General features: G+C 48.9%; 15 protein-coding genes, 1 long non-coding RNA gene and 1 pseudogene across 37 annotated transcripts; 9 read left to right on the top strand and 8 right to left on the bottom strand.

Moving 5' to 3' along the window:
* Positions 1-2,975: 2,975 nt before the first annotated feature.
* On the bottom strand, positions 2,976-6,236 carry USP27X (ubiquitin specific peptidase 27 X-linked). Its single transcript, XM_084870945.1, has one exon. It carries the CDS (start codon positions 5,164-5,166, stop codon positions 3,850-3,852), a length of 1,317 nt encoding a protein of 438 aa, XP_084727071.1. The 5' UTR covers positions 5,167-6,236; the 3' UTR covers positions 2,976-3,849.
* A 31,846-nt stretch (positions 6,237-38,082) lies between these two features.
* Positions 38,083-41,265, bottom strand: PAGE4 (PAGE family member 4). Its single transcript, XM_084870082.1, has 4 exons — positions 41,180-41,265; positions 40,579-40,681; positions 39,332-39,460; positions 38,083-38,193 (listed from the first exon to the last, which is right to left on the bottom strand). The coding sequence occupies exons 1-4, from the start codon at positions 41,255-41,257 to the stop codon at positions 38,180-38,182; spliced, it is 324 nt and encodes a 107-aa protein (XP_084726208.1). The 5' UTR covers positions 41,258-41,265; the 3' UTR covers positions 38,083-38,179.
* Positions 41,266-83,478: 42,213 nt separating this feature from the next.
* Positions 83,479-99,950, bottom strand: PPP1R3F (protein phosphatase 1 regulatory subunit 3F). 6 transcript variants are annotated; one of them, XM_084870124.1, is made up of 4 exons: positions 98,841-99,950; positions 88,253-88,308; positions 87,943-88,025; positions 83,479-85,247 (listed from the first exon to the last, which is right to left on the bottom strand). In XM_084870124.1, the coding sequence occupies exons 1-4, from the start codon at positions 99,854-99,856 to the stop codon at positions 83,961-83,963; spliced, it is 2,442 nt and encodes an 813-aa protein (XP_084726250.1). In that variant the 5' UTR covers positions 99,857-99,950; the 3' UTR covers positions 83,479-83,960. The 6 variants fall into 6 exon arrangements, with proteins under 6 accessions (XP_084726250.1, XP_084726251.1, XP_084726253.1 ...); XM_084870125.1 differs by having other exon boundaries at positions 87,943-88,022; XM_084870127.1 differs by having other exon boundaries at positions 99,793-99,874.
* Positions 91,463-94,899, top strand: LOC311615010. The gene is made up of 2 exons (XR_014793725.1): positions 91,463-91,568; positions 91,603-94,899. It is a non-coding gene; the product is annotated as an uncharacterized lncRNA (long non-coding RNA).
* Positions 99,951-99,952: 2 nt separating the features above from the next.
* Positions 99,953-119,116, top strand: FOXP3 (forkhead box P3). 2 transcript variants are annotated; one of them, XM_084870138.1, is made up of 14 exons: positions 99,953-100,160; positions 103,600-103,635; positions 103,761-104,209; positions 112,415-112,646; positions 113,169-113,273; positions 113,387-113,525; positions 113,876-113,963; positions 114,033-114,137; positions 115,322-115,409; positions 115,548-115,628; positions 116,556-116,706; positions 117,374-117,450; positions 118,049-118,150; positions 118,346-119,116. In XM_084870138.1, the coding sequence occupies exons 3-14, from the start codon at positions 104,190-104,192 to the stop codon at positions 118,493-118,495; spliced, it is 1,338 nt and encodes a 445-aa protein (XP_084726264.1). In that variant the 5' UTR covers positions 99,953-100,160; positions 103,600-103,635; positions 103,761-104,189; the 3' UTR covers positions 118,496-119,116. The 2 variants fall into 2 exon arrangements, with proteins under 2 accessions (XP_084726264.1, XP_084726263.1); XM_084870137.1 differs by lacking the exons at positions 99,953-100,160; positions 103,600-103,635; positions 103,761-104,209 and adding an exon at positions 105,535-105,671 and having other exon boundaries at positions 113,876-114,137.
* A 394-nt stretch (positions 119,117-119,510) lies between these two features.
* Positions 119,511-135,330, bottom strand: CCDC22 (CCC complex scaffolding subunit CCDC22). 2 transcript variants are annotated; one of them, XM_084870130.1, is made up of 17 exons: positions 134,960-135,330; positions 133,529-133,706; positions 128,095-128,227; positions 126,758-126,864; positions 126,548-126,614; positions 126,294-126,472; positions 123,906-124,100; positions 122,783-122,845; positions 122,573-122,692; positions 121,702-121,821; positions 121,485-121,601; positions 121,276-121,377; positions 121,087-121,194; positions 120,743-120,838; positions 120,439-120,498; positions 120,285-120,359; positions 119,511-119,876 (listed from the first exon to the last, which is right to left on the bottom strand). In XM_084870130.1, the coding sequence occupies exons 1-17, from the start codon at positions 135,007-135,009 to the stop codon at positions 119,763-119,765; spliced, it is 1,884 nt and encodes a 627-aa protein (XP_084726256.1). In that variant the 5' UTR covers positions 135,010-135,330; the 3' UTR covers positions 119,511-119,762. The 2 variants fall into 2 exon arrangements, with proteins under 2 accessions (XP_084726256.1, XP_084726257.1); XM_084870131.1 differs by lacking the exon at positions 120,743-120,838.
* Positions 135,331-137,659: 2,329 nt separating this feature from the next.
* Positions 137,660-162,258, top strand: CACNA1F (calcium voltage-gated channel subunit alpha1 F; the record flags this gene model as incomplete). The annotated part of the gene is made up of 48 exons (XM_084870886.1): positions 137,660-137,684; positions 139,071-139,353; positions 139,673-139,778; positions 139,987-140,126; positions 140,386-140,528; positions 140,628-140,780; positions 141,326-141,531; positions 141,644-141,747; positions 142,542-142,732; positions 142,976-143,068; positions 143,180-143,273; positions 143,445-143,471; positions 143,590-143,750; positions 145,089-145,314; positions 146,241-146,448; positions 146,549-146,669; positions 146,786-146,867; positions 147,752-147,797; positions 147,983-148,034; positions 149,015-149,162; positions 149,343-149,472; positions 149,949-150,008; positions 150,160-150,266; positions 150,348-150,435; positions 150,837-150,944; positions 151,031-151,083; positions 152,168-152,314; positions 153,047-153,248; positions 153,345-153,503; positions 153,799-153,909; positions 154,140-154,223; positions 155,020-155,040; positions 155,248-155,376; positions 155,727-155,792; positions 156,034-156,125; positions 156,526-156,685; positions 156,913-157,040; positions 157,351-157,447; positions 157,639-157,741; positions 158,009-158,110; positions 158,264-158,394; positions 158,627-158,749; positions 159,019-159,188; positions 160,359-160,466; positions 160,575-160,702; positions 160,814-160,926; positions 161,551-161,748; positions 162,028-162,258. 48 exons carry the CDS (start codon positions 137,660-137,662, stop codon positions 162,256-162,258), a joined length of 5,958 nt encoding a protein of 1,985 aa, XP_084727012.1.
* A 5,049-nt stretch (positions 162,259-167,307) lies between these two features.
* Positions 167,308-179,025, top strand: SYP (synaptophysin). The gene is made up of 7 exons (XM_084871244.1): positions 167,308-167,393; positions 168,573-168,638; positions 169,791-169,915; positions 172,578-172,773; positions 173,406-173,597; positions 175,226-175,553; positions 177,437-179,025. Exons 1-6 carry the CDS (start codon positions 167,376-167,378, stop codon positions 175,547-175,549), a joined length of 921 nt encoding a protein of 306 aa, XP_084727370.1. The 5' UTR covers positions 167,308-167,375; the 3' UTR covers positions 175,550-175,553; positions 177,437-179,025.
* A 1,547-nt stretch (positions 179,026-180,572) lies between these two features.
* PRICKLE3 (prickle planar cell polarity protein 3) lies at positions 180,573-189,663 on the top strand. Of its 3 annotated transcripts, XM_084870132.1 has the most exons (9): positions 180,574-180,738; positions 181,892-181,977; positions 182,684-182,867; positions 185,071-185,184; positions 185,476-185,613; positions 186,528-186,731; positions 186,827-187,013; positions 188,069-188,371; positions 188,917-189,662. In XM_084870132.1, exons 1-9 carry the CDS (start codon positions 180,697-180,699, stop codon positions 189,480-189,482), a joined length of 1,824 nt encoding a protein of 607 aa, XP_084726258.1. In that variant the 5' UTR covers positions 180,574-180,696; the 3' UTR covers positions 189,483-189,662. The 3 variants fall into 3 exon arrangements, with proteins under 3 accessions (XP_084726260.1, XP_084726258.1, XP_084726259.1); XM_084870133.1 differs by lacking the exon at positions 181,892-181,977 and having other exon boundaries at positions 180,581-180,738; positions 188,917-189,661; XM_084870134.1 differs by lacking the exons at positions 181,892-181,977; positions 182,684-182,867 and having other exon boundaries at positions 180,573-180,738; positions 188,917-189,663.
* Positions 189,664-189,702: 39 nt separating this feature from the next.
* PLP2 (proteolipid protein 2) lies at positions 189,703-192,925 on the bottom strand. Its single transcript, XM_084870142.1, has 5 exons — positions 192,667-192,925; positions 191,235-191,387; positions 191,034-191,129; positions 190,418-190,508; positions 189,703-190,113 (listed from the first exon to the last, which is right to left on the bottom strand). The coding sequence occupies exons 1-5, from the start codon at positions 192,760-192,762 to the stop codon at positions 190,091-190,093; spliced, it is 459 nt and encodes a 152-aa protein (XP_084726268.1). The 5' UTR covers positions 192,763-192,925; the 3' UTR covers positions 189,703-190,090.
* Positions 192,926-196,739: 3,814 nt separating this feature from the next.
* Positions 196,740-200,380, bottom strand: MAGIX (MAGI family member, X-linked). Of its 3 annotated transcripts, none has more exons than XM_084870141.1 (7): positions 200,301-200,380; positions 199,277-199,423; positions 198,513-198,595; positions 198,200-198,436; positions 197,942-198,113; positions 197,008-197,278; positions 196,740-196,853 (listed from the first exon to the last, which is right to left on the bottom strand). In XM_084870141.1, the coding sequence occupies exons 3-7, from the start codon at positions 198,591-198,593 to the stop codon at positions 196,763-196,765; spliced, it is 852 nt and encodes a 283-aa protein (XP_084726267.1). In that variant the 5' UTR covers positions 198,594-198,595; positions 199,277-199,423; positions 200,301-200,380; the 3' UTR covers positions 196,740-196,762. The 3 variants fall into 3 exon arrangements, with proteins under 3 accessions (XP_084726267.1, XP_084726265.1, XP_084726266.1); XM_084870139.1 differs by having other exon boundaries at positions 200,189-200,313; XM_084870140.1 differs by having other exon boundaries at positions 196,740-197,278; positions 200,189-200,313.
* Positions 200,381-204,674: 4,294 nt separating this feature from the next.
* GPKOW (G-patch domain and KOW motifs) lies at positions 204,675-213,823 on the top strand. The gene is made up of 12 exons (XM_084870136.1): positions 204,675-204,880; positions 205,534-205,688; positions 205,787-205,911; positions 208,576-208,685; positions 209,453-209,663; positions 210,200-210,341; positions 211,205-211,319; positions 211,519-211,642; positions 211,736-211,805; positions 212,864-212,949; positions 213,052-213,211; positions 213,654-213,823. The coding sequence occupies exons 1-11, from the start codon at positions 204,708-204,710 to the stop codon at positions 213,184-213,186; spliced, it is 1,446 nt and encodes a 481-aa protein (XP_084726262.1). The 5' UTR covers positions 204,675-204,707; the 3' UTR covers positions 213,187-213,211; positions 213,654-213,823.
* Positions 213,824-224,219: 10,396 nt separating this feature from the next.
* WDR45 (WD repeat domain 45) lies at positions 224,220-232,353 on the top strand. Of its 2 annotated transcripts, none has more exons than XM_084871241.1 (11): positions 224,220-224,343; positions 228,250-228,321; positions 228,463-228,537; positions 228,622-228,726; positions 229,631-229,736; positions 229,858-229,952; positions 230,816-230,895; positions 231,009-231,217; positions 231,297-231,398; positions 231,488-231,633; positions 231,883-232,353. In XM_084871241.1, exons 2-11 carry the CDS (start codon positions 228,267-228,269, stop codon positions 231,990-231,992), a joined length of 1,083 nt encoding a protein of 360 aa, XP_084727367.1. In that variant the 5' UTR covers positions 224,220-224,343; positions 228,250-228,266; the 3' UTR covers positions 231,993-232,353. The 2 variants fall into 2 exon arrangements, with proteins under 2 accessions (XP_084727367.1, XP_084727366.1); XM_084871240.1 differs by having other exon boundaries at positions 229,628-229,736.
* Positions 232,354-232,492: 139 nt separating this feature from the next.
* On the top strand, positions 232,493-235,301 carry PRAF2 (PRA1 domain family member 2). Of its 2 annotated transcripts, none has more exons than XM_084871242.1 (3): positions 232,493-232,985; positions 233,926-234,143; positions 234,447-235,301. In XM_084871242.1, the coding sequence occupies exons 1-3, from the start codon at positions 232,807-232,809 to the stop codon at positions 234,584-234,586; spliced, it is 537 nt and encodes a 178-aa protein (XP_084727368.1). In that variant the 5' UTR covers positions 232,493-232,806; the 3' UTR covers positions 234,587-235,301. The 2 variants fall into 2 exon arrangements, with proteins under 2 accessions (XP_084727368.1, XP_084727369.1); XM_084871243.1 differs by having other exon boundaries at positions 232,778-232,969.
* A 391-nt stretch (positions 235,302-235,692) lies between these two features.
* On the bottom strand, positions 235,693-252,527 carry CCDC120 (coiled-coil domain containing 120). Of its 2 annotated transcripts, none has more exons than XM_084870800.1 (11): positions 252,149-252,527; positions 243,514-243,610; positions 243,260-243,356; positions 242,982-243,115; positions 241,630-241,770; positions 241,047-241,323; positions 240,599-240,661; positions 240,189-240,363; positions 239,961-240,059; positions 237,314-238,228; positions 235,693-236,826 (listed from the first exon to the last, which is right to left on the bottom strand). In XM_084870800.1, the coding sequence occupies exons 3-11, from the start codon at positions 243,306-243,308 to the stop codon at positions 236,712-236,714; spliced, it is 1,968 nt and encodes a 655-aa protein (XP_084726926.1). In that variant the 5' UTR covers positions 243,309-243,356; positions 243,514-243,610; positions 252,149-252,527; the 3' UTR covers positions 235,693-236,711. The 2 variants fall into 2 exon arrangements, with proteins under 2 accessions (XP_084726926.1, XP_084726927.1); XM_084870801.1 differs by having other exon boundaries at positions 243,296-243,356.
* Positions 252,528-258,895: 6,368 nt separating this feature from the next.
* Positions 258,896-259,228, bottom strand: LOC311615614 (large ribosomal subunit protein eL42-like; annotated as a pseudogene). Its single transcript has one exon. The product of its transcript is annotated as a large ribosomal subunit protein eL42-like (transcript).
* A 6,325-nt stretch (positions 259,229-265,553) lies between these two features.
* On the top strand, positions 265,554-276,953 carry TFE3 (transcription factor binding to IGHM enhancer 3). Of its 7 annotated transcripts, none has more exons than XM_084869998.1 (10): positions 265,554-265,963; positions 268,092-268,260; positions 269,227-269,465; positions 270,055-270,300; positions 270,381-270,485; positions 272,411-272,528; positions 273,304-273,360; positions 273,513-273,588; positions 274,514-274,661; positions 275,173-276,953. In XM_084869998.1, the coding sequence occupies exons 3-10, from the start codon at positions 269,247-269,249 to the stop codon at positions 275,614-275,616; spliced, it is 1,413 nt and encodes a 470-aa protein (XP_084726124.1). In that variant the 5' UTR covers positions 265,554-265,963; positions 268,092-268,260; positions 269,227-269,246; the 3' UTR covers positions 275,617-276,953. The 7 variants fall into 7 exon arrangements, with proteins under 7 accessions (XP_084726124.1, XP_084726123.1, XP_084726120.1 ...); XM_084869997.1 differs by having other exon boundaries at positions 265,585-265,963; positions 268,147-268,260; XM_084869994.1 differs by having other exon boundaries at positions 265,587-265,963; positions 268,147-268,260; positions 269,162-269,465.
* Positions 276,954-279,026: the final 2,073 nt, after the last annotated feature.

The raw sequence follows: 279,026 nt of genomic DNA, 5'->3' as shown, positions 1-279,026 counted from the left end.
CAGGTTCCCGGCATTATGACAATATGAACTATATGGGGGCCACTCTGTTTCTTGCTTGAAAAAGACCTCTTTGTTGATGCCCTCCCTGATCAGGATATCCTATGGATGGGGGAAAAGTGAGGCAGTTACCTATGTGAACTGTGGGCCATGGTAAGCTTCAGCATCAGGCTACTCCAAGTAGGAAGTGGCAGGGTTCTGGATTTTCAATCTGGTTAGGCCAAGAAAGCATATAAAGCATGTGTCATGGGTGAAAGGGACGCATCCACTACTTGGTCCCTCATTCTGAGCTCCATAGGTGGTTAAGTCCCCAACTCGTGAGCACCCATCTTTTTCTGTGCTCTTCTGGCCCCAGATCATAAACCTACAGGTAAACTTAGTTTCCCTGACCTTACTAGCTTGTCAAAGTAGATGGAGTCTCCGTTGAAGAATTAGCTTAAATTACACCAGCCCTTGCCCACATTTGGAATTCACATAGTATTGAAGCCATATAAAATAGCCTAGCTGGGTTTGAAAGCCCCCAGTAAGATCACAGACTAATCTGTTTATGACATCTCCCATGCTCTCCCTTACTAATTCTAGGCCCCATCTTCATTATTCTGCTCATAAAGCTGCTTAAGAAGTATTTACCCCTCCCTGCTCCCATCCACTGAAACTGTGCCCACCATGGGAATGTTGATAAAGATGCCAAGAGATTTACTTCTTGATCCCCCTAAAGGACCCAACCATAGAGGTGCTCACCCATGTGCCAAACATGCTCAAACATACCTGAAGATCCATTTGGGCTCAAGGTAACACATACCTACTGAATACGTAATGTCCTATGTCCCACAGTGTTATGATCTGAAAGCAGGCTCTGGCTGCTTTTAGGTTCCATGGCTCCATTTGGGGGATTGGTGATAGGTAGAGGCACAGGGCTGGGTTTGAATGGCTCCCCTGTTACTGAGGGACAATGAATGGCGTTTTCCAGAAGTGTGTGCTTCAATCAGGAAGTGGCAGGAACAGCTGCTCCCTCTGGTGGTCTGTGCCTTCCACCAGAAGGGGGCGGGGGTCAGCTTCAGCAGTTTTGTACCATTCACATCTCTTAGAACTATTCCTGAGCGCAGGGTATTTTAAAAACAGTTTGTGAATCAGACAAACCCAAAATGAGGAATGTTCTGTTAAAAATGCTAATGTCATACAAGATGAAGAACGGTTGTGGAAATGTTCCAGGTTAAAGGAGGCTAAAAAGACATGATAACTAAAAGCAATACCTCACTTTGGGGTGGTGAACACACAATACAATATACAGATGATGTCTTATAGAATTGTACCCCTGAAACCTATACAATTTTATTAACCAATGTCACTCCCAATAAATTCAATAAAAGCAATACCTCAACCTAGATCAGATTCTGCGATGGAGAAAGGGTATAAAGGACATTATTGTCTCAACCGACAAAATTGAAGTACAAACAGTAAATTAGATAATATTGTATCAGTGTTAAATGTACTGAAGTTAACAACGCTGCAATGTAGAGAATATGCCTATTTTTAGGAAATGCACACTGAAATACTTAGGCATGAAGGGCTATGATGTATGTAATTTACCCTCATATGGTTCAAACACATACACATACACACACACACACACACACGACAGGGAGAGAGGGAGAGAGGGAGAGTGCTTAAGGACAAACTATAAAGCAAAAGATGTAAAATGTTAGTAATTGATGAATCTGGTAAAGGGAATACAGATGTTCTTCATACTATTTTCATTTTTGAAACTTTCCTGTAAGTTTAAAATTATTTCCAAGTAAAAATGTTTTTAAAATGTAAAAGACCATTTCTGTACAAGCAGTCAAAATCTGGTGGCACGTGCCTGACTGAACTCTCTCTTTGGCAAAGATGAGGAATGAGGGCACTAGACACATCCCCATAAGCAGCCAAATACCTGGCATTAGCTGCCACGTGGCATCCAAGGCCACTCATCTCTTGATTTCCCCTATTCTTTAAAATACCAAAAATACCATTTCTCCTGAGGATTATGGGTCCTGGATGTTGGTGAAAATGTGGTGATGAAAGGAAGGAGTATTGGTTCCTTCATCCATCCAGTAAATGTTTTGAATATTTCCTGTGTCAGGATGCAGCTCAAAATACAAGAGGAGACACAAGCCGTCTTTAAAAAGCTTATGAGCTACTCGGAGATGTGCTTACTTACCATTTAAATAAATCTATATTTCCAAATGAGTTGACAATGAAGACTTGGGAAGCCCTGGGGGATCCCAGCCTGATGCACATCTAGTTTCCCCCCAGGGTTTCTTAGGTTATAGATACTTTCGTATCTCACGTTGAGAAGAAAAGAAGGAGCCACCAGTGCTAACCCCAACCTGGGTACAGCCCAACTGCGTTGGCTTAGCTCTCTCTGCAAGCTGCTCTGCCTTCTGAGAATCAGGGAAGAGGGCAAGGTGCCACTCCATTGATGTCCCTGGGCTGGTGGACCAGTAAGTTTTGGAGAACAGTCTTAACACTGATGTATGCCTATAGGTTAGTGTAACAGATACATCCACAATGCATGTGGAAGGTAAAAACCACCGAACACCTTTATGTGGAAACCTGGTAGGCTGGTGGCCCTGTGAGTCCCATCACTGGGTGCTGAGTCATGAAAACAACATGACTGTCTTCTAAATGGACAGAATAGTGACTTTTGAGGACAGTTTTGGTTCTCCCCAAATCCTGGGTATGGCACTGATTGTGATGCCCTCTATACAGGGACAATAGTGGAGTCCTTTGCCTTGGGGTTCTAAGTAGTCAATGTTGTGGAAGGAGTTGTAAGCACGTGTGTGTGTGTGTGTGTGTGTGTGTATGTGTAACTGCATGTAACACCGTGTGTGCCCATTTTGTTCATGGGTCTCAGGTAGGACTGACACTCACCTCTGATGCATTCTGGTCCGAGTCCAAAGGAGTTTTAGATCCAAGAAACGTTTACTGAGCCCCTACAAAGTTCCAAGCCTTTTACTTTATACTTTGACACATTTTATATCATTTACTCTTTAACAATGACCCTTTAAGGTAGGCATTATCTGCATTGTACAGATGAGAAAACAATTGAAAAGAGGTTCATTGATTTGCTCAAGTATATCATACAGCTTTGTTAAAAAACACTCATTCACAACACTCTTAGCTGAGGACTGTCTGTGTTGGCTGCTTATCTTACAGTATTTCTTGTTTCCTCTACTCCTAGAGCCCTGGCTCCCCTTATAAAAGCCCCTTCTTTCTTCTCTTTCACTGGCCCTCGTGGGCTTTCTTTCTTTTTTTAATACTGCATTTAATAGCACAAAAAATCACGAATACAAAGAAACTGGCAAAGGTGTTTGTCAATGAGATATCCCTGCCTCCTCCACTTTTCTGCTTTCATACCCATATATGTAATGGGCTACATCTGTATAAACTTTTCATTTCCCCCCCAAAACATATAACTGTTATGATTGGTCAGTTGAAGCTGAAACACCCATGGAGAAAGATGTTTTACAGTTACAAGGGCACAAACCCCCCACACCACCCCCCTCCCACCCCACACTTTCCCACACAATCTTTTGGAGGAATATAGGATATGTACCAGTGTCAGGATCTCCCTGCCTTCCTCACCGGAGCATTCCTGCAATTTAATTTTCTTTTCAGTGATTGTTTAGACTAGCGCCTCTTCTCCCGCCCCTTCTACTTCTTTTCCACTCAGGACCTCTTAAGACACTGGGTACTGTTCAGTTCTTACTCTGTCAGGCCAATGGGCCACGCAAGTAGTCCTTTAAATCTCGATGCCAGTTGTAGTATAGGTGTCGCCATCTTCCATTACAGGTAGATCGGTGTGTCGCTTCAGTAGGCTTGTGTATTCATTTCTTTCACTTTTTCTGATTCGTGTTCCAGGACCTGTTTGTGATAGAAGAGCAAATACCCTTCACTGTCTAGAACGTCCTTAATACTGGCCTTGGTGATAACCGCATCATCACACTTGAACCACTGGTCTTTGTGGTGCCGGATGAAGCTGGTGTAGTGGCCGCTCTCCAAAGTCCCTTGGTGATTCACCACGGCAAACAAGGAATACTTATTCTCGTCGGTTCCACTACCGGTCGGCAGCTGCAACTGTCCATTCAGCCTGCTCTCTTTACTCGAGGCCATAAAGGGCGTCATATCCAGCTCCAGCGGAAAGGATATATACGTAGTGATCTTGCGTCTCTGTTTAGCCGAGTGTTCGAATCGTTTGAAATGGAAACAGGCAACAACAGGCAACTTATTCATCGTGAGCTGTTTGGTAGATTCCTGGTAACTTTGACAACTACCGCACTTGATTTTGGCACTGCTTCCCAGGTGCTCTGGCCTTGTAAACCTTCGCAAGCAGTCCGTGAGCGTGGTGGTTCCTGGTACGTGGCTTTCCCCATTCACGCTGCTCTCCCTCCCTGGGCTCATGGGCCAGAAGGAGGCGCAAGAACCAGGCAAGTCCAGACTGATGTCCCAGCACGGGTCTATGGTGGTGGAGACGCCGTGGCAGGCCTGACAGGTGACGTCAGACTGCAGGCCACCTGTGAAGATTTGGTCTATGATGCAGTTACAGTGATTGGGATTGTTGGCAGCCTTCCCAACTTCATCACCTTTGCAGTGCCGGTGCAGGACATCAAGCGCTGCGATGAGAAACTCGTGAGCATCCTGCTGCCGGTACCCTGCTAAATGGCGAGCGTGTATCCACACCAGGTGCAGCAGTTTATAGGGAACGTGAGGAGAAGGGTTTCCAGAATACAACTCCCGAAACAGTGAAGACATCTCACACACCAGGCACAACTCCGGACTCGGCATTTCGCATCTGTGCCTGTCGGAGAGGAAGAAATCTCTCAGGATCGGCGTGTGCGTGAGGGCCTGGACGATGCAGTTCATAAAGCACGTGTTGCCCAGATTGATGAGTCCTCTCAAGCCGATGGTGAAGCTGGAGGCGATCCTTCTCCTCCTCGGGTTGTGTCCCAGCAGCTCCACCTCGGGCTTGGTGGTCTCCCAGGTGGGGTACTTCTCCCCGAGGCCAGGCACTGAACACGGCTGGTAGGACACGTCCGTCGAGGTGGCAGCTTGCAATCTCAAGGCTTCCCCTTGCTCTTCTTTGGCAATTTGCTCAATGTCTTTGTCGTACACATAGTCCTTGCACATGAAGCAGTAGATGCCTCCATAGTAGAGGTCTACCGCCAAGTTGTGTTGTTTTGCCTGGGCGTGCTCATGGATGTGCTTCTCCGTGAAGCAGCCAAAGAACACGCAGGACAGGCAAGAGTGGAGTCTGTTCAGGTGGGTGCCGCACACATGGCAGATGCACGACTTCGCCTTGCTCTTCCTGGTCTCCGGGGTCCGACACCACACGAAGCACTGGTAGATCACCCGCAGTCCCTGCCTCCAGTTCTCTCCCACCTTAAAGCTGTTCACGTGGGAACAGCCCGGCGGACCCACCGCGAAATCCACCTCCAAGCATCCGCCCCCAGGGCCGCGCCGGGGCCGGGGCCGGGGCGGGGGCCGTGGCCTAGGCTGCGGTGGGCTACGAACTCGGGTCTGAGGCCGCGGCCGGGGTCGGCGGCGGGGGGCACGGCTGCGCCGCGGAGAGGGATCGGGGGGCCGCGGGGGATCGGAGGGAAGGGAGGGGGGAGGAACCTCTTCGCTGTTGCCGCCGCCGCCGCTGCCGCAGCTCCGCGCCGGGTTCTCATCCTCCGGCTCCGGCTTCGGCTCCTCTTTCGGCTCCTGCTCAGCCTCCCGTGCCGGCTCGGATTCGAGCTCCAGCTGGAGCTCCAGCCGGCGGCCAGGACCCTCCTCCGGCTCCACCTTCCCGGTGGCGTCCACCTTCCCCGCTGCCTCCACCTTCCCGGTGGCGTCCACCTTCTCCGCCGCCTCCACCTTCCCCTCCACCTTCGCTTCTGTCTCCACCTTTCTCTCCGCCTTCTCCGCCGCCGTCTCGGCCGTCTCCGCCTCTTCTACCTCCTCCGCCTCCCCGGGCTGCGGCTCCTCCCCCGATCGCCGGGTTCGGGCGGCCACTGGGCGTGGCGGCGCGGGGGCCACGCAGACCGGGGTGTCCCCGCCCGGCCTGAGGGTGCGCGGCGGCGGCGGCGGTGGCAGCCGGACCCGAAAGGGACTTTCACTGAAGGAGGCGGCGGCGGAAGCAGGCGACGCCTCCGGGATCCTCCCGCCGAAGCCCCCTAGCGGAGGCCGCTCCTGCTGCCAGGCCCGGCTTCCTTTAATTCAATATTTCCCAAACTTGCTCGTTCCCGAGAATCACGTGGGGAGTGTGTTAAAATCACAGATTCCTCGGCTCCGCCCGCTAGCCCACCGAATTAGAATCTCCAGGGGAGGTGCTCCGAGACCTGTATCTTTAACTGGGGCCCCGGAGGATTCTTAGGAGCAGGCAAGTTTGGGAAACACAGCTCTAATTCATTGAGGCTGGCGGGAAGGGGGGCGGGGACCGCGCAGTCTCTTTAAGGCGCTTCCAGTTCTTGGCTCCAATCGCCGCTCTGACCCCCCTCGTCGTCTCCTCCCCACTCCTCGTCCGGGCGGCTGTCCCCACCACCGCGGGGCCGGGGACACAGAGATCACCAAATCCAGAAATGTCTCTGGGGCTGTGAAATGTCCCCTCGGAGTCCAGGTCCCGAGGAGCGCAGTGGAGAGCTGTGATAGAACATCGTCTCTGTGGCTAAGCCTGCCCCTGAGCCAGTCCCAGGCTCTCTTTCCACCTCAGGTTCTCCCTCCACTCCCCCTCTGCCCAATGAAGCCCCAGATCCATTCTGGGACCGGCCTGGACCTTAGACTCCCAAGGGCAGAGCTCCCAAGGCCGCTGGACCCGAAAAGGCAAGTCCCTTTGCCCATTGATCGGCGCTCCGCAGACGCTGTGCCTGCTCCTCGCCTCTTCCTCTGGACTCCCAAAGCGGCTGGACTTCTGGCCCAACAGATGCTGAGCAGCGGGGGGCCAGGGGAGGGGGAGGAGGGAGGAGGAAAGGAGGAGGGGGCGCGGCATCAGAAGGGACCAGGCATAACAAGGCCATGCTTACCGTTGGCACCTCGCCTATGGCTGAGAGAGAGGCCCGAACTACAGGACCACACCACCAGACCCTCAGGCACTAGCAGGTGGGCGTGGGGAGGGGATAGGCCCGGGTCTGAGAGCTGCTGCTGGCAATGGGGAGCAGCACTACCGGTCACACGAGAACTGAGCTCCGAACAGGTGTCTCAGATCTTGGGCATGTTGGAGGATGTCATGGAGGGGCCACAGGTGCTGGACCAGGGAGGGCAGCTCAGGGCTGGCGTCAGGATGGGACTCAGAGGAGAAGTATTGGCCACTGTTGGAGGATCAGGGGAGAGTGTGTTCTAGGAGGAGTCAGTCCCTGGTCCCTGTACGCACTGCTGGAATTGTGCGGCTGTACTACTGAACGATACCCTGGCAAAGTTCTTGGTTAGCACGGGATATCACCCCTCCACCTGGCCCGTTCCTTCAGGGAGGAGGGGTGCTGAGGCCTCCGAGGGTTAGCAGTATGAATTGGTTGTCAGGAATCAGGAGCCCTTAAGGAGGATAGTATGCCTGGTTCCGGTACAGCAGAAGTCCCCAGAGCTGTCCTGGTGCCTCCCCTTCCTAAGCTAACTCTTGCTTCAATTCCTTGAAGCACCAGACCATCTTTCCAATAAGGCCTGCCCTTTGTGGCCTGCAACCAGAGGAACTGCAACTAGCTCAGCCACTGAAGCATTCCTGCTCCTGCTCTTGCTGCTAAAAATGACAAAGGTCACGGAGGGGTGGAGACCAGGAGGTAGTCTCATCCCACTTCCACAGAAAAACAGACATCAAAGAGAACTAGATCTCTGTGTACCTGCGACTGGCCACTAATGAAATCACCATGGCAACCCAACTGCCTTACTGATCAACTTCCTGCAGCAGCCCTCTGGTCCAGCATGTTCTAGAAGGGGAGGGAGGGGGGCTCTTCCATCATTCACTCAACAAGTGTCTATTCAGCTCCAATGCAGAGGCAGGTGTTGTACCAGGAGCTGTGGGCATAGCACTGAAGGATACAAACTTGCCCAGGGCCAGAGTCAGGGCTGCGAAGTATCTAGGTCACCAGCGGAGAAGAGGCACCAAAAACAAAAGAATCAAGAAAGAATATCAGAAACAGTTTGATATTCTTTTTAAACAGTTTTCCTCCTTGGGAAAAGTTAGAATTTTGCTGCGCTTCTTTACATTCCTTTTCTGATTGCATGTTGCTTTTGCTCTGAATCTCATGTAGGGGTGTCAGCAAAATCTTTTTTTCCCCTTTCTCACTTCCTTTTAATTTTAACTACTAGAGGCCTGGTATACAGATTTGCGCACCGGTGCGGTCCCTCAGCCTGGCCTGCACCCTCTCCAATCTGGGACCTCTTGGGGGATGTCTGGCTTTCGGGACTGCTGGCTCCTAACCACTCACCTGCCTGCCAGCCTGATCACCCCCAACTTCCCTCCCCTCCTGGCCTGATCGCTCCTAATCGCCTCTGCCTTGGCCCTGCCACCATGGCTTTGTCCAGAAGGACGTCCAGAAGGTCTCCCGGTCTAATTAGCATGTTACCCTTTTATTAGTATAGATAGATGGGTCTTGATTTGAAGACAGTAAGTTTGATAGTTTCTAAAAGGGCACAGTATAATATAATCAGGGAGACAAATATATATGGTATGTAATTGGCCAGACAATTCTGTAAGTTTCTGTACAATTTGTTAATGAACCGGATCTTTAAGATATGTGAGCCCAGCCAGTGTGACTCAGTGGTTGAGCATCAACCTATGAACCAGGAAGTCATGATTTGATTCCTAGTCAGGACACATGCCCGGGTTGTGGGCTCAATCCCCAGGAGGGGTTGCAGGAGATAGCTGATCAATGATTCTCTCTCATCATTGATGTTTCTATCTCTCTCCCTCTCCCTTCCTCTCTGAAATAAATAAATAATAATAATAATAATAATAATAAATAAAGATATATGAGTCATGAATATAACTTCCGGAATAATGGTTATTTAAACAATTGGTTGCTTTTTTATCTTTTATATGTATACTTTTTCATTTTGAGGAAGTAGATCTACTAATCCTGGAGCATTATCTAATAGTTTTTTTTATGCCTAGTGCTTGAATGGGTCTGGATTCAGTCCTGGGCAAATGTCACCATCTCTATTTCACAAAGACTCAACCCAAGGCTAGTAGAAGGGGCTGCTCTAAGATGAGACCCCTCCTCATTACAGTCACAGAGCCTGGGATTGAATACAACTCTGACCACAAGGTGGCAAAAGAGTATATTACACTCCCTTGAATGTTTATTTTGTATATTTACATAAAAATGGCTTATATAAAAACACTCACTAAATATTTTTTAGCTCGGCCAGTGTAGTTCAGTGATTGAGGGTCAACCCATGAACCAAGAGTTTACCAGTTCCCCAGTAGGGGGCGTGCAGGAGACAGCCGATCAATGATTCTCACCATTGATATTTCTATCTCTCTTCCTCTTTCTAAAATGAATAAAAACATATTTAAATTATTTATAAAATATATATTTTTTTTAACATTGTGCTCTACACATGTGACATCTAAAATTTTGCATTAAAAATTTCAATTAACTGGAAATAATGTGATTTCTGAAAAAAATTGACATTCACAAACAAAACTGTTACATCACAATTTCACATGAAACCAATGAAACCTAGATATCTTAATGATTTGAGAGCCACCATCATCTGTTTTAAAAATTAAAGAAAAAAATAAAATAAAAATTAGTTAAGCTCTTCTTTGATAGTCGGAAGTTGTATGTTTTTCCTTTTCTTCCTGAGTTCTTAATTCCTTTCTATTCTAACAGAATTTTGTCCCAATAATATATTTTTTTTCACTTGAAATTATTTTATTGATTTTTCTATTTCCAGGTAAATAGGAAATAGAATTTAAATAGCAAAAAAAATTAAATTATTTTTAATGTTTCTGTGATCCTAAAGCTCTAAGTAAGTGCTGTTTAAAAATTTACTCAGTGTGTCTCAGTTGGTTGGAGTATGATCCTATATACACAGAGAGGTAGGGAGTTCAATTCCCAGTCAGGGTATGTACGGGGGTGGGTAGGGGCAACTGATTGATGTTTCTCTTTTCCCCTTCCTTTCTCTAAAATAAAAAAATTTTTATTTTTGCTTGTGTTATCATGACAATTAGTATTAGAATATAATGGATCAAAATATTGTAAATATGTTACAAAATTTGAAAGGTAATTATTAAACACCAAAGCAAAAGAATTATTAGAAATAGATAAGTCTTTGTTTTAATTTAGTGGGTGTATACATGGATAAATATCACCTATTGCTAGATTTAGACAAGATTCAGCATCAATACTTTTCCTACTTTTTGCTTTGTTAAACATTAGCACACATAAACCTGATTTATATAAATAAGTCGATGAGAATGGAGATTTTGTTTTAGCAATGTCACTCAAGTTTTTGAATTCCTTTGCAGATATATGGGGGAAATATGGTAATATGGTATATCTTCAAAAAATTTTTTCTTGATTTATCAGCTGACAGCAACATGGGGTTCTCCTATTTTATTGGAAGCCATCGAAGTTGCGAAAGGATTTGATGCCCCCTTTCATTTGTTAGAGCAATTTATTTCTTCATCATTGACAGCAGTGTTTGGAACTGTCTCTCTGACACCCTGAGGATTTTATGCTCCAGGCCAGTGCATGCAGGACACAGTGGAGATGAGTACAAGATATGCTTTTCTATTGAAAGTGCAAAAGGACTGTTTTGAAAAGGGAGATGGAAAATAGAGAACCAGCTTGATTCCTCCTCCACAATTGTGTTTTCTGGCAGATCAATTTTTTAGAAAATATAAAATACGAAACTTGAGGATGTAGAAATTGATTTCCTTAAAACTCTAAATGCTTTATGTACCTCAGGGAAAGTCTTCCTGTACCCCCTAGGTAATGCGCACTCCACTTTTAAGATTGCTGGTTTATATTTATTATAAAAGTAATGTGTATAATACTTGTGGTTTTAAAAATGGTATAGAAGAGAGCACAATATGAAAAGTTAAAGCCCCTCTCTCCCCTGCCAATCACACTCAGTTCTATTCCCCTAAAATAACCACTTGTTAATAGTTTCTCTGGAATCCTTTGAGAAATTTTCTAGCAAATGCAAACATGTTTTTACCTGAAACCTTTTGTGAAATAGAAATGAGACTGTAATAAACAGATTGATCTACGATTTAGCAGTTATATATTGGATACCAGGCAGTGCTCTCTAAGTTGACCTACACATCCAGTGCAATGCCAATAAAAATTCCAGTGATTTTTTTGGGGGAGAGGGAATTTTACAAATTAACATGGAAGAATAAAAAGCATTTCCTCCATTCCTATTTTCTCCTTCTTCCTCACAGAAATGAGGATTTAATGGCTGTAAGTGAGTAGCCATCTTACAATCAAAAAAATCATTGCCTCTAGACCTATTCTTACATGGGAGAAAAATGCCATATTTTACATCTTGTTATGTTTCAACATCTCTGAAATTATTGGAGGACAGTTTAATGATTATATTTACAGCATCTTTTTCTTTCTTGGTGGTACATAAAATAATGGTGTGTCTTACATCCAATAGTGTCTTAGGATCAGTATAACACTAGAAACATCATCCTGTTTGAGCCTTTGTTATTTAGATTCTGATTATATGTATCACTACCATTGCTAAGTGATAGCAGGCTTTCTATGTTACTCCTATGAAGTCCGAAGTCCTTTTCCTGGCCTTTAAAGCCCTACAGAATCTTACCTTGGTCTTTTACACCTCACTTGTTATTAACTCCACCTTGCCTCAAACAAACTAGATCTAGCGCTGCTCTGTGAATAAGCTAAGCTAGCTCCCACTTCCAAGCCTATCCCCTTACTGTTTCATCTGCTTGGAAAGCTCTTCCCCTAGAAATTCTCATGATTTCCTTCCTCACTTCTTTAGACTGTTGCTTAAATGTCACCTTGTCACAGAGCACTTCCTTGGCCTCTGTATACAATAAGATTCCATCTCTGCTTTATTTTTCATCAAAACACTATCATTATGTGATATACTAAATATTACACACTCAAAAAAATTATTGCAATGTAAATTCCTTGAGAGTAAGATGTTCACTGTTCTATTCCCAATCAAAAGATTGAGTATCTGTGTCATCAAAGTTAGGAAGTGGAGGCCCTGTCAGGTGTGGCTCAGTTGGTTGGAACGCTGTCCTATACACCAGAAGGTGGCTGGCTTGATTCCCTCAGATAGGAGGCAACCAATAGATGTTTGTTTTTTTGTTCTCTTTCTCCCTTCCTCTCTCTAGAATCAATTTTGTAAAAGTTAGGAAAGGAGAGGATTTAAAAAGTGGAGCTGAAAAAATATTCAAAGAAATAACGGCTCAAAATTTCCCAAATGACATAAATCTACAGATTGAAGAAGCTGAACAAACCCCAAACTGTATAAATAAAAAGAAATCCAGGCTATATGAACATGCTTCTTCATTCACAAAAAGTGATTTTTATAAATTACATATAACCCCCATGTCAGCTATCCTGGCTGGGACTCTGCTATTTCTTGGCCACCATGTGTTGTCCTGCTGGGACAATGCCTGATTAGCCAATGTTCTTCTTGGCCACTAAGAGCCATCCTGCTGGGAGGGATGAAATGGGGAACTGGTTTCATGAAGTCACACTGTAGATGAGCTCAGGCAAGGTGTTTAACCTGAACCTTAGAACCTAGAGTTGCAAGCAGTAGAAAATTCAGGTGCTTCACTTTCTGTCTACCATCATATAGGCTTCTATGACTTATTTTTAAAAAACAAATAAGAATTTCATTTCCCTAGTTATAAATTCATTCTTTTAAAAATTATTTTAGTTTTATTTTTCAATTACAGCTTGCATTCGACAAAAATTATTATTATTTTTGAGTAGAAATGACAGTGACAGCAGATCAGAATTAGTCAGGTCTCAAGTCAGCAAATACAGGGCGGGGCAAAAGTAGGTTTACAGTTGTGAGTACATGAAACAGAGTTTATTCTTGTATTTTTTATTATTTATTAATTATTATATTATTTTCCATATTAACTACTGCTGTAAGCCTACTTTTGCCCTCATCTGTATATTGGGAAGACCTCTGACATAATTGAAAAGACCTCTGACATCTTCACGTTGTCAGAATGCATTTGGGGAGCCATAACTATGGCAGAAAAATCTGCCACCAATAAATGTGACATGGAGGGAATCCACCATCCTGGGGGATTTTTGGAGAATATTTTACTAAGAGTGGATTTATCAATTGGGACAGGTTTCTTAAGAAAGATTTGTTCCTATGATGAGCTCCCTTTACTTAAGAATTGACAAAGATTGGAGAGGAATGGGCAGAAGATTCTGGAACTACATTCTCTTGGGTGAAAACCATGTTATCCCTAGTGCAGCAGTAGGAAAGCAGTAAGGTTAAAAGCACTTGTGACAGTTTTCCCTTTTCAAGAAGTGGAAAGAGAGAGCAGTAATAATCTAAAAAAATGTGCGGTACAGTGCTGACCTGTTTTTTTGTGGACAGATGAAAGTGGAAGGCCAGTCCTAAAGGTTAAAGGGCAACAGCTCTAACAAATGGAAAACTGTGGAACGATGGAAAGATAGTCACAGTGACTCACTGAGGACTCTGCTTTTAGAAGTAAATGGAAAGAATCTGCCTGAAAGTGATAAGATATTTGAGGAGTGCCAAGGCAAGGGACAAGACCCTGTCATTAGGGTGCACCCACCGCCATTTGACCTTTACTAAGAAGACAAGAAGGAGCTGGAACAAAGCAGCCTGGGGCAACAACAACAACAAAAACCTACCCTGCTCAGCCATCTACCCACCCTGAAGTGGAATGGCCATTTATCAACAAAAATCTTGAAGTCCAATGAGTCCAAGAATATTTTCAAGGCCATGATAATGTCATAAGAACTGAAAAGTTTTCCAAATGGCTAATGGAGGTGAGCTAAGGTAAGGGGCAACAGAACACTGGAGAGAAGAGGAAGTTGTAGGGGGCTTTGCTCAGATAGTTGATATGGGTATATGTAGAAGGAGATCAGAAAACATACAAGGAGCATTTAAGAATTGAGTCAATTAGAATGCAATGGGAGGGAGGGAGGGAGAGAAAAAGGGAGGGAAAGAGAGAGGGAGTGAGGGAGGGAGGGAGAAAGAGAGAGTGGGAGTATATTCTCATGAGAATCATGAGAAAGATATTTTGCTGGCCATCACAAAAGCTAGTTGCTGGATAGTCATACCATTCAATTAGTATGGAACCCCTGGGTTTCCCAGCCCCAGTAATGGCAACAAACACTCAAAAAAACTTTGAGCCCTATCGCTAGTTTTCCTCAGTGGATAGAGCATTGGCCTGTGAACCAAAGGGTCCTGGGTTCGATTCTAATCAAGGGCAGGTACCTCAGTTGTAGGCTCCTCTCCAGCCTGGGCCCTGGTTGGGGCATGTGCAGGAGCAACCAATTGATGTGTTTCTCTCATATCGATATTTTTTCTGTCTTTCCCTCTCTCTCCTACTCACTCTAAAAATCAATGGAAAAATATCCCTGAGTGAGGATTAAAAAAAAAAAAAAGACTGGACAATTCAGCACTTGGATCCTATAATGTGAAATATGGAAAGATTATATGACTTTCCAATTATTATAACCAAAAGAACAAGAAAGTCAGAACAAAATAGTTGAGGCTGAATACTTTCTAGAAACCATCTAGAAAACAAACTCTTGGTGGTGCACTAAAGGCTTGGGGATGGTGAGTCCCTGCAACAAACCCATAGTATTTACCTCTTCTTAGAGACATGGGCCAGGGGAATATTCAGTATTTGGTGAACTCTATTTGGCACCACCTGTGCTATTCTTCCTATTAGAGAAGAAGGAAGTCTGACATAAGTTAGGTGCACAGACTCTGGAGCCATCATTGCCAGTATTCAAATCCTATCTCTGCCATTTCCTAGCTATGAGAACTTGGGCAGATTATTTAACATCTCTGTGTTTTAATTTCTTCATCTGTAAAAATAGATATAGCAATAACAATTACTCCATTTTAGCGTTGTTGTGAGTGGTGACTTTGTAAATGTAAAATGACTCATAACAAGCAATAGCTCTTATAAACTTTATTTATTATTATTATTTTCATTTTGCTAGGGGTTCAAAGTATAAAGTGGGTGGAGAAATAAAAATTGTGAACATTGGATGCCTTGGCTAAAGTGTGCAATAAAACTCTAAACTATTAAGACTTTAGAACCAGAAACCTGAGCTGGATCCTCTTCTCTACATTTTTGTTCCCAGCCAATACAACTTGAAGGAGGGCCAGGAACATCCCTCTCTGGTGGGTAGGTCCCAAGTTTCCCTTTAATATGTCAGGAAACTCCTGCTATAACTAACCTAATTCAGCATAGGGATCTGTATTAGTCTCCCAGGACTACAATAATGAGTTGCCACAAACTGGATGGTTTTAAATAACAGGAATTTATTCTGTCTTAGTTCTGGAAGATAGATGTTTAAAATCAAGGTGCCATGCTTTCTCTGAGGACATTAGGGGAGAATCTGTTTCATGCCTTTCTCTTAGCTTCTGGTGTTGCTGGCAATCCTTAGCATTTCTGGGCTTGTAGACACATCACTCCAATCTCTGCCTTTGTTATTACATGGCATTCTCCCTATGTATCTCTGTCTCTGTGTATCTTCTTATAAGGAGAGCAGTCATACTGGATTAAGTAGCCACCCTAATGATCACATCTGCAAAGAGTCTATTTCCAAATAAGATTATATTCACAGATACTGGGGAGTAAGGTTTCAACCTCTGACAGGATCTAAGACAAGGAACATTTTAGTATACCTGAAACCATGATGCTGTCACATAAATTGGATAGTGAAAGAAGTAAATGTTGAATGGGGAGGACTAGTTTTCTACTTGCCTAGAATGCTCCCTGCAATGGTTCTAAATCAGCCACTCTAGGAAATTTTTTTTTTCCAGAAGACTTCTAGTTGAGGGCATAACTTTAGGTAAACTTTGAAAAACACTGCACAAGGCTGACTCTTCTCAGTAGTAGTTCACAGCTACTCTTGTTGAACTGAGGCCATTCCAATTATGTAGGAAGACGTTCCCATCAATGGGAACCATCCAATTAAAATATTTTGCTGCTAAGGCAAGATGGGTACCTCCAACATGGAAAATAGAAAACCTCACAGATATGAATGAGCAGTCACACATATCTAACATCCTCAACCCTATGGACATTGTAGAGAGAATGAATCAGGTTTAAAGGTTGAACTGCCTAAGTGTCTGGTTTGACTAACCCCTTTCCTTTTAGGTTGACTAGCCTGAGGAAGCAAAAACCATACATATTAAGGCCTGACTGACAAGTTTTGTGGAAACCTTAATACACTGGGGGTCCAAGAGTGGGAGTCAGATATAACACACAATTTGGCAAAGAGTTACAATTGTTAATTTGGGGTTTTAAAATGTAAAACTATCAGCTATATGATAAGAGTCCAGGTCAGAGCTCTACTCATGCCAAAGAGAAAGCCTAAGAATTAATTGAGAATTAGTCATGGCACATTGACAGGTTCCATTCCTGTTCCCAAACTTGAGTGAGGCGTGGAGTATGAGGGATCCATTCTCGATAATGTGTAAGTTCATACTGAATGTATGCAAGTAAAATAACAGGACCTGGTATATCCATGCATTGCAGTTAAAGATGCATGCGCAGAAGTCCTCAACCCTTTCCCTGGAGGGTTAAAATCAGAGACAAATGCAAGACTTACTCTTAGAATGCCACCTGTAATGGACATAAAAATGTACCACTGAGATCTCCTGCTACAAGAAAGATAATTGAGCCGAAACCGGTTTGGCTCAGTGGTCTGCGGACTGAAAGGTCACAGGTTCTATTCCGGTCAAGGGCATGTACATTGGTTGCGGGCACATCCCCGGTGGGGGGTGTGCAGGAGGCGGCTGGTCGATGTTTCTCTCTCATCAATGTTTCTAGCTCTCTATCCTTCTCCCTTCCTCTCTGTAAAAAAAAAAAAAAACAACAATAATATATATATATTTAAAAAAAATATATATATATATATATATATATATATATATATATATATATATATATATTCCCTTTTTAAAAAAAGAAAGAAAAAAGAAAGGTAATTGGCTAATAGCCCAAGTTTCTACCTGATTTGGTCCACCACCATATTTGTGCCAAGACCATGCTTTCTTCAGGCTACCAACAGCCATTGACTGAATATGGTGCAAATACTAGTGCTGATCCATCCTTGTGGGACACAATATTCCTTGAAGCCATGTACCTGGCTCAAACTTTCTTTGAACTGTCTTAGGACTCTTTCTAGTCAATCCTTCTTTCTTCCCCCTCTCCTTTCATAAGTGTCAGACCTAGATAATAGTCTGAAGGCTCTTTCAGCCTATTTCTGCTTCTTCCCCTTTATAACCCATGGGCATTTCACCCCATAAATTTTTTGTACGTCTAATCCTATCTTGACACCTGCTTCTTGGAGATTTTGAATAGACATGAATTATACTGTTGATGGGATCCAAGAAACCAGATTATCAGGGAGAGTTTGGGGGCTGGAATACTCTCCAACTGCTGAACAAAATGGGTATCATTTTGAGTTGTAGATGTGAACAGATATCCCTTTTCACAAGGTAGTGATCCAAATGCTGAAGATTTCACTAGTAGTGACCTGGGAAAATGCCTACTAGAAGTGATGATTCTTGCATTTGAAAGATATGTCAGTAAATTTCTCTGATTATTACTAATTTATATTTATGTCCTACAGAGGGATAATGAGATTGAGGGCTGTTAACGAGCAATTATAAATATAATGGCTAAGTATAAGAGCCAGAGGATCTTGTTGCTAGCTTATAAAGATGCCCCTTTCTCCCTCAGAAGAAGAGCAGACACATCAGTAAAGCAGACTCAGGATTTGATAGTAAGAGGCTCAAGACAGTTAAATGCTCATCTCAGGCAAGTCTGTCACACAAAAGTTGGAGCTTTGGTGAAAAAAAAACACCGAGATTTAAAAAATAGAATGGTGACATCTGAGTTGATACTCCTAAGATGTTGGCTCTGTAGATTTCCCTGGACTCACGTATATTGCAGAAGTAGCCAACCATTCCCTAGTAAGAGCTAGCACTTCTCTTATGCTAGAAGATGCCAGTGAGGCTTCACCCCACAAAGCAAATGGCTTCCCTTTCAGGAGCTGCCCTGATATTTTCTCCTAGCTGCCAGACTAATAACCTGGATTAAATCCCAGCATCCAACTGAAGACAGGCTGGACCTACTAAGGAAGGAAGTAGATTACATACTGAAGGGGCTGCAAGAATTAGCTAACACATAGTAAAATGAGTCAGGTGAGTACCCCTGGGGTTGGATTTTAAGGCATTTGATCATGGAAGCTAGAACATAGCATTGAAGAAGCAAGACTTTATCAATTTGAGAGTACTTTCTTGGAAGGTGGATTTAACATTTTGAGATTGGGCAAATTCACTACTAGGATGGCATAGGCCAGTGGTCAGCAAACTCATTAGTCAACAGTACAGCCAAATATCAACAGTACAGTGATTAAAATTTCTTTTGAGAGCCAAAATTTTTAAACTTAAACTTCTTCTAATGCCACTTCTTCAAAATAGACTCGCCCAGGGCGTGGTATTTTGTGGAAGAGCCACACTCAAAGGGCCAAAGAGCCACATGTGGCTCGCGAGCCGCGGTTTGCCAAACACTGGCATATACCATGCTGAGTAAAGTGGAAATGCCTTCATTGCCTGGAAGATGGTGGAGGAAGGAATAAGGAGGCTGAAAGAATTGCACATGTTGGAATGGATATATCATGTGAGGTCAGAAACACTATCAGATTATGTTCCATGGAAGGCCCAGAAAACTCACTGTTCACCAAAGCCATCAGTAAAGTACTAGTGAGAGGGGTGCCAGGATTACTAAGAAATTCAGCAGTGGCTCTCACCTGCTAGCTAGAGCTAAGAGTAAGAGAAATGATCACAGAGCTGGGCTCATTAATGTCCACAGGATCATGGAACATTGAAGTAATAGAGGCTTGGTGGCAGCAATTAACTGCCAGAAACCAGGAGTTTGCTGGCACCATAGACTGACAATACTTTATGTCAGAAGAGGAGCCAATGGGGGCTTGCTGTGTAGGGTGTTGTGGCATGCTTAGAAGGCAAAATAGATGGGCAGTCAACAACGGCTCTGCTTAACATCTGCAACCAGAAAAAAATAAGAATAAAAATAGAATCTGATAAAAAAAAATTGTGACTATTAAGGGATAGCTGGGAGATCTTTGTGGTGACAGAACACTTCTGTATCTTGATTGTGGTACTGGTTATACAAATATATGCATGTGATACAATGGCATTGAATGATCTAAAAGCATAAAAAATAAACAAGTGCATGCAAAAAGGGTAAAATCAGAGTTAATATCTGTCATCTAGTTAATTGTATTGTGCCAATTGATTTCCTGGTTTTGACAATGCACTCTAAGTTATATAAGCTAGCCCCATCAGGGGGAACTGGGTGCTGAGCACGTAGGACCTCTCTGTACTATGTTTGCAATTTCTTAAGAGTCCATAAAATTCTTTCAAAAGGTAAAACATGAAGAGCTTTGGAACAAACTTCAACCCTCAAAGGCATATCAGCGTACAGAGTGATGGTAGCCCTCAGGCTGGAAATAGTGATCTGCGTAGCTGTGGTTTATTATGAAGCAACAGGTACCTGAAACATGGGGAAATTGTTGCAATTCCACATTTTTTTAATGCCGACCAGCATCCAAGTGTATTTTGAGTCCAAAGCAAGGAAGAAATCTACAAGGAAATGAAGCTTCATTACGTTTTTTACTGAGATAACAGGATTGTTCAACAGGATTGTTTTTCACAAGCCAAGCAAGAAGCCCATGTCAAAACTTGTAGCTTGATAAAAAATCACATGGACAGTAGTCACTCTTCTAAAAAATGTGCATCACCAACATTCTTGATAACAGAGGATAATATCATGTGTGGGGGGGGGGAAACATGAATTCCAACTCTGAGCTAAAAAGCGATTTAGAATAGTCAAGTTATAGATGTGAAGAAATTTTAGAAATACTTTAAGCAATTTATATTGCTTTTATATTTTTAGGTAGTCATAAGAATGATATATGAAAAGATACTATGTCTATATAAGATTGAAATAACCCTTTCAATGAGAAAAATTAAAAATTATAAGCACAAAGACATTATGGTATGGTTTAATTGGCAGCCTTTTTACTTTCTTAGTGTAATGATACATAATGTAGAGGTACATTTTACATTTGATGGCATCTTAGATTTGATGGAATACAGTACCTGGGAATAGTCCCTAGCCAGATCTGGATGACCATCTTTGCCCATGACACCCCAGCTCTGACCATGCGTTCACCTCTGCCCCTTACACCTTGATGATGCTTATGCCTACATTGAGACCCACATATCGGTCATTCCTGAAAGGAGGCAGCTCATCCCAGACAACCTTCACCTCGCCATGATATAGTTCCATTCCAGACTAGAGCCCTGACTTCTGCTCCCTGTAACACAAGCACTTGCCCTCTTCAACCTGCTCCAACCCCCAGACCAGGGACTTCACCTTTCTCCATCAACACCCCACCCAGTTACTTGAGCTTTTTACCTCTACATGGAAGACATTCCCAACAAACTGAAGAATCTCCAAGTCACCTCCAGTAGCCAGCAAAAAAAAAAAGGAAAAGGCTAAGGTTGACCATCACCCAGCTGCAGAAGCCATCTGGGAGGGGAAGCAGGTAGGATTTTCTTCCTATCACATCAGTATGATCTCGCACTGTCACAAACTCTGGAAGAAGCTTCTGGTTCCATTTAAGGAAAGAGAATGCTACTGAGGAGGGGAGCACCCTAGGTCTGGTTGGGAACTGTGGGGCTAACTTTTGGTCCTTGCTGGCTGTGGGCAAAGGTAGGAGGAGCCAACCTAAGAAACTTTGGTTTAGCAAAGTTGTTTCATTGTGTGAAAGGCAGAAGCGAGAGCCCTGATCTTTGTGTGGTCTGTAAGCGCTAAAGGGATGCCTCCTGGCCTGTTCAGAGTTTGAATAGAATACAGAACTTGGGAAAGAATACGTTTTAGAGGATGGCATTGTACAATTTTGGAAAAAAATATTAAAAATTCAATTGGTTTAAATGAAATGTTTATAATCAACAACTAGGATCTTTCAAATGGCTTTAGGTTCTCTTTTCAATGATTTTATGAGTCAAGTAAATGTGTTTTAGGTTTTATTGAATTGCTTCCTTGTTGTGGTTCTTTTGATATTTTTGCTTTTATTTCCTTTTAAGGTAAGCAATGTTATTCTGTCTGTTCAGTTTCTGAAGTTTTCATAAACCTTTTAAGCTTGAAAATTGGCTGAAACTGAGTATTTCCCAACAACAGTTTACACTTTGTAACAATTGACTGCATTCATTTTTAAACTATTTTAGGTTACTGTTCTAGCCACTTTTTCAGTTTGTGAATTCTTAAACATACATTTAAGGGCAAAGGGGGATGAATGGTGATGGAAGGAGACTTGACTTGTGGTGGTGAACACACAATACACTATACAGATGATGTATAGAATTGTACACCTGAAACCTACATAATTTTATTAACCAATGTCACCCCAATGAATTCACTTAAAAATAAAATAAAATGTTTTTATGATGTCTCTTTGTATATTTCTTTCACATTCAATAAACTTCATTTGCACAATTTTTATCAGACTCTCACATTATTTTGATATCTTAACTGTTCTATCAGAATTGAGAATATAAACATTCCTAGGTGTCCCATTTGGACATTTAATTAATTTTAAACCCTTATGTGGCATTTTCTAAGCTTTTTACAAATTATATATTTGCATGTATTTCAGAATTTGGGGAGCGATTTATCTTTCTTTTAGCTTTTATATTTTATTTTTATGTTATTTTAATTGATATGTAATCTCTATAATAAAAACCCTGTGGTTGTGACGCCACCAGGAGGCTGCGTGTGCAGTGAGGCAAGCGCGGTTGGGCGGAGACGTGACTCTGGGTACCAGGGCACAGCAGGACCAGACTCCACGTCTTGAAGCATGGCGGGAGTCAGGCCAGCACAGTGGGTGTGGGTCACACGCGATATCGCGCACTGGGCCTCTAGTTGATATATAATATTGTGTAAGTTAAAGGTGTACATGTTTATTTGATACATTTACATATTGTAATGTGATTTCCATTGTAGAATTAGGTAACACCTCCATCTCATCATATATTTATAATTTCTTTTTCTTTTTTTTAATCCTCACCTAAGGATGTTTTTCCCATGTATTCTTTTTTTTCTTTTTAATATATTTTATTGACTTTTTTACAGAGAGGAAGGGAGAGAGATAGAGAGTTAGAAACATCGATGAGAGAGAAACATCAATCAGCTGCCTCCTGCACACCCCCCACTGGGGATGTGCCAGCAACCAAGATACATGCCATTGACTGGAATCGAACCCGGGACCCTTCAATCTGCAGGCCAATGCTCTATCCACTGAGCCAAACCGGTTTCAGTTCCCGTGGATTCTTTAGAGTGAAAGGGAGGGGGAGACATACAGAGAGAGAAACATTGTGAGAGATACACTTTGATTGGTTGCCTAACTTATCCCCCTCCCCCAGCACGTGCCCCGACCAGGGCCAGGCATTCAGCCTGCATCCAAGGTACATGCCCCAGAATCAAACTCCTGACCCTTCAGTCCATTGACCAATGCTCTAACCACTGAGAAAACCTTCTAGGGCTATCTTTTGTTTTATTTTGTTGTTGTTGTTGTTTGTTTGTTTGGTGGAAATAAGATCCAGTCTCTTAGCAAGTTTGGTGTTTATAATACAGTGTTGTTGTCTATAATCACTATACTCTGCATTAAATCTCCAAATCATATTTATCTATAGGTGCAAGTTTGTACCCTTAACCAACATCTCTCCAATTCCCCCTCACCGCCCCCCTCTGCTTGGCAGTGTTTTCATGAAGTGTTCGGTTGCAAATTTATTTGAAAGGAATTCTTTCAATCACCAGTTAACACTTTTGGTAACTTTTATGTATCCTATTTAAATGTAAAATCAAGCCCTGGAAGGTGTGGCTCAGTTGGTTGAGTGTCATCCCAGATACCAAAGGGTTTCAGTTTGATTCTGTCAGGGCAGTTTGGTCCCTGGTTGGGGTGCAACCAACCGATGTTTCCCTCTCACATCGATGCCTCTTTTTTTCTCTCTCAAATAAATAAAAAACGTATTAAAAAGTAAATGTTACAAAATCAGGAGTTGAACTATTTGTACCATACAGATTATGGCATACTTTTATCATCAATCAGTACAGACTATTCTCTCTTTTTTCTCTTTTTTTCAGACTATTCTCTTTTTAATTTCATTTCATTATTTTTCTCCTCCAAAGTCCCTACTCTCATACAGACTTTCCATGACAGACACTCTAATGTACTTAAAATTGAATGTGTTTGAGTCTTTAAAAATATGCAGTGTTGCTGGATGTCACAACTTTTTAATACACTTATTCTCAAAAATTATTTTTCAAGGTTAGTTTCTTTTCCAGATAGTAATAGTCACTTTTTAGAGCTAGCCTTGTTACATTTTTTATTGTCTGTATCATTTACATCAATGCAAGCTGTACTCAGCAGAATGTTCCTCAGCCCAATGGCATTATGTTGCACTTTTTTGCTTTCAGAATTGAAGCTTTTATCTAATTGGGCCTGTTTCATACTATGAAAAGCCAGTCTCGGAGTGCAGAGATGAGGGCTTTTTCCTGGGGAGGATGACTGACAGTAAACTCTATAGACTGCCGTGCTGAACATCTCTTCCACCCCCTCACTGGTGCACCTTCCTTGATGACAGAGACTGAGAGCTAAAAGCTCTATTTTCTTACTTCCTCGAAACCAGGAAATGGATGTAATTTGGGTTCTGCTAATCAGGTACACTCATGTGAGAATCATCTTTGAGGATTTAGTCAAGCAGGGAAAGAGATGGCAATATGAGAGGCTTCCATTATGCTGCTCTGGAGCTGGCAGGCATGGAGTGGCTCCAGAACAACAGATATTATTAGAAATGCTCGTGGACAGTGTTGTGGGAATAGACAAACACTTGAAACTGGATCGACAAGGAAAATTTACTTCTGCACAGGAGAATGCTGGTGCCAGCTGGAAATCATGGGCAAAACACACAGGTTTTATTTCCTGACATGGGTCTGACCTACCCCTCACTCTGAACTCTGACTTGATTGGTCAGGGCTCAGAGCTCGGGCTCCCATTGTTACGTGATTGATTAATTCGGAGGAAGGGGAGGGATAAGGCGGAGCCCAAGATGGCGGCCCTCTGAGAACCTGAAAGTCAGATCAAAATGGCAGGACCTAAGATGGTAGTGAGCTCCTTTCTTTGACAGAAAAGATCACTGGTTCACTCTCACAATATGATGACAGCTTTCTGATCTCAAGAGCACAGCTAAGGTAGTATGTCCTGAGAACCAATGGCTGTGGTGGCAGATTCCTGATCCCAGGATCGTGGCTAAGGTGATGTGATCCTGAACCCAGCTGTCAGCAAAGAAACTTTCTTTTAATATGTTTTTATTGATTTCAGAGAGGAAGGAAGAGGGAGAAAGAGATAGAAACATAAATGATGAGAGAGAATCATGGATCGGTTGCCTCCTGCATGTTTCCACACTGGGGACTGAGCCCGCATGTGCCATGACTGGGAGTCAAACCATGACCTCCTGGTTTATAGGTTGATGCTCAACCACTGAGTCACGCTGGTAGGGCAGCAAAGAAACTTTCTGATGCCCCAAATTCCTGACTGTGGCAGAAGTGGCAGTCTTTCTGGTTTGGGCAATTGGTTTTGTTGTTCTAGTATAATAGTTATTCCTAGCAGCTGAGCCTACACTTTGCTCCTTCGGGCCTTCTAATAATTATAAGCTCATTATTCCTGATGTTAAATCCATATCTTGTTAAAATAGCTAGAGTGATTTCTGTTATGGGCAACTGAACTTCAACTAATACACATGCTGATTAAAATAAAGTCCTTCCCATAATAACTCTCTTTACTAAGTAACAACTTGTTCTCATTTTTTAGGTGTTCTCATTAAGGCATGTCAGGTACAGAGTCTCTCTCACCACCCACAAATCCCAGACTAATGACCGGATGAAAGGAGTCTATCATATGTTAGTGGAGAAACTACTTTCTCTGAGCAATGAAAACCCCTTGCTTCTTCAATGGAATTTACTTTTAATTACTGTGTCGCTCCTCTTCAAATAAATTGACTTGATAGGGAAATGTCTCACTCTTTTTTGCCCAGGACCCTGGCATCAGAGTTTTAGGTCCAAAAAGGGAGAAGATAAGGGGAAAGAATAGGATGTACAGATCATCTTTAGCAGAAAGAAAACAAGCAATAATTGTAAGCTTCCAGGACTCCATTATGTGGGAGCTTGGCAGTCAGGCTCTGTGCATCTTACTGGGACCACCTGGAACTGCACCAAGCTCCGGAAGAGTCAACCTGCCGATTACCTACAGGGTGACTGAGGCATGTGCACTCTGCCTGACTTGCATCCTCATACCCCCAGATGTATCCCATCAATCTGAAAATGAGGAAGGGCCTACTCCTTGTGTGCACAGTGTTCCCAGATGTTAACGGCTGGGTGGATTGGGAGGGCCCTGGGAAGCCCAAAGAAAAATACACAGATAACTACCCTAATGGTAGTTCCATCAAATTAGGTCCTAAGCAGCTCTTCCCTACCTCTGCACTCATACCATCCCCACAAAGCTTTTGATGCTTATCTTCCCTTTGTCTTTTGAAGCTTCACTTGTCCAGGCTGATGCCCTTGTTTAACCTGCACTCTGAGTTTTCTACCCTTTGGCTATATTTCCTAAGCTACTATTAACCACATGCCTGTTAGCCTTGTGTCTTTTCCAACTAGTAAATTCCTAAACCACTCCTTTGGGGCCCAGTCTTGGGTCTTCTTGCGTGTGCCTTTTTCTGAAAGGTAACCCTGCTGGGACCTGGCCCAGATCGGACTGAGGACCACCATCATCACCCCAGGCATTATTTTTGTATGATTTTCCAAAATGTATTTCAGTAAGGGTGTTTGGAAAGGCAAAGTGCATTCCAAGGTTATGCTCCATGTATAAGACTGATGACTGACTGGATAAGTCCCTAATACCCTTTCTATTGGTTAAAGTAATGCTAGCTAGTATTACACATAAACCCTGAAACAATTGCAGTGGCTTAACACAGTAGAAGTTTAATTCTTGCTCCATAAACCCAGCGAAGATGTTCTTGCTTGATGGTACACTCCTATCTTGTGACCTTCCTCTCCTCTAGGGCACCAGTGTTCCCTCTATTTAGCTGACAGATAATAAAAGAAACCATGGTGAAGGTACAACCTTTTATTTGGCCACATAGTAACTCTTATATTCCACTAGCAAGTACAGTCACCTGCATGGAGTTAGGAGGGGGGCGGGGGATGAGGTGCTAAGAACTGTAATCTCTAACAGGGAAGTTGTTCCTAGCCATGATTCCATGCCATGGAAAGAGAGTGTCTATCTTTATTTTTTTTATTGTTTCTTTATTGTTGAAAGTATTACAGATGTCCCCTTTCCCCCCCTCATTGACCCCTTCTAACCCCAACCCCCACCCCCACCCCAGAGCATGACTCAAGTGGCTGCAGAGCCATCTTTGCCATGCCTTGCTTACTCCTTTCAAACAATTAGCTTCTAAATAAATCACAGTTGGAGATAAAATTTTAAGTCTTCTAAAAAGGCAGTGACACAAAATTTTCTGAAAATAAATTAGAAATAAACCCTCTTAAGTGGTAAAGTCCTGGTATGGGGGGGGCGAGGCAGGCTGGAGGGGGTCAAATGTGGGGGAAGGGAGACACATGTATACTTTCAACAATAAAGATTTTAAAACGGGGGGAAATGGAAGAAATAAAACCTCTTAGTATCTGACAATTGGCCCCAAATGTAAAAGTGCACACAAAAAGTTTTAAGACTTTTTCATGGTTCATACACACACAAAAAATTAACACCCTCAATCTTTATTAACATTTAAAGAATGTGGTACAAAGGCTTAAAGGTAAAAATTATTGAGTAAAAGTCCACAAGCTCCTTCTTGACACACATATTTTTCAAGTATTTTTAAAACACTGGTAATGAAATGATTGTTGACTCTGTGGGTTTTTTTCCGACAGAATGTATGCTAATTCCTACCGATAAGCTGCTCTTCTGATCAGGCAAGACTGTCCCCAGAAGGAGTATGGACCTCCTGGGCTGCATATTTGAGGAACATAAAGCCAAGGCCTACTCCAGGGTGGTCAGCTAGAGAAGTTCCAGGATCCTGTAGGATCAAATTTGAGGAGACTCCATCCTGTCCTTCCCATGCATTTCAAGCCTGTGGTCCTCAAGCTAGGCTAAATAAATACCCTGCACCCTGGCCTAAGCAGTGAATGCTGAACACTAGGTCTTTCATGCAAAGATGTCCCTTCATTCACACAAGAATGAATAGAAGCCACATGTCTGCTTCCCTCACCCACAACTTCTCTTTTTCTCCATATCTAAATTTTGAAGCCAGATTTTGTTAATATTTACCAAAGATAATCCATTCCCATAAAACAGTGAGCATTGTAGAATTAAGTGAAATTTGCTTAGGGAGAGATAAGTTTGAGGGGTTGCTCCCACAGAATTTAGCTGGAAAATCCCCAGGAAATGTTATTTCTCCTCCCAAATCTTTCCTTTTAGTCTCCAAAGATCAGATTCCCCCTCCTTCCTGCCACCTGCACCATCTCAGAAACAGCCTTTCATTTTCCCTGGCTTTGTTCTCTCCCTCGGGGATCTTGCCCAGATCCTCTTGATCTCTCCTTTTATTCTTTCAGGGAAATTTAAGTCTGTTCTAGCTTCTCCCTCCAAACTTGTACACTTCACTCATTACTAAAAACACCCCTCAGGTCTATGGCAGGCAATTAATTATATTGAGGTTGATGACTTGGTCACTAGCCTTCACCCCCTCAAATTCTTTTGTTAAGAGGGCCTACCCTCACCCTGACTGGTATGCCTCAGTGGTGCGAACATTGTCCTGCATACCAAAAGTTGTTGGATTTGATCCCTGGTCAGGCCCCCTACAATCGATGTTTCTCTCTCAAATGGGTCTCTCTCCTCCTCCTCTGTTCCTCCCTCCCTCCCTCCCTCCCTCCCTCCCTCCCTCCCTTCATTCTTCTCTCTAAAATTATTTTTTTAAAGGAGGACCTACCCTCCTTAGAAAGTTGTAAATATTAAATCTAATTTTCTCTTCTACTATCAGTACAAAATAAATCTCCTGGTATTGTCTAGCTGATTTATAAGGGATAAACTATATTTTGGGGCACTATAACTGCAGAAGCCATTCACCTGGACAATGCCCAGATACTGAGTGGGGAGGAAATACAAATTATGGACCAAGTAAAATGTAAAACATATACAGCATATTTTGACCAAAAGCTGGTCAATGTGCCTATTCTTGTAAATTAAAATCACTGACTGACTATGCTATGCTGCCATAAAAATTAAAAAAAAAAAAAAAAAAAAAAAGGAATTCTCATCATTTGCAGCAACCTGGATAGAATTGGAGAACATCATGCTGAGTGAAATAAGCCAGTCAATGAAAGAGAAATACCACATGACCTCACTCATTTACGGATAATAAAGAACATTATAAACTGATGAACCAAAAGATAGATATAAAGACAGTAAAGCAACAAGCAGACTGTCAAATTACAGCAGGGAGGGGAGGGAGATCTCGGGGAGATAATAGATCAACCGAAGGACTTGTATAGATGCATATAAGTACAACCAATGGACACAAAACTCTGGGGAGGGTGGGTATGTATGGGGAAAGGGGCAATGTTAAAATATGTACACAGATAATAATTTTATAAAAAATAAAAAAGATTAAAAAAAATCACTGACACTTGAAACCAATCAGTCCATAGGGAAATTCAAACCCCCACCGTGGTGTGTCTACTAAAGCTATCAGAATCAGACAAGTATACTGAAGTTCTATTGGATGAAGAAGTTGTATGGTGGCACAGATTACTAGTAATTTAAAATGATTAATTTAAAAACTGGTTGGTGACTAATATAAAAATACTAAGGTCATGTACATGGTAAAACTGACTAAAAATATGAAAAACCATGACGAGGGGAGTGTGTTTGAGTTGGGTTATGTAAAAAAGATAAAAGAAGATAACTTTGAAGGAAAGACACTGTCTCAAATAGGACATTCACCTAGGTGATTCCTAGCTCCCATGTCTCCCTTGGATCCTACGAAGGTCCTGGGGTCCTGGTTCTGGGAAAGATCAAGTACAGGAGCCAGCCTATAAAGATGTGAGCCTGTACAACAGACTTTTATTTCCTCAGTTATACCCTTCCAGTCTGGGGAAGCTGAAAGAGAGAAGAGCAGTCTTGAGAACTAACTTCCCCAAACTGCTATAAAAACAGACAGGAGCTTGTTGGGACCGTCCATCATTCAGAAAACCCATAAAGCTGCTCCTAGGGAAGGGATTAAGTTCTGTGCTAGAGTAGGCTCCACGGGTTTCTGAGAGTAGATTGTAGGCATCTCTTTCCAACTCCGCATTCTGTCCGAACGCATGTCAATAGTTTGAAATCAGCCATCATATGAATGTTTAAAGAATGGAAATAGGCAAATGCTACAAATCAAGGGTTTTCTCACTCTGAGAGCTGCCTGCGGTTTTGTGTCTAGGGAGGAGAAGGGCCTCCCCAGTGCAAGCCTCTTTGAATGTAGAGTGTGTACCCACTCACAACCTAGAGTGAACATCTATTGATATAGTCTGCCTACTGCATCCCTACATGTCTTCCTTTTGGTATTAGTACCCCCTGTTCTTTTCCTTGGTCCTGATTTTTTAATAAATTCTTATTTTGCTCTATAGATTTTCAGTGGGCCCTCTCATTCTTCATATGAAGGCAAGTGGGATTTAACTATACAAACTAAATCCAAACTGACTATTACATCAGAGCCTTTTACTGCAAAACAAGAGACGTTACAATAAAGATTTTAAAAAAAGAAAAAGGAAAAGTTATGGTTCCATAACCTCCCATCTCCCTTATTAGCATAGGTTACAGCTACTGTGCACCTAGTATGTGTAGGTGCTTTAAATGGGATTTCTCCCTCAATATCCCATCCATTCCAGGAGCTATTATCACCTCCACTTTACCCTTGTGGACACTGAGACTCAAACAGGATTCTAAATGAATAGCTGAAGAACGCACCACACCAGATTCAGAGCCAGAATTTGAACTCAGGTCTACGTGACTCTAAATCCCATGTTCATAATCATTTCATTGCTCTGCTCTTAACTCATCTATCAGGCACCATGGTAAGAACACTGTGGGGGAAGGTAGGAAGAGCTCCAGCCTCAATCTCATTATATTTCAGACAGTGTGTGGTGAGAGTGCTAAGGAAAAGAGCCAGCTGACGCGTGGGATTGCCAAGCAACAGCTTATAAAACGAACTCAAACCATGGCAACCAAACACTGAGGACCTAGCAAAAGCCTCATTTCATTTACAGGAGTAAGAGGAGGGCTTTGTCAACAACCATGAGATAAATGAGAAGACTACAGGCTACGCAAGAACAAGGAATTATCATTATCAGCAGCATCATTCGTTTTAATGGTACCACAATACCAAATAACCTATGAAAAAGATTCCTTGAAAAATATAGGATTAAACACGTCATTATGACGCATATAAACTATGTACACATACATTTTTTTAAATATGTATCTCTGCTAGCCAAAATATTAATCCATTGCTGTTTATGTAATAGAGCTATTCATTTGGGGGTCATAAGGAAGGCTAATACACGAATGCTTCCCGTTTAAAAATCTATTTATTTACAAAGTGCCTTCTAATTAATTCCTCACAATAACTCTGTGTGCAAGGTATTGTTTTTTCCCAGTCCACCGGCAGGAAAGGCATGACGTGGAGACTATAAATGAGTGTTCGTAGGGTGCCCAGTTAATAAAGCATAGATCCACGATGCTGTCCTGCAAAACCGTCATCTCAGAACCCCCTGAGATTCTGAGCACATCTACAGCCCCTCTTCCTTGAAAAATGCACAGAAAGAAACTTGTACACTGTAGTTTGCTTATTCAGACATACCTCATTTTATTGTGCTTTGCTTTATTGCACTTTACAGGTGTTCCATTTTTTACAAATTGAAGACCCTCCATCAACAAAAACATTACACCCAGCTTTATTGTGGAGATCTAGAACCAAATCCACAATGTCTCTGAGGTATGCTTGTGATTCCGTGGGACTCGTGGTTCCCCCTGATGTACATCTGTGCAATCCAGATAGAGGAAAAATATTCATTTGTTCTTAACCGTGATACACAGTGCTCACGGGGCTTTTTTTTTTTTTTTTTTTTTTTTTTTTTTTTTTACTATTTCTTTTCTTCTGTAGATACATAAAGCCTTCCCCCAAATTCAGAGAATTGTTAAGTAGAAGCCATGGAGGGTTATTATTTACAGGCAGAAGGGACTAGACATCACTGAGTGGTTAACCATTTTAATCTGCCCCAATTTTAGTCCCTCAAAATCCCATCCTGGCATTATCCTTTGCTCACTTTCTTGGCCAGGCACATATCCACCAGAAATGGGAAAACAGACATTTCTCAGTGAACAACTGAGCCCAGAGCAAGTGGCTCTGTTTCTGACTGCGTGTGTTTTGTTCACTTGTTGTGACCTAGATGTTACCTCATGGATGTACTAGTAAGGGGAGGAACAGGGTTTTCATCTGATAGTGACTACCAAGCCAGACCTCAGAGGACGTAAAGTGATTTGCTGAGGACCACATCAGGCAAACTCTACATCTTTAATAATACAGGCTTTTAATGCAAATCCCTGCTACACTGATAGCTGGTACTGAACGTTCTATGAACACAAGAGACTCTAGTCCTCTTTCTCAATCCTCAGGCCCAGACTAAAAGTTAATTGAGTGAACTTTCGGGTCCTACAGGTTGTACCACTGTGATATTTGGAGATGAGGGAACTCAAATACAGTAGAGAGGGAGAAAGGAAGGGAGAGAAGGAAGAAAAGGGAAGGGGGAAAAAGAGAAAAAGAAAGAGAATGTATGGTGTGTGTTTTTTAAGGCCCAATGGAGTCTGAACTGAGGGTTGGCATCCCCTGGCCTTGAATGTAACCAGTATCTCTTGGCCTCCCTTTTAGTCCTCCCTTCAGGCTGTGGGGGCTTTATCTAGTCTGGGGTGACTCGAAATCCTTTGGACAGACCACGTATTCTTTTATGCCTGTAGATAGGCCAGGTCCTTATCTCTTGGTATTCAAAAGACCCAAGGTCCTACAACTCAAAAAGCCTTTCTTTTAGTCCTTTTTTCTCTGTGTCAATTTTCTGAAGACTCTTCTGTAACACAATAGCTGATCTTGAGCTCTTTGATTCTATTTGCATTTCTGCTAAAATAACTCTACTCTGGGGCAGAAGCCTTGGACCTGCTGAGTCTGAGACAGGGCCAGGAGTACAAGGGCAAGCTGAAGCTGGAGATGAAAAACAAAAGTTAATAATTCACAATGTCAAACTTTAACAGAAAGAGAAATAAGTTTGTCAATAAAGAGATAAGGGTTCAAGTGAAAGAAAAAAAAAAAAAGATCAAGGTGGATCCTAAAAGTGAGGCTCTGCCTCTTATTTCTCCCTCAAGAGGAAGCTCTATGTAGAAATAAGAGATTTTCATCTTGTTTTTGCTTCCATTGGGTGTTCCATCTCCTAGCCCACTAGCCATTATGATCTGAAGGTATTGTCTTACACGTGTGTTACGTGCATTCTCTCATTTAAATCTGTATGATAGTGGTGTTATACCTCTAAGGAGATGAGAAATGAGAATCAGAGAGAATAAGTAACTTGTTCTTGGTACATAGCTAAGAATTTGAACTGGAATACTTTCCGCCAAGCCCAGTGCTAATAATCACCATGGCCTAACACTTTCTTTTACCTTAGCTCCTATCATGGTTGAAAGTGGGGGGAAGGCAGCCCTTTCATTAGAGTGTGTCTGGCTGCTTTATGGGCTGGGCCCTGGGTCCAGTTATCTATGAAGTCCAAGATATTACAATAGCATATGGCCACATGCTATTAGAATCCTGATGTCACCTTTAGATATGCATGGTGTGCAGAAAATAGTTAATATAGCATCCTTATATTGTCTTTAGAAAGGCCTACTTTCGAGGTTGGCCTTTGGCTGGCATCTGGGAACTTGGCACTTTCAGGAAAAATACTGGCTGCCTAAAGATGTTCACATCCTGCCCTAGCCGGTTTGGCTCAATGGACAGAGCGTCTGCCCACAGACTGAAAGGGCATGGGTTCAATTCCAGTCAAGGGCACGTACCTCGGTTGCAGGCTTGATCCCCAGCCCTGGTCAGGGCTTGTGTGGGAGGAAACCTATGTGTCTCTCTCACATTAATATTTCTCTCTGTGTGTCTCTCCCCCTCCCCTCCACTCTCTTTAAAAAATCAATGGGAAAATATCCTTGGGTGAAGAGGAAGGAAGGAAGGAAGGAAGGAAGGAAGGAAGGAAGGAAGGAAGGAAGGAAGGAAGGAAGGAAGGAAGGAAGGAAGAAAGAAAGGAAGAAAGGTAGATATTCACTTCCTATTCCCTGGAACCTATGAATAGGTTACTTTACATGGTAAAAGGGATTTTGCATATGTAGTTAAGGTTAAGGACTTTGAGATGATACGGTATTATCCTGGATTATCTGGGTAGGTATAATCTAATCACATTAGTCCTTAAAAATGGGAAATGTTCCCAATTATAGTAAGAGATGAGATGGTGGAAGAGGGGCTAGAGAGATGAGACTTGACTCATCTGTCGACTAACTGTTCTCACTTCGAAGATGGAAGAAGGGGCCACAAGTCAAGGAATGTGCTGGCCTCTAGAAGCTAGGAACAACCCTCAGTTTATAGCCTGCAATAAAGCATGGACCTCTCAACTGAATTCTGCCAACAACCTGAGGAAGCAGGACACGGATCCTGCCCTGTAGCCTCAAGAAAGGAATGCAGCCCTGCCAATACCTGAATTTTAGCCAAATGAGACCTGTGCTGAACTTCTGACTTACAGAACTGTGAGATCAGTTTGTATATTTAAGCCTCTACGTTTGTCACAGCAGTGATGGAAAACCAATACAGCACTTGACCTGTTCCCCAATTAATAAGGAAGGATTTTCTGTGCCTAACCTGTTTGTACAGTGTCATTTATGCTGAACACCTGTTTTCCTTCTGAGAGTCTGGAATTTTGGTATGTGCTAAGTATAGGGTTTCTAGTGACCATCCCCCAATGGAAAAAAAAAAAAAAAAAAAAAGCCCTCAGGTAAAGAATGAATTTTGTTGGGCAAAAACATCATCCACATATTGTGCATTTCCACTGCTAGGAAAGAGTATGCTTTATATACCCCCTCACAAGAGGGCAAGCATAAAGAAGCCTGTGAGTGGATTTCTCCAGACCCCACCTGTATATTTTATTCCTTGCTAATATTATTGTGTATCCCATTGCTGTGTAAACTTTATCCATAAATTCAATCATATACTGAGTCCCATGAGTGCTAGTGAATTTATTGAAAGTGTGTATGGTCTTGGAGACCCCTGAAATGATGAGGGATGACAGACCACATTTCGAGTGCTCAGTGAGTTCCAAAGTGCTCCAGTAGGTGTGCTCTACTCTCCACATCTCAGGTGACCGGAGAGGCATAGCGCCCTGCATATGAAAACATAGTGCTCTGTTTTCCAGAGCAGAGTTTGGGAGTGGGGTCCAACCTGGAAGTGTCATGACTCCCTCTGGTGGTCTTTGCCTTTCAATAGTCATAACTAGAGATGGGGACTTACCACTCACTGATGGGTATAGCAAGTGTTGAAGCCACTGGCTTAAGCCCATGGCTAGATGTAAAAGTTCACTTCCAATAGGCCGTCAGAACCAAGAATCTTGAGCAATTCCACTGTCAGAATACTGCACATAGTCCTCTGGGAAGTATGTGCTAAGCACAGAATGTTCTTCAAGAAAGTATCTGGGTGCACAGTAAATCTGTAGGCACATGCTTGATTGTCCTTTCCATCTGAATGGAGACAATGAATCTGTGTGCTCAAACAGAACCCTTCTAGAGGGGAGTCAGAAACCCTACATGAAGTTGTAGCTTGGTATGAGCGGCTCTACCTCAGTATCTCAGTGAAAATTTATAACTACATAAGGAGAGTGGCAAGCTTATTTATTTATTCCATCATTCGTTCACTCATGTATTGGAGTACCAAACTAACTGCTGGCAAACCAGACAGATATAGTCCCTGCCCGCATGGAGAGCCCAGCCTAAAAGAACCCTCCCATCTGGTATTACCATGCTCTGCCCCCTAGATAATTGTTATGGAACTTGACCGCAGAATTATGATAGACAGACCTGGATGCCCAGTAGTGCCTGAACCAGAACTAGAACCAATTGCTAGTGGGGAACATGGGATTCTGAAGCACAGACACTCAATATCCTATCCCTAGGACATGATGTTGCCCCTACTCTATCCAGCCTCTTTTGAATAATTTTTCTAAATTTGGGGGGGGTCTCTGAATTAAGAATCCTACCTCTCTAAGGTGGAAACCAGAACTCAGCCTAGGGGAGAGGTGTGAGCCCTAGGCTCCACCAATCAGATGTTCCCCATCAAGATTTTGGGTCAGGAAACAGAAATAGGAGACAATTGTTCAGTGGAACCAATACCTGGTAAAATGGTAGAGCATGGTCATGAGATACCAAGTTTTCACAGGCACCTGTACTAAATGTCCTAATGACACAGTCCTGGGATCAATCTCAGCAGTGGTTGTCCCCAGAGGAATCGGGATTGCACCAACTTGTGGCTGCTTGCCCCCAAGTCAGATTCTCTTGCCTGTTGGAGATTTCCTTGTGCTCTACCTAATAGGCATTTAAAAAATATATCCTTTCTAAAAATGTTTAATTAAAAAATATGATTAAAAAATTATTTTCCGCTTAAAAAAGCTATAATGGATTCTGTGCTTTCAACTAAGAAGCCTGGTGGATAAAGAGAGACCCTAAAACATGCAGAAACCAGTCAATACATTGTTTCTCATTCAGTTTCAGGGCTGGGGATCCAAATCTGAAAGCAAAGATGATTACAGTAGAGGACTATAAATCTTATCTAGCTACCTATTTATACTTATTGTTTATATTTTTTTTATTTTAAAAGTCATAGGTCTGCCACCCCATAAGACTAGAACTCACTCACCTACACAGTATTGAAAACATGCTTCTTATTGGCATTCATGTTCCTGCATGGCATATACTGACCACAAGATGGCAAAAGAGATTATCACATCAAGCCAGCCTATCTTTCTCCACACCATTTTAATTTTTTTTTTTAATTTTATTGATTATGGTATCACATAATTGTCCTCATCCCCCCGTTCCCGTCCCAAACCCCTCCACACCATTCTTGCACTAAAGAGAACATATACCTTGCTTGCAGGCTCCTCCCTGGTCAGGGCTCCTGCAGGAGGCAACCAATCAATGTGTTTCTCTCTTTCCCTCTCTCTTCCTCTCCCTAAAAATCAATGAAAAATATCCTCAGGTGAGGATTAACCAAAAATAAAATAATAGAAAAGCGGTACCTATGAGGGAATTCCCTGAAGACTATCAGCTGATTTCTCAACAGAAACATTTCAGGCCAGAAGGAATTGACATGAAATATCCAAAGTGATGAAAAGTAATCATGATTTGCAAATCTTACATATTGTTACTGATTTTTGTCTGCTTATTGTTACTAATTTCTCCTTGTGGTTCTGCCAACTTTTTCCATTACATTTTGAAGCCATGCTATTAGGTTCATAAAGTTGTTAAATTTTCCTGATGAAGTTTTCTATGAGCTGTTCTTTATTTCTACAATGCTTATCTTTAATCCTATTTTTGCTATTATGTGAAAAATCTTTTGTCCATCCTTTCACTCTCAACTCTTCTGAATTCTTATGTTTTAGCTGTATCTCTTGTAAATAGCTACATCAGTTATTTGTGCTGCATAACACAAAGACAGAAAGTGTTCAAATGTTCAAAGTTAAGAAACACACCTAGAAGTAATCCATAAACCAAATAACTCAGAATAAGAATCAGAAAATATTTTGAGTTGAATGACAAAAATAGTATGTATCAAAACTTGTGGATGAAGCTCAAGTCCTATACAGAGAATGTTAGAATTTAAAAGTGTACCTTAAAAAGGCTGAACTTAATGAACTAAACATCTACCATAGTAGTTAGAAAAAGCAGTAAACAAAATAGAATAAATAATATGCAGGTGAGAGACAAAATATAAAACAAAAATGGAATAGGATCAGAATAGCCAAAAGTTGGGTTTATTTTGAAAAGACTAATAAAATTGGTAAACATCTGGTGAGACTGATTAAAATGCAAGAGAGAAGGTACAAATTATTAAATTGGTGCTAAGAATGAAGTCGGCAGCATCACTACAGATCCTGCAGACATTAATAATGGGGAGGGGGGATAATGAGAGGGTTTATAGGAAACTGTGTGTAATGAATTTTAGATAACATGGCCACAGTCCTATAAAAATAAAACTTAGTCCTAGCCAGTTTGGCCTGCGGAAGAGTCCCAGGTTAGATTCTGGTCAAGGGCACAGGCCTGGGTTGTGGGCTTAATGGGGCGGGGGATGTGCAGGAGGCAGCTGATCAATGATTCTCAACATTGATGTTTCTATCTCCCTCTCCCTTCCTCTCTGATATCAATAAAAATATTTTTAAAAATAAAATAAAAATAAAAACTTATCCAAACTGAAGAGTAGAAAAGAAATGGTGGGGAGATGGGTGAAAAATGTGAAGAGATTAAGTACAAACTGCCAGTTATAAAGTTAGTCACACAACACTTCTATAGACCAGCTCTAAATAGAACATGAAGTTTTTTTAAAGGTACCCTTTACAATGATATCAAGCTCCTAGAAATAGATTCAACAAAAGATGTGCATGACAAATGTAAAGCTTTATTGGGATTATTGAACAAGCCTTATTAGCAATATAAGAGCAGCGTGGGTGGCTTGGGCTTGTCTTCTTTTTAACTTCTCACTGGCCATCGTCTGAAACATAAACATAACAATTGTATAGATTACATAGCAGACTTTTACTTACATGATAATAAAGATATACAAAGAATATTATACTTTTGGTTTTATAAGATGAAACTAAAATCAGAACCCTAACCACTGCACAGACTTCTATGCTAATGTACACTTACAGGCATTTGAGCACAATTTTCTTAAATGCTTCACTTTTTGGTAGTAAGAAGAAACGTATTAATATTTCTCAAGCCCAGAAAATCAAATCCTATGAGCCTTTTTAAAGATAACTTTTTTAATAAAGACCAAAAACTGCCAATGATTATAGTTAAAATAAAAGCAACCAAACAAAAACTCCAAGAAGCAAAACAAATAATATTATTCAAATGCATTGACTTGAAATATTCTTCTAATTATATACATTAGTGAAAATAATGATGTCATACTATTTAATTAAAAAGAGTACAAAGAAGAGCATTGCATTTGGGTTGTCTCTTTTGTGCAAACATATCTAATTGATCTATATCAACCTTTATATGGCCTATTTATAGTAAGGTGGCCATTTATTTCACTTGCACCTGTTGTCCTGATGTAAGTAATCATAGCACCCCCTTTTCACTCTCAAGAGTGCCCTGGTTTGAATGATAAAAATTACATGGTCACACTAGTTTTAATGTCATCCTAGATGCCATTCAAATGTGGGGAAAAAATAGTACCATTTCTCAGCCTGGCTCACAATTTTAAAATACCAACAAGCCAACCTAGAATAATAAAGATCCATATTATTTTTCGGTGTCTGTAAGATAAAGTGATTTCTGAGAAACAGATCTGGCAAATAAAAAAAAATACTACTACTATTGTGTTGTTTAGATATCCAAATAGTACTATGGCATGTTAAATAATTTATAAACTCTAAAGAGTATCTGATCACCTGTCTTGCATTTTAAAGGACTTCTACTCCAAAGTAATAATACTTTCGTGTTTTATAATTTAACAACATGGCTGTGACTTAATTCACCGTTTTTCCTGACACTGTCTCAAGTATTTGGTGCATGAACACCCTTTCAATAAATCTTTTATGTGGTGTTGTGTTACAAAAGTATAATACTATTGTAGAATAGAGCGACCCCATGACCTGTGTTCTTAATGGATAACATACCTTTTGGAATCATAACAGGCACCAGAATAGCTGGATTCTCATCCGAATCACTGCCATCTGCACGCTCATCACGCTCATCAGGAGCCTCTCCCTGAGCCATTTTCTGGCCTTCACCTTCCATTTCAGGTTCTTACATAAGAGAGTTATTAATATAAGTAGTAAACCGCACATTAATGCTATTAAATAAAGTTCTGTAGGTTAGTATGTAATAAATGTGATACATACAAAAGCAATGAGCATTAAAGGGTTTTCTGGTAGAAAATAAAATTTTATTTCTCGTATTACCTCCACTATTAAGTGTTTCTTTTACTAAAACTGTTTGAAAATAACTTAGCTGTCACCTTTGTAAACCATATACACTTGTATTATTGCAAATATATCATTAGCTATTTGTTTACACAAATTTCTCTGACAAGATTGTGAGCCCAAGACAGAAACCATTCTCTCATTTCTATGTATATCCTCCGCACCTAGTACCTCACCTGCCACCAAGCAGGCCCTGACAAATGAGTGAGGGGGAAAAAGTCTTTACAAACAGTAAAATGAGCCCTAGCGGTTTAGCTTAGTGGATAGAACTTCAGCCTGAGGACTGAGGGGTCCACGGTTCTATTCTGGTCAAGGGAAGGTACCTCAGTTGCAGACTTCTCCCCACTCCGTCCCTGGTCAGGGCTCGTACAGGAGGCAACCAACTGATGTGTTTCTCTCACATCGATGTTTCTCTCTGTCTTCCCTCTCTCTCCTACTCTCCCTAAAAATCAATGGAGAAATAAAAATAAATAAAAAGTGAATATACGCCCTGGTCAGCATGCCCAATGGTTAGATCATCAACCTGCTGTATTGGAGGGTCTCAGGTTCGATTCCCCATCAAGGGCATGTACCTGGGTTGCAGATTCAATTCCAGCCACCTGCCAGTGCATGCAATGACTTAAGAAGCCCCCAAAACAATATTTCAAGATGTTTAACTAGTGAAATCGTGTATAATTTTGCCTAGATTTAATATTGTTTCATTTGATTTGTTGATATGGACCCTTGGCAAGGATTGTATTTTCCAGGCATACCAAATAATTTAAAATACGGGATGCGGAAACTTACCAGAGGGGAAATTCTGAGAAAGGGACTACAGTTGCAAATTATACCTTTCCTTACCACGTAGGTTTCCAGCCCCTTTTCAGGGCAACCCTTTATTCCTTTTACTAGTGTAAAACATCATAAATAAAACACAAAATGCTCCTTCATCCCCTTTTCACCTTTCACCACAGGTGCTCCCTCTTCTTTCTCTTGTCCCGGTTCCTTATTCGGAGCCCCAACTGCAGGTTCCGCTTCAGTCTTCTTATCAGTTGGTTGCTGGGCCTTATGGGAAAGTACATACAAATAAAAAGTATTCTTTTCACTACTATGACAATAGCAGGCACAAATATACATTGCATAACTAATCAGAAACCTAAAGAGGTTTGCCCTACACTTTTCTTTGTAAGCACTCTTAATACAGTTACTCTTCCTATACAAAAACAATAATAATAATAATAATAGAATAAAATAAAATAAAATAAAATGCTCTAAGGAAGGGGTTATCTGCAAGGAGCAAGAATTCTAAAAACGATTTTAATCTTTTCTGGGCTGTGAGCCATTTATTAATAAACATGATAGGGATGATTTCTAGGCTCATATTGATATACGTACGCAGGCAACACCAGAATATAAGTCTCCTTGCTCAATGTCTCATTCATAACATTTAGTTTTCACCTGTTTCAGCAATGAGGTCCTTTATACAACAAATATGTATTGGTACAACAACTTTTAACAGAAAAATTAAATTTTCTGAATGGAAGTTAATGTTAAAGCACTCACAACCGCAGGTTTAACTTGATCAGAGGACTCTTGACCATCCGGTCTTCCTCTGGATCTTGATCTCAGTCTTGCATTCATTTTTCCACTGAAAGTAAAAAAATAAAAAATAAAAAATCATCAACCAAAGATGTGGTGAAAAATAATCATTATCCTGGGCTACTTACCTGACCAACTGGTGATTATAAATGCTTTTTTACATTTGGTTAGATTTCCAAAATAAGTCTTGAATTAGTAACTGCCATAAAAATAGTAATAATAACTGCCGTGTTCTAAACACATGGTATTCAACGCAATTTCTCTCACCAGAGGGACCTTTCAAGTACTTTGAAAATGTACGATTTTACTAAAGAGATTTAGTTTCACGACCAGACTCTCCCGTGTGAACAGATTTTGCAATAGATCGTCACGTCCAGCTCTCCACCGACGACCACCGATTCTGTGCCCTGTCGGAGTTTCAGGTGCCTCCAAGAGTCAGATACCTCCAACACCACCCCCAAGACTCTCCCCATCTCCATTAGACACCGGCCCCGCGCAGCCCACCATCCCTCCTCGTCCCAGCCCTGCCACGCAACGGCCAATGGCGACCATGATGCCCGTGGAGAGAGGACGACCTCGAGGACTCTTCTCACAGGCCACAGACCGCACCACCCCACCAAGGAAGAAGCCGGCTGGTTCTCCTCACACGCTCCTGGGAGGACTGACCAGTGGACTTACCAGTGGAAGTTGAGTCTCAGCCCAACGAGAAAGAAACTCAGCCTCAAGGCGCCAACCGCAGAGCTCCGCACTTGGAACCTTGCACAACCGCCAAACCGATGACTCATAAGGCCCTGCACTGGGCATGCGCACGGAGCCCCGCGCCGCGCGCTGCGTGGACAAGTATCCCCATCCCCCCTCACGGGCTCCATGGACGGCTTCGGAGTTTGTCCTGTCTGCGGTTCCCGGAGACTCCAGGACTCAAGCACCTCAAATAAAGCCCCTAAGATCCTCCACAGCCCACCATCCTCCCTTGCCCTGGTCCACACACAAGGCCCATGGTGGCCGAGATACCTGAAAGGAGACAGACCACAACCTAAAAGACCTTCTTCCTCTGAGGCCACGGAACGCACCTGAAGCCCGCTAGTGCTCTCCTCACACGCACTCATTCCCACCCGTTCACACTTACACTTGCCACCAGACAGCAGAGAGCCTCCTTGGAGACCAGAAAGGGAATGAAAAAGGTAAGTACCTCCAAGGCCACCTACACACAACCTCCGCTGGGTCAACTCCGCAAGCCAGTCCAAGCCGCAATGGTATGCGTGATAACAGTCCACACTACTTGCACAGCTATGTGCGTCACGTGGCCCGTGGTTCCAGCCCTCCCTCGACCGCAAGCTCCACCCCACTGGGAGTGGAAGGTTGCTTCCCAGTTCCAGAAGGAATTTTCCATCTTCTCTCCACCCCCCCCCCCCAAAAAAAAAAAAAAAAAAAAAAACTTGGTCTTTGTCTAGGAATGTTCTCAACCCGGTATTTCACCTGCTGATTGCCCCTCCACATCTTCCTCACAGTACAGATGCCTCAGTGGCCTTAAGAGAACCTGTAGTCTCCCCAAAGGTGCGTGAAAGCTTTTTTTTAGGGTCTGAAGAATTGCAAAGCTATTTAAGCATCACGGATATCCAGAAAGGTAACAAAAGAATTGGTAAATCCGAACACATGAGCGTTCAAACTCGCACACGTCCTGTGACTTGAGTATTTCTATGTCTAGAGCTTTATGTTAAGGAAACTAACTGCCTTGCACGTGGAAAAAAAAAAAGATGTAGATACATGGCACTTACAAAGCAGCTTAATTTATAAAAGCATGGTTGCGGATTTGCTATGTAAGTAAACTGTGACACATTTTTTTCAATTACATTTTACATTCAATATCGTTTTGTATTAGTTTCAGGTATACAGCATAGTGGTTAGATAATCACATGCTTTGCAAAATGTTCCAATATTTCCAGTACATACCTGACACCTCCATAGTTATTGCAATATTATTGATTTTGAGTATTATTCTTATGCTGTACTTTACATCCCCGTGACTATTTTATAACTGCCGATGTGTATTTCTCAATCTCCTCACCTTTTTTCACCCAAGTCCCCCAACCCCCTTGCCCGCTGGTACCCATCAGTCCGATCTCTGTATTATTTTGTTTCAATTTTTGTTTACTTATTTTTTTAATTTAGATTCTACATGTAAGTAAAATCATATGCTATTTTTCTTTCTCTAACTGACTTATTTCACCTAATACAATTAACCTCTGTCACAAATGATAATATTTCCTTCTTTTAAAGGCAGAGTAATATTGTTTGCCTCCATTTCATTTCATTTCATTCTTTTTCTGACGTTTTCTCCTGTTCTTTTGTTGGGGCATGTTTATCTGTCTCCCCATTTTGGCTGCCTCTCTGTATTCGTTTCTGTGTATTAGGTATATCTGCTATGTCTCCCGGTCTTGGTAGGATGGCCGTATGTAGTAGATAGGTATCCCATGGGGCTCAGTGCAGTCTCCCTGATCACCTGAGCGAGGTGTTTGTGTGGGTTATGTGAGTCCTCCTGTTGATCCTCACCCGAGGATATTTTTCCATTAATTTTTTAGGAAGAGTGGAAGAGAGAGGGAAAGACAGAAACATCAATGTGAGAGACACATCAACTGGTTGCCTCCCACACACACACCAACTGGGGCCAGGGATGGAGTACATGCCCTTGACCAGAATCCAACCCACAACCCTTCAGTCCTTGGGCCAACGCACTAACCATTGAGATAACCAGTCAGAGCTGTAGATGAGTCTCATCTGTGGGTGGGGTTGACCCTCAGGCTGGCTGACAATGAGGATTGGCCCTGACCACAGCATATGAGCTTCTGTAGAGGGGCTGACCCTGTGAAGTGGAATTCATTCTCGGGTGCCAAATGAGATGTCCCTTTGGTTGTATCGCTTGTGGAGCTAATTAGGTCCTGTTCTTATGCGGTCTGAAGCCCACCATTGAGTGTTTTCGTTCTGGGGCCTCTTAGGATAAGGTGACCAGACATCCCGCTTTTGGCTGGACAGTCCCGATTTTTAACCATTTGTCCGGAGTCCTGCGGCATTTTAAAAAAGTCCCGATTTTTGGAAAGATTCCAAAGGTCTGGTCACCTTATCTTAGGAGGGAATCTAGTGCAGGTCAGTGTCAGACACTGCCTGTGACCAGACCTGAGCTACATGTTTGGAGGTACAAAGAGATCAACACGGGAGGGGCCAAGCTGCATATCAAGGCCAGCTTAGGGTTTGCTCATTTTTAAAGTAGTCATTTAGGATCTCAATGGTGTTATGAGTACTAAAGCCATTTCTAGAATATCTCTTTTTTTGAATCTACCATCAAACCCCAAAGCATAAGTATTTTTAAATATTTACAGCTGTGGCAAAAGTGTATTGGACTATAAACTTCCATGTTGTAAACTGTTCAGATGATATTTAGAATCAACATCTGGTCCATAAGATAGGGAATGCAAAGGTGAATTACCACTGGACCCTACACAGGCTGAGGCTGAGTTGGAGCAGAGCTGGTTTCTTTGTGTATTTCTGAAAAACAGGCCCAAAAAGAGAACAAAAGGAAGGCTTTATGGTCTGGCTACAGCTTCTGAAAAGAAATGCAGCCTCTTTAGCAGACCTACTAGGCAGGCAGGCACTTAGTGAAATTAAAAAACATCTAGACATAGAGCAAAGAGCAAGCCACTTGAAATCCAGGAAACACGAGTTAGAATCCCATCTTCATTGCTTCCTCTCTGTGTGACCAAGAATGTTAGCTCAACCTATATGAAATTCAATTTTCTCACCTGTAAATGGTGTTCAATAATCATATCTTTTAGGATTTTTAGGGGAAAAGAACACTCTGTGTAAATATTTAACTCAGTTTTTGATCATAGCATACACTCAATAAATGATGTGTTATCATAATTATTATCATTACTATTATGGTTCAATTTTTCTAAAGCTACCTGTACTTGGTAGTTATATTTTTATTGAGCATGTGTTCTCCATGAAAACAAAGGTTTTTGGCTAATACTAGTATTAGAGGCCAAAAAAGTAAAGTAGATTTCTGGACAATTCCTTCTCCCCTTCCTTTTTTTAACTGCTTCTTCCTCATAACTTTGCATACCATGTGCCTTCTTAATGATTACCACTTTCTCCATTTAGAATGAACTCCTTTGTTTACAAGTGAAAAACTACAGCCAGAGCCTATTTTTCTTTGCCCAAGACCACACCCAAGTTAGATCCTGAGTGCAGCATCAAGGTATTGTCTGATTCCAAATGAAGTGATCTTGCCACTCTGCCACCTGCTGCTTATCCTGCCAATGTAGTTCAAAGAGCTCGCAGTCATTGAGAGCCTACTCTGTGTACTTAACCAAAGCTATTTCACTCTCACACTCATAACCCTAAAAAGGCAAAAACAATCACTGTTCTCAATTTACAAATGAAAATGCTGATGTTCAGAAAGAGTAAGTAATTTGCCGAAGGACACACAGTGGCCATGTTATAAAAAAAAAACAAAAAAAAAAAAACACTTGTCCAAACAGAAAATCCTTCATAATTATGGGAATCAAAATACAAAGATGGGCCTGGCTGGTGTGGCTCAGTGGTTGAGCATCGACCTATGAACCAGGAGGCCATGGTTCCATTCCCTGTCAGGGCACATGTTCAGGTTGTGGGCTTGATACCTGGTTGGGGGCGTGCAGGAGGCAGCTGATTGATGTTTCTCTCCCATCAATGTTTCTGACTCTCTGTCCCTCTCCCTTACTCTCTATAAAAAAAAATCAATAAAATATATTTTTAAAATAATAATAATACAGCTGTATGTAGGGTGTTGAGACAGATAGTGGCTCTGAAATCAGACAGGCCTAATTGAGAAACTACTTTGCTATGTTTTGGAGAAGTTACTTATGTTTTAAGCCCCAGTTTCCTCTCCTATAGAAAAGAGATTATGTGAACTAATACACATAAAGCAATGGCTAGAACATAGTAAGCATTTTAAAATATTTGCTAATATACTTTTTCAATTAAAATTTAAGGGACACTCAGGGATATATTTACCCCTAAAAAGTCTCTCCCACTTACTCCTTACATCAGTTTTCCTTTCGTACTTGATTCCTAGGCACTGGTGGATCACGGTGCTTTGATGTGGTTCCTGGGAGGCCCCAAAGAAATGTCGCAATGACTATCCAACCTGCAATAACTGGTCCCACTGAACATCTCAGTCAGATTAAACTTCTATAAACACTACTTTCCTCAAGTCACTAATGTGCCCCAAGTCATCCAACCTTTTCTGCCTGGCTTTTTGGATCTTCCACAGTCTTCTTTTGAGAAGACTGTATCTGCTATATCTTTAAGCTTTTGAAGGCTAAGGACCAGGCCCTATAAACCTATTTGCCCTTTACCAGCCCGTACAGAATAGAGATTTCACTGATTGAGTAATTGGTTGTTTTTCTCTCTCTGGCTTCAGTAATCTCATCTGTAAAATGTTAGGACTGTGAACAACATCTTCTAGCTTTGATACTCAAAAGATATATGAAAAAAGCCCCACAGTTTTATCAGAAAAAAAGATGAAAAAGTCTTAGCCGTTGGCATAAATTGAAAGGATCTTGTTCTGAGATACAATGTTGATGATTTCATAATAGTTCACATGTTTCTGGAAACTCCAGAAAACTAAGATTTGCTGTTTCTCCCTCCACCCAAAGTAAGAAATAGCAGAGCCTCTGAGATGAAATATCATATCACCTAGTTGGGGGAAACAACCTCAGGAATTCAGTACCAACATGGCAAGTTTAATATTTTGCTAATGGCACATCATTGTTTTTCACACAATTAGTAATATAATCCTGAATCTCATCTGAAAGAGGGACTGTCCCTCTGCTTAAACTGTTTCAAAAGAAGTACTGTGCTGCTGCCTTATAGTTTCAACGTAGGGGACTGGAATTTCTTCCTAGAGTTTGAGGACACTTGTTTAAGAAAATGAAAAGAAAAAAGGCACCTTTCTGCTGCAGTGCACAATGTCTCCAGTATTAGGTTGGGCACAAAGCAAGTGCCTATAAAGTCTTGGCCACTGAGGGTAGAGAAAAGAGAACTGGAATTGGACAGAGAGCAATGAGAAAGGATCCAGAAGGCGAGAAAACAGTAACTTTCTTTCTTAACATTAGACTCAATAGGGCTGCCTAACTTCAATTTATTTCCATCTGATCATTAAAATTTTGTGTTTTAGTCTAAGCATGAGAAAACATCAGACAAACCTAAATTAGGGTACATTCTACAAAATACCTGACCACTACGCTTCAAAAATATTAAGGTCATGAAAGACAAGGAAAGACTGAGGAACTGGCAAAGACAGGAGGAGAGTGACTAAGGTGACAAATTCAATGTGAATCCTGAAACAGAAAAGGCTTCAGTGGAAAAACTGATGAAATCAGAATGAATTTTGTAGCTCGGTTAATAGTATTGTATCAAGGTTAATGACTTACTTTTGATAAATATTCTGTGGTTATATAAGATATTAACATAAGGGGAAGCTGGGTAAAAGAATTCTCTGTACTATTTTCACAGCCCTTTATAAGTCTAAAATTACCTCAAGATAAAAGTTAATAAGGGAAGCCTGAAACACCTTGTCCTCAACATCAAAAGACAAAGATTTTCCTCCAGACCCCCTCTTTCCTGCCAGCTTCTCATTTCCTCTGAGAACTTAACAGTGACTCTTAAAGGCCTCTAGCTGTGTTAACAGCAAGTCAGTCCAGCAATCTGAAGAAATGAGCTGGTTAGACCTGCATTTTCCAGATAATTAAACTTTTTTTTGAAGGCACTATTTTTAGGAAAGTAGTATCCACTTCTGTGTCTTCTTATACAGAGAATGGAAAACGGTGTTTAATTTTTCATTGTCTACAAGTATTAGTACAAACATCTGCTTTTGTACAGTATATAAATAAGAGCTCTTGGGGCTGGCCAATAGGGAGAGCTACCGGTAATTGTAGTGTTGGGTATTTTGGTTCTGCTCTATGAACCTGCACTGTCTCCTCTTCCCTTATAAGGCTGCCCTGTTGGTTCTTTAGAGGGAGAAGGGGCACATCAGATGAGTGACTTTGAGGTGGCAGCTGGGGGCATCTGACACCCCAAAGAGTCCTCGTAAATCACTAGAGCACAAGTCATTTTCACCACTCCCTGGATTTTCTGAAATGATGTCATCATTGTCATCATCAGTTTTCTGGTTGGTAACTGGAGCCCACCCTACAGAGGACAAATTTTCATAAAAAAAAGAACCAATGATGTGGCAGCAACAAGGGCCAAAGAATCTATGATATACTGAGCTCCACCTGTATGTTTGTGTCACTGGAATTCAGGTATCACTGGGGTCAAGGCTTGACAGGGTAAAGCATCCAGAACACCATGACCCCTGTAGGGTGTCCCATTTGGCATCCACAGATACTACATGCACTCTGGCCCTGTTCACACTTCTTTCTTGGATTTGGTAAATTTATTTGCCACTAAAAACAGGGCTGAATATTTGATCTTGAGGGCCACTTTCAGCTCTTAACATTCTAGGGGTCTGCTCTTCGCGATATGATTTTCTCTTTTATATGAAATCCTCCAAAGCCATCAAAGAATAATTATCACCCCTGAATGATGCAAGTCTGTTTTACCAATTAGACACGATCCTCTATTTTCTAAGTGCATTATCCCAGATCCCACTAGGCCACACCTTAAAGAGCTTTATGTTGGGAGAAAGTGTCAGTGTAGATCAACACATAAATGGGTCTCCGAGCAACAGACCATTGGGCAACTCCAAAACCTCCTCTTGTAGAAGCATATATGAGCTAGTGCCCATCTACAGTAGGGAAAGCTGGTGTCCATTCAATGAGTCCCAGAAGGAAATTTGCCCAAGCTCAAGATTTTAGAGAATGCTTGAAATTTTTCCACCGACTTTGTTCTTCCCTTTACAGAAGTCTTGACTTGCTTCATCATGATTCCAGGTGTAACTCAAAGCCAGATGAAGAAATACAGAAATTCCTACATACAAGTTCTTCAACTTAAATGTCCAAACTGAGTGAAACCAGACTGTACCAAGGTATTAAGGGAGCTTCAGAGAAAAGAGATCAAGCAGGGCCTCAGCAGACAAGTTTGCTGAGGTCTAGAGCCCAGGCTGGGGAAGAGAGTGCTCCCTAACTTCACCCCACTACCAGACACTAAGATCAGGAGAGCTTGGAGCTGTATTTCTCAAAATCAGGCTGTCTTGACTTCTTTGCCCTGGCTTCAAGATCATCATGTTACTTACCCCCCTGCCTGCTATCCTGAGGCAGAAGGATGGAGCACAAAGGGTGTGGGATTTGGACACAGATGGATCTGGTCTGCATTTTAACTCTGCCATTTATTAGCTGTCGTACTTTATGCAAGATACTGAAAAGCTCTGTGACTCAGTCTCCTCATTAAAAGGCAGATAATAGTTCTACTCTGCCACAGGGTCATTGGGAGGATTAGAGATAATGCACATAGAGCTCCTGATAGCAGTGCTTAGAACATGGTTGTCATGGCAACCCTTAAATGGTAGCTGTTTTTCTCTATTCCATGTGAAAGAAGCCAGACACAAAAGGCCACATATTGTATGATTCCATTTGTATGAAATGTCTAGAATGGGAAAATCCATAGAGACAGAAAGTAGATTAATGGTTGCCAAGGGCTGGAGGGAAGGAAGAATGGAGAGTGACTGCTAATGCATAAGGCTTTCTTTGGGGGATAATGAAAATGTTCTGGAATTGCATAGTGGTGATAGTTGTACAACATAGTGGATATACTAAAAATTACTAAATTTTATATTTTAAAAGGGTAAGTTTTATAGGACATGAGTCATATCTTAATTGAAAATTCTTTAAAATAAATTATCTGTCCTTCAGTTTATGAATATGAATAGAAATGAATATTTATTAAATGTGAATGATACTCATACCCACCTCATAGGGTTTTATGAAGATTTAATGAGTCAATTAATTTAAAATATTTAGACTAAACCTGTAATACTATTTAAAAAAATCAATAAATGTCAGCTATAATTATTACTGTTATTGTTATTATCATGATCATCATCACTTTTATCATAGGTAGCATAGTCTAGTAGTCAATATCAATGGAGTTTAAGTCAAACAGACCTAGTTGAAAATCTGATTTCACACTTAGCAGCATATATTATAATGGTTGATGGTACAGCCACTGGATTCAGGTTTTCTTAATATTTATCAGTTGTGTGACTTTAGGCAATTTTCCTATCCCTTCTATTCCCCCTTCTCTTCATCTGTAAAATGGAGGTAAAACTAGTTCATACCTAATGAACTACCATGAGAATTAAATAATGTATCCCTTATGATGCTTTTGGCTTTAAGTTTCAGAAAACTGGCACAATTAGTTTTAAGCCAGATAGAGGGGAAAGAAAGAAGAGGTTTAATTTTCACCAGCCATTGGTTTTGGAATGCCTCTCAGAGATTCCTCTGCCCAAATTTTTCTCCTGGGTTAAGATTGCTATTCCTGTTTTTAATGTAAACTGTTTCAAATTTTGGTAATAGGCAGGAACTAAATAAAACAATACTACATATGCCGAGAAAGTATAAATCTCACTGAGAAGACTGCAACATATTTCAATAATGTAACATTCATGCCCAATCGTATCATTCAGAATGACAGAATAGGCCGATATAATGCCAACATACATCCTACAAGGCAGTTAATGCAATAGGAAGCTATAAACCAAAGCCTTGAATTGGGCCTCTCAAACCTAGCTTAAATTTTTCCACCAGCAAATTAGGAAATGAAAGCAGAATGCATTCTCCAATTGGCAGCCTAAGTATGGAAAAGCATCTTTTTGCTGTACTTGTGATTATAGAATCACAAGATTGCATGGTTCTTTAGTAAAGATGAATTCATTCTCTGGAGTTGCCGATGGAGGCCTTGAGACTCAATGAGAGGAAACCTTTGCCAAGGTCAGACCAGCTGGATTTCAACTGGATTGAACCTACGTTCCAGCCTTGTGTTTTTCTTTCCCTCCTTCTGTCCATCACAGCACCTGATATTCAGGTTGTCCCCAAAAAATATATACACACTTTAATAGCTGATAGCTCGATTTTTTAAAATTAAATACATTTCGAATAAGCATTACCTTCAGAATTATCCAATGTAAGTGTAGACATTTTTTAGGGTGACACCGTATCCTATATAATAAAAGGCTAATATGCAAATTGTCCGTTTAACCAGGAGTTTGACCAGGGGGTGAGGCCAACCAGCCAACTGCGTGCGCACGTGCACACACACACACAAACACACACACGACTGTCATATATTTCCTGGATAAGGTTAAAACTCTAATGGCATTTGAGTGTTCTTTGATTCCACCCAAGTAGAAATTTAAAGAGAAACCAGAGTTGCACCTCCCCAATCTTGTCCAAACATTTCTCTTTAACAAAAATGTTGAAAACTCATGTAAAGATTAGTTAAAGATGGCAAAATACATAACAGATCTACTTCTTGCTTATTACCAAGTAAGAGTTTGCTTCATTAAAAGGCATTGAATGGCCCTAACTGGTTTGGTTCAGTGGATAGAGTGTCGGCCTGTGGACTGAAGGGTCCCAGATTTGATTCCGGTCAAGGGTATGTACTTTGGTTGTGGGCACATCCCCAGTAGGGGGTGTGCAGGAGGCAGCTGACCTATGTTTCTAACTCTCTATCCCTCTCCCTTCCTCTATATTAAAAATAAAAATAAATAAAATAAAAGGCATTGAATGGGAGCACATCCAGGCCAAGTACTACTCAGAGTTCTTTGCAAGAAAACAAGCTGAATATTCTGCTCTTGTTCCTGGCGTTTGGACAGAGGCCCCACTGGAAAGCTTCTCTAAGAGGGATGGACTGAATTATGTGTTAATCTAAGTGTGAGACAGGCTCACTCTGGAAAGTGAGTCCTTTAGCTTTGCTGAAGATCGGAAGTGGGAAACACTGTTAAAATCTGTACACATTCCACTCCCTCTGTCTTCAAAGGAAACCTCAGAGCTGAGGTACCAAAGTGGCTTCCAGCTAACAGGAGGGCACAGACAGCCTCTGCCTCTGTCACATAGCCTTTGGTGTGTAGACAATGAGTCACTGTGACAGACAGCAAGAAGCCCAGCTCTCTCCTTGTTGGTTCTTGCTGTGGGGTGTCACAGGCATAAATCACTGCTATGTGGGCCCACTGTATATTTTAGCACTTTTAGATGCTATATATTTCAAGTATTTTTTTTCTAATGATGAGGGGTGGGGTAAGCAATTGCCTATGAGACAGGAGTTGTGAAGAGGTTGCCACCTTGAGTTCCCTCTGGCATGCATGCGCACACCACACACACACACACACACACACACACACACAGAGAGAGAGAGAGAGAGAGAGAGAGAGAGAGAGAGAGAGAGAGAGAGCACTGCAGGCACAGAGACAAAACTGTCCATGTGAGTCAGCAGGGCTTGGTTCTTATTTGTCCTCTTCTCAAAGTACAGCAACCTTTCATTTGTTTCTGTAAGTTCGGGTAGTGGGGGGAGGATCATAAATCTATTTTTTTCTTTATTTTATTAAGGTATTATATATGTACATATCTTACCATTGCCCACCCCCATCTCACTCCCATAATGCCCTCACCCCCCAATGTTTTGCATTCATTGGTTATTCTTTTTTTTCCCGTTTGTTATTCTTATATGCATCCATTCAAGTCCTTCAGTTGATCTCTTATCTCCCCACCTCTCCCTAACCTTCCCACTGGGAAATCTATTTCTGAAAATTGGTAATGGCTTTCTATTTCAATTGACAGACATAATGCATAAAAAGGAAATTCATATTGATCCTATTTCGTCAAAACAATTTCAAGAAGTTTATTGGTCAAAGGAGAAAGTTGTCAGCTACTGCTTAGAACTGTGATAATTAGCAATTTGTTTTCCTGGAGAGATGAAATTACCATACCTGTCATTGTGCTTCAGGCCAGACCTTACTGAGAGCATATTTATAGTGCCATGTGATTATCCTGCCTCTATGTGAAGAGGTGCATAGATGCCCCCCCCCCCAGGTAACACATCACATTCGGTAACTCCATCATGTGCAATCTGGGTATGGGTGGGAGCATTCCCGTGCAGGTGCCAGCTCTGCCCAGAGCTGGGGAGAGAGACAAAATGGGTGCTGCAAGACTTCCTGCCTCTCCTGATTGCTCACATCCAGATGGGAACGAACTAGAAAACATGGATGCTAGTTTCTCTGGACTTGTGAGCGCATAAATAATTGTCCTTTATTCAGGCAGCATATTAGTTTCCTATGGCTACCATAACAAATTAACACAGCTTAAAACAACAGAAATGTAGTCTCTCACAGTTCTGGAGGCCAGAAGTCTGAAATCAAGGTGTCATCAGGGTCATGCTCTCTCTAAATTTGAGGAGAATCCACCTGGCTCATTGTTTGAGCATTGAGCTATGAACCAGGAAGTCAAGGTTTAATTCCTGGTCAGGGCACATGCACGGGTTGTGGGCTTGATCCCCGGTGCCCATGGGGTGTGCAGGAGGCAACCGATCAATAATTTTCTCTCATCAATGTTTCTATCTCTCCCTCTCCCTTCCTCTCTGAAATCAATAAAAAATAATAATAAATCAGAGGAAAACCCTTCTTTGACTCTTCCAGCTTCAGTGGGCCCCAGACATTCCTTAGTTTGTAGCAACATAACTCCAATCTCTGCCTGCATGTTCACAGGGCTTTCTCTTCTGTCTTTGTGTATCTGTGTCTCAAACCTCCCTCTCCTTTCTCTTATAAGAACACTAGGGTCCCTTGGCCTGGCCTGTAGGATCGGGCTGAAACCAGCTCTCCAACATCCCCCGAGGGGTCCTGTATTGCGAGAGGGAGATTTTTGGTGGTTCCCTCTTCTCCTCTCCCAATATTATGTCACTTTCTCTCTGTATCTGTTTTGCTTCTTTCATCTCACTTTACCCTAAGTTTGGCGGTAATTGATGACTTGTGGGCATTTAGCTGCAATATGCAATTATTTAGCAAACAGGGTTTACTTAGCCTGGAATCTAGTTGGCCTAGGGCAGGACCCTGCTCAACAGTCAGGCTTCCGCCCAGGCAGAGTCCTGTGGTGGTGGGAATCTCCTTCTTCCCACCTGAGCTGCTCCTTCACCTCCTTCCCTCCCCCGAGGTTGCCCGCTGGCTCTACTGTCGGCCCAGAAGGAGGGAAGCTGGGGCTGGTTTCCCAGCTGAGAGTGGTGGCGGGAAAATTCGCTGCCTCCACTGGAAATCAGTAGTCAGCAGATGGGCAGGCACAGGCACCAGACGTTGGGGCCGGAGCCAGTAGATCCTGCACGTCTCATCATTTAGCTAATCCAGCCAAAACATTTCTGTAAGGGCCAGACCCATGACCTCTGCAATGGGCTAGAGGCCCAGAGCACGGTGGGGTCCTTCCACCTGGCCTGCGGGGGTCAGGCCAAAATTGGCTCTCCGACATCCCCTAAGGGGTCCTGGATTGAGAAAGGGCTCAGGCCAGGCGGAGTGACCTCACCGGTGCACATGGGGGCTGGGGAGGAACCGTGGGAGGGCTCCAGGAAGGGTCTGGCCCATCTCGCTCAGTCCCAATCAGCAGGAACCTAGCAGCAAGCTAACTTACAGGTCAGAGCATCTGCCCCCTGGCAGTCAGTGCAGGTCGTAACGACTGGTCGAAAGATCAAATAATTGGTCGGACACTTAGCATATTAGGCTTTTATTATATAGGATAAATAATTGGATGTAGAGCCCTAAATCCAGGATGATCTCATCTTAACTTAATAAGCTCTACAAAGACCCTATGTCCATATATGGTTGTGAACCACATCCAGCAAGGCCAGGGGTGAACCTGAGGAGGGGTGGTGAGGGATTAAAGAAGACAGACAAGAGCATACAGTTGAGGCTGGTTAGGTTCACTTGTGCCTGAGTGAGGACACAGAGGGACCCAGCCTATGAGCAGCAGCTTCATTTTATGGCCAGAGCACACAGAGCAAAACAAGGGAAGTGGTCAACATGCTTAGGATGTACTTGTGAGTTTCACTTGTTTTGGCGACACTTGCTGCACCTCCCAAAGCCCATCAGCGACCCAGGAAGGATCTAGGGAGCTCATAAGGTCAAGCTTAATTATGCCAAGAGGGCTGTGCCCTCCAAACTGGGGCTTGTTTGTGGCCCTGCCACAGGTCAGTCTGAGGTTTGACCCCATAGCCCTACCTTGCAAGGTTGCATTCACAGGCATTGATGTTTAAATGTGAACATATCATTTGGGGGGGGGGCATAATTCAACCCACTACAGGCAGCATATTCAAGATTTCTTGTGGCACACTGAGTCATTACAAGTCCCACCTATCCGAAGCTTTCTTTTTTTTTTCTCTCTTCCTTCCCTCCCGCCCTCCTTCCTTCCCTTCCTTCCTTTCTTTCTTTTCTCTTTTTCTTCCTTTCTCAATGCCTTAAAGACTAGGACTAAAGACAGGAACTTCAATGAAAACATGGGCCATGCTCTGAGTGTTTGACTTAAAAACCAAGAGAAAACAGAATTTGCAAAGCTCTACAATCTGGGCACTATGCTGGACTAAAAACACACTTGCTTACATTTAACCCTATAAAATATGGGATACTGAGGCTCAGAATAATCCAGCCAAGGTCTGCCAGCAATCTGTGGGCAGGACCACATCAGAGGCCATATGGCCTCATACACTGTGGGTATTGCACACACTGAGCAGTGAAGCCTCACAGATAGCTGACAGGTGGAACTGACTCATTGTTCAGATGTACTGTTGGCTTTAGGTAGAGACAGCATAGATAGCAGCGATGTAACAGCCCTGGAGGAGCTCTGAGGAGGACCCAGATCACTCCCTCCCTGAGCTGCCTCACCAGCTTATTTAGCGCCTGCTTTACCACCACGACCCCTTTCAGTTCCTACATACAGATAAGGATTCAAAAGGAAATCTCCCAGAAAGCTGTAAAACCGCTCATATGCGCAAAAGTAGACCTTTTCAGAAGCAAATTTGATCAGAAGAGGGAAAAGTAGAATCGAGCAAGGGCTGGCTGCAGGTCCCCCAAAGAAGGAGATTGGAGACACTCTGAAGATGGAAATTGCCAACTCCAGTTGCCTGCTGCAGCCAGCTTGTGCTGGCCCATCAATTCTGTGTAGCACATGGCAGCTTGGTGATTCTGGACCAATCAACCACCTCTTTTTGCCTCAGATTCCCATCTATAAAATGAGGATATTTCCAAGGATCAAGGATCTAGAACAGCTTCTCTGGATGCTTGGGCTTGGGCAATGTGGTCCAGGAAACAAATTCAAGTTAAGCCACCAAAAAAAACATGAGAAGGAGAATGGAGCTTTTTGTCCCACCAAAGCTTTTCATTTTTATTTTATTTTATTGAGATATAATTCACATAACATAAAATTCACAATTTATAGTATACAATTCAGTAGTTTTTAATATATTCACTATGTTGTATAATCACTGTCACTAATTCCAGGACATTTCCAATAGAAAAGGAATATTTAGCCCTAGCCAGTTTGGCTCAGTGGATAGAGCATCAGCCTGCAAACTGAAGGGTCCTGGGTTCAATTCTAGTCAAGGGCACATGTCCAGGTTGAGGGCTTGATCCCCAGTATGGGACGTGTAGGAGACAACTGATCAATGATTCCCTCTCATCATTTATGTTTTTATTTCTCTCTTCCTCTCTGAAATCAATAAAAATGTGTTTGTTTTTTTAAAAAAGAAGAACATTTTGAAAAAGAATTTAAATATGTAAATATTTTCTCTAAATAGAAGACTGATGAGCAGGGAATATAGAGAAGATAATGCCAATTCTAGTCAACAACATGTTCTTCAGGCAAAGCTAAGAAATCAGAGCAATACAGTTAGTCCCAGCACAAAAGGGTCTGAGACAATATTGATAAACCATTTCTTGACAAGAGAGTGACTGCACTTGGAAAAGCAAGGAAAAGTCTAAGGGAACTGGAACAAAGCAAACAAATCAAATAAAGCAAGAGGAATGGCAGTCAGGTATGCAGAAGAATTCCTTGATCATGAGGATAAAATGTTGATGCAAGGAGTTGTGAAACCCATTGCCCAGGGACATTCTGAAGCATGATAATGTACTTCTATTTGATTCCCTCGTTTTGCAATAGTTTTCTATTCCTTAGAATCTTTTAAGAGAAAAATATTCTTTAATATATACCTGACCCCTCCCCGAATATATATTAACCCATATTTATTTTAATGGTTTTACATAATAATGCTGGTATTATTTTCTTAGTATTAGAGTAATAATTATAATGATTATTATTATATAGAAATACTAGTATTTGTAGAACATTTCTTAGGTGCCTCATGCTTTTCACACATGAAAGAAAGCTCATAACCACCTGTAAAGTAATAAGGAGACTGAGATGCAGTGGGTTCAAGTGGTTTATCGTGTGCTTAATCAAGGTATGCCAGGAATACCAGGCAATTTTGGCTCATTTCAAAACCCAGATTCTTTCCACCACTCTAAACTGCCTGGAATTCCAAGGTTTGCGTTTACAGATTATGTCTCTGAAGCATTCTGTGGGCTCCTGGAGGGCAGAAGCTCTGCATTTAACCTCTTTCTTTCCCACATCTGCCCTTCCTCCACTTCTGATCATCCAGCCAATCTCGTTGACTTCTCCCCTAAAATATATTGAATACATTAATTTCTCTCCATCTTTGACCCTATTATCTTCTAGCAAGGAACCATCATCCTGAGGGGCCATAAAGACCACTAACTTCATTTCTCTGCTTCCAGGCTTGCCTTTCCATCGTCAGTTTTCCACATTGAAGCTAGAGACAGCTTTCTAAAATGCAAATCGGATGAGATCCACTCTTCTCTACAACTCTTCAATGCCTTTGCACTGCCTCCCAGTGCCCTTTACACTCATAAGGCAGGTCTAGGCCTTTCCACTGCTATTCCCTCAGCCGGAAGTGACATGGCCTCTTTTCTTCACCAGGCTAATCTGTACCTGCTGTATGTAGTTTTCCTGGGTTCAGCTGAGATGCCTCCTTCTCACCTGCATTTGGGACTCTCTCTATACCTCTATAGCACCCTATTTAGTCACTGTGTCACCCACATGACTGTTGATTTGTTTTCTCTGTGACAGGACTAAAAGCTCTTCAAGGGCAATGACCTTGAACTTTTCATAAATGATTCCTCAGCAGATACTCATAAGCCATACATCCCCAATAACTGTACGAATAGAAAAATGTATGGTAAAAGTCTGGACTAAAAATTGGTGCATAATAAATGCTCACTAGTGCCCTAACCGGTTTGGCTCAGTAGATAGACGTCGGCCTGTCAACTGAAAGGTCCCAGGTTCAATTCAGGTCAAGGGCATGTACCTTGGTTGCGGGCACATCCCCAGTAGGGGGTGTGCAAGAGGCAGCTGGTCGATTTCTCTCTCTCATCGATGTTTCTAACTCTCTGTCCCTCTCTCTTCCTCTCTCTAAGAAAAATCAATAAAATATATATTTTTTAAAAAATTTTAAAATAAATTAATTAAATAAAATAAAATAAATGCTCACTAACTAAATGAATGCATTGGTGAATCTATAGGATCTTCTCCCTATTGATTGAAGACTCTCTTTTCTCTAGCCATGCAAACCTCACTTCAGACACCAGAGAAGAAGGTCCCAAAAACAGAGGATGGAGAGTGTTATTCCTCGGCAAGCAGGAGAATAATGTCCCATGGCCACAAGGTAATTCTCCATGTGGTTGTTTACATCCAAAACTGTTCTCTTAAATAAGTCAGGCTCTGGGTTGGTCACCATTAACAAATGTGCCGACTCGCTGAGACAACAGATTCATTTTGGTTTAAGGTTATGAATACAAAACAAGGGGTATTGGCACATAATGTGCACTTTAGTAATTTCACAGCACAAAGATGAGGAAGGTACTTTCATTTGCTTTCTCTGGAAGGTCAGTTCTTCTAAAGGGAAAAAAAAAATCATCTTTAGGGTATCAACAACTTTCTTGGCATCTTCCCCTTCTGTTTTGCTTTTCTCTGGCTCCTCTTGATCCTTGGGGAGGTGGGCATTTATATTTTAAAGATGATTAGATGATGTTGGGAATGTGAGAGAGTTGGTGGAGGTGAGCAGAGGACAAACTATACTTTTAAAAGGAAAAACAAAAGCATGTATGTTCCCCTGCCTTGATTTCATGTGTTTCAGGATGTGTCTTTAAGAAAAGGAAACAAGTGGCAACTTGTATGGTCATTTAGATACTGCAATTAGATACTGTATATACAAAGAAGTTTTGTGGAGGCAGAAGCTGACAGAATCCGGCACATTGTAAACAGGACTTTGTTTACTAATTGGTCTAAACTGGGACCCTTCAGTGATCCCCTATATGCTCCCTCACCTTACATTGGAAGCTCTGGAATCTTGGAAATTAGCATTCAGGACAGGGGTGACTTCAAATACAGCAGAGAAAGCATGAGAAGGAAATTATATGTCCAGGAATTAGCGAAGATTAAACAGTAATTGAAATACACACAAAAATGAAATGCTAGGAAATCAAAATTATTCACTAAAATTCATGACCAAGGTGTTCTGAGAGTCTTGTTCTGAGAGTCTTCAAGTAACACAAATCAAACCCGTTTCACTTTTTGCAAATTACATGGGACTATTATTCTTTTATGATGGTTTCTTGAAGGAGAAAAATAAAAGCCACCCATTTTCTTGGTCTCTGTAGCCCTAATCTAGCTAAAGTAACAATACGGCAAAGGCTATTGCAATGATCTAAGAACTGGAGATTTTGCAGACAAGATTGAAGTGATCAGTCAGCAGCCATCCTTTATTGATGGAGTGAAAAGGACATTTAACTTAGTGAGTCCAGGGTGAAAGAAAAGCCCGTTTATGGAATGCTTTTTGCTGAAAGCTTAATGAAGAACTTTATTGGTAGATATAAACAACACGGGGGGCATTTAAAGCATTTTTTTTCACATTTTCACTTTATTTAATCAGTTAAGTGAGTGGAATTTAATTCATGACATGATGAGTTTCATGGGCCTTCAGTTTGGTGACATAATTTTATTGTCATAAACTCTCAGCCAGACACTGATAGAAGACTCATGAAAATGAAACAATGCCATACACCCTAATGCATATTTCTAAATGACCATCAGAGTCTTGTTTTTTTGCCCTGGCTGAGTGGTACCATACACCAAAAGATTGTGGGTTCAATTCCTGGTCAGGACACATACCTAAGTTGTGGGTTCAATGTTTCTCTCTCACATCAATCACATCAATGTTTCTCTCTCTCCCTCTCTCTCTCTCTCTCTCTCTCTCTCTCTCTCTCTCTCTCTCTCTCTCTCTCTCTCTCTCTCTCTCCCTCTCCCTCCCTCTCCCTCCTTCCCTCCCTCCCTCTCTCCCTCCCTCCCTCCCTCCCCCCTTCCTCTCTCCCTAAAATATAACAGCCCCCACTCACATTCATCTTTCATCTGGGGCCACAATATTTGAAATTCTAAACATCAAATGTCAGAGTCTTTCCACCCCTCTATGTCAGAAGGACTATTGCTAAAGAAAGCCGTCCACAGAAAGATAATCAATAACTCTTACCTAAAGCAAATGATTTGTTGTAAACTGCTTTTCATACTCTCTAGACATAGGGGAATCTAAAAATGACCTTAACTATAAGAATCTGATTTTAGCGCAGCCTGGTTAAACATGGAGCTAAAAACTTCTAAATAGATTCTTTTAGGTTCTCCCCAAAGTCTGCATTTCCTCATTGCCCAACTCCAAGGAGTGTGATTACACTGTAGTCTATGTGAATAGCGCCCCCTGGTGTCGCATGATTTGAAACCTGCATGGCCAAATGTGGCAGCCCCTTCCAGATCTTTGGTGAAAGAATGATGCTGACCAACCTGCTCTGGCAATTTCAAAAGAGAACTGTTTTGAACCAGTGCAGGCACCTCCTACATAGAGGGCTAGTCATATAGCCAATGAAGATAATAGGTATCATTAGCAGGCCCTCTTGTTAGGGATTTTAACAGCATCTATAACATCTAATCATCTTTGAGGTTTTCAGATCAACCCTTCAGGAAATGAGCTAACATTGCACCTAAGAAGACAAAGCAAAAATTACCACTGCCAAAATCACCCTGTTTTATACTATAATGGTGACTACACGCCATTATATGTTTGTCCAAACACATAGAATGTACAACACCAAGAATCAACCCTCATATAAACTGTGGGCTTTGGGTGATTGTGTGTTAGTTAACAAAGGCTCAGTTGTAACAAATGTACCATTCTGGTGGAGGATGTTGATAGTGGGGGAGGCTGAGTGTATGGGACGTCAGAGGATATATGGGAAATCTCAGTACCTTCCACTCAATTTTGCTGTGAGCAGAAAAATGCTCTAAAAAATAGTCTAAAAGTAGTTTAAATTTTTTGTTTGTTTGTTTAAATTACCACTGGACCTGCCCTGATTGGTGTGGCTCAGTTGGTTGAGTGTAGTTCTGTGCACTGAAAGGTTGCCAGTTTGATTTCAGGTCAGGGTCAGGATCCACTGTGGACTCAATCTCTAGGGAGCATGAAGGAGGCAGCGGCATGGGTATTTCTGCCTCCCACTTCCTCCCTCTCTAAAAATCAATCAAAATGTTTTTAAGATTACCACTGGCCCTAACCAATGTTCTCAATCTCAATCAATATTTTTTTAATTCAGACTTTACCTTAATGTAAGGAAATCATCTCTTTGTGGGTCTGGTTCTGTCATCCCTACAGGGGAAGCTCCTGAAAGGCCAGAAGAAGCGTTTATGTCAGCACCTAGCAACTGCCTGTAGAGATGGCCTGATCAGAGGCCCAGGTTTTTATTTGTCTAGACTGTAAGCACTATGAAGGACAAGGACCATGTTCTCAACTCTAATCTCAATGCCCCCCAGAAAGATTGGCAAACAGGTACTGAAAAAAAATCACCCTTGAATGAATGCATAAAATTGAATCCCCCAAAAGCTAGCATGGATGTTATCCTTCCTGCACTTAATTTTTTGGCAAATGCTACTTGTTTGGAACTTGAACCATTGTTGCTAATTCAAAGAAGCAAGAGAATTTTGTAGAAATTGTCCTTTCTATACTGTAGTATATTTCTACGCTTTAGTGCTGGGAAGGCTCAATAAGCAAAGGCATAAAAAATAACAGCTTCAAAATAACATTTATTTCAACAAAATGATCTGCAAATGTAATTTTGCCTAATAAAGAGATATTTAAAGTTTTTATGATAAAAGAATTTTGAAGGGAAAGAAGGAAGCTGAGACAGAAGTTAACTTTTAGACTCTTAAAATCCTTTCTGTTAAAGAAAAAAAAAAATTCTCAGGAAGAAGCCATTATTCTGACACTTGTTATTCAGGACTATTGCAATAGGTACATCAATGAGGAAAAACTTTTCCTCTGCACTCTTAGCTTCAGTGCTTGAGAGCCTGAAAATTAAACTGACAAAAGACAGTTAACAGTAGCAGAATATGCCACCCCAGGGTGGGGGAGCCACTGGGTAGAGGTCAATGGGCGGAAAGGAGACATATGTAATACTTTCAACAATAAAGAATTTAAAATTTTTAAAAAGAATATGCCACTTTGGCATAAGGATTATTTTGAGCTGAAGGCAACTGAAAAGAAGCAGATAGCTATAAGAAAAGTTCTCTGCATTCCTATTTTCCAAAAAGTGGACCAAAATTTATAAAGGTGTCTCCCCCCTCCCCACCTCCACCTCCAGTCCCCTCTCTACAGGAAGGAGAGAGGTGAATCACTAGAGACAATTCTAGACTCTTCTAGACTCTTCTCAGCCCAGAGAGGGCACCAGAGGAATCTATATAACAAACTTAACTAACTAGCTTTTATCTTAGTTCCCCCATATACAGCCAACCTCAGTTCCTCTGGAACATCTCCCAAGTTGAACAAATTGGTTCTCAAACAAGTTGTATAGTGGGGAAGAGCGGGATGTCTTGGTTGTGGAAGAAAACTTCTGTTTTCAACATGCCAACACTTTCATGCTGATACCTCAGCTTGACAAAAGGTGTCTCCCAAACAACAAAGGAGAAAAAGTTTTTGACCATTAGCACAATTTTAAAACATAAAGAGACCATCAAGAGTGCTAATGTCGCTAAGGGTGTGAAAGGAACGATGATTACAGGCACTTGAAGAGGTAGGGAAACTTGTAGAATTGGATAAACTAAAAGCAGATAGCTAGTGACAGCATTTTGGAGGCAGTGATCTGTGAAAAAGCGAAGATGCCACATACTAACCTCCTGAAAGACACCCTGGAACGAGTGCTGAAAATGATTCAGTGTGATTATATGTGAATATCTATATGATGGAATATTACTCAACCATGAGAAAGAAGGAGATCCTGTCATTTGCAACAACATGGATGAAGCTTGAGGACATTATGCTGAGTGACATAAGTCAGAGAAAGACAAATACTGAATGATCTCACACATATGTGGAATCTAAAAATCCAAACTCTTAGAAACAAAGAGTATAATGGGGGTTACCTGGAGCTAGGGGAGGGATAGCTGGAGAAAAAATGGTCAAAGGGTACAAAGTTGCAATCATGTGGGATAAATAAGTTCTAGAGAATGAATGCACAGCATAATGATCATAGTAAAAAATACTGTATTATATACTTCAAAATTCTAAGGGACTAGATCTTAAATGTTCTTACCAAAATGATAATTATGTGATGGGATATAGGTGTTAGCTAACACTATAGTGGTAATCATATTGCAATATATAAATGTATTAAATCCTCTGAAACTTGTACAATGTTATATGTCAACTTATCTCATTTTAAAAAATTATCCAATGAGTGTTCATAATTATCCCTTCAAATCCTAAAAACCTAAGATTTCTATGGGAATTCTATTGTAGAAGAAATTATAAAGATTATTTTTAATAAAAAATATTTTCTAATAAAAAGTGAAATAAAGATTCTTGGCCTTGCCCTGACCAGTTTGGCTCAGTGGATAGAGCGTCAGCCTGTGGACTCAAGAGTCTCAGGTTCAATTCTGGTCAAGGGCAAGTACCTTAGCTGCAGGCACATACCCAGTGGGGGGTGTGCAGGAGGCAGCTGATCTCATGTTTCTCTCATAGATGTTTCTGAGACCTTATCCCTCTCCTTTCCTCTCAAATAAAAAATATCAAATATATATATATATATATATATATATATATATATATATATATATATATATATATATATATAGATGTTATTGGCCTTAATAAGGATCAAGACAAACTACCCCGAAATATGGCACCTTGGCATATTGAATATTTTATTCTGAGAAAACAGCAGCAGGAAGGACTCTCTGACCTTCAACCCCATTCTTCTCCCCAAACAGGTCATAAAACCCTCATGTGAGAGGTGCTCTGCCTATACCCAGAGGAAAACATCCTTATCTTCAAAGAAAAGGAGACAATGAGAAAAATCCTAACAAACAGGACTTGCTAAATTTCTGCCAGTTGGCTACACTGACTTACCTCATACCCCTTGCTTATCATATTCCTCTACGACTGTCCGGTCTTCATGAAAATATTCAGGTCTGTTTCTTCGGATCTTCACTTCCTTGTGAAGGATCTCGTGTCATGTGTTTTTTTAAAAAAAGAGATAAGCTCAACATGGAGCCTCTTGTGCTAAACCCACATCATCAAACCAAGACTCAGTACCTAACCTAATTGCAATTTCAGCTTCTCCCAGGAATACAGTCTTAAATCATTCAATCTGCAATTTCATGGCCGGCACTAATGAGGTAGGATAGACAACTTCCACCCACAAAGAAAAATAAGGTAGTAAGCTCTTGCCTTGTCCCTGACCTCTTTTTCCTCTAAAAGCCTAATTATAAATATATTCAAATTTACTTGGTTGAATTTTGTTTTTAACACATGTAAAACATATATTAAATAAATGTACATGCTTTTCTCCTATTAATCCGTCTTTGTCAGTTTAATTTTCAGACCCAGCCAGAAGTTTGAGGAAAACTTTTTCCTCCCTGACCAGTAAGGGAAGGTTTTGAGCAAAATTAGCATGGATACATTCTAGCAAGAGGGGAATTTTGGCTCCCATTTCCTGACTAAACCATTAGTTCTCTTGTCTTTTATGTCTCTTCCAACATTCCCACAGCCCTCCCCTAAGGTGCTTACCTCTATTCCCATTCCTCCTCTTACCTATTTATACCCCTTAGGGGCCCCACTTATGTAACCTGGGCCCTCTGTTTCAGCAGGTTTTTCCTGAAGCTCTGGCCACTCCTTTTGACTCATCTGAGCAAAGTTGTAGCCATTAAAATGATGAAGAAAAAGAATGTGCAGAGAGTATGCCATTTTCTCCTTTAAAAAAAAAAAAAAAAACTGCCCTGAGGGAAAATCTGAATAGGAGTAGAGTTATTTTTCAAATAAAAGCCAATGCAGAAATATAAAATATACCAAATTTCTCATCTCCGTCTTTCTTTCCCCATCCCTCCCCCCTCCTGCCCCACATGTACACACTGATAATGAACAACTTCAGAGAAGACCTGGCTCAGTAAAAAGATCTGTATCCATGGGAACTAGAAGCAGCTAGATCACCTGATAGAATTCCTAAAGCGATTAGGATCAAATATGCACACACAGAAACTCCATGCATTAAAGATTTAGAGAATCTGAAATCAAACCTTCTCTTTCACCCTGAAAAAAAAAATCACTGCATCTCATGCTGATCATATTACAAGTTCAATCAATTGGTTAACTTCTTTTTTGTGACTCCCTTACTCTTCCTAAATTTCTTCTCTTTAACTTCGCTGACTTTCACGCCTCCATTCGCCTTGCTAGAAGTTCCTTATAGAGAAATATTTGTGTTGCAGTGGAAAACTCTGTATTATCTATAGCATGTCCTTCTGGGCTCTAGCCCTGTTCATTGTCTTTGAGCTACTTTACAATTCTTTGTAAGCAGTAGGTAACTGATAGATATGTGAATTCTGTCTTGTTTGGTAGTATTTCTAAGTAACTTCCTCCCCCTTGTGGCAAAACCATTTTTTGTGAACTTTTGCAATACATCTCAACATCCCTTTACTTCATAGAAGTCTGTCCTGTTTTGAATTTTTCTTTAAAGCTGTTATAACATCTGCCTGGTTTTCTTATATCATAGAAGTGACAAAGACTCTCCTCAACCAAATCTCAGCCAGGCTACTGTGAGCCCTCTTCTCAACTAGGCCTTGACTTTGGCCCCATGTCTTTGGGGGGCCTGCCTAGGCCAGTTGTAGCAAGAATCCCTCACCCTTGATATCTGATCAGTTGGGCCTGACTTCAGCAAGGTTATCCTTACTGTTGATATCTCCTCTTAGTAATTTTCCAACCATTGGCCCGCCTCTTTCTACTTCTAGGCTACAAATCCACAACTGTCTTTGTTGTATTTGGAATTGAGCTCAGTTCTATACTGAGATCTCTACCCTATGGATTCCAAGAAGAAAGACACATTTGATGTGAATTTATCCAGGAAGGAATTTATCTGCTGAGAGTGACTTCCCATGGTCAACGAAGGGCACAAATTTTATGAATAATGGCAGTCCAATGGCCATTTGCTGACAGGGGCTCATCATGTATTCTGTACATTGGAAAGAACCTCAGACTGAACTCTCAGCTTCTCACACTATGCCCTGTCTAAGTCAACCACTGCAGGCAAGCTCTGGTTCATCCTTCTACCAACACACTGAGACCTACCCTGTCCAATTAGAACTACACAATTTGTATATCCCATTTATATAAAATAGACCTAATTGAGAACTTCGGTAGCCTCCCCTTTGTCTCAGTGGAACACAAGTTAGTTGCTACATGAATCTGTCTCCTGGGCTACAGCTCTTTTTTGCTCAATAAAATGCTTTTTATTCTTTTTTTTTTTCTTTTTTCTTTTTTTCTTTTCTTTCTTTCTTTCTTTCTTTCTTTTTTTTTTTTTTTAACTAGAGAGGAAGGAAGGAAAGAGTGGGGTGAGAGAGAGAGAAGAGACATACATTGATTGCCTGCCTCTTGTATGCACCCGACCAGGAATCGAATCTTCAACCTAGGTATGTTCCCTGACCAAGAATTAAACCTGCAATCTTCCAGCGCATAGGACAACACTCCAACCAACTGAGCCACACTGGCCAAGGTTGCTTTTTGTTATTTATTACAGTCTAAAATTAATTTAGTTTACAAGCCCTAATACAAAAGTTCCTGAATAAAGACTGTTTCTACTGTTTTAACTATTGTCAGGCTCTGGCTCTCTTTAATAGCAGTAAAATTAATTCTTTAACATTTGTTCATTTTTATATCTGTACTAGAGGCCTGGTACACAGATTCATGTACTGGTAGGGGTCCTGGATTGTGAGAGGTCACAGGCCAGGCAGAGGGACTCTACTGGTGTGCGATCAGGGCCAGAGAGAGACCATGGGAGGGCTTCAGGGCATGTCTGGCCCATCTTGCCCAGTCCCAATCAGCTGGACACCAGCAGCAAACTAATCTACTGGTCAGAGCATCTGCCCCCAGTCATGTCCTGGACTTCTACAAAGATGGGATGGAGGAATCAGAATCTATCCATTAACTCTAAACAATAATGTGATATTCATCTCAAAGTCCTCAGAGGCCCTCCTCATATAAAATGATTCCAGGAGGACTGGTGAGATGGTAGTGACTCCTGCTCTATCAGGCTTTATCTTTTTAACACTTCAGGCTTGTCAAATATTGTCAAGAACGACATCACATGCTCAGCAGGTGCAAGCTGCATTCCCAAAGAGAATATCACCAGCTACACCTTTATGTGATTGGCAGTCAAGAGACTGGAGTTACTGGGAAGAGACACCAATGAAAGTCTTCCTTAGAATTTCAATGGAATGGACCATTTCTGGTCCTTTTAACTACAAGTACTACATTTAAACTCCAGGGTGTACATCCATGGGTACACGAAAGCCAGTGTCAATGATAGCACAAACAACACATCTTTGCCTTTTCAATGTGCACACCTGGGATTGTCTTTTGCTGTAATCCAGTGTTTCCCAAAGTGTGGTACGCGTACCCGCAGGAGTACGGGAAGAGTTTGGTGGGGGTACGCGTTGCACCGAGTTTGGTGGGGATATGCACTGCACCGTGCTTAGCTGTGCCTAATTCTATGTTCTCATGAGTACAAGGGGTACTCAGCGTTACGAAAATTATAGAAGGGGTACACATATGTCAAAAGTTTGGGAAACACTGTAATCAATCAAATGTATTTCCTATGTTTGCCACACAAAAATATGCCATACATTTCATGTTTAATCACTCAGCATCTCCAAGTATTCAAAACAGAACTTCCCAATGCTCGTTTTGTTAATATTTTGACATGCTATCTTACCAGGAGGTACCCAAGACACTATTTCACTAATGTGTGCAAGGATTTATACTCTGTCTAGGAGTTCCTGAACTACATCTTGTTATCCATAATTTATATCAGACTCTGGCTCAAATAGCAAAAGGAATAGCTCAAGCACTAGAAGTATAACAGACAAGCATACATTTATCAGATAGAAGTTTTAATTGCGTGCCAGCCAGATTGGAATCTGGACAATGAGTAACACATCTTATTGTTCCTGAATAAATACCTTAGGAGAAGTGAACCAATCCGTCAATTAATTAAAAAGTCACTTGCTTACCTACTATTGATCAAACTAATCCTTGTGAATTGCTGTTCTAGTTGGGCTTAGGCACTAAGAAATTGGACATGAAGTGGATCCAATATTTCTTATTATGATGATCCTTAGGCTCTTGCCCTTCTCCACAATCTAACATCCAGTTCTTAAATGGTGCTACACAGTCATGATTTCAAAGCAACAATTAGCTTGTGATCAACCTCAGAAAGAACTTGCAGCCCTCGTTATCAAGTTTGGCTGCTGAGTGACTGAGAGGGGTAGTTGGGAAATTCTGGGAAAGTTGCTGGTGCAGGACTGGCAGAGCTGAGATGTAAGTACTAATTTTGAAGACAGTGACAGATGTACCATAGGCACAGCCTGTCCTGATTTGCGCAGAATTAAACTCCCAAGGTCTTCTGAGGAATCCAGAAACAACTTAATTTGCTTTCCCTAAGGGCAGAATACCCCATTTGGCCAGTTACTGGTTGCCTGCTCACCCAACAAGAGAAGAGCAAAGCTTACCATTTCCAAATATAGCTGTGATTCTCCTTTTTTCCTCATCCATCTTTCATGTAGATAAATCCTTTGTTAGATAAAATCAGTTACTATTCAAATAAGTTAGTGTGATAATAATTAAAAATGTCTTTGAGCAAAGTTTACCATTTCCAAATATGGCTGTGATTCTCCTTCTTTTCTCATCCATCTTTCATGTAGATAAATCCTTTGTTAGATAAAATCAGTTACTATTCAAATAAGTTAGTGTGATAATAATTAAAAATATGTCTTTGGGTTATTCTTTGACACATTACCTAACCTCCAAGAGCATTAGTTTTCTCATCTTATTAAATGGAAATGTACAATACAAAAGTAAGTGAAATCACAAAGGTCCAGTGCCAAGCACTGCATCAGGCACATATACAGAAAAGCTGCCTTCCAAGATGAAATTGATGATAAAGGCATTCAATCTCAGTCAACAAGCATTATAAGCATTAAAATAAGAAGGAACTTAAGTGAAATGCTTGGTTGAATCCTAATCAATCAACCATGTGTGTTAGTTAAGCTCCCTGTTCTGAGGAATACAAAAGTACAGACAAGATCCCTTCTAAGGAAACAGGAGATGAGCTGGGATATAAAATCACCCATGAACCAATACTTCAAGAACACGACCATGGTGGAATTTAACAGTTTAAGTAAGCTGTGGAAAAGCAAAGGAGGATACTTAATGAAAGAATGCAGGAAGGTATGAAGAAGCAGTCAGACCGACCAGATAATAAAAACCCCCATCTTAGCTCCTTCTGATGCCAGAGTTCCTCAGCACCAGGTGTTACAGGCCAGTACTCTAGATTGAAACCTTGAGTTATAGAAATTTTTAAATATATATATATATATATATATATATATATATATATATATATTGATTTCAGAGAGGAAGAGGGAGAGAGAGATAGAAACATCCTATCTAATAAAAGAGAAACATGCAAATTGACCATACCTCTGTTACACCAACAAGTCATGCCCACCAGCCAATCACGTGTGAGTATGCAAATTAACCCAACCGAGATGGAGGTTAATTTGCATATCCAGGCAAAGAGTGAAGACTGAAGACAGTGTAGAAGGAAGCCAAGTGCTGCAGAAGGGAGTGAGCTACAGAGAAGCAAGCAAGCAGGGCAGCGGAGAAGGAAGGGAAGCAGGTGGAGCAGCCCTATTCTTGCAGGAATCTTCCTACAATGGGCCTCTAGTCAATGATAAGAGAGAATCATTCATTGACTGCATCCTGCACACCCCACACTGAGAATTTAGCTCACAACCAGGCATGGGCCCTGACTGGGAATCAAACCATGATTGCCTGGTCAACACACAACCACTGAGCCATGCTGGTCAGGCTATAGAAACTTTCTGTGCCTCAGTTTCCTCACCTGTAGAATAGAAATAACAATAATACCTAATTCAGAGATTTGTGTGCTTTAATGTAATAATGGGTGAAAAGTGCTTAGCAAAGTGCCAATATAAAGCAGGTAATATGTGGTAGTTATCAATTGTGGTTTTGGTTCTCTATCATTGGCATTGCCTTTCTATTTTTCATTCTCTCTCAGCCCCTCTTGCAGCCATGTTGCAAAATACCACTTTGTTCACAGTTTCATAAACATTCTTTGCTCTTTCTGACTTACACCTTTACTTATACTGAATGTACCATAGCTCCCTCCCCTAATTCATACCCCTCCCTAGCATATGCAGAATTTTCCACTTGTTACAGTTGTTCTCAGCTTTCAAGGTCTAGATTAAATCAGGTATTGCAGATTCATTCTCCCATTGCTCAATTACATGTTTTTATCTTTATAAAACACTCTTCATGGACAGCATTGTGTTGTAATTGCTTTTGTAGTCAAAAGCCTCAAATTGGTTTATGAGGCAAGCACACTGCTTTTTTAACCTTTGAGTTCCCTCAGGCCAGCCAATCACAAAAGTCAGAAATTCTTGATGTAGGCTCTCCAAAGATAGAGGCCAGCTAGCTCCCCCGCTTTTATTTATTTATTTATTTATTTATTTATTTATTTATTTATTTATTTATTTTTATATATTCTATTGATTTTGTACAGAGAGGAAGGGAGAGCGATAGAGAGTTAGAAACATCGATGAGAGAGAGTCATCGATCAGCTGCCTCTTGCACACCCCCTACTGGGGATATACCCGCAGCCAAGGCACATACCTTTGACCAGAATCGAACCCAGGACCTTTCAGTCCCCAAGCCGACGCTCTATCCATTGAGCCAAACCGGTTTGGGCTAGCTCCCCTGCTTTTAGAGTCTGCTTGGATTCTGCACTGCATGAGTAGTCCATAAAAGGAACTGATCTACGAATGAGAACCAACAATCTGACTATTTGTGTTCATTGTAAGTCTTTGCAGCATTTGAACACTAAACATTTTTGGTGACTGAAACTCCTGACAACGGTAATGCATAATACCTGGATTGTAAGTGTTTTGCTGTGTGTGCAGGTGCACATGTATATAAGTCCAAATGCCACAACTCTCTGTATTGGTGGCTTCCTGCATGTTTTTCAAGGTTTCACAATCTACACTAACTAGAGCATATTCTGCTTTAGCCTAAGCCCTTGGTCGGCAAACTGAGACTCGCGAGCCACATGCAGCTCTTGGGCCCCTTGAGTGTGGCTCTTCCACAAAATACCACTGCCTGGGCGGGTCTATGTTGAAGAAGTGGAGTTATAAGAAGTTTAAGTTAAAAAAAAATGTGGCTCTCAAAGGAAATTTCAATCGTTGTACTGTTGATATTTGGCTCGGCTGACTAATGAGTTTGCCGACCACTGGCCTAGGCTGATGTAAGAGCTTTCATTGTGTGGGAATGTATAGGGATTACTTTTTAACAAAAGCCAAGTGTTCCCTTTGGATGAATTGAATACCTCAATCTCACCGTGAAATAATTACATTTGTCAGTTTTGATTTATTAATTCTTTGAACATCATATCTTCCTTTGCATGTTTATTAGTTTCATTCAAGATATTCTGCTCATCTTTTTCATGGTCACCTCCTTCAAGGCAAAGAAAGGCTCACCCAGGGGCCTTCAGAGCCCCCTGTAGAGTTTCCTCCCTCTCTGCTGAGTCCTGCCAGCTGCTACCCTTCCACTAACTGCACACACACAAAAAAATGTCCCAGCTTTTGTGATGGAGTTTAGAAAACATATATCAAATCTAATAACTGTGGATATGACATCCGAGCAGTAGTCATGGTGAATGGCTTATCTTGTTGACAAACGTGCTTTGTGAAAATCACCCCTTACCTTGGGCACTGGGCAAGAAAAACAGGATAATACAAAGACTCCTGTGCAGTCATGGAACCTGGAGCCATCTGGTTAGGACAAAAATAAATCAGCAATGAAGCCTGCGTGAATCTCCAAGGATTTGCACGACTAAATTAACAGCACTCGGATTGAAGAGCAGAGGAAACTGGGAGCAGAGACCATTGAAACAACTCTAATTAACACATGTGGAGAAAGGGGCTTTTAGAATGAAATGCTTTGTATTATCCAGCACTAAAACCCAGACAATAGTTTGAAAGTTCTCCAGCTTGATAAAGACAAATCAAAGCGTGTATTGATTGAAGGGTAAGCTCTGGTCTGGTACAAAAACACAACAAAACAAAACAAAATAAAAATGTCATCTAATGGGCACTTAAAAAACCAGAGGGTACAGCTAAGCAGAATTATTTGGCTGTGTTATGTTAAGAAAGCCAGTATCTGATACCCCACTCTGAGAACTGTGTGAACTTACATTTTGACATGTGCTTAGGGTTCCAGAATTAGCAAATCACAATTATGCCATATTTGGAACACAGTTATACTAAAAATTGTTTGTGTTTATCTGAAATGCAAATTTAGCTGGGAAGCCTATATTTTATCTGGCAACCCTCGTCTGGAAACAAAGACCACCCAAATGAGAACAAAAAGAGGCTATTTATTCAGAGCTTGTTATAACAAGGGAGTCATCAGCAGCCATCACTGTGTTTGGCAGCCATTCAAGGGCAGGCAGGGGAGTGGGAACGCTTTATAGTGGGAAAAAAACCCAAAAAACAGAAGGCTGCAGGTGTGCCTTATGGAAATACACAAAGACCAACCAAATGAGAAAAACAAAGGCTATTCATTCTGAGCTTGCTATAGCAAGAGAGTCAGCTACCATCACTTGTGTTTGACAGAGACTCACAGGCAGGCTTGGGAGAGGGAAAGCTTTAAAGGGGGGGGTGGGGAAAAGGGTAGGCTTCAGGTGTTCCGTGATAGAGGCTATTGGCCTGGGAAAGCTGCAGCCGAGCTAATTAGAAGTGGAGCATCCTATGTGACTGATTAAGGGAGTTGATTTGGCTTTCTTCTTTTGGTCCAAGATGGAAGGAAGCAGGGACAAAAATTAGGGAAGCTCAGTTATTAATCAAGTTCTTGCCATTTGGGGCTGATTGTCACAGAAGTTATGTTTAACTTCCTGGATTGTCACTGGAGAGCCATTTGGCTTTCTGCAAGTTTGACTTGCTGCAGTATGGGATATTTATTGTGGATAAGTGGTTGGTTTCCTGGGTAAGTTGCTGCAGGCGGTGTGGGTCAAGTTCTACTTTTTATATGTGGTCTGGCCATTGACCACATCTAAATTCAATCTCTCAGGCCTGCTTAAAGGCTGTTGGCAGGGGAATCTAGAGGTGAGCAAATTAAAAATGGGTACCTTATGTGACTGGTTTGGGAAGTAGATTTGTCTTCCTATGGACAATCAGGTTGGAAGCTGCAGTCAAAAAATAGGGAAGCTGAGCCGAAACCGGTTTGGCTCAGTGGATAGAGCGTCAGCCTGCGGACTGAAAGGTCCCAGGTTCGATTCTGGTCAAGGGCATGTACCTTGGTTGCAGGCACATCCCCGGTGGGGGGTGTGCAGGAGGCAGCTGATCGATGTTTCTCTCTTATCGATGTGTCTAGCTCTCTATCCCTCTCTCTTCCTCTCTGTAAAAAATCAATAAAGTATATATTTTTAAAAATAGGGAAGCTGATAGTCATCAATGAATCCGGATGGTTTGGGGCCAACGGATGCAGATGTTATGGTTTGGTTGCAACAGAAATGGTGATTTGGCAAAGGACCTGAACAAACATTTGTCCAAAGAAGATATAAAAGTGGCCCAAAAGCACATGAGAAAGATATTCAACATTCTTTTTTTTTTTTAAATGTTTTTATTATTTTGAGAAAGAAGAAGAAGGGAGAGGGACAAAGATATAGAAATATTAATGAGAGAGACACATCAATCAGCTGCCTGCTGCATGGCCCCCAACCAGGGATCAAGCTGCAACCTGGACATGTGCCCTGATCAGGAATGGAACCAGGGACCTCTCAGCTTATGGGTCCATGCTTAACAACTGAGCCATATCTGCCAGGCAGTGTTCAACATTCTTAGTTATCAGGGAAAATGCAAATCAAAACCACAATGAGATATTACTTCACACCCACTAGGATGGCTATAATTAAAAAGACAGAAAATAACAAGTGTTGATGAAGACGTAGATAAATGGAAATCCTCCTACATTGCTGGTGGGAATGTAAAATGGCGCAGCTGCTGTGGAAAACAATTTGGCAGTTCCTCCAAAAGTTAAACATAGTTACCATATGACCCAGCATTCCACTCCTAGCTATACACCCAAACCAAATGAAAACACATGTCAAGCCGAAACCGGTTTGGCTCAGTGGATAGAGCATCAGCCTGCAGACTGAGGAGTCCCAGGTTCAGTTCCCGTCAAGGGCATGTACCTTGGTTGCAGGCACATCCCCAGTGGGGGAGGGGGGTGCGGGAGGCGGCTGATAGATGATTCTCTCTCATCAATGTTTCTAGCTCTCTATCCCTCTCCCTAACCTCTCTGTTAAAAAATCAATGAAATATTTAAAAAAAAAAAAAAAACACATGTCAAAAAAAAAAACACAAAAAACAACAACATGTACACAAATGCTCCCAGCAGCATTATTCACAGAGCAAAAATGGAAGTAGCCTAAATGAATATATAAACAAAAAATGTGGTCTATCTATACAATGAAATGCTATTTAGGCATAATAAAGAATGAGGTACTAATACATGGTACAACATGGTTGAACCTTGAAAACATTATGTAAAGTGAAAAAAGCCAAACACAAAAGACCACATATTGTACAATTCCAATTATATGAAGTGGCCAGAATAAGCAAACCCATAGAGGCAGAAAATAGATTGGTGGTTGCCAGAGCCTGTGAGGAGAGGAGAATGTGGAATGACTGCTAATGAGTACAGGTTTACTTTGGAGGATAGTGAAAATGTTCTAGAATTAGATAATAGTGATGGTTGCATAAATTTGTGAATATACTAAACCACTGAATTGTACACTGGTAAAATATGCTGTGGTTCTCTTTAGGAGAACATTTTCTAGTCACTTATTGTGATGATTGAGGTATGTCTTCTAACTTTTACAACCCTCCTGAATGTACATCCTTCTGGACACCTATGCAAAATGGACCTTCTTTTGGTCTCTTGTCATTGTTCCATGTTATTCTGCAGACACAGTTTCAATATCTCCTATCTTGGTGTCTGAATCCATTATATTTTCCTTCTTCCCTTCCCTTCCACTTTTATTCTCTCTACAGATTTAGAAAATATAATTGGTATAGACTCTGGTTAGTTTTAATCACATGAGGTAAACCCGGAAGGCCGTAAATTACAGCTCCAATGACAGCTAATGCCATTTAGCTCTCTCTGCTTCACCATCTACAAATGGCTAGCTTGTGTTTTATTTCTTTCAAGCAGAGCCTTCTAAAAGTGTCTGATCTGGCCTGGCCTGAGTGGCTCAGTGATTGAGCGTAGGCCTATGAACCAGGAGGTCTCAGTTCAATTCCCAGTCAGGGCACATGCCCAGGATGTGGGCTCAAGCCCCGGTGTGAGGCATGCAGGAGTCAGCCAATCAATTATTCTCTCTCATCATTAATGTTTCTACCCCTTAGTGTGCCCCCCAAACCCACACAATGATTTGTTCCAAAATGGACGCCCTTTACCCAGTGGTAACTCCCAGAGAGGACTGCTCCCTCTATGCCTCCTGCAGTGGTATAACCTGGGAAGGTGGGTCTATTCTATATCCTTCATTCCCTAACTCCCATAGGCCCACTAGTGGCGTGGTTAAGGAAGCTTTGATGCCAATGCCCTGTGCATCTTTCCTTCTCAGACTCCTCCCACTCCCTGGACCCCTCCATCTGCGTCTCTCCCCACTTCACACCCAGTCCCAAATGGACCATCCCAGACCTTGACCCTGAGATCTTGCAGAAAGCCAAGGCCAAGGAGTCCATCCACCTGCCTCATGATGCCCAGCAGATGCATCTGGTGGTCTCTGGTCCTCTTGAGGCCTTTGTCCTTGTGAGAGTGTAATTGTGCCCATTGTGCAGGTGAGCAGACAGGGCCAGGGAGGGCAGGAGCTGGGCCTGAGGCTCCACAGCAGGTGAGTGGGCAGACTGTGGGCTGGCTTTTCTTGCCCTGTAGTCATATATACCCTCACACCACAGGGAGCTTTTCCTCTGCTTCCTTTTCTAGGCCCAGTGTCTTCCTCAGAACACCATCCCTGATGCATCTACTCACCCTAGGAAGGGGTTCTGGATGCAGCATTCAGGCCCTGGGAGGGGACTGGCTGGAGGCAGAACCGGCAGCCATCGGGTATGAATGGGGTTTGGGTGGCCTTTGTAAAACATCATGCTCGGTTCAGACAGCTGCCAGTGCCTTCTCTCAGGACAGTCTGAGCTATAGCCTGTCCTGCCTTAGGTTTCTTTCCTCGGAGCCAGTTCATATTATGTAAAAGAGCCTAGAATGCAACCTTTCAATGACAAGATTAAACTGTGGCTTTCTTTATAACCTGGTATGAGTCCTTCCTTCTAACCATGGAAATGAGCTTCTTGTAAAAGGAACAAGAGCAGAAAGGGGCAGAAGGCCACTTGCAGAACACTCTGAACACCATTGACTAGGACCAGGGTCCTCCAGGACGAAGGGCAGAGCTGGCCCTGGTTGTCCCCAGCTGTCACATAGAGGGGATGGCTCTGATGAACACCAGGGATGGGGCTAAGGCACCCTCTGGTGTAAATGTTTAAGGCTCTGTCCCTCCTCTGTATTCTCTGAGGCCTTCCCAGTCCTGGAGATGCGACACCCCTGCTGACCAAGATAAATATTGCTGTAACATGGATAGTCCGTGGCTGAGGTGTGCCTGGGGACACCAAGACCCCATCATGAGATCAAGACTTCAGTCAGGCTTCCCTGAATAAAAGAGAAAGGCAGTTTGACTTATCAGGAAGCTTGGATCTGGACCTAGACTCACCCTGGACCACAGACACCCAGAACTGGAATTGGAGGTGATGTAGGATATGGTAAAGTGCCCTCGGCTGGAATCGAACCTGGGACCCTTCAGTCTGCAGGCTGACGCTCTATCCTAGGGGTGTCAAACTCAATCAGAGAAGGGGCCAAAATCTAAAATCCAGCCTGAATCGCGGGCCGAATGGTTTACTGAACAGTCATAAACTGACAATGTCATAAACTGACAGCGGAGTGCAGTGATGACAGTGCGGTGCGGGCCACATTGCAAGGCCTGGTGGGCTGGATTTGGCCCGCGGGCCTTGTGTTTGACACATGTGCTCTATCCACTGAGACAAGCTGTCTAGGGCAACAATGAATTTTTAAATATGGATTTTGTATAAAAAGTCTTTCAAATTTCTTGCCCTAGTTGCAGGCTTGATCCCCAGTGTGGGGCATGCAGGAAACAGGCAATCAATGATTCTCATCACTGATGTTTCTATCTTTCTCTCTCTTCCCCTTCCTCTCTGACCAGAAAGTGAACCATGACCTCCTGATTCATAGGTCGATGCTCAACCACTGAGCCATGCAGGCTGGGTAATAAAAAAAAATTTAATCTTTCAAAATTCTTAATAATGCTAATAATTTATCCATGAATTATTTTGGATTTTCTACAACACAACTGTATCATCTACAAATAATGACGATTCTGTTCATTTTCAATCATTAAATATTTTTTATATATTTATTGATTTCAGAGAGGAAGGGAGAGGGAGAGAGAGATGAGAAAGAATCATTTCTCCCTGATTGGGGATTGAGCCCGAAATTTAGGTATATGCCCTGACTAGGAATCAAACTGTGACCTCCTGGTTCCTAGGTCAGCACTCAATCACTGAGCCACCACGGCTGGGCCATTAAATATTTATTTTTATATATATATTTTTTTTTTTAATTGATTTTTGTATAGAGAGAAAGAGCAAGGGATAGAGAGTTAGAAACATCGATGAGAGAGAATCATCGATCAGCTGCCTCTTACACACCCCCTACTGGGGATGTGCCCGCAACCAAGGTACATGCCCTTGACTGGAATTGAACCTGGGACCTTTCAGTCCGCAGGCCGACGCTCTATCCACTGAGCCAAACCGGTCTCAGCCATTAAATATTTTTAATATATTTTTTATTGATTTCAGAGAGAAAGGGAGAGAAACATCAATGATGAGAGAAAATCATTTGTTAGCTGCCTCCTGCACACCCCCTACTAAGGATCGAACCCACAACCCAGGCATGTGCTCTTGACCAGAATTGAACCCAGGACCCTTCAGTCTGTAGGTTGATGCTCTATCCACTGAGCCAAACTAGCTAGGGCAAATATTTTCTTTTTCTTGACTTAATGTGCTTGCTAGAACCTCCAGTACAATGCTGAGTAGAAATGGGGACAGCAGGCATGCTTGCTACATTCCAATGGTCAAAGCTCTTAACATTTCACTTCTAAGTATGTAGTTTATTGTAAATCTTTGTAGGTACCCTTTAGGTTAAATAAATTTATTTAACAAACTTGCTAAGTCAAATTTTATCTAACTCTCTACATCAAGCATGTCAAACTCGTGGCCTATGGGCTACATGTGGCCCACAATGAATATTTTTGCAGCCCAACCAATATAACGGTATGTAAGAAACTTTTTAAAATATATATTTTATTGATTTTTTACAGAGAGGAAGAGAGAGAGATAGAGAGTTAGAAACATCGATGAGAGAGATATCGATCAGCTGCCTCCTGCACACCCCCTACTGGGGATGTGCCCGCAACCAAGGTACATGCCCTTGACTGGAATTGAACCTGGGACCTTTCAGTCTGCAGGTCGATGCTCTATCCACTGAGTCAAACCCGTTTCGGCTGTAAGAAATGTTTTAATAAAAATTTCATAACTTAATTTTTACAATATCCTGTTATACATAATTATTAATAACAAACTACAGTGTTCGCTAATGACTGATTACTATAATCGTGTTGCATTCATTTCCTTTACCCGCCTGACACATAGGCGCACTATTTCTCTTCCCTAATACTAGCAATGAATATTTTAGTAGCCCATCGCCACGTCATTAGTCTTGGACTGACTTGTTTGGTGTGCGCAACAGGAAATATTTCACTTTCAGAGAACAAAAAAAATAGGTTTATTTGTGTCATTCTTATTAATTTGTGCAGTTATTCAGTGTCTGGTAAGTTAATGTTCAAGATTAAAATGTTCTATTTTATGTTAGCAATGGCTCATTTATTTTAGTCCTTTGTATCCAGCATGTCTCTATCAAAATAAACCTATGTTTCTATGAAAATTGAAGCTTTTGCATTTTTGTGGCCCACAGACACTTAAACCTTGTTTATTTGGCCCGTGTTAGCCTTTGAGTTTGACATGCTTGCTCTACAACTATTAAGATAATTGTGTTTTTTTTCTTGTTTAATTTGCTAATGGAACAAATTATGCTGATTAAGTTCAAATGTTAAATCACAGTGTGGTTTTGGAATAAATCCAACTTGGTCATATAATACTTTTTTAATATACAAAAGGTCCTCGACTTATGATGGTTCAGCTTAAAACTTTTTCGATTTTATGATGACGCAAAAGCGATACACATTCAGTAGAAACCGTGTTCAGATTGTGAATTTTGATCTTTCCTCAGGCTAGCAATATGCAGTATGATACTCTCTTGTGATTCTGGGCAGCAGGGAGCCAAAGCTCCCAGGCAGTTAATGACAAGAATAAACAACCAATACTATACATTGTTTTGTGTTACCATCATTTTTTGGATATTGTGTTTTGTGTTTTAACATCCCATCATGTCTACAAAACACCCATCTGTGTCTTCTGCTTCTGGTAAGAAGAGGAAGGCAATTACTCAAGATAATTGCCCAACTGTATAGGCTAATACACACTGAGTAGCCATATTATTATGATCTCTGAATGCATAATAATCTGGCCACTCAGTGTATATCCTATATAATAAAAGGCTAATATGCAAATTGTCCCCTTGACCAGGAGTTCGACCAGCAGGCAGGCAGGCCAACCACACATATAGCCTAACCCTGGCCAGGCTAGCTGGACCCCCATGCACAAATTCATGCACCAGATCTCTCTCTCTCTCTCTCTCTCTCTCTCTCTCTCTCTCTCTCTCTCTCTCTCTCTTCTTTCTCTCTCTCTCTCTCTCTCTCTCTCTCTCACACACACACACACACACACACACACACACAGAGTGGCCAGATTATTATGCATTCAGAGATCATAATAATATGGCCATTCAGTGTAAGAGTTCCAGGCACATTTAATGTAGGGTAGATTAAGCTGTGATGTTTGATAGGGTAGGTGTATTAAACACATTTTCAATTTACAACACTTTCAACTTATGATGGGTTTATTGGGAAGAAACCCTATTATAAGTAAAAGAGCATCTGTATTGGACTTGGGCAGTGCTACAGACTGAATATTTCTGTCCCTTCAAAATTCATATATTAAAACCTAATCCCCAATGTGATGGTATTAGGAAGTGAAGTCTTTGTGAGGTGATTAGGTCATGAGGGTGGAGCCCCCATGAATGGAATTAGTGCCCTTATAAAAGAGACTCGATTGATTTCATCCTCTCACTCTGTAAGGACACAGTGAACAGATAACTGTCTGTGAACCAAGAAGTTGGCCCTCACAATACACCAAAACTGCTGGCACCATGATCTTGACTTCCCATTCTTAGGAAGTGTGAGAAATAAATGTTGTTTATTAGCCACCTAGCCAGCCTGAACAGACTAAGACGGAATTATCACTTGGTTTAAAATATCTGCATCTATTTTCTTGAGATTGTTCTGTAATATTTGTTTTTCACTCTTCAGGTTTTAGTATCAAGGTTATAAAATGAATTAGGAATGCTCCCTCTTTTTCTACACTCTGGAATTGCTTTTGTTCTTTGTGGGTTTTTTAAACATCTTTTTATTGATATCAGAGAGGAAGGGAAACAGAAACATTAATGAAAGCAGAGAACCACTGACTGGCTGCCTCCTGCATACCCCACACTGGGAATTGAGCCGGCAACCCAGGCATGTGCCCTGACTGGGAATTAAACCGTGACCTCCTGGTTCCTAGGTCAATAATCAACCACTGAGCCATACCAGGTAGGCTGCAATTGCTTTGTAAAATTGGAATTACTTATTCCTTGAGTGTTTCACGAGTGAACCCATCTGTGCTTGCTGAGTTTCTGTGTAGAAAGACCTTTGTCTACAAGTTTTGTTACTTAATAGGGCTACCGAGAGTTTCCTTTTTGAGAGTTTTTAAAAGATATGTCTGTAGTAATTTGTCCATTTTATCTAATTGTTCAATGGAATGGGCATAAAGTTGTGTTTTTGAACTTTGATCAAATTACCACATTAATGGAAGGACGCCAACACATGTCTGGATTTTGTTTGACAGAATATCCTCATTGATATATGGGTGTGCTGATTTGTTTTCACTAGCTGTGTTCCACTTCTACTCTTCAATGCCGTTCCTTCTGACTGGACTGTCCTCTCTTCCCCTTTGTTACCTGGTGGATTCTTCTCAATTTTTAAAATTCAATTCAGGCACCGTGTCCTCTAAGTCTCCCCGAGTTCCCACACTAGGCTAAACATCTATCCTGTAGCTTCCACAGCCCACTTTACCCATCATTGTTAATGGACTAACCGCACTCCACTGAAATTCTTTTTCTGTGCCTGTCTTCCCTGTACACTGTGAGCGCCTTCATCTGTCTTCAGTGCAGAGCAGAAGTGGCCAGTCAACACTTATGGAGCTGAACTGAGCTTCTAACCAAATGAATGACCAAGTAAGTTCTCTAGCCACCTTTCCCCACATGCGTTAGCTTGTTCATTTATTTCATTGAGCATCTACTATGTGCCAAGAACTGTTCTAGAAGAATGGCTGGTGAGCAAAGAGGAAAAGTTGGCAAGTGTGGTGTCCTGGAAACCAAATGAAGAAAGGATTTCAAGGTTGAGATCATCAACTGTGTCAAACGCTGCCAGTAGGTGAAGTAAGAAGAGATCTGAAACTGGACCATTGACGTAACAACCAGTGAACAGCACTTTTGCTGAAGTACTTGTGCAAAGTGTCTGATTGGGGCAGTTTCAGAAGAGCCTGGAGCCCCAGAGAAGAATAACTAAAGAAAAGCTAGTATAAAGTTTTGCCGTGAAGGAAAGTAAATAAATATATGGTGTTTTATTTTGCTCTGCAGAGTTTTTAAATCGCATGTTGTAAATATAGCTAGCCATTGTTTCAAAGCTTCTGCATTTCCTGTTTTGAGTTAGAAATACAATGTCTGGACAGCAACTCTGGTATGAATTTTTCACAGTACATGAACTCCTTTGTCCTTTCTGAGGCCTTCCCAATCTTTGGGGACCATTGGGTCTCCCTGCTGGTGTCAAAGGCTGTTTTTTTAAGTAACTTCAAAATCTTGTGGCTGATTCACAACCAATATCCCCACATCCACAGCCGAGCACATCCACTACAGCAACCACATGTGTGACATCAGACCCTCATGTGACTGCCATTCTTACTCCCTCCCTGACGGAATGTGGAAATGACCAAAGGACCTGTCCCCCAAAGACCACCAGACCACATGTATTAGGACAATAAGGTGATACAACACAGATCCATGTTGAAGCAGAAGCAGCAGCAGCAGGCATGACCACGTCTCACATTCCACATGCCACTCCCCACGGTGACACTCCCGTATGACCACCCTGCACACTCATTCCCAAACAGGAGAACACTGCACAGCAAGACACATCATTTCTCATAGAGCTCTATTGTGGCATATAATAATAGGTACTCTATATAAATTAAATTAAAAATAAAGCTCCAGCAGGTTGCACAGGTTGGCTGTTAATAAATATATCTCTGGGTAATTGTGCCCCAAGACCAGCTCACGACCACTCTCCCTCATCCAGAGAATTATACAAAAATAAATACAGGCTCAGGGGGGTGGGAGGGGGAAAGGAGGACATGCCCACTGCCATTCTGCAAGTTCTCGTTTCCTCTATCCACCCGTCCCCTGCCCCTCTCCACTGCCGCCACCACAGGAGCCCTGTGCTGACTGGAGAGCTCAGGGACGGGAGGCCTCTCTGCAGACAAGCATACTCAGAAGTAAAGGGTCCACTCACTGTACAGGCCACACATCCCATCTGAACCCTCTGGGGATGGTGTAGGGGCTGGTCCTCCCCGGACCCCAGAGAGGGGGACACTGTTATTGCGGGTCCCACAAGCAGCTCCTACGAGAACCAGACCAGAGAGAGGCACAGCGCAAGCACCAGGAGGGACATACCACTGTTCAGAGCCACGGGGACCGCTACCAGGCCAGCCAGGACCCCCAGAGTCTGGGTCAAGGGCCCCCAGAGCTGGGGAGACAACACACACACACATTCTGCAGGGGCTGCTAAGGTGGGAGACCTCTTTGGGGACTCGGGGCTTAGGCCTGAACCCTCTTCATCCTGGAAACTCCCATGGCACCGGGCCAGGCCAGGAGGACAGATTCCAGCCCCTGAAATGCCAAGGAGGGTGAGATTTTGACCGTGCAGGCCTGAAGCAGCCGGCTCCTTGCCAGCTACAGAAACTAAGCTGTCCGCCCATTCGGTGGACTCCATCCGGGCTTCTGTCCCTCCCAGGGACCCAGGCACCCCAGAGATCACCCTATTCGTGTGCAAAGAGTCAGTGTCCTTGCGCACTCCCTTCTCTGGTGCCCCATTGCACTGCCCCTCTGGACCCAGAACCACAGGGTTGTCACATGCCAAGCCCCCTGCCCACGGGAGCCACACATCTCCCATAGTGGCTACCACAGAATGGGCCCCAGAGAGGATTTCTGGAGGCGATTCCTTGGGGGTGCCCCCTTCTGGACTGGAGGGTACCGTGGAGGGCCCCTCGTCGCCCTCCCCCTCGTCATCGGGGTCCTCCGTGTCCTTGATGAGCTCCACACCGCGCCCCAGCCGGGCGTAGTGCAGCGTGATCTCTTCCGCCAGGGCGCTGTTCAGGGCCCGCTCCGGGCCAGGCCACTTTAAGATCAGGTCGCGGTCCGTGAATATGCCCAGGGGATGGCTAGGAGACACCCCCCCATCTGCGCAGCCCTCCCCGCCATTGCCCACCCCACTTGCAGCCACGGCAGCCCGCAGGCGGCTCAGGTGGGACAGGTAGAGCTGCTCCAGCTCCTGGTCAATGGAGTCCTCGCTGAGCAGCTCCTCCAACCCACTCATGGCCTCCAGACCCCTGGGGGGCTCGTCCATCACAGCCCCCGCCATGGGCTCCTGTCGGCCCCCTCCGTTCTCGCTGGATACTTCCCACGCAGCCTGTTGCTGGCTAGGTCCCAAGAGAGGCCCAGCTGCCCCATCGCTTGCATCAGGCCCTGAGGCCTGGTCCCTGGGGGAGCCGCCCAGGCCACAGAGAAAGGAGGAGGGGGGGATCCTGATGGCCGGCGTCGGGTGGACCTCTGTGAAAGCCACAGGTGCGCTGTTGCTGGGGATGTCACCTTCCTCTGGGAGTCTGCCAGTCACTGCAACTTCAGAAACCTGGGGCGGGGGAGAAATGGAAGGAAATGAAGCAGAGGAGGAGACGGGACAAGCAGTGAAAACTGGTAACAGCCCGCACCCAGACCCATAGGTACTTCTAGATAAAAAAACTCCTTCAAGGGCCTTCGATCATTCTCTAAATTCCAGACTATGCCATCTATATGAAAATAACAAGAGCAGATGAAGTAAAGGAGGCTTCTTCCAGATCACAGAGCTTAAGTGAATACTGCTGGTTGGCCGCCAAAACATATCCAGGACATTCACATGAATTTCTGTAATTCTTCTTTAAAAAATTATTTCCTAGCTCTGTCTTTTGACAAGGCCTAGAAACAAAGATCAATCTAATAGCAATGGGCATACCTAGTCCCCAGATCTAAATAGCATTCTCCACTAAAAGGAATTAGGGCTCCTTAACGAAATGGCTATTTCCAGGTTTGGGGCAGGAAAAGTCCCATAATGGGAAGACGTGCTCAAAGAATGAAGCGTATGTGTCAAAAGGACTGTGGCACCAATCTAAATAAGCTTCCGCTGGCCAGCGGCAGTTCAGTGCGAGCATCAAAAAAATAAGGATAATGGATTGAAACATCGAATATGTTTAAAGTTCATGAGTTAAGAATGATATACCAAAACCAAAAATCCTTTATTTGGTCACCTTTGAAGAAGTTGATTTCTTCTGAAAATTGGTAAATGAGAAGGGAAAAATCAAGTATATATATATATATATAGCTTTTTTATACAAACTATATACCTTCAAGATTATACACTGTCAAGGTAGCCAGACAGTTAATATGAGAAAGTTTTTCCTTAGAAAAAAAAATTTCGGCCAATAAACAAAGGGGAAATAAGAGAATTAAACAGAATCAATTCTATTTAAATTACTTTAATAAAAATATATTTGTATTTAATAAATTAGTTTAATAAAAGTAATAGTTTAGCCCTAGCTGATTTGGCTCAGTGGATAGAGTGTCAGCCTGTGGACTGAAGGGTCCTGGGTTTGATTCCAGTCAAGGGCACATGCCCGGGTTGTGGGCTCAATCCCCAGTGGGGGGTGTGTAGGAGGCAGCCGATCAATGACTCTCTCTTATCATTGATGTTTCTATCTCTCTCTCTCTTCCTCTCTGAAATCAATAAAAATATATTTTTAAAAGTAATAGTTTAATAAATTGATTAAATTTAATAGATCCAAATAATTACATAGAATAAATTAATAACAATTGAGTAAAAGCCCAACCGGTGTCACTCAGTGGTTGAGCATATACCTAAAAATTGAGTAAGAACTGTATTTCCACATGGATGCAATCAGCCAAATCCATACTGTGAGAAATTCTACAGGACAAACAAGGTTTCTTGAACAAATTGCAGCAAAAGTGAGGGAGATTTAAAAATCTAAAAGGATCCATCAACCAAATGCAATGCGTTGACCTTTTTGGATCCTAAAAATGTATGAGCTAAGGAAATTTGGACATTAACCAAATATTCAATGACACTAAGGAATTGTTAATTTTCTGAAGTGTGATGATGGCACTGTGTATTTTTGAGAGTTATTAATTTTATGAGATACAAACTGAAGTACTTATGGATGGGATAATGTCTAGATTTCCCCCCAAAATAATTCCACAAAGAATAGGAGAGGAGGGAAGGGGGGGTGTACAAAGGTAGGAATGGACATGTGTTGAAGTTTGTTGAAGCTGGGTAATGGGTATATGTGGGTTCATTATACTAGTCTCTACTTATACTTGAAAAAAAATTATAATAAGAAGTTAACACACACATGAACATACATCTCCCGAGTTTCTCCACCCTGCTGTCAGCACCGCCATCGCTCACCTGGACCACTGCAGTCGCCTTCTCTTCACAGTCCCCCTGCTTCTGCCTCACCCCTACATTCTATTTTCCTCACAGCAGCCAGAGGAAGCCTGTGAAATCCTAGGTCAGGTCATGGCCCTTCTCAGCTGGTGACCCTCCCGTGGCTCCCTTGTCACGCAGAGTATAAGTCAGAGTCTTCTCCATGGCCCATGAGGCCCTATACAATCTGTTCCCATCAGCTCTCCAACCTCACCGCCCTCTGCCCCTCCTCATTCCCTGTTCCTCGCTGTTCCTCACACACATTCGTCATGGCCCTGCTCTAGGACTTTGCACTTGCCTGGGATGTCCTTTCCCTAGTTATCCATGTGGCTCACACTCGCCTTCTTCACATCTTTGCTCAAATCTCACTTCCCTAGCCACTCTAAAATTTAAAGTTGCAAACTTGTCCCTACCCGCCCCATTCTCTCTCCTCGCCTCCCTTCCTTCCTCCTTTCCTCCCTCTCTCTCCTTATCCCTTTTTTTCCCCTTAGCATTCACCCTTTCATCATCCAAAACATTATATGTTTATCTATGATTCTGTTATGTCTCACACCACTCAAATGTAAGTAAGCCCCAGGAAGGCATCATTGCTGGTCACTACCATATTCCCTAACAGTGCTCTGCACAGACCAAGCATTCAATAAACATTTGCTCAGTTACCGACTGACATTAAGATAAGCCGAGGTTAAAAAAATAAATAAATAAAAATAAAAACTGCATTCTACCCCTCCACCATCCGGTTATGATTTGGGGGATCTCCCTCCAACTTAGGGTAGCCCCAGAGCAAGTCAGCTCCACCGCCCAGCCTCCCATGGGGCTGTCTTCCCAGACGCTCCCAGGGCCTGCTTACCTGATGTGTCATCTGTGGCCACGGACGGAGCGGAGTGGGAGCCACCAGGGGACCCACTGACTCCTGGACATCAAGGTCATCTGCTGGAGAGAAGAGAAGGCCAGCGCTGGGGTGAGGCAGGCTTGCAAGCAGGCCTGGTTTGGTTAAGAAAATCTGTCCTAGCTAATAGGCAGTTCTGCCTCTGAAGTTTTCTGTGACAGTCTAAGGTAGAGGTGCCTCTTAATTTGTACAGAAAGGAAAGGGGGGGGGGGGAAGAAAAAAAATGACAGATATAAGCTACAACTCCTACTACCACCTGCCAATTGCTTACCCTCCGCAGGGGTATCATCATCCGAGCTCTTCATCCTCAGCTCCTCCTCGTCAGGCCTGTGGGGCAGAGGAGAGAACACGTGGATCTGAGCCCTGAGAAGCCAGTTCTGCCATCCACCAGCCACTTCTGAGCCTCTGTGGTAGCCACCCTCACCTGACAGCTGCTGTCCTCTCTTCTGCTGCCTCCTTCCATCCCCTGATGACAAAAGCCCTACACGCTCGACGTGAAAAATTTACAAAATACGGGGAAGCATAAAGCAATAAAAAGTGCCACATTAGCCAGAGGCAACACCATTACCATTTTGGGAAATTTAATTCCAGACATCCTATGAGAGTGTTTCGATTTTGCAGATAGAATTTTGCACTGGCTTTGTCCATGTCACAGCAAGAAGCACCATTCAATACTTCTGTGAGCATTTGAAATAGCTGCTTCCTACTCTCATCACAAGGGCTTGCCATAAGGCGTGTACCCATTCCCGTCCTACAGAGCAGCTAGCTGCTTGTCCCATTTTACACTCACAAAGCAGGCTTCGGCAGAAACGGTTGCCTATAGCTTTATGAGCAACTTGGATCATTTCTTTAGGATCTCTTCCTCGCTATGCAGAAACCTCTCTTTTCCAAAAAAGAGCAGGTGAGCACTAAGGGGCACCGGAAGCAGCAAAAGAGAGAAAGTGACTGGTGACCAGGAAAGGGGTCAGCAAAAACAGGAAGGAATCTGGCGTCGTAGAGGCGTGGGTCCCACTGCCAGCCCTCCTCCCATTGCCATAACAGCCTAGCGAGGCACCTATCCTCCCTGAGCCTCACCCCCTCACCTTCAAACACAGCACAGGGGATCCAGGATGTGCACACCAAGCACAGGGCAGTCAAGAGAAATGAGGACATCAAGCAGGCGCCAGGCCTGGCACAGAACGGGGGCTGAATCAGCCGTGGATGTTTGTTGGTCTTGATGGGGAAATCACTGTCCTCATAGGAGTATCAAGTGCTTACAGATTAAGGAGCGAGGGAAGCGTTAGGTAAAACATGTACAGAAATCTGACAGGAGCTGAGGCAATTGCTCAGACCTTTCGCTTCCTCGAGGTAATTTGATGATGTTGACATTTCTGAAAATGATTGCAATTTTTTTAAAACACGTAATCAATTACCTTTACCGAAACAGAATAGCACTAGCTGACCCAAATACGGTAGTTACTATGGTGTTCGGCACATATACTATAAATTAAATCCTCACAGCAACCCACGAGATAGGTACGTTTAATCCTCCAAAATAGGCAGCATTATCATCATCTTACAGCCCATGAAATGGAAGCTGAGTGCAGGGCTCAAGGTCAGCAGTGAGGATCAAAACCTCTCGACCAGCTGACTGTTGCTGCCTGGGTGAGGTAGACCGGGGTGTTACCCCAACCCCATCTCCAGTCCTTTCCAGGAGCAGATCAAGGGAGACAGCAACCATAGACACAATCCCTACCTCCTCCTCCATTCAGTCTTTTTTTAAAACCTGCCTTTCACCTAGTACTTATTCATTCCCAGCTTCCCTGCCTTCTTGGGACAATTGGCTAGGAAACCATCAGACACAGAAGTGGCTGCAAAAAAGCTTTTTATTAGCACCCTAGGAGGGAACTGGAACCATATATATGGATCTAGAGTCTGGAAGCTCCGGGAGGAATGCGTCTTTCTCCAGGAACTAGGGCTCACGTGTCCCGTCAGAGGTCCTTGGGTGAGAATACAGTCAAACCTCGGTTCTCAGACGTCTCCCATCTCAAGCAATTCGCTTCTCAACCCCACAAGCCTTTCATGCTGATACCTGTATGATCAGCCATGCATCTCTCAGGCGACAGAGGAGAGAATGCATAAGTATGAGTCAGTTTACCGCTAAACCTCACGTTATTAACATCTCAGGAAACTGTGCTGTGAATAATTTTGTGTGTGTTTTTTTGCTTGCTTTTGTTGCTGCTTATTAAATTTTCATTTTTTAGATTTTCATTTCCTCTTTGTTAAATTTTCATTTACATTTCATGTCCTTTTTTTTTTTTTTTTAAGTGTTTATAGACCCTAATCAGTTTGGCTCAGTGGATAGAGTGTCAGCCTGCGGACTGAAAGGTCTCAAGTTCAATTCCTGGTCAAGGGCATGTGCCTTGGTTGCAGGCACATCCCCAGTAGGAGGTGTGCAGGAGGCAGCTGGTTGATGTTTCTCTCTCATTGATGTTTCTAACTCTCTATCCCTCTCTCTTCCTTTCTGTGAAAATCAATAAGATATATTTTAAGCTGAAACCGGTTTGGCTCAGTGGATAGAGCATTGGCCTGCAGACTCAAGGGTTCCAGGTTCGATTCCGGTCAAGGATATGTACCTTGATTGCGAGCAAATCCCCGGTGGGGGGTGTGCAGGAGGCAGATGATCGATGTTTCTGACTTTCTATCCCTCTCCCTTCCTCTCTGTAAAAAATCAATAAAATATATTTTTTTAAAGGAAGGGATAAAATATACTTTTTAAAATAAAGTGTTTATAGAACAAGCAGTACATTAAACATGTACTGTATATAAGAAAGGGCCCTGACTGGTTTGGCTCAGTGGATAGAGCATCGGCTTGTGGACTCAGGGGTCCCAGGTTTGATTCAGATCGGGGGCATGTGCCTTGGTGGCAGACACATCCTCAGTGGGGGATGTGCAGGAGGCAGCTGATTGATGTTTCTCTCTCATTGATGTTTCTAACTATCCCTCTCCCTTCCTCTCTGTAAAAAAATTAACAAAATATATTTATTGAAATTGTTGTGTGAGGCTGCAGTTAGGTGTTACCTATGCCGCCATCTTGGATTCTCTAACAAAATATATTTAATTTTTTAAAAAAGAAAGGTTAAAACAGGTAATCCTTTGGGGGTCTGGAATGGATTAATTCAATTTACATTATTTCTAATGGAAAAAAATGATTCCATTTTTGAACAGCTTCCTGGAACGAATTAAGTTTGAGAACTGAGGTTCCACTGTAACAGGGCCTGGAGTGGGTAACGTCAAAAGCACAGCCATCAACTCCTGCCCATCACGAATAAGAAAGGGGGCGTGGGAGCAGACGGGCTTGCTCCTGCACTAGTCCTATCAGTGGCTCTAAAATCCAGGTCTTTGGATCTGTGGCCTGACACGACTTCTGGTAACTTCTTTTGCTGGTGTAGCCAGTCCTTCAATAAAGAAAATGTCATCTTCCTAGAATCTTCTAAAGCAAGCTTCTTCAGGGAGACCCACAGACAGGCAGAAAGGGACAGGATCTAGGCAAGTTGTCCCCCGTCATCTGGCCCAGAGCTAATATACACAAAACCAGGCTTGTAAAAGTGCTCCAGAGTCCTTAGATGCATGTGACAGAAGCGGGGAGGGGGGGGGGAGATGAGGGGGGAGTAAAGGGGAATTCAGGACACAGACAACCAGCAGGAAAATAAACCCACAGTTCAGTTGAAGAAAGGAGAGGAAAAGCAAATACAAAACAAACCCTTCAGCCCCTAGAGCATCTCTTCCATAACTGAGGAGGGTGAGAGGGGCAACATGCAGAATTCAGGTCAAACAATTCAGCCAGCCCCAAGATCCACGAAGTCAGCAAAAGCACACAGGTCACTCCCTACCTCCAAAACCAGAGATAAAAGCAAAAGACACACCTACTGTTCACCTCCTCCACCTCAGCCCTCTTCACTGACAACACCAAGTCATTTGAAAACCTTCACATGTGTCCCTCAAGGCAACACCCTTCCCTTTTTACAAACATGGCAACTGAGGCTCAAGGAACCGTGTCTCTACGTTCACTAACTACATACCACACCGATAACATCCAAAGAGGGCTCCATTTTTCACAGTGTTTGAAACGGTGAACTTAAAACGAAAAAAGGAAAGTCTGAATATCCAGAACTGTCTTTCCCAGTAAACATTTGAGGCCAAGCTATGACTTGAATCAAAAGGCGGCTGGGGAGAGAAATGAAGTCACAGAGCCTCACTAACCAGTAATAGAGAAGAGGGTTCTTAGAAAAATGGAGAGGGGAGAGAATAAGAAAACTGTACTTCCAGCGAGCTTACTAATTTTTGAGAAGGGAGCCCGCTCTTTTGGCACCAGCCCCACAAACGCCACTTGGTGGCGTCAAGGGCATCCGGCAATAGTGGGCTGGAACACAGGCCTACAGACATCTTGGACACATATCCTTTGGTTGCTCTCAAGAACTAGTCAAGACAGTATAGCCTAGAAGGGGCCTGCATGCCAGTCTCCCGGGTGTGAAAACCCTTCCCGCCATCAGGAGAGTCAATGGCCGCTGACCCCAGATGGCATCCAGAGAAGCCAGGGAGTGAGATTTCAGAAAAAGGTGCCATCAGCCCCAGCCCACGCCAGCCACGACCGAACAAAAAAAGTGAATCTCCGGGCAGAGTGAGCGAGCGAGCGAGGGCTGACAGCCGCCATGGGAAAGAGCAAAGCAGACTTTCAGAGCAGTCACATCACTGGCATCGCCACCGCCCCTAACGCTCGTTTTCAGAGAACTTGGCCAGCCCAAAGTGGGTCACGCGCTGAAACCCAAAAGGGAAACTCAGCAGACCCCAGCTCAACCTGAAGATAAGGCTGCCTATCGGGGAGGAGGTGCGGGGGAGGTGGGGCACAGGTGGCTTCAGAATTTAGAAACCTGCCCTGTTATACTTGAAATCTGTCACCCTGAGCCATCTGCTTTCTGAAAAGCACGGGGTTTGAACACCGTGGTGAAAGCCACCAAGTGATGTGGGACACTGCTTTCCCGCTAGTCTGTGTGTCAGCCTGGGGCTGGGGGACAACCCAGCAGGGTGGACAGTTTTTCGTGCTATGAGCTTCTTTTACAGTGGCAACTTCCTTCATCTGGCCGTGACCCCAAGAAACACACTGTACATCATAGTCCAGCACACTGTATGCTTATGTAAATATACATACATACATATAACTGAGAAACTACTTACCTTTAGCATGTTGTGACGCACTGATTATTTCCTATACTAGTTTTAAGTGTTTGTTGGGATCCAGTAAATTGATTTCATAACTCAACAAAGGGTCATGACATGTCATTTGGAATGAACCCAGTCTGCCACCAACCAGCTGTGTTACTGAACCTCTCTATGCCTCAGTTTCTTCATCTGTGAAGAGGGAATGACAGTAATACCTACCTCAGAGAGCTGGAGTGAAGAACGATGCGGAAATGTTCTATCAAGTGCTTACTAGTAATCCTCTCCGCTTTCCCACTGAGGGAAACAGACTTGGAAAAGGAAAGCAACTTGCCCACCATTTCCCAGCTGGTAAAACATGTCACCGCACCTGCTACAGCAGTTAAAAACTGGGCCACCAGAGCAGGGCTGCCCCATTCTGCCACTTTCGTGGCATGTGGCCTTAGCTCTGACTTCCTACCAGTTTTCGGTGGATGAAGAGAGGACCAATTTCACACCAAGTTCTCACCCTCCCAACAACTAAGATGACCCCTGGCCCATCTTGTTTCAACTATGACTGATCTGGTTTCCCCTAAGGCTGCCAGCTCGGTAAGTAGGTTGGGCTCCCATCCTTCCAGCTACAGGTGCGCCTGAAAATTAATTGAGGCCCTACTGTGCGTCCGCCCAGTGACGGATCCTGGAGACACGATGGTGAGCAAACCCCGACTAGGAAGCTTACGGTTTACTGTGAAGACATAAAAAAAAATACTCACACTCATTCTTTCAACAAACATTTATTGAGCACCTGTTAAGTGCCAGGCACCGTGGCAGGCCCTGCAGGAATACAGAAGTAAATAAAAGCAGACCGGGTCCCTACCCCTCATGGAGCTTACAGTCTAGCAGGGCGGAGAGGGTCGCCCAATAATCCCCGAATGAAGGTCTAACCACAAACTGAGGTCATTTCCTTCAGAAAAGGAAAGAATGTGCTAGAACTAGGGGACCCTGGCCCAGAACGCGGGTCAGGGAGAGCTTAGGATGTTTAGAAGGAAAACAAGCAAGGGAGGGGAGAAGAGTGAGAAACTGCTCAGAGCACTGTGCAGGAAGTAACGGACTCAATGTCGAACAAGGGGAGTTGGCGGCATGTTTGGGACATCGGGGAAGTGGAGACACCAAGTTTGAACATATGAGGCTAAAAGAAAGGGCAAGGGCAAAGAGAAGCGCCAGGGAGTTAAAGAGGAAAAGCATCCAAGGCAAGGGAAGGAAGTGTTTTAAGTAGGAGTGCTCAACCACTTCAAGAAAACCAAAAACCCACCTTCAGAATCTGATAGATGCAGGAGGGGCAAAGAACGTGGAAAAACAAGTGCAAGCAACTCTTTAGAGGGGGGTCAGCAATGAAGGGGAGTGTGATTCGGGTACTGGCCAGCAGCAGTGTGGACAGAGGTGGGATCGAAGGACAGATTAAGACAGTAGAGATACTGGCATGTGTAACAGCTGACAGAGGACCAGGTGAGGAGAGCAGTGAAAAGCTGCTGGGAGAGAAACTGATTATGGAAGAAAAGGAACCCAGAGCATGAGTGCAAGAACTGGCCTGAGGGAAAATAGGGCCCCTCCTCTCCCCCCCAACACAAAAGAGAGAAGTCAGAGCGCAGGCATCGCGGGTTGGCGTCTTATGGCTTCTGTTGGTTTTTTGAAGCAGGAAGTAAAGTCGCAAGGTAAAGAATTTGAAAGAATCACATCAGGGAGGAGACAAAAATGGAACCGAAAAGTAGCACTGCCAGGCAGGGTGGATGATCTTGAATTTGTGATGCTGCTCGTCTGCTCCACTATACAACTTCCCCTAACAGGGCTTCCCTGCTTGGCCGATGGGCGCTGTGGGGAAACCAGGGCCTGAAGAAGTTGGAACGAACAGGCTTTCCGGAGGAAGCACTCTTAGAACTGAAGTATCCAAACGAGGAGAGTGCAAGGCGCACAGCACCAACATTCCTGGTGATGGAAACCGGATGGGCAGAGGCCCAGAGGCCCGAAGGGGCAAGGCGCCTTGGGAAAACCATGGTGATAGCTCAGAAGGCAGAGGACGGTATGTGGTGAGACTCGTGGCCACGGAGGCCAGACTGGGGGAGAGGGCAGGGGATGCCTGAAGGCCACGCTTAGGCTTTTTGGTCTTTGTTTTAAAGAGGAATAGGATAGCTCCTAAGGGTGTTAAATCAAGGTGGACCAGGAGGGCTCTCTCCACACCAGCCCTGGGACGTTGGACTCCGGGAACCTGAGTTTGCTCATCTGGGAAAAGGGGATAAAACAGCCTATCTCCCCAGGAACGTTGAAAGGATTAGATGACACTGTGCAAATAGCCAAGTGCACGGACCTCTGCCAGGTTTCAAGTGACAAGCCCTCTGTAGCTGCCCCTTTCCACCCAGTCCCACCACCAGCCCTCTGACATCTTGGTGCCAGTCTGTGTCTTTTTCCCTGTTTGAAACTAGCGCTGTGCCCAGCACATAGTAGGCCTTCAATAAATGCTTGCTGATGGATCAGCTCTGAGCCTACGGTTTATCAAAAGCCTGATCTAGCCTTTTCAGTTTCTAAGTGGTATCCCTTTGGCTACCATCAGGTGGCTGCACCAGATGTGGCTGCACCTAGTGCACAGTGGGCCTACAGCCAACACTGTTGTATAGGAAAGACCTATACAACAGGGACCCAGCAGGCTAAGCCTACCTCCTGAGATCCTCCATCATTTCTAAGAGGGCTTGGTCTCAGGGGGCAGCTGTTCTTCAACAGCGCTCCAAGCCCTGGCAGCACACAGGTTTTAAAACAATAATAAGTTGAAATGTACTCGCCAAGAAAACCACCAACCTAAAAAGAAAATCTTATCGCTGATCTTGCAGTGAGCACCAACCTCCCCTTTGCAAGAGCTGAGATCAAAAGATAAAGGAGCTATCAAAAAGCCATCTGCCCACTTAAAATAATATCACAAGTCATGTTAGGAACCACAGACCTGGGGCCAGATATCAAAACAATTGTCTGAACGGGCTGCTTCAATTTCTCCTTAAAACCACCCATGTATTTTTAAAAGAAAAACACCTTCTCCACCCACACTGGCCCTGCAAGCTTCTGATTTCTCTGCTCCCTTCTTTCACACTCTAAAATGAGCAAGCTCCATTTAGCCAAACTGTTGCGTCTTACAGACAGCCGGCTGGAATGACGTCTTAGGAAAAGGTGGTTCTGGGACACAAATAGCTCAATAGCTTGGATCTGGATGATGGCTACATAAGGGCATAGATATGTAAAATTCCATTGAGCCCTGTACTTAAGATCAGTCCACTTTATGTAGCTATCACTCAATAAAGGGGAAAAAAAAAAAGAGCAAAGCAAAATAATATACTGGAGCAAAATTCAGAATTTGTCCTGAATCTTATCAGGCCTTCAAAAAGGAGCTATTAAAAAAAACTGCTCCTATGCGCTGGCCAGTGTGGCTGGCTCAGTTGGTTGAGCATCACCCATGCACCAAAAGGTTGTTCCGTTAGATTCCTGGTCTGGGCACATGCCTGGGTTGCAGGCTTAATCCCTAGGTGGGGGAGGGGAACATGCAGAAGGCAGCCAATCAATGTTACATCAATGTTTCTGCCTTCTCCTCTTCTCTCACTCTAAAAATCAATAAACTATTCTTTTAAAAAATAATAATAAAATTTCCCCTAGCATCTCCTCCTTGGTCCTGTCACTCACAGAGCGAACTTGAGCAAGCAGCTTACTCCCTTAGCTACCTCTTTCCCCCCCTCTGTTAAATGGGCATCATCACAGCACCTCTAGCACACAGCATGCATGCACAGCAGGACTCAGGAGAGAACAGGCTCGAAGCTCTCAGCACAGATACCAGAACATGCCAGCCACGGTTATCTTTTGCAGCTACCATCATGCTTCAGTTACCTTGCCCGTTTGCTGCGTCCAATCCAACCACACAAAGTGACTGTCATTCCCCTTAAGCAGATGAGAAAACTGAGGCAAGGTCACACAGCTGGTGACAAGGCAGAGCAGAGATTGGGAAGAGAATCCAAAGAACCATCTGGGTGATTCCCTAAGTACTGACACTGGCTAACACCTGTGTGGCACTGCTAGGAGCCAGGCTAGGTGCTGAGGGCTTTTGCTTGTCTCCTGTGAGGTAGGTATTAGAATGATCTGTTTAACAGATGAGGGCACTGAGGCATAATGCAGTTGGCCAAGGTTACAAGGCCAATACCGATGGCAGATCTGGGATTTGAACCTAGGCACTGATGCCAGAATCCATGCTCTCAGCACTGTACCGGAAGCCATGTTGCCTGCCCCCTTAGACTAAACCTCGGGTTACTATGGGGCTCACAGGTCAGTCAGTGGGGGCCTGCCTGCTGGCTCAAGAACCCAAGGCACGGCTGCCCACCAACTGAGTTAGGCCATTCTGAACCACTCACGGCCTAAGGCCTTGCCAGGATCACAAACATCTTGCTGCAGCCAGAGGCTTCTGATCCAACATATACAAGGCCCAAAAAGCACTTTCCCGTTCCCATTCCCAGTCCTCTCGAGACCAGGGAAATGCATTCCCCATGCAGGGACAATCTACCTACCCCATGCTAGCCTGAGGTGAGCCCAGAAAGAATCAGGACCCTCTGCTACCCTTGAAAAACTAAGCTGACAGCAAAAACCTAGGAGAATCTGGTCTCGGGGCCTCCTGGGGTTAGCTGGTTCTCCCAGGCCCTGGATAGCTGCAGGTGTTATGGCAAACACACAGGACGAGAGCTTCAGATACAGGCCCCTCTGATCCTGCCAATGCTTCCTTCCCTGTGAGAGCACGGGTGGGCCACTCACCTCTGCAGACCTCAGACTATCCAGAGCAGAACAGAGAGAGAGAGAGTGCACAGGCTTCAAGGTTAGTCATGGCCAAAATGGAAAAGCCAGGCGCCATCACTTCCTTAAACCAATTCCTCGCTCTGGAACTCTGGCTTCCTGCTCTGCCAAACAGGGATCAGCTTCCCCACCCCCACCCCCACCCCCACACTGCCATGTCACTGCAGTTTTCTCCATTCTAACACTGCCCATCATTCCCACCAAGCTCGTGCCCACCTCAGGACCTTTGCACTTGCTGTTCTCTCTGCCTAGGACACCCTTGCTTCCATATGCGGGCGGAACCGCCCCTCTTGATCATCCAGGACTCAATTAACCTCCTCATTCAAGTCCTCCCTGTCTCCTTTTCTACAAACTCTCTTCCTCCACATCTCCACGTGATTCTACTTAACATCATCCAGGGCTCAACTCCTCAAAGGCCTTCTTCCCCGAACACCCTGGCTAAGCCAGCTATCCCTCCAGAACTTTCTCCCCTTACTCAATTTTACTTTCCTTTACTTTCTTCTCTGCTCATTTGTTGGGTTTTTTTTCCCAACTCTCTCTCTCCCCTAGGAGCCTGCATGATCCTCCAGAGCAGGAGAGACGTCTGTCTCATTCAGGGCTTTCCAGTAGGATTCAATCAATGAATGACTGAAACCCCGGGAATGCAGGGCCTCGCACCTGCCTGGCCTCCAGTCCTCTCTGGCTAAACTGACTGATTGTGCCCTCCTCCCTGTCCTGGACAGCGGGCCGGAGGGGCTGCCTGGATCAGGACGCTTGTCCTCCATCCTAGACACAGCCCTGCGTTGGTCGGCGGAGGCGGCGCTGGCAGACATTACCTGCGCCTCACCGGCTTCATGCAGCTCTTCAGCTGCCTGGCCTCAGCCTCCGCGGTACCCTGGGACTCGGGCTGTGGCTCCAGCTGCTGCTGGGGCGGCCCTTCAGCGTCAGTGGGTGAGGGAGCGGGTGAGATCCGGAGCAGAACCGTGTAGTTGCGGCCGTGGTTGTTGGCCCAGAAAATGCCCTCGGGGGTCTCATAGCGCACCACGAAGTCCAGGCGCGCCCCGTCGCCCGCGCCCTCAGCAAAGGGCAGCTGGAAGGCGAAGCGGTCGGTGCGGCCACCGTCGTCGGGCGAGGAGGCGTACACCTGGCCGGACACCAGGCCGAGGCCTGGATCCAGGAGGGGGTCTCCGGCTCCCGGTCCTCCCGTGACGGCCACCGGCGGGCTGCGCGGGACGTAGCGCGCGGGGTGGTCGCAGAAGGAGGCCCAGCCGTCGTGCGAGGCCCGCACGTGCACCGCCTTCTCGAAGGAGCGGTTCAGCACGCGCACCAGCCCGCGCAGCACCGGCGGGCGCCCCCCAGGCACCCACACCCCGGTCCCCCCGGGCACCGCCCCGGGAGGCGGCAGCAGCGCCTCCAGCTCCACCATGACGCGCCCCAAGCGCTCCAGACGGCCCGGCGCGGGCGGCAGCGAGAACGTGGGCACCACGTAAAACCCCCCGCCGGCGGGCACGGGGCACAGCGGCGAGGGCTCCGGGCAAGCCTCCTCTGCCTCCTCTTCCTCCTCCTCCTCCTCCTCCCCTTCATCCCCATCCTCGCCATCGTCGTCCTCGTCAGCCCCGCCGCCGAAGCCGTCGCCATCTTGCCCGGCCACCTCCGCCATCTTGCCCGCCCCGGGCCCGCCCCACGGCCGGTAGCAGCGCAGCTGCGCCAGCGGCAGCCCCAGGGCCTCGTCGGCAAACAGCACCCTCCGCGGGGCCGCCGCCGCCTCGGCAGAGGTGCGGGGCTCACCCGCGGCCGGCGACGGGGGCGCAGGAGGCCGCAGCGGGGGCTCCACAGGGGCCGTGCGCGCCATATCGGCGGCGGCACCGACGGCACCGGCGGTGGGACCGGCGGGGGCCGGGCCGGAGGGGCGGGCAGCCAATGGGAAGGCCCGCGCGGGGGGCGGGGAGGGGGCCAGCTCACGGAGGCCGTAGGCGGGAGACGCAGACAGGTGGATCAGCCAGCCAATGGGGACGCACGCACGGGTGACGTAGACGGCGACTCGGGCGCAGGAGACGCACGCAGCCAATCGGGACGTCCGAGCGTGGGCGGTGGAAGAGGCAGGGCGGTCGGTGAATCAATGGGGAGACCTGAATGGGGGTGGCGCGGGGGCCGGGGTGAGGAGAGAAGCAGGGCAGCTAGTGGGGAGGCGCGAGCGGGATGGGCATGGGGTGGCGGGGTGGATGGAATGGCTACAGGTGATGGGGCAGCGGGCGGAGAGGCTGAGAAGTAGGAGATCCCGGGGTTGCGTAGGTAGGTGGTTGGGGGCTAGAGACAGCGACCAGCCAATGGGAGCCACGCGCCGGGGTGACGTCAATGGCTGCAGCGAGCCAACGGGGAGTCTGAGCCAGCATGAAGCCTTCGAGGGGCGGGGCCAGAGCGGAACTAGTCCTTACGGAGGCCTGGAGGAGCCCGAGAGGTGTGGGAGTGCCTCGGAGGCGGGACTGGAGGGACAGAGCCAATGGGGATGGGGATGAAGGCTGGAGCAAGGAAGAGGCATGGCAGACAGCCAATGGGGGAGCCAGAGCTAAGTGGAGCCCTCAAAGGGTAGTGCTAAGGGACATAGCGAGATATGAAAGAGCAGAGCCTGACGTTATAGGTGGTGTGTAGGAGGGAATAAAGAGCCAATAAGGAAGCGGGAGGGGGAGGGGGAGAGGACAGTGCGTAGGCGGTCTGGGCTATGGGGTGGTCAAGGAACAGAACCATAAAATGCCTCTTGTGAATGGATTTACCTGCCCCCTAACCCTCCGTGGCTCCCCATGCCCCCGAGCTGTGAATCCCCAAAGCCCCTCAAGACCTAATCAAAGCAAAATGAACCCTCCTGTCGCAATTACTGGATCTCTTCCGCCCACCTCCACGCCTTTGCTCCAGTGCCACTAGGCAAGGGTGCCTCTGATTGCCATCCTCCACACTCCAGGACGTGGCACCATTACTGAATGAATGGCCAAGTGAAAAATTCAACTTTTTTGGAAGGCTAGCGTTTTCTAACCAGCTCAGCAAAACACGAAGCTTGGCTATGCCCCCAAGAGTTGATTAGGCATGTTGGCAGACACTGGCTAACATAATCACAAATCCAAGCCCTGTTCTTGCCCCGCTCAGCCCTCCACATCCCCCAGTGGCCTCACCTCCTTTCTTTAAAATATTTTTTATTGATTTTTTATAGAGAGTTAGAAACATCAATGAGAGAGAAACATCGATCAGCTGCCTCCTGCACACCTCCTAATGGGGATGTGCCTGCAACCAATGTACATGCCCTTGACTGGAATTGAACCTGGGACCCTGCAGTCTGCAGGCCCATGCTCTATCCACTGAGCCACACCGGTTAGGGCCTCACCTTTCTATCTGCCTCCATCTACTGTTCCCTCTCTCAAGAGAGCTGCTCTTTCTGCTTCATCTAGTCAACTCCTTTCACTCTCCCTTTGAGGGCTCACCTATAGGAACCAAATTGAAGCTCTTGTCCACTGAGCATGTCCATTCATACATTTCTCCTCCATCCTAGGAGGATTTACTGAACATCTACTGTGTGCAAGGTTTTACTCAAAGCATCCCTATGAGGAAAGTGGTCCCCCCAGCAGCTACCTCCTCTCCCTCTGTGTCTCGATGTCCAGGGGTCGTGGGTCAGAAAGGTATATGTTCAGCTGCAAGTAACAGAAAAATCATGAAATAATGGAAACTTAAATAAGAAAGAACTTTATTTTTGTAGCACCTAAAAGTCCAAGCTGGTGAGTAGTCCAGGGACTCCTTCCTACCTTCCCAGTTAGGGCATTGTCTGTGTCCAAGTCTAGACAACAGACTCTCATCCTTTAACAGATCCTATGAGCTCTCTTTTTATGGTATTTCCCAAGTCCACCCTTTTCTCACCCCCTCCACTGCCAACACCATCACCAGTCCCCTGAACTATTGCAGTAGCCTCTCTCTCAATGGTCCCCCTGCTTCTACCCTTATTCCTACAGTCAGTTCTGCATTCAACAATCAGAGGGATCCTGTTAAATCTCAAGGCACTTCACATCTTTCATCTGTTCACAATTCTCCTGTGGCCTCCTCCTACAAGATCCTGCATTGCCTAACCAACCCACTTGTCCCTTCAATGACCTCACCTCCAACCCCTCTCCCTGTCTCTCACACTATTATAATCTTACGACCTTAGCAGACCTTGAGTAAATCAGACACATTCCTACCTCAGCACCTTTGCACTGGCTGTTTCCTCTGGAATTACTCAGATGTCTACATGGCTCCCTCCCTCACTTCCCTTCAAGTCTTTGTCAAAGGCCCCCTGCTCTGGGGGTTTTCACCCACCCCTTTGTTTTTTTGTGAGCGTTTTTGTTTGTTTTTTTATATTTTATTGGTTTCAGAGAGGAAGGAAAGAGAGATAGAAACATCCATGGGTAAGAGAGAATCGTGGATCAGCTGCCTCCTGCATGCCCCTTACTGAGAATGGAGCCCACAACCCAGGATGTACCCTGACAGGGAATCAAACCATGACCTCCTGGTTCATAGGTTGACGTTCAACCACTGAGCCTTGCCAGCTGGCCCCACCTCTTTAATTCTGCCCACTGTCCCCCAGCAGCCTTCATTGGAGAGCATGTAGTCCCTCTCTGCCTACCTGACCCCCAGTTCTCACTCTGCGAGGGTCCTGGCTCGCAGCAGCAGCAGCCCCCCCCCCCACACACACACACACACTGTGCCCCACTCACGTAGCCTCCTGGGAATCTTTGGGCCACCACTCTCAGTTTCCCCCCTCTTTCTCTGGCCACTCCTCTGACAGTAAGGGAGAGATGGTCTGGGAAGGCATAAGGGAGGGTCAGCCCATACCTCTAACCCTGAGAGAGAAAACCAGCCCCTTCTCTCAGGAAGGGCAAGAGCTGGGACGGGATGAGGCCTCAGCTTCTAGAACTGGCCTGGTTGATAGTTACTCAGCAAGTGAAAACTGTTCAGGCCCAAGTCCGTGGGGAGCAAGGGGTCATCAACCTTGGGGAGATCCTTGATGTCAGCTTCCCAGGACTCCTTTTTTTTTTTTTAATATATTTTATTGATTTTTTTTACAGAGAGGAAGAGAGGGGGATAGAGAGTTAGAAACATTGATGAGAGAGAATCATCGATCAGCTGCCTCTTGCACACCCCCACTGGGGATGCGCCCACAACCAAGGTACATGCCCTTGACCGGAATCGAACCCGAGACCTTACAGTCCACAGGCCAAACCGGTTTCGGCCCAGGACTCCTTCTTGACAAGTCCACTAATCCTCCCCTACCCCCTTGCTCCCAGCCATATGCCACAACTGTAATCCCCTGCTGTATACAGGGTTCCTACAGGTCCCAGCCTGAGAACCTCACCCCACCTTGGTGCATCCCCTGGATGCCTGGCACACAGGCCATATTTGGGTCCCAGACATGTCCCACCAACTCAGCAGCTTCAACCAGTGAAAGTTTTGTTTTGACCTAATGGTAGGGAGGGTTGGGTTTTGTTTTGTTTTTTTCAATTGTCGTTGTTGGCTGGTTTTTTTAGGTCTTTTTTTTTTTCTATTCACTTTTTTTTTTTTTTCTTACCTTCACAAAAGCAGGCCATCAGGCCCCCTCTGGGCTTTTCCAGAAAGGTGAGGAAAGAGGCTCTCCTCTCTTTGAGAGGGGAGGGAAAGAGGCACAGGGGTGAAGGGGTGGGTCTCGGGCGCAAGGTTTGTACCCTGTGAATAAAAAGCTGTTTCCAATTTCTCTTCCCCAGGCCTGAAACCAGTCTCGCGGATAGTTTGGAGTGAACATTGGATGACACAATCCTGGGCCATGCAGGGCGCTGGGGAGACAGGGCCTGGGAGTCTCAACCATGGTCCGTCAGGAGAAGCCCCTGGATGCTGGTCTTCCCTGTTGAGCATCGATTGGAGGAGGTGCCCACTGAGGCGAGGACATGCAGCCACCAATTCTTGGACAACCTTAACACGGCACAACCTTCAAGCCCCCCAGAAGAAGCTGAGAACCTCCCCGTCATTGCATCCTAGTATTGAAAACCTGAGACTGTTGGCCTCAAGGAAACTTGGGAGTTTCAAAGTCTAGCACCAAAAGGCATGGCTCCCACTTGCCAGCTCTGTGACCTGGGACAAGTTTCTTGACTACGCGTCTCCATTTTGTCCACCTGTGTAATGGCCATGATGTCAACATGGACCGCAACAGGCTTTGGTGAGGATTGAATGTGACTGACCACTTTGTTGTTGTTGTTGTTGTTGTTGTTGTTTTAGTTGTTGTTGTTAACTCTTACTAGAGGGTATTTTTGCATTGATTTTTAGAGAGAGTGGAATGGAGGAGGAGAGACAGAGAGAAACATCAATGTGAGAGAGACACACCAATTGGTTGTCTCCCCCATGCGCCCCGACCAGGGCTGGGGATCCAGCCTGCTACCGAGGTACATGCCCTTGACCAGAATCGAACCCGGGACCCTTCAGTTGGAGGGCCAGCGCTCTATCCACTGAGTCAGACAGGCTAGGGCGTGAATGTGACCATGGGTGAGAAATATCCAGCACTATGCCTGTCACATGGAGATTTTGAGATAAATGTCAGCTAGGGGGGTGTTGGCAGATATTTGGAATCCTAAAGCCTTGGAAATGGGTTTTTTTTCTAAGTAGGAAGTCACAAAGGCTGAGGCAGAGGCATCAGGCCATGGCATCCCTGACTACAAGCAGGCTGAGCTTTGTGAGGATGGATCCATTAATACTGGGGTCCCGGCCATGACCTTCCCCACAAGGTGGCCTCCAGGTCAGAGCTCTCAAGCCATGGTGAAGTGAGACTCTTCTCCTTGTCCTCACTCAGTGATGCTCAGTGGATTCTGGGCACCAGTGATTCTCAGATTCTTTCATTCTGGGAATTGTGGGGCGTGGGGAGGACTCCCTGATTTTTTCTCCTTCTAGTAATTTCTCTCACTCTCTGTGGGAAGATGGGTTGCAAGGATGTCCAGAGCTCCCCTCCCTGGGCAGTAAGAACAGTGATGACCATAACAATGCCACCTAAGGGGGAACTGAGGCCTCTGGAAACCCAGCCCCATTTCATTCCCTTCCCTGGTGTTTCCCGTGCACACATCAGGGTTTAGTGCCTCTGTGTCTTTTCCCAGAGACCCCCAAAGAGCCTCTCCCTCCCAGAGTAGCGTCTGTGAACGCCCAGGGTGCCCTGTGATTTATTCGAGTTCTTTTCCTTTGTTGTTTTTCCTAACTCTACACACTTTTGTCTTTTAAAAAAAAACTGTGGTTTCTCATGAGTCCTGTTATCTCATTGATACCTCTCACCTCTGTGGTGAGGGGAAGAAATCATATTTTCAGATGACTTGTAAAGGGCAAAGAGAAAACCCAGAATTTCATAATTGCCTTTTAAGTCTCATAATCAAGAAGAGGAGAAACGAGAGAGAGAGAGAGAGAGAGAGAGAGAGAGAGAGAACACACTATAGACCTCTGAGAGCCTTCCCCCCCCCCCCCCCCCCCCGCACCCGGTGATAATAAGTGCACACAGTCATCGAAAAAAAATTGGATTATTAGAAGAGAGGTGGCTTCCACACTGTGGGTTTTCTTCTCGGTATAAAAGCAAAGTTGTTTTTGATATATGACAGTTTCCCACAAGGCGGGCTGATCTTTTTCTGTCAGTCCACTTCTCCAAGGTGAGTGTCCCCGCTCTCCCCCACCAGATGCGGGTCCAGCGGAAGAGATGGCAATGAGGTAGGCGCTGGAGGGTCAGGAGTCCTCCATATAGTCCAAACGCATGCGGCCACTGTGGTCCTGGTCAGGTAAGGTCTTTTTTTTACAATAATAATAAAAATAATAGATGCCAGAAGCCTGAGAGGTAAAGTACTTAATCTATGCTTGCGTGGAGGCAAAGATAATGAAATTGATATGTAGATGGGTAGGACTTTTTAAATATGTCAACCGCCAATCTTTACGAATTTCAGATCCACTTGAAATGCTGTCCAGGTATAACTGGAAATTTCAGTTACATCTCTCACCTCTCTTCGTCTCTTCTCTCTCAATATCACGCATCCTTCTGTCTCTATTCACCATGTCTCACTTAATCCATGTTTATCTGACCCACTCTTTCTCTGTCTGTTGCCCTGGCACTCAGAATCTCCATCCTTCTGTCTTTGTCTCCTCTGACCATTTTTTCTGTCTGTGTGCTCCATCTGGACCACACTCTGTCTGATTCGTTTCCTCAGTCTTTCTCCCGCCATCTCACCTGCTCTCTCGTCTTGCCTTCCCACCCAGCATACAGCATAGAACTGTACACACAATTGGTACTCAATAACAGAGTGTTGAGAAATGCTGATGCGGACATTTACATTTTATAAGAATGATCATCGATTCTGTGTGCTCCGCTCAAAGGAGGACCATGACCTGTCGGGTCAGGTTGTGGACTTAACTGAACTTGTTCTCGTGTAAAAGGAGAACCTCCTGGAAGGCACTTCATGCCATTGTCAACCGAGGCTTAACTGTATGGTCCTAATCCTAGGACCGTGTGTGTGTGTGTGTCCAGAGTCCATGTCCGGGAACAGAACAGGCTGTTCAAGGCTGGGATGAGTTCATCTCTGCAGGCTTAGGAAGTGCTCACTAAAGTTTTAGCTGTTAGTATTTTTTTAACTAAATTGGAATCACACTATTTATTGGCTTTGTTCCTGCGTTATTCAATTAATGGGAGCATTTTTGTCGATCACTAAAGATTGCTTCAGCATATGATCTTTCACAGCTGTCAAAACTGACCTCACATTGGCATGAACCATGATTGATTCGGGCATTTTGGGTTGTTTCTCATTTCCCCCCATAATCTCCCCTGATTAGTCTCTTGGATTCCTGAAAATAGAGTTCTATGGCAAAGCGTGTGTACATTTTTAAGGTTTCTGACCCTCTCTGCAAACTGTTCTTCCAACGGTTGTGCTGTTTTATGCTCCCTCTACTTGGTCTAACCCTGGGTGGGTATTGTCATTTTTAAATCTTTTCTCAACATAACAGGTAAGAAAAAATATTACCACATTGTTGAAATTTACATTCTTTGATTACTTAACTGTTTATTGCCTATTTGTGTTTTGGGGGGGTCTGGTGTCCTTCATCCTAATAGGGTGTTCATCTTTTTTTCTTATTGATTTACCATAGCTCTTTATTTAAAAGGATCTTAACCTTCCGTCAGCCCTACATATATGGCAAATATGTTCCTTTTCTATTTGTTCACAGTGTTTTGTGATACTTGTGATGTTTTTATATAGATTAGCCTTTTCTTCTGTGGCTACTATCGTTGGTTTTGCGCTTAGAAAGGCCTTTCCCGCCCTGACCAGTTTGGCTCAGTGGATAGAGCGTTGGCCTGCAGATTGAAGGGTCTCAGGTTCGGTTGTAGTCAAGGGCATGTACGTTGGTTGCGGGCACATCCCCAGTACGGAGTGTGCAGGAGGCAGCTGATCAATGTTTCTCTCTCATTGATGTTTCTGACTCTCTACCCCTCTCCCTTCCTCTCTGTAAAAAATCAAGAAAATATTTTTTTTTTAAAGAAAAAAAGAATGTCCTTTCCCACTTGAAAATGAGGTGTGTTCACTCACATGTGTTGGAGTCAGGCTGTCTGTGACAAACCCAGCCTCACCCCAAGCCATCTATGTGATTTTTAGCCAGGCATTTAAACTCTCTGTACCTCCATTTCCTCATACATACTGTGGTAGTAATAATAGTGCCTACCTCAAAGGTAGTTGTGAGAATTAAATCCTACCCATCTACATATCAATAAGTTGGCTGCCCTGCCCAGCCCAGCCCTCCCGTACCCTCCACCGGACAGACCATACCCATGTCCCCTTTCTCAGAATGGATCTCTGCTTCCCTGAGTCAGGCCATTCCACATGTGTTTGGGGAGGAGAGTTCTTATAAGCTCTGGTCCCATGTTAAGTTCTTAGCATAGGGCCAGGAATACAATAAACCCAAGATCCATATTAGATATTATTATTTATCTTTTTAATGGGTCTGGAATTTATTTTAGGTTATATGATGGTGCTGATATTTCAAACAGGGCAGAGAGGGGTGAGTGGGAAAATTGACTCATTATTCATTCAGTCATTTTATTTTTCCCTTCATTGTCCCAGAAACATTGGTTAAACCATCTGTCCTACACCATCTCCCAGTTTGGGCAGTCCTCACACACTCCATTACCTGTAGGCATGGGTCTGTGTTCGGGCTTCCTATTCTGTTCTGTTCCTCAGTGTCTGCTCTTGTACCAGAACCGTACCACTTTGCTGATTATTGCTTTGCAACACAATCCAATACCCAGTGCTAGTGTAGCCCCATGTTGCCCTTTGTTACTCCTAATCATTTCAGGCACCATCCAGAGGCCAACAACTGTTCTTATTTGGGGCATTCTCTATCTATCTATCTATCTATCTATCTATCATCTATATGTATGTTATGTTTCTGCTCTCAGTATCTCTCACTATCTCAATTGTTCTCTTTGTCTCTCTATCCCTGTCCCACCTCAGGTCTCTCCATCTCTCTCTGTATCTCTTGTTCTCTGTGTCGCTCTCTTCCCCTGTGTTGGTCTCTTTGTTTCCATCTCTCTTTGTCTCTGTGAGTCTCTATGTATCCCTGTCTCTCAGTCCCCTGGATAGAGGAGCAGTTGTCAACTTGAAGCTCTACACCAAACAGCTCGCCCAGATACAGAGCGGAAGGGCCCTGGCTCTCACCTACTCTACATCTCTCCCCTTCCCGGTGTATAAGAGGAGCAAATTGAAGCCCAGAAACGGGTGAGATGGCTTCTCCCCAGTCCTCACAGAAATACATTGGCAGAGTTGAAACCCTAGTTCAGCTCTTAAGACTCTCAGTGGAACCACTGCTCTGTCTCTCCACCCCCCACTGTGAGCCTCAGTTTACCTCTCAGCACCCATGAGGGAGCAAGGGGACATGGGTTGCCCCCCATCTGCTGCCATTCTTCATCCTGTCTTCTCACAGGTGGGGCCCTCACTAAAGCAGGAGGATCCATGGTCACATGGTGGGGCTTAACCTCCCAAGAGCTAGCTAGGTGGGTCCCAGGGCCCCATGGGAAAGGAGGCCTCGTGGGCAGAGCGTGGTGTCACTAGGAGGACATTAGGCAGAGGGTCTGGCTATGGACAGAGCTCAGCCATGTCCCCAGAGTTGGCACTGGTTCCCAGCGCCTTTCCAGCGAGCCTGGTGGTGGAATCTCTACTAGCAAAGGCCAGGGCTTTTCATGCTTCCCGCCACAAGACCCTCACCAAAGGTGCGCCAGCCTCAACCTCCCCTGTCTTCCTCCCCTGTCTCTGGCAGAGTCTGTGAGTCTGGAACATTGTCCCAGAATGGACAGGGAGACCGAGGGCCTGCGGTGTCCATTATCACTGACATTTTGCTAAGCTTTTCATGGAAGATGGAGATTGTTATTGTCCCAATTCACAGAGGAGCCTGAGGAGAATGGTGGCTAGTTAGTAGTAGAGCCTGGCCCCGGGCTGGGAAAGGAGAGGGGATAATACTGACTCTCCTGCCTTCACAGGACTTAGGAGGGAGACTGGGGGGTAGGGGCATTGCAATTCCAGGCCTGGTAGGTGAAAGATCCAATGAAGTAGTGAGCTTTCTGTCCTTCGGGGCGTTTCAGTCTGTTTGGATACTAGGAACATTGGTTTTCACGAACCAAGAAGTTGGGCCCGTGGACCCTATAGAGTCTGTGGGTTTGAGATCCTGAGGTCCTTTTAATCTAAGTAATGATGTTCCGTGACTCTGAGGCTCTGGTTTAATACCATTTAAAGACCCTGAGGGTCCCAGTATCTATGGGATCTGCATGGAACTCCTCAAGCCTCAAATCTCGGACCTATTCTTGCCTGAGAAGGGCCAGATCTACAGGGCCCGGGGCTTGTCATGGTGGCCAGATGGATGTCACCACATCCGCCAGCACCCTCATCACCCCACGTGGGTCACACCGGCTGCAGGATGGGCCAGCCGATTCTCGGAACGAAACGTGTGGGTCGGGGTGTCTGCCCCCTTGTCTTCCTCCTGGGCGCCGATGAAGCCCAGCACATCCGGCCGCTGTGACATCAATGGCGGAGAAACCTGGGGAAGTTGGAGGCTCTGACAATAGGGCCCGGATGTGGACCCCGATATGAAAACACAATCTATGTCCCAGAAACATCCTCCATGCGTCTTCTGAGAAATAGTCAGAAAGGGACGCCCCACCAGACAGTGCAGGAAGCTGGCTGCCCAGCCCAGCCCTCCCGTACCCACCACCAGACAGACCATGCCCATGTCCCCTTTCTCAGAATGGATCTCTGCTTCCCTGAGTCAGGCCATTCCACGCTTGTTTGGGGAGATTTTTCATAATCTCTGGCCAAGTGTCCAGGCAGCCTCAGAAGTGACCTCAGGAAGCTGTGTGGACCACATCAGGGTAATGGAAAACATCTACTCACTAGCTTGCTCCGCTTCTGTAACAAAGTACCACAAACTGAGTGACTTAACCGAAATGTATTGTCTTGGTTCTGGAGGCCTGAAGTCCTAGATCAAGGTGACGGCAGGATTCACTCCTTCTAGAGTAGTGAGGAAGTGTCCCGGCCTCCCTCCTAGCTTCCCGTGATTTCCTGGTAATTGCTGGCCTTCCCTGGCTTGTAGAGCATCACCCTGATCTCCACCTTCATTCATCCGCTCATTCCTTCCTTCACCTCCTCCTTGTCACTAACGTCCGCTCAGGCTCTTATCCTCAGCCTCCTGTTTCTCACCCAGCAATGTTCTAACCCCCAGGGGAGACGAAGAGTTGAGTATCTGAATTTTCACGCAGCCTCCCTCAGCACCACAGGTCTGACAACCCCCATGGCTGACAGCAAAGAAAGGAAGGAGCCAACACACCCTCAGAACCCTCCTCAGACTTCCTCAGGCTGTTCTCGGCAGCTGTGTGCCCCACTCTATACTGTTGGGTGATGCTGGAGACACACAGCCCCACAACAGGGGGCCTGTGACATGTGGACACACACACACACACACACACACACACACACACAACCTCTCTGGAGAAAGAGTGGAGCTCTGAAGTCACCATGGGACTGTGGAATGCTGCACCTGGGTGTCCTCTGCGTAACATGGAGGTTGGACTGGGCAGTCCCTTCTAGCTCTGACTTCTCTCCGATTGGGATTACAGGATTCTGGGAAACCAAAGCTCTGCCTGTTGGAAAGTATAAGGTTCTAGAGCCACCATGAAGGGCTCTGCCTGTTGGAAAGTATAGGGTTCTAGAGCCACTATGAAGGGCTCTCTGGATTGGCCTTGGACAGGGAAGAGGAGGAAGAGTGGGCATTCCAGGCAAGCCAACGGCATGAGCATAAAGGCTTTGGGGCAGACTGGGGTAGATTCTGATGGGGACTGAATTGAGGCGCTCCACAGGCCCTTCTTGCTCAAGAGAGCCTGTTTCTCCTCCTGTCTGCCACCTACCATAGCAGTTCTGTGCAGGGCAGAGCCCAGAGATGACCAGACTCCTGTACTCAGCTGCCCATTCAGCATTTCCACTAGTATGTCTAATGCCAGACCCTTCATGTTCATCCACATCTGAATCATCACCCCCTTCTTTGCTTCCTCCATCTCCCTCATCCCTGGTCACATCAGCTGTCCCTACAGCTGCTCTGTCACCTTGACTCTCTCTCTCTCTCTCTCTCTCAGCCCCAGATCCAAGCTACCAGAAAGTTCTCTGACTCCACCTTCCAAACATGCTCAGAATCCACCCACTTCTCACCATCTCCACTGTTACCATCCTGGTCTGTGCTACCATCGTCACTTCCTGGGACTGTTGCAGTAGCTTCCTCGCTAGTCCTCTGTTTCTGCCCTCACCTTCCTAGATTCTGTCCCTTCACAGCAACCAGCGGGATCTTTTGAGTCCATGTCCCCTGCCACTCCCAGATATGCCCGTCACTGGGGTAAAACTATGCTCCCAGAAGAAAATCAGAGACCACAGTCCCAGTGGGATCAGCAAAGGTTGTGTGACCGATGCCAGTTTCAGGGGGGACCAGAGGGCTGAGGCCTGAATTCAAGGCCTCAAGAGACGGGGGAAGGAGCTGAGACCTACCATGGCTGAGGCCCCACAAACCCCAAGTGCCCTCTGGAGAACACATCCCCACCAGGGCTATCCCAGCATGTGCAGGCAAGCCACATGCTGAATGGTGTAATTCTGCATATGGGACATGTGTGCAGACACACACACACACACACACCCATGTTCCTGGCACCAATGTGTGTGTAGGTGTGCATGCACCATGATCAGAGCTGGGGTCTAGTTGTGGGGTCCTTTGGGGCATGTCCCAGCCAATGACTGCTCTGACCAGAGAGGGTGTCCTCATGGTTCAGGTGGTTGAGTATTTGCATGCCACCAGCTCATGTATAACTGTCTTCCCGATGTCTCCACAGCCTGACCTTGGACAAGGACCCGATGCCCAACCCCAGGCCAACCAAGCCCTTGGCCCCGTCCCTGGTGCTCAGCCCATCCCCAGGAGTCTCGTCCAGCTGGAGGGCTGCACCCAAGACCTCAGACCTGCTGGGGGCCAAGGGCCCGGGGGCAACCTTCCAGGGACGGGACCTCCGAGGTGGGGCCCATGCCTCCTCCTCCTTCTTGAACCCCATGCCACCATCACAGCTGCAGGTGAGGCCCGGGGCCCAGGATGGAGCAAGCAGGGTGGAGTACCTGGGCCTACAGGTGCCGACCTTTACTGTGGCACCGGGCGGGGGGCCCGGCTGGGGCACAGGAAGTGGTTTTCTGGGTCCCAGGCAAGTCTGTGACTTATGCAGATGTCACGGGGCCAAGAAAATCCCCACTTAGCAGGTCTCAGAGACCCGAGGCTCTCCCCAAACTCCCAATCCCGCTCAGGAGAGGAAGCTTTATCATGGTCCCAAAGGTATGGCCATGTGTCCCCATCCCCACGTGACAGAAGAGAGGATGGGGCCCTAGGACATGAGGTGACAGAGTTGAAGCCCGTTCTGCCAGTTATTAGTTGGTTGATGTTTAGAAAGTCACCCAATCTCCCTGAGCCTGAGTTTTTACATATGTATAAAGGGGATGGTCCTAGTGCCTACCACGTGGGGTTGTGGTGAGGAGCATATGAATTCGACATTTAGAACAGTGAGGATGCGGATGGCATCTCTCCTGCCTGCCTTCTCCCCGCAGGTGCCCGCAGTGCCCCTAGTCATGGTAGCACCTTCTGGAACACGGCTGGGTCCTTCGCCCCACTTGCAGGCACTCCTCCAAGACAGGCCACACTTCATGCACCAGGTATGGACGGTGACTCGGCAGGGAAGAGGGAGGAGGTGGGGGAATTGGGAGGAGGGAGGAGGTGAGGGAATTGGGAGGAGGCCAGGTGGAACCATAGTCTCTATGTGCCCCAGCTCTCAACAGTGGATGCCCATGCCCGGACCCCCGTGCTGCAGGTGCACCCACTGGACAGACCAGCTATGATCAGCCTCCCACCACCCACTGCTGCCACTGGGGTCTTCTCTCTCAAGGCCCGGCCTGGCCTGCCACCTGGTAATACCACACCCCGCAGCCCCCACAGAATCCCAGAGCCCCCAAGTCCTTGACTGTGAGCAGTGGAGGCTGCTGAATTGCGGCCCTCAAGGGTTAGGGGTCGGGTTTTGTCATCTCGGAAACTCCAGCCTCCGGAAAATGTCAGGCTCAGAACCTGAAAGGTGCAGAACCTCGAAATCACGGAAGCAGATCTTTGCAGAGCTCATCAAAATGTCAGCCGTTGCGAATGGCAATCTTTGAGATGCTCCCAGAGGTTCAGGAGGGCGGGAAGCTCAAAAGGAGAGGCCTTGAGAGCCTCAGAGCCCAGCTCAGAGCCTCCATCTCCAGAGGTGCCCTGTCCCCGCCCACAGGGATCAACATGACCAGCCTGGAGTGGGTGTCCAGGGAGCCGACACTGCTCTGCACCTTCCCAAGCCCGGGTGCGCCCAAGAAAGACAGGTCAGTGGGCACGGCTGGAAAGGACCCTTGCCTTGGCATTCCCTCCCCTGACACCGTCTGTCCCCCCAGCACCCTCTCGACCGTGCCCCAGGGCTCCTACTCACTGCTGGCAAATGGCGTCTGCAAGTGGCCCGGATGTGAGAAGGTCTTTGAGGAGCCAGAGGACTTCCTCAAGTGAGTGGTCCAGGCCTAATCCAGTCCAGGGCGGTCCCGTTTGTGGGAGGAGGTCTGGGGTGCAGGTCTCAGCTCAGGCCTCACCCTGGTAGGTAGTAATTTGATAAAAGAGGCAAAAGCTCAGCCCTGGCTTCTGTAGCTCAGTGGTTGGAGCATCGGCCTGCATACCAAAGGGTTGTGGGTTCAATTATTTGCCAAGGGCACCTTTCTACAATCCCTGGCACCAGTCTAGGCACGTGCAGGAGGCAACCAATTCATGTGTCTCTTTCACATCCATCTCTCTCTCTCTCTCTCTCTCTCTCTCTCTCTCTCTCTCTCTCTCTAAAAATGCACACACACACCCTTCCACTCTCTCTAAAAATCTATGGAAAATATATCCTCAGGTAATGATTAAAAAAAAAAAAAGACAAAAGCTGAGACTGAGAATTCAAATCCAGGCTCCATCCATCACTGGCTGTAAGATCTTGGGCAAGTTGCTTAGCTTCCCTGGACCTTGGTTTTCTCATCTATATATGGGGCATAATACTAGTCACGTGTACAGTTATTTACCTGTACTATTGTTTTAGAGACAAAGCAACAGGCCAGAGAGGTTCAGTGTGCTGATCGAGATTACCCAGTTCCTAAGTGACAGAACTGGGATTTGAACCCAGGTAGCCAGGCTCCAGAATCCACACCTCTCCTGCTTTGCCCTCTACTGCTTTACCTGTCATGCCAACACACCAGGATGATTTTATTGATCCCCGAAGTCCCAGCTCCTCAAAATGGCTTTTGCTGCCTCTTCTTAGCTTCATCACAACCAGAGACCTCCAGATACCAAATACACACACACACACACACACACACACACACTTTCTCCAATCTTACCCAACTATCACTGGCAACTCAATGTATCCTGTCCTCGTCACCACCAGGCTTTCCCTCCGCCTGGAATGCCTTTCCTGCTCTCACCTACCTGGCTGCTCCCAGCTTACCTCCTTCTAAGTCATCTCCAACACCCGGCCAGGCTCCAGTGGCCCGCTCAGGCCTGGCCCAGAGGAGATACCAAGCAGCATGTGTTGAAGGAATGAGGGGTGTGAGAGGGAGACTGAGGTGGAGGGGTTAGAGGCTGAGCTCTCCCCATTGAGAACATTGAGCCACGAGGCCAGGCCTGCCATGGCCACCGCATGGACTCTCCCCCTCCCCAGGCACTGCCAGGCGGACCATCTCCTGGATGAGAAGGGCAGGGCGCAGTGTCTCCTCCAGAGGGAGGTGGTGCAGTCTCTGGAGCAGCAGGTGACGTGGCTGGGGTGATGGTGGGGGGTTGGTGGGCACACCTATATCCATCAGAGGCTGAGCTCTCCCCAGATGGAGACTAACAGGAAGGAAGGGGGAAGAGACCAGGCTAAGGCTTTGCTGTGACTGTCCTCACAGCTGGTGCTGGAGAAGGAGAAGCTGGGTGCTATGCAGGCCCACTTGGCTGGGAAGATGGCCCTGACCAAGCCTCCATCTGTGGTAAGTCTCCCCGGCCTCGTGGCGGCACAGACTGCAGTGTGCAGAGGACCTATCCTTCCATCCGGGCCCTGGGATCTGTGAGCCCCCGCTCCCAACTCCAAACATGCCCGGATCTGAGCCTCTACGCCCCTCCACCTACAACCCCTCTGACCCTAAGCTCTTGAAATAGCATAACCTTGTTTTCAAAGCCACATCAAGTAGCTAGACACTTCATGGACGCAGGCTGTGTGTCACTGGCAGGACTGGCTGTATGACTCGCAGGGCCCAGAGCAAAATTAAAATGCAGGCCTCGGATTTCAAGGTGGCAGCCACAGAGCACGAAACAAAGGGAGGGCCCCGTACGGCTGTGCAGGTCACATGCCCACGAGGTGGGCCCTGGGTCACAGGCACTGCTTCTGATCCCTTTGCTGGTGTGACCTCACTCAGTCCTCGTGATGCCACTGTGATGTAGGCACTGCTATCATCCCTAACCCCCAGGTGAGGGAAACTGAGGCCAGGCAGACATAAGTGACTTGGGTAATGGAGCCCATTTCAACCCCAGCTCACCAGAGTCTGATAAGCACAGCTCCTGCTGCTTTGTGGGAAAACATACCAGACTGGAGTTGAGAAGAGAGCACCCTTGCTTTTAAGTTTTTGTGTGTGTGTGTGTGTGTGTGTTTGTTTTTTTATTGATGAGAGGGAGAGAAAGAGACGTGAGAGAGAAACTATCAGTTGTCTCCTGTACATACCCCTACAATGGACAGAACCTGCAACCTGAGCATGTGCCTGACCAGGAATCGAACCAGTGACCTTTTAGGACAGTGCTCAACCAACTGAGCCACACTGGCCAGGGCAGGGCGCCCTTAGTTTTAAAAACACCCACTTATTTAAAATGCAAGTGGAAAGTTTCGGCCTCTGGGTCAGCAGCCTCTCCCTCGCCACACCCAGGTGTCATCTGACAAGGGCTCCTGCTGCATTGTAGCCGCTGGCACCCCCGGTGCCACCGTCCCGCCCTGGCCCGGCCCCCAGGAGGGCCCCAATGGCCTGTTTGCTGTGCGGAGGCACCTCTGGGGCAGCCACGGACATAGCACATTCCCAGGTAAGAACAGTCTGTGTCCTGCATGGTGTCCCTGAAACCCTGACCCCCCAGACTGACGTGCTATGGGGTGGGGTTGCCTACTGCTCTTCCCCATCACCGCCACCTTGGGACAAGCACATCTGCTTGCAAAGCTTCCTCTCCGGGTGTCTGCGGCCTGTAAGTTCCCATCAGGATCTCCGATGTCCAGCCCCATCTCCGCTGGGCAGTGGGGCTTCAGCTATTCCATTTGGTCGTCAAAAGGAACTACCTATGTGATTTCCAGTGGTCTCCCTCACCCCCTCAAGTTCACCAATCCCCTAGTAAGGTGACCAGACATCCTGCTTTTGGCGGGACAGTCTCGATTTTTAACAATTTGTCCCGCGACCCGCGGGACTTCTGGTTACCTTACCCTACTACCCAAAAGGCCTGGGCTGTGGGTTTAACAGGGATCAGGGCTCTCGAGTGTCATCCTGGTTCTGCCACTTAACCAATTACGTCCTTTTGGTGTGGAAGTGGCTTCCCTGCTTTTGACCCTCAGAAAGGTTACACCGTTTTGTGGGGGGTGGTACAGTGAATGACACAGGTTACAGCCAGTGCTCAGCTAATAGTAACTGGCCATGGGAAGGGTGGAGGGTAGGAGGGAGTGAGGAGGTTTAGGGGGGCCTGACTCCTCTCCCCCCTCGGACAGAGTTCTTCCACAACATGGACTACTTCAAGTTCCATAACATGCGGCCCCCGTTCACCTATGCCACTCTCATCCGCTGGGTAAGCGGGACAGTGCGGGCCGAGGAGGAAGAGGAAGATGGGGTGGGGACCAGCCTCCCAAACCCCAGCCTCCCTCTGAACACCCCCAGGGAGGCCTCCTAAAAAAAAACTACCCCTCAGATGTGATTCCCCAGACCTGCCCCCACACCCAAACCTAAACCATCACCCATGCCAGGGCAGGCCAAATGCTGGCCTGAACCCCACTCCTTTCCTGATGTCCTTATCTGTCCCCAGCCTGAGTCTAACCCACCCCTTCCCTGACCTCTGGCTCTGCCTGGTCCTTCACATCTTCCAAGCCCTTCACTTGACCCCACCCTGGCCCTTAATCTTCCCAAACCTTGAAACCTCACCCCTAGAGAGAACCCCCAATCCAACCCCATCCCAGACCTGAACCTAACGCCAGCCCTAACCCTGAACTGGACTCGACTCAACTCAGCTGCTGATCCCCATCCTGGCCCATCCTCACCCCACGTCTAACCCTGTCTGATCCATCACCTCCACACCATTGCCCTCCCTCCCTTCTCCTGCCCCAGGTCAAATGCCCCTCAGCCCAACTTTGGGGGAGCACATGCCCTTACCCCCACCCCCTGAATTCCAGGCCATCCTGGAGGCTCCCGAGAAGCAGCGGACACTCAGTGAGATCTACCACTGGTTCATCCGCATGTTCGCCTTCTTCAGAAACCACCCCGCCACCTGGAAGGTGAGCGAGCGCCTCTGGAGGCGGCAGGGCCAGGACGGTCTCAGATGCCACCAGTGCCGGGCCAAGCCTGGGGCCGGGCTTGCACACATGACGGGAAGGGGCAGGAGGCTGGTTTGTGGTAGACTGCCGGTGTCAGAGGATGACTGCCCGCCTGCTGCCTCCACCCGGCCTGACTGGCTGCCCCTCCTTCCACAGAATGCCATCCGCCACAACCTGAGCCTGCACAAGTGCTTCGTGCGGGTGGAGAGTGAGAAGGGGGCCGTGTGGACCGTGGACGAGTTTGAGTTCCGCAAGAAGAGGAGCCAGAAGCCCAGCAGGCGCTTCAACCCCCTAGCTGACCCCTGACTGCACAGCCAAGGAAGGGAAGGACAGGGGCCGAGATGGGGGGCAAAGTGGCGGGGGGTGGGGGTGACAGGCCTGGACATCCCCACGGCGACCAGGAAGTGTGTGCACTGTCTTGCCTGCCAGGGACCCTACTACCAAGCTGACTACCCCCTGGGTCATATGCTCTGCACCAAGGCTGCTCAGAGGGACCTCAGCCCCGCACCCCCATCAGAGCCCCCCACGACAGGCTCTGCAGGAAAACTGAGCCTTCCCAATTGACCACACACACAGCCTGCCTCGGGCACTCACAGGCAACCTAGGGCTGAAAAACAACAGTCACAATCCTGTCCCCTGGACTTCATACAAAGAGCCTGTCTCAGTACACTCACACAACCTCACATCTGCAGTCACACAGACAATCGCACCCGAGTACGTCTGTCAACCCACATACCCCAGAGCACACCCCCACAGCCAGCCTCCGGGCCCCTAGGCCAGTGGTCGGCAAACTCATTAGTCCACAGAGCCAAATATCAACAGGACAACGGCTGACATTTCTTTGGAGAGCCACATTTTTTAAACTTAAACTTCTAGCGCCACTTCTTCAACATAGACTCGCCCAGGCCGTGGTCTTTTGTGGAAGAGCCATACTCAAGGGGCCAAAGAGCCGCATGTGGCTCGAGAGCCGCAGTTTGCCGACCACGGCCCTAGGTGCAGTGTCACACGGGGGATGCCTACACACCCACACAGAAGCAGCCTTAGTACCTTCAGGGTCTCAGGTCCTGGAAAGCCACATGGACACAGACCAGTCACACAGTCTCACGCAGCTCCTACCACTTATGCTTGGTCACACAGTCCATTAGAACTCACCTGCACACCACGCACCCACACAGCGCCCCAGTGGGTCTCCTGAGTCCCACACGACACACATGGTCACATACACCAACTCGCCAAACCAAACGCCCTGGATCTAACCTACCACCCACACCCTGCCCCGCCTGAGCCCTGTGCCCCCATCCATGCCTCAGCTTAGACTGCAGACAGAGCCCCTCATTTATTTGGTATCGAAGGCCCTGACCTCCAGTACTGTCCCCAATAAAGTGCAGCCAAGCTCCCAGTGTCTGGATGTTCGCCCCAAATAAGGGTTGGGGTCAGGTGGGCAGGTGTCACCACAGCGGGAGGAGCTGGGCAGCAAACACGGGGGACAGGTAGGGCGAGCGCTTGGCCAGCACTTCCAACCCGCCCAATCCCTGCTGAAGTCTGGGGTGAGGGAGACCCCGCCCGCGGCCCCTCAGGTCTCCCGGACCCGCCCCAGGAGGCCGGCGTTCTCCTGGCGAAGGGCCCGGTAGTCCTCTTGGATCTTCTCCAGGTTGCTGAGGGTCTTCTTGCCCATCTCCGTCTCGATCTAGGCAACATGAATGACGTCCCTACAGCAAGCAGGCCTTCTTCCCGGCTCCTGCTTACCACCCCTCCACCAGAGCCACTCGGAACCCTTCCTGGGCTCCTCCCACCCAACAGTCTTTTCTGTCCCACTGCCAGGCCCCTTGGTGTGCCAGCCCTACGTGGCAGGATTACCCACCAAATACTCAGGCTGAAGCCTCTGCCAACGCCCTGGGAGGCAGGCCTGGGGGCCTGCGGGATGGAAGCCGGAGCTCAGAGCAGGTCCCCGGCCTGTTCCAGGTCAAGTGCATGGCTCGGGCGGGGCAGAGACTCCAGCCATAAGCTGTGTCTGCTTCCATAGCCTGTCTTGGGACAAACTGAGGAGCTGTCCCCCTGGCCTGCCTTGGTTTCCCCTCTCACCCCCAGGCCTCACCTGCTCCTCAAGGTCTCGAACCTCACGCATGATGGTGCCCGTGTCCTCAATGGTCTGGATGAGCTGGCTGCAGTTCTGGGGACAGCAGGAAGACAAGGCTTATGCCCCACCCCGACCCCTCCCCTGCCAGCCCGAGGCGTGCTTCTCCCCTCACCTCATGCAGGGCAGCTAGATACTTGTAGGCCTTCCGAACAGCGTCATCCTTTTTGGCATCCTGAACAGACAAAGGACCTCCGAGGTATCAGTGGGCTGTCCTGCTACGCACCACCTCCAGGTCCCACAAGGCCACCCTCTCCCACCCCCATGACGTCATCCTCCATGGAGCAGAGCCAGGCCTGAGCATCAGTGTACCTGCAAGGCTCACACAGGCCCCAGGCCCAAGGCAGCCCATGAGCACATGGGCAGGCAGCAGCTCAGCCCCACTCACCCCCCTCCGCCCGCCCCCGCCTGCCCCACACCTTGAACACAAGCTCATCAGTCACCGCAAACGTCCGGTCCAGCTTCCCAGACAGGGAGTTGATTTCCTTCTGAAGCTCCTTTGTATCAGACAAGATCTGGCAGAGACCAGGGCCGTGAGCCTATGCCTGGGGTGGGCAGCTGACCAGCTAAAGGCTTTCCTGCGCATGAGCTCACATCCAGACAGGGCCTGTGTCACTGTGTCAGTGGGAACCGGAGTGTACTGTGTGGGACTGCTCTGGGTCATGTGTGGCTCTGCCTGTCAGAGTGTGGAATCCCCGTGCAGCCACACAACACACAGCAGACATGCCCAAAGGACCCACCCTCCATGGCCATGGCAGCGCACCTTAGTGATCTCTTCCTTTTGCTTCCGGATGTTGCCCACAATCTCCAGGATGCGCTGGGTGTAAGCCAGCCGGGACACGTCTCTGGGCAGGGTCTCCAGCTCGGACACCTAAGCAGAGAGCCAGCAGGCACTCCCCAGGACCCATGCCCGCCCACCCTGAGCCCCCCAGGGCTCCGGCACGGGCCTTACCAGCTGCTTATAGACCTCTTCCTTCCTGCGAGCCTCCTCGGCAGCTGCCCGCACACTCTGGTGCAGCTCCTGGATCTCTGCCAGCCGTCGAGAAGATTCCAGCTGTCAAGACCCCATACAGGGAGAGGGCAGTCAGCAGAGCACGGGGGACGGACTCCCAGGCAAATACCAAACCTGTCCTGCCTGCAGCCCAGGACCCCACCACCTACCTCTCTGCAATCCTGGAGCTTTCGGAGGTGGCGGTACTCAGCGAGGAGCGGGACCCGGTGCTTTTCCCACTGGCCCGCCAAATGGATGACCCGCTGGGCGCTGCTCTCTACCACGAGCTGGGAATGGTGGGAGGAGGGAAGGTGTTACACAGTCTGGGCGCTTCCACCTCTGACCCTCCTGCTCCAGTCTCAGCCCCACGCCCAGCCCCAGCCCCACCTGCAGCTTGGCGAGGTTGGCAGCCCCGTCCGGCAGCAGCTCCACCGCCCGGCTCTTCAGGCGCAGGGCCTGCTCCCTCTCGGCCATGCTGAGCTCCGTCTGCCGACACTCGGTCTCCACCTGGTACCCCGGGACTCCCAAGCCCAGTCAGTGCGGGGGTTCGAACACACATCACAGGCTCCCAGCCCACACTGAGCCTGGCAGGCCCTGACCCAGCCTGAGCCCAGATAATGCCACACCCCTCCAGCCCCGATGGCCCCCTTGGCTCCTCCTGAGAGCAACAGAGACCTACATGCAGAAACGGGCACCCACAGGCCCCTGTGACTCCTCCACCTCCACCTCCACGCTGACCCCAGAAGCCCTGACAAGCCCCTAAACTTCCTGCTGTGCAGACCAATCATGCCCCACAGATGCCCAGAGATTAAGGTGCCCAGATGTCCCGCTTTTGGCGGGACAGTCCCGGTTTTTAACAATTTGTCCCGAGTCCCGCGGCGGTTTAAAAATCCGGTGGAATAAAAAATCGGGACTTTTTTAAACCACCGCGGGACTCGAGACAAATTGTTAAAAACCGGGACGTCTGATCACCTTACCAGAGATGCCCACACATGTCCTAATCCTCACAGACACTCGCCAGGCCTGACCAGTACTCACAGGCACTCTCACCCCTACGGGTCCACCAAGCCCTGAACCACGCATCCCCTTCCCACCCCCGACGATGCTCCTGAACCCTCGAGAGCCCACACATCCCTAAAGGCCCCTATAAATCCTTCTATACTTGCAGACCTCTATGGAGTACCTCTCATCGTCCTCTCGCCCCCCCAAGCTCTCTAGCCCGGACTTGTGACTGGACCCGACACAGCCCCGCCCGCACCTGCACCAGGCCGAGTCCCAGCGTCTTCATGCTGGCTCCGATCTCTTCAATGCTGCGGTTCACGCCCTCCAGCTGCTCCTGGAGGGCTTCCAGCTCCTGCTCTTGAGCTGCCCATGTGTCCTGGGAGGAACAGTCAGGGTCGGGTGTCAGGCCCAGGAGACAGACAAGGGGCCAGGACACGCCTCGGACACGCCTCGCTGCTCTGCTCACCTGTTCCGGCCACCGGGAGGTGGCCAGCACCTCTGACACCTGGGCTGCCTGGGCCTCAGGCTCCTGGGGGAGGGAGAAGGAGCATCTCACTGTCGATGAAGGCCTTGCCCTCACAGCCCAGCTCAACAGCCCCCACAATCACCTTCCCGTTGAACAGCTGGTGGCCATACCCATGCCCACTTAGCAGCTGGTGACTATCAGACTGACCATATGAGGATCAAGGCAGTCTCTGTGACCTCAGACTAGGGTGTCTGCTCACAAACAAACCTCCCTGATCCTGACAGCTCTGCTCACCTGCCCTGTCTCTGAAGCCCCAGCTGCCCATGAGAAGGATGAGGGCCCCTCTGGGTGACATCCAAGGAGGGCCCAGAGGAAACTTTCTGGGAAGCCTGGAGTTTGCACAAAGAACACCCGTCCAGCCCTAATCGGTTTGGCTCAGTGGATAGAGCGTCGGCCTGTGGACTGAAAGGTCCCAGGTTCGATTCCGGTCAAGGGCATGTACCTTGGTTGCAGGCACATCCCCAGTAGGGGGTGTGTAGGAGGCAGCTGATCGATGTTTCTCTCTCATCGATGTTTCTAACTATCCCTCTCCCTTCCTCTCTGTAAAAAATCAATTAAAAAATGTTAAAAAAAAAAAAAAAGAAAGAAAGAAAGAAAGAAAGAAAGAAAGAAAGAAAGAAAGAAAGAAAGAAAAGAACAGCCCTGACCAGTTTGGCTCAGTGGATAGAGTGTCGGCCTGCGGACTCAAGAATCCCAGGTTCGATTCCAGTCAAGGGCATGTGCCTTGGTTGCGGGCACATCCCCAGTAGGGGGTGTGCAGGAGGCAGCTGGTCGGTGTTTCTCTCTCATCGATGTTTCTAACTCTCTGTCCCTCTCAATTCCTCTCTGTGTAAAATCAATAAAATATATATTTTAAAAAGAATACCCTTCCATCCTTATATAGTTCCCACCCTCCACCCTTTCTCCACTGAAGTCCTGGAGAAGCCAGGGGACCGCTGAGCACCAGCCCCTAGATTGGAGAGGCCACACCTGGTTGGGAACACAGGCACCTGGGTGGCTAAGGTATGGTGTTGGCACATAAAGCAACCACCCGCATGCCCACCGCCCCCTCAGGCCCACCCACCAGACGGAAGGTGAACTTCTCCGAGTGTGTGAAGCGGGAGCCCTTGGGAGCAGCAGTCTTGGTGCCAGCACCCCAGGCCTGCAGCAGCTCTCCCAGGTCCCGGGCTTGCGGGGCCGGCCCCGCCTGGCCCCAGATCTGACGCAGGTGTTCAGCCAGGTGCTTCTGCAGCCGCTGCCGCTGCGCCCGAGTGTCCTCCTGAGAACAGAGCGGGGCAAACGGGACGGTGTAGAGGCCTCCCGTCCGCCCAAAGCCCTGCCTCTTCCGGGAGCCACGTGACAGGGGGCAGCTGACACATCACTCCCCCCAGCCTGCTTCCCTGGCCCACGGGTCTGGGGGGTCTCCTCTTCCTCACAGCCACGCTACCCTCCACCTACTCACTCTTCACACTGGAGGGAAATGTGGGGAGGTGAAGCCTGCCAGCCCCAAATCAGAGAGAGACGCGGGAAGGACATGTGGGGACAGAGCAGAGACAGAGTCAGAGGTGCTGGGCAAAGAAGGGGGTGGAGGCAGAGAGAGAAAGACAAGAACAGGGGTAGTTTTGCCCTAGCCAGTTTGGCTCAGTGGATAGTGTCAGCCTATAGAAACAGAGGGTGGGGCAAATGAGACAGTGTAGAGTCCTGGGTTCAACTATAAGGAGGCAAGCTATAGCGATGTGTCTCTCTCACATCAGTGTTTCTCTTTGTCTTTCCCTCTCCCTTCACTCTCTCTAAAAATCAATGGGAAAATATCCTTGAGTGAGGCTTAACAACAACAAAAGAATAGGGGTAGTTTTGCCCAGCCAGCATGGCTCAGTGGTTGAGCATCAATCTATGAACCAGGAGGTCACAGGTTCGATTCCTGGTCAGGGCACATGCCCAGGTCATGGGCTCAATCCCCAGTAAGGGGAGGGCAGGAGGCAGCCAATCAATGATTCACTCTCATCATTGATGTTTCTAGCTCTCTGTCGTTCTCCCTTCCTCTCTGAAATCAATAAAAAATACATATTTTTTAAAAGAACAGGGACAGTTTTGAGACAACTGAGGAAATCTGATTGTGAACGGTATTAAGAGATCATTGTGCCCTAGCCGGTTTGGCTCAGTGGATAGTGTCTGCCTGTGGACTGAAGAGTCCTGGGTTCAATTCCAGTCAAGGGCACATGCCCAGGTTGTAGGCTCCATCCCCAGTAAGGGTCATGAAGGAGGCAGCCAATCAATGGTTCTCTCTCATCATTGATGTTTCTATCTCTCTCCTCCCATCTCTAAATTCAATAAAAATAAATATTTTTAAAAAGAGAGAGAGATCATTGTTAATTTTTGTTAGGTATGAAATGGCACAGGGGTTACATTAAAAAGTGAATGCCCTTATGAGTTAAGGCATACACATAAGTGTTTAGAGTTAAAAATGACATGTTTGGGATTGATTGGAAATTAATACAGAAGAAACATTGGGGAAACTAGATGAAGAAAGATTGGCAAAATACTTGTAGTTGAAGGTGAGTGACAGTATAATGATTCATTAGAACAGAAATTCTCTCTACTTCTATGTTTGGAATTTTCTGTAAGTTTCAAAAAGACAGATAAAGATGGAACACATGGCAATGGGGGAGACAGAAAGAGAATGTTGTATCTGGGGTGGGGCGGGAACCGGGTGGAGGGGGACAGTGGGGGGAAAGGGGGGAACATCTGTAATACTCTCAACAATAAAAAGCTTTAAAAAGAAAGAGACCATTACCGCCCAGCCAATGTGGCCCAATGGTTGAGCATCAATCCATATAGTAAGAGGTAGCCTGTTAGATTCCTAGTCCAGGTATGTGCCTAGGTTGTGAGCTCCGTCCCCAGTGGTGGGGGGGGCGAGTAGGAGGCAGCCAATTCGTGTTTCCTTCTCATCGATGTATCTCTCTCTCTCCCTCTCTCCCCCTCTTCCTCTCTCTCAAGAAAAAAAGAAGAAGAGGCTGTTGTAGAGGTGGGCAGAGGGGAGAGTGGACGGATCCAGATGAACAGAGTGGGAAAGCCGACACAGAAATGAGAAGAGGGGCAGCAAGACCACAGAATGAGAGAGTGACCAGAGACGTAATGCAGAGAGACTTTGAGACAGAAGCAGGTAGGACAGATCCTGACTGCTCTGGCTGCTACAAACTCATGTTCATTTTTTTCAGTGAAAGGCAGAGCACTATGACCATCCGGGTCTTATTGAGACTCTGAAAGGATGACTCCTCCCCAATCCACAGCCTTTCTGACTCCAATGTTCTCGCGGGGGGGGGGCGGCCCAAGGCAGACGCACACAGAGGGGAGACGATGAAAGAGAGGGACAGAGTGGGGGAAGAGGAGGGGCGGAAAAACCAATGGGAGATAAAATAGGAGCAACAATGACAGGACCTTCCGCAGCAGGAAGTGAAGTACTGGGCAGTACCTGGGAGGGGTGGCGGGATGCCCGGTGGACCCAGTCCTTGTCCCCGGGGTGGTCCTGGCCTGTGTGCCGGCAGAGCTGGGTGGCATGGCATTCGAGGAGTGAGGCTACCCTCCCCGCAGGCTGAGGCACCTGGGCGGGGGCCGGCAGTAACAGGGAGCTTGCCTGGAACTCCCGGGCCTCTGGAAGCAGGAACAGAGTCAGCCAGGCCCACCTCCCCCGTCCTCCCCAGCACCTCCCCAGAGTCTCATGCTCACCTCCTTTGGAACTCATTTCAGGCATGGCAAGCCTGCTGGCATGGAAAGGGTTCTGGGGGGCCGAGCCCTGGGGGGAAACAGAGTCAGAGCCTCTGAGGTGAACCGTGACGGAGCGCACTGGTGAGAGGGGCCAACAATGCGAGCACCCGGATGGGGACAGGAAAGCCAGGCGGGGGCAAGCAGAAATCAGCCTGAGTTGCGGGGTCCCACCTGGAGGCGCTGCAGCTTAGGAGTGCGAAGGAGGGGTGGCACCCAGGGCAGGGCCAGCTGGTCCCGGATTTGGCTCCCAATGGCCCGGGGGAGGATAGCTGAGTCACCTGTGGGGGTAGGGAGGGAGTGTCAATCAGGTGACAATGCCACAACTGCACAAATACAGACCGTGGGAAAATAGCCATCGCTCCCTGACCCCACCCCCCAAGAGATGCACTCCTATCTAGCTCTCAAACTCACACTCAGTCATTCAACAAATACTTACTGAGTACCTACTATGTACCAGCCACTACTTGAGACTCTCAGGCTCTCAGTGACCACGAGGAGATCATAACTAAGGTCATAAGGAGGGTACAGAAAACTGTCAGATGACGATCAGGAAAGGAAGACAGGACTATTGAGAGGACGATGTCATTTTTTAAAAAAATATATTTTATTGATTTTTAACAGAGAGGAAGAGAGAGAGATAAAGAGCTAGAAACGTCGATGAGAGAGAAACATCGGCCAGCTGCCTCTTGCACACCCCCTACTGGGGATGTGCCCGCAACCAATGTACATGCCCTTGACCGGAATCGAACTTGGGACCTTTCAGTCTGCAGACGGACGCTCTACCACTGAGCCAAACCGGCTTCGGCAAGAGAGGACGATGTCATTTTAAATGAGGCAGTCTGCGACTGGCCTCCCTGATATGACGTGATCAGAAATCAAGAGGCTATCTGGCCCAGCCGGTGTGGCTCAGTGGTTGCACGTCAACATATGAACCAGGAGGTCATGGTTCAATTCCTGGTCAGGGCACATGCTTGGGTTGTGGGCTCAATCCCCAGTAGGGGGCATGCAGGAGGCAGCTGGTGGATGATTCTCTCTCATCATTGATGTTTCTCTCTCACCCTCTCCCTTCCTCTCTGAAATAAATAAAAAGATATATATATATATATATATATATATATATATATATATATATATATATATATATATATTTTTTTTTTTTTTTTAAGGCTATCTGGGGGGGACAATAATTCAACCAATTCAAAGGCCCTGAGGCTACAGTGCACCTGGCATATGTGAAGGCATCAAAGAGGCCAATGGGGTTAGAATGAGGGGAAGCAAGGCAGGAGGTGAGGCCCCTCCCAGCACCAACTCACCTGGTTCAGCCCAAGTCCTAGCCCCTTCTGCCCGCCCTGTATCCCTTCTCCCAGCCCTAATCCCAGTTCTCAAAGACACACATCCCCACCCCCTCTCTGGCCACCTCTTTACCATCTCCACCTCTCTCAGCCCCTATAACACCCAAGAATGCCATCCTCTCCCCTCACCCGCATTATACCCCAGGTACCCCATACCTGCAGTCTGGTCTGCGTCCTCAGAGGCATCCGTAGGTAGACGCTCAGCTAAGAAGAGAAGCAGGTCCCGGAGGTCAGGTTCACTGGGGTACAGGAAGTTCTGATAGCCAAGCTCCAAAGGGTAGCCCAGGTCCTAGGGGTTGAGGAGAGGGTCCCTATTAGCCAGGCAGGCAGGCTCCTCTTGCCCCGGGAGCGCTGAACTTTGACCCTAAATGCTCCCACTCTCTCACCAACCATCAGCCTCTGACCCTCTCTTTGGCTCCCCAAAGTCTCTAGGCTTCTGTGGAAGGAGCTATAGAGTGATTCTTGCCAATGTTCCAGAGAGCAAGAAATAAAATTAAAGCTCTAGCTTTCCTAACTATGGCTCAAAATCCAGGGACCCTAAAAGAGAAGATGGGTATTTCTGTATACATGAAAAGAAGTAAAAAAAAAAAAATTAAAGGAAAAATTCAATAATCCAAGTCAAAAGAGTAATGACATGGTGGGGAAAAAAATATTTGGAACTCATACCAGAGGAAATAAAAAGTACCTAAAACTAGCCGAAACCGGTTTGGCTCAGTGGTAGAGCGTTGGTCTGCGGACTGAAAGGTCCCAGGTTCGATTCCGGTCAAGGGCATGTACATTGGTTGCGGGCACATCCTCAGTAGGGGGTGTGCAAGAGGCAGCTGGTCGATGTTTCTCTCTCATCGATGTTTCTACTCTCTATCCCTCTCCCTTCCTCTCTGTAAAAATCAATAAAATATATATATATTTTTTTAAAAGCACCTAAAACTAAAGCAAAAGGGTCAGCAATGCAACAGAAAAATGCACAACAGGCAAAAACAAACAGTTCACCAGAAAAGAAATGAAAATAGCCCTCAGGAAGCTGGTGAGCTGAGGGAGGCTGGATCTTGGCACCATTGTACGTGGTATGCATGACGCTTCAATCTCAAGGATGAGCCAGCGCTGAGTTCTGTGCCTCGGTGAGCCATGGCTTTCAAGAGCTCTGAGAGTTCCATCCACGTGAGGCGCACAGCATCCATGGGACACAAAACTGACTTTGGGGTCCAGGACCTCTGGCACCCTGGGGCCAACTGAGTCTCCCGTGGACCGAGGATGTTCCCTCGTGGCCTCAGAGGTAATTTGGACTTTCAGCTTCCAGAACTGCGAGGCAACACATTTCTGTTTTTAAGCCAAAAACAAATCCCTTAAACACGTGGAAATATGTCCAACCTTGCTTATAAGAGAGACATGAATGGAAGGCACACTGAGAGACTTCATATGAGCATCACTGATCGGGACAGCCTGATGCTCCATTCTCCTGTGGTGCACTGAGAGGGATACACCATCACCGGAGCAGTGTTCCTACCGCAAACCGGAATCTACCCATTAGAAAACACTCAGAGCAATTCAGACTGTGGGGCATACCAACAACGGGCCTGGGTGCTTCAAATACATTTGTTATTAAAAAAAAAAAAAAAAAAAAAAAGATCCCAAAGCAAAAGAAGGTAGTTCAACACTTCCGATTAGAGATGTAACAATGAATCAAAATGTTATTCTTGACTAGACTCTTTGAAGTTTAAAAAGCTATAGAGGATACTTTTGTAACAACTGGGGAGATCTAATCTAGAACTTGGATACTATTACATTTCCTGGCTGTGATCCTGGTACTGTAGTTATGCTGGAGAATGTCTTTGCTTAGGAGAAACACATTCCATTTTAGGTATGAAATGTCATGATGTAAGCCACTTTCAAATGGTTCAGCGAAGAAGTGTGCATTTAGGTGTGTAAAAAAATGGAGCAAGCCCTAACCGGTTTGGTTCAGTGGATAGAGCGTCGGCGTGCGGACTGAAAGGTCCCGGGTTCGATTCCGGTCAAGGGCATGTACCTTGGTTGCGGGCACATCCCCAGTAGGGGGTGTGCAAGAGGCAGCTGATCGATGATTCTCTCTTATCAATGTTTCTGACTCTCTATCCCTCTTTCTTCCTCTCTGTACAAAATCAATAAAATATATATTTAAAAAAAAAGAATACATATCCACAAGGTTGTTCAGTACAGTATTCTTTGCAGAATATTGGAAACTCCCAAAATGACCAAGCATAGGAGAGTGGTTGAATCAATCATGGTTCATAGTTCACGATGGACTACTTTTCAGCTGTAGAAAGTGGGAAAATATTAAGATCTCTACTATTTGATATGAAATGATTTCCAGGATATACTGTTAGAGTAAAAAAAATAAAAATAAAAATAAACCTAAGAAACTAATATAAGTTTCCTTTTGTGTAAGAAAGAAGGAAGTAGAATATATATTTGCTTATATCTGCATTTTCAAAAACTGGAAAGATACACAAGAAACTAAGCAAACACGTAGGGGTAATGGAGTGAATGCTTGGCAATCTCTTCTACAGTTTCAGTAGTTAACCTCCTTTTACCTATTTCATAGTATTTTTTTTTTTATATCAATTCCTGTTTAAATTGCTGGGGTTTCTGTCTCCAGACTGGATTTCTGTTAACAAAATAACCTACTCCAAACAATAAATCATTTTTTTAAAAGACACTACAAGCTTTGGTGTAAAAAAAGATCGGGGTTGAAACCCAGCCTGTGCTACTTACTGGCTGTAAGGCCTGGGACTGGTTATGAACACCGAGAAGCTCAGATTTCGGGCTGGAAAAAAGAGCTGACAGTGCTTCCCCTAGGTGGCTGCTTTAGAGCTACAAGGCCCACCAGGGTTCTGGGTAGGGACGGAAAGAAAGCCTTTTTCTTCCAGAGTTGCTGTTGATCTGGAGCTGCCTAGACTCTGACATCAGACTTCCCTGAATTCATGTCTAAGTTCTGCCTCTTACCAGCTGTGTGACCTCAGGCAAACCACTTAACCTCTCTGTGCTCCACTTTCCTCATCTGGAAAAAAAAAAAAAAAGGATACCAGCAGTGCCCACCTCAGAAAGTTGTCATGAGAATTAAATGAGTGAACACCATGTTACCACAGTGTCTGGCACAGAGCACACACTCAGAAAAAAAAATCATTATCATATGCACATGTACAGTGTACTGGGTCACAACGTGAGATATATTTATTCTGGAGGGTCACGGTCAAAAACGTGTGAAAACCACTGGCTTTTAAGCTACTTGACTTTGGGTTTTTTCCGACACCTGCAATCAAAGAGTTGTGACTAATAGAGAAACTCATTCCAGGAGTGGGGTGTGTGAAGTGACAGACACCAAAATATGGAGGTGGCTGAGTCGTAGAAAGTGGTGGCAGGAGTAGGGTACGGGAAGAGGCAGACACCAGAAGGCGGCAGTGCTGAGCCAAGGGGGGGCTCCCGGGCCAGCACAGCTGGATTAAGAGACACCTCTGTCTGCTGCGTAAGCACAGAGGTCCAGGGCCCAGACAGTCACATGAAACTCTCCATCACTGAAAAAGCCACACTCTCGGCCCCACTCTAAATATAGTGTGAGCAAAAGTAGGTCAACATCAAATCCAGGGGGAGGCAGCACTGAGAGAAGAGAGGAACAGAGAGACCTGGGGAAGACTGACCCTCCCCACCACACACACACACACACACACACACACACACACACACACACGCCTCAGTATCTCCCACTCATTGAGAATACAGCTTCAGGCCATGGGACAGAGTGCCTGCCTTGTACTGCCAAGACCCCCAGCCAGAACCTGAGAACCCCTGAGAGCTGGGTGGGCCTGAGAGATAAGGGATGGGCAGGGCTCTGAGGCCTGTTGCTAAGAGACAGACACTGTACAAGCAAGGTCCAAATTCAAGAAACCTGACCACCTTGGCTTCTGGGTCTAAATGGAAGTGTTCAATGTAGTTACTGTATTGACCCTCTACCACCATACACTGGGCATTCTAGATGTATTTGCATTCATATGTAGCCACAGGGTGCTGGAATGCAAGCAGCCAAGCCAGGCCTACCCAATAATACTAATACCACTTATACAAAGCTTATTATAACCCAGCTCTGCATAGATCAACTCATTTTCAATCCTTACATCAGCTCTATGTGGTAGGTACAATTCTCACACCCACTTTACACATGAGAAAACGTAGGCCCAAAGAAAGTAAGAGCCCTAGCCGGTGTGGCTCAGTGGATAGAGCACTGGCCCGTGGACTGAAGGGACCCAGATTCGATTCCAGTCAAGGGCATATACCTCAGTTGCCCGGCCCTGGTTGGGGCATGTGTGGGAGGTAACCAACCAATGTGTCTCTCCCCTACCCTTCCACTCTCTCTAAAAAATCAATGGAAGCCCAGCTAGCGTGGCTCAGTGGTTAAGAATCAAGGTTCAATTCCCATTCAGGGCAAATGCCCAGGTTATAGTCTTGATCCCCACTAGGTGGTATGCAGGAGACAGCCAATCAATGATTCTCTCTCATCATTGATGTTCCTAACTCTCTCTCCCTCTGATTTTCTCTCTTAAATCAATATATATAATATATATTTAAATCAATGGGGGGAAAATATCCTCAGGTGATATAAGTACAACCAATGGACACAAAACTCTGGGGAGGGAGGGGATGTATAGGAGGGGGGGGCAATGTTAAAATATGTACACAGATAATAATTTAATAAAAAAAATAAAAATAAAATATCCTCAGGTGAGGATTAACAAAGAAATTAAGAGACAGATTTGGAGTTATTCTCATGAAAGGCAGGTTGTGTGCGGCCGCCACAGGGAAGAGCGCAGTGTTAGTGCAGAAAGAGTTTTCAGTTAACATATATCTTCCTTTGGGTACCATCCCAACTCCACGTGATCCTGAAGCAGCCAATCACAGCGTCCATGAATGACCATGTCAGCCACCTGGGCCAATCTCAATACACAGCGGTTAATTCAGGAATGAGCATGTGAATCAAGCAGGGCCTTTTCGGAAACTGGCAAGTGGATACTATGGGGGGGAATTCTTGGCGCTAAGCTGAAAATACAGGGGCCAGGGGCAGCCCAGGCCCAAACTAGATCAACTCTTTTAATGCTCATAACGACCCCAATTTTATCATCTTGATTTCACATTTAAGGAAAGAAACTAAGACCCAGAAGGCTTAGAGTCACACAGTTAGCAAGTGGTGAAGTGAGGGTCAGAACTACTCAGGCAGCCAAAACTGGTTTTGCTCAGTGGATAGAGTGTCAGCCTGGCCTGCGGACTGAAAGGTCCCAGGTTCGATTCGGGTCAAGGGCATGTACCTTGGTTGCGGGCACATCCCCAGCAGGGGGTGTGCAGGAGGCAGCTGATCGATGTTTCTCTCTCATCGATGTTTCTAGCTATCCCTCTCTCTTCCTCTCTGTAAAAACTCAATAAAATATATTTTTTTAAAAAGAACTACTCAGGCAGTTTGACAGAGAGCCAGCAGCCTTCATGCTAAGCCACAGAGGGAGGTGGCAAAGAGGAAAGGCAAGAGTTTCGAGGAGGAAGGAAGAGCCTGTGTTGGGAGGAGGGAACTCACCATGCAGGCCTGAGCCAGGCTCATGGCCAGGCGGAAACGGGCAGACATGGCAAGAGGCAGCAGCGGGCTGAGGCTGGAGCCCACAGCGGGGTCGATCACACGCAGGCAGCGAACAACAGCTTCCACAACCAGCTCAGCGGTGAAGGCTCGCAGGGTCTGCACGTCTGGAGGAACCGCCCTGAGGAAAAATGGGGAGCAGTCAGAAAACCAATCAGGCTGGGCTGGGCTGCCTTCCAGAAGCACTAGCATTGGAGTGAGGGTGAAGAGGACGGCCATGGTTCAGACAGGTCCTGGGGGTTGATGAAGGCAATTTCCATTTGGAAAACTAAGAGCTGAGGATGGCCCTAGCCAGTCTGGCTCAATGGATAGAGCATGGGCCCTCGAACTGAAGGGTCCCAGGTTCGATTCCAGGCAAGGACATGTACTTCAGTTGCAGGCTCCATCCCCTGGTCAGGGCACATGCAGGAGGCAACCAATCTATGTGTCTCTCTCACACCAACATTTCTCTCTCTGTGCCTCTCCCTTCCCTTCCCCTCCCTCTAGAAATCGATGGAAAAACATCCTTGGGTGGGGATTAACAACCACAAAACAGAGGATGTCCTCAGCTCCTAAGAACTTGCTGCAGGAGAAGAGTGGATGGAAGGGATCTGAGTTGAGAAAATCTCCGGTTTCCCTATGCTTAAAAGCCCCAAAGTACTGGGGTCTGGGAAGGGCAAGGGGCCTATGTGGTATGGTTTCTGGTCCCCTGATGTCATGTTCTCTAAATGTCAGAGGCTCCTGGATATTGAGCTGCTTGAGTTCTGAGACTATATGTTGGGAGGCTGGAGTTTCCAGAGGTTCCAAATGTCAGGACCCCTGAATTCAAGCAATCCAGAAATCAGGCTCCTTACAGGATGGCATCTGGGTTCGCCCCCGAATGCAGGAGTCCTGTGTGTCCGGGTCACCAGGCCTTGAGGCCGTCAGAATTCAGGCTCCTGGGAAACTGAGTTTTCAAGTTCCCACGTATCCACTCCCAGAGTTTTGGGAATCCCTGAGTGGGAGGGAGCTGGGGTTTCAAAGTTCCCTGGTTCTCAGGAGATAGGCGCCTTAGAATCTCCAGGCATCAGGATCCCAGGATCGTGATCTTAAGATCACAGATTTCAAGGTCCCGGGTCTTGAGGTTCCAACGTTTTAATGTTTCCATGTGTCTGGGTCCTTGATCTGGGGGTTTCACAAGTGTCGGGCTTGAGAGGCTCCTGGGCGTGTGTGTGTGTGTGCGTGCGTGCGTGTGTGTGTGTGTGTGTGTGTGTGTAAGGGGAAAGGTTGTAGGATCCTGGAAGTTGGAGCCCTGGATAGCAAGGATCAGGGTTTTAAGGTTCCCGGGTGACTGGGTCCGGAGTTTTGGAGTCCCGGATATAGGCATGCCGGGGTGGGCGGGGGCTGTGTCCTTACGTGCCGGCCTGGCGCAGGGAATGGATGAGGATTCGGTCTGCCTCCTCCATGGTGAAGCTGTGTCCGAGTCTGGGGCTGGGTCCAGGGCCGGGTCCAAGAAACGAACAAGAGAGGCGAGCTGTGGAAACCCAGCCCCGCGCCCGCGGTCCCAGGAGTGTCACGGGCCGCCCCGGGCGCGCTGGGTAGTGTAGTTCCAGCAGCGCCTGCAGCTCCGGGAGCGCCCCGGGCGGATGTGGACGCGGGGTCGGACCCACAATGGCTGCTAGGAGTTGTAGTTCTTCCGCCTACACTGCAGCGGCTCTCGCAAGTTTGCAAAAAAGAGCGGATCTCCTGCATGTGCGCGCGCGCGCGTTTTGGAGCTGAGCGCGCTCGGGAGCGCCTTGGGGCGCGCGCGGGGCGTGCGTGCGCGTGTGCGTGCGCGCGCGCGCGCTGGAAGGGCGGGGCGAAGGGGGACTTCTTGACTCTTTCATTTAGGGCGGCGTTCCTCTTCCAGGGGCTTCATCACAAGGAAGGACAACAGCCTGTGATTATTGCAATCGAGAGGCTAGTGTAGGCGGGCAGGGGCTTTAGCACGCAGGATCCAGGGTGGAGTCTCAGCTCTTGAGCTCGGATCTTTAGCTCAGCTTGCTAACTGTGCCATGCTGGGTGGGTTACATAACTTCCCTAATCTTAGTGTCCTCGTCTGTAAAATGGACTACGGTATTCTCCCTCCCCACAGGCCCGGTTCCGCTTTCTGCTGTTTCCCGAGATCCAGCGCCATCTGGAAATATTAAGCGGAAATTTCCAGAAATAAATCATTCGCAAGTTTTTCAATCGCACGCCATTCTGAGTAGCGTGATGAAATGTCGGGCCACCTGGCTCCGTTCCCTCCCTTCACCCTATCCCGCCCCCCAGCGTGAATCATCCCTTTGTCGCTGTAAATGCTACCTGCCAATTAGTCACTTAGTAGCCTTCTCATGATCAGAAACACTGTGACAGTATTGCAGTGCTTCTGTTCAAGGAACCCTTATTTTACTTAATAATGGCCCCGAAGTGCAAGAGTGGTGATGCTGGCAATCCAGATATGCCAAAGAGAACCATAAAATGCTTCCTTTAAGAGAAAAGCTGTATATGCACCGCAGGGAGGGGGAATATAGTATATCCAGGGCTCAGTACTAGGGCTCTTTCAGGCTTCCACTGGGGTACTTGATAGATAAGGGGGAGACTATTGTACCTGCTTCCTTTGATTAAAACAAAATTAATTCATGTAAAGCACGTTGTACTATGTACCTGACACATAATAAAATAAGAAAAGAGTATGTACATTGTAGCTATGAAGTAACCATGCATTTAGTAAATGCTTTAATATGTTATACATATGTATACAATTCAACCAGTGTATATAGATGCAGTAAACATCTATAAAACCACCATTCATTACAAAGATCACCCTAATGCGGTCCTGGCACATCTGATCTGTACTTCAATAAAAGATGTTTGCTTTGCCGAAACCTGTTTGGCTCAGTGGATAGAGCGTCAACCTGCGGACTGAAGGGTCCCGGGTTCGGTTCTGATCAAGGGCACATACATTGGTTGCGGGCACATCCCCAGTGGGGGGTGTGCAGGAGGCAGCTGATTGATGTTTCTCTCTCATCGATGTTTCTCGCTTTCTATCCCTCTCCCTTCCTCTCTGTAAAAAAATCACTATATATATATATATATATATATATATATATATATATATATTTTTTTTTTTTTTTTTTAAAGATGTTTGCTTTGCAAAAAAAACACAACTGTCTTCATTGCTCAGTAGTGCCATGTATGTCATAAAGCATGGGTACATATATGTAGTACTCAGGTTTGGAACTTTATTCTGTTTTTAATTTCTGCAGCTTTATAACAAGCCTTGATATATAATATGGCAAATCCTCCTCCGATCTTGTACTTATTCAAAGGATTTTGGCTTTTCCAGGTCCTTTGTAACCAATATACATTTTAGAGCCATCTTGTCAAATTCCATGGAAAAACTTTTGAGATTTTGTTTGGGACTGCATTAAATCTCTAGATCATTTTGAAAAGAATTGACATCTTCCCAGTTTTTACTATTTCAATTCGTTAATTTAATATATACTAGTATGTCCATTTATTTTGGTCCCCTTTAATCACTTGATAATATTTGATAATTTTTTTTTGCATGGGGATCTCACACATATATTATTTTAGTTCTACTCTTATGCACTTCAAATCTCAGATACTGCTGGAAAATATCATTTTATTTTAATTTCTGACTGGTGCTGGTATATATTTTGTAAAAATATGTTTTTAGCCCAGCTAGCGTGGCTCAGTGGTTGAGCATCGACCTATGAACCTGGAGGTCCAGGTTCAATTCTTGGTCAGGGCACATGCCTGGGTTGCGGGCTCCATCCTCCTTGTGGGGCCTGCAGGAGGCAGCCGATCAATGATTCTCCCTCATCACTGATGTTTCTATCTCTCCCTCGCCCTTCTTCTCTGAAATCAATAAAAAATGTTTTTTAAATATATTTTTTTTAATCAGTGCCTTTTCTGTTACCAGGCTCTGGCCCACAAATGTCCCATCTTTGACCCTGCTCACCCTCCATCCAATCCAACCCTGCTATGGCCCCGCCCAGTGACCTTAATCTCTCCAAAGCTGGGGGAACGAGGAGGGCTGTTTGCAGATGGCTCTTCAACCTTGAAAGGAGGATGTCGGCATCTGAAGGCGGGAAAGGTGAGAGCAGCCTTCCACCCCTGCAGACCCTTTGAGCAACCCTAGGCTCTGCTCTACCCCTGGCCCCTCTGACTCACCCACTGCCCACCAGGACCCCATCCCTGGTGAACCACCAGGTGACCAGGATCATCCTGTTCCCATCCCAGCCAACCCCAAACACAGCCTTACCTCCAACTAAGCCATGAAGCTCAGCGTGACCCAGACGCTGCTCTCTACGGCCTCCCTTCCCCATCCACAGCCATAGTTACCAGCTGAAACCCAACCCCAATCCTGGCTTTCACCCCTATCCTAGTGCCCACCCATCTTCAACTCCACAGCCAGCCCCAGGGTTAATCCTAACACAAACCATACCAACCAGAGGGCAAATCCCCATTCGAGTCCAAACCCCAACACAGATACCGACCTTACCACGAGCTCTAAAGTCACCTAACCTCAACCCCAGCCCCTGGATGTCAATGCTGTTAGCAAGTGGCTCTCTGGCTTTCCAGAAAGAGCGCAGATCCATTTTTAAGGGGGAAAATAGAAATAGAGAACACACACAATGGTGGTAGTAAGTTGTGAGAGCTTGCTGCCAGAGTCTACCTGGATTTGACTCCCAATTCAACCACTTCATCAAGTCATTTAACCCCTCTTTTTGCATCAATTTCCTCACCTGCAAAATGGGAATAATATTGTGTGCCAGGCAATCTCCTAAATGTTGAACTAATTTAATCCTCACAACAACCCTATAATACAGGTTCTCTTATTATCATCCCATTATACAGATAAGGAAATTGAGTCTCAGAGGGGTTATGTAAGTTGCTCAAGGCCGCATGAAGCTATCAAGTGGTAAAGTCAGGATTGAAACTCAGCTTCTTTCCTCCAAAGCTGGGGCTCTTAACCAGGTCAATCTACTGCCTCTCAGAGGCTTAAGCAAGGCCATGGGGATTGGGAATGACCTTAGCTGAAAACCCCAATGCAAAATTCAGATCCCATCCTTAACTTCAGCTCCAACCTTGACCCTAACTCTAATCCCAGGTCACTCAAATACCCAGTCCTAACCCTAAATCTCAAGCACACTCCACTCCACCTGTATTTAAACCCAACCCAAAAACCCACCACTTGAATTTACCCTAAATCTGCCTCCAGCTATAAACTTAATGGTACCCCATGCCAATTTAAACTATCCCAAGTCTAACACCAAACCCTACTTCACTTGGAAATGTAACCTCACCTTCACTCCTCTATAAACTCCCCCTCTAGCCCCAATCAATTCCAAAACCAACTCTTACCACCCCAATCCTCAGGTACCCCTAGCTTTTCCTACTTTTACATGTTCTTCTTTCCTTCCCTCAGACTTGATTGCCCTTAATAACCTGTCCCTCCTGACTTGATTTCTCCACCTAGACATCACCCCAGAGCCCAGTCCAGCCAATGGGGCAGGCCCTGGTCCTGAATGGGGGCTGTGCCCTGGACCCCCAGAGTCAGGAGGTGAAATCAGTGGGCCATCAGGCCTGGGAACCCCTAAGCGAAGGACTCAGCACAGTAAGCACAAGACGGTGGCAGTGGCCAGCGTTCAGCGGTCACCCCGGGCGCTCTTCTGCCTCACCCTGGCCAACCCTCTGCGGCAGTCCTGCATCAGCATCGTGGAATGGAAGCATCCTGGAAAGCCAGGGGCAGGCTTCAGGGGGTGAGGTCATGAGATTACTAAGAGTGAGGGATTTGGGTCAGGATTAGCATGGATCAGGGGTCAAGTACTGGTTTCTGGGGGAATTTGAGAAAAGTGAAGGTCATTCACTAGGGAGTCAAGAGTCAAGGACTAAACCACAGCAAGAGTTTAAGATGGCCATTCAGGGGAGTCAGAGTCAAGGCCTTGGTCAGGGTAGGGGCTGGGAATGTGAGGGCTAGTCACCTTGGGGTCAAGGGTGAGCATTGGGTGTGGAGGACCCCAAGGGAATGTTGGGGTTCTAAGGCTGCTTTGCCTGGGTCCTTGACTGTGTCCACCTGAGGCCCTTCGACATCCTCATCCTGCTGACCATCTTTGCCAACTGCGTGGCCCTGGGGGTCTACATTCCCTTCCCAGAAGACGACTCCAACACTGCCAACCACAACCTAGTGAGTTTTGCTTCACCATGCCCGCCCTGTCAGATACAGCCCCAATAGAACGACACCTCAAGCCTTCCAGCCAGGCCCTCTCTTCTCTGATCCAGATGACTCACCTCTGCCCGGTCCGACCCTCTGTCCCGGATATGCCCTTCCCCCCTACCTCTACCCCCATCAACCCCCAACCCAATTAATCCGGGATCTCCGGCTCCGTCCTCAGGAGCAGGTGGAGTACGTATTTCTGGTGATTTTCACTGTGGAGACAGTGCTCAAGATCGTGGCCTATGGGCTGGTGCTCCATCCCAGCGCCTACATCCGCAATGGCTGGAACCTTCTCGATTTCATCATCGTCGTGGTTGGGTGCGCATCTGCGGGGCACACCCCTCCTCCCCTTCCCCCCCAGTTCAACTTTCCATCCCAAGCCCGCTGAATCCAGGGCTCAGGGAAGCAACTACAATACTTGCAATTGCTCCCATTGGGCAGCCAGAATCAGGAATATGTTAAGCCTATGTGCATTGCTGATTACAGAGACTTGTGCTCTTCTCAGGAGAGGAGAGGGATGGGAAGGGGTGCCAAAGCCTGACACCTGCCCTCGCCTCGTACCTTGCTCACCCCTCAGGTTGTTCAGCGTGCTGCTGGAGCAGGGCCCGGGGCGGCCTGGAGATGCTCCGCACACTGGAGGGAAGCCGGGGGGCTTCGACGTGAAGGCGCTGCGGGCATTTCGGGTGTTGAGGCCACTGAGGCTGGTTTCTGGGGTCCCGAGTGAGTGTAACGCCTGCTGGGGTTGAAGGTAGGGAAGGGGTGCGGCAGGAGGACTTAACGGGCCCCGCCCCTACTTCACCCAGCCCTGGTTCCCCGCAGGCCTGCACATAGTGCTCAATTCCATCATGAAGGCGCTGGTGCCGCTGCTGCACATCGCTCTGCTCGTGCTCTTCGTCATCATTATTTACGCCATCATTGGACTCGAGCTGTTCCTCGGACGCATGCACAAAACGTGCTACTTCCTGGGATCTGGTCAGCCAGCCAGCCCCTCCAGGGACAGGAAGCGTCCCTCCGCTGCCTCCTAGGCCAGACCCTGTTCTCAAGGAGACCCCAATTCACAAGACTCCGCCCCCAGACTCAGGCTCCCCAAAGACAAGCCCTACCCACAATCGCTCACTCGCTAATAGCTCTGCCCTATCACAAGACTCCACCCTCTAGCCACTTAAGACTCCATCCTACGCAACTAGTCCCAGATATTCAAGCCCTTCACCCGGGCCCCCACCCTCTTTTTAAGAAGCCCTCCAAAATTCACAAGCCTCTGCCCCCAGATTGATACCTCAGTTTTATTTATAAAATTCTACCCCAAGATTTACAGTCCCACTCCCAACATCCCTGGGCTTCGGACTCAGCTTCCCAGTGGTTCAGAATCCTGACCTGGCAGAGTCAGGGTCTAAGGGTTGTTCTTGATTTAGAAAGATCTTGGACCCTTAGTTGACCTTCCTAGGTGGGCGGAGCTACAGGGTGGCCGAGAGTGCGGGTGGGTGTGGTTCAGAGCCCAGACCCCTGTCTTCCAGCAGAGATGGAAGCGGAGGAAGACCCGTCGCCCTGCGCGTCTTCAGGCTCCGGAGGCTCTGGGCGTGCGTGCACGCTGAACCAGACCGAGTGCCGCGGGCGCTGGGCAGGGCCCAACGGAGGCATCACTAACTTCGACAACTTCTTCTTCGCCATGCTGACGGTCTTCCAGTGTGTCACCATGGAAGGATGGACGGATGTGCTCTACTGGGTGAGGTGGAAGGAGGGCACACAGTTTAGAGGCTGTACCTGCCTTTTCTCTGTGAGCTCTGAGGCAGGAATGTCTGCATGCCCTGAGGGAAGCATGTCCTCTCTCTCCCCAGATGCAGGATGCCATGGGGTATGAGCTGCCCTGGCTGTATTTTGTGAGTCTCGTCATCTTTGGGTCCTTCTTCGTCCTCAACCTTGTACTTGGCGTCCTGAGCGGGTGAGGAGCCTCGACACCCCCCCCCCCCCCTCCTCCTGCCCCTCAGACTCTGTCTCATTTTTTCTTCCTGGAAAACTCCTAGGCAACCTTCAAAACCCATCTGAAATACCCCACCATCCATTCAGTCAATATTGAGCATCTACTGGGTGCAAAGCACCATTTTAGGAATGGAACAAGAGACAAAAACCTCTGCCTTCCCAGATATTACATTTGGGAGTTAGGGGGAAGACAGACTATAGCAACATATACAATAAGTAACATATACGTAGTGTTTTATATGGAATATGTCCTATGAAAAGGAAAGAAGAATAAAAATAGGAATCGGAAGGCATCTGGCCAATTTGGTAGAACAGGGAAAAACACTTGCATATCAATTTTGATCAACTCTACAGTACATTTTGGATTTATGGCACATTTGCAAAAATTGCAGTTGAAGGTACATTAATTGGTCTTATGCCTTTTTTAATGTATTATTGTGGATAATGAAGATGTTTGCATGGCCAAAAAAAAAAAAAATAGGAATGGGGCTATCTTCCAGTTATAAATAGGGACAGTGAGGACAGGCCTCCTTGAGAAGGTATTACTGAGTAAAAATGTAAAAGAGATGAGGGAATGAGTCATGTGGCTCTCTGAGGAAAGTGTCCCAAGCAGAGGGAACATTCTGTGCAAAGGCTCCAAAGCACGGATGTGCTTGGCATATTCAAAGAACAGCAAGGGTGTCAGGGTGGCTGGAATGGGGAAGGCGAGGGGGCCAGGGTGGTTCCTCCACCTCACCCTCTATCCTCCACCCTCAGGGAGTTCTCCAAGGAGAGGGAGAAGGCAAAAGCACGGGGGGACTTCCAGAAGCTGCGGGAGAAGCAGCAGTTGGAGGAGGACCTGCGGGGCTACCTGGACTGGATCATGCAGGCAGAGGAGCTGGACATGGAAGACCCCTCAGCTGATGGCAACCTTGGTTCTGTGGCTGAAGAGGGCAGGGCTGGCCACCGTAGGCAACCCCAATGTGGCCCATTCCCTGCTCCATGTGAGGTGCCCTCCTGAGACCCAGATCTCGCCTGCAACAACTCTAGGCCCAGCCCTCATATGTGACCTAGGATACAGAACCTAGATCTAGATTCAGACCCACCTCCCAACTGTACTCAGAACAGATTCCAAATAACCCACCTCCCACACACACAGCCCTTCCCCTGCCTCAGGCCATGGTCCTCAACTGTCCTCCCTACCTCTGCAGGACCACAACTGGCAGAGCTGACCAGTAGGAGGCATGGACATCTACGCTGGTTCAGTCACTCCACCCGCTCCACACACTCCACCAGCAGCCATGGTGGGTGTCCGTCCTGGTTGGGGAGGGGCAGGATGGGTAGATGGAGCAGAAAGCCAAGGATGGAAACTTGGGATCTTCATGTGCTGACCTCTGTTCCCACCCGGCCCACAGCCAGCCTGCCAGCCAGTGACACTGGTTCCATGGCAGAGACTCCAGGCGATGAGGAAGAGGAGGATGGGGCTCTGGCCAGTTGTACACGCTGCCTGTGAGGGCCCCAACCCCTTGACCCCTGACCCAGCCCAGAACTCAGTTCAAACCCTGACCCCAGTGCTTACTTTAGTTTCCAACCTTGACCTCAGCCCCTGACTTCTGATCCTAGCCACTGACTGCCCCTCAGCCCTTTATGACACTCACCTCCCATCAACCTCTTTTACAGAAACAAGATCATGAAAACCAGGGTCTGGTAAGTTGAGGAAGTTATGTGACTCCTGGACCCCATGTCTCTGTGATCCTTACCTGAGTCCCACAGGGCAGGCTGAGGTAGGTGATCTCAGCCAATGGGTGATCTCCTTTCTGCCCAGCCGCCGCCTCCGTCGAGCCAACCAGGGTCTCCGGGCATGCTGCCGGCGAGCTGTGAAGTCCAATGCCTGCTACTGGGCTGTGCTGCTGCTTGTCTTCCTCAACACGCTCACCATCGCTTCAGAGCACCACGGGCAGCCCATGTGGCTCACTCAGACCCAGGGTGCGCCTCCCAGCCTGCCAGCCCTCTTCCCCAGCCTCCAATTCCCTTCATCCCAAGAGCTCCAATTCAGGATCCCTCAGGTGTCTCAGACCCCCAAACACTGCCTTCCCCACAAGTAAATGCAGAAATCTTAACCTGTCCCATCTCACTTGTAGCCTACACTTCCGTAGCTCTTTTATTATTATTATTGTCTAAAGCACATGTGTCAAACACAAGGCCCGCGGGCCAAATCCAGCCCGCCAGGCCTTACAATGTGGCCCGCACCGCGCTGTCATCACTGCACTCCGCTGTCAGTTTATGACATTGTCAGTTTATGACTGTTCAGTAAACCATTCGGCCCACGATTTAGGCTGGATTTTAGATTTTGGCCCCTTCTCTGATTGAGTTCGACACCCCTAGTCTAAAGTCTTACATAGGTCTTCTTTTATCCCAGTTGACATTCCCCCCCCTCCCCCAGACATTCCCACCTCAGGCAAGCAACCACTGGCCCAGCATCTGTGTCCATTGGTTATGCTAATATCCATGCATACAAGTCCTTTGGTGCTCTCTAACCCCCCCCTCCCGCCCCCTACCATTTGTCTCTGGATCTATTTTTGTTCATCATCTTTATTATTATTATTGATTTCAGAGAGGAAGAGAGAGGGAGAGAGAGATAGAAACATCAATGATAAGAGAGAGAATCATTGATCAGCTTCCTGGTGCACACCCCTACTGGGGATTGAGCCTGTAACCCAGGCATGTGCCCTTGGCCGGAATTGAACCTGGGACACTTCAGTCTTCAGGCCAACGCTCTAGCCATTGAGCAAGCAACCGGCTAGGGCAGAGTCCAGGCTCTTAACACCACACTGGACAAGTTAACCCCTCTGTGCTTCAATTTTCTCATCTACAAAATGAGATGGTTATAGTACTCACTTTATGGGGTGGGTAGGAGGATTAAATTAAAGTGGAAAGTGCTTAGCACATTGCCTAACACGTTATAACTGATAGTTCTTACAAGAATTCATTTTCATCTCAACCCCAACCTTAATACTGAGTACTCTTCTAACCCCAAACTTCAAACCAACCCCAGTCCTAATTAAAACCCAGACTCTAACTCTACCCTTGAATTGGAGCTTTTCTGGACTCACAGAGACTGATTGATGCCCCACCCCAACTCTGCCCTTTACCCCAACTCTAAGCCCCTCATCCACTCTGACCTATAAATTCACCCCAATTCCTAACCCTAATCCCACCCCCAGCCTGTGCCTGGCCTGATACCAGCTATCCCAGATCATCCCATGGCCCTTCCTCCTCACATGTCACCATGGAAACTGGCCAGCCCTCCCCCTTTCCCCACAGAGTATGCCAACAAAGTGTTGCTCTGTCTGTTCACGGCGGAGATGCTTCTCAAGCTGTATGGTCTGGGCCCCGCAGCCTACGTTTCCTCCTTCTTCAACCGCTTTGACTGCTTCGTGGTCTGTGGGGGCATCCTGGAGACCACACTGGTGGAAGTGGGCGCCATGCAGTCCCTGGGCATCTCAGTGCTCCGATGCGTGCGCCTCCTCAGGATCTTTAAAGTCACCAGGTATGTGTTTGGGGAGGGGGGAGAGGAGACTGAAGCCATAAACACAGCCCCAACAGCCCACACCCCAGTCCCAATAATAATAATAATAATAATAATAATATATATATATATATATATATATATATATATATATATATATTTCACCATCTAATTTGCAAATATCCATTGAGTGCCTGCTGTGTACCAGGCACCATTCCAGGCCTTAGGGAAATACCAGGAATCAAAGCGGACACCAGTTCCTGCCTTTGTGGAGATTCAAGTTCTGTGGGAAGGGTGTCTACTCCATTTCCATCTTCTTCCTCAACCTCAACCCTGCCTCTGAACTCAACTCCATACTCATGCCCAACCCAAACCCCATCCCAACCCTCAACTACAACACCATCTCTAGCCCAACTCCCAACCACTCATCATTCACAAGCCCATTTACAACCCGAACACCCAATCCAACCCCATCTCCAACCTCATTCCTAACTCACAGCCTCATTCCCATCACTAACCACAATCCCCCCATTCCTAGCTCCTAACCATCAGTTAATCTCCAACCACAGCCCTGTTCCCAGCCCCAATCTTATCCCCAACTCAGTCATCTACAACTCCAAACACTCCCCAATCCTAACCCCAACATTGACCCCAGCTGCAATTTCAAACTCCAACCCCAGTCCTGGTCCCAACCTGAAAACGAATTCTAGCTCCATCAATTTCCATTTACCCTCCATCCTAACCTCATCTCCCATTATTCCCCTAACGCTTAACCCCAATCTCAATCTTCCTCTCACTTCTTATCTTTGCCTCACCCCAGCTCCGAAATCACTTCTGACCCTGATACCAAAGGCCATTTTAACCCAGCCCACCCCAATGAACCTCAAGCTGGAATTCCTGACTCACCACTGGACATGTCAACCCTGCCCCCTCCATCTCTGCTGCAGGCACTGGGCATCTCTAAGCAATTTGGTGGCATCCCTGCTCAATTCAATGAAATCCATTGCATCCTTGCTGCTTCTCCTCTTCCTCTTTATCATCATCTTCTCCCTACTTGGCATGCAGCTATTTGGGGGCAAGTTCAACTTTGACCAGACACACACCAAGCGAAGCACCTTCGACACCTTTCCCCAGGCCCTCCTCACTGTCTTTCAGGTGGGGCCTGGAGATGATGGGATGGGGGTGGGTCAGGGGCACCCTAGGGTGCAGGGAGGGTCCCAAGAGCTTCATGGTGAATTCCCGCCCCACCCCCCAGATCCTGACAGGTGAGGACTGGAACGTGGTCATGTATGATGGTATCATGGCTTACGGTGGCCCCTTCTTCCCAGGGATGCTGGTGTGCATCTATTTCATCATTCTCTTCATCTGCGGCAACTGTATCCTCAAAACCTTGGTGGGGGGGCTGGATGGTGGAAGGTGGGATGGATAGAGGGGTCTGGGTGGTCCACAAGCAGGCTGCTTCTCCATCCTTTGTAGCCTGAGCTCACCCCAGACATCCTGTTGAATGTGTTTCTTGCCATTGCTGTGGACAACCTAGCCAGTGGAGATGCAGGCACTACCAAGAACAAGGGCAGGTGATGTCTGGCTCCAGCCCTAACACAGTCTCCCCCTGGATCCCTGCCTGGGAATCCACACACACACCCCACTCCCCACAAATGCCTCAGTCACCCTGGCAATCCCCAGCCCCCCATCCAACCTGCCAGTTCTCGTTCATTCAACATGCATGTATTGAGCACCTACTTTGTGCCAGGTCCTGTTCTAGATACTGAGGAAATATCAGGGGTCAAGGTAGACAGAATCCTCTCCTTCAATGAGCTGACATTTGAGTTGGGGAAGCAAGAAAAATACATAAAAATGGATATATAATATACTTTAAATATATGTTAATATGTAACAAAGAAAAAGAGTGAAATAAAAGAATAGAGAAAAATAAAGATTGCTATTTTGGTTAGGTAGTCAAGGAAGGTCTCTATATGGAAGTGACAGTTGAACAGAGAACTGAAAAAACTGAGGGAGTGAGCCATTCAAATATTCGGGGGAAGAATGATCAAGGCAAGGGGACAGCAAATCAAAGGTCCTGATGTGATGATAGTCTTAGCACATTCAAAAAAATACCAGGGAGACCAGTGAACAAAGGAGAGAGTGGTAGGAAGTGAGCTCAAATGGGGGAAATAGCAAGGCCAGATTTAGGGTGTTTGGGGCCACAGTGAAGACTTTGGTTTTTGCTCTGAGTGGGAACCACAGGAGGGGTGTGAGCAGAGGAGCGATGTGCCAGACTTAGGATTTAACAGGATCCTTCTGGCTACTGTGAGAAGAACAGACTGCGGGGATGAGGGCGGAAGTAGGCAAGTTCTGTGGGGTCTAAGAAAGGTCTGTTCTGACTGCAATGTTCCTCCCTCATCCTCACCCATCTGCTGCAATCCTTAGCAATCACACACACCCCCATTTTCTCACACAGGGAGAAGAGCACTGAAGGGAAGCACCCACAGGAAAATGGAGCGTTAGTGAGTTAGAAACCTGGGCACTGTCTACACCTCATACTACCATCAATGCCTATCTGTGTGTTTGAGTTTTTAACCCCCAACCTCTGCCTATTCAATCCTTCATTACTGCATCTCTTCCGTGCCTCCCTATGTCCATTTCCTGATGACTCCCCTACCACTGATGGCCCCTATTTTACTGTCCCCAGGTGCCTGGTGGGGAGAATGAAAAAGAGGAGGGTGCAAAGAATGAAGGAGCAGGCAAGTGACCAGGAACAGGTGGAGGATGTGTGGAATCCTAGGGACAGCACCCAGGCAGAGCTCTTGATCCCTGAGACCCTCCCGTTTAGGGAGCAGCCTTTCCCAAGACCATCTTGAAAATAATGGTCATGGTTTTTGGCCATCAACATTGGGACATTGAGATTAAAGAAGATTAACAGGTGTTTTGTTTTACTGAGGAACTTCTCAGAGCCTTTATTTTATAACTAGAGGCCTGGTGCACAAAATTCATGCATGGATGCAGTCTCTAGGTCTGGCCAGAGATTAAAGCGTGAGTGTCTGCCTGAAAGTGCAGGTCCTAGCTGACCTCTGGGCCCTGGGCAGCACCTGGGCCCCCAGGGCCCCACATGCCCCCCTCTCCCTGAGTCATCGGGCCTTGCCCAGCTCCCTCAGTGCCTGGGAGCTAGGCAGCGGCCCCAACCCCTGCCACCGCTCCTGGTTGCCATCTATAGGGTGATCAGCAGGGTGATCAGGCCCCACTCACACCCACCTTGTCCTAGCACCGCCCACTCAGCTACTCCACCATCCCACTGAGGTAACACTTTTATAGGGGCCCATCAGGGCCAGCAGTGCCTCCACTGCCACCTGCTGCCAGCGCCACATCACTGGCACCCACCATGCTCTGAGCTGCCCCCTGGTGGTCATCACATGTCATAGCGATCGGTCAAGGTCCCGGTTCAGGGGACAATTTGCATATTAGGTTTTTATTATATAGGATAGCATGTATATGACTGCAAGGATGGCAATGTTCATTCAACACACATTTACTGAGCTCTTACTGTGTCCCAGACACTGTTCTAAGTGTTGGGGACACAACAGTAAACAAAACAAACTAAAATCCCTTCTCTGAAGAGCTGGCATTCTAGCAAAGAAATGAGAAGAATTTACCATGTGTCAAGCACTGTTCTAGTTGCTTTACATGCATTTTCTCAGTTTCCTCTCTTCTGATCTTGTGGTGCCAGGCATGGAGGAAGAGGAAAAGGAGGAAGAAGAAGAGGAGGAAGAAGAGGGTGCAGGACGTGTGGAACTCCTACAGGAAGTTGTTCCCAAGGAGAAAGTGGTGCCCATCCCTGAGGGCAGTGCCTTCTTCTTCCTCAGCCAAACCAACCCGTGAGTGCTGGGGCGGAGAGCAATAGTGGGGCAGGAGGGGCTGGGGCAGGCAGAGGGCCAGGGGGCAGCCAAGGCTCAATGGGGCAGTGTACACAGCCTGATACAACAGGCCTGAGCTGCATCCCTTGGGCTCTCCCAATCAACTCTGGTTTCTGACCACAGCCCATTCCCCATCCCCAGAATGAGGAAGGCTTGCCACACCCTCATCCATCATCATGTCTTCACCAATCTTATTCTGGTATTCATCATCCTCAGCAGTGTGTCCTTGGCTGCTGAAGACCCCATCCGAGTCCACTCCTTCCGCAACCATGTAAGCCTTTGGGGGGGACTCCCAGGAATGTCCTACTGGGCACTATCCAGGCCAGTGTGCAGACAGGGAGAAGACCCCTATATGGACAGAAAGAGAAGGGCAAGAATGGCAGCCTTACTGTGTATGCATCACACTGTGGAAGTTCCAGGGAGGAGATCAGTATACAGTTGAAGAAGAAACTGTGCTCAAAGAGGTTGAACAGGCCAAGGGCACCCATGTAGCTGGGTAGAGGTAGAGAAGCACAAATTTGAACCCTAGTCTTTCTGATGGCCAAGCCTTTTGCCTTGTAGAGAAGTTCTGAATGATCATAAGAAAGAGAGGGAAGGGAGGAGGGAGGGATAGCAATGTTTACATAGAGAGGTACATGTGCGTGTGTGTGTGTGTGTGCGCACACACACACACACACACACACACACACACACCTAGGATATCCCACAGCCATGACTCAGTCACTTTCCCTCTTTCTCATCCCCCAGATTCTGGGGTACTTTGATTATGCCTTCACCTCCATTTTCACCGTGGAGATTCTACTAAAGGTAACTAATGGGTCCCCAATCACATCCCCAATTGCCCCAACCACTCCCACCCACCTCCACAACCCACCTCTCCTGTTTCCATCCCCTTCTACCCCTTCTATTCCCAAATCTGGGATCTATCTAACCTGATTATCTCTATCTCCAACTCCAGATGACGGTGTTTGGGGCCTTCCTGCACAAAGGCTCCTTCTGCCGTAGTTGGTTCAATTTGTTGGATCTGCTGGTGGTCAGTGTGTCCCTCATCTCTTTTGGCATCCAGTAAGTGACCCTTCACCTACCCCATTCCTCCAGAGCTGAGGCAAGGCCTGAGCCAGGGCCTGAGGACTGCCCCCTCCCCAGCTCCAGCGCAATCTCGGTAGTAAAGATTCTGCGGGTACTCCGAGTACTTCGGCCCCTTAGAGCCATCAACCGGGCCAAAGGACTCAAGGTAACCCCACCCCACCCACCCAAGTCCACAGGATCCAGGCCTTGCCCCAGGGGCCAAAATCACTTATCAGATTGACCATATGCATAATGCATGACCACATGTAACTGACCATTGGCCACGTGGCCAGACCCATATTCCTTAACCAATGACCACATTTTTCTGATCTGAGTCCCTGGCATGTGGCCACATAACCTGTCTGGTAAACACTTATTCCTGGTTGGTGCCCACACATCCCTGGCCCATATCACTGCCCCTTAATCACATGTTCCTGACCACATATCCTTGACTCAAAATAACATGTCCCTGACCCAAGTCCCTGAGCTCCATCCATGCCCAGAATCCCTGCCCCATGGTTGCTGTGGCCTGCACTGTCCATTGGTCATATTTGTGGGTACCTGCAGCACGTGGTGCAGTGTGTGTTCGTGGCCATCCGGACCATCGGGAACATCATGATCGTAACCACACTTCTGCAATTCATGTTTGCCTGCATTGGTGTGCAGCTCTTCAAGGTGGGAAGAAACACCAGAGGGAGGCCCAGGCATGAGTCAAGGTGGGGTTGAAGGGTTCACCTGCTTGACAAATATCCGCCCTACAGGGGAAATTCTACAGCTGCACTGATGAGGCCAAACACACCCCCAAAGAATGCAAGTAAGTAGCCAAGACTCTGCCCTCACTGGGCCCAGGACCCTTCCCAAAGGCTGCAGAGGCCCCTTGAGCTCACCTAGGCCCCTGAAACCCTTAGAGTTTCCTCCAAAGAATTTCAGAGATTATCGAGACTCCCAGAACTCCCCAAGCCTCCAAGATACACCACCAGAATTGTCCCAAGAACTGCAAAGGCCCTCAGATCTCGCCAAACTCTAAGAGGCTCCTCAGTACCTCCCCAAACCCTTCTCCACCTCCCAGAATTACCTATATTTTATTCTGGACCTCCCAGCCATCCCCAAACACCATGACACCCAAGCACCACTCAATCCTCAACTTCCATCCTGTAGAGGGTAGAGGTTAGAAGCATGGACTTTGAAATAAAAAAAATTCCTGGTTCAAATCATCCCATGAGACTTTTCTTAACCTTGTAATTTCTTACATTGCTTAACCTTGCTGAATCCCATTTTCTTTACCTGAAGAATGAGGATTTTTAAAAATGTGACCCTCACTGATTTTTTTGTGAGTAAATGAGTTATTACATGGAGAGTGTACTACAATGTAAAGTTACTAGATATAAAGCCTAGTACCATGCCTGGCATAAACTTAGTGCTGAGCAGGTTGACTATTATTTGTATTACCTTTTTCTGGATGGTGATGATAATGATGATAATGGTGTTGAGAGCTAACATACAAAGATTGGCAAAAGTAGGTTTATAGTTGTAATATAAATAATACTACAAGAATGAACTCTGTATCTCATGCACTCACAACTCTAAACCTACTTTTGCTCTACCCTGTATGTGGTGCCAACTATGTGCCATACACTATTCTCATTATTGACTTAATTATACGTGTAACAAGAAAGTAAATACATTGTTCTTACTTTTATTTCATGGAGAGGGAAAACTGAAGCACAGAGAGGTTAAATGTCCAAGGTCACCCAGCCAGTAAATGGAGGGGCAGGATTTGAACCCATGCTATCCAGTTCCACCATGATGCCCTGCTGCCTCCATGCTGGAAACCTCAGTCCCCTTTCCACAGCTTTCCACCCCTCCTCACCCACTCAGACTGTCTACAACATCTACAGGGGCTCCTTCCTGGTCTATCCTGATGGAGATGTGTCACGGCCCCTGGTCCGGGAGCGGCTCTGGGTCAACAGCGATTTCAACTTTGACAATGTCCTTTCAGCCATGATGGCTCTGTTCACTGTCTCCACCTTCGAAGGCTGGCCTGCGTGAGGAGAAGGGCCCCAGGGATGAGCAAGGGACAGGGAAGGAGTATCTAGGGGACTGGCTTGGAATCTGCTGAAGGATGGGTGGGAGAGTATCTTGAAGTGTGATCAAGGTCTCTCGAGACTGGATAGGGTTTTCTGGGGACTGGTGGGCATATCAGAAGACTGGATGGGGGATCCCCCAGTAGCTTGCTGGGGTGTTTTGGGGACCCGGGTGGGTGGGATCTCCAGGAATTGGGTAGAGATCTCTGAGGGATTAGGTAGAAGTCTAGAGAGGACTGGGTAGGATTTAGGGGGGACCAGGTAGATGCCTGGGGAAACTGGTTGGGGGTCTAAGAGGAGATGGAATGGGGGATTCAAGGGTTTCCAGAGAGTTGTGCAAGTCTTCAGGGTAGCAGTTGGAGATCACTAGGGAGGTGGAGAAGGGAATTCAAGTTGATGGGATTTAGCAATATTTGGGGGTTGGTGGGGGAGTTCTGGGTAACTGCATGGGGATTACGGTGGATGGAGAAGGGGATTTGGGGTGTCTGTGGGAGCTTAAGGGATTTGGGAGTCTTTGAAGGCCTAGTGGAGGTCTCTTAGAGTATTTATGGAGGTCCTAGGAGATTAGGTCAAGGGATCTAGGGGTCTTTGGGGGTCCCAAGCAGGAGATTTTGAGGTGTTAATTATAACTGGTCTGGAGGAAGTTCTGAGGGGACTGGTATATCCCCTCACCTGCCTCCACCGGCTCCACAGGCTGCTATATAAGGCCATTGATGCACATGCAGAAGACCAGGGACCCATCTATAATTACCATGTGGAGATTTCAGTGTTCTTTATTGTCTACATCATCATCATCGCATTCTTCATGATGAACATCTTTGTGGGCTTCGTCATCATCACCTTCCGTGCCCAAGGGGAGCAGGAATACCAAAACTGTGAACTGGACAAGAACCAGGTGACCTCTGACCCCTGATACATAACCATCAACCCCCAAATATACCTCTTTGCCTTGGGACCTCACTGCTCACTCATGCCCTGCACCCATATGCAGCGCCAGTGTGTGGAGTACGCCCTCAAGGCCCAGCCACTCCGCCGCTACATCCCCAAGAACCCGCATCAGTATCGTGTGTGGGCCACTGTGAATTCTGCTGCCTTTGAGTACCTCATGTTTCTGCTCATCCTGCTCAACACGGTTGCTCTAGCCATGCAGGTCTGAGCTCCCCACCCTGACCCCTGCCAGAAACCCTATCCTGTCTACACAATCCCTTGGGAACTATTAGGCATGCTTTAGGCTGCAAGTAACAAAACCCCCAACTGACAGGGACTTGTTATAAAAATATTTGCTACATATTCATAATGGAGGTAGATAATGTGAGGGGTTAGGCCAACTCATTGTGCTATACCACATCCTCAGACTCCCCTCACTCCTAGCCAGAGAACATTTGACTAGGGGTGGGGGGTTCTCTGCTTCAGGTGCTATCCTCACACCTGACTTTCCCCTCCAGCACTATGAGCAGACTGCTCCCTTCAACTATGCCATGGACATCCTCAACATGGTCTTCACTGGCCTCTTTACTGTTGAGATGGTGCTCAAAATCATCGCCTTCAAACCTAAGGTATGCCCCACCTGAAGTGGGTGAATTCCTTGGGGGTGGTGCTCATTGCAGTGCTCTCAGGAGGTCAGCAACCAGGGAGTCATGAGACTAGGGAATGAGAGGGATCCAGATGCAGGGCCATCATGTAGTCTAAGCTGGGCTCTGTCTCCCCAGTTTCCCCACCATACTGGCCCCCTACCCTAGCTTCATAAATATGAGAAGACAGGGTTCTGCTTTCCTCCTGCCTCCAGCATTACTTTGCCGATGCCTGGAACACATTTGACGCTCTTATTGTGGTGGGCAGCATAGTGGACATTGCTGTCACTGAAGTCAATGTGAGTACTGGCCTCTCCACTAACCCACTCTCCCCCTGCTAATCTTTCCTCACCTCAACCCCAGGGCTTTCTTTCAAATGGGTAGAGGAGATGACACACTCCCATCCACCCCATTCATGGAGACTCAGTGCTCCTCATTCTAGTTCTATCCCTTCTGAGTCCCTGTTAGATTCAGCCAAAATCCCCCTCCACCATCTCCCTCATGTCATTTGCAGCCCATATTCTGGACCCACCATCACCTAACATGACTTTGTTATTTCTATTATTTCCTTCATTGTTTCTACATCCATCTCCATTGGCTCCATCATTTCTTCTGATTTCTTCAATGACTCCATAATCTCCAATGCTGGGTCTTTCACGTCTCTGTCATTACCGTTGACTGCATGGTTGGCTTCATAATCTCCTCCATTCGGTATTATATGTTACTGTTACATCTATTGACAATGCTGCTGCTTCCATACCTCCATCATTGGCTTGGCTTCTCCAATGGGTCTCCCCATGGGTTCTCTCATATCCATCATCTCCATAAAACAACTGGCTCCATCATTTCCTCCATTGGCTCCAAAATCTCTCCTCCGTAATGTCCTGTACCCTCTCCTCTCCTTCACCCCCATTACCAACTTTTCCCACAACCATCTTGATCCACTAACATATAACCTTCCCCATTGGACCTTGCATAATGACTGTACCATCCATTATCCCCTATAACTGTTCAATCATTTATCCCCTTGTTCACTTGGACCTGTGATCACATCATCTCCTTTATCTCCTCTGTATTGACCATACCTCCCTCCAGAATGGTGGCCATCTTGGCGAGGTAGCCCCCCTCATCAACAGGGACTCTTTGCTTTTCCCCCCACCCACCCTCTCTTCCTTTTTACCTTAAGAGACTTTATAAATGCTCCCTGACCATCCTGGGACCTGACTTCTTACAGACTTAGGGGCTGGGAGGGCCCAAGCTTGAAGCAGGGAGGTGGCTGGGGAAAATGTGGACTGAGCATACCCACCACACTCCCAACCCCAGAGCTCTGAGGACAGTTCCCGCATTTCCATCACCTTCTTTCGCCTCTTCCGAGTCATGCGATTGGTCAAGCTTCTCAGTAAGGGTGAAGGGATCCGCACACTGCTCTGGACATTCATCAAGTCCTTCCAGGTAACCCCCCCATCCCTTTGACCACCCCTTACCCCAGCCTTACCTCTCAGCCTGCTATTTTACCACCCTCAGAACTATATCTCCTAGTGTGCCACACCCTCCTGCAACTTCCCATTTTCAGTTTTCTCTCTTTTCTAGGCTCTCAATTCCCAGCATGTCTTGGCTTCACTGACTTTAGTCTATTGAATTTAATACTGTGTCCACATTTGGGATACACTGGTAGTCATCACATGGGCACTTGGGGGATGGACCACATCTCTCATCAGGTCCAGGCTTGAGGGAGCAGTGCATTCTAGGGATTATAGTTCTCTGCCTGGACCTGAGTATCTATCTTCCTCTCCACCCCATAGGCCTTGCCCTATGTTGCTCTTCTCATCGCAATGATATTCTTCATTTATGCAGTCATTGGAATGCAGGTGAGTGGGGACCATACCTCAGGCACTTCTCTGCTGAGGGAGGTTGATTAGGAAGAGCCTGAAATCGGGATTGGTGGGTGGAAAGACAGACACACTGGATGACCCTGAGACAGTCCACATGTCAGTGAAATGGAATCAGCAGTGCCTGCTTGTCAGGGTTGTAAGGACCCTTTGGGTATTAGGAGTTGTGAAATGGGTGGCATGGGTTCACCCCTCTGACACAGCCCCTGTGTGCCCACAGATGTTTGGCAAGGTGGCCCTTCAGGATGGCACACAGATCAACCGAAACAACAACTTTCAGACTTTTCCACAGGCTGTACTGCTTCTGTTCAGGTGACATCTACTCCTCCCTCTGCCACCTCAGTCCCCAGCATGCCCTTTTGGGTCCCAGACTGCCTGAGCTGTGGAAATAACAGGGCAGCGTAGAGTTCCATGTTGCCTGGGACCTTTTCTGGCTGTGACCTGAGTATTTGAGAATACTCTAACCTCACCCATCCTTTTACTGGCTGTAAGATGTATCCCCTTCTTTGGCCTCAGTGTCCTATCTGTAAAATGTGAATATGACCATCATAAACATGGCATGTCAGCTTTTTAAATTTAGAAATGCTATTTGTGCCAAATGTAGCCCCTGGCAGGAGGTGGGTCATCCCCTAACCTTTCCAGTCCCCATAATACCATTTGCCATGACTTCAGAGCCTTCCCTCTAGGATGACACCCCCATGTGATCCCCCAGGTGTGCCACTGGGGAGGCATGGCAGGAGATAATGCTTGCCACCCTTCCCGGGAATCGATGTGACCCTGAGTCTGACTTCAGCCCTGGCGAGGAGTTTACCTGTGGTAGCAATTTTGCCATCGCCTATTTTATTAGCTTCTTCATGCTCTGTGCCTTCCTGGTGAGGACCTTTTTCCCATACCCACCACCACTGCCATGGGGGCTGGCCCTGAAGGGTCTGGGGATGTCAAATGAGGTGGGGAGCCCAGATCTTCAGAGTAGGTGAAAGGGCTGGCCTGGTTCAGGGATTTGTAACCCAGCGACCATATAATCTTACCTCAGCCTCCCACCAACCCCCTATACTTCCTACTCTGCCCTTCATCTAACCCCCCGCTCACTGGCCCACAGATTATAAATCTCTTTGTGGCTGTGATCATGGACAACTTTGATTACTTAACCAGAGATTGGTCCATCCTGGGCCCCCATCACCTGGATGAATTCAAGAGGATCTGGTCTGAATATGATCCTGGGGCCAAGTATGCCCTCTAACCTCTAACCCCACACCTGGCATCCCAGGGGACAGAGCACTGCCCCACACTCTCTTAGCCCCAGAACCTCTAACCTACTCCTCCCATTACCCGGTCAGTAGATGCCCCAGGGTCCCCAGACACTGTCTCCTGACCCCCCCTCCTACATTCCCCCACAATGATTGCCCTTCAGTTCTGCCCTGGCAGACCCTGGGGTGTTGTTGGGGAGATGTAGTAATGAGCTGGTGGGTCCTTGAGAAAGGATTAGAGGGGTATCTCCAATCCAGTGGTGCCTCCCACCCACTCCCACCTGCCCAAGGGGCCGCATCAAGCACCTGGATGTGGTTGCCCTGCTGAGACGCATCCAGCCACCTCTGGGATTTGGGAAGCTGTGCCCACACCGAGTGGCCTGCAAGGTCTGTGCACCTGCCCACCCCCGCCTTGCCTCTGAGAGAGCTGTCCACCATCTGGCAAGGGTGGGCGGAAACTTTGCCTTGGGTGAGGAGGGGGTGTTTGGTTGCATCTTCAAAGGTTTCTGTCCCTGGACATTCAGGCCTGCATCTCAGGCATTTGCCCAAAGTGGGTTTTGTGTCCCTGGTGTGCACAGAGACTTGTGGCAATGAACATGCCCCTCAACTCAGATGGGACAGTGACATTCAACGCCACGCTCTTTGCCCTGGTTCGGACATCCTTGAAGATCAAGACAGAAGGTGTGTGGGGGGATGGGAGACAGGAGTGGAAGGATCCCTGGGGAGGTTGCAGGGAGCAAACTGAGTGCTGGGTCCCACTCCTAGTTCTGAACCTCAGAATAGGTGACTGTTTTCTCCCAGGCCCATTTCCCCACCTGGCCAATAGGGGCGGTGGTGCATGACTTCAGTAGAAGCTTGCGAAGCCCCTCCAACAGTGAGGGAGTGGCTGTGAAGGACTCTTCCTATTGGCTCATGCCCGCCCCCCTCCCCCATCCTCTCCTGGAGCAGGGAACCTGGAGCAAGCCAATCAGGAGCTTCGGATTGTCATCAAAAAGATCTGGAAGCGGATGAAGCAGAAGCTGCTGGATGAAGTCATCCCCCCTGCTGACGGTGAGCTATCCTCACCCCAATTCTTGATCCAGCCTCCGAATGTCAGATGATTGCTCACCAGCGCTGGCTGGGGGAGGGGGAAATTCTGCTGTGGGCAGGGTGGGAGGAACAGAGGACCCCTATGTGACCTTGCCTCCTCTCCCTTGCCCCCAGAGGAAGAGGTCACCGTGGGCAAATTCTATGCCACGTTTCTGATCCAGGACTATTTCCGCAAATTCCGGCGAAGGAAAGAAAAGGGGCTACTTGGGACTGAGCCCCCGCCAAGCACCTTCTATGTCCTTCAGGTCTTCAGAGTGGGCCTGAGTGGGTGGGGGTATGTGGGAGCACTGTGTCAGAGGTTAACTGCTCTCTTGATTTCATGGAGCCCATGCCACAGATTTGGAAACTGAGGTCCTAGGACCCACAGAGGGTCAGAGGTGGTTGAGGGGACTCCTTCCCCCACCCCACACTCCTACATGGGAAGCAGGGAGTTTAGACTCTGAGCTATCCCACTTCCCCATTTTTCCACCCTCACAGGCTGGTCTGCGGAGCCTACAGGACTTGGTTCCTGAGATCCGACAGGCCCTCACCTGTGACATAGATGAAGAGGAAGAGGAAGAGGGACAGGGTAGAGAGGAGGAGGAAGATGAAACATACCAAGTGAGGACAACAAGTTTCCACTCCCCCAGGATTGTAAAGTACCCCTCAATCCCCTGAGGAACTCCCACACTGCCTCTAAGGAGAAGCCTGCATCCACCCACCCACCCTGGCAATAGACAAGTGTTTATTTGGTAACCACCATCCACTGTTGGAGGCCAAGACCCTGATACAGTCAGTCCCTGGGGTGCTCACTAGAGACACTCCATATGACCAAGTGACTTAGATATAACATATAACATGCATGCAACACTGTCTTGTGACTCCCACAGGCTCCAATGGGCTCCCAGCCCCCATCCCGTAAGAGCTCCCTGATTTCTGTGTCTCTGCCGACTGGGGACAAACTGCCAGATTCACTCTCCCTTGGGCCCAGCGATGATGATATGGGGGCTCCCAACTCCAGACAGTCCAGTGTGCCCCAGGCTGGATCCCATGCTCACAGGTATGGTGGTCAGGAGTCTGGGGGGAAGATTGGGAGGGAAGACACGGACTAGCCACTGTATGGGGATAACTCAGGGGGCACAGGAGTAAGGCCTTCTAATGGAAATTTGGGGAAGATGAGAGGGTTTCAAGGGCTCAGGTGGGAATAAAGGATAATAAGATTCATGTGAGAAAGGCAATGAAAAGGTTTAATGCAGCCGAAACCGGTTTGGCTCAGTGGATAGAGCATCAGCCTGCAGACTGGAAGGTCCCAGGTTCAATCCGGTCAAGAGTATGTACCTTGGTTGCGGCACATCCTCAGTAGGGGGTGTGCAAGAGGCAGCTGATCGGTGATTCTCTCATCGATGTTTCTAACTTTCTATCTCTCTTTTCCTCTCTGTAAAAAAAAATCAATTATATATATATATATATATATATATATATATATATATATATATATATTTAAGGTTTAATGCAAAAAGCACATGATGTGGGACTAAATGGGTTTAAGTTCAAATCCTGTAGCTGCCATTTGCTAAGTGACCTTGGGCTACTCACTTAGTTTTCACAGTCCTCAATTTCCTCACCAGTGAAAGGGGGATAATAGCACCTTACTTCATAAAGATAGTGGAAGGATGAAATAAGGTCACTCCTAGCTTTTACACCCCAGCACCCTCCCAATTCTTTTTTTTTTATTGATTTATTTATTTTTTTTACAGAGAGGAAGAGAGAGAGATAGAGAGAAACATCGATGAGAGAGAATCATCGATCAGCTGCCTCTTGCACCCCCCCTACTGGGGATGTGCTCGCAACCAAGGTACATGCCGTTGACCGGATTGAACCTGGGACCTTTCAGTCCGCAGGCCGACGCTCTATCCATTGAGCCAAACCGGTTTCGGCAACCCCCCCCCCCCTCAATTCTTATTTGAAGTTGTCTCTTTAACAGGCCAACTTTGATTTTATTTTATTTTTTGAAATGTTGGGTCTTTCCAATGAGAAAAATGTCTCTTAAAAGAAAGCCTATGTTCACTTTTAAATAACAGGTTAATTTTATGTTATGTTAATTTTATTTTCCCCCAATTAAAAAAAATTAGAAGCCCAGTGTTTCTGTAAGGGAGAGGGAACCAGGGGCCCAGGACCACATACGGGTATTTGGGGATCTGATCTGCCTAACTTGCCTCACTTTCCCCAGGAGAGGTTCTGGGGCTCTCATCTTCACCATTCCGGAAGAAGGAAGTTTTCAGCCCAAGGGACCTGAAGGGCAGGAGAAACAGTATGAGGAAGAGGAAGTCCCGGGCCAGTATTCTGGCCACAACAAGTAGGATGAGCCCATGTTTGGGGGGAAGGAATGATAGCACCCCATGCCCAGGCCTGAGCTCACGCCTGGCCCTCCCTTCTTCCCATTCAGGGGCTCCTACTCAGATGAGCAGGCCAGGACTCCCTCATGTCCCATCCTTTTGCCACCTCACAGACCCCAGAGATACGTGGATGGCCACTACGCTCCTCGCCGCCGTCTGCTGCCCCCAACACCGGCAGGTGAGAGTGTGAGTGGGTCATAGGGCCCCCATGGGCCAGCAGGGCAGAAGGGTGGGGAAGCACTGACAGATCCTCCTACCTCCCCCTACCACCTACCATCCTCACCCCCAGGTCGGAAGCCCTCCTTCACTATCCAGTGTCTGCGGCGCCAGGGAAGTTGTGAGGATTTACCCATCCCAGGCACCTATCATCGTGGGCGAAACTCAGGGCCCAGCAGGGCACAGGTGAGGTGAGGTGGGGGCAGCCTAGGTTAACATTTGTTAATGTGTTTTTATTTATTTTAGAGAGGAAGGGAGGGAGGAAGGGAGAGAGAGAGAGAGAGAGAGAGAGAGAGAGAGAAAGAGAAAGAGAGAGAGAGAAACATCAATGAGGAACATTGATCAGCTGTCTCCTCCACACCCCCTACTGGGGATTGAGCCTGCAACCTGGGTGCCCTGACCTCCTGGTTCATGGGTCAACACTCAACCACTGAGCCACACCAGCTGGGCAGCCTGGGTTGAATTTATCAGACACGCTACATGTCAAGAGCTTCTGAAGAACAAGGCACATACTGTATGAACTCACACATTCTCACTTTACCTATGAGGTGGGTACTGTTATTAGTCCCAGTTTACAGATGAGGAAACTGAGGCCCAGAGAGGCTTATCCAAGATCACACAGCTATTAAGTGTCAGAGCTGAGCCTTAAACTCAGGTCTTCTGTGCCTTTAAATGAGCTCACGGGTAATTTACACACATTCAGTGTGACCACAGTTGTGCTTAGGGGTAAGAGGTAGGCACAGAAATGAGTCCTATACCCTCATACTCCACCCATCCATCACTGTCCCTCTGATGTTTATTCTGGTCCAGGGTTCCTGGGCAACCCCTCCTCAGAGGGGTCGGCTCCTGTATGCCCCACTGTTCTTGGTGGAGGAGGGTACAGCAGGGGAGAGATACCTCAGCAAATCCGGCGGTCCGCTTTGCACCTTCGCCTGTCTGCAAGTGCCTGGAACCCACTCAGTCCCCAGTCACAGCAAGAGGGGCAGTGCTGATAGCCTGGTGGAGGCTGTGAGTTCAGCAGGGGCATGGGCAAGAGGGATGGGGGAGAACAAGAGGAGGAGGGAGCTTGGGAATAAGGGGAAAAGGGTCCCCGGTCTCTGGGCTTGCATGTAGCTCCCCCTTTGCTCTGCGACATCTACTCAGCATAATGTGTGTCCCACTGTCCCCCGCTGACTTCCCTGCATATCCTCAAGGGTGCATCGCTTATCCACACTTGCCCTCTCTGTGCATGCTGCTTCAACTCCATGCTGTGCCTTCTGTCAACTCTGATCCTATCTGTGGCCCCAGGTGCTCATCTCTGAGGGCCTGGACCTCTTTGCCCGAGACCCGCGCTTTGTGGCCCTGGCCAAGCAGGAGATCGCAGATGCGTGTCGCCTGACACTGGACGAGATGGACAGTGCTGCCAGTGACCTGCTGGCACAGAGAACCAGCTCACTGTATAGTGACGAGGAGTCCATCCTCTCCCGCTTCGATGAAGAGGACCTGGGAGATGAGATGGCCTGTGTCCATGCCCTCTAAATCCCACCCCATCCCACTGCTTAATAAACCTCCTGCCCTCCCTTCCGCAGGGGGAGACAGGCATGGACCACACTCTTGGAGTTTGATGTCTCTTCACTTGAAGACTAGGGCTGCCTAGAAGCCCCCATCCATCCATCCACCCATCCATCTATCCTGGTTCAGTGCTGAGCCACTGCCCACACATGGGTATTTCCGGAAACCAGGACAGCCAGGTCTGATTACTCAGCGTCAGTGAAGGAGGGAGGAGGAGGAGGAAGAGACAGCAGCCAAAAAAAGCTGGAGGCAGAGTGGAGGTGGTGGAGGAGGGGTCAGCACTGGACAGAAATGGAGGAAAGGAGAGGCGACTTGGATGAGGAGTGTGGTAAAGTCAGAGACCCCACAAGGGGTCAGTCAGGTCAGACTGAGGAAGGACACATAGATGAGAATGAAAGGATAAAAAAAAACAGAGGAGAGTCCTGCCAGTAGAAAGGCCTAGAGGTTAGAATTATCCTGGTATGGCCCAGTTGGCATGGCACAGTGGTTGAGTGTCAACCTATGAACCAGGAGGTCATGGTTCAATTCCCAGTCAGGGCACATACCTGGGTTGTGGGCTCAACCCATAGTAGGGGGCGTGCAGGAGGCAGCCAATCAATGATTCCCTCTCATCATTGATGTTTCTATCTCCCTCTCCCTTCCTCTCCGAAATCAATAAAAATAAATTAAAAATATATTTAAAAACAAATTAGCCTGGTATGTGTTATGTCAGGCAGAGGGGTCCTCTGATGGCATCAGGGATTTCGGGGGGGGGGGGGGTAAATTGTTATCACCCTGTCTCCCACATTCCACCTTCTGCCTGAGAAAAAGAAAACCTAAATCCATTGCCAGAAGACTTGGGTGACAGCAAAGGATGGGACTCCATTCCCAGGAAGTCCCACTCAGGGCCCAACAAGCTTTTCTGAGACCAGCTAAGAGTAACCCACTCTCCTCTCACACAGATCCCAGAGCTCCACTTTCTGCTTCTTGCCCACCTCTGGGATCTCATTCATTCAGTGAAAGTTTGCCAAGCATTTATTTGTATTGGGCACTGTTCTGGTTTCCCTCAGAGGAAACTGAGCTGACTTAGACATGTCACATGACTTGTCCAAAGTGGAAGTCAGCCCCACTCCAAAGGAACTGAAGGGAGTGCTGGGAGTGGCATGACATGGGATCACCACTAGGCCCTTAGGATCTCCTCCCAGCTCTCACAGCAGGGGTTTCTCATTTGTAAAACTTGTGTCAATTGAGCCAGTACTGAAATTTGATGAAAGCCCAAATTGGAGACTGGGACTCAGAATATATACTGAGTGGCCAGATTATGATGACCTCTGAAAGCATAATCATCTGGCCGATCAGTGTATATGCTATATAATAAAAGGCTAATATGAAAATTGTCCCCTCAACCAGCAAGCCGGCCAACCGCCAATGTCCCCTCCCCCTCTCCAGGCTGGCGGGACCCCACCCATGCACGATTTCATGCATCCAGGCCTCTAAAATATATTTATACTGAGTGGCCAGATTATTATGTGTTCGGAACTGAGTGGCCAGATTATTATGCGTTCAGAGAGCATAATAATCTGGCCACTCAGTGTAGAGTGGTTGGGCTGGTGTATTGTGGGAACAGTAAGTCCGGCAGGAAGTAGAGAGTGAAAAGCTGTTAAAAGATGAGGTGGGAGAGGCCACCTGAAGCCAGATGAGGCAGAGCCTTTCACTGCCAGGCCTCAAGCCCTGTGACTTTTCCTAAAAGCAGTGGGGAGCCATGGAAGGGATTTGAGCTGGGTAGTGACATAGTTAACTTTGCATTTTAAATAGATGCTCAGATGACTGTGCTGAAAACAGAAGGGAAGGAAACAAGACCGAAGATGCTAAATTGGCAGGAACAATGGTTGCCTTAGCCAGGGAAGGTGGCAGAGGGGATGGTGAGAAGTGAGTGGATTCCAGAGATGTGTGGGAGGTAAAATGAAGCATTTATTTGGCCCTGTGCAACACGCATTACGATGGTTATCTTGTTTCACCAGTGCAACGACCTTATAAGTATAATTTTAAACATCTTACATGTCCAAAGTCATGCAGAATATTAGAGCTGGGATTTAAATTCAAGCAACTGAATGTCAAGATCCGTGCTCTCCCTCCCACCACCCCTGTAAGACAGTAACTGAGAAGTATCCATTACATATTTGTGTGAATTTGAGTGTGTGTGTGTGTGTGTGTGTGTGTGTGTGTGCACGCGCTTAAAAAATAGGTACACATTCAGACGATTCAAAATTCAAAAGGTACAAAAGGATATACAATGAAAAATCCCTCTTCCCTTTGGAGGCAACCAGCATTATCAGATATATTTTATACATGTGAAGGATTCTGTACCTATAAGTTAGTGGCTAAGAGTAACAGATACTAGTACCAGACTTCCTGGGTTCAAATCCTACTTTTACCATTTACCAGACTAGGAGAATTCTTCCACCTCTCTGCACTCTAGTTTATTCACCTGTAAAATAAATATAGTAGTAGCACCTGCCTCATAGGGTTGCTGTGAGGATTCAAATGAGTGATATAATGAAGCTCTCAGAACAGTGCTTGGCACAGAATAGACAAACTTTAAAATGTTAGCTATTCTCTCTCTCTCTCTCTTTTTTTTTTAATATATTTACTTCAGAGAGGGAGAGAGAGGAGGAGAGCAATAGAAACATCAATGATGAGAGAGAGTCATTGATCAGCTGCCTCCTGCACTTCCTACACTGGGGATCAAGCCTGCAACCTTGGCATGTGCCCTGACCAGGAATCAAACCATGACTTCCTGTTTCTTTTCTTTTTTTAAATATATTTTATTGATTTTTTACAGAGAGGAAGGGAGAAGGTTAGAGAGTTAGAAACATTGATGAGAGAAAAGCATTGATCAGCTGCCTCCTGCACACCTCCTACTGGGGATGTGCCCATAATCAGGGTACATGCCATTGACTGGAATCAAACCCGGGACCTTTCAGTCCACAGGCCAATGCTCTATCCACTGAGCCAAACCGGTTAGGGCTTTGACCTCCTGTTTCATAGGTTGATGTTCAACCACTGAGCAACGCTAGCCAGACAGTTGTTCTCTTTATAATTATGATATAATCCTTCCCTTCTCTTTGTACACAATCTCCACACAGTTTGGCATGTTGCATGCCTCAACTAAATATCTCGGCAACCATCCCATATCTCCACATTAAGTTTTTTTTTTGTCTTGTTTTGCATCATCATCATTATTATTATTATTATTATTATTATTATTATTATTTAATCCTTACCGAGGATATTTTCCATTGATTTTTAGAGAGTGGAAGAGATGGAAAAAGATAGAAAGAAATATTGATGTGAGAGAAATACATCGATTGGTTGCCTCCTACATGTGCTCCAACCAGGGCTGGGGAGGAGCCTGCAACCAAGGTACATGCCCTTGACCAGAATCGAACCTAGAAGCCTTCAATCCAAAGGCCAACACTCTATCCACTGAGCCAAACCAGCTAGGGCTCCATATCGTTTTTTATTGATTTGAGAGAGAGAGAGAGAGAGAGAGAGAGGAAGTGAGAGAAACACTGATTTGTTGTTCCACTCATTTATGCCTTCATTGGCTAATTCTTGTGTGTGCCCTGACCAGGGATGGAACTAGCAATCTTGCCATAGGGATGATGCTCTAACCCACTGAGCTACCCAGCCAAGGCCCATATCTCTACACTGTTAATGACAGTTGTATAGTACTCCATTTTGTAGTTGTATCAGAGTTTATTTGAATGGGACACCAGTAGTGAGCACTTTGGGAGTGTCCACTCCTATTATAAACAGTGCTGCAATATATCACTTTATACACACATCTTTTAGCACATATACGAATCTATCTGTGTAAATTCCTATAAGTATAAATGCTGAGCCAAAGGATTTGTTAGTTTGATAGATTTTGCCAAATTACCCTCCCTCTCCAGAGGTTATGCCAACTTAACTTCCACTATCAACCGATGAGAATGTCTGTTTCTGGGCAACCTGCCAATATTGAGCATTATTGAACTTGTTTATATTCACCTCCCTCAAAGATGAAAAACAGTATCTTAGGAGTTTTTATAAGTATTTCTTTTGTATGAGTGAGGTTGAGCATGTTAAATTCCAACTGTATTTGTCCATTGGATGTTGTTACATGGCACTCACCATTGCCTTTGGTAGGCCTAGTGTTAGTATCACGAAGGAGGGGTAGTCCAATTAAGAGTGGGCTGAGGGCCGAAACCAGTTTGGCTCAGTGGATAGAGCATCGGCCTGCAGACTGAAGGGTCCCAGGTTTGATTCCGGTCAAGGGCATGCATCTTGGTTGTGGGCACATCCCCAGTGGGGGGTGTGCAGGGGGCGGCTGATCAGTGTTTCTCTCTCATCGATGTTTCTAGCTCTCTATCTCTATCCCTCTCCCTTCCTCTCTGTAAAAAATCAATAAAATTTTTTTTTTAAAAAAAAGAGCAGGCTGGGGAATAAACAGGACATTAAGTGTAGGCAAGAATTTTAAGAGGATGAGAGAAATAGGGAAGATGGTTGGAAGGGGGAGGGGTTTTAAGATGTGCTTAAAATGCAGATGAGAAGAAACCCTCAAGACCTTGAACTATGTTTCAATTTCAGGGACTTTGGGCACTGCCAATTACTAGCTGGACAACCTTGTGCAAATCACTTCACCTCTCTGGGGCTCATTCTCAGCTGTAAAAATGGAGCTAATAGTCCCTACCACATACATAGGGCTGTTGTCAGGATTAAATGAGTGAACACATTTAACAAACTCAATAAAGGGCCTGGTAAAATGTGATACTGCAGGACCTAATGGTCCCTCCTCTCCCCAGACCTCTACCTGTGTTTTCAGACATAGATCTTCCTTGAGCATTCACAGGGTTCCAGCCTCGAGGCTGGAATGGCCGCCAGCTTCTTCAGCTTGGCTGATATGCGCAAGCGCAGGTGGCCAATGAGGTGGGGGCACGAGGGGAGGAGCTGTAGCAGTCTGGGCTGTTCTGACGATTGCGCGTACCCCCTCCCCCGCTGTACCCGCCCTTGCTAGCAAGCTCCTCCCGCCCCCTGCATTGCTGAAGCTGCTGCTGGCCGACATGGACGTGGTGAATCAGGTACGCGTTCCAGCACCGCGGACAGAGCCCGCGGCAGCCGGACCTCCCCAGCCTGGGTTGCAGAGGATCCACCGACTTTGAGAGGTGGTGCTCAGGGTCCTGGCAGCAGACACCCAGCCCCCGCCGCTGGGACTGGGGTCTGCAGCAGACGAGGGGAGGGAAAGGGAGGGGGAGAAAAGGAGTGCGCCCTTTGCCGCAGTGAGGGCTGTCCTCACTGCCGCAGCGGGGGGCAGCCACCAGGTTCCTTCCAGGAGGAAAACGGAGTCTTGGGGCTAGGGTACAACAAGAGGGAGGGGAGGGGAGAGGAGAAGGAAGATGGGGGTGCTGCGGATGAGCCAGGAAATACAGCGACAGAAGGCGTGAGGGCGGGGGATGGGGGGAGGGCTGACAGCTGCCCCTCCCAAATAGAGACGTTACCCCGGTAGAGAACCACTCCTTCCCCCAGACCAGACCAAGGAGGTCAATCTGGTTTTGCCTGTCCAGAAACCCTAGTCTCCCGCTCCCCCCGCCCCCCCAATATACCCAGTGAAGCCATGTCCCAGCCCTCCCCCATCTTAACCAGCCTAGACCCTTTGCCATCTCACTCTTCTTCAACACATTAGAACCTCGCCCCTCTCTAACCAGTACCAACCCCTCCCCATCCACATCACCTCAGACCCCCCCATTACCACCATCTGACTCATGTTTACCGCAGCAGACCCCTCCCCCACCCTAGCCAACCTAGCTCTCTCGCTCTCGCCCTCTCTCTCTCTCTCTCTCTCTCTCTCCCTCTCTCTCTCTCTCTCTCTGTTATGACTCACCTTCACCACTAAGGACCCCCTCCCCCACTCTAACGAACCCCGACTCTTTCCTCACTCGCTCCACCCTATCCCTTTCTCCATCTGCATCACCTTTACCATTTCAGACCTTCTCCCCTCTCCTAACTCATCCTGACTTTACGCCATCTTCCTCACCCAACCATCTATCTCCCCATCTCCCCAGGATCTTCCCTCAGAGAAGGTGTGCCCACACTGTCCCTGAAGTGTCACTTTCTCCTTCTCACCCCCTCTCCAAACGAATGTCCTCAATCCCTCTTGGAGGTCACATGCCCTATCCCCAGGGGTCATCACCTGATGGCACCCCTCACCTCCCTCTCCATCCCCAACAACCCCATTCCCTCCCCACCATTTCTCTCCTCAGCTGGTGGCCGGGGGCCAGTTCCAGGTGGTCAAGGAGCCCCTTGGCTTTGTGAAAGTGCTGCAATGGGTGAGTCTGGGCTATGGGGAGAGAGGGGGAGGCAGGTAGTGGGATATGGAAGAGCAGGAATGCAGTTGGGGTGGGGAGCAACAATGGATGGTTGGGTTGGGGGTAGGAGGGGATAGTGGTATTGTACTCCAGGATAAAGTCCCTGGGGCTTGAGGCCAGAGAATGGGTGGGCTGTGAAGTGATATCCCACAGGGCCAAGGGTCCCCCCCCCCCCGTTGTGAAGTGGAAGACTGTGACGTCCTATCTCCTCTCCTGAGGTGAGAGAGAGGCAGGGGAGGTGGAGCTTAAAGCCGGTTGCTGTGGGAGAGATGCAAAGCCAGGAGAAAACCAGAGACAGTGGGAAAAAAAAACAAGATGATGAGAGATAAGGAATGATGAAGCTAGAGACTGAAATTCTGAGGGGGAAAAAAGAGATACAGAGAAAGGAGACAAACAGAGACAGAAAAGAGAGACAGAGAAAGATGCACAGAGAACAGAGATGCAAAGAGAAATAGACACAAGAAGAAAGGCGGAGACTGAAAATGGGGTGGGGGAGAGAAAGAGACAGAGAAAGAGAGACAGAGAAAGGAGAAAAAGAGAGGCTAATACATAGAGAAAGAGAGGCACAAGGGAGACAGAGAACACTATACAGAGACTGAGTGAGAGACAGCAGGGAGAGAGACTGAGAAACAGAAAGACATAGAGAGAGACATGCATTCACACACAGAGAAGGGGGAAGACAGAGACAGAGACACTAGAGAGGCAGAGAAACAGAGATACAAAAAGACATCTGAGAAAGACAAAAACACATAAAGAGAGAGATACCGAGAGAAATAGAGACGGACAGAAATAGAGACGAAGAGAACAGAGACAGATAGAAATACAGAGAGAGACATAGAAATAGAGAGACTGAGACAAGAGAGAGAGAGAAGGAGGGGGTCAGAGCATTGAGAGGTACAGGCAGACAGAGACATCAGGAGAAAGACAGAAAGAGACAGCCGCATCCCTCTAATCAGCTTGTCCTTGGGTCTGATGAGCCCTGATTAGGGGGTGGGGGCGGGGACCGGTCCATCTGCTGTTGCCTGTGCTAGGCCCTGATCTGTCCAGACGAGGGCACCCCCATCCCAGGTGCACACAGGCTCACCATGGTTCTCCCCTTCCCTGCTGCCCAAGGTCTTTGCCATCTTCGCCTTTGCCACATGCGGCAGTTACAGTGGGGAGCTCCAGCTGAGTGTGGATTGTGCCAACAAGACCCACAGTGTCCTCAACATCGAGGTTGAATTCGAGTACCCCTTCAGGTGTGCCTCCACCCTAGCCCACCCCTGGGACTCCAACAGACCTGGGAGAGGATGAGAGTGGGGTGGGACCTGCCAACGTCTCCTCCCTAGTGGTTCCTGCCCAGACCCTCCCTCAGGACACTGTACCCGGTCAGGTCACTGCGCATGCACTGAGCACCTACCTTATGCCAGGAACTGCTCTAGGCCTCTATGACATGTGGTGAGCAAGAACAGACACAGGCTTCTCTGCCTGTGGAGTAGCCTTCTCTCTGTCCCACTGCTTCACTAATTAACTGTCACTTAAAAAAAACATAAAAGACAGGCATAGGCTGTTGCCCTCTGATTCTGCTCTAGTGAAAGGGAGCAGGAGATGGGCAATAAAAAAAGGTTCAAAAGCAAAAATATCTATAGCCTTAACATGTATGTACTCAACTAATCTTAGCTGCTATTCATTCCCATTCATTCATTCCATACATATGTTTCTGAGAATCTGATCTATGCCAGGTCCTGATCAAAGTGCCGGGGACATAACAGTGAACAAAACAGACCAAGCTCCCTACGCTCATGGAGCCAACAGTATAACAAATTAATTAATAAAGAGAATAATTGCAGATTGGGAGAAATTCAAGGAAAGGGTCCTCATGCAGGATTTTAGAATAGAGAATAATGAGGGGGTGCTGTTTAGCTCCAGGGAATGATTCAACGCCAAGAACCAATTCTGATATTTATTGAGCTCAAGGAAATGTTTACCTCCTGACTGGCAGGGAGACAGAGACCCAGAGGCACAATTTCAATAGAGCTTCAGAAGCTCCTCCACTACTTGGACAAATCACGTAACTGCTCTGGATCTCAATTTCCTCATCTATAAAATGGGATAATAACCACAGGGTTATGATGAATATTAAATGAATTAATACTTATAAAGTGTTTAGCACAGTGCCAGGCACACAATCAGCACTCCATATGTATTTGCTAACAAAAATAAATAAGTTCAAGGGACTCAGGAAAGAGGTCATTAATCGAGTTGGAAATTGGAGGGTGGTGAACACTTAAATGGAGGCTCATGAGATCACCCAGGGTGAGAGGACAGAAAAGACTAGCACAGGCCCTGAGCAATGGTGGAAAGAAAAGGAGGTGCCAGGGAGGCGTGGCCTGAGAGGCTGGGGAGCAACCAAGGATCCAACAGTTCACAGAAGCCAAGGAAGAAAGTTTGGGAAAGAAGGGGGAGTTGGCAGCGTGGGATAGACCCTTTTGAAGTCAGAAGACCACAAAAATCTGCATTCACTCCCCCAACACCTCCCGTGCCTAGGACCTCGGGTCCTGAGGATTTGCCCTTTACCCACAAGTCTCCCAGGGAAAATTCTGTGCCATGGGTCCCCCTGACCAACTCACCACCATCCTTGGCCTTTCATACCTCCCCAAGGGCCTTTCATTCCCCGCTTGGCCATCCCCACTCCCAAACCAGCATACCGGAAACCCAGCAACCCAAACCCAGATTTAACTCTTGCTCCCAACATCTAGCAGCTGCACCATCTTGAGCAAGTGACTTAACCTTGCTGAACCTCTGTTTGTTCATCTGTAAAATGGGTATAATAATGCCTGTTTTAGCGAACGGCAGGAGGAGGATCATTAGATGAGGCATTTATGCAAAATAGTAGGGGATCAATAAGTGTAAGCCTTGGTACCTTTGCTACACAAGGACACTGGCACAATTGAGTCAGTCTCAGGACCCTGCATCCCAATTTGAAGTGAGAGCTCTGTGACCTCACCACCACACACATTTCTCCCTATGACCCCCTCCTCCATCACACCACAAGAAAGGCCTTAGCCTCATACCCTCCCACTCAGCCCTCCCTCCCTCAGATACACACATCATGTTCCAGGGTCCCTTCTACCCTCCTATCAGTCTGTCTCTTCCTATTTTGCAGTCTCTGAAGAAATGTATACATTTCTTTCCCTTGGGGACCTGAAGTAGGATGGAGAGAAGAATCAATATGCTGTAGGGGGGAAATAAATGGTTCAGATCACAACTCTGCCATCCCCTCACCAGCTGTGTGACTTTAGTTAAGTTAATGTACTACACTGAGCCTCTGTACATCTCATCACATAGACATTGATTGAGCACTTAGTATGTGATGGATTCAGGCCCTGGAGTCACAGCAGTGAACAACACAAAGGGAAAAGCCCAGACTTCTTGTAATTACAGGGGGGAAAAAGAGAGAAAAATGGTATGTCAGTTGGGGTATCACTGCCACAGTGAAAAAAATGGAGCAAAGAAGGTGGCTAAGGAGTGCTGGGAGGGAAGAGTTGAATTTAATTTTAAATAGTAAGATGAGGGAAGGATTCACTGAGCAGAGCTTGAAGGAGATTGAAGGGAGTAAGACATAAAGCTATCTAGAAGAGCATTCCAGTGCAAAGATCCTGGAACGGGAGGGTGCTGTGAATGTTCGATGAGTAACCAAGTGGCCAAGGTGTCTCTGTTAAAACGAGAGCTGAATAAAGCTTATCTCACGGGATGCTATGAGCAACCAATGAAATGTGACTGGTACACAGTAGGTGCTCTGTGAATGGTTATATCCTCCTCCTCTGGGGACCTTGTCATTAGCAGGGACTCATGACTAGGCAGGGGGGGCGGGGGCAGGATTTTTAAAGTCTGGGCCACACCTGCTACCTCTCTCTGCAGGCTGCACCAAGTGTACTTTGATGCACCTGACTGCAGAGGGGGCACCTCCAAAGTCTTCTTACTGGGGGACTACTCCTCATCGGCGGAATTCTTTGTCACCGTGGCCGTGTTTGCCTTCCTCTACTCGATGGGGGCTCTGGCGACCTACATCTTTATGCAGAACAAGTACCGAGAAAACAACAAAGGGCCCGTGCTGGTGAGTCCCCGCATCCACTCATATGCAGGAGCCGGGGGACACAGAGCCTCGGGAGCCAGTCATGTTCATGGGTCATACCAAATCCCAGACATGCTCACATGCAAACAGCCACCATCACAGCCACACATGCGACTGCTGCTGGTGCTGAACACTAAATCACAGAGTGACAGAAACACACTCACAACGCACACAGCATCCCACACAGGCTACCTCCACACAACCACACAGACTAGGTCAAAGGAAGGAGCACAGAGGTTCACTGTGACAGTCGTGCACACAACACCCTGATTCCTACACATCTGTACTCATATACCCTCATCCAAGGCACAAAATGACACACATCCCCACATTCAGACGAAAGTGGACACAGTGCTTTTCACAGATTCGACAACCATCCTCCAGAATTCCCCCACCCACATATCAACAATCACACTCCCACATCCTCTGTGCCACCCACACGCCCAAGCTAGGAGGGCCACCTTCAGGTGAGTGCTGGGGGAAAGGCAGAGGAGACAGACCTCTTCGGGGGGGACCCCCTCTCCCAAGAAAGCCTGTGATCTGAGGAGGCTCCACAACCCAGCATGAAGCAGCCCACTTACCAGTGCCCTCTTCCTCTCCCCTGCCCATCCTAGGACTTCCTGGCCACGGCGGTGTTTGCCTTCATGTGGCTGGTTTGCTCATCGGCATGGGCCAAGGGGCTGTCGGACGTGAAGATGGCCACGGACCCGGAGACCATTATCAAGGGGATACCTAGCTGCCACCAGAAGGAGAATACATGCAAGGAGATAAGAGACCCTGTGACCTCTGGCCTCAACACCTCCGTGGTGAGCCCCGGGAAGCTGGCTAAACTGGCTGGGGAGGGAGGCTAGGTTACTTATAGTCTGGCATGGGATGTGGTGGAGAGAGAGAATGAGAGAATTCAGAAACCCAGAGAAGGCATACAGACAACAGAGCCTTGAAGTATTAGATAGCAATTGTAACTATGGTGACACCACAAACTGTCCTCAAGAGGGGAACATGAGATCTTCTGTACAAGTTTGGGAGACCTGGATCTCAGCCCCAGCCTCGTTATGTAAAATCTCCAGCAACTCGGTACCCTTTGGAACCTTTTTTCTTTAAAAAAAAAAAAAAAATGTATTTATTGATTTCAGAGAGGAAGGCAGAGGGAGAGAGGGAGACATCAATGATGAGAGAGAATCATTGGCTGCCTCCTACACGTCCCACACTAGGGGTTGAGCCCGCAACCTGAGCATATTGCCCTGATAAGGAACCCAACCATGACCTCCTGGTTCCTAGGTCCACGCTCAACAACTGAGCCATGCGGGCTGGGCAACATGTATTTGTTTTAACATAAAAGTATGTTTACATATTTTATAGATATTTTGTAAATTTGTGTATACATATATATGCGCACTTACTCATCTATTAGTGGTACATTTACATATTTAATTGAAGTTTATGCTTAATATTTTATATATCACAAATTTAGATTTTACTATATTTTATACATATACTAGAGGCCTGGTGCACAAAATTCGTGCAAGAATAGGCCTTCCTTCCCTCAGCTGCTGGCACCCAGACAGGGCTTCTGTCACAGCCCCGGCTTCGTCCAGAAGATCGTCCAGTCTAATTAGCATATTATGCTTTTATTATTATAGGTTATTATAGATAAACATGCATATGTAACAGGTAAATGTGCAAATATATAAACAAATGTATGCAATATTACTAGATTCCCAACACCCCAGGAATCTGAATTCTTTTTTTTTTCTTCTTCTTTTTTTTTACAGAGAGGAAGGGAGAGAGAGAGAGAGCTAGAAACGTCGATGAGAGAGAAACATTGACCAGCTGCCTCTTGCACACCCCCTACCGGGGATGTGCCCGCAACCAACGTACATGCCCCTGAACAGAATCGAACCCGGGACTCTCTACCACTGAGCCAAACCGGTTTCGCTGAATTCTTTTTTAAATATATTTTTATTGATTGCAGAGAGGATGGGAGAGGGAGAGAGAGAGAGAGAGAGAGAGAGAGAGAGAGAGAGAGAGAGAGAGAGAGAGAGAGGGAGAGAGAGAGAGAGAGAAACATCAATGAGAGAGATTCATTGATTGGCTGCCGCCTGCACACACCCCCACTGGGGATCCAGCCCCGTAACAGGGCATGTGCCCTGACTGGGAATTGAACCGTGACCTCCTGGTTCATAGGTCGATGCCCAACCACTGAGCCATGCTGGCGGGCCCAGGAATCTGAATTCTAACACACCCTACTCTCCCCACCCCCAAGGTGGTTTTCTGCACGTTGACGTTCATGCGCTGGGAATCCGTGGTCTGGGTTTCTGAAACCACCATCCTTCAGAAGCCCGAGGATCCATGCCTGAAGCGCACTGCCTCGAAGTTATCTGGGGCCGCCGAGGCAACGGGAGTGTGACGACAACCTGGCTTTATCTCTCCGCAGGTGTTTGGCTTCCTGAACCTGGTGCTCTGGTTCGGCAACCTGTGGTTTGTGTTCAAGGAGACTGGCTGGTCCGCCCCATTCCTACGCGCACCTCCTGGTGCCCCTGAGAAGCAACCGGCGCCCGGGGACGCCTACGGCGAGGCCGGCTATGGGCAGGGCCCTGGCGGGTACGGGCCCCAGGATACTTACGGGCCTCAGGGCGGCTACCAGCCCGACTACGGGCAGCCCGCCGGAGGCACCGTTGGTGGCTATGGGCCTCAGGGCGACTACGGGCAGCAAGGCTACCCTCAGGGTGCGCCCACCTCCTTCTCCAATCAGATGTAGTCTGGTGAGTGACGGGCGGGCGGGGCGACCAAGGGGGTACCTGAAAGGAGATGGGCGGGTCAGAGAACCAATAAGAGTCCGTAGTAAATGGTAGGTGAGATGCAGGCCAGACCAATGAGGGTGGGACTTACAAGCGAAGAGAGAAAACCTATCCAATGAATGGAAAGGAGGAGAGTGATGCTTGAAGATGGGAAGAATGAAGAGCCAATGGGAGAGGTAGAAGTGCAGCTCCGAGGGAAGGGCGGGGACAGAGAAACAGGCAGAGCAACCAAAGAAAGTAGGGAATAGCAGAGGGACTAGCGTAGTGGAGAATTAGCGGAGCATAGGAGTCAATCAGAGAAAAGGAAACGGTCTTAGAAATTATTAAAAGGCCAAAAATGATGAGAGTAAACTGGCTTGAATCATGACAGGAGGTGATTCATTCTGCCACCTCTCCACAACTCTTCAGGTGGGGGAGGTGGTGTGGAATTTCAAGAAAGAAAAAAAAAAAGGATGGAGTGGGGTCATTGAAGAAGGTTTGCTGGCCTTCTTGCCCGATCGGAAAAGAAAAGAGAGATTTCCCGCATCCATGAGGTGGGAAGAAGGGGAGAAGAGGCAGGGTGGGTGTCATGAGAGGGGAAAGTCAAGGAGGTGGCAACACGTGGATGGAGGTAGCTTCTGGCACTTGGCCAGAATGGAAAGGACAGGAAGCAGTTTCTTACGCATCCCACATCTAATTCATCAAAAAATCCTGTTGGCTCTACCTTCAAAATATAATCTATAATCTTCCCACTACTGACTGTCATCTCCCCCAGACATCTTACCTTTCCACCCCCATTCCCATTCTGTTCTATTCACAGCATTGGAAGAGATCCCATTCAATCTTAAGTCAGGCCACCTTCCTCATGTGCTCAGATAACTATTTTATTTTAAATGTATTTTTTTTTTTATTTCAGAGAGGAAGGGAGAGGGAGAGAGAGCTAGAAACATCAATGATGAAAGAGAATCATTGATCAGCTGCTTCCTGTATGCCCCTACTGGGGATCAAGCCTGAAACCTAGGCATGTGGCATTGATTGGAATCAAACCCAGGACCCTTCAGTCCATAGGTTGACACCCTATCCACTGAGCCAAACCAGCTAGGGCTATACTAAATAACTTTATACATTACCAGAGGCCTGATGCACGAAATTTGTGCACTTGGGGGAGGGGGGGTCCCTCAGCCCAGCCTGCACCCTCTCGCAGTCCCAGAGCCCTCAGGGGATGTCCAACTGATGGCCTAGGCCCCATGGGACCGGACCTAAGCTGGCAGTTGGGTATCCTTAGAGCTGCCACAGAGGCAGGAGAGGCTCCCACCCCCGTCGCTGCACTCACCAGCCATGAACCCGGCTTCTGCCTGAGTGGCACTCCCCCTGTGGGAGCGCACTGACCACCAGGGGCAGCTCCTGTGTTGAGTGTCTGCCCCCTGGTTGGCAGTGCGCATCATAGCGACCAGTCGTTATGCATTTCAGTCTATTTGCATATTAGCCTTTTATTATATAGGATGTTTATTGTTTGATGTCTGTCTCCCCTGCTACAATGTAAGTTCCACAAAGATGAGAATCTTGGTTTGGCTCAATATAGATTATAACCAATATAGATTATAACAGTTCCCATTAATGAACATCTTTGGGTTAGGGGAATGAGAATCACAATTTCTTTGGTACCTTACCTAGTAGGGAAAAATATACCTTCCCAGTAGGAGCAGCAGGATGAAACTGACTGCAGGACTCTGAGTGAAAGAAAAAGGAAGAAAAGGCATGTCAGACAGATGGTAAAGCCAGGGTGAGGGCATACCAGCCCAGGCCCTCCTGAAGGGCACCACCTATGTCTGGACCCCTTCTCCTTTCTGTGTCTTTTGTCTCCACAGGTCAGTGCAGCCCAGGAGGACCCCATGGGTGGGCAAGAGCTCAGGAGAAGGCCTGCCCTCCCTGCTCACCCCTACATCCCAGGTCTCCGCCCCTCAAGCTAGGAGACCCTTAACTGTCCTTTCATATATATATATATATATATATATATATATATATATATATATATATATATGACACATATAGATATCTATTGGTCTGTCTGAGCTCTGCCCCCACTCTGCTCCCCTTATACATTAGGGCCCCAATCTTTAGTGGGCCCCTCTCTTATCCTTAGCCCTTTCCTTGCATCTCGTGGCCCCTCTCTGTTCATTGGCCCTGTGCCCTGAGATTGACAAGGATTCTGAAAGAGGGACAGGGAAGAGACAGACCTTGGCTGTGTGGGTAGGATGGGCTTGACTTTAGAGTCTCTCCCTTCTCTCCCTCACCTCCTCCCAACTCTGGCCTTGATTTCTCCAGCAATGTTTGAACAACGGCCAATACAGAAAATTCAACCCTGATTTGGGGGAGAAGGCAGATATTGGAGGGCTTGGGACTCAACGTGGTTGTGGAGAGCTCTGGGATGGAGGGGACTAGTAAGCAGGGAGGTTGGGTTCCAGACATACTAGAAGTGAAGTCCAAAGAAGAGGGGTGCCCTAGGGCATTTTGTAAAGGAGCTTGGAAGGAGGCTGAGGGTGAGTTTCTACAAAGATCACAGCTTTGAGTGAAGCAGTGGGTGGGCCTTCTGTGTGATCAGGGCTTGTAGTAGGACTTGGTTCTATGGAAGGGGTGTGACTTGGGGGCCTGGGGACAGGGTTTGGGATAATGCTGAGAGTTCCAGACGGGGTGTGGCTTAGATTGGGACCAGAGTCTACGCGAGGAGTGTGGCTTGGAACATTCAGGAGATTGAGTTTGACTCTAAAGCAGGAAGGCTGAAAGGGTGATTCAGTAATGGGCCACCCTTGGGGTAAGGGGCGTGGCCAGGGTTCTAGATAGGGTGGGCCTTAGAATGGGGCATGCGTGATGGTTTCAGAGGGTACAGCCTGCCCCATCACCCCACAATGGAACAGTAAAGAATATATGTTTCAAAGTTGGGCAGGTTTGGTAGTGGCTAGGGCCTAAGGGATGTGTTTTGTTAGGGTTGGGGGGCAATATCCCTCACTAAGGCTAGGCCTGAGGGGGCCTAGGGAGAGCTGAGAGGTATGGCTTGAATGGTAAGGGGGGATCCAGAGAGAGGCACTCACACATACCCTTCCTTGCCCACCCCCACGATGGCAGAGTTAGATAATCAGAGGACAGAGCTAATGGCCTGTGGGGCCAGCCTACCCTTCTCCCCCTTTCTCCTACCTCTTCCCTCCCTCCACACCCCACCTGTCCTGGGATGGTTGGAGATCCGGTCTGGAGCCCCTATCCTACACCTTCTGCTGTGTCTGTGATGTCGGTAGTGCCTGTGACAGTGTGTTGCCATTTTGTCTGGCTGTGGCCCTTCTCCCTCCCCTTCAGACCCCCACCTTTTCCCTTGCCCTTCGGTATTGTTTGAAGACTCCCTCCCAGAGGAAGAACACATATGATTCATTATCTTCCCCTAAATAAACTCCTCAAACACCTAGTACTCCTGGCTCAGACTTCTCAGTGTGTCTTTTTTTTTTAAATATGATGTTTTGAGTTTAGAGAGAGGAAGGGAAAGGGGGAAACAGAAACATTGAAGAGAGAGGAACCTTGATTAGCTTCCCCATGCGCGCACCCCACTGGGGATTGAGTCCACAACCCAGGCATACGCTGATTAGGAATCAAACATGCCACCTCCTGGTACATGGGACAATGCTCAGCCACGCCCACCGGGCCTCAGTGTATCTTTATAGGAGGACACAAAGGAAGAGATGGAAAGGAGGTGAAAGGATGCTTCACCACTACTGACCTGCTGGATGAGGTTCAAGTCACCTCATCATTTTAGGCCCCCCTAACAGCATCTGGCCCAGGGATGCCTCGCCTGCAGATCATTCTAGGCCATGCTCAGAGTGGCCCTGTGCAATGCCCCACTACTGGCCACGGAAAGTTGTCTTTCAAGGGCTCAGTTCTAACTCCGGTCCCTTAGCCACGTGCCTTCCCCACCTTGTTCTCAAATCCTCAAGAGGCTCCAATAGAAGCCCATACTTCACAGGGAGACTTACCTCTACTCCTATCCTGGAATTTTTCAGAACCTGCTGTCTCTACATTTCCTTGCCTCCCCTACCCCGCAGCTGGAAAACCGGGAGACCAAGTAGGCTGCAAGACAGGGAGCGGGGAGCCATTCACTCATCCCCTTTAACCCTTCCCTGGAGCCAGAAGAGGCCAGAAGTGGCAGAATGGGCGGGATAGGGAGGGGTGGGGCCTGGAAATCCCTGGCGCCTGCGATGAAAGGCCGGGCTGACCGCCGCCTCCGCCAGGCCTAATTAGAGACCCCAGCCCAGCCCAGTGCCCAAGTTCTGATTGCTGGCCGGTGACCCCCTCCTCCCAGCCCCGAGGCACAGCAAAGCTGTAGAACATGAAGGAGAGACGACTGAGCTCAGGGAAAAGGATATCTAACTAGAGAGAGAAAAATGGGAGCCGGGGAGGAAAGGCTATTAGACCTCAGGATTTAGGGGGCATGACAGCTGGGCCTGTAAGAATGGGGGGAGGGAGGGAGGGCATGGGAACCTGGCCAGTGACGTTAACCTCCTCCTCATAAATCTCAAATAATCCTGGTTCTGAAGGGAAGAGAGCAGGGCTGTGGGGGTGTATAAGAGCTAGCTCTCTGATGGGGACGAAGGGAGCACCAGCTGGGGCTGCGATGGAGCTGGGACCATTCTTGCAGCGCTCCTACAAGGGAAAGAGTCCCTCGGAACATCACTAGTGAGGAAGACGCCAAGAGGTGGCTTTCACCCCTCCTCCAAACACAACTCCTATCGCCCACTCCTTACAGATCGCCACTACCAAGTCTCCCTCCTCCATCACAGAGCTTTCAAGCCCTAAAATATCCTGTGGGGGGCCACGTGGCACCTCGGGTCTCTGGGGCGCGTGGCAGAGGGCAGGGAGCCCTCCCGCACAGCGTTCCCGGGATGCGTGCCCTTCACCTCTAGGCAGGGGGCGCCTGGGCCCGGGAGAGGCGGCAGGCCCGGGGGCGGGCGCTGCGGGGCGCGCTCCTCCCCTGGCCGGTGTCAGGTTTACGGAACAGCTTCCAGGCAGGACGCGCGGTGGCCTGACGGACGCCGCCGAGAATTCCTGTCGCCTGACCCGGCCCGTCCTGACCCTGCTCGGACGCGCCATGTTCGCGCGTGGGTCCCGGAGGCGCCGCTCCGGGCGCGCGGTGAGCGAGACTCAGGGCAGCGGCGGGGGGGTCAGGGGTAAACTGAGGCCCAGGAGAGGGGGCAGGGGAGAGGGGTAGCGAGGAGGCGCTCCACGGATGGTTTGGGAATTCCCATCCCCAGAATTCCCAGACCGAAGGGGCTGAAGGCAGATGGAATCTGGTGGCCCACACTCCCTCATCACCTCTCCGCACACCTTCAGCAGCACCCAGAGACCGGTGTGTCTCCCTCTCGTGTGGGTTATGGGAGGGGTCTCTGGGGGCCAAAAGGTTGGGTCTTGGGTTCCTCAATCGAGCAGGGACCTTTTGAGCTTCTGAGGGAAGGAACCTCGCCCTGTGCCTTGGCGGAAGGTGACCTGAAGAGGGAGGTCGGCGCTCTAGGGGTGCCGGAATACTGAGAGGCCAGGGATTGGGGTTTGGGGTAAGCCTTCCAGGCTTCCACTTGAGCAGAGAGCCTTTGACTTCCTAGATAGGAGGGTCTCTCTCTTCCTTTGGGGGGGACCTCTAGGTGGGGCCTGGATTTGGTGGGCCAGAGGAGAGAACAGCCCTAGGATACGAGGGGTAAGAGCCAAGGCTTCCTGAGGGTTTCTGAATGGATCGGGAGCCTCCTGTTCCATTGCAGGAGGCTCTCCAGTTCCTTGGGTGAAACCAGGGTGGTTTTTTTTTTTGGGGGGGGGGGTGGTTCCTGTGGCGATCCCAGGTAGGATGATGTCTCAGACTTCTACCCTATGGGACGGGAGTGCTGCTGGCCTTGTGGGTGGAGCAGGGGCCTAGACGAAGCCTGGGGTAGACACCCAGGTTAGGGACTCTGCCCTGAGTGGGGCGAGTACTCTAAGTTCTGGAGGAGGTGTTTAAGACCTGCAGGAGTCAGAGGCTGCCGGGAGGGGTCCCGGCAGGATGTGAGGAGTTGGAGGCTGGCCTGGGGAGGGGAATTCCCTGAAAAGGAGGCATAGAGGGAGGTGGCCTCAGCTGTCTCTGTTGTATACCCCTCCCCCGAGCTCGGGGTGCTGTCCCAGCCTGCCCAGCGCTACCCAGGTAGGACAGGCCCCAGCGTGCGGTCTCCAGCCTCGGAGTGGAGAGGCGGGTCCTAACTTCTCCCTCCCTGCCCCCCCCCCCCCGCCCGGCGGGGTCCCGCGTCTGCCCCCGCCCACTACAGCCTCCCGAGGCAGAGGACCCAGACCGTGGCCAGCCCTGCAACTCCTGCAGGGAGCAGTGCCCTGGCTTTTTGCTGCATGGCTGGAGGTAGGTGACCATCCCAGGGCCTTGCCTCTGGAGGGAAATCCTGAGACTCAAGCCACGCCCTTGGCTTGCCCGCGGTCCACAGAGGAAGCTCAGTCAGGGAAAAAGCCTCACGCTGTGATTCAGAGCCCCGCCCCCTGACTCATTCCCTATTGTCTGGTTCCCGGGAGAGCTCCACCCACGACACAGCCCCGCCCCAGAAGTGTCCTTCCTCAGGCCTGAGTCCTATCCCTAGGGAGATCTGTGGTCCTCCACGCCCCTTTCTCAAGTTAGGAACTCCTCTCCCAGACCCCTGTGCCCTATCTCCTGGAGCTCCATACCTAAAACAATCCATAATGTACAACAGAGAGCCCTATCCGAAAGTTCTGAGGCTCAATACAGGCTAGAGCCCACCTCCAGGGAAAGTTCCCCCAAAATGTCCAGAGCCTCTCCTGAGCGGAAGCCCCTAGATGTATAACTCCAACCTCAGACTCAGAACCCCAGCCCTAGTCAGGCCCAAATCTCAGAGCTGAAAGTCAGGGCTGGCCTTGAGACCCCACAGCTCCATCTCTTCACCTCCTCCACCCAGGCTCACAGCCCCACCCCCAGGCCCAGAGTCCTTTGGTGGTGATCATCTGCGTGTCCCTGCCCCTCAGTTGGACTTTCTTGGGCTGTCAAGGGGTCCAAGTGAGCTGCCCTTAGTAATTGACCCCCATCCTGGCCCCCTCAGAAAGATCTGCCAGCACTGCAAGTGCCCTCGGGAGGAGCACGCCGTGCACGCAGTGCCTGTGGACCTGGAACGCATCATGTGTCGGCTAATCTCAGACTTCCAGCGCCACTCCATCTCCGATGACGACTCGGGCTGTGCCTCAGAGGAGTATGCCTGGGTGCCCCCTGGTCTCAAGCCAGAGCAGGTGACCAGAAGGCACCATCCACTGTTGCTTTCCAGTGGGTGCACACACTCTCAAGTAGAAACCTATTTCTGGGGCAACACTAGGGTGTGTGGTCAGACTGTGCCTGTCTTTCTGACGCCTCTGAGATCTAGAGGTGATCAGCCCCCCAAAGGGAACTCTGAGCGATCACTGGGCCAGTTCCTTGGGCCTCTTCACCCATTCCTGTTCTATCCCTTACCTCAGGGCTTATCCTAGCACTTCATTCACATCTCCACTGATTAACCCATTCAATAGTTATTGAGCACCTACTGCATGTCAGACACTGTTCTAGGTGCTGTGAGGACACAGCAGAGAACAAAATACACCATGTACACTGAGTGGCCAGAGTATTATGATCTCTGAATGCATAATAATCTGGCCACTCAGTGTATATATATTAGAGGCCCGGTGCATGAATTTGTACATGGGTGGGGTCCAGCCAGTCTGGCCAGGGGGAGGGGACATGGGCGGTTGGCCGGCCTGCCTGCTGGTCGAACTCCTAGTTGAGAGGACAATTTGCATATTAGCCTTTTATTATATAGGATATACACTGAGTGGCCAGATTATTATGCATTCAGAGATCATAATACTCTGGTCACTCAGTATATATATATATATATATATATATATATATATATATATCCATGTAGAGGTTAAATTCCTGAAGGGAGCTAATAATGAAATATGGTGTAAGGTCTAAGGATTAAAGAAAAGCAAGGAAGTAAGTTGGGGGGGGGCGGTGGAGAGAGATGTTAGGATTATAAATAGGGTGTCCAGGTAAGTTTTTGTGAGAATATGTTTGAGTTTGAGCTTCCTGAAGGTCATGAGAATGAACCATGCAGAAATAGTAAGTTAGAGAGATCTAGGAAAATGGAATCGCTAATGCAAAAGTCCTGAGGCAGGAGTGTTCTTGGCATGTGTGAGGAGCAGTGAGAATACCAGTACACTGAGCAGAGTGAGCAACAAGGAGAGTGATGAGGCGGAGGTGGGGTCAGAGAGGTGGCAGGGACATGGAGAGGACTTGGACTTCTACTCTGAATGAGGGAGAAGCCACAAGAGATTTGTGAGCAGAGAAGGGATATGATTTGCCTTAGGATTTCACGGGATCCCTCTGGCTGCCGAGTGTAGAACAGGCTGTAGGAGTGAGGATGGAAGCAGGGTACCAATGAAAGTGAGAATACTTCAGTAACCTAGTTGGCTGATGATGGTGCTGGCAGTAGAAGCAGTAAGTGGTGGTCAGATTCCAGTTGGAATTTGAAAGTAAAGCTGAGAGATTTGTTTGTGGGTGTGAGAGAGAAAGGAGTCAAAGATTACCTTAAAAGGTGGGGAGGCGGGGGGGAGGTGAGTGGATCAGACTAAGGCAGGAGCATGTTGGAGGTCTAAGAGCATAAGTTAAGTTTGGGCATCCGGAGTTTGAAGTACCCATTAGACATCTGAGTGGCCACTTTGCTTGGAACTCAAGGGGGAGATCATAGAGCCTGAAGCATGCATTCGTGAGGCCTTAGCCATGAGGTGGACTTAGGTTGTCATGAGGTCGCAAGGGAGTGAAAGGAGACAGAGGCAAGAGGATCAATGATGGAGACTAAGGACCCTCCCACACTTAAGGGCCAGTTAGTTGAAGAACCAGAAGAACAGAGGAGTGTCCAACAGCTTTCCTTTTGGTAAGAGGAAGCCCAGGACGGTGTGATGTCCTGGAAGCCAAAGGAACACAGTGTTTCCAGGAAGTCATTAACTACGTCCGGTGCTACTGATGGGTCAAGTTGGATGAGAACTGAGACCTGAACAATTACTTTAACAATGTGAACGTCATCAACGACCCTGACAGGAACAGCTTTAGAGGAAGGGCAGGGAAGGCTGACTGGAGTGGGGTCTGGAGAGACTGGGAGGAGGGGAAGTGGAAACAATGAGTGCACACAGCTCTTTTGAGGAATTTTGCTGGACGGGAAGGAGAAAAGTAGACGCAGTAGCAGGAAGGAAAAGTGGGGTCAAGACAAGAGCGAATTCCTGGCATGTTTGGGAGGTGACAGAAATGACCCAGCCCCTAGGAAGCATAGATGGAGGGAGTCCGTAGACATTGCCTTCTGATGATTTTAATTTGCTCCGAGAAGTAGGGACCCGCCATCCCACTGCATTCCAACCACCCCTCATCTCAGTTGTTTTTCTTCCATCCCCCATGTCCTCCCAGGTATACCAATTTTTCAGCTGCCTCCCAGAGGACAAGGTCCCCTACGTCAACAGTCCCGGGGAGAAATACAGAATCAAGCAGCTGCTGCACCAGCTTCCACCACACGACAGTGAGGTGAGGAGAGAGAAGACAGGAAGGGCATGTCAGGGAGGGGGCACAGCCTGGGCAAATGCCTCACAGCTGGGAAGAAATGGGCAGGATCAGAGGTGAGCTGATCTGAGGGGAAAGGTCTGAAGGGCAGAGGACATTCCTTGGCAAAGCCACACGTGGGACTTGGGAGAGGAGGACAGGGATGGTTATCTCTACAGGAAGCGCCATCTATACAGAGGCATGGAAGAAATTTGAAAGTGGGTGGGTGGGGGGCAGACAGCAGGGGAGGAGCCTGTTTGACCCTCCCTACCTCAGGCACAGTACTGCACGGCACTGGTAGAGGAGGAAAAGAAAGAGCTCCGAGCCTTCAGCCAGCAGCGGAAACGGGAGAACCTGGGGCGTGGCACTGTGCGCATCTTCCCAGTGACCATCACCGGGGCCATCTGCGAGGAGGTGAGCCATGGAAGGCTCAGGGGAGGGAGTGGCGCCCTTGCTCCAAGCCCTGGGTTGCAGGACCCATGTCCCTATCCCACTGGCAGGCAGGGACTGCCTCTAAGCTTTCCTGGCCAGCGATGTCTGTGTGTAGGGCTCCCTGGTGGATGGGACTTGTTCCTCAGATCCCTCTGTTGGGTTGGGTCTGTCTCTAAGGAGGCCGCAATGGACCTTATCTATTCGTTTCCTCTCTGGTCCTCTTGTGGTGGAGACTTGTCCTTAAGAACCCACCCACACTGCCGAAACTGGTATGGCTCTGTGGATAGTGTCGGCCTGTGGACTGAAGGATCCCAGGTTCGATTCTGATCAAGGGCATGTACCTTGGTTGCGGGCACATCCCCAGTGGGGAGTGTGCAGGAGGCAGCTGATCGATGATTCTCTCTTATGGATGTTTCTAACTCTCTGTCCCTCTCCCTTCCTCTCTGTAAAAAAATCAATAAAATATATTTATATATATAAAAAAGAACCCACCCACAGTGGCAGGGCCTGTCTGTAGAGCCAGGTGGCGGGTGGAATTTCTCTCTGAGGCACCCTCCCCTCAGTGGTTGGAGCCTGGCCTTACATCCTACTGTTAGGTGAGGTCTGTTGCTAAGGCTCCCCCTGGGCCTGGCCTGGCTCCATGGTCTCACCAGCCCTGCGAAAACAAGGCCTCCTTTAAGGCCACCAGGATGAGTAAGGTTTCCCACAGACACAGGGTCCATTTCTAAGGCACTTTCCTCCTCCCATGGAGGCAGGGCCTTTCTCGAAGTTACCCCGTAGGTAAGGCCGGTCACAAAGGCCGACCATGGGGAAGGCCCTAGTATGATATACACCTTGGCCGATCCCCCGTCTAACCATGTCGCTGAGGGTGACCGTGCCTCTCTGTCGCCTGGCAGTGCGGGAAGCAGATCGGAGGCGGAGACATCGCAGTGTTCGCCAGCCGAGCAGGCCTGGGTGCCTGCTGGCACCCTCAGTGCTTCGTGTGCTCCACCTGCCGGGAGCTGCTGGTGGACCTCATCTACTTCTACCACGCTGGCAAGGTCTACTGTGGCCGCCACCACGCCGAGCGCCTGCGTCCGCGCTGCCAAGCCTGCGACGAGGTGATGCCTTACTGCCCAGGGGAGGGAGTGGAGGGCGGCCAGGGCCAGGGAAGGCCCCGCTGACGGCCACAGATGGCCTGCGTCCCCCCCCCCAGATCATCTTCTCCCCTGAGTGCACGGAGGCCGAGGGCCGGCACTGGCATATGGGTCACTTCTGCTGCTTCGAGTGTGAAGCATCCCTAGGAGGGCAGCGCTACGTCATGCGTCAGAGCCGTCCCCACTGCTGCGCCTGCTACGAGGCCCGCCATGCGGAGTACTGTGACGGCTGCGGGGAGCACATCGGTGGGTGAACATGGCATTGGACAGGAGGATGGATTCACATCTAGGCCACAACCCCCCGCCCCCTCTATTCATTCTGTCCTCCAGGCGCTGCCCACCATTATCCCCTAGTCCAAGCACCATAACCCTATACCTTTCACTGCGGGTCCCATCACTGAGACCCCCCCACCCAGCCATACTCTCTAAATCTTCCTACAGAGTACGGGGCACCGCTACACCCCCACCCCCAGAGTGCCCTCTCATTCCCAGTAGCCCGGGCCTCCCTGACAGCCTACCTCCTATGCTCCTAAGCTGTACCCTATGCTCTAAGACTCTCCATCAACCTAGCTCAGTGATTTTCAACTCGTGTGCCGCAAGAATTCTTAAAACACGCAATGCCTGACTAATTAGTCAGGGGCCCTGACCTCTTTTCCCTTAGATTGTCAAATAAACAAGGACAACAGCCAACACAGCAATAGCCGTCTGGCGCGAATGAATCAAAATTATACCTATCTGTTGTCAGATCAGCAAAGCATATATTTGTGGTGTGCTGTGCTGCAGAAGTGTAGTCACTCGTTCATGTGTGCCACGAGACGGCAAAGGTTGGAAATCGCTGGCCTTGGTACATCATACTTTCTACCACACCCTGCTCTCGAAGATTCACCTCTTTCCCATCGAGGCCACCCCTACCCCGCCCTGTCCGCAGGGCCCAGGCCCCTTTAAGTCCACTGTCCTTCCATCTGTCCTTCCACCGGAAGCCACCTCACTGTCTAAGCCTGACCCACATCTTAGAGTCCAGTACTCAGGCCCCACCCTTGGAGAGGGGACCCTGGGAAAGAAAGAGTAGGGAAGAAGATGGTAATCAGCCAGTTTGAGGTACCCTGCGGTGAGGGCCAAACCTCGGATTTCCTGCTTTCTGCCAAGAAGGGCGCCATTTTGGAGAGGTGGGGGTGGGGAGTGTGTAGGAGTCTTGGGGTTGCTTCAGATTCCTGCTCTCTTCAGAAGGGCCCCATGTGAGCGGGGTGGGACATGCCAGGGGGGCTCTGTCTTAGTTTCCCCCCCTCGCGGTGTCCCCCCAGGCCTGGACCAGGGCCAGATGGCTTACGAGGGCCAGCACTGGCACGCCTCCGACCGCTGCTTCTGCTGCAGTGGCTGCGGGCGGGCCCTGCTGGGTCGCCCCTTTCTGCCACGCCGGGGCCTAATCTTCTGCTCTCGAGCCTGCAGCCTGGGGTCCGAGCCCACAGCCTCCTCGGCGCCCGGCCGCCGCAGCTGGAGCGCCAGCACAGTCTCCACACCGCTCCCAGCCCCCACAGCTTCTCTCTCTCCTGGGGAGGGGCCATCCGAGACCGCCACCAAAGGCACCAGCACCGAGGCTGAGCCCAGTGAGTTACCCCTGGAGTCCTGCCCAGCCCCTCCCCCCCCCAAACCTGGTCCCTGGGGGTGACTTGCCCAGTCCCTTCACCTGCTGTCCCCCTGGCCCCACCCCCAAATCATCCCAGGCCTGGGCTGCACCCAAACTACACCTCTTCCTGAACCCCGTCGGCTCCCTTCTATACAAGGCCCTGCGCTACTTCAACTGGTACCTGCCTCAGCCCAAGTTCCTCCTCCTCTTCTCCAAACCCTGGACCCTCCACTTTATGGAAAACCTAATCTGCTCCAGCCTGTGCCACGCCCCTTCCACCAGAAGCCACGCCCCCTATCCCCATCCAGTCCTGCTCCTCCCCCTGGATTCCAACCTCCCCCCCCCCTCCACTCAGACCCCGTCCCAGGCCTCCTATTTCCCCGACTCCCCACTTCGCTGCCCTCTCCGACCCCTGCCCCCCACTTTCCCAGTGCTGATGGATAGGGGAAAGGAGAAGGGCCATCCACAGGGCTCCTCTGGGAGAAGGCAGATACATACAGGGACTCCCTCCATCTCTGCTTCCAGCTGCAGGCTCCGAGGAGCCCTCCCGCTTCCGGAGAGGGGCCCCTCACCGCCACTCCATGCCCGAGCTGGGGCTCCGCAGCGCCCCCGAGCCACCCGCAGGGACCCTCGGCCATTTGGACCCTGAAGATGATTCTTTCAGTCGCCAAAGTGCCCCTCGAGTCAGCTTCCGGGACCCTCTGGTGTCTGACGGAGGAGGCCCTCGGCGGACCCTGAGTGCGCCTCCAGGCCAGCGCCGCAGGCCTCGCAGTCCCCCTCCCAGGGCCCCCACGCGTCGCCGCCACCGTCATCGCCGCAGACGCCGGTCTGGCAGACTTCACCACCAATGTAACTTGGGATCAGACTCCGAATCTTGCTCCAGCTCCCCCTCCAGCTCCAGTTCAGAGTCCTCCGAGGATGATGGCTTCTTCCTGGGGGAACGCATCCCACTGCCCCCGCACCTGACCCGGCCCCTGGCTGCTCAGGACACTGCAACGAAGACCCCCAACTCTCCATCTCCGGTGGCCCCGGAGAACTCGGGCCCAGGGACGCCTCGCCAGGCCAGAGACAAGAACTGCATCGTGGCTTGAAGGCGAGGCTGTCCTGGAGGGCTCCATTTCTCCAAGACTTGAGAATAAATTCCCTTCCTTGCTACCTCTGTTTGTACGATTGGAGTGTCTTAATATTTGGGTTAAAACAGGCCTGGCTTCCCCCCCTCTGTGCTCCAGCTGCCTCCCTTCCCTCTTTTCCCCTCCTGATGCTTGAGATATCCCCATCTGATCAAAGGATGAACTTATTCATTACCATATATTCTAGCAATCCGTTTATTATTTATTCATATGTATCCCTCCGCAGAACCCCCTCCCACACTGAGGTGATTTACAGTGTGTCACAACCTGGGGCCCAGAGTCTGAAACGGAGGTACCCCTCTCCCTCATTTTGCTGCTTAGGTGGGGGCATAGTTGGGGCAGAACTGGTGTCTGCTTCTAGATGCTTCAGAAGGGGAACCCAGGCACACCCCTAGAGGTGGCCACACCCAGGAGGGCTGATTGGCAGGCTGGAAGACACATTCTTCAGATAAAGGCACTTTTACCTCAATAGGAGGCTGGGAGTTGGCTAGGAGTGTTTGTAGGGGCGGGGAGCAGTGATTTCGATGGGAGTTATTTGCAGGTTGCATAGAGAAATCCAGGTAGTGCACCTACACTGGGCCATCTGTAGGGTCTGCAAGTGAGGAAAAGAGAGAAAGCAGTTAGGACCCATATGCCCACTTTACAAACAAGAATGGTGATGCTTATGGTACTTGATACTAAAGCCGTAAGTAGGGAGAAACCAAGATGGAGGCCTAGGTAAGCACCTAAGCTGCCGCCTGGCACAACAATTTCAAAACAACAACCAAGAACAGACATCAGCCGTAAGTAGCAATGAGAAACAGAGCTGGCATTCATGCCCTTTCCTCTGCAACAACACCCCTCTACACACACACACACACACACACACACACACACACACACAGACTCTTACTTACCAGTAGGGGCTGCTGTGTGTCTTTGCTGCTTCAAGGGGAAAGTGTAATAGGCATCGAAGCCAAAGAGGCACACAGCGATTAGGCCCATCACCTGGAAGTGGGGATGAGAGTGGGGGCTGTGGGTTAAGCTGATCAGCCTACTCACCCTCTTACCTCCTTGTATCTACTACCTCCGGTGACTGCCCCGGGAAGGGATGGCGATGAAAGGGTCGGGACACTGGACTCTACCCGGACTCTCCCTTCGCCTAGTACTGCTCAAGTCAGGAGAGCCCTCCCCCATCTACGTGGCACCATTCCCAGTGTACACGTAAAACAAAGTTCTAGCCGATGGCAGTCTAGTGTGTTGACAAAGATCCTGTGTCAGGCCAGGGATGGCCCTTTACAGCCAATGATAATCTTGGGAGGAATCAAGGTTCTGGCCAGACTTGCCTGCGGACCCTGAGGACAAGGTGGCCTGTTGTGGATCCTACATTTTCTGCCAGAAGCAGAGACAGAAATGGCCCCTAGGTCCTCAACTCTCCACCCCACCCCCATATCCCTCTCTCTCTCTCTCTCTCTCTCTCTCTCTCTCTCTCTCTCTCTCTCTCTGCTTTGAAGCTGCCTCTAAAGTCTTTACCCCGGCGATGATTTTGGAGCTGTTTCCTTTCTCCACGAGCACAATGATGGAGATAATCAGGTAGAGGATGGATGCTATGAGGGTTCGGAAGAAATCCTGTAAGGAGTATAGAGAGAAAGGAAGTCAGCATCCACAGTTCCCAGGACAATCCCAAATGCTGAGGCCCCTCCCTAGCCTAGCCACTTCAGTCCCCTTTCTCACACTCCAAGGCCAGTTGATGATCCTTATCCTGGAGTTCAGGTCACACATGTAGATGACAAAGAAGACAGCAGCAAGGATCATCTCAACCACTGACAGAGAGGAGTATGCCGATGTGGAGGCGGCGAAGCAGATCAGAATCACCAGGCACAGTATCTGGAAGGATGACATGAGAAAGGGGGCCTCCATCAACTCCCTGGGCTGAGGGGTTAAAAATCAAGGGTCTCTTGGCCCCACTGGCATGGCTCAGGGATTGAGCATCGACCTATGAACCAGTTTGATTCCCAGTCAGGGCACATGCCCCAGTTGCAGGCTCGATCCCCAGTGTGGGGTGTGCTGGAGGCAGCCGATCAATGATTCTCTCTCATCATTGATGTTTTTTTATCTCTCCCTCCTCTCCTTTCCACTCTGAAATCAATATATATATTTAAAAAATCAGGGGTCTCAAACTCAGATGCCTACCAGGACTGGGAAGATGACAAATAATCACAGCTAAACACTGTGTGCTCATTGTGTTCCCAGCATTGTTTTAAGAGCTGTACAAGTATTAACTCACTTAATCATCCTGCAGCCCAATAAACTGGGAACTGTTATCAGTATCTTTATTTTATAGATGACAAAAGCGAGACACAGAGACATTAAGTGACTTGCCCAGGGTCACCCAGCTAGGAAGGGTAGAGGCGGGTGCCTCAGTTTCCCCCTTTCACTTCTCAGATAGGGGCGGCGTGCTGGGAGTGGCCCTGCCAGGTGTTTGGTGAGCAGTGCAGAGCCAGCTTGGGGCGGGCGGGACGTGCAGTTCCCCAGGCAACCCCTTTGAGAAGCAGTGAGAGTGTCACCAGAGGGGCAGGGCTCCGGTTAAAGGCACCGCACCCGTTTTACCAGTGACTCAAAGGCGGCATTCACTGTGAGGGGAGGGGGCGGGAAACGGAGGCTCCCAAACAGCGAGGGACCTCCCGCCCCACCACGGAAGGGCCAGAAAGAACCCGAGAAAGGCTGGAAGGACTAGCACGGGGCTCCACCCCATCAGGCCCCGCCCCTGGGCGCCCCGCCAGCCCGCCCGACGGCGCTCGGGCCGCGCCACGCCCTGCCACGGGAGGTCCCCCACCTCCCAGCCCCCTGGAGCCCCATCCTGGAGCCCACGGAGGAGTCCACGCGGCCTCCCTCCACGGCGTTCCCCAGACGCCCCATGACCCCTGGCCTCACCGCGTGGCCCAGCGACTCCCGACCACCCTCTCCAAACCCCATCGACCCGCCCTGCGCCCCTGGTTTCGGGCCTCAGCCACGAACCCACTTCCCCCGTCCCTCTGCCCAGCACCCGCGGCCCCGCGCCTTCCTCGGCATGCGTGTGTGTGTGTGTGTGTGTGTGTGTGTGTGTGTGTGCATGCTATCGAGCCACTCCGCCCCGCCCTTGCCCACCCCGGCCCGGGACGCTCACAATCTCGGCGAACAGAAGGATCCCCTTGATGGTGCGCACGAAGCTGGTGCAGCTGGCCCAGCAGCCGGGGGCCGAGAAGCGATCGGAGTCCGCCATGGCTTGGGCCGGAGTCCCTGAGGGCGCGGACGATCTGCTCGGGTTCCCGCGGGCTCGTGTACACTGCACACCCAGCCGTCTTGCCCTCCGTTTGGCCGGGAAGGGGGCCCTGAGGCGAAGGAGGGAGTGAATCACCGAGCCCAGCCGAAGCGGGCGGGGCCTGAGGGGGCCGGGCCAGGTGGCTGCCGCCCCGGAAGCCCCCTCGCCCCGCCCGCCTGGGATCGTCCCCACCCGGAGCGCAGCCACCCGGGGCGCCCCATCTCCGGAGGTGCCAGCCTCGGAGACTTGGCACTTCGGGGTTCCTTGAACGGTAATGGCGAAACCCTTTGCCCTTTTTAAGAATGCAAATGTTTCCAGGGCTGCCTCAACTCACAGCCCAGGGGAGCTGGCCTTCTGGAGGGACTGACTGGGTTTCCTTAGCGCTAAACAAACAAGCAAGCAAGCAAACAAACAAACAAACAAACAAACGGTGGAGGCCCTGGTGAAACTAGGTATATTGCCAGAATTCGGAATATTTCGAATTTTGGAAAATTTCCCCAGTGCAACCCTAGCTGGATTGGCTCAGTGGATAGAGTGTCAGCCTGCGGACAAAGGGTCCCAGGTTCAATTCCCATCGAGGGCAAGTGACCTGATTGAGGGCTTGATCCCTAGTAGGGGCATGCAGGAAGCAGCCAATTCTCTCTCATCATTGCTATTTCTCTCTCTCTTCCTCTCTCCCTCTCTGAAATCAGTATATTTTTTAAAAAAATTTCCCAGTGCATAGATGGTGTATTACTTAATATTCAGTGGTGAGACTGCCGTGTGTGTGTGTGTGTGTGTGTGTGTGTGTGTGTTCTAAGCATGTTAATATTTCCTCGAGCAAAGGCGTGGACGTTCACTGTAAGTGGGATAAGTAGGACAGAAAATTGTGCCTCATTGAGCCAGATCAGGTTTTGTAACAAATGGTTCCAAATTGTGGGGAGGCTCAGTTTCCAGGGCTGTGGGGATTGGGAATTGCAGATAAAGGACCTGGGACATGGAATAAACCTCCTGGCAGTGATGGGAATCGAACTGCCGTGGTACACAGGCCGAGAGAGGACAGGGCCTGGTGAGCATCTGCTCAGTAAACGGGGGCAAACACTATGAGTAGCGTTGGAGCTCAGGGTGTGTCTGATACTCTGTTCTGCAATCCTAGGGCAGTCTGCTTTTCTGGTTCTGAGGCAAGGGGCTGTCAGCCCAGCCCTCGATGAGGAATGGAAAAGGAACAGGAGTCTTATTGCTTGGAGCTTGGCAAGATGGGGGGAAGGCTCTTGGGGTGCCAGGCTGGGTGACAAGGCTGACAGCATTTGGAGAGTGTATTGCCCTGAGCAAGCAATTTCTCCTGACTCAGACTGGCTTTCTGCATGTGAGACAGGCACCTGGTTAGGTGTGCTGGGTGCACACTCTCTAGATTGGACATTGGTTTTATTCTCAGCTCACTTGAGGAGAGAGTTGTGGCTGGAAGGCCAGGATAGTTCAACCGAAGGGCTTTCATGCTGTCCATCCCTTAGGCTCTGGCCCCTCAAAACCAGAGAAGGGACTCTCCTCTTTCAGCCCGGTGAAAGAGTGGTCGGATAGCAGAAGGGATGAAGCCCACTTTCCTAGGGCTCAGTGTGTGCTTTCCAACTGTGTGAAGACTGAAGACGTGCTTGAGTTTCTAGAACATACCATACTCTGCTCTTCATCCGGGCCTTCGCACCTGATGTTCCTGCTGCTGTCAATGCACTTCTCCCAGTTCTTTATACATCTCGCTTCTGGTCATTCAGGTCTCAGCTCAAGTGTTATGTCTTCAAAGAGGCCCACAACCCACCATAATTTCCTTCCCCAACATAACCTCCTCTTGCTGTCTTCGTAACTTTCACTTCTTTTTTAATTTCTTTATTGATTAAGATATTATATGTGTTCTTATTCCCCCATTACTGCTCACCTCCCATTCATGCCCCACCCCCCTGTTGTCTGTGTCCATTGATTAGGCTTATATGCGTGCATATAAGTCCTTTGGTTGATCTCTCCCCCTTACCCCCACTGTCCCCTTCCTTCCCTGAGGTTTGACATTCTGATTGATGTTTCTGTTTCTGGATTTATTTTTGTTCATCAGTTTATGTTGTTCATTGTATTCCACAAATGAGTGAGATCATGTGATATTTATCTTTCTCTGCCTGGCTTATTTCACTTAGCATAATGCTCTCCAGTTCCATCCATGCTGTTGCAAATGGTAAGAATTCCTTTTTTACCACAGCGTAGTATTCCATTGTGTAGATGGACACTTCTGATATTATTCATTTTCCTGTCTGTTCTGACATGTCTACCCCCAGCACAACAACTACACAGAGAGAGAAATCTTTGTTTTCCCCGGAGCATCTCCCCAGGCCTATCACACGCAGCACAAGGTAAACAGCTGAAGTCAATTAGTACTTGTCAAATACAGGTGAGATGAAGGCTTGGGAATCAGGCCTGGATTAGATTCATGTTGACAACCCCTCCCTCAGCTAGACTAGGCATGTAGTCTTTGGGCCTCACTTCCGTCCTCTATGAAATGGGCATATCATACAGATGTGTAACCTGCCGGATACAGCGCAAGTGAAGCCAGTAGTAGGGATATGGCTAAGTAACTGGTGGCTTGGGTTACTATTATTAGCCTCCTGGTCTGGGCTCAGGAGGCCTTCCCTTACTTCTGGAGAGCCATACCGAACCAAGCTCAGAGTCAGGGGCAGCCCACGCCTCCACAATGTCTCCAGTGCTCACCATTCAAGGTGGATGGAGAAGGAGGAGTTGGCACAGGGAAGTGGAGAGGGGAGAACCCAGCTGGGCTGGGGATGGGCAGAAGCAGAGACTCCTCTAGAAGCATGGAAGGAGCAGCACTTGCCAAAACCGGTTTGGCTCAGTGGATAGAGCGTTGACCTATGGACTGAAAGTTCCTGGGTTTGATTCCGGTCAAGGGCATGTACCTTGATTGTGGGCACATCCCCATTTGAGGGTGTGCAAGAGGCAGCTGATCGATGATTCTCTCTCATCGATGTTTCTAACTCTCTATCCCTCTCTCTTCCTCTCAGTAAAAACTCAATAAAATATATATATTTTTTTTTTTAAAGAAAGAAGTAGCACTTTTCAGTGGTTGCAAGAAGAGGCCCTTCTCACATCTTCACGGCTTTACACCCCAACTCCCAGCAGGACTTTGCGGCACCTTTTCTCCTCCCCAGCTTCCCTCTTTGGTGGGGAGACGGAGCCAAGTGTTCAGGATGTGGTAACAGCGAAGGTGACTGGCCGTTTCTGGCCTCCACCAGCGCCGGCTTCCGGGCTACCAGCTGGGAGTCCGGCTGGCCATGGCAGCCTGGGCTTGCGGGCTCTGTTCCCAGGATGGAGCAACTGGCCTCTCCCCGGCGGGAACGCCCAGCGCCTGGCATGTGCGCACAGGCCCGCTGCCTCTCGCCATCTAGGGAAGAGGGGGCGCGGCGCGGAGGCTCTAACAGCTTTTTTTAGCTGGGCCGCTGACTCACACCTTCCCGGCCCGGCCCGCCCCGCCCCAAGGGGCCCAGGGCCCCAGCCCTTGCTCTGCAAGTGTCAGGCCGGAAGTGAGAGACCGCAGGTCCCAGCGAAGGTCCCTGCCATCCGGCCCGCCCTGGAGAGGCTGCATGATTCCGAGCCAGGGCTGTGGGTAGAGTGGTGTTCCCTCCCGCAGCAGGCCCAGTCTGCGTTCCCCACGCCACGCGCAACCATTCTCTGAGCCCTGAACACCTCCAGGAAGGGAACATCCATGAGTGGATGGAGCAGCAGATGGCGCGGGGACGTGGAGGGGGGGAGAACCCAGCCGGGCTGGGGACGGGCAGAAGCAGAGCCCCCTCTGGAAGCTCGGAAGGAGCAGTGGTTGCAAGAAGAGGCCCTTCTCACATCCGGATCGCCCCTCCCCCTCCTTCACCGGGTGGACTGGGAGCCCCACCCCGCCTCCAGCACCTGGCAAGTCCAGACGGAGGGGACCGATTTATTACCTCCCCCGCCCAAACAAGAAGCGCAGGCAGGCGGGCTGGTGGGAGGGAGGGAGGGCCGTACCACTGACACGGTGAGGGGAACGCAGGCTGGCCCACTGAGCAGCAGCGGGAGGGGGCGAGGCCAAGAGGCAGTCTGCTGGCCAGGCCAATGCGAGGCTCCAGGTGGGGCAGGACCAAGTGCGCACCAGCCGTCAGACATGCTCAGTGCCTTCGCCTCCCAGCTGCCATCTCTTGGGCCAGCTGGGAGGTGGCCGGGACACCCAGGGCCCGCGAGAGCCGTTCCTCGCTGGGCACCAGCCAGGGCCCTGGGGAACCGGGGGATCGGTCGTCTGGGTCCTGCGTGCGGCGCTCCCGCTCCGAAGGAACCGCCAGGCGGTCCGCTGCCCGCTCTGGGCTGGGCTCCGGGCTGGGCCGGGTCTTGGGCGTCGTCGGGGATGGAGGGTGAGGAAGTGGGGAGGCGCTGGCGCTAGGAGACCTCGTCGCCTCTGGTCCCCCAGGATCTGGGCTGCGATCTGGGAATGGGCGGAACGCAGGTTAGGTTGGGGGAGCTGTAGAGAGAGCTGGCCCCTTGTCCAAAGGTGGCCCGAAGACTCCAGGTGCTGAGACAGAGACCCCGCCCCTTGTAGAAACCTCCCATCAGGGCCTGGACGGGTCCTTCAGGATTAGACACTACCCCTCAGGACACCCAGCCCCTCCTTTCCAGAGACCCTGCCCCTCCTGGATCCGGAACCCCTCAACCCTCAGAAATCATTTCCCACAACCCCCAAAGGAGATCAAACCCCGCCCATCTAAGTCCCTAAAGCCTCCGCTGCACAAGCCACCTCCCTCTGCTCCCAACGCTGCCCCTGTGAGCCCTTGTCTTTAGGAAGTAGGACCCCTACCCACTGTGCTGCCCTCCCACCCCTTCCCACTCACCCCACTCAGCCTTCCCCTCCAAGTGCCGCACTTCCTTCCAGACCCCTTCCTTCTTCCCCCTCTCAGTACCTTCTCATGCTGAGACCCTCCCCACCTCACCCCCCCTTTTGAGGACGCCATAACCCCCTCGCAGATACCAAACTCCCAACCTTCCCCACTGAGACCACCAAACCCTTCTCACCCAGTCACCCAGCCTCTCTATTCTGGGACCCTCTCCTTCCCTTTCCCGATCCCAGATCCTTCTCCCCTGGGAGACCCACCATCTCCTCTGTGGGGTCCGCCCCCCCTCTCAGGCTTGCTGGGGTGGGTCTCCAGAGGCCTGCTCAGCACCAGGTGCAGCCGGGGACCTCCACTGCGGATCCGCTCCACCACCTGGGCGTGGGTGAGACCCTGCGTTGACACGCCGTTGACTTGAAGCACCAGGTCACCAGCCTGTGGGAGCACAGGGCGAGGGGTGTTGGAGGAAGGGCAGGTGGAGAGCACCCTGACCCCCTGACCCAGGAAGAGGGCAGGCTCACCTGCAAGCGACCGCTGCGCTGTGCTGGCCCGTCCCTCAGCAGCCCCCGCACCGCCAGGGGCGTGTCTCTGGCCCCATCTCGGCCTCCACTCAGCGTGAGGCCAAAGCCCGCAGAGCCGCGCACCAGCTCCACACAGAACGGCCCAGAGGCCTGGGGCGGCTTCGAAGCATACCTGGGCTTAATTGGAGTCACTTGGGGCAGCACAGTCCGTGTCCCCAGGGTCTCTGACCGACGATGCTAGAGTAAGGACACGCGTGTACATACATTGCCGGTCTCCAGGCGGGTGGCCTGGGTTAGGAGGACTAGGTGGTACCTGGGGCCGGTGTTCCACGAAAGTGGGATTAGGCAGGCGACTGTCCGTGACCTCTATGTCCGCAGAATCCAGCTCGCTCATGGCTGGGGGATGAAGGGAGGGAATCCAGGGTTGAATGCCATGTACACAGCCCAGGTCCTGCCCCCTGAGCGGCCATTCTAGCCTCATCTCATGGACCTGCCCATTGAACTAGTCTCCACACACTCCAATGGCTGTCCTGATCTCGATGTAATAGTCCCCGGCCCTGAATCATTGAATCATCCCCACACCTTCCTACTCCTAATTACACTGGGACCTTGCCCCTCCAATAAACCGCAGGCCCACCTGGGAGGGTGCAACTCCGGGATTTGACTCCAGAACATTCCAGGCTCCGCCCTCTTAATAGCCTATAAATCTCAACCAATTCCTGACATTTTGAGGTGCCTGCCACAATGAATGTACAGGCTCCACCCTCTGCACCAGTATTCCAGGCCCGCCCTCAGCTCCGTGCTCGCCCTCCACACCCTCCAGGCCCCGCTTCCTCAGGAATGACATTCAGAGCCTCCCTATGGGCATCCTCGCACCCTCAACCCATCTTCCAACACTCACCTCCTGCCATGGCCTTCCCAGTGTCATCTCCTAGGAGTATTCTAGGGTAACCCAAGGCCCCCCGCCCTCGCATCTCCCTCCAAGCCCTGTCCTCCTAACTCACACCGGCCCCCTGGGAGCCCAGCTCCAGTCCTCTCCCCTCCACCCCCCCTCGCCCTACCCCGCCCCGCACTCACCATCTTTGGGGCGTAGACCCAATGTGGCCCCCGCCCTGCGGACCAGCGCCGCCACATCGGCCGCGGCTCTGGCCGCCAGGGGGCGCGCGTCCAGCCGCGCCAGAAGCTGCCTGGCGCTGGGGCCCGCAGGCTGGGGAGGGCGGCGGCCTGCTCCGGGCGGGTGGGGAGAACGGGTCAGAAAAACCCCGCGATCGGCGAGCCCCCACACTCCCCGACGTCCGTCCACAGACCTAGAAGGCCCCTCAGGATCCCCGGAGCCCCTCCACTCCCGCGGGAGTTCCGGAGGTCACCGACTGTCCCTCTCATCCTCTGTGAACCCCACCTTCACGGGTACCCCTGTGGACACCCCCCCCCCGCCTCCACGACATCCCTGGGGACAGCTGTTTGGCCCAGTATCCCTGCACCCTCCGGGGGGCCCCGTGACTGTCTCTACAACTCCCGGAATGCCCCTTCCTCACCCTCATTCCAAATTCTTACCCCCAAAATACGAGAGGGACCCCGACTTCCCCACGGTCTCTCCCCACCACCCCCACCCCCTAGCCCCCGTGGCCCGGGACTCCGACTCCCCCTCCTGATGCCCTGGCCCCAGACTGCCCTCTGTTATCCCCACGGGCCCACTCCTAAGCCCCCCAAACTCATCACAGGCCAGTGACCTGGGCAGGTCCCTCCCGCACATCCCCCCAGAGGCCCCTGAGAGCCCCCCACCCCCAGGCTGGCGCGCAGCCCCGGGGCGCGGGGCGGGAGGGGCCTCCAGCGCAGCCAGGGTCGCTGGGCCCCTCCTGCCACTGCCGCCCGGGACCAGGCTGCCTGTTTACCACCTGTCACAGGGCACGGGAGGGAGCGCACAGGCGGGGCGAGGTGTGCGAGAGACGCGCCTACCCTCCCCCCGCCCCCCGCCCTGCCACCGCCTACCTCCTCTGCTCCCCCTAGGGTCCGCGGCGCCCCTCGCGCGCGCCTCCATGACCCGGAGTCGCCCCGGTGGACACAGCCGCCCGCCGCGTTCGGAGCGCCCGCGCGCACTCACCTGGCTGCCCGCCCGGCCTGGCCGAGGTGAGGCGGCCGTTCCGTGCCTAGCGCCCCAGCCGGCGGGGTGACCTACCTGGCTGCAGGCAGAGAGCCTGGCTGTGGGCGCCAGCGCTTGGCCTCGCTCTGCCTTCTGTATGAACCCAGCCTGGCCAGCGTTCTCCGTGACCCGAGCACCGCTCCCTCGGCCCTAATCCTTGTTACTCTCCCCAGCTTTGCAGCCCTGGTGGCGTGCCTCTCGGAGATCCCCTGCCCCTCCAATCCATCCCCTGGGCTGTCCTTGTGCATCCCCTTCCTTCACAGAATCCCCAGGACTGAGCGTCTTCCGGTGGAAGAAATCCCCACCTGCAGACCCTGGAGCACCCATCCGATTGGCAAGCTTCCCGTCCCATGTCTGAGGCATCGAGGCTTCAGTGCTTGGCAGCCTGCCCGTATCATCCATGCACTCAAGTCCCTCCCACTCAGGGATCACAGAGCCTCCATCTCCCGTTCCCTGACCTGCAAGGCCCTCCCTACCCCATCCACCAGTTCAGGAAACCCCCAGCACAGAAATATAAGCTGCCCTCTGCACCTTTAGAGCTGGAAATATTTTTAAAAATATATTTTAATTGATTTTTTTACAGAGAGGAAGGGAGAGGGATAGATAGTTAGAAACATCGATGAGAGAGAAACATAGATCAGCTGCCTTCTGCACACACCCCACTGGGGATGGGCCGGCAACCTAGGTACATGCCCTTAACCGGAATCGAACCCGGGACCTTTCAGTCCGCAGGCGGACGCTCTATCCACTGAGCCAAACTGGTTCCGGCTAGAGCTGGAAATATTGAGAGTGGGGCAGAGCGGTGAAGGAGGTTCATGTATCCCCCCCTTCAGCGCAGGGGGGGCGGGCTGAGCTTGAGGCCCATTGAGCAATCTAAGGCCACAGCTTGGGTCTTGAGGATTGCCTAGGGCAGTGGTCGGCAAACTGAGGCTCGAGAGCCACATGCGGCTCTTTGGCCCCTTGAGTGTGGCTCTTCCACAAAATACCACGGCCTGGGCGAGTCTATGTTGAAGAAGTGGCGTTAGAAGAAGTTTAAGTTTAAAAAATGTGGCTCTCCAAAGAAATTTCAGTCCTTATACTGTTGATATTTGGCTCTGTGAACTAATGAGTTTGCCGACCACTGATCTAGGGTATCTGGTCAGGTCAGAGGTGGGGGAAGCAGGGGACTGCAGGAGGAATGAAAGCAGAGACCATGCAGAGACCATTCACCTATGACAGCACTGGGACCAGGAAAGGTGGATGAGAGAGGTTGCCCAGCCAGCCAGAATGGACGTCAGGACACTGTGCATCCACAGCCTGCAGTGAAAGAGTCAGGGCCTGAGTGATGCTGGGGATGAACTGCCTGAAGCCGGTGCTGTTGTCACCTGGCTGCTGGGCCCTGGGCAGGTGACCGAGCCCCTGCAGCCTGCTTCCTCTCCCATGAAGTGATAGTTACAGGCTGTCCTCACTGTCCCCATTCCTCCTTCCACTACAGTAGCTCTGCACCCAACTGCCCCCCCCCTCCCCAGGCCTATGTCCCCAGACATCCACACCTTTACAAATCCGGAAAAAGCTTCATTTCTCCCCTCTCATCGCCTGGTGACCCCTCCCACCGAGGTGCCTTGAAAGCGTCCTCAAGTCCAGGACCCAACTGCCTCTCAACTCTCCAGGGGACTCGCCCTTCCCGGTTTTTGAGCCCCCAACCCTATCAGGCTCAGGGTCCTCAGCCCTTCCATGGCCCCAAAGGTTCCCTTCCCAGCCCACTAGTTCCTCAGTAGGGGCTGGCTTAGGCAGATATTCACTGCAAAGTTACTGAGTGCCTACTTGTGCCAAGCTGGCACTGCCATGGGTGAACCTGAGAGGGGGCGGTGAAGGATGGAGAAAAGATAGACAAGAGAATAAAGCTGGGTCCAGGTGTGATGCTCATCTCTGATGGAGAGACAGCCTACATACAGCCTGCAAGCCCGGTCTTTTATAGCCAGATTCCAGGGGGCAAAGTAAGGGCTTGGTCAAGATGTTTACAGTGTTCTTGGGGGGGGGGGCTAGAATCTATTCGATACTCAATTACATGCCCCTGATCAAGCTTTGTTTACTTGCTGCACCTCTCAAAGCCCATTAGCGAAGAGGGACCCTCGGTTTGGACCATAAGGTTAAGCTTACAACTATAGCCTTTGACTGTAATTGTGCTGGGACATGCACGTGGCTTTGCCATGAGAGGATCGTGCCCCCTTACTAGTCCCAGGCTTGAACCTGTCCAAACGCTGTAGCCGCTCTCCACACCTACTATGTGCAAAGCTCTGTTGGAGGCTGTGGAGTTCCCAGGTCACTTGGGCTCCAGTTCTGCATCTCATTTTTAGGGATCAGGTCTGGGCGTGGAGTCTTTAACTTCTCTGCACTCGACTGCCCCTTCTTACACGTGGAATAACACGTGGGTGGAAGAAGGGCCCCAGCCCAGGGTCCAAGGATGAGAGAGGCACCCGGGGCAGAGCGAGGCCAAGCGCTGGCACTCACAGCCAGGCCTCCTTGCAGGACGCCAGGTAGGTCACCCCGCCCGACCGACTGAGGCGCCAGAGAACAGGCCGCTCCCCCGCACCCCCACCCCAGGGCCAGGCCAGGCTGGCGGGCAGGTGAGTGCGCACGGGCGCTCCAGCGTCCTTGGCGGCTGTGCGTCCACCTGGGCGACTGGGTCATAGAGGCCCACACGGGGGAGGGAGGGCATCACGGACCCTAGGGGGAGCAGAGGAGGTACGGCGGTGGGGGGGGGCGGGAGAGGGGGGTAGTTGTGTCTCCCGCACACCTCGCCCCGCCTGTGCGCTCCCTCCCGTGCCCTCAGACAGGTGGTAAACAGGCAGCCTGGTCCCGGGCGGCAGTGGCAGGAGGGGCCCAGCGACCTTGGTTGCGCTGGAGGCCCCTCCCGCACCCGCGCCCCGGGGCTGCGCGCCAGCCTGGGGGTGGGGGGCTCCCAGGAGCCTCTGGGGGAATTGCGGGAGGGGCCTGCCCAGGTCACTGGTCTGTGATGAGTTTCGGGGGCTTAGGGCGGGCCAGTGAGGATAAGCAGGGGGCAATCTGGGGCCAGGGCGTGGGCCTAGGGCACTGCCCAGGGCATCTGGAGGGGGAGTCGGAGTCCCGGGCCACTTCCCCAGATGTCCTAAGAGACCGTATTGCAGGGTAAGAGTTTGGAATGAGGGTGAGGAAGGGGCATTCGGGGAGTTGCAGAGACAGTCACGGGGCCCCCGGAGGGTGCAGGGATACTGGGCCAAACAGCTGTCCCCAGGGATGCCGTGGAGGCGGGGATGGGGGTGGGGGGTGGTTTAACACACGCGTACCCGCGAAGGTGGGGTTCACAGAGGATGAGAGGGACAGTTGGTGACCTCCGGAACTCCCGTGGGAGTGGGAGGGGCTCCGGGGATCCTGAGGAGCCATCTAGGTCTTCGGGGAGTGTGGGGGTTCGCTGATCTCGGAGTTTTTTTGACCAGTTCTCCCCCACCCGCCAGGCGCAGGCCGCCATGCTCCTCAGCCTGTGGGCCCCAGCGCCAGGCAGCTCCTGGCGCCCCCTGGCGGCCAGAATCGAGGCCGATGTGGCGGCGCTGGTCCGCAGGGCGGGGGCCACAATGGGTCTGCACCCCAATGACTTGCGTCATTGTTTCCCACTGGGCTATAAGCCTCTATAGAGGAGGAGGTCTATTTTATTTGTTTTTTTAATTATTATCTTATATTTTTATTGATTTCAGAGAGGAAGGGAGAGGGAGAGGGAGACAGAAACATCAGTGATGAGAGAGAATCATTGATTGGCCGCCTCCCCCGGCACATCCCTTACTAGGGATGGAGCCTGCAACCAGGGCATGTGCCCTTGATTGGGAATCAAACCCGCGAACTTTCTTTGCGCAGGCCGATGCTCTAACCACCAGTCGGGGTTATTTTATTAATATTTGAACCTAGAGCTTGTCGAGTATTAAATCTTGCATCGGTGGGCATTATTTACATGTCTATTTTGTATTATTTTACACAACTGGTATTCAAAGATTTCCCCCCTCTAATTATTTATCTTACCTACACTTTCCACACGAGTAGGGCACAGTAACATGTACACAGTAGGCGATCAATAAATACTTGCCAAATACAAATAATGAATGCAGGGCGAGAACGACACTACCTCTTACCACGCCTACCTCCCCGGAGGAATTACATTTCCCAGCATGCTTGGCGCTAAGTGCGTCTCTAAAGTCAAAGCGGCAACTACTTCCCACGGCCCCTGATTCGTCTTCGCGGATAGATGCCGCAGTGCTTCACGGGAAATGTAGTTCTAGCGCCCGTCCTCCGGCCTCTGGCAAACTGAGCCCAAACTAAACTTCCCAGCAAGCAGCGCGCGGGCCTGGGAAGAGGAGCAAGATGGCGGACTCTGAAGAAGGTGTTTCGAGGACCGGGGGACCCTCTACTGCCCCAATTTCATTTAGCTTCAGTCGTACGGCCCGAAGACGGCTGGCCGACCGGGGAGACGACCAGGGTGCGACTTCGGAAGAGAAGGATTTCCTGAAGACCGTGGAAGGAAGGAAGCTGCAGAGGTGAAGCGCTGGTTCTTTCAACCCTTGGGCATCGGTGCGGTGGGTGCGAGGGGGAGAATGCAGTCTGAGTTGACTGTCTCGGTGCCAGTGGCCTGGAAAGCCTGAGTGCCGCGTGAGGAAATTCGTGGAGGAGAGAAGGCGGGAGTGTGTAGGACAGGAGGTACTGAGCCTGATGGCCCTGGGGATTGACGAGAGAGAACACATCCTGAGAGGGGGGTGTCTTAGGATTTGGGGGCCCTGAGGTGTGTGCGTTCTGAAAGAAGGAAAGGAGAGAATGACAGGACCCTAGTGTCTCAACTGAAATGGTGAGGCTTGTCCGGTATGGGGACGGAAGGAAGCGGCAGATTGAGGTTGGGGGAGACCATCCTCGGGCTAATTTGGAAAGGCGAGTGTGGAGAGTCTGGACTGAAGATGGTGATTTGTGGGTCATTGTGGAAGCCATTGACTGAGGACTGATCACTGGAAGGCACAGGTAACTGTTGGGGGTGGAGGAGGGCACCATTCATTCAGAGATGTAACTGAAGAACCAGACAGAGCCTGGCCCGTGGGCCTGTGGGTGAGTTTGACTCTGTGTTTTCTCTGAATGAAGGGTTGTGGCTCAGCACCATTGACCGTGCTACTCTTCCGACTTAACCCCTTTGTGTTTACATCAGCGTGAAGCCCACAGAAGCCCCCAAGGAGCTCGTCATCCCTTTGATCCAGAATGACCCTCGCAGGCAGCCACTCACCCAGGCCCCTGGCCTATCCACAGACGTTGAGGACATTGGGGATGGGGTGCTGACCCAGGCTGTGAAGGAGCTCATTGAGGGTGAGTGACCCCTCTTTGCCTTGCCCCGGTGAAGGAAGAACACTAGGAAAGTGGAAGGGTATGGTGGGACCTCATTGCTCCCTCCCATTCTTCCTCAGAATCCAAGAAGTCTCTGGAGGAAAGAGAGAATGCGGGTGTCGACCCCACGCTCGCTATCCCCATGATCCAGAAAGGATGCACCCCCAACGAGGAAGGGGCAGGCAGCGAGCCCCGGGCTGAGACAGTGAGCTGGCCCCTCACCCCCCTCCTGCCCCAGCCGCTCTTTGCCCTGTCTGCCAGGCCTTCCCTGCACAGAGCAGGGAAAGTCTGTGTGTGTGTTAGAGGCCTGCTGCCTACCCCTTCCTCCTTCCATCCTTTGGAGTGTTTGGGGAACACCAAGGAGACTGATGTAACGGGATTGGAATGAGTGAAGGGGAGGGCCATGGTGAGGACCTCGGGTTTACTCTGAATGGGATGAGAGCCATGAGAGGGCCCTGAGCAGAGAAGGGACAAGGCATGATTTGACAGGATTTCTCTGGCTGCTGCGAGCAGAACAGACTGGTAAGCAGAGATGGAAGCAGAGACCTACTGGCCACAGATGATGGAGACTGAGACAAGAATGTAGGAGAGAGACTTGGAAGGACAGCTAGGGTTTAATGATAATGGTAAGAGCAGGGTGAGTACTCTTAATGGCAGCAGCAACCCAGACAATGGCATTTTGGCAGCAAATCTATGTGATACGTATCCAACATGGAGGCAACTTGTGTGTCTGGAGTGAGTATAAAGAATTGAGGGAGCCCTAATTGGTTTGGCTCAGTGGATAGAGCGTTGGCCTGCAGACTCAAGGTTCCCAGGTTGGATTCCGGTCAAGGGTATGTACCTTGGTTGTGGACACATCCCCAGGAGGGGATATACAGGAGGCAGCTGATTGATGTTTCTCTCTCATTGATGTTTCTAACTCTATCCCTCTCCCTTCCTCCTTCCTCTCTGTAAAAAAATCAATAAAATATATATTTTTAAAAAGAACTGAGGGAGCCCGGCTGGCATGGCTCAGTGGTTGAGTGTCATGGTTCGATTCCCAGTCAGGGCACATGTTCGGGTTGTGGCCTGGATCCCCAGTGTGGGGTGTGCAGGAGGTGGCTAATCAATGATTCTTATCATTGATGTTTCTATCTCTCTCACCCTCTCCCTTCCTCTCTGAAATCAATAAAAAAAATATTTAAATAAAAGAATTGAGGGAATTAAAAAAAAAAAGGAGGGAGTGATGATGAGAGGTGAGACCATGAGAGATGAGGGTTGTGTCCACAGAAGGAACCAAGTCTGTCTTTTATACCCATAAACCTACATTTTACCTCTTCACTCAGTTTTTTGCAGTGCCTTTTGTTGTTTTGTTTTGAAATTTTTATTTATTGATTTTAGAGAGAGAGGAAGAGAGAAAGAGAAAAACATTGAGTTGTTATCCCACTTATTTATGCATTCATTGGTTGATTCTTGTATGTGTCCTGACTGGGAATTGAACCCATAACTCTAGCATGGCAGGATGATGCTCTAACCAACTGAGCTACTAGACCAGGGCTGCAGTGCTGCTTTGAAGCGTAGTTTTCTTTCCTTTCCTTTCTTTTTTTTTCTTTTTCTTCCTTCCTTCCTTCCTTTCTTTCTTTGTTTTAATGCTCACCTGAGGATATTTTTCTACTAATTTTTAGAGAGAGTAGGAGGACAGAGAAAAACATCAATGTGAGAGAGACACATTGATTTGGTTGCCTTCCCACACTCCCCAACTAAGGCTGGGGATTGAGTCTGCAGTCAAGGTACATGCCCTTGACAGGAAGTAAACCTGGGGCCCTTCATTCTATAGGCCAACACTCTTTCCACTGAGCCAAACCAGCTAGGGCAGGAGCCTAGTTTTCTTATAGCCCCAGATCACCATCTCTTTTGACTGAACTGTTCTCATCAGCCTTCAGATGTCTTCTGGTTTCCCTATTATAAAAACAAACAAAAAAAAAAACTTTCACTTTACTCTCCATCCTGTTCTAGCTTTGGCCTCATTTCTCTCGTTTTCCCTCCTCTTGCAGTTTCATCCATCCTTCCTCTCACTCAGCCTAGAAACCTTATCATCACCTTTGACTCCCCCTCTTTATCTCATACCCTGTATACAATCGGTCAGCAGAATCCTATCATGTCACTTTCCAAAATACATCTAGAATCTGACCGCTTCTCCCCATCCACCACTGGCATGCTGGTCTGAACCACTAGCATCTCTCATCTGATCTATTAGTTACTCACTAGCTGATCCCCCTTGGGGTTGCCACCCTCTTGTGACTCCTGACCAGCTCTTTTAATTAATTTCTTGCCAGCCCTCTCTGCCTCTGCATCTCTGTTTCAGTCAGGTTGACTTCCATGATGGTTTTCACACCTACCACATCTTATCTGCCTCAGGGCCTTTGCATCTTCCTTCTCACATCCTCATGGCTTCCCGTTATCTCCATCTGATCTCTCCTCCCAATGTCAACTCAGTGGCACTCCCTTCTTCATCTTTCTCATGTCCTTAACCTGCGTTCCTTTCCTTCATATACCTTATCGCCACCTGACATATCATGTTTTATGTATTTTATTTCTTCTGTGTCCTGTAATTTGAATATAAGCCCCACAAGGTCAGGGTTTTTTTTTGTGTCTGTTTTGTTCATTGCCTTATCCCAGTACCTGGCACTGAATAGGTGCTTTGTAAATATTTGTTGAAGGACTGAACTAGAGGCGTAAAGTGAGGGATAGCAAAAGTCGATCAGAAGTTACCCTTAAGCTGATTGGAAAAGAAGCATCGAGGGTTACCCAGTAGGGGATAGCAGATGCACTTCAGAGGCCTCTTAGTGTGAGCAAAGTCTGACTGTTCTTCCTCCTTCTGAACCTGCAGGTGCCCGAGGAGGCCGATTATGAGGCGGTCCCCGTGGAGGCGTATGGGCTGGCCATGTTGCGGGGCATGGGCTGGAAACCTGGCCTGGGCCTCGGTCGCACCTTCAGCCAGTGAGTTCTGGGGTAGGCCCATGGAGACAACAGACAGAATAGTAAACGGGACCCCTGCAGTGACGACGTCCACCCAGAATCAGCTAGGCATGGGAAGGGCACATTACCACCCTAACCAATCCAGGAGTGTCTTCCACTGCTCTTCCAAACTCCTGTTTGCCCTTTGAAACTATGATTGAGTCCCATTTATGGAAAGACCGCCTCTCTGGGCATCAGCTTCCTTGTCTGAGAAACGGGGATAATAACAGCATCGAGTTCCAGGGCTGCTGTGAGAAATAAGTGAACTTGTACATGTAAAGCACTCGCAGGAGGTCCCGGCCCCCAATAAGCATAGACTAGACATTTGCTGTTACCGCACAGACTTACAATCCCTCCCCACAGTTCTAAACTCCAAAAACATTCTGAAAACCGAACTTGTTTTCATGAATGCTTTGGCAGCCAAGTGTGGCCTGAATTGACATTGTTTTGTAGTGTATATTCTCCTGCTTGGTATGAATATTTATATGATTTCCCTTGTAAAAAAAAATATTAGTGAATTTGGTTATACTATGGGTCTTATGTAATGGGTGGCATATGTAACATGTTATTAGGTTGAATCCAATGAGATTGTCATTTCTGTAGGTCAAAACTGCTCCTACCATGAGATGGGGAAGTACACTCTTAAACAGTTTGAAAGGGTGGGATTTGGGTAGGGATTGGGGTGGGGGGAAAGGCAGCATTGAAGACCTTTACATACCCCCCAAGCCCATATTTTGTGCTCTCTGCAGAGTGGTGAAGCCCCCTGTCGCCTCACTGAGACCTAAAGGGTTAGGCCTGGGCGCCAACCTGGCTGAGTTCCAGGCCCTGGCCCCCTCCGGCCCCCACCGCCCGCCGAGGCCAGGTGAGCAAGAGAAGGATAAGGAAGACCAGCCTCAAGGACTGGTAGCTGGAGGTGCTGTGGTGGTTCTTTCTGGCCCTTTTCGAGGCCTCTATGGGAAGGTAAGGAACCGAGATGTGCCAGGAGCCAAAACAGGCAGCAGAAAAGACTGATGTGAGGGTCAGGATGGAGAAGAATTGGGTTTGGGATAGAAAGGCTGCAAGTCCTTGTCTTGTCTTTTAGGCCTTATTTGGTAACTTGGGGCCACTTGCTGGGCCTTTCTGAGCCTCCGTTTCTAGCTAAGGGGGAGAGAGTGCCATATGTCACAAGTGCATAAGGATGGCCAAGCCCCACAGTCTGGTGGGGGGAACACAGGGACCCCTGGTCCAAGCCCTCAGGGGTCACAGTCTGGTGGAGGAGACACAGGGACCAGTCCCAGGCCTCACGGTCAAAGTCAGCCTTCAGAGGCCAATGGCCATCCCTTAGATTCACTTCCAGGACCCGGCCTGGACCAAGCTTGGTCCCCACTCTCAGGGGTCACAGCCTGCTGGGGGAGACATGGGCAGGCCGATGAGAGGTAAGGGCGGAAAGCTTGGTCCTAGGAATGTAGGTCGAGTTCGCACAACCTTTGCCTAACTGCCTCTTCCCAACACTTTAGGTGGAAGGCCTGGATCCTGACAATGCCCGGGTCATGGTTCGCTTGGCCACGGGGAGCCGCATGGTGACTGTCAGTGAGTACTGCCTACGGCCTGTCTCCCAGCAAGAATTTAGCAAGAACTCCAAGAACTCCTTGGATCCCAGTAAGTGAGCTCTTACCTAGCTGGGGGTGAGAGGGCTTGTCTTGGGCTCGCATGGTGTGTGTGTGTGTGTGTGTGTGTGTGTGTGTGTGTGTGAGTGATCTGTAGGGGGGGCAGCAGTGAGTGGAGATAGTGGTTTATTCAGTCGGGTTGAAGAAAGATTGATCTAGTAACCATGAGTCTTTTTTTTTTTTTTTAAATATATTTTACTGATTCTTTCACAGAGAGGAAGGGAGAGGGATAGAGAGATAGAAACATCCATGAGAGAGAAGCATCAATCAGCTGCCTCCTGCACGCCCCCCACTGGGGATGTGCCCGCAACCAAGGCACATGCCCTTGACCGGAATCAAACCCGGGACCCTTCAGTCCCCAGGCTGATGCTCTGTCCACTGAGCCACACCAGCTAGGGCTGACCATGAGTCTTTAGCCTCTTTCTGAACTAGAAGAAACGGGTGTGAAAACCATTTTCGACCCTTGGGAGGTCTATTTAGGGTGGCGAACCTCTCTTTTGCTAGGGAGTGAGAGCAGCTAGGACTATGGCATAACCAGGGGTGGGGGGAGCATTTTAGGCATGTTGGCAGAGTGGGGCAGTTTGGCAGATGGGAGGTGGGAGATGGGTGCCAGCGGGGCTCCCCAGAACTCCTAGCCCGCACCAGGCAGGCGGCTCGGGCAGGCACTGTGGGCACTGGCTGTGGCGGTTGAGAAAGGCTTCCTGATGGAGGCCGAGACAGGTGAGAGGAAGGGAAGGGCATTCTGGTGACGCAGGCACAGACATGCTTGGGAGAAGGGGCACTGAGGCAGAGGGGAGGTGGTCTGAGGCTGAGGTGAGACATTGAAGGTCTTTCCTGGTTCTCCCCCTTGAACAGGCCACGCGAGCAAAACCTCCTCAGGGCCGCAGAACGGAACGGCCTCGCTGGGGAAGGGCTCAGAACTTCCCAGCCGGCAGAGAGCGGAAGAGAAGCGGAGGCACCTTCCAGAGCGGTGGGGCCCTGGGCATCTGGGATGACGGAGGAAGGTAGGGGTGTGGGGAGGCTCCGGCAGTCAGAGAAGGCTTCCAGGGCAAGGCAGGTGCATGGAAGGAACTAGAAACGGTACTGTGGGTGGGCTTTACGGCATCAGCAAAGGCGGGGTGACCAGAACGCACATGTGACTAAGCCTGGGGTCTGCTCTGTCTCCACAGACAAGATGAGCCTCCCGCCAAGAGGGAGAAAGCAGCCTCGAGGAGGCAGCACTGGTTGCACAGGGACTTGCGCGTGCGCTTTGTGGACAAGCTGCATAAGCGCGGCCAGTATTACAACACCAAGGTAGGCACCCCAGCCCAGGTCCCTTTGCTCCCCGCCCAGGGACCGGGCCCCCTTCACTCACTGACGTGCTCATGTCCCCGGCCCTCTCCCCAGATGATCATCGAAGATGTCCTCAGCCCAGATACTTGTGTGTGTCGGACAGATGAAGGCCAGGTCCTGGATGGTGAGTCTGAGGGATGGCCACTGGGTCATCAACATCCTGGAGGCTGATCAAGAAGGCTGTCTTAGCCCTAGCCAGTTTGGCTCAGTGGCTAGAGCATCAACCTATGGATTGAAGGGTCCCGGGTTCGATTCTGGTCAATGGCACATGCCTGGGTTGTGGGCTCAATTCCCAGTAGGGGGGGATGCAGGAAGCCACCAATCAAATGATTCTCATCATTGATGTTCCTCCCTTCTTTCCTCCATCCCTTCCTCCCCCTTCCTCTCTGAAATTAATAAAAATACTTAAAAAAAAAAAAAAGAAGAAGAAGAAGAAGAAGGCTGTCTTACTTAGCCTGGTTGCCATGGCTCAGTGGTTGAGCATCAACCTACAAAGCAAGAGGTCACAGTTCAATTCCTGGCCAGGCACATGCCCTGGTTGTGAGTTGCGGGTTCGATTTCCATTGGGGAGCATGCCGGAGGCAGCTAATCGATAATTTTCTCTTATCTTTGATCTTTCCCTCTCTCCCTCCCTCCCTCCTTCCCTCTCTTTCTCCCTCTCCCTCTCCTCTCCTCCTCCCCTTTCCTCTCTGAAATCAATAAAAATGTATTCTTTTAAAAAGGCTGTCTTAAACCAAAAGACTGTCCAGGCAAAAGCGGGGAGGTTGGGCAGAGTTGGAGTTTTTTGCAAGGCCCCGCATTCTTGATGTCAGATACTTCTCTGAGCCCCGCTTTCCACGTCTGCAAGAGCAGCCTGGAAATGACCCATTTCTTCCTGTTGTGACTGATGCTTTATGTGGGAGGGTGTTGAACCCCCCCATGCAGGGCAGGGTTTAAGCATGGTCATAGTACGCAATGTCCTGTTACCACCACCACCGTCATCACCGTATGTAACTGCTCCCTTTAGTACAGCTATTGCTAGGAACTGCTCTTAGGTTTCCTGGTCTGTGAAACGGGTGTAGTAGGACTCCCATCAGCCAACGGTACAGGCGGCTCCATGGAGTCCATGAAAGACCCTTCTGACAGGACCCTGGCGGGGCTGGCCCTCGGCTGCAGACCTCACTCGCCTTTCCTTCTCTGCAGGCATCAGGGAAGACATGCTCGAGACCCTCATCCCCAAGGTCCAGGGCAAACGGGTGATGGTGGTGCTGGGGCCACAGGCTGGAAGGGTGAGTCCCGGACCTGGGGAGGGGCAGTAGAAGCAAGGGCTGGGGCAAGGGATGTCCCAGGGTCTGAGCTGGCCTGGCTGATGTCAACTGTCCCTCCTCTAGGTGGGCCGCCTGCTGAGCTGGGACAGAGAGCAGAGCCAGGCTGTGGTGCAGCTGCGGAGAGAGAATCGGGTGTTGGAGCTTCACTACGATGCTGTCTGCGAGTACATAGGCCCCGATGACTCCGATGAAGACTAACCCATGGACCCGTTCCACTCCCCAGGTGCCACTTCCTGGTTTTTTGTTTGTTTTTTAAAAATATATTTTATTGATTTTTTACAGAGAGGAAGAGAGAGGGATAGAGAGTCAGAAACATCGATGAGAGAGAAACATCAATCAGCTGCCTCCTGCACACACCCCACTGGGGATGTGCCCGCAGCCAAGGTACAAGCCCTTGCCCGGAATCGAACCTGGGACCTTTTAGTCCGCAGGCTGATGCTCTATCTACTGAGCCAAACTGGTTTCAGCTGTTTTGTTTTGTTTTTAATGAATCTTTATTGTTCAGATTATTACAATTGTTTCTCGCCGCCCCCCCATAGCTCCCATCCACCTGGTCCCCACTCCACCCTCTGCCCTTACCTCACCCCCCACTGTCCTCATCCATAGGTATATGATTTTTGTCCAGTCACTTATTGTTTGGTGTTGGTTTTTGTTTTGTTTTTCAGTTCCCAGTTCTGTACATTGTCAGAAGCCTGCCTTTGTCACTGCTCTGTCCTGCGCTTGCAGTTCAGCCTGGGACAGGGACGGCATGAAATGGATGGACCAGAGGGAGGCTGGACACAAACCTAGTATTTATCAGCACTTTGTGTAAAATAAAACGCATTTCAAATACTTAGACGAAGAGCTCATCAATGGTACGCCGAGCAGTGAGTGGAGGTGGGAGGGGCACCGAGCGGGGACCACTTCATTTTTCAGCCCTACCGCTCTGCTTGGGCTGCCAGACCAGTTAAAGGATCCATTCGCTCACGAACTCACTCAGAACACAGAAGCTATGACGTCTGTCCCCTAAGCAGACACTGTGGAGTCTGGAACACCACATCTCCGGACAGTTGTCTGAGCAGGAATCCTAGCAGTGGCTCTGCTTCTCATCTTGGTTCACAGCATAACTTGAGTCCAATGATGGCAGTGAAGAGGAACGGAAGCATCTACCCACGAATGGGATATGTTAGCCCTCCTTTCCAAAAGAGGCAGTTATGTTTTTAAAATACATTTTATTGATTTTTTTACAGAGAGGAAGGGAGAGGGATAGAGAGAAACATCGATGAGAAACATCTATTAGCCGCCTCCTGCACACCTCCCACTGGGGATGTGCCCGCAACCAAGGTACATGCCCTTGACCAGAATCGAACCCGGGACCCTTGAGTCCGCAGGCCAGTGCTCTATCCACTGAGCCAAACTGGTTAGGGCTAAAAAATCTTTTGCCTTGCGGCTGGGTAGCTCAGTTGGTTAGAGTCATCCCAATAGGCCAAGGGTTTTGGTTTCATCCCTGGTTAGGCACAGAAAAGAATCAACCAGTGAATACATACATTGGTGGAACAACAAATCGATGCTTCTCTCTCCCTTACATTCTTTCTAAAAAAATAAAATAAAAACTGAGAAGGGCTCTGCCACAGGTAGAATTTAGTTGCTCCAGGTAACTGGATTCTCAAAAAGGTTATTGTCAGAGTCCTCAAACTTTTCTGTTTAATGGTCTGAGATTCAAAATCAACAAGGGAAGTCAGAGTTTAAGCACAATTGCTTTTTTTTCTTTTTAAAAAATTGTTATTGAGCCCTAGCCAGTGTGGCTCAGTGGATAGAGCGTCACCTGCAGACTAAAAGGTCTCAAGTTTTATTCCGGTCAAGGCCACATGCCCGGGTTATGGGCTCGATCCCCAGTGGGAGACTTGTAGGAGGCGGCCGATCCATGATTCTCTCATCATGGATGTTTCTATCTCTCCCTCTTCCTTCCTCTCTGAAATCAATAAATATATATTTTTTAAATTGTTGATTTTAGAAACATCAATTTGTTATTCCATGTATTTTTGCATTCATTGATTGATACATGTGCCTGAGCAGGGATGAAATGCAAAACCTTGGCCTCTCAGGATGACTATCCAACTGAGCTACTACCCATCCAGGGTGGCACAATTGTTTAAATCATCCCCAGTCACTAAGCCATAGATGTAATAAGCAGGATTTGAGTTAGATCTAGGCCAGTCATCAGCAAACCGCGGCTCGCGAGCCACATGCGGCTCTTTGGCCCCTTGAGTGTCCTAACGCCACTTCTTCAAAATAGACTCGCCCACGCTGAAAACCAACTTCTGCGCATGGGCCACAAAGCTCCAGTCACACTGTACGTGCGTGCCCAAACGTATTTTGTGGAGGAGCCATACTCAAGGGGCCAAAGAGCCGCATGTGGCTCGCGAGCCGCAGTTTGCTGACCACTGATTTAGGCCACTGGTACAAAGTCCTGGTGGGTCAGAATGTGGCACAGTGCTGGAGAACTTAAAACACTCCTAGAGCAGGATGGCGAAGCAGTTGCTGTCCCCACTGCCAAGCAGTGGCAGCCTGCTGTTCAGAACCACAATGAGAATAGCCATGTGCTGCTAAGGTAAGAGATGATTACAGAACCTTCCAGTATTTACTAACCCCAACATGAAGCACACTTGCACAGACTGACTTTTTTGTCATTCCCTGATTTCAGAACTCGTCTGTTTTCAAGATTGGCCAAACAGGCTTGTTAAGGGAGATAGCAGGCACAAACCCTACTCCTAGCTCACCCCTCTCCGGGCATTGTGAGTGCAGGCACTACCCCTGGAATTCCAGGCTCAGTAGTATTTTTATTTTTTTTTAATATTTTTTTATTGATATTTTACAGAGAGGAAGGGAGAGAGAGAGCTAGGAACGTCGATGAGAGAGAAGCATCGACCAGCTGCCTCTTGCACACCCCCTACTGGGAATATGCCCGCAACCAAGGTACATGCCCTTGACCGGAATCGAACCCGGGACCTTTCAGTCCCCAAGCCGACGCTCTATCCATTGAGCCAAACCGGTTTCAGCTCAGTAGTATTTTTAATCCGGGGAAGGGTTGGGATTCTAGAGTTTGAGGACTCTTTGACAATAACCTTTTTGAGAATCCAGTTACCTAGAGCAACCAAATTCTACCTGAGACAGAGCCCTTCTCAGTTTTTAATATAATCTTGGCAGAGCCGGACAGTGCTCTAACCAAAGGCCCTACCCAGCCAGGCCTTCAGAGCTTTTCAAACCTCCCTCTGGACATTCTGTTCCCTAGCTCTTTCTTTCATGTTTATTGGTCAAACTCTTGTTTGCTCTAACTCTTACCACCAATTTGGCATGTCCAGTACTCAGCTTCCTCTGTTATGTGTGCTTCACCCAGTCAAGAAGGCCTACTCCTTTCTCCAAATCACAATAAATCCATTTTTTCTTTTTAATTGATTTTTTACAGAGAGGAAGGAAGAGGGTTAGAAAGCTAGAAACGTCGATGAGAGAGGAAAATCAGCTGGCTCCTGCACACCGCCCACTGGGGATGTGCCCGCAACCGATGTACGTGCCCTTGACCAGAATGGAGTCTGGGACGCCCCAGTCCGCAGGCCGACATTCTATCTACTGAGCCACACCGATTTTGGCAATAAATCCATCTTGGTAACACCCTTGAGGAGGGCTCAGATCTCCCTGTGTCTGCCCTGCAACATGGCATAACCTGGCAGTTGTGGACAATCCCTCCAACTCCTCCATGCACCGTGATACTTAAAATAGATCTTTCATCAGATTCTGATTTCCTGGAGTTAACATTTCTCCCAAGCCTGCCTTTGAAAACAGGGCCTAAAGTTAGTGAGTACTGCCTTGTGTCCAGAATGCCTAGCTACTCTGCCTCAGCCTTCACTCTTGCCCTCACAGAGCCTCAAGGTTACACAGAGGTGAGAGCTTAGGGCCGCCTCAGTTCTTTTCTGAGTGTGCTTACAGCATTGCACATGCACCTGCACCTGTCCTTCCAGATCCCCAGGAATATATCAGAACTTTAAAAAAAAATTATGTATTGACTAGAGAGAGAAAAACATCCATATGTTGTCCCCCCTATTTTTTCATTCATTGGTTGGTATCTTGGATGTGCCCGGACTGGGGATCGAACCCATAATCTTGGCAGAGCCTGGCAGAGCTGGACAGTGCTCTAACCAAAGGCCCTAACCAGCCAGGGCTGCAGAGCTTTTCAAATCCCCCTCTGGACATTCAATTCCTTGGCTCTTACTTTCATGTTTATTGTTCAACCTCTTGTTTGCTCTAACTCTTATCACCACTGCAGGCAACTGTGGAGTTAAACAATGACCACCAACTGTTTTGAAATGGCTATGCAAACAGTTCTGAGTCAGGTCAAACAAAGATGAGCTCTGTAAGGGGAAGTGTCTCAGGAACTGCCTGACAGGTGACAATTATCTGGGTCTCACACCCACTAGGATGGCTTCTATTTAAAAAAAGAGAAGTGAAACCGGTTTGGCTCAATGGATAGAGCGGCGGTCTGCGGACTGAAAGGTCCCAGATTCGATTCCCATCAAGGGAATGTACATTGGTTGCGGGCACATCCCCAGTAGGGGTGTGCAGGAGGCAGCTGGTTGATGTTTCTCTCTCATTGATGTTTCTAGCTCTCTATCCCTCTCCCTCTCTGTAAAAAATCAATAAAAAACAAACTATATATATATATATATATATATATATATATATATATATATATATATATATATATGAGAAGTGTTGGTGAGGATGTGAGAAATTGGAACCTTTTCGAACTATTGGTTGGAATATAAAATGGTGCAGCTGCTATGGAAAATAGTATGGCATTTCCCCCCCCCCAAATTAAAAACAAAACAAAACACAGAATTACTATTTAATCTATCAATTCCACTTCTGGATATATAGTCAGAAGAATTGATTTTGCACATCCACGCTCACTAGAAGCATTATTCACAATAGCCAAAAGGTGGAAGCAATCCAGTGTCCATCAGTGAATAAGCAAATTGTGGCATCTATCTATATATATAAGCCTACCCAAAACTGGTGTGGCTCAGTGGATAGAGCATCAGCCTGCGGACTGAAGGGTCCTGGGTTTGATTCTGGTCGAGGGCATGTACCTTGGTTGCGGGCACATCCCCAGTAGGGGGTGTGCAGGAGGCAGCTGGTCGATGATTCTCTCTCATTGATGTTTCTAGATCTCTATCCCTCTCCCTTCCTCTCTGTAAAAAAAATCCATAAAATCTATATATATTTTTTTAAAAGCCTAAGCAACCAGAACAACTGGAATGACGGGTCGTTATGAAGCACACTCACCACCAGGGGGCAGATGCTCAATGTAGGAGCTGCCCCCTGGTGGTCAGTGCACTCTCACAGCTGGCCAACATCCAACCATTCCTCTCCCCTGCCAGCAGACCTGGCCAGCAGGTGACAGGAATGCCCTGGCCAGCAGCTGAAAGGCCCTGATCAGCCCTGATCACTGGCCAGGCCTAAGGATCCACCCTTGCATGAATTTCATGCACAGGCCCCCTAGTATACAAAATAAACAAAAAAAGGGAGAAATGTGGTAATACATGCAATGTTATTTACCTTTTAAAAGGAAGGAAATTCCAATTAAAAATAAATAAAAGGAAGGAAACTCCAACACATGCTGCCACACAGACGAACCTTGAAGATATTTTGCTAAATGGTATAAGCCAGTCCCCAAAAGACAAGTTTTGTGGTATCTAGAGTAGTCAAATTCATAAAAATGTAAAGTAGAGGGTGCCAGTGGCAGTGACTGTAGCACATGGCGACCCTAGGACATCCTGCTCAGGAGACACCAGCAGCCCCAGCCCCAGAGTTCAGATGGAAGCCCAGTGGTGTGCAGTGACACCTCCAGGGTGAAGGCAATGCAGCTTCTATGAAGCAAAGGAAGAAGAAAAGCCAGATCAGGACCTCTGTGTCGAATGGAGCTGGAAGGCCTGCTGAAAGCCGGCCCCAGAGGAATCCCCTCCAAGTCCGGAGGCCCAGGCAGAGCAGCTGGCTCAGGAACTGGCCTGGTGCGTGCAGTAGCTGGAACTGGGCCTCAAGATGCAGAGACCCTGCCCGAAACAGAAAGAGCAGGCCACTGGGGCAATCCGGACCCTTCACAGCTAAAGAATCCCTCTGCCCAGGAAGAGGCAGCGGATACGTTCCTTGTTTGGGATTACAGGGTTCAGATAGAAGCCCAGTGGCGTGAAGCCCTGCAGGCTCTCAAGACAGCAGCCCACGTGCAGCCGGCAGGTGAGGCCACCAGAAAGAAGAGCTGCAGGCCCTGCCTAGAAAGGGTAACCAAGGCCACCCTGGACATTCCAGATGAAGAGTCTAGGTTCCATTTCTTTTGGTCTCTCCTCTCATCCTGCAACTGCCCCCTCGCCCTCCAGGGTATAGGAGTTTGCCTGGAGTGCACTTAGTAGGAGGGATGTGGGGTAGGTCTGTGTGTGGAGGGTCGGTTAACCTGGTGCCATGGCTGCTGGGCAGATGTGAGGCCAGCATACTGAATACTGTCTGACAAGCACAAGACCCCATTGGTAGGTTTTCAGATGAATGGTTCCTGCTACTAGAGGAAGACTATCCATTTAAAGGGCTTCTGCATGCCGAAACCAGTTTGGCTCAGTGGATAGAGCATCAGCCTGCGGACTTAAAGGTCCCAGGTTCGATTCCGGTCAAGGGCATGCATCTTGGTTGTGGGTACATCCCTGGTGGGGGGTGTGCAAGAGGCAGCTGATTGATGTTTCTCTCTCATCGATGTTTCTCACTATCCCTCTCTTTTCCTCTCTGTGAAAAATCAATAAAATATACTTTAAAAAAATAAAAGGCCAAAACCGGTTTGGCTCAGTGGTAGAGCGTCGGTCTGCAGACTGAAAGGTCCCAGGTTCGATTCCGGTCAGGGGCATGTACGTTGGTTGCAGGCACATCCCCGGTAGGGGGTGTGCAAGAGGCAGCTGGTCGATGTTTCTCTCTCATTGATGTTTCTAGCTCTCTATCTCTCTCCTTTCCTCTCTGTAAAAAATCAATAAAATATATTTAAAATAAAAAGATAAATAAATAAATAAATGGCTTCTGCAGTCAACTGAAGTGTCAGCATGTGGCAGGAATGTCTTGCTCAGTTCTCAGGGTGAGACCATGTGGCTGAGGGTGCTGGGGAAGCTGCCTAATTGCACATTGGTGCTCACTTAGGAAAGGCATGCTGTTACACTGGATGGTGCTTAAGGAAAAATAGTAACAATAAAAACAGAAAGAAACAAAACAATAACAATGTAAAGTAGAATGATGGTTGCCAGGAGTTAGGGGAGAGGGAAATGGAAGTTGTTTAATGGGTATAGAGTTTTGCAAGATGAAGTTCTGGAGATTGGAAGCAGAACAATGTACCTGGTAAATATCCTTAACACCACTGAAGTGTACACTCAAAAATAGTTAAGATGGTAAATTTTATGTAATGTGTATGTCATTACAATGAAAAGTACATGAGTCTAGCCAGTGTCGTTCAGTGGTTGAGCATTACTAATGAACAAAGTGATCCTCGGTATGATTCATGGTCAAGGCACACCCCTGGGTTGCAGACTATCCTCAGTGGGGGGCATGGCATGCAGGAGGCAGCTGATCAATGGTTCTCTTTCATTATTGAGATTTCTCTTTTTAAAATATATTTCATTTATTTTTTACAGAGAGGGAGGGAGAGGGATAGAGTTAGAAACATCTATGAGAGAGAAACATCTATCAAGTGCCTCCTACACACTCCCTACGGAGTATGTGCCCACAACCAAGGTACATGCCCTTGACCAGAATTGAACCTGGGACCCTTCAGTCCGAAGGCCAATGCTCTATCCACTGAGCCAAACCAGTTAGGGCTCATCTTTGAGATTTCTATTTCTCTCCCTCTCCCTTCCTCTCTAAAACCAATAAAAATCTTTAAAAATAAAAATAAAAAGTGTACAATTAAATGTTTTTTTTAGTATACTTAGAGTTATACAAACATCACCACAATCAGTTTTAGAACACTTTAATAATCCTGTTAACATTAAAAAAAAACTTTGAAACTTGTAAAGAACTTTCATGAGTTTATTTGAGCCAAATATAGGCTGGGAAGCAGAACCTCAAGATATCGAGATAATGCTCCAGAGAATGGCGGGTTATATTTGTATTTATACATTGCAATCAAATGAGTTACATTTGTATTTATACATTGCAATCAAAGTTGGGACAGAGGTGGGTTACATGAAATTCATTGGTGATAGATTAAGGAGGTGAGATAAAACAAAGAGGGGGTGAAGGGGGAGGGACCCTGGGTTTGGATAAAAGGTAAAATGACGGACACATACTTAGGTGAGTGCAGGAACAGTTAACATGATAATGATGGAATTTTAAAGGGGAAGTTATAAGTTACCTAGACATTTCAAGGGTATGTTATCATAGATGTAAAAAGACATATAGGCTCAGTTAAGGTAAAGGTTGACCTTGTCAGTGAAGATACTGGCCTAGGATGTAACTACCCACCATAACTGCGTTTAAAGTTTAATTTCAGACCATCCTTTGTGGTGACTTTAGGTCTCTGAGTTTGCAAGACTGCCATGCAGGCCTCCCCTGAGCCTGTCAGGTCAGCATGTGGCCCCTTTCATCCACAACCCTCAGAAGAAACCCCATACTTCTTTTCAATCTTTGCCCTTTTTCTTCCTCCTCCTACCTCAGCCCCAGGCAACCACTAATCTTTTTGTCTCTATGGATTTGCCTATTCTGCACACTTCATACAAATGGAGTCATACGTGTGAGGTTCATGGCGCAAAGAACAAAGACAGAGAGTCCAGACCAGTCAAAAGGAAGTTTAAAATATATATTTTATTGATTTTGTACAGAGGGGAAGGGAGAGAGATAGAAAGATCGATGAGAGAGAGGCAGCGATCAGCTGCCTCTTGCACACCCCCTACTGGGGACGTGCCCGCAACCACGGTACATGCCCTTGACCGGAATCGAACCTGGGACCCTTCAGTCCCCAAGCCGACGTTCTATCCATTGAGCCAAACCGGTCTAGGCTCAAAAGGAAGTTTAATCTTGCACACCTGGGCGAGGTTCACCGGTCCTAGGGTAGGGCCAGAGAAGTCACACTGGGTGGGAGCTGAGGCACTTTTTTAATACCGGTGTTCAGTGAGGGTAGAGGACCATGAGCTGAAGACAGGTGGAATTTCCGCTGTGGGCAGGGGTTCCAAGAATGGAACCAATATCTGTGCCAACATTTGCCTGGAGCACTGGTCCATCATGGGTTCCAGGAAGGAACCAGCATTTGTGTCGCCATCTGTCTGGCGCACTAGTCTGTTATCTGTGTCACCATCGGTTGCATGCATGGCTTCTGGAACTCCTCTGACATAACAATACAATATGCAAGTGGTCCTTTGTGACTGGCTTCTTTCACTTAGCATACTGTTTTCAAGGCTCTTGCCATTGGTTGAAATGACAGAGACAGGAGGGTACTTGAGCCACGGAAATTGCAGAGAACTGTTTGGATGGTCTACAGTTGAGATGCCTTGAGACATCCATGTAAACATGTCAAACAGGCCATAGCATATATGAGTCTACTGTTCAGGAGAGGTCTGGCATAGAGGCCTAAATTAGTGGCTCTCCCCCCAAAAAACGGCAATAATTAAGGCTATGATACAAGATGAAGTCACTTAAGTACAATAGACAATATTGTCTACAAAATTAAGGAGGCCAGGATCATCCCAAGGATACTCTAATATTTGGAAATTGGATCAAGATGATTAGCCAGAGATGTCAGAGAAACCCAAGAGAGTTGAGAGAAGGAGACTGTGGAATGTGATGGGAGATCACAGGAAGGATAGGGAAGTAAATGCTGCTTTGGCAAGATTATTATTCATCGGTGATCTGGTTGAGCCATCTCAGAGATATGGGAGTGACAGAAGCCAAACTGAATTAAGTTAAATATGATCTGGGACATGAAGAAATATAGCATGAAAAAGGCTAGAAGACTGGCTTTGTTGAGGAGCATAGCAATGGAGTCCTCCATGGATGTTGACAACACAGTACATGAAAGCAGCTGGCCACACTGCTACATTTAATCCATGTAATGCCATGAATCAGCTTAAAAGGATAAATAAAACAGATGTCCACTATATATAAATAACTTTTTAAAGAGACAGACAGACACATTGACTTGTTGTCCCACTTATTTATGCACACTCGGTTGATTCTCATATGTGCCCTAAACCGGACTGAACCCGTAACCTTGATGTAATGGGAGGACGCTATAACCAACTGAGCTATCTGGGGAAGGCAAAACACCATTTTTATTTTGTAAATAAAGAGCTGGGTGGGAGAATTCCACCCTGGGTTTCTCTCTAGGGTGGATAGTCTCAGCTTTCAAGGTCTCTAAGACCGCCCGCCTCCGCCCAAGGGCCCCCACCCTGTCTTCTCTCTAGGAGTCTGGGAGAACAAGGTACATACCCTGTTTCCCCGAAAATAAGACAGTGTCTTATATTAATTTTTGCTCCCAAAGATGCGCTAGGTCTTATTTTCAGGGGATGTCTTATTTTTCCATGAAGAAGAATACGGTACACATTTATTGTTAAATGAAAATAAAGGAAATTTATTACCTGTATACGGTACGGTAGTACGGTAGTTGTCAACAAAAACCGGACAAACTGTGAATCCTACAATATCAAGAATTTACTCATTTATTCAATGATAATCATGTCATCATCTTCTGGAACATCATCAGAACAATCCAATTCCTGAATTTCCTGGTGAATTTCTTGTGACTCCATTTCTTTCAGAATCAGTGGACCAAATCTCTCATGTTTAGCCTAGGGGGGGGCTTATTTTCGGGGGGATGACTTTTATTTCACTCAGAAGGAAACCTGTAAGTAGGTCTTATTTTCAGAGGATGTCTTATTTTCGGGCAAACACGGTATTAACTGAGCGCGGCCGCTCTAGCCCACCTCGGAGGTCCAAGTCTCGTTTGCCCAGAAAGTTAACTCCTCTAGCTCTCCAAGCAGAACCAAATGGGAAATCCTCGGCCCTTTCCCACTTAGCTCCCTCACCCACCCCTCTCCATTTCCCTCAAACACTCATGACCACGCGAAGCTTCCTCCATTCTCTGCATCCTCCTAGAAGATAGCAGTTCCCAAAACCGGAACAAGGAGGGCTGTGGCCTCACCTTCCAGCCAGGATGTGTCATTTCCGGTGCCAGGCTCCCTCCCCCGGAAGTGAGACCTGATGTAAACAAGGGAGCCAGGTGTCAAGGCCCTGGAGGTCAGAAAGCTGTGCCGCGGGCGGCACGCAGACCCGGGCTTAGGATCGGGAGGCAGGAGCGGAGGTCAGGTCAGTACAGGTGGCGGGGGGCTGGGACATAACTCCAGAACTGGTCGGAGTTTGGGTGGTGGGCTGGGAGGCCTTTTGAACAAGGGTCTTGGGTGGTTGAGGGGATCTATGACAGCGATATTGAATGGGTGCTGGTGTTGGAAGGAGTGTATGAGTGCTATCATGGACATGAAAAAATGCTGGGGAGGGGGTCCTTGTGCGAGGCATCCGTGGGCAAGGTTCTTGAGTGGTTCAGATCTTTGGAATGGGAGTAAAAAAAAAAAGTGTGATCCTGGAAGCTGGAGCTGTCAAAAGAATGGGTCTTTGGGGAGTGAGGTGGTACTGGGCAAGAAAGGAGGTTTGGGCTCTTGGAGGATGGAGAAGGGTATGCCTGGGCAAAGTTCCTGGGGAGATCAGGGTTTGAAGGGAGTATGAGAGCTCTAGGATGGGAAACTTAAGGAAGTTCGGGGCAGGAGCGGAAGCGGGGGTAGGGGTTTTGGGAGGTGTGTCCTGGACAATGGTCTTAAAGGGGTAGATGTGTTCTGGGGCAGGATCATGGGGAGGATAAGGGGTCTGGGAGGAAGAATAAGAAACGCCCAGACCTGTTGAATGTTTATTTTACTTAAGCCAAAACTGATTGCAATTTCCAGGACACAAGATCTCAAATGTTTTGGAGAATACCCTGTTTCCCCGAAAATAAGACAGTGTCTTATATTATTATTATTTTTTTTTAAGTTGCGCTAGGTCTTATTTTCAGGGAATGTCTTATCTTTCCATGCACTAGGTCTTATTTTCGGAGGATGTCTTATTTTCAGTTTGCAGTTTCTTTTTTGCATTTGAGATTCAGGCAAGAACATAAGGAAGATTACATGAAGGTGGGAGAAAGCAAGGTGGAGTTTGGATTAGAAGGAGGGAGGAGTCTGAAGGGTGGCATTTCAAAGGTATGTTATCCTAAGTTAGCATAAACAATGACGGGGCTCGCTTAAGACAAAGCTAAGCCTTTTACTAAAGAAGTTATCTACCTGTGGCTTGACTACCCACCATGACCTACCCAGTTAGGAATTTATAATCAGATCACCCTGTGGGCTTACTTTCTGTAGAGCCCTTTTTGTCCACAAAGCATAGGGGACAGGATTCCTGGGAGTAGGTCCAAGCCAACCCATGTTGGAGACATGGACGGTAGAGCACATGGAAGAAGCTGTCCTGCAGGGGGAGGGGACTTGGAGTGATAGGGGATTCTGAGGCAGGGTCTTTGGGGCATAGGGGTTCTAGGGAAACATCCAGGCTGGTCCTTGTGGGAGGAAGTTAGCATGGTATGAGAAGGATTCATCTGGAGGTAGGCTGGGATCCTGAAGGAGTTTGGGGAAGCCTGTGAGGAGGGAAGGTGTGAGAACACTGTAGAGTGGTGGAATAGGTTGCAGGGGTTCTAGACAGTAGACCAAAAACATACTTGGTCTCAGGCCCAGGTCATGGAGGTGCAGGAAGTGATGGATATTCTAGTCCCTCTCCCCATTGGTTGACATGTGGAGTTGAGTGCTAGGTTCAGGTGTGAAGATGGGAAGTGGCTGGGAGTTGATTCTAGGCCACGTGGGGTATTGGGGCCAGGATTTTCTGGGTATGAGGAGGAGATATCACTGGGTAAATTACCTTCTTTAAAAAAAAAAAATCTTTATTGTTCATATTATTACAAATGTTCCTTTCCCCCCCCCCTCACCATTGCTCTCCACCAGGTTCCCACCCCACCCTCTGTCCTTTCCCCACCCCCCATTGTCCTCATCCATAGATGCACAGTTTATGTTCAGTCTCTTCCCACATCCCCCTCTCCCCTTTCCCCCAAGAATCGTCAGTTCACTCCCCTTCCATACCTCTGATTCTATCATATTCAACAGTTAATATTGTTCATCAGATTTTTTTTAATTTCCTTGGTTTTTAGATTCACTTGTTGATAGTTACGTATTTGTTGTTCATAATTTTTATCTTTATTTACTTTCTCTTCCGAAAGAACCCCCTTCAGCAATTCATATAATTCTGGTTTGGTGGTGATGAACTCCTTTAGCTTTTTTTTTATTAGTGAAGCTCTTTATCTGGCCTTCGATTCTGAGTGATAGCTTTGCTGGATAGATTATTTTTGGTTGTAGGTTCTTACTATTCATCACCTTGAATATTTCTTGCCATTCCCGTCTGGCCTGCATGGTTTCTGTTGAGAAATCAGCTGACAATCATATAGGTGCTCTTTTATAGGTAACTACCTGCTTTGCTCTTGCTGCTTTTAATATTTTCTCTTTGTCTTTTGCTCTTGGAATTTTAATTATGATTTGTCTTGGTGTGGTCTTCTTTGGATTCCTTTTGTTTGGAGTTCTGTGCGCTTCCTGGACTTGTAAGTCTAATTCTTTCACCAGGTGGGGGAAGTTTTCTGTCACTATTTGTTTCAGTATGTTTTCGATATCTTGCTCTCTCTCATCTTCTGGGACCCCCATAATTCTGATGTTGGTTCGCTTGAAGTTGTCCCAGAGGTTTCTTACATTATCTTCAATTTTCTGGATTCACTTGCCTTCTTGCTTCTGTGGAGGAGTGTCTTCTGGCTCTTTATGTTCCAAATCTTTGACTTGATTCTTGCGATCTTCCATTCTGTTTTTAGGACTCTGTATAATATTTTTTATTTCAGACAATGTATCTTTGTTTCTTGTTGATCCCTTATTATTTCTTGTTGATCCCTTATTATTTCTAGTTGATCCCTTTTCATATCCTCATAGGTCTTGTTTATTTTATCGGCCTTTTCTAGGAGATTCTTGAAGAACCTTATAAGTGTGGTTTTGAACTCTATATCCAGTTGCTTTTTGTCCTCCATTTCTTTCTTTTGCGATCTATTTCGTTGTCTTGGGGCGGAGTTTCAGGGTGGAGCCTACAGGCTTGGCTTCCGTCAGCCACGCCCTATGCGGTTCCTGAGTCTCAGTAATCCCCAGGGTCCTTCAGTACTCGCTGCAAGTACCTCTTAGAGAAAGGTGTCCTCGATTTTCGCCTGCTACCAAACAGTCTAGGCTCTCCCCCAATGAGCCCGGAACTGGGGTTCAGTTCAGTTGGAAGTGGGGTTGAAGGTGGCATTCAGAGCAGTCTGGAGCCCCTGTCTCCTTCCCGCCAGGGCAATCCCACAGCACAGCCAACCGTCCCTTCTCTGCAATGTGCGCGCCTCCGGGGCCTCCTTTCATCGCTCCCCCGGGGTTCTGCCTTACAGCCCAGCTCCCTCTGTTTGAGCCTGGGTCCCCGGGGTCTGGCCTAGAACTGGGGTTCAGAGGAGTCGGAACCCAGCACAGTCCGGAGCCCTTGTCTCCTTCCCGCCAGGGCAATCTGACAGCAGAGTCAATAGTCTGTCCTCTGCGCACAATGTGCGCGCCTCCGGGACTGCCTCTCGGCGTGCGCTGTGTGTTTCCGTACCTTAGGCTTTTACAGCTCCTCCGCTCTTCCTTCTGGTTTTCTCCTTGCTTCTCGTTGTACAATTTCCAGTCAGTCGACTTTCCTGTAATTCTGGGTAATGTCCATTTTATATTTTAGTTGTATTTTATTGAAATTGTTGTGTGTGGCTGCGGCTAGGTGTTTACCTGTGCAGCCATCTTGGATTCTCGGAAATTACTTTCTTATTACTTTCTGACAAGAAGCTTGTGAGGGCTGGAGAATAAGAAGGAGGTATAGGATCTAGGTCAGGGTAGCCAAATGTGAGAGGTTCCTGGCTATGTTGTTTGGGGTCTTGGAAGCTTAGAGTGGAGACCCCAGGACTCTCTGCCCTGTTTTTGTCTTCTTTGTAGTGGTGCTGTGGTTAGTTGGTAGCAGAATGGGAGGAGAAAGGAAAAAAATCAATTAGGGAAAAAGAGTTCTAGGACTTGGAGGGCAGACCCCAGGACTCTTTGCAACCCTATCCCCATTTGTGTCCAGGGAAGCAATCCTGAATCATGACTCAGCAACCACTCCGAGGGGTGACCAGCCTGCGTTTCAACCAAGACCAAAGTGAGAGACTCGTACTTGTAACCTTGTGGGAGGGAGGGAGGGAAGGAGGGATAGAATGGTTAGAGGTGGGTGTTAAGCAGCCTGTCCTAGCTTCCCACGTGGGCATCCTCTGAGGTAGCCTGGATTCCTCCTATTCCTCAGGCTGCTTTTGCTGTGCCATGGAGACCGGCGTACGCATCTACAACGTGGAGCCATTGATGGAGAAGGGACACCTGGGTGAGCCATCGGTGGGGAAGAGGCAGTGGGTAGAAGGGCTGGGCATTAGCTTTCACCCTTGCTGACACCCTGGTCCTTGTCCAGACCATGAGCAGGTGGGCAGCATGGGCCTGGTGGAAATGCTGTACCGCTCCAACCTGCTGGCCCTGGTGGGCGGTGGTAGCAGTCCCAAGTTCTCAGAGATCTCGGGTAAGTGCCCTTATCTCATCTGCCCTTGGCCCAGATTCCCTGGAATCATGGCCCCCTCCAGGAACCCCAAGGCACTTGAAGATGAAGACGTCAGAGCACCTGAAAGTCTAACAGTGAGGCCTACATCTTAGAAGTCATGACTCTTATAGCTTAAGAAGCTTGATGTTTTGTCTTCATTTAACAAACATTAATTGAATGTCTCCTGTACACCATGTCTTTACCTATAGGGTACTTGATGTGAGTCTGGTACTGTTCTAAGCACTTTATGTGTATTAACTCATTTAACCCTCACCCTAACTCTATATGGTAGGAAGTATCAATATCCCATTTCTACAGATGAGGAAACTGAGGACCAGAGAGATTGAACAACTTATCTAACCAATAGGTTTAACATAATTTTTTATGTATATGTTTTTATTTATTTTTAGAGAGAGGAAAAAAAGAGGGATAGATAGAAACATCAATGAGGGAGAAACATCATTGATCAGCTGCCTCCCATATGCCCCCTACCGTAAGGTTTTTTTGTTGATCTTATTGGGACGTGGCAAGAGACTTGCCCTTGGTAAGTCAGGGAGTCTAGGATTTCTCACAAATCTCAGGAGTATAGGGACTAGGACCCTGGAGGCAGAATTAGTGACAGGATTAAGTCCCTGCCTGCTTGCTGATGGGCCGTGAGGTCCTTGAGTGAATACTCAATCCCTTCAAGCCTCAGTTTCCTCACTTGTGAATGGTGTAAGCCTCAGTTTCCTCACAGTTCTCATGCTGTGTGAGGCTCACATTGGATGTTAGTGAAAGGTTAAACGAGTGGGTGGAAGACCCATGGGGAGTAGGGTGTGTTTTGTATCAGCAGGGCTGTCCCTCAGCTTAAACCTTGGCCCCCACAATGCACCCAACTTCCCAGCAGTGCTGATCTGGGATGATGCCCGGGAGGGCAAGGACTCCAAGGATAAGCTGGTGCTGGAGTTCACCTTCACCAAGGCAGTGCTGGCTGTGCGCATGCGCCATGACAAGTGAGCCTGAGGAGGACTGGGGGTGGGGGAGGTAGGAGGTCCCCGTAGCAGGTGAGAGGGTTAGTTCTGCCTGAACATCTGCCCTCCCTCATGGCTGTTGTATGTTATGTGACACCTACAGAATTGTGATTGTGCTGAGGAACCGCATCTATGTGTACTCCTTCCCTGACAATCCCCGAAAGCTGTTTGAGTTCGACACCCGGGACAACCCAAAGGGTAAGAAGAGCCAGATATACAGGAGGAAGGGCTGGAGGCAGAGGAAGAGGTGGAGGGGAGGAAATGAAGAGAACATGGGAGGGGTACACAGAGAGAAGCGGGGTGGGGGGGAGGCATGGAGAGTCTTTGCGCAGAGAGATACTCATATGGCCTGGGATGCACATACAGGGTGGGCAAAAGTAGATTTACCGTTGTTCACATGAGGAAAGACATGCAAGTTCTGATAATTACAAGAGACAGGATTCCTCAACAGAATGTCACAGTGCAGCTGTAAACCTCCTTGTGTTGCCAACCCCTATACTCCCCATCTATTCATCTTCCCATCCCTTAGCCCAGTGGTCGGCAAACTCATCAGTCCACAGAGCCAAATATCAACAGCATGACGATTGAAATTTCTCTTGAGAGCCACATTTTTTAAACTTAAACTTCTTCTAACACCACTTCTTCAACATAGACTCGCCCAGGCTGTGGTATTTTTGTGGAAGAGCCACACTCAAGGGGCCAAGGAGCCGCATGTGGCTTGAGAGCCACAGTTTGCCGACCATGGCCTTAGCCAGTTCTCTTTCCCAACCCTTAGCCCTGCCCCACTCATGTGCTCCAGATGGCAGAGCGAACATACCTAGTAAGCGCGTGGGTGGGTGAGTCAGGGATCCTGGGGCCTCCTGGGGCTGCCCCAGCTGCGTAGGGAAGAAGGGGATCTGGTGGAGTCACAGCTGAGGACAGCACCCTGAGGGTTCTGTAGGTAACAAGTATCATGGAAGGTTCAAGTCCAGCCCTTATCCAGCTCTGTCCATTCTGAGACCCTGCCTGGCCACTGCCTCCCCTTCACCAGTCCCTCCCCCTACTTCATCCTCACACCCTAGGTATCTGTGACCTCTGCCCCAGCCTGGAGAAACAGCTGCTCGTGTTCCCAGGACACAAGTGCGGGAGTCTGCAACTTGTGGTGAGTTGTCCAGTGGGCAGAAGTGAGGAGGTGGGTAGACTAGTTCTCCCTGTAGACTCTGGGACCCTGCCCTCCATGCTGCCCCAAGCACCAACTGCTCCTTCCCATCACAGGACCTGGCAAGCACAAAGCCAGGCACTTCGTCTGCGCCATTTACCATCAACGCACATCAGAGCGACGTGGCCTGTGTGTCTCTGAACCAGCCGGGCACTGTAGTGGCCTCGGCCTCCCAGAAGGGCACCCTTATTCGCCTTTTTGACACACAGTCCAAGGAAAAGCTGGTGGAACTCCGCCGAGGCACCGACCCTGCCACCCTCTACTGGTGAGCCCAGGGAATACACGGTGGGCCAGCCACCCCACGCCACATGACAGGTAGGCATAATTGCTGGTTTATCTTCCAGCATCAACTTCAGCCACGACTCTTCCTTCCTGTGTGCTTCCAGTGATAAGGGCACGGTCCACATCTTTGCCCTCAAGGACACCCGCCTCAACCGCCGCTCTGCGTGAGTACCCCCTCCCCCTGCCCCACCCCGCCATATACCCATACCCCTGCCCATGTACCATACCTGGGCTTAGTCAGCACTGCCTGCAGGCTAGCTCGAGTGGGCAAAGTCGGGCCTATGATTGGACAATACGTGGACTCTCAGTGGAGCCTGGCGAGTTTCACAGTGCCTGCTGAGTCGGCCTGCATCTGCGCCTTCGGTCGCAACACTTCCAAGAATGTCAACTCCGTCATCGGTAAGTGGGACGAACCCTTGACCGGGGGTTATTGCATGGGCAAAGGCCTGCAGGTTGGGCCTGGAAGAATTCTAGGGAATAGGAAGCCTAAAGAAGCTAGAACGGGTGGTCCAACCCCATTATCGGTGAGGGGAGTGGCATGCGGGCAAAAGCCTGGAAGGAGATTTGTAAGCCAGGGGATGCCTGTATTCAAGTGTGTGGCTTTGGCAGCCTCTAACTTTTTTACTGATCTTCCCCCCCCCCCTCCAGCCATCTGTGTAGATGGGACCTTCCACAAATATGTCTTCACTCCTGATGGAAACTGCAACAGAGAGGCTTTCGATGTGTACCTTGACATCTGTGATGATGATGACTTTTAAGGACCCCGTGGGTTGTGCTAGGGACCTGCAGTGGCAAAGTGCAAAGCATTTATGGGAGTGGGAGTGCTGAAAGCCACCAGCCAGCGAGCACTAACGGGGCAGGTGCACACTTTCCCCTCCTCAGAGCAATGCCCAAACGGCTCATTCCTCCCACCCACTTCTTGGTGGTGTCCTTGAGGACTGTGTGCCCACAGGGCCAGGCCAGAGACCCAGAGGGGCAGCAGATGCCCTGGGGCTCCCAGCCTGGAGAAGAGGACTAGGTCCCCAGAGGAAGTGCCCTGATTCAACCTGTGGGGATAAAAATTTTTTCCCAGAAAGAGCCAATCAATGATATGATGAATTTGAATAAAAATTAATAGTATTTATGGCTGGACCTCGGGGGTGGGGCCTGGAGGAGATGAGGCTGAAAGGCACTGCAGAAGTGTCCAGGAAAGGTGTGACCTACTTGGACAGGATGGAGGTGGGATCCTGCTCCGGTCCTTCTGACCATCCCTGCCCGCACCCCTGCTTAGTCCGGATGTCTGGCTACAGTTGTGCTGCTGGTGCCTCCCAGAAAAGGGCCCCTTGGCGCCCCCACCTGGAGCGGATGGGAATGCCATGCTACGCTGCCTATATTTAAGTTTCACGGCAGTTCCGGTTTTGGCGTTTGCATTTCCGGTCACGTGTTGTGCGCCTGCGCTGTCCACCTGGGTGGATAGGGTAGCAGGAGCCCGCCCAGACTCCATTTCCCGGTTTCCGCCGCGGTGGCGCGGGGCGTAACGGGTGTTGTAGTTCGGCTGCTCCCCGGGCTGGTCCAGCTACATCGACTAGCAGGATGTCGGAGGTGCGGCTGCCACCGCTACGCGCCCTGGATGACTTCGTTCTGGGGTCGGCGCGTCTAGCGGCCCCGGATCCATGCGACCCGCAGCGATGGTGTCACCGTGTCATCAACAACCTCCTCTACTACCAAACCAACTACCTTGTCTGCTTCGGCTTCGGTCTTGCCCTGGCTGGGTGAGGGAGGGAGGGAGGCTGGCCGGGGACGCCCGCAGGGCGTGGAGGGTTGGCCCGCGGGATTCTGAGAACCGGGAAGGGTAGCCTGGGTGGGGTGGCTGCCAGGCAGGAAGGGCAACTTCTGCGGAGATAGAAGCCCTGAGGGCCTGGGGAATGGGGACTTAAAGGGAGTGGGGACTGGAGGGAGTGGGACCTAAGTTTTCTGGAGGCCCTGGGCTGGTTACAGCTTAGCCGGAGGGGTTAGTGGGACTGGAAGGAAGACCTGGGGAGGACGGAGAATGTGGAACCGCAGGGGAAACGCCTGGAAGGTGGACCTGAAGATAAGGAGGACTTTACAGTGGGACGTGAGTGTGTCTGGGGTGATGGGGCTCCGAGTGACTAGGCTGGAAGCCTTAGGGCAGGGACAGGGATCCTTGTAGGCGCAGGTCCTTGGGGAATTTGGGCTGAGAGGGAGGATCCAGGAGCCGAAGGCCTGAGATCAGACCGGGTTGAGCCTGGAGGAGGGACTTGGGTGGGGATGTGAGATGAGAGTAGAACCTAAATCCTGGAAAAGGGTCCTGTAAGGACCCAGGGCCTCGGAAGAGGGAAATGTGTGGACACAAGGCCTCGGGGAAAATCTGCAAGGGTTTGGGGGCAGGATGGGGTGGAGTACCGGAGGGGCCCTGGAGGGACAGCAGGAAGGAGCTATCTGGATGGGAGCGCCTGGAGCTAAAAAGATGGGGCTGTGGGATTGAAAAGAAAGGGTCCCGGGCTGCTGGGAGTCGGAAGTCCCGGAGGGCGGACTAGCAGACGGGGCTGGCCAGAGTATTTCTCCGGCTTGCGGGGTCCGGACCGGGGACAAAGCTCTGAGGACCTGGAATCGCGGACGGTGGTCGGGGAGGCTTGGAGGCGGGGGGCCCTCTCCCGGCTGGCTGACTAGTTAGTTCTGTTGTTCCCGCAGGTACTTGCGGCCGCTGCACACCCTCCTAAGCGCGCTGGTGGTGGCGGTGGCCCTCGGGGTGCTGGTGTGGGCGGCTGAGAGCCGCGCGGCCGTGCGCCGCTGCCGCCGCAGTCACCCCGCCGCCTGCCTGGCCGCCGTGCTCGCCGTCGGCCTCCTGGTCCTCTGGGCGGTGGGTGGCGCTGGCACCTTCCTGCTCAGCATCGCCGGGCCAGTCCTCCGTGAGTCTGCCCTACCCGGATACCCGGGAACAGGGCCAGCGCGTGCGCGTGGCGCCGGCCCTGCCCTGGTTCTTGGGGGGAGGAGAGGGGGTTGGGAGACTCGGCGGGCATGGCCACACCCCTTTACAAAGCACCTTCCTTGGCTATGTTCTCTTCGGGGAATGACTCTTAAGTGCTTTCCACCAGCCTCGTCTCGGTTACCACCACCCCCACCCCCAGGCCACTACCCTGTTACAAAGTGTCCCTCAGCCACGGTTTCAGGATCAGAGGTGTCCTGTCCACTGACCCTTCTATTGCCCACAGTGATCCTGGTGCACGCCTCACTGCGCCTGCGCAACCTCAAGAACAAGATAGAGAACAAGATCGAGAGCATTGGCCTCAAGCGGACACCAATGGGGCTGCTACTGGAGGCGCTGGGACAAGAGCAGGAGGCTGGGTCCTAGGGCCTTGGGATCGGTACCCAAGACCTGGAGGACCCCAACCCCAGCCCATAACCGGGATTTAGAGCCTTTTCCCAGTCCTTAAGCTAGGAGCCCCTTGCCCAGGTAGAAAAGCAGGGCATCTATAATGCTCCCCCACCCCCACCCCACCCCTAGATCCAAAGCGGATATCCCTCATACGCCATCCCTGTTGCCTAGGGAACTTGGGACACAGCCACTCACATCCAGCCCTGAAGTGGGGCTTAGAGATCCGAGTATCCATGGTCAATATCAACTTCTGGATGGAGAGACTCCCACAAACCTAACCAGGGACCCACTTGTCTCCCATGCTCAGTCCCAAAGCTGGGGTGTGGGACTGAGACATTCTCAAACCTTGAGTCTTAGATCAAGGCTTTTCCAGACCACACCCCAGCTTTGAACTCAGAACAAGGCATTGCCAAATCTTGACCCCAGGACCAAAGTATTCTCAGTCCCCCTCTGGGTAGAAGTCAGGTATCCTGATCCTATTGAACCCTTGGTCCCCAGTGACCCCAACACTCACCAGTCCCATTTGCCTCCCTTCAGCTCTACTTAGGGATTCTGCCCCCCCCCCCCATGTACACACATACACAAGTTCCACAGTGGTGAGGACCGTGGGGTGGGGGTAGCCCTGACCCGGAATGAGGCATATATATCAGTATTGTTGCAACAATAAAAGCTGTTACATCGCTCATGCCAATTGGGCCTATCGTGGTGGTCTCTGCTTTTGGATTCTGCTAGATTCTTTATGACTTGGGTCGGTCTCTGTCAAATATGTGGGCGGATGGGGTGATCTCTCCTTCCGGGAACTTGTTAATCTAGCATTAACACACAGGTAGTTGAGGGCACGCAGTGCTCCCATTTTCATTTGTCTTACCAAGGGCTCTGGCTCAGGGTTGGCTAGCCATCTGACCACAGACAGGCAAAGAAGTTGTCCCACATCACAAAACCAGTAAAGCCAGAGCACCTGACATGATCCAGGCTGTTTCCATGGCGTTCTATTTTTCATGACATGGTGTTATAGAAACATATCCGGTCTTCACTCTGGGTGTGGGCCTCAAGGCAAGGCAGGGGGAAGAGCAACACACGGGTTCGGTTTACACATTTATTCTAAAAATCCTCTTCCAGTGTGGGTAGTGTCTTGGGTCCAGGTCGGTTGATACAAAAAGAAAAGTTTTAACACCAGGTAAAGGGGGTACGGGGACCCCCCCAGCTCCGGAAAGTCACAGACAGGTATAGAAAACACAGCTTGTGTACATTTGTTTAAAAAGTGGTGGGTGGGAGGAAAGTCAAGGAAGATGTGACGCGGCCTGTGGCCGGGCGTCACTTGAGGATTGTACTGGCATCGATCTCCCAGGTGCCAGGTTCCACCACAGAAGCATCCCAGGACACAGCACACCTGCTGGTTCTGTCCTTGGACCCTCCTGTGGGGCCCCCAGAGTGGGGAGAGGGTAGAGGCTGCCACCAAAGGCCGGGTCATCTCACCCTGGGGGCGGAGGAAGCGGGCACAGACAGGCAGACAGGGTCGAGGGCTCCTTCCCGCACCCCTAGGGTGGGAAGATGAACCCAAGCCCCCCACCAAATGTGGGCAGAGAGCCCACCTCCCCAGGAACTACCCTGGTGGGGGATGGCAGAGAGTTCTGTTCACACCGGGGTCCCTAGCTGCCCCAAACAGGGCCATGTGACTATACGGTCCATTTCATGGAAGGGGTTCCTGAACGGAACAGGCTGGGCGAGGGACAGGAATGAACCCAACCAGACAAGATCACAGTTTCCCTTTTATAAAACGTCTAGTGTCGGGGGAAAGACAGTGAAAACCTAAATCACAACTGTAAACAAATGGAGGGAGGGGCTCGGAGCCCCCGTTACACCATCCCCCACTTTGAAGCTGGCTGAGGGCCCCCAGTTCTCAGCACAGTGTGAGAGGAGAAGTGGGGTGTCAGACACCTTTTGGGGCCCACAGGGAGCCGGCGGCGGGGGGCCTTGGAAGATCAGGTGGGCGCCCCCTGCCCAGGACTCAGAGCCACCGCACCCCAGGGCTCAGCGAGGTCAGCATGTGCTCCCCAGACCGGAGTCACGCCCAGGCCAACGAGGAGCGTATCAGAAGGGGTCAGACCAGTGTCCCTGGGGTCTGAGGGTCAGAACCGGAGGACTGCTCCCCCTCTAGCGTCAGGTCACTTAAACGAGCGCTCAGCTCCGGGGGGTACAGGAAGTCCGCGTAGTATCTTTGCAAGGGGTAGCAGGAATCCGGAGGACAGGGTGGGAAGACAGAGGAGAGAGGAGAAGACGGACAAGACACAGAAAGAGAGGAAAAGAGGCTCATTAAAGAGGCGGACGGAGGCACAGGACAGCACCTTGAGGCTCGCAAGCAGGGGGCGTGGTTACAAGAGGAAGAGAAAGGCCAGGGCACAGTATGTCCCTTCCTCCCAGCACCCTGGTTCCAAGGTCCATCTCCAGCTGACATGCACTGCTTGTTAGAATATTAACGTTCTGCTATAGCTTGGCAAGGAACCGCTGTTCCCGGGGCCCAAGACACCCCTCCACCGAGACCCCAAGGACTAATATAGGCCAGGCAGGGCCCGAGACCCGGTGCTAAGGCTGAATGAAGCTAGCACTCCTGGTCCAGGTCATTGGCGCTCACCCCCTCAGCCTGGAGACCTCGCCCTCTACCTGGAGAGACCCCCTCCCCCTCAGTAAAAGCCGCCCCCATACCTGCCGGAGACAGGGGGTGCCGTGAAACTCCTGGAATGCGGGAGGGGGGCCTGGCTGGGGGCCCCGTACAGCGCCTGGCCCACCTCATAGCAGCGGGCGTGCAGGAAGGGCGGGTGCTGCGGGCCCATGTGGGCCAGCACAGGCCGGCGCTGGGGCCCCGCGGCCAGTCCCGAGTTCCGGATGTACCAGTCCCGCAGCCCCTCCAGGGCAAGGTTCTTGTGGCCGCTGCGCTCGCCAGCTGGAGGGACACGGGTGGGTGGGGGCATCCACAGCAGGGGGTTGGGATGCCCCTCTGGGCCCTCTGCGGCCTCCAGGGGCAGGCCACAGGGCTTGGCGCGGGCGGCCCGGGGGTGGGGGTCCTTGCGGAGGAGGGGGCTGCTGCCATCAGCTGCATACACGGGTGGCGGGCCTGGGAACATGGCGAGGAGCCCGTCCCGGCGGGAGAAGGGTCCTGGGACCTCAGCCGCAGGCAGCAGCTCCCCCCAGCCCGGTCCCCCAAAGCCGCGGGGCAGGCCCCGGTCCAAGGAGTAGTCCAAGAGGAAGTCCCCGCACACAGGGGGGAGCCGGGGGGCCCCCCGGGAGGCAGGGGCAGCTGAGCTCGGCCGGGCAGCCCGGGGAGGGTCTGGGGGGCCAGCTGTGCGGGAAGAGAAGGCAGGGACTGGCTGGGGGCGCTCATACAGCACCTCGCTGCTCTTGCAGACTGGGGGACCAGGGGCAGGGGGAGCCAGAGGCACAGGCGGGGAGCCAGCTCCCCCCGCAGCTGCCCTGTCCACTAGCAGGGCCTCAGAGCTGTTGCTGCGGCGGGTGCGAGCTGCGAAGAGCGAGGCGCGGTGGTCCGAGGCCGGGTCCACCCGGGGGAAGCCCATCTGAGAGTCCTGGCTGCCAGACCACTGGCGGGAATGGAGGCCTTCGGGTCTGGGGGAGAAGAAGGGGGATGGGAGGGAGGTCAGACACAGGCAGATGGGCTGAGCGCTCTACGTGTGTATCATGTGTCTCTCTGAACCATCACTTCTCCATCCCCCAATGGATCCTGGACTAGAAATTGTGTGTATAGAGGTGTACGATTGAGGCATGTAAAGGGCAGAGGAGATTCTGTCCCAGACGGAAGGAAGAGGAATTAAAAATGTAGGGGGCCCTGCCGAAACCGGTTTGGCTCAGTGGTAGAGCGTCAGCCTGCAGACTGAAGGGTCCCAGATTCGATTCCGGTCAAGAGCATGAACCTTGGTTGCGGGCACATCCCCAGTGGGGGGTGTGCAGGAGGCAGCTGATCAATGTTTCTCTCTCATCAACGTTTCTAGCTTTCCATCTCTCTCTCTTCCTCTCTGTAAAAACGCAATAAAAAATATATATATATATTTTTTAAATGTATGGGGCCCTGACTGGTTTGGCTCAGTGGATAGGGCGTCGGCCTTCAGACTCACGGGTCACAGGTTCAATTCCAGTCAAGGGCATGTACCTTGGTTACGGGCACATCCCCAGTAGGGGGTGTGCAGGAGGCAGCTGATTGATGTTTCTCTCTCACTGATGTTTCTAACTCTGTCCTTCTCCCTTCCTCTCTGTAAAAAACCAAAAAAATGTATTTTTTAAAAATGTATGGGAGCCCAGGCCTGTTGGCTCCAAGAGAGATGCTGTGCGTGCAGGGCTAGAGAGGAAATGCTGGCGGGACGCCCAGAAAAGGGCTCTTCCGAGCACATCTGACCAGCACCCCTTGCTAAGGCGATTCTCATGGCTCCCCACTTCCTGCACAATGAGGTACTAATCCTCAGGCCTCAACTTCCAGGCCCTTCCTAAATTCTCTGCTCTCCCCGCCCCATGTGTATGAACCACCCAAAACTATCAGCCCACTAGCCACCGTCACTGCATGCAAGTACCACGAGGACCCGGATTTTACTTTGTTCACAGCCTGAGAAAAGCAGGCACTGGGAACTTAAGAACTGGTAGAGGACAGTGGTTAAAAGCACGGACTCTAGAGTCAAGTTTTGGGTTGAAATACCAGGCCTTGGGTTTGCTAACAAGTCACCTAGCTTCTCTGTGCCTCAGTTTCCTCATCTATAAAATGAGAATAACAATAGCACCTCCTCATAGAGGCCTTGTGGTGATGAAATGAGTTGCCACTGATCCCTAGCAGACACTCAGTACTCAGCACAAGTTAACCAGAACTTAGTATGCCCTCATCAAAGGCAGATATTAGTATTCCCATTTCACAAATGAGGAGGCCAAGATTCAGAGATGGGAAATGATATGTTTCTTTTTAATTGATTTTAGAGAGAGGAAGGGAGAGGGAGATATAGAAACATTGATCCACTGCCTCCTGTACGCCCCCTACTGGGGATCGAGACCAGAAACCCGGGCATGTGTCCTGACTGGGAATCGAACCAATGACCTCCCAGTCTATAGGACGACACTCAATCCACTGAACGACCCTGGCCAGGCAGGAAATGACTTGTCCGAAATACACAAAAAAGCCCACACACAATCGCTGGGACTTCTGCCCTCAAATCCCCCCTGCCTTCTTCTCTACCAAGCAATTCCCATTCTCCTTTCAAAGCCCAGCCTCTCGTGTCCCACACCCTCTGGGAATGCTCTCCCACTTAAGCTTAATGGTTCCCTCTTCTGGTCCTCAACCCCACCCCCGCAGCCCCCTTACTTGCAGAGCTGGGGGCCAGCGCCCCGGGTGAGGACAGGGGTTGCAGGCACACTCCGCCCCTCAAAACTGGAGGCACTCCTGGGCAGCGAGCGTGTGGGGCTAGACAGAGACGGGCAAGCAGGTAGGGGTCCACATGAGAGACTGATCCTGCCAGCAGGCCCTCCCGCCAGCCCAGGCTCAGGTCCCTACTCCTGGCTCCCGGGGAAGGAGGGAAGGGCTCATCCTCACCTGGTGGGGCTGGCCACAGAGTTCCTTCGGCTCTTCAGGTCGCCATAGAGATCCGACTGGGGTGGTTTCCATGGGGTCCGCCGCTCAGGGCTGCCCCCAGATATCACCCGCAGCTGGTCCCAGGTCTTGGGCGGTGAGGGGCGCTCTGCCAGAGGGAAGCAGCTACGAGGATCCTCTGGGTGGAAGAAAGAAAGTGGGGGGAAGTCAATGACAGGGGCCTGATAGGCTGTGTGTGAAGCAATGGGCAGGGGCTGGGAGGCAGGAGGGGAGGAGGGCTGGGCAGGGCTGGACAGGCTGACAGTGCAGAGGGCAGTCCCGCTGGAGGATGGGGCATGGCGAAGGAGAAGCTGGAGAGGAAGGGGTGGAGCTGAACATGAAAGGGGAGTGGGTTTAGGGGAGGGGGTCCTCACCGTTATCGTGGCTGGCCCCAGACTCTGAGAGGGAGCTGCTCTCTGAGTGGAGAACTACATCCTCTACAGGCGAGAAGGGGGAGACCGGGCCCGTCAATGCCAGGCCCGGGGCCGCCCCCTTATCCCACTGGCCGGTCTCCACACCCCCCTGCGCCCTCCCCAAGAACCCACCTTTACCTCAATCCCAGGCCACCAGAGTCCTGGCTCCAAACTTTCCTGGGGCCTATGGGTCAGTTCTCAGTCCCCGTCCCCCTGCCCGGAGCCAGATTCCCACCACTCCTCTCACTGGTCAGGTCCCTCAGGTCTGCCTGGCGCCCACCTTTCCCTAGCTGTCCCCCGCCCAACACACACACACACACACACACACACACACACACACACACACATGCCCTCTAGCCAATGCTCATTCCCCTGCTTCCCCTGGGCAGGTGCCCAGAGCCTGGCTCACCTTGGCTGAGTTGAGTGAGGCGTGTGCCCAGGCAGACACCCTGGGCCGCGAGGACTGCCCCCGAGGACAGCGGGAGCACGGGGAGACCGAGGCGGGCTCGGAAGTCCCCGAGCTGCTCCTCCAGCTCATGCAGCCTCCGGAGAGCATCAGCCTGGACCTGGCGCCGGCGCCACCGCTGCTCGGCGCTCAGCTCAGGGGCCAGGGCCAGGCGACGGGCGGCCGCCGTGATCTGCTGCTGCACCGACACCTCGCGCTCCAGGGCCTCGAGGGCCAGCTCCTGCGGGCCCACCGGGATGGTGGGATACAACCAAACGTTGGAAAATGCCAAGCACAGGAAGCGGGCGGTGGCAGAGCCCATCTACACTGCGGGCGGGGCCTGTTCTTCCAAAGGCTAAGAGGCTCTTCCCCACCGGTGGGGACTAGCATCCTCTCTCAGACGAGGAACCCACCCGCCTGTTCAGGGCCCGTCCCTTTCCATTCTGGCCTCTCCTTCCCCTGGACGCAACCCTACTCCTGGCCCAGGCCCCTCCTCCTCCTCTGTATCTGCCTCACCCCCAACCTGTCCCCCTGGCCAACTGCTCACCTGACCAGGGCCCACGGAGTGATGCACTGGGTTGGGGGGCGGTGGAGGGTAAGCTCGGGCTGCAGGGGGCCGCCGTCGGACCAACTGCGGCCGTTCGCCAGGCTCCAGTGGGCACTCGGGGGGCAGCTGGCCAGTTAGCTCCTGAGGGGGCAGGCAGCAGGGGGCAGAGACAATCAAGGGTTAGTTGGGGGGAGGGGGCAAAGCAGTCAGGACTCCGGAAGCTACAGGAGTCCTACTAGGAGCCCAGTCCTACTCAGCATCGCTTGCTTGTTATTTCTCTTCCTCCTCCCAATTCTGCACCAGGCAGGTGCGCAGCCTGGACTCTCACCCCTTGACCCAAATCCTGGGCAGTGGCATGGGATGCAGGGAGACTTGCTTTGGAATCCAGACTTTCTGAGTTTTTATGAAGACACACAGTCTAGCCCTGGCCAGGTGCTCAGTGATTAGAGCATCAACCCACACACAGAAGGGTCTAGGACTCAATTCCCGGTCAAGGGCATGTTCCTGGGTTGCAGGTTTGATCCCCAGCCTGGGCCCTGGCCAGCAACCAATCTCTCTCTCTTTCCTTCTACCCTCTCTCTCTCTCTTTCTCTCCCATCCCTTCTTTCCCTTTCACTCTCTCAAAAAAAATCAATGGAGAAAATATCTTCAGGTGAGCATCAACAGCAACAACAACAAGAAAGGCACACAATCTACACTGAGTGGCCAGATGATGGTGATCTCTGAACGCATAATAATCTGGCCACTCCATGTATATCCTATAGAATAAAAGGCTAATATGCAAATTGTCTCCTCTACCAGGAGTTCGACCAGCAGGCAGGCCGGCCAACTGCCCATGTCCCCTCCCCCTGGCCAAGCTGGCCGGACCCCACCCTTGCACGAATTCATGCACGGGGCCTCTAATATATATACTGAGTGGCCAGATTAGTATGCGTTCAGAGATTACAATGATCTGGCCACTCGGTGTATATCCTGTGCATTACAGAATCCTCCTTCAGGGCTGGTGCTGTATGCTCTGATGCATTATTACGTCCGGGCAGACTGTGTGCACATTCATGCCAAGAGGGAATAACCACTTTAAATCACCCGGTGTCAGATCAGGCCAGGTTTTACTGCCAACTTTTGAAACTAGCGATTGTTTTGCATTTTATTGGACTTTCAAATTGTTGATGGGGGGGTCGTCCTCCATTGCCATATTTCATTGATTCTAGGACATCTAAGCTGAGCTAGAGGTGACAGAGAATTGGTCGCTCGGATAGATGTCTCAGCAATGGCCACCCCAGCCTGCCGACCTAGGAGCCCTGGATTCTCCACCCCTTCCCGCACCCGCACTCTCAGGGGCAGGCTCTCACCGCCTCTTGGAGGCACACTTTGCGCAGCTCCTGAAGTTTCAGGCTCAGGGCCTCCTGCAGCGCCCGCTGCCGGTCAAGCAGTCCCCGCAGACGCTCTGACTTCACCTGGGGAGCGGCCTCCCCAAACAGGGCAGCTGGACACAGAGGGAGCAAAGATCAGTGGGGCAGCGATGGCATCCTACATCCTGTAGGGCCAGGGACCAACCCTCCCAAGTGGGCGGGCAGGTGGTGACTCAGAGCAGGGGAGGAGGCAGCAGGAGGGAGAAGGAGATACCGACCTGAGGCATTGTAAGTGGGAGAGGTGATCAGCTGACCTTTGACTTCCATCCTGGTGTTGTCAAGAGCCCGAGGCCGTGGCTTATGGTGGGATAAGGCCTGGTAGTGATGCATGGGAACCATTAAGGAAGCACATGTGTGGTCCCTCACCCAGCTTCCCACACCCCGGGAAGAAGGGGTACCCTGGCCCCACCCGCCTGCCTGACCTGCCCTCTCAGAGTCTGAGTAATATCTAGCCTCCACCAGGCCCTCATACCTTGGTTCCCTTCCCATTGAGTGGGAGCACAGCAAGTGGGGAGCTGGGCAGACTTATGCCTCCTCAGAGGCCCATGGGCCACAGTCAGGATTCTCACCTGGAGGGGGGGAATTAATATCACAGGTTCAACCAACTAGAACAACATGGGCATTGATTGCATTAAGCACCCGCATGCCAGGAAGAATTACCTTTAATCTTCACAACCATGGCAGTTCTGTAATTATTATCACCCCAGTTTATTATTTATTTATTTAAAAATTATATATATATATATATATATATATATATATATATATATATATATAGTTATTGATGTCAGAGAGGAAGGGAGAGGGGGAGAGAGATAGAAACATCAAAGATGAGAGAGAACCAATGATGAAAAAGAATCCTGCACGCCCCACACTGGAGATGGAGCCCACAACCCTGGCATGCGCCCTGACTGGGAATCAAACCAGACCTCCTAGTTCATAGACCAACACTCAACTACTGAGCCACACTGACCGGGCCACTACCCCCAGTTTAGAGATAAGGAGAGGAAGACACAGAGGTGAAGAAACTTGCCTCTGGCTAAGGATAGAGCCCAGGCCACCCCTTTGGTCCAACATTCTCCATCACTAGAGCTGCTCCAACCCCACCAGTTCCTCAGAAGGTCACAGCCGATATGACCGCAGGGCCTTTGCCCTGGGTATGGCTGCTGTCTGGAGTGCTCTGTTCACCTATCACCAGACCCTGGTTCTCACATGCTGGGGCTTAAATGTCACTTCCAGAGTTGGGCCCTCACAACTGCTGTCCAACACGAGACTGTCCCTCATACATTGGGAGGACAAGGAATGTGTCTGTCCTGTTTTTTGTTTTGCTTTTTAAATATATTTTATTGGGTTTTTTTTATAGAGAGAAAGGGAGAGGGATAGAGTTAGAAACATTGATGGGAGAGAAACATCGATCAGCCGCCTCCTGCACACCTCCCACATGGGATGTGCCCGCAACCAAGGCACATGCCCTTGGCCGGAATCAAACCCAGGACCCTCCAGTCCGCAGGCTGACGCTCTATCCACTGAGCCAAACCGGTTACGGCTATCTGTCCTGTTTTCATCAGTGTCTCTGGCACTCAGAGTGATTCTGTGTGCACAGCAAGTGCTCAGCTGGATCTGCTGGGTGAATGAAAAGATGACAAGCTCTAGCTGGTTTGGCTCAGTGGATAGAGCGTTGGCCTGTGGACTGAAGGGTCCTGGGTTCAATTCCAGCCCAGGGCACATGCCTGGATTGCAGGCTCAATCCCCAGTAGGCGGCACGCAGGAGGCAGCCAATCAATGATTCTCTCTGTCATTGATGTTTCTATCTCTTCTTCTCCCTTCCTCTCTGGAATAAAAAATATATAAAATATATAAAAAATTAAATTTAATTTAAAAAGGGTGACAAGGCAGCTGGCCCAGGGATTGAGCCTAGATCTGTAGGTCGCTACTCATCCCAACTCTATTCTGAAGCTTTGGTATGGCAGGGAGAAGAGTGCCCCCTGGGCTCCAGGACCCCTCCAGCCCCTCTGCTCACCTCAGTCTGTCCCGCACCCAGCAGAGGGAAATCACCCTGCTGGGATTTTGACCAGTCAAGTCTACAACTACAGATAACAAGCTGACTGCCTCCTGCCTCTCTCTCTGGCCCAAGCTGCCCTAGCTGACCATAGGGCCTGCTTTGGCAGGCTATCAGCCCTGCCCTCATTCCCTCCTCTGGAGTTTGCTCCCTCCCTCCCACATCCTGCTTGGTCCCCAGCAGGGCAGCCAGGTGACATCACCTGCCACCATCTGGCCTGACCTCAGTGGCAGGCAGCTGGGAGGGCCTCATGAGGTCACAGACGTCCCATCCCCATCTATCTCGAACCTACCAGCAGCTTATTATGAAATGCTGGCTGGGTGTGGGGAAGACCCAGGCAACTGAGCAAGCATGGGTTCAAGCCCCCACCCCATCCAGACATTGGGAGATGTGGCCAAGCCTCGGCAGTCCTCCTACCCACCCCATAGGATCCGTCCCCTCCTGTGGTTCCCTGCCTTCAACACCAGGGGCAGGGATCGCAATCTAAAGCCCTTCCGCATACCCAGGCAGCAACGTGTGCTTGGCAGAGGCACTCAGATGGCCATCCTCTGAGGTCTGACATTGCTCAGCACAACAGGGTTTCCTGGAGGCCCCAGCCCAGCCCCTCTGCCCCTTGGTTCCTGGGGGTCCTTCTACCCAGCCTCCATTTGGGTTTGAGGAGCCCTTCCAAGGCCCCCCTACACCTTCCTTCGCCCTCACAGAAACCTCCACTCCTCCCCGGTGGTCCCGCCGGCCAGGACTGGTCCTACCTCTCACACAAAGCTGCCTCAAGCCGTCCTTCCCTGGGAGCTCCCGGCATCTTGGAAGTCAACATGGGGTCCAGAAAGGAACCCCGACTCCACCCTGTCAGCCTGACCATGGGGACATAGCTAAGGCCTGAGTCATGGGGTCACCGGGCAGGCTAGACACAGGGTCCACGCCCCACACCCCCACACCTGGCTCCCGAACCTCTGCCTCTGCATGGCTGCCCTGGGCACATTTGCCCTGGGGCCCGGGGCTGCCAGGTGCCCACCCAGAGAGGATAAGGGGATCCCAGCAGCCCCCTCCCCAACACCCTCCCACTCCAGGCCCGGCTTTTGCCATGGTGGGCCTGTGCGGTCCCAAGATGGGCTGCGGAAGGAGAGTTGAGAACACTCCCACACCCAGAGGCGGGCCCAGCAGGTTTTTCAGGTCTGCCCTTCTGACACCACAACCAAGAAATTCCTGGCTATAATGACTGTTTACAACCAAGACACCTCACCTGGGTGGCACCCCGACACCTTCAGTAGGACCCCCATTTCCACATCCTGCCACCATGGGAGCAAATAAACTCATAAACTCTGTGTCTAGACTGTTCAGGCTATCCTGAGGGCCCCCCTGCCCCAGGTGAACAGATGCGGGGGGGGGGGGGGGGGGGCTGGAAGGCGGGCTTTGGGCTTTCCTGAGAGGCTGGGCTCCAGGTTAAGGGAGGGTAGAGGCTATTCCCACAGAGAAGGAAGGGGGAAGAGGAAGTTGGGGCAGTGGAAAAGGGGAACTCTGGCTTCTTTTCTCCCTGATCCCTTCCCTTCCTCCATTTCCGGCAAGGGATCAGCTCCATGCCAAGAAAGGAAATTGGACATTTTGGGCTTCACCCATCTACTCCGGCCCTCCCTTGCTGTCTTCTTGTGCAGATCTAGCTCTTTCCCGCAGAAAACACGAGCACACCCCATACCCTCCTCACCCCAACCTGCGGGCCCATGTTCCCAGGTGCTCACCAATACCGGATAGGTACTGTGGGGCGGCTCCAGGTACCTGAAAAAATAGTTGTCTCCACCAGGCCCGGCTCCCTCTGGTAGTGGCGGTGAGCAGTGAGTGCAGTGGCAGCTGCCTAGACCGCCTCCCACTAGGCAATGGCCCAGCCTACCTGGCCAGGGACTGGGCCGGCCCATACCTTTTAACCCTTGCCTGCCTGCCACCGAGGCTCGGTCACACTCCGAGGCAGTCTCAGGGTCAGGTACCCTCAGGGTGTCTAGCACAGCCAAGACGAGAGCCTAGACCTTCCTCTCCACCGCAGTCCCCCAGCAGAGAACCGGGGAAGAAGGGCTAAGGATGATGGTAGTGGGAGTTGCCTCTGGGGCTGCCCAATTTCCCAGATGAGACCCTGTTCCGCCCTGGGTATAACCTGGGAGCTGGGGGATGAAGATCTGGCGAGGCCCAGAGTGTAAATCTGTGTGTGTGTGCGCGCGCGCACGCGTGTGCGTGTGTGTGTGTGTGTGTGTGTGTGTGTGTGTGTGTGTGTGTGTCTTGGCAGTCCTCATCACATTCTTGAGGCCCCTACCCTTCCCGCCCCCGCCCCCCTCCAAGGCATTGGTATGGAAAGGCTTTAGAGCAAGTCCGCCCCTCACTGAAGTAACAGCGGCCCAGTTGGGGAGAGAGGTTAACTTTTCTAAGGGGAGACCTGACCTCAAGACACTCCCACCTTCTGCAGCTCCAGGAGAAATCATCCCAGCAAACAAGTGCTTTAACCCCTTCCGGTCCCTGCAAACTTGGGTGGATGGTGCAGACCCAGCTCCTCGCAGCCAGCTTGTAGATGTGGAAGTGGGGGCTCGGAGAGGTGATGAGGCCTGATTCTGATCACAGATGCATGACAGCAGGCCGCATCAGATCTTGGGGGGTTGGGTCCTGGGTCAAAGGCCAACAGGGGCTACTCCTGCAAGGGAGGAGTGGGAAAGGGGACTCATGCTGCCTCATACTCATGCTGCCCCCCCCCATTTTTCCCCTTTGGGCAAATCAAGAAAATTGAGGGCTGTGTCCCTGAGATGGACTGTTTCCCCCACACCACTGCCTGGGCTCTGGGCCTGCACCAGCACGCACCACACCTCCTGCATTCCTTTTGGGACCATCTGTCTGTGACCTCGGGGCCCAAGCCCAGCCAAGGCCCCTGCAGCAGTCCATGCTGGGAAATCAAAGGGCAGCTTAAGGCAAGTTCCCTGCCCACATACATGCCTCCTTCCACCCGGACCACCTTTCTTCCCGGATTTGAGATTTCCGCCTGCACAGAACACAAAGGCCCATTTCATCTCCCCCTTCTTACCCCTCCACCCCCATCCCGGCTGCCTGGGGCTGGTGGAGGCAGCAGCCATAAGGTGGGTAGCTGGATGTTGGTGGGGAGTGTCCTCTCGGCCATGGCCTCTCCTGTCTCTCGTGGGACACCCAGGATGTTGAGAAGAGGTATGTTTATAGAATCAGACATGAGAGGGACAAGGGTATCTGGCTGACAATGCAGATTGAGTCTCAAGACTTAGGTTTCTTCATTTGAAAAATGTGTAACTGGTGCTTACAGAGCCAAGAGAGGTCCAAGACACTTTAAAAGGCATTTCACAGTGCAAGGTCACTCACACCATGTCATTAATGACTGTCAACAACAACAATAACCTCACGCAAGAAAAGGTAACTGGGCCTCTTGGGTCAGTCAAACAGGCAGGGCAGAGTCACACACACACACACACACACACACACACACACACACACACCATTGCCCTGGTACACAACTTTTAACAGCCTGGAAGCTGGCCAACCTCTAAGCCCTGCCACAATTGGCACTTGAGCCTCAGGTGGCCTCATGAAGGGGTAACAAGTGGTAGATCTGGGTTCAACCCAGCTCTGCCACTAACTGGCTGTGTGACTGCTTGGACAAGTCCCTTAACCACTCTGGGCCTCAGTGTTATCATCAATAAAATGGGAGCGATGATGAAGAGGGTTGTTGTGAGCATGGCTTGAGTTAATACATTCAAAGCTTGCTTAGGACAGTGCCTGGTCCGAGCTATGTGCTCTATGATAGATCCTGCCTTCCTCCAGTTGATGGACAGTCGTAAGCCCACCTGCGGCCAGACATTCCTGAGCTCTGAACCACCAATCAGCACCTGCCAAATACCCTAAGCCCGCCCGCCCCATTCCTAAGTCCCTAGGTCCCTAATCACCCATCAGCGTGTGCTGAGTGCCCTAAGCCCCGCCCCCTATCCTTAAAGGTGCTTGTACCCTTGCCTTCGCTCTCTTCCACCCCTCTCTCTGGAAGCAGCCGGCAGGGGTACTCTTCCCTCCAATAAAGCCTGTGTCCTGCCATCCCGGTCTCCGGCCCTTCTCTTTTTAATCTATCACTCTATATGTACTAGCTGTCACAATTACAAGTCAGAACCCAAAGTCAGAAATCAAAATATATCAACATATATATCTGATAGGGCTGATATCCCTCAGCCTCACCTGATAAATGCGAAACAGAGCTGTTTTCCCTCGAATAACTTGTCCGAACTCAGGAACTAAATATAATCAGGTGAATTCCTGAGACAGAGCTGACTAGTACAGGGGGTGGAGAAAGTACAGAAGTCAGCATCAAAACCCTTAGCGTCAAAACCCTCCCTACTTGCTACTCAGATCTGGATCCCTCCCTACTTGCCAAATCAGACATATTTGAAACAGAGCTGTTTTCCTTCATTGTCTAACCTCTCCCTACTCAACAGAAAAAAATGCAGGAAACAAATATATTTATACAACACAGTATCTTTACTATCCCAATTCTAGCCATGGAGCTCAGGAAAATGAAGACTTGAATAAGCTTTTGAGTTAGAGCTGATATTCCTCATTATCTGAACTCTTTCTACTCACTATATAAAATGCAAACATTTATCAACATACCACCAGATGCGTGTGACAAAGAGAAAGAGCAAAAGAGCTGGCAGAGGCCGGCCGGCATGGCTCAGTGGTTGTGTTGACCTATGAACCAGGAGGTCATGGTTCGATTCCTGATCACGCTACATGCCTAGGTGCCACGATCAATCCCCAGTGGGGGCTTGTAGGGGGCAGCCAGTCAATTGTTCTCTCTCATCATTGATGTTTCTGTCTCTTTCTCCCTCTCCCTTTCTCTCTGAAATCAATAATATATATTATTGAGCTGGCAGAAAAATCACTGTGTATACATTTTGTCCCAAAAATGTATACACACTTGAACAGCTGATAGTTCAATTGATGTTTTGTTCTTTTCAGACTTAACCTATTGGCATTAATAATGGGTTAAAAGTATATATTGCAAAACCAAAATACCTTCAGATAACTTGGGGGTCCTTTCACTGTCTGAACTATCCAAACTCTCCCTCTCATAATCAAATACCAAATAGATTGGGACAGAGAGGGATGCTTGCGCTGTTATTAATAGATTTAGATAAATATTTTAGGTCAATGAGATGGGTATGGCATCTCGTTCCTCAAACTCTCACTACTCTCTATGAGAAATGCAGAACAAAACATAAATGAAGAACGCATTGCCTGCTCACTAACCAAATTCTCTCCGACTGCCCCCAGAATCAAGGAGATTCTTACAGCAAGGGAACCTTGCTGTTGTTATTGTCACTATTGGATGGGGTTGATTCTAACACTTGATGAAGAGGGTCTTAGACCCCCCAGACCTACCCACAGAGGTTAGATGGACTTAGCATAAGATACACTGACTACTAAGACAAGGGGGATAAGCCCCTGAACCATCCTACCCCTACCAAGCCTTGAAGTCTCTGCCTGGAATGGATTTATTTTTCAGGCCAAGAAAGCAGGGATCATGCACCTAGGGTCAAAATCAGGAGATGGGGGTGACATGACGTAGAAGAATAACACATCCACTTGAGTCTCCCACCCCCGCGTATGTACTCAGTCCCCAACCTGACAAGGCTGGAAATCTGACCCAGACCTCCCAGACTCCCAGAGAGTCGCTGAATAATTTAGGGTGTTCTTCCACACTCAGGGAGGTGGGGAGCACAGGAACAGTTCTATGCCCTCCTAGGGCAGGGAGAGAAATGCACGCTCTGAGTGAGATCACTGGGTGGGGGTGGGGGAAATCACATGCAAAAACCACTTTGGCCACACGAGGCCCAGAAGGCTGCTTGTTCTTTTCATGCTAAGAGGAGCATTTGGGATGAACTTCGGAGACAACGGGATGGGGATCGGCGGAACCTCCTCGTTCAGGGCAGGGTACAAAGGGACCCTTTCCTTCTGGCTCAGAGGAGATGGAAAGTGGGTGTTAAGAAGGAGGGAGATGCACAGGGTAGGGGAGTACGGAAAGGGGTAGACAGGGGTCTGGGGTTGAGACAGGGTGAAGGGACAGGGCAGGAAGGAATGTAAGGAACAAAACAAACCCAGTTACTGTAGGATGGAGGTCAGGAGTCAGACAGACAAGGAGCCAGGACACTGGCCAGGACATAGGATGGAGTGAGGCTCAGGACAAGGGTTAGAGAAGAAAAGTAGGGGACAAAGAGCAGAGCAGCAATCAGGGTCAGTATAGAACATGATGGGGGACACATCAAAACAGATGAAAGGAAGGGATAGGAAAAAGGGCAGGTGCAAGATGGAGGTAAGAAACAGGGAAAGACTGGTGTGGAATGGGGAGGGGAATGAGGACAGCGATGGGACAAGAGAAGACAGTGGAGAACAGCCCAGGTTTGGGGGCAGGGATAGGGCAGGAGACAAAGGGATGGTCTGAAGGTGGCTAGCCAGGATGGAGATTGGGAGTCATGAGAGGGACCTGGGGCTGGTACAGGGTGGGGAGAAAGTACAGAAGTCAGATGCCAGGAATCTGGCCAGACATGGATCGGGTTGGGGTTAGAGGGACAGGATAGGACTGGGAGGGGTTCAGAGACTGGATAAGAGTTCAGGGAACAGACAGGTCGAGCGTCGGGACAGAAACTGGGGTGATCAAGACAAGGCAAGATGAGCTCCACAGATAGAACAGGGTCAGGCGAAGACTGGGGTCAGGGCAAGGATCCTGGGACCCGGATGGGCTTCGGGGTGAGGACTAAGTTTAGGGTGACAAAACAGGGGTGGAGGATGACGCCAGGCTAGAATAAGGCTAGGTCCGGGGTCAGACTGGAGGTCCTCCGGTCAAGACTGGCCCGGGTTCGAGATTTTTAAAAGATGCAGACAGGTTCGGCAAGGGTTCAGAGTGAGACCACGAGGTCAGAGGTGGGGGGGTGGGGGGCGTAAGTACATCCCCGGTGGGTCCTCACCCCGCCCAGTCTCCTCCCTTTCTTTCCCAGCGGGCGTTACTCACCCTAGGTCCTCGCCCGGCGGCATAGGCGGGGTCGGTGAGGGCCAGGAGGGATGGTGGGCGCGCCCGTCCCTCGCCGCCTCCCGCTCTTCCCGCTCCTCTTCCGCGCCCTGCGGTGGGCCGCGTTTGGTCGCCCCACTGTTAGCTTCGGGGGCCAGATGGAGGGTTCGGGAGGGTGGGAGAGCAGCGCCGGGTCCGATGCGGGCGGGGGACCCGGCCCCCCTACAGGTAACTCGGCTCGGTCCGCTCCCGGCTGCGCCGCCGCCGTTGGTCTCCAGCCCGCGGGGAGGAGGGGTGGCGGCTGACAGGGGGCGGGGTGCAAGACCACAGGCGGGGTGCGAGACCACAGCGGCGGCGGCGATCGATTGCGCAGGCGCCAGTTCAGGTCTTGGAGCCTGGGAGCACCGGGAGCGATCCAGCTGGGAGCGCGTGCGCACATGCCTTCTCGGGGGCGGCTGAGCTCTCCCCCTCCCCTGGCCACGCCCCCTCAGTGATCAGACTGGCGCCCCTCACCCCAAGCCAGCCCCTAGCGAACCACCAAGCGGTACCTCAAACTGCCTTCTGTGGGACACCACCGCACCTCTGAACTCCCCCAATACCTCCCGCGCCCCCAGTGCGCCTCAGACCACCCTTTACCATCTCCCAAGTGGTACCCCCAAACTACTACCCATTGATCCCAAGCAGTACTTCCAGTCCGCCCCCCATGGACAACCAAGCTGTGCAAACTACTCCACTGCCCCCAAGTTGCTCCCCCAAATTATCTGCGATAGGCCCTGAAACCATTAACCTCCCAAAAGCACTTTCGGATCATCCTCCATCTATCCTCAATACACACCCCAAACACCCTCCACTGACCCCAAATGGCTCTCCTTGTACCCTCCTAACCATACCCTACACCCACAACACCACCCCAAGCATTATCAACTACCCATGGTGCGGTCCCCACTTGCACCCCCAATCAATTTCAACAGGCATCGACCGGTTCCACCTCCAAACCATGTTCCATGAACCCCCACCGACCTTTCATTGACCAGCCCTATACCCTGCCAAACCACCTTCCAACAGCCCCTGTCACTACACCATTTACTCCCAAGCACTCAATGTGATCCTCTAACTCACTTCAAACTGCTTTCCACCACCCTCTCCGCGGCCAAACTACACCCCACTGACCCAAACTCCACCCCCAAACTACCCCCCAATAGTCCCCAAGACCCCCAAATAAATGCCAACTTTCTCTCTGTAGTTACCCAATCAGACCCCTCCAATCATACATCAGTGACCCGAATATATCAAAAAGCACTCTCCAATGACCTTTTCTCAATTGAGGTATATTTTACATACATAGAAATTGCCCACTTTAAGCATGCAATTCAACTATTATAGTACATTTTCTCAAGTATGCAAAAATCACCGCAATCCACTTTTAGAGCATTTTTATTATCTCAACGAGATAGCTCATTCCTGGGAGTACTTGAGACTTTGATTCCCAACAATGTTGTCAGTTTGGCTCAAATACACTCAGAAATTATCTTTAAAAAAAAATCTCTCCGGCCGAAAACCATTTTGGCTCAGTGGATACAGCATCAGCCTGCAGACTGAAAGGTCCCAGATTCAATTCCGGTCAAGGGCATGTACCTTGGTTGCGGGCACATCTCCAGTAGGGGGTGTGCAGGAGGCAGCTGATCAATGTTTCTCTCTCATCGATGTTTCTAGTTCTCTATCCCTCTCCCTTTCTCTCTGTAAAAAGATCAATAAAAATACATATTTAAAAGAAGAATTATTTTTAAAAATAAAAATAAAAAATAATCTCTCACCCTGGCTGGTTTGGTTCAATAGAGCAGCGTTTTTCAACCGCTGTTCCGTGGCACACTAGTGTGCCGCGAGATGTTGCCTGGTGTGCCGTAGGTGCAGACAAGACAAGAATTTTATAATTTTTCACTATTTTGTTTACTTAATATTTCATAATAAAGTAATTATAAAATACTTTCTTTGTGTTTATTTGATTCCTATTCAAGAGAATTACTTTATATATAGTCAATATAGGCACAGAGTTAAATTTTTTAACATTTTCTAATGGTGGTGTGCCTCGTGATTTTTTTCATGAAACAAGTGTGCCTTTGCCCAAAAAAGGTTGAAAAACACTGCAATAGAGTTGGCCTGTAGACTGAAGGGTCCTGGGCACATGTCCAGGTTGCAGGCTTGATCCCCAGTAGGGGCGTGCAGGAAGCAACCAATCAATGATTCTCTCTCATCATTCATGTTTCTCTCTCTCTCTCTCTCTCTCTCTCTCTCTCTCTCTCTCTCTCTCTCTCTTCCTTCCTCTCTGAAATCAATAAAGATATTTTTTTAAATATCTCTCATGCCTGAATACGGCTAATCTCCATTCCCATTCTCATTCCCAATCCCAGGGAACCTCTAATCTACTTTCTACCTCTATAGATTTGCTTTTTATAAACATTTCATCTAAATGCAAAATGTGGCCGAAACCGGTTTGGCTCAGTGGTAGAGCGTCGGTCTGCAGACTGAAAGGTCCTGGGTTCGATTCCGGTCAAGGGCATGTACCTTGGTTGCAGGCACATCCCCAGTAGGGGGTGTGCAAGAGGCAGCTGGTCGATGTTTCTCTCTCATCGATGTTTCTAGCTCTCTATCTCTCTCCCTTCTTCTCTGTAAAAAATCAACAAAATATATATTTTTAAAAAATGCAATATGTGGATTTTTGGTGTTTGGCTTCTTTCACTTAGCACAATGTTTTTGATGTTCATGTTGTAGCATTATCAGTGGTTTGTTCCTTTTATTGCTAAATAATATTTCATACAATAATCTTTAATGGCTCACCAAACCACCTACTAATAGCTCCCCAACTACAACTCATGATAGCTCTCTGATATCCAGGTCCTCAAATAGCATCTGAGACGGTACCCATCAGCCCTCAACTATATCCCCAAACCACACTATGACCTTCAAACTTCATCACTAAACTATCCTCCCAAAGCCTCATATTCACCCCAAATCTCCTTCCAATAGTCCCCACTCTACCATCAAACTGCTCTGTAACTCCCCAGAGAATATCCCCAAAAGTGCCCTTTCAATAACACCCAACTCTAACCCCAAACTACTCTCCGATTAAAAACTTTGCCCCTAAAATTCTCCTTCCAAGAGCCCCCAAACCCACTTCTAAATATCCCTTAACTACCTTCCCTTAGCCTCAAACAATACCCCCAAACCACTAATGATCACTATACCAAATCTTGTCTTAAATTACATGCAGCTACACCCACAAAACATCTGTGAACTTTTCCCAATCATACAACCTAACCACCCTCCAAGAACTCTCAACTACAACCTAAACCAGCAATTTTCAATCCTTTTCATCTCATGGCACACATAAACTAAGCATTTTTGCCTAGCAGTTTTGGCTCAGTGGATAAAGTGTCGGCCTGCAGACTGAAGAGTCCTCCGATTCAATTCTGGTCAAGGGCACATGCCCATGTTGTGGGCTCAATCCCCAGGGTGGGGCTATAGGAGGCAGTTGATCAATGGCTCTCTCGCATCATTGATGTTTCTCTCTCTCTCCCTCTCCCTTGCTCTCTGAAATCAATAAAAATATATTAAAAAATAAATAAATACACTAAATTATTAAAATTCTGTGATACACACACACACACACACACACACACACACACACTTTTTGGTGATCTGACAAAAAAAAAAAAAAGATATAATTTTGGTTCATTCACACCAGATGGCTATTGTTGTGTTGGCTGTTGTCATTTTTTTATTTGACAATCTAAGGGAAAAGACATTTAGTGCACCTGACTAAATAGTCACGTATTGCATGTTTTTAAAAAATATTTTTATTGATTTCAGAGAGGAAGGGAGAGGAAGAGAGAGATAGAAATGTCAATGAGAGAGAATTATTGATTGGCTTCCTCTTGCATACCCCCTATTGGGGATTGAGCCTGCAATCCGGGTATGTGCCCTTGATCAGAATGAAACCCGGGACCTTTCAGTCCACAGGCCGACGCTCTACCCACTGAACCAAACCAGCCAGGGCGGTATTGAATGTTTTAAAAATCCTTTCGGCACACCAGTGTGCTGTGGCAGGCAGACTGAAAATCACTGCCCTAAACTTTCCTCTAATACCCCAATACTATTTGAAAACATCCGCCATTTATCTTCCCCATCTCCCAATTATTCCTCCAGACTATCCTCCAGTGACCTCTCACCCCCACCTCAATGTTGCCTTTGATGACTCCAACTGTACCCAAACACTTTCCAATGGCCCCTAATTACACTCTCAAACTGCCCTCAATAAACCCCAAGCACACCCCTAAGTCCCTCCAACAACCCCAAATTTACCCCCAAGCCATTTGTGGCTGCTGTAACAAATTACCACAAACGTGATGGTTTAAAACATAAGAAATTTATTCTCTCACAGTTCTGGGGGACAGAAGATCAAAATCAAGGTGCCAGCCAGACCATGCTCCCTCCAGAGGCTCTAGGAAAGAATCTGTTGCCCCTTCCTCTTTTGTTTGTTTGTTGTTGTTGTTTTTAAATATACTTTATTGATTTTTTACAGAGAAGAAGGGAGAGAGATAGTTAGAAACATCGCTGAGAGAGTCATCGACCAGCTGCCTCTTGCACGCCCCCTACTGGGGATGTGCCCTCAACCAAGGTACATGCCCTTGACCGAAATCGAACCTGGGACATTTCAGTTCGCAGGCCGATGCTCTATCCACTGAGCCAAACTGGTTTTGGCAGCCCCCTTCCTCTTTTGGTGGCTTCCAGCATTTCTTGGCTTGTGTCTGCATCACTACAATCTCTGCCTTGCTTTTATTCTTTCTGTCAGATCTGCCTCTGCCTCCCTCTTTTTTATTTTTTATTTTTTAAATATATTTTTTATTGGTTTTAGAGGAAGGAAAAGGGAGAGATAGAAACATCAATGACGCCAAGACCGGTTTGGCTCTGGATAGAGCGTTGGCCTGCGGACTGAAGGGTCCCAGGTTCTGGTCAAGGGCATGTACCTTGGTTGCGGACATATCCTCTGTGGGGGGGTGTGCAGGAGGCGGCTGATCGATGTTTCTCTCTCATTAATGTTTCCAGCTCTCTATCCCTCTCCCTTTCCCTCTGTAAAAAATCAATAAGAGTATATTTTTAAAAAAAATAAAGAGCCGAAACCGGTTTGGCTCAGTGGTAGAGCGTCGGTCTGCGGACTGAAAGGTCCCAGGTTTGATTCCGGTCAAGGGCATGTACATTGGTTGCGGGCACATCCCCAGTAGGGAGTGTGCAAGAGGCAGCTGGTCGATGTTTCTCTCTCATCGATGTTTCTAGCTCTCTATCTCTCTCTTCTCCTCTCTGTAAAAAATCAATAAAATATATTTTTTTAAAAATAATTTTAAAAAGAAAGAAAGAAACATCAATGATAAGAGAGAATCATTGATTGGCTGTCTCCTGCACGCCCCCTACTGGGGATCGAGCCTGCAACCCGGGCATGTGTCCTTAGTCGGGATCGAACCTGGGATCCTTCAGTCTTTAGGCCAATGCTCTATCCATTGAGCCAAACCAACTAGGGTCTTCTTCTTCTCCTTCTCCTTCTCCTTCTCCTTCTCCTTCTCCTTCTCCTTCTCCTTCTCCTTCTCCTTCTCCTTCTCCTTCTCCTTCTCCTTCTCCTTCTCCTTCTCCTTCTCCTTCTCCTTCTCCTTCTCCTTCTCCTTCTCCTTCTCCTTCTCCTTCTTCTTCTTCTTCTTCTTCTTCTTCTTCTTCTTCTTAAATCTTCACCTGAGGATATGTTTTATTGATTTTTGGAGAGGGAGAGAAACATTGATGTGAGCAAGAAACATCCATCCATCGGTTGCCTCCTAAACTCACCCCAACTGGGGATCAAACCTCTGACTGGGAATTGAATCCACCACCTTCTGGTATATGGGAAGATGCTCCAACCAACTGAGCCACACTGGCCAGGGTTACCAACAGCACCATTAATGTTCATATTTCTACCAACACTCTGTTTATGATGCTATATATATTCTCCAAGGCAACATATGCTTTTCTACTGTGCTCCTCCTTCCCTTCTGAGGGGTCACCACCAGTGCTTTTAATATTCATATTCTACTAACAGTCTGTTCAAGGCAATTTAGGCTTTTTCTTTTTCTATTTTCTCCTTATTCTAGGCTTTCTTTTCTTTTGGTTAATCCTCACTCGAGGATGTTAGAGAGTGGGAATTTTTGATGCAGAAAAAGCGGGGGGGTGAGGGGGAGGTGTTGGCGCGGAGAGCAGGGAGAGCCAGAAAGGCCGTGGACTATGCCCCAGATAGAGTTGTCAGTGCTGACACCAGACCAGTCCTTGAGATATAGTCTCCTGGCCCCTTCCCAGCACGTAGACCTTCTTTCATAGATCACTGTCAGCTTTCTGAAGAACAGGATGACCCTGTGAATAACATGGTTGTCAATGGCATGGCTCTGATGTTGCTTAGGAAAAACTGTTTTGTCTTGGGTTGCTTGTTCTGCAAAAGAAGGATGTGGTAAATGTGCTGGAAAGTGGTCCTGCACAAAGGGTAGGGGCTGCTCTCTGGTCTCTCTGCATGGAGAAAGGCAGAATAGTCACTGGCAGGCTAATAAAGGTTCCTTAAATTTTAATTTGGTCTGGACCTCAGTGGTCATTCGCTCCACAACAGATACTTTTCTTCCCATTGATTTTTTTAAATGAACATATCAAGATTTTATTGTCATATTATAAAACAAAATATGAAGCTTAGAACTGGATCACTTGACCCTTTTTCCTCTTGTCTCCTCCCAGTTCAAAATGCTTGCATCTCTTAATAGCCAGCATTCTCTTAGATCTGCAGTTAGGTTCAATGCAGTCAAGCCTTGGTACAATCTTCTTTGTCGTTTTAGCCTTTTTTTTGTGTGTGTGTGTGGAAAATTGGCTTAGTCTGCCCACTGTAGCCACTCTGCTTCATATCGAAATGCCGCTTTCCTTGTGCACACAAAGAATCATTGGCCTTCTTGTACTGTGTTACTTGTGGGGTTGATGCTTGACACACTTCTCACCGAAGGTTCAGTGGATTTTAGGAACATTCACCATGTTTGTGAGCACTATCAGGAGGTGGGGGGAAAGCTCCCATTGATTCTTTTAGAGAGAGTGGAAGAGAAAGGGAAAGACAGAGAGAAACATCGATGTAAGAGAAACACATCGATTGATTGCCTCCTTTGCACACCTGGCCAAGAAGGAGCCTGCTGCCAAAGTACGTGCCCTGGACCCTATTGGAACCCAGGACCCTTTGGTCTGCAGGTCTACCTATCCAGTGAATAAAATAGACTAGGGCTAGGCTTTTTCTTTTTTGTTGTTTTTGTTGTGGAGTGAATTCGAGTGAATGACCACTGAAGTCCAGACCAAATTAAAATTTAGGGAGCCTTTATTAGCTGGTCGGCTGGTGACTGCTCTGCCTTTCTCCACACAGGGAATCCAGAGAGCAGCAGTGACCCTTTGTGGGGGAATATATATATATAATTGATTTTTCATAGAGAGGAAGGGAGAGGGATAGAGAGCTAGAAACAACGATGAGAGATAAACATCAACCAGCTGCCTCCTGCACACCCCTCACCGGGGATGTGCCTGCAACCAATGTACATGCCCTTGACCGGAACCAAACCCAGGACCCTTCAGTCCTCAGATGGATGCTCTATCCAAACCAGTTTCAGCTAGGGGAGGGGGGCCACTTTTAAGCACATTAACCACATCCGGTTTTTGCAGAGCAAGCAACCCAAGACAAAATAGTTTTCCCAAGCAACCTCAGGATCATGCCATTGACAACCATGTTATTCACAGGGTCATCCTGTTCTTCAGAAAGCTGACAGTGTTCAATCTTGTAAGGTTATCTTGTGAGGTGCTGGGAAGGGGCCATGAGACTATATCTCAAGGCTTAGCCTGGTGTCAACACTGACAACTAACTCTATCTGGGGCATGGTCCATGGCCTCTCTGGAGTTCTAAAAAATTCCACTCTAACATTTTGTTTTTGTTTTTGTTGTTAATCCCCACTGGAGTATATTTTTCCATTGATTTTTAGAGAGAGTGGAAGGGAGGGAGAGAGACACATCCATTGGGTGCCTGCCACATGCACCTTGACTGGAATCGAACCCAAGAGCCTTCAGTTTGAGAGTCAATGTTCTATCCACTAAGCAAAACTGGCTGGAGCTAGTCTAGGCTTTTTCTGTCATGTGCCTCAAAATTCTTCCAGCTTCTACCCACTATCCAATTCTGAAGCCATTTCAATGTTTTTAGGTATTTGTTGCAACATGTTATAAACCGATTTATGTGTGTGTGTCCCCCCACCCCCCCGCAATCCATACATTGAAGCTTTAACCCCCACTATGACTGTCTTATGAAATAGCACCTGTGAGGAGGTGATTACGGTTAAATGAGGTCATAAGGGTGGGGCCCTAATGCAATAGAACTGGTGTCCTTATAAGAGAAGGAAGAGACAGCAGGAGTGCTTATGCCCAAAGGAAAGGCCATGTGAGGACACAGCAAGGCCCAATCAGACTACGACACAGCAGCATCTCACAACCAGGTACCAAAATTTATATTAATTTCCGGTGGTTCCTGTAAATTCCCCACTTCAAACTTTTTAAAGTGGGGGCCAGATCACGGTTCCTCAGAGAGCTGGAGGGCCGGACTATATGAACTACTAATCCCTACTGTAACACCTTGGCTGCGCTCACTGCCCAAAAAACCTGGCAGGCAGGATCAGACTCCCCTGGGGGCTGCATGTGGCCCGCAGGCAGTAGTTTGAAGAGCCCTGATTGCCACAAATTTAGTGGCTTAAAATATAAGAAATCTGCCGAAGCCAGTTTGGCTCAGTGGTAGAGCGTCGGTCTGCGGACTGAAAGGTCCCAGGTTCAATTCTGGTCAAGGGCATGTACATTGGTTGCAGGCACATCCCCGGTAGTGGGTGTGCAAGAGGCAGCTATTTGATGTTTCTCTCTCATCGACGTTTCTAGCTCTCTATCCCTCTCCCTTCCTCTCTGTAAAAAATCAATAAAATATATTTAAAAAAATATATAAGAAATCTGTCTTAGCCGGTTTGGCTTAATGGATGAAGGGTCAGCCTGTGGACTGAAGGGTTCCAGGTTCTAATCTGGTCAAGGGCACATGCCGGGTTGCTGGCTCGATCCCCAAAAGGGGGCATGCCAGAGGCAGCGTATCAATGATTCTCTTTCATCATTGATATTCCATCTCTCCCTCTCCCTTCCTCTCTGAAATCGATTAAAAATTTTTTTTAAAAAAAGAAATCTATTCTGTCATAGTTCTGGAAGTGAGAAATCCCAAATCAGTTTCATTGGGTCAAAATGAAGGTGTCAGCAAGGCCATACTCTCCCTAGAAAATCGAGGGGAGAATCTGTTCGTTGCCTCTTTCAGCCTCTGGTGGTTGCTGGCATTTCTTGGCCTGAGCATCACTACACTCTCTACCTTCAAAGTCGCATTGCCTTCTCCTTTTTTGCCTGTCACATTTGCCTCTGCTTTCCTCTTTAAATAAACTTGTGATTACAATTTGGTTCCATTCAGATAATCCAGGATAATATCCCCATCTCAAAACTCTTCATTTAATCACACCTGCAATCCATATAAAGTAACATTCACAGGTTCCAGAGACTTGGACATGGGCATTTTAAAAAAGAATTTTCTTGTATTATAATTTTTTAAATTTATTGATTTAAGAAAGAGAGAAAGAGAGGAGAGGAGAGAGGGGGGGGGATTTGTTGTTCCACTGATGCATTCATTGGTTGATTTTTGTATGTGCCCTGACCCAGATCAAACCAGCAACCTTGGCATATGGAGATGACACTCTAACCAACTGAGCTACCTAGCTAGGACAGAAGACATGGACATCTTTGGGAGTCATTCGTCAGCCTACCATACCATCCTATGACAGTTAACAACTCTACTCCTTCAACTCCCTTAAAGAAGACCAAACTCTATCTGTAAACACTCACTGTCTTCCTATATCTCTCCAATTGCACCCCAAACCATCTTCCAATCCCAACTCTATTCCCAATTCACCCTCTAGCTACCATCTGCGTTCTTAAATGGTCCTCTAGCAGTCCCATTCCTCCTGAAGATCTTCACATGATCATTTAGTTGCATGAAAACTGTTTTGTAGTAGCCCCCAATCTTACCCCCAAGTCATCCTCACCAATCACATCTATCCCTAAATATCCCAGCCCCCAGTCACCATCCAATTGCCCTCTTTTGTTCCTCCATATCTCCCAATCATCCCACCCTGCTGTTTTCTCTCTCTCTCTCTCTTTTTTTTTATAATATATTTTTATTGATTTTTTACAGAGTGGAAGGGAGAGAGATAGAGTTAGAAACATTGATGAGAGTCATTGATCAGCTGCCTCTTGCACACCCCCTACTGGGGATGTGCCCGCAACCAAGGTACATGCCCTTGACCTGAATCGAACCCGGGACCCTTGAGTCCTCAGGCCGATGCTCTATCCACTGAGCCAAACCGGTTTCGGCCCTGCTGTTGTCTCTTAATGAAACCCCAGCTGCATGAGAAAAGAAGGAAGAGAGGGAGGGAGGGAGGGAAAGGGAGAGAGGTGTTCAAAAAAGGTGTGAGCGAGTAAGAGATTAAGAGAGAAGGGCTGAGAGAAATGGGAGGATGGGTTTATTGTGCAGGATATGTGATGGGGGAAGGACTTAAGGAAACATTTTGGATGTGTATATGAAGCTCATGTTTATAGGATTGAGGTGTGTTACAGGATAATTAACCTGTGGATCTAATGCTGTAATTTTCCCTCCCACTTCCCCACAAGTCTTTTTTTAAAATTTTTTATTGATTTCAGAGAAGAAGGGAGAGGGAGAGAGAGAGATAGAAACATCAATGATGACAAAGAATCACTGATTGGCTGCCTCCTACATGCCCTCTACTGGGAATCCAGCCTGCAACCCGGGTATGTGCCCTTGACTGGAATCGAACCTGGGACCCTTCAGTCCGCAGGCCGACACTCTATCCACTGAGCCAAAACAGCTAGGGAGAGAGAGAATTATTGATTGGCTGCTTCCTGCACACCTCCTACTGAGGACTAAGCCCAGAACCCTGGCATGTGCCCTGACTGGTAATCCAACCATGATCTCTTGGTTCATGGGTGGATGCTCATCTCTGAGCCACACCAGCTGGGCTACAAATTCCATTTGGATTTTTTTTTCTTTATTGATTAAGGTATTACACATGTGTCCTTAACACCCTCCCCCCCACTCATGCCCTCACCCTGCCCTGGTGTCTGTATCCATTGGTTAGGCTTATATGCATGCATACAATTCCTTTGGTTGATCTCTCTCCCTTACCTTCACCCTCCCCTACCTTCCCTCTGAGGTTGGACAGTCTGATCAATCCTTCTCTGTCTCTGGATCTGATCTGTTTTTGTTCATCAGTTTATGTTGTTCATTATATTCCATAAATGAGTGAGATCATGTGATATTTATCTTTCTCTGACTGGTTTATTTCACTTAGCAAAATGTTCTCCAGTTCCATCCATGCTGTTGCAAATGATAAGAGTTCCTTCTTTTTTATAGCAGCAGAGTATTCCATTGTGTAGATGGAGCACAGTTTTCTAATCCACTCATATGTTGATGGGCACTTAGGCTATTTCCAAATCTTAGCTATTGTAAATTGTGCTGCTATAAACATAGGGGTGCATATATCCTTTCTGATTGGTGTTTCTAGTTTCTTGGGATATATTCCTAAAAGTGGATCACTGGGTCAAATGGGAGTTCCATTTTTAGTTTTTTGAGGAAACTCCATACTGTTCTCCACAGTGGCTGCACCAGTCTGCCTTCTCACCAGCAGTGTACAAGGGTTGTGCTGGTGAGGATGCAGAGAAAAGGAAACCCTTGTGCATTTTGGAATTTTTAGTGGTAATGTATTAATTTTTCAAAAGTTTATTTATGGCCAAAACTGGTTTGGCTCAGCCTGCAGACTGAAAGGTCCCAGGTTCGATTCCGGTCAAGGGCACGTATCTTGGTTGTGGGCACATTCCCAGTAGGAGGCGTGCAGGAGGCAGCTGATTGATGTTTCTCTTTCATGGATGTTTCTAACTCTCCCTTTCTCTCTGTAAAAAATCAATAAAATATTTTTTAAAGTTTATTTATGGAGGAATTGTCTTTATTATGTGGAAACAATTTTGTGTGAGCCGTAGGGATGTTCGTGTTGACCAAGTCAACTTGGCATGTCAGGTGCCAATACCAAAAGGTGCAAGACAAGTAGGAGCTCAGTGAAGTTCCCAGAGGTCCAGCGGATGGGCAGGATCTGGGGCTGTTGGAAAGAAGGAAGGGAAGGTTGTGGATCCAGGGATTCTGTGAGCTGACTGTGCACCTGACAGTACGGATGGAACCCTTCCCTGTGTGCAAGCAGGCTTGCATGTATCTGGCACACAAAGGAGCTGAACAAATGTTTGGTGAATCAGTGCACAATCGAATGAATCCATTATTTTTGGAGAGCCTATTGTATGCCAAACAACCTGCTACTACTCCACATAAATGTTATTAGGGATAATCCTCATAACAACTCTGCCAGACAGTTACTATGACTCCAATTTAACAGGTCAGGAAAGCGGTGGCTTAGAGAGGGGAAGTCCCTTGCCCATATCCAAACCCTGGTCTGTAGATTCCATTAGTCATTCCCCGAAAGGATCAGATCTAATTTCCACCCTTCCATTCATTCATCCATCTGTCAAGGATTTATTAATCTATGTCATGTTGATTTTTTCTCTTTACTGCTCAGGAGCCCAGGGAAGAGTTAGGTTCAGGGCCTCAGGACTGGTAGGGTTAAGCACCTATAGTGTAACCCAGCGACTTAGGACAACAGCTGCTCCAGTGCCATAGAGTAGGGGAGCACTCACTTGAAGACCAGCTGAGTGGCTGGACTGTGGGTACCGAAAGTGCGGGGTTTCTGGTGCATGTCTCCAGGGTAGGGTATGTAGCTGCCTAGGCTAGGCCAAGTAGTTATTATGGCTTTGGCTAGTGGAGGCTAAAGCCAGGTCTAGGAAGCCGATGTTAGGACATTGGCCAACAGGGGGCGCAGTTTTGCAGCTAGAAATGTGGCCTGAAAATCTGGGCACCTACTGGCCATCCTTGCGCAGGCGCAGAGAACCCAAAGGAGAGGCTTATTGGCCAACCGAGGGATAGGTTCAGAAGAGAAGGCGTGGCTTAATTAATTACCTCTTGCTGATTTGCTTCTATCTCTGTGGGCGCGGCCTCGGCTACCTTCTCTGAATGAGGGCCGGCCAATCTAGTTTTCCTTTGCATCAGGGGCGTGGTTTAGGGCGGGCTCTTGAAGCAGCCCTAGTTGATTGGCCACCTCGCTCCGAGGGCAAGCCGGGAGAGCTGTCCATCTTACTTGCGCTCACTTCCTGTGGAGTTTCCCCAGCTCAGGGAGGAGGGGGAAAAGGACGAGGGGGAGGAGGGCGGTCGTCCGGGGTTAGGATCTGAGGTTGGGGCGGGTGGTGTTGGTCCGTTCAGGGCGGGGGATGACTCACAGCCCAGCCCATCTCCCCGACGTCGCCCGCCCGCGCAGAGCTCGCTCCATGGCTTAGCGGAGGAGGCGGTGGCGAGCAGGGGGAGGGGGACTCTTATTTTGTTAGGGGGACCGGGCTGAAGCCCGACCGGCCTGGCAGGGCTCGCCCGGGGCCGGGCGTCATGTCTCATGTGGCCGAGCCAGCTCGGGACGGCGGCGTAGAGGCCAGCGCGGAGGGCCCTCGAGCCGTGTTCGTGCTGCTGGAGGAGCACAGGCCGGCCGACTCAGCCCAGCTGCTCAGGTGCGGGGCGCTTGGGGCCAGAGTGCGGACTGGGGTTCCCGGGGGGGCTGATTTGGATGCATTAGGGGCCCCGGTCTGGGATTGGAGGGCCTCGGCCTAGGGTTGGAGGACGTCGGGGCGCCCGTCTTAGGGGGGCACCTAAAGAATCCGGCGGTGGCCTGCTTGGACCGAAGCTTCAGAAGAGTCCTGGAAGTGCCTTCAGGGGAGCCTGGTTCAGATTGGGAGGCGGGGGGGGGGGCGGGGAGATTGACCGGGTCTCTAGAGGGACTTACTCTGATGTGTCCACAAACAGGTCTAGGGCAGCTGAACTTGGGCGACGGAGGCTCTAATCAGAGGCTGAGTTTGGGGTCCTGGAGTCGGGCATGAGGGGGGTGAAGTTGAGGGGGCGCTCTGTAGGTGAGGCGCTGATTTTCAGGGACTTTTAGCTCAGTGTCAGAGAAGGGTTTGTGGGGGACAGAGGTGCGATCTTGGGAGCTTGGTGGTTCTCAATGGCTGGTTGCTGGAGGCTGTGTTTGGGGATAGCATGAGTCTGGTTGGATTCGGGGGCGTCTCAGATAATGCTGCGTGAGACCAGCCTTGTGCGTGTGTGTGAGCTAAAGAAGCAGCATTCAGCAAGACTTGACCGGAATAATCTCTTCACTCCTTACTATCGACCCAACTGGATCAGATCCCAAGGAGAGTGAAAAAGCTCCCCCCCCCCCCCACTCACTGGGGCTTGAATGGGAGACGGGCAGACAGAGGTGATGGAGATGGTGCTACCTCTTAGCTCCATGAGGAAGGCTTCAGACTTTATTTGGGACCCGGTGGAGGGTCTTGTTCCTATTGCCACTTGCCCTAGCCCCTTAGCAAGCCAACCTCTGCTCACTACACACACACACACACACACACACACACACACATGCTTGCGCACGCATGTTCCTTTTATCTCACCCTCCTAGTCTATCTCTCAGACCCCGGGATGATCTGGAATCTATCACCAGAGCTGGAATGAGCACCAATTGCACCATCCCTATCTGGGTGGGTCCTATCCTCAGCGGCCTCGGAAGCCCCAGCCCCCATTTCTCCCAAGTTCTGTGCAATGGGTGTGTAAGCATGAGGGGGAGGGGGCTTGAGCCACTTGCTGCCTGGAATTGTGCTGAGCTCCGCAGATCCTGGAGCTTCCTCTTCCCAACTTCCTGGGTGGTTTGAGGGCCCCGTCTGAGGGTGAGGAAAGGAAGGAAGACAGATCTTTGGGGAGGGCAGAAAATTCTTGCCAAGTGAAGTCACCCTCAATCTCAGCATTCTGAATCTTCGACTACACTCAAGGACGAAGAGCCATCCGCGTGCATGATTAGGTTCCCCGCACCCTGGGGTCTTGACTCCCAGCCTGGAGGCCTGAGCAGGAGCCTTCGGTGTCTTCGGGTGCCTCTCCGACAACTAGATCCTCACAGAGTTGGGAGGGAGGGGGGTACATGACTTGGGTGTCCGTGGGAGTTGGTATCGGAGGCGGGCGCCTTTTGATCTAGTCCCAAGAAACTGGCGAGTGGTGGGCCGGCTCATGTGGCCAAGAAGAGAGCTCACGTAAAGTGGCTCTCCCACCAAACGCTCCCTCTCGTAAATCCAGATCGCGGCTCTGAGGGCAGCCTTTGATGTTGCCATCTTGCATCTGGGTATGTGTTGGCATCCCAGGAACTCTGGCTGGGGAGGGGGGTGGGGAAATTCATTTGCAAAGTGGCGGACCCTTCTCTAAAGCGAATCGTTGACCCCGGTCCTCTTTGTGATGCGCTCCGTTGGGGTCACAATGGGCTGTTATCCTGGGGGGTGCCTCTACTGTGGACAATGTGGACTCCCATTCAGCAGCCTGAGAAACAGGAGGGGGTGCGGGGGGCTGGGAGAGCTCTGAATGCAAAGCCAGGAGGCCCGCGAAGTGAATCTGGCCTTCCCAAACTCCTCATTTGCATTTTCCTCCAGCCCAGGTTGTGAGCGTTGGAGCACAGTCTGAAGGGACTGTGGGTAACAGCAGCAAGAGATAATGGGGAGGAGGAGAGGGCGTGGGAACTGCTGCCCAGCGCAGTGGCCGAACGTTAGAGATACACTGTTTTCCTTCTTATCTCTCTCCCCCCGCCTCTCTTTCTCTTTCTTGGAGGAGATTGAGGTCTCCATACAATAACTGACCACCACCCCTACCTCACCCTCACTCTCAGCCTGAACTCTCTGCTTCCGGAATCCGGGATTGTTGCTGACATCGAATTAGAAAACGTCCTTGATCCGGACAGCTTTTACGAGCTCAAAAGCCAGCCCCTGTCACTACACTCAAGGTAATGTCTCCTCCGACGCCTCTCCCGATTCCTCAAGGGCCCTCCGTTCCCCCTTGCTGGGCATTGGCCCTCGGGGCAAGCCCAGCCCGTTCTCTCTCCCCACCAGTTTGTATTTGCCAGTCAGTAAAATAAGGGGCCAGGAGAAGCTTGCTATGGGAAAGCAGGTGGCCACACTAGGATTCTAGTATCTCGGACTAGACCTCAGCTGCCTTCCCCAGCCCCACCTGCGTGCCCATTCATTCACAAACATGGCTGCAGCATCGCTCAGTGCCCAGAGACTGGGTGTGGTGGCTTGCTCTTGCTCAGTGCCCAGATAGGCCGAGCCGTGCCCACAACCCCGGCTCACCCCTCCCCCACTCACCGAGCTCCCCCACCCCCAGCCCTGAGGAACCCCTGCTGCTCTCTTCTTTCCCCAAGCTGGGGAAGTCTAAATGTGCTGAGTCATGGGCTTGGGCTCTAAGCGAGGGGAGGGGACCTGGAAGAGGGGCAGGAAGAGAGGATTGTGAAATTTCTGAGATTTTCAAGACTGAGGAGCTCCTGGGACTAGAGGCCCAGGCAAGGGAGGAAGGAGGTACTGCGATTGTCCTGTGGCCCGATGCCCACCCCCAGGAGGTAAGGGGGCATCTCCAGCCCCAAATTGAGCTCCAGAGCCCTCTGCTTCCACCGCCACAGCCTCTCTTAAAGAGGACAAAGCCCCTTGCGCAGCCACACAGTGGCATCTCTGCTCAGGAAAGGAACACACCCAACTTAGATTTCCCTGTAAGGAATGAAGGCAAAACCCCTCCCACCAGACCGACCCCTGAGGGCTTCTACCAGGCCTGGCTCCTGCGCTTACTCTGTCCCGTTAGGCTCGGGACGAGACTTTTAGCTTACTTGTGGCCCCGTATCTCCCATTCCACAGCCTCCCAATATCACTGCAGGCCACACCAGCCACCCCAGCTACACTGTCTGCATCATCTTCTGCAGGGGGCTCCAGGACCCCTGCCATGTCCTCTTCTTCTTCATCGCGGGTCCTGCTGCGGCAGCAGCTTATGCGGGCCCAAGCCCAGGAGCAGGAGAGGCGTGAGCGTCGGGAACAGGCTGCAGCCTCTCCCTTCCCCAGCCCTGCACCTGCCTCTCCTGCCATCTCTGTGGTCGGTGTCTCTGCCGGGGGCCATACGTTGGGCCGTCCTCCCCCTGCTCAGGTGCCCCGGGAGGTGCTCAAGGTAAGGCCCGGAGTCCCTGGGGGAGGGGCTGGGTGACTTTTAGCTGGGCTCCCGGAGCCCTAAGGACGGTCTCTGGGTGCTATGAAAGTAGGCTTTGCTGGTGTCCCATTGTGTTTACAGGTGCTCAGATTTTCTCGTGGAATTGTGAGGGGCTCTTGGGGGCCACAGGATGTCTTGGTGGGCCATGGAGGGTAGCGAGCCCCCCAAGTGGGCCCTAGGGTCCATGGAGTGGCTTTGGAGGAAGAGCTGCATATATATATATATATATGTTGCATTAGTTCTGTAGCTTTTGGATGTCTTGGGAAGCAATATGTAGATCCTGGGTATCAGAGACAAGGGTGGAGTCTTGGGGACTGTGACAGAGGGGGCTCCAGAGACCGAGGGGTTCGACCATCCGTGGATGGACCCTAGGGGCTGTGATGGGCGTCCAAGAAAGGGAATTTGGGTGCCGGGAGAGACTTACCAGTATTTGTGTGTGTGTGTGGGGGGGGGGGGGTTCTCAGATTTTGGGCCCGGTTTGCCCACTGGTACCTCTCTGAGCCCTGTTCTACCTTGTCCCCTCCTGTCCCTCCTTTCCCTCCTCCCACAGGTGCAGACACATCTAGAGAACCCGACACGCTACCACCTGCAGCAGGCCCGCCGGCAGCAGGTCAAACAGTACCTGTCCACCACACTCGGGCCCAAGCTGGCTTCCCAGGCCCTCACCCCACCCCCTGGGGCTGCGAGTGCCCAGCCGCTCCCGGCCCCCGAGGCCGCCCATGCTACCGGCCCTACAGGCAGCGCCCCCAACAGCCCCATGGCACTGCTCACCATCGGGTCCAGCTCAGAGAAGGAGGTACGTGGCTGCGGACGGCCCTCCGATGCTCCACCCTCCAACTTCAGCTGACCCTCCTCCGTATGTACTTCTGTCCCCAGATTGATGATGTCATTGATGAGATCATCAGCCTGGAGTCCAGTTACAACGACGAGATGCTCAGCTATCTGCCTGGAGGCACTGCGGGGCTCCAGCTCCCCAGCACGGTAAGCCCCCCCCCCTCCCCGAGATGGGAAGTTGGTTTAACAACCTAGTGCATCCCTGTGTCACTGACTACCTCAGGATTGGCTATGTGTATGAGACCATGACCGTCACCTTGGATTGTATTAAGATAGAGAAGAAGACTAAGTGATGATATGGGGCATAGCAATGCCCTGAGACCTTTAGTTGGATTGCATGGAAAGGTAGACCTTGTAGATTTTCTTTTTGTACATGCCCTTGCCCAGAATCGAACCTGGGACCCCTCAGTCCACAGACCAACACTCTATCCACTGAGCCAAACCAGTTTCGGCTATTTATTACTTTTTTTTAATCCTCACCTGAGGATATTTTTTCATTGCTTTTCAGAGAGATGGGATGGAGGAAAGGAGGGAGGTAGGGAGGGAGGGGGAGAGAGAAAAATCAACTGGTTGCCTCCCGCACACACCCCAACCAGGCTGGGGATGGAACCCGCAGCCTAGGTTCATGCCCTCAACTAGGAATCTAATCTGTGATCCCTCAGTGTGTGGACCCCCTAACAGCTGAGCCACACCAGCCAGGGCAAGATGGGGGGGGGGGGGGGGGTCTGTTAGCCTTTTGAATGTACCGAGAGACTGAAACACAGCAAAAGTCTCAAAACGCGGCATGGTTGGACCTTGAACCATGGGGAGAGGCTGGGGCCTCGCAGAGTGGATAAAACTTAAAGCAACAAATATACCAAAATATTGTAACATTCTGCTTCTCAAACATTCCAGGGTCCTATAACTTGTTTCAGGGCATACCAAGCGGCTATTGTTTTGTTTCTTTCCAACTTACCAAGAGGGTAGAAGCATGCATAAGAATTATACCAGTTCATTAGAACTCTGTGTTGATTTGGACTCGGGTAGAGGTTAGTCTCATATTAGATGAATCCAGCAGATTGGTGAGGGTTTCAAGAGATGAAATGCTATCGAGAGATGGGACTAATGACTTACAGATTAGGATGTTGCCCCAGGGAGTATGCAGGGGAGGGCAAAGGGGAGGAAACTACGGAGGCGGACTTGACAGCAGTGCTAGTTGTGAAGTTGGACAGGAAATCCTGAGAGGTCAGAACATGCAAGAAGGTACTCGAGTCGGAGCGTTGGCTGGTGCATGGCAGCTGGAGACTATGCATGTAAGGTGGTGCGACGCAGTCACAGCAAAAGCCCGGAGATTGGGCCGGGGCTCTGGAAGGCCTGATTTGGGGTGGCCCGTTGCCATGACAATTTCCCAAGGTCTGAGAAGATTAGGTTGGAGTGTTCCAAGAATACCGGATTGGGATATCGTGCTGGGACGGGGAGGGGTTGGGGGCGCTGATGGACTGACATGTTCGATCAGAGTCCACAACGACGTAAGGGTGGCTTTGTGGCATTTCTTCTCTGAGAGCCAGCCCCAGGGTTCGGGGGAGGGGCTTCAGAGCTCACGGGGGATTGATTTGAGGGGTCGCAGGGGGCATGCTGGACAGGCCAGGTAGGCTCTTGTCCCTGGCAAAGCAGGGTAGGTCCATTTGATGCTGTCCTTCCTTCTTTTTTTTAAATATTCATACTTTTAAAAAAATATATTTCTATTGATTTCAGAGAGGAAAAGGGGGAGAGAAGATATAGAAACATCGGTGATGAGAGAGAATCATCGATTTGCTGCCTCCTGGGGATGGAGCCCACAACCCGGGCATGAATGGAAATTGAATGGTGACCTCCTGGTTCAAGGTTGACTCTCAACCACTGAACCACGCCAGCCTTATTGAGTCACCATGTGAAATTCCCTTGAAAGAGAAGATTCCTGTACTGAGTCAGCCAATCCTTGCACTAAGGGGCATGTCTTTGGGATGTGTGGAGGGGTCAGGAGCCTGGTTCTAGGATGGTACCAAGCCTGGGTCTGTTGCCAATTATCCTTCCTCTGCCATGCCCGCCCGCAGCTGCCTGTGTCAGGGAACCTGCTGGATGTGTACAGTAGTCAGGGTGTAGCGGCACCCGCCATCACTGTCAGCAACTCCTGCCCGGCGGAGCTGCCCAACATCAAACGGGAGATCTCCGGTAAGGGCCAGGGGTGGGGTGGGTCTGGTTCTGGCGGGAAGGGGTTAAGCAGAGAGAAATGGGAACTCATTGCCCTCTTTTCCCACGTGGCCCATGGGGCTACTCTCATCCCACTGCCTCTCATCTTGGGTTTAACCAATGGCCCATCACCATGGCTTCTTGAAAAAATAGCAAGAAGAATGGCATTTTTTGTTAATTCTCACCTGGGGATATTTTTTCCCATTGACTTTTAGAGACAGTGTGTGGAAGGGAGGAAGAGATAGAAACAGAGAGAAACATTGATGTGAAAGAGACACATTAATTGGTTGCCTCCTGCATGCATCCGGACTGAGGCCGGGGATCAAACCTGCAATCCAGGCACTTGCCCTTAACAGGGAATCAAACCCACGCCCCTTGGGCCGATGCTCTAACCACTGAGCACACTGGCTAAGGCAAGAGTGACATTTTCTTAAAAATCTATTTTTACTGATTTCTGAGAGGGAGAGATAGAAACATCAATGCTGAGAGGGAATCCTTGATCGGCTGCCTCCTGCAAGCTCCCCACTGGGGATGGAGCCCGCAACCTGGGCATGTGCCCTTGACCGGAATCAAACCTGGGACCCTTCAGTCCGCAGGCTGATGCTCTATCCACTGAGCCACACCGGCTAGGGCCAGAGTTGCATTTTTAAAAAGATCGTTTCCCCTGCATGTGCCCGCCAAAGCCCCCCTCAGCAACACACACTGCCCTCCTCCTTTCCCGTGCCCAGGGGCCTTGACCACCTCCACTCTCTTCCAGAGACGGAGGCCAAGGCCCTTCTGAAGGAGCGGCAGAAGAAGGACAATCACAACCTGAGTGAGTGAGAGCATATGCCCTTGCCACTGTGCTCGGCAGCCCCGTCCCGCTCTGTGCCCCGGCCTGCCTTGGGGGGTCCCAACGCCCCAATGTCTCCTCTTCTCTCCTCTATTGATGACTCTCTCCCACTTTTGTTTCCCCCTCCTCCAAAGTTGAACGTCGCAGGCGCTTCAACATTAACGACAGGATCAAGGAGCTGGGCACCCTCATCCCCAAGTCCAGTGACCCGTGAGTCTGGGCTGGGAGCTCCAGGTGCTAAGAAGATGGGGCGGGGGACCCTGCTCTCCAAAGCCATTCCCAAGGGGGCCTCCCCGGGTGGGAACCGCCCAGCAGCTCTGCTCCTCTGGCCCCTTCCCCCTCATCTCTTCACCCCAAGCCAGCTCCTCACCATGGCTCCACCTACAAGTTGAGGTGCATGATCTTAGGGTCTGTACGCCTCATCAGGCCCCTGCGGGACAGAGGCACTTAGTTTCCTGTCTAGTTCGTGCTTCCTGTCTTTATTCAGAAAATATTGAGCTTCTGCTTTGGACCAGGTACCGAGCTAGGCCCTGGGGTGGCCACAGGGAATGAAACAGCCAACAATACCTGACCTCACAGAACTGGTCATTAGTGGGGGCAGCCAGACAGCAAGCAAGATAAATAAGCAAAGTCCTTGCAATTCTGATGAATGTTGTGGAGAAGAATAAAGAATGGGAGGAAGATGGGGGGGGGGGGTTTAGGGGGAGGGTTACAATTTGGGATGAGGACCGAGGGGACAGAATAGGCCTCCATGAACAAGAGCCATGTGAATAAGCAGCCACAGGAGGAGAGGCAGGAGTGCCCGGGGGAAGAGTGGTCCAGGAGGAGGGCAGAGCTGGGCTGATAGCCCTGCGGTGGGAATGGGTCCCTATGTCCTGGGAGCGCTGAGAAGCCGGAGCAGCTATAGTGAGATGCATCCAGGTCAGAGGCGAGAGGAGCAGGAAAGGGACAGGTCAGCGATGGCTTCTGGGCTTGGAAGGTTCCAGGCAGGGGATGAACATCTTATACCCTTGCAGTACCCCCACCTCAAGTCCTAGGCCTGGGGTGGGGTGCTCCATCTACTTGGAGCACCAACCCAAGATCCCAGAGACTCCACACACAGCTCTCCCTCCTCTCCTTCTCCTGGGCCGCACAGGGAGATGCGCTGGAACAAGGGCACCATCCTCAAAGCCTCTGTGGATTACATCCGCAAGTTGCAGAAGGAGCAGCAGCGCTCCAAGGACCTGGAGAGCCGCCAGCGGTCCCTGGAGCAAGCCAACCGCAGCCTGCAGCTCCGAATCCAGGTCTGGGAGGGGAGGAGGTGGCGGCAGGGGGGGAGGGGGCTTCCTGCAGGCAGAGGCAGAGGAAGAACAGGCCACAATTTCCCCTCCGGGAATACTCGGGAGATCCCAGGGCTTCCCGACTCCCGTGATGATGATGATGATGATGATGATGGTGGTGGTGATGATGATGGTGGTGATAAGTAGTAATCATAACATTAAAAAGAATGCTGATGGATATTGGCTAGTGTGCATTGCGTTTATCTTGTGCCATGCACTGTGACAAGAGCCTTATGTCCATTTACTAAGGGAATTGTCACAAGAGCCCAGTGAGGCAGGGACCAGTGTTATACCCATTTTACAGATTGGGACGCTGAAGCTCAAATGTGAGGCAGCTTTCCTAAAGTTACATAACTAGTGAGTGGTAGAGGTTGAATGGGAGCCTAGACAACCCACCCTCCTATCTGTGACATCCTCTGCCTCTGAGGGGCTCTGATCTCCATCTTATCCCACTCCTCCCCCCTCCTTTTTGCAGGAGCTCGAACTGCAGGCCCAGATCCATGGTCTGCCGGTCCCTCCCACCCCAGGGCTCGTCTCCCTGGCCACGACTTCAGCCTCTGACAGCCTCAAGCCAGAGCAGCTGGATGTTGAGGAGGAGGGCAGGCCGGGCGTAGCAACGTTCCATGCAGGGACGGGCCCTGCCCAGGGTGCTCCCCATCAGCAGCCCCCAGTGCCACCCTCAGACACCCTTCTGGACCTGCACTTTCCCAGCGACCACCTGGGGGACCTGGGAGACCCCTTCCACCTGGGGCTGACGGACATTCTGATGGAGGAGGAGGAAGGGGTGTTGGGGGGACTGTCGGGGGGCGCCCTGTCCCCATTGCGGGCTGCCTCTGACCCCCTGCTCTCTTCCGTGTCCCCCACTGTCTCCAAGGCCAGCAGTCGCCGAAGCAGCTTCAGCATGGAGGAGGAGTCCTGATCAGGCCTCACCCCTCCTCTGGGGTTTCCCCACCCAGAAAAGGAGGGCAAGCCGAGAGGAGGCCCTGCCTTTCCCTCCCCCTCCCATGAGACTGCCCTGCCCAGGTGTTCCGGGGAAGAGATGGGGCCCCACCCCTATAACCAGGCAAGGAGGAGGAGTCCGGCACGCCCCACCCCTTTCCCACAGGCCCAGCCAGCGCCATGGCATCCGGGCCTGTCTCCGGGAGATCACAGCATCTCCTTTGCCCAGTGGGATCCGCCCTCGCCCAGGTGAGGGAAGAAGACAAGATGAGGTCTGTCCCTGTCCTCTGGGACTGTCCTAGCCAGTCCGGGGATAAGGGTATGTCAGGATCCGTTCCAGCCCCCCTCTCGTAGTGGCCAGTCTACTCCATCCTGTCAAGGAAGGGGAGTCCAAATGATGCAGTTCCCAACCTGGGGCTTAAGCCCTCCCCTTTCACCGTGATCCCTGCCCTGCCCAGGCCAGGAGCAGAATGAGGATGAGAGCCGAACCCTTTACCTGGGAACTCGGGTCATGGCCTAGCAGTGGAAGAGCCAGTCTATGCCCCTTCCCTATAGGAGCGGCCCAGCGCCAGTATTTCTGGTATGGAGAAGTCCGCAGACCAGGCCGCCACACCGCGTGGAGGTCACAGCCCTTATTCCTAGCAGCATCCCCGCCAAGCATTCCACTGCAAGGAGGAGGGCGCTTAGGCCCCTGCCTTAACCTGAGAGAACAGCTCTGAGCCGACCTTGCCCTTGGGAAAGGGGATCGATTTTGAAATCTCATGGGTTGACATTCCAGACCTAGATTAGAAGTGAGAGTTAGACCCCCTACCCTTTGACAGAGTCCTGCCTCCTTCCTTGAAGGGCAGATCGGGGAGGTGATGGGGAGTAGGGGATACTGAGACCAAGTCCCAGAACCAGCACCCATGACTTTTTTTTTGCTGCATAGAGGAGCAGGATGAAGGAAGGGGTCCATCTGGGGGTCTCTCCAGGCCAAGAAAAAGAAGCATCTCCCACTCAGGTGGAGGTTGGGGGAGGGGCTGTTAAATCCTATACCCTTCTTTTGTTTATCTGATTTTTTACTGATCGCCACCCCTACTCAGAAGTTGATCACCCCAACCTCTGGCCTCTACCCAGTTCTCCGTTTGGAGGACCCTTCCCCATTTCAGAGCTATCAACAGACACTCCCCACCCATCCTCACCCCTCCTGTAATGTCTATTCAAGATTGTCAGCTTTGGATTATTGGGGCCAAGTCCCAAGGATGGTGTACTGAGGGGTCTGTAGGTTTGTGATTAATAAATGCTAGGCGTGTTTGATGCGCTTTTAACTTTGGCAAAGAGTCTCCTGTCCTTGCTTTTGTCTGTGCAGCGAGCATGGCTCATGCAGGCCAGGAGGAAGGTTCTTGGAAGAAATAGATTTAAGAGAAGCAGATGGGCCGAAACCGGTTTGGCTCAATGGATAGAGCGTCGGCTTGGGGACTGAAAGGTCCCGGGTTTGATTCCGGTCAAGGGCATGTACCTTGGTTGCGGGCAGATCCCCAGTGGGGGGTATGCAAGAGGCAACTGATTGATGACTCTCATCGATGTTTCTAACTCTCTGTCTCTCTCCCTTCCTCTCTGTACAAAATCAATAAAATATATTTTTTTTAAAAAAATAAGAGAAGCAGATGAAGGAATTTAACTAGAAATAAGGGCTGGAGGAAAGCAACCTGCAAACAAAAGCAATCAATCCACAGCTACCTGTCAGACACTCCTTACTGTTATCAAGAGCTTCACCTAATTTATTCTAAGGAATATTCAAGAAAGTGCTGATTCCTTTTTTAAAATACATTTTTATTGATTTCAGAGGGGGAGAGAGAGAGAAACATCAGTGATGAGAGCGAATCATTGGTTGACTGCCTCCTGCACATCCCACATTGGGGATCAAGCCTGTAACCCAGGTATGTGTCCTGACCAGAAATCAAACCAATGACCTCCTGGTTCATAGGTCGACACCCAACCACTAAGCCACGCCAGTTTGGTGAAAGTGCTGATTCTTTATATACATTGACTTCAGAGAGGAAGAGAGAGGTAAGACTCAGTGGATAGAGGGTCGGCCTGCTGACTCAAGGGTCCCAGGTTCGATTCTGGTCAAGGGCATGTACTTTGGTTGTGGGCACATCCCCAGTGGGGAATGTACAGGAGGCAGCTGATCGGTGTTTATTTCTAATCGATGTTTCTAGCTCTCTATCCCTCTTCCTTCCTCTCTGTAAAAAAGATCAATAAAATATACCCCCCAAAAAAGAAACATCAATGATGAGAGAGAATCATTGGTCAGTTGCCTCTTGGACGTCCCACACTGGGGATCGATCCCAAAATCCAGGCATGTGCCCTGAACAGGAATCGAACCTGACCTCCTGATTCATAGGTTGTCCCTTCAACCACTGAGCCACACTGACTGGGTATAAAAGTGATGATTCTTATTTACTTTTTTTTCTACCTACCCCCCTGATTTCCATTCATGTTTAAAAACACGAAAGAATAGAATTTAAGTAACTATCTGAAAATATGCCACTGGTAAATGGATGAAGAAAACAGTCAAGTGAGTGTGGGCTCTGGTTTGAAAAATGTCACGGAGGGCAGAGGAGGCAAAGATTTTCTCCCAAGTTGACTTTTGAAACTGATAAGGAGGTGTGAAGATATCTGATGGCAGAGAACAGAGGCATTCCAGATGGGGTAAAGGGCAAAGACAAGGCATAGAAATCAGGAGCAGGCAAGAAATTCCATTTTGGAACAGATGTTGACATTTTGGGGGTATTTTATAAAAAGAGGTGAACCGACTTGAAGGCTAAGAAAAAATATTCCTGGGATTCCTCAACCAGTCTCTGACTCCCAGGACAGGCATTAGGTACGGTGTCTCCCCCAGCAGAGAACCCCTGATTGCCGGCACTCAATCTGGTCCTTTGTCTTCCCCAGAAGACTGAGCATACTACTTTCTAGCCTGTCATCACACTGTGACTCCTAATGCCTGGTTGTTGAATCTACTACTAGGCTGGTGACTCCTATACCTTTTCTTTACTTTTTCTCCTTAAATTTGCTCTATTTATTTTATCTTTTTAAAGAAGTTTGTTGATTTTTAGAGAGAGAGAGAGAGAGATGAATGGACAGGGAGAGAAAGAGAGAGTAACATTGATGTTAGAGTACAATATTTACCTACTGTGTCCTGCACACCCCCTACGGGGATTGAGCCCATGTGCCCTTGACCTGGAATGGAACCAGCAGCCTCCCAGTGCCAGGCACGATGCCCAACCAATTGAGCCACACTGGCCAGGGATATATTCGCTTTATAAAAATGACATAATGCCCAGAAATGTTATTTTTAAAGTTTATATTCTGAAATAATTTTAGATTTATAGAAGAGTTGCAAAGACA

Source organism: Pipistrellus hanaki (genome assembly GCF_964339955.1).
Source record: "Pipistrellus hanaki genome assembly, chromosome: X".
NCBI lineage: Eukaryota > Metazoa > Chordata > Mammalia > Chiroptera > Vespertilionidae > Pipistrellus > Pipistrellus hanaki.
This window is presented reverse-complemented; position numbering and strand designations above follow the sequence as displayed.

Excerpts from the sequence above, each read along its gene's own strand:
- FOXP3 (XM_084870137.1), top strand. The coding sequence starts at position 112,437 with ATGCCCAACCCCAGGCCAACCAAGCCCTTGGCCCCGTCCCTGGTGCTC. Across the intron at positions 113,526-113,875 it reads CCGGCCTGGCCTGCCACCTG|GGATCAACATGACCAGCCTG; the intron begins GTAATACCACAC and ends CCCCGCCCACAG. Across the intron at positions 118,151-118,345 it reads ACCACCCCGCCACCTGGAAG|AATGCCATCCGCCACAACCT; the intron begins GTGAGCGAGCGC and ends CTCCTTCCACAG.
- CCDC22 (XM_084870130.1), bottom strand. The coding sequence starts at position 135,009 with ATGGAGGAGGCAGACCGAATCCTCATCCATTCCCTGCGCCAGGCCGGC. Across the intron at positions 121,602-121,701 it reads CCAACCTCGCCAAGCTGCAG|CTCGTGGTAGAGAGCAGCGC; the intron begins GTGGGGCTGGGG and ends CACCATTCCCAG. Across the intron at positions 119,877-120,284 it reads TTCGAGACCTTGAGGAGCAG|ATCGAGACGGAGATGGGCAA; the intron begins GTGAGGCCTGGG and ends CATGTTGCCTAG.
- PRICKLE3 (XM_084870132.1), top strand. The coding sequence starts at position 180,697 with ATGTTCGCGCGTGGGTCCCGGAGGCGCCGCTCCGGGCGCGCG. Across the intron at positions 182,868-185,070 it reads CTGGTCTCAAGCCAGAGCAG|GTATACCAATTTTTCAGCTG; the intron begins GTGACCAGAAGG and ends ATGTCCTCCCAG. Across the intron at positions 185,614-186,527 it reads CCGGGGCCATCTGCGAGGAG|TGCGGGAAGCAGATCGGAGG; the intron begins GTGAGCCATGGA and ends GTCGCCTGGCAG.
- PLP2 (XM_084870142.1), bottom strand. The coding sequence starts at position 192,762 with ATGGCGGACTCCGATCGCTTCTCGGCCCCCGGCTGCTGGGCCAGCTGC. Across the intron at positions 191,388-192,666 it reads TCCTTCTGTTCGCCGAGATT|ATACTGTGCCTGGTGATTCT; the intron begins GTGAGCGTCCCG and ends TCATCCTTCCAG. Across the intron at positions 190,509-191,033 it reads GCTCCAAAATCATCGCCGGG|GTGATGGGCCTAATCGCTGT; the intron begins GTAAAGACTTTA and ends CCCCACTTCCAG.
- USP27X (XM_084870945.1), bottom strand. The coding sequence starts at position 5,166 with ATGTGCAAGGACTATGTGTACGACAAAGACATTGAGCAAATTGCCAAA.
- PAGE4 (XM_084870082.1), bottom strand. The coding sequence starts at position 41,257 with ATGAATGCAAGACTGAGATCAAGATCCAGAGGAAGACCGGATGGTCAA. Across the intron at positions 40,682-41,179 it reads ATCAAGTTAAACCTGCGGTT|GCCCAGCAACCAACTGATAA; the intron begins GTGAGTGCTTTA and ends CTTTCCCATAAG. Across the intron at positions 39,461-40,578 it reads GGGAGCACCTGTGGTGAAAG|AACCTGAAATGGAAGGTGAA; the intron begins GTGAAAAGGGGA and ends CTCTTATGTAAG.
- CCDC120 (XM_084870800.1), bottom strand. The coding sequence starts at position 243,308 with ATGGAAGTCAAAGGTCAGCTGATCACCTCTCCCACTTACAATGCCTCA. Across the intron at positions 240,662-241,046 it reads CCTCACTCAACTCAGCCAAG|AGGATGTAGTTCTCCACTCA; the intron begins GTGAGCCAGGCT and ends TCTCGCCTGTAG. Across the intron at positions 236,827-237,313 it reads GCACCCCCTGTCTCCGGCAG|ATACTACGCGGACTTCCTGT; the intron begins GTATGGGGGCGG and ends CCCCTTGCAAAG.
- PPP1R3F (XM_084870124.1), bottom strand. The coding sequence starts at position 99,856 with ATGGCGCGCACGGCCCCTGTGGAGCCCCCGCTGCGGCCTCCTGCGCCC. Across the intron at positions 88,026-88,252 it reads TGATGATACCCCTGCGGAGG|CAGATGACCTTGATGTCCAG; the intron begins GTAAGCAATTGG and ends TCTTCTCTCCAG. Across the intron at positions 85,248-87,942 it reads GGCCACAGATGACACATCAG|GTTTCTGAAGTTGCAGTGAC; the intron begins GTAAGCAGGCCC and ends CCCCCGCCCCAG.
- PRAF2 (XM_084871242.1), top strand. The coding sequence starts at position 232,807 with ATGTCGGAGGTGCGGCTGCCACCGCTACGCGCCCTGGATGACTTCGTT. Across the intron at positions 232,986-233,925 it reads TTCGGTCTTGCCCTGGCTGG|GTACTTGCGGCCGCTGCACA; the intron begins GTGAGGGAGGGA and ends TTGTTCCCGCAG. Across the intron at positions 234,144-234,446 it reads CATCGCCGGGCCAGTCCTCC|TGATCCTGGTGCACGCCTCA; the intron begins GTGAGTCTGCCC and ends TATTGCCCACAG.
- MAGIX (XM_084870139.1), bottom strand. The coding sequence starts at position 200,237 with ATGGAGGCGCGCGCGAGGGGCGCCGCGGACCCTAGGGGGAGCAGAGGA. Across the intron at positions 198,437-198,512 it reads TCGTGGAACACCGGCCCCAG|CATCGTCGGTCAGAGACCCT; the intron begins GTACCACCTAGT and ends TCCTTACTCTAG. Across the intron at positions 198,114-198,199 it reads AGCGCAGCGGTCGCTTGCAG|GCTGGTGACCTGGTGCTTCA; the intron begins GTGAGCCTGCCC and ends GTGCTCCCACAG.
- WDR45 (XM_084871240.1), top strand. The coding sequence starts at position 228,267 with ATGACTCAGCAACCACTCCGAGGGGTGACCAGCCTGCGTTTCAACCAA. Across the intron at positions 228,322-228,462 it reads GCGTTTCAACCAAGACCAAA|GCTGCTTTTGCTGTGCCATG; the intron begins GTGAGAGACTCG and ends CCTATTCCTCAG. Across the intron at positions 228,538-228,621 it reads GATGGAGAAGGGACACCTGG|ACCATGAGCAGGTGGGCAGC; the intron begins GTGAGCCATCGG and ends GTCCTTGTCCAG.
- TFE3 (XM_084869994.1), top strand. The coding sequence starts at position 265,845 with ATGTCTCATGTGGCCGAGCCAGCTCGGGACGGCGGCGTAGAGGCCAGC. Across the intron at positions 268,261-269,161 it reads CCCCTGTCACTACACTCAAG|CCTCCCAATATCACTGCAGG; the intron begins GTAATGTCTCCT and ends CCCATTCCACAG. Across the intron at positions 273,589-274,513 it reads ATCCCCAAGTCCAGTGACCC|GGAGATGCGCTGGAACAAGG; the intron begins GTGAGTCTGGGC and ends TGGGCCGCACAG.
- SYP (XM_084871244.1), top strand. Across the intron at positions 168,639-169,790 it reads TTGTGAAAGTGCTGCAATGG|GTCTTTGCCATCTTCGCCTT; the intron begins GTGAGTCTGGGC and ends CTGCTGCCCAAG. Across the intron at positions 172,774-173,405 it reads ACAACAAAGGGCCCGTGCTG|GACTTCCTGGCCACGGCGGT; the intron begins GTGAGTCCCCGC and ends TGCCCATCCTAG.
- GPKOW (XM_084870136.1), top strand. The coding sequence starts at position 204,708 with ATGGCGGACTCTGAAGAAGGTGTTTCGAGGACCGGGGGACCCTCTACT. Across the intron at positions 210,342-211,204 it reads CAAGAACTCCTTGGATCCCA|GCCACGCGAGCAAAACCTCC; the intron begins GTAAGTGAGCTC and ends CCCCTTGAACAG. Across the intron at positions 211,643-211,735 it reads GCCAGTATTACAACACCAAG|ATGATCATCGAAGATGTCCT; the intron begins GTAGGCACCCCA and ends CCCTCTCCCCAG.